Source organism: Dasypus novemcinctus, chromosome 24 (genome assembly GCF_030445035.2).
Source record: "Dasypus novemcinctus isolate mDasNov1 chromosome 24, mDasNov1.1.hap2, whole genome shotgun sequence".
NCBI lineage: Eukaryota > Metazoa > Chordata > Mammalia > Cingulata > Dasypodidae > Dasypus > Dasypus novemcinctus.
In genome coordinates, this window is record NC_080696.1 from 65,637,537 (window position 1) to 65,914,299 (window position 276,763).

The window sequence follows — 276,763 nt, forward strand, 5'->3', positions numbered from 1 at the left end:
CCGCCTGCAGCCCCCGCAGCCCCGCTGCCGCGCACCTGCCCGAGGGGCCCTCGGGCCCGGAGGTTCTCTGTACACGTTTGTTGGCAACAACCGGAAAAGCGGATTTCGTGTTGGGGGTGCACGCCTGCCGTGAGGCTGGATGTTGAAGCTCAGCGTCCAGGAGGAGCTCGGGCCCGGGGCCGCCTGCCGCAGGAGGGTGCCCCGCACCGCGTGCCTGGCGCAGACCCGCGCAGGGGCAGGGGCCAGGCTGCTTCGCTCTCGCTGGGTCTCCCTCCTCGGCCGCCCGCCGCCGGCAGCGCCCTCTTGACCATCCCACGCCGACCGCCCCAAGGCAGGGGGCAGGGACCCCACCCCGCCGCTTACCCTTGAGCGCCTGGGCCGAACCCCGCGGCCGGCCTGCAAGGGGTCCTCACGGGGGCACACGTTCGGGAAGGAATGGGGGAGAACCGTCCCGGCCCCCTGGGACCACGCTTGCGCGTGCGCGCGCCGCTGAAGTCGTGCGCATGCGCAGGCAGAGCCGGAGGGCGGGGCCGCAGGAGGGGCGGGGCAGGGGAGCCGGCGGCCCCGGAAGTGATCTCCGGGTTCCGAGGTCTAGTGCCCCGGAAGCGATGCTTCCTTTCGAGCCGGTGAGTGCGGGCGCGGAGGGTGCGGGCGCGGGACACCCCGCAGCTCGGGGACGCGAGGGGGCGGCGGGCGCCCGGGAGTCGCCGAGGCCACTGCGTCCTTCGTTCAGCGAGGAGCGAGCGGGCGGGTGCCCGCCGAGGGCCGTGGCCGCCCGGACAGACCCTGCCCGCGGAGCGCGTTCGCCCCCAGGCCCCGCAGAGGCGGTGGACGTGGTCCTCCGGGCGCAGCCGTCGCGTGACCGCTCGGCGGCCTCGAGTTGAGGGAATTTCACTTTGGGTTCCTTTCGAACTCCTTTTCTGCTTTCCCCACCCAAGATGTTTTTATGGTTGAAAGTCTTTTATTAATTACCCTAATAAAGCTGCCCCCCAGAGATAGGCATGTGAGATCAAATGCACGTTTTTTAGAAATTCCCTTTGACTCACCGGTCTGTATTTTAAGCATTTCTTTAGAATATTTTTGTTTTTAACATAATGAACACTCATTTTTGGTTTTTTAGGAGGTACCGGGGATTGAACTCAGGACCTCATACAAGTGAAGCAGGCACTCACCCACAGAGCTATACCCACTCCCCATTTTGGATGTTTCTTTACAATAACTGGTAAGATACAGTTGCAAAAAAAAACCAACATAAGTATGCCACGCATTTTGATAAACATTTATTAAACTAAAAATAAAGTTTTATTTTAAAAGTAGCTCCCAATAAAATGGAGTGTTTGCCATCTCGTTAGAGCATTTTTCCGTGGTTGATGAATGAGAATGAGAATGGGTGTCCCCATAATTCTTGTTCACAAAGCTGTGTAGACAGGAACCAGGAAGTTCATTCTTACACAGTCTGTTTGAGGGAAGAACGTCCAGGAAGCAGGAGATGGATTCTTTTAAGATTACTCGTCCTCTCCCTCCCTGGAGAGCCCTGCACTGCATGCCTCGGCAGAAGGTTCCTGGTGTAAAACGTAGGTGCCAGCGACGTTTCAGAGATGCCAGGGGAGGTTGTGATGTAACTTCTCAGGGCCTCAACCTCCACTGCTGTAAAATGGGCATGAAAGAATGGAATGATCAGGAAACGGGTGGCAGACGTGCGTCAGGATATTGAAGGAGGCCTTGTAAAGGGGTCACGTGCAGAGGGGTGACCAAGTTGGGGCAGTAACCTGGAGCTCCTGTCTGTGGAGTTGCTTTCAACGCTGGACACCAAAGGGTCAGGGGAGGCAGGAGTTACCAGAAGCAGGAGATGTCAGTTAAAGAGGGTTTCCTTAACCGCAAGTGTGGCCACCAGTCCAGGGAGGGGTCCTAGGAGAGAAGGCAAATAAATGCCCTGCCCTCCTGCGCCTCCCTCCACTCTGCAGGAGTTTCCCAGCCAGAAGCCAGAGGGCCAGGTACCTTAGATAGTCACGGAGGACAACTTTTTGCAAGGGAGTGGGTGGGGAAGGATGGATAGTGGATCTGGCAGATACAGCGTGCAGTATTAGCCCTCATAGAGTGTTGAGAGGAGTAAATGTAGGGATTGGGGTAGGAGGCTTGGAAGAGGCTCCTGGCAGGGGTGATGGCTTGCATAGAGCGGTAGACGTCGAGCTGAGCACTACGACTGCAGTGCTGTGATGTGGAGCCCTTGCCTTTTTTAAAGCCTTATTCCCCCTGTAATCATGAGATACCCTGTCAGACTCCGACCCTGGGCTTTCGCCGCTATCTTGCCTTCTGCACGGTCCCCAGTAAACGGGTGCTCGGAGGAGGCGTCTGAGTTGGCTTTCCTGGGCTTCCACTGCTCGGTGTAGACCAGCGCCATCCAACAGCACTTTCTGTGATGACAGAAGTGTCCCACCCTGCGGAGCCCCGCGCGGCGGCTGCCACCGTGCGTGGCCAAGAGCATTTCAAGTGAGGAACTGGACTTTCAGTTTCCTTTTTTTTTTTTTTTTTTTTTCAGGAGGTCCTGGGGATTGAACCTGGGACCTCATACATGGGAAGCAGGTGTTCAGCCACTAAGCTTCACCCACTCCTCTGAGTTTTAAATTTCATTTAACCTGAATGTAAAGTGGTCCCCTGTGGCTAGTGGTTACTATGTTGGAAAGTGCAGGTGTAGCTTTGTGGAAAGGGAAACAGACCACCAGAGGACAGGAGGAGCGGAGCCGAACCTGCTGTTTGCTTACAAGGGTGGGCCCTGCTTGGGCTCAAGGTCGGTGGGTCTCCTCAAATAGAAATCAGAAGAGCAAAAAGGAGGAAATTCACCCAATTAGGCAGCATTCTGCATTCACGGCCCAGGTTGGCTTCGCACTTGCTGGCCTCTGAGTTTTGGGGCAGCACTACTGGAAACCTTGGTTCAGATGCAGCTGGGGTGGGGGGCATAGCTTCCCAGCAGGCTTAGCAGTGGTGAGCTTGGGGTGGTGACCCAGAGTCATTTTCCTTTAGCCTCCGCCATCATGCTCCACACCTACCCCTCCCACCTCATGACCTTGAGTAAGTCACTTCACCTCTCTGCCTCAGTTTCCTCATCTGTAAATTAGGGATATAAAAGTACTTTCTTCACAGAGTTATTAGGAGGACTAAATGAGTTAATCCCTGAAAAATGCCTAGAGCAGGATCTGGCACCTAGTGAGATGCTCAGAAGTTAGCTGCTATTACTATTGGTTTGTTTCTCTTTTTTATTTGTTGTATTATAGGTGTCTGGCTGACATCATTTGATATGAGGGCCAGAATAGTATTCACAGCTGTATCCCCCTAAAATAGTGCCAGGCATTTTGCAGGCTTCGAGCAAATATTTTTTAACTGAAAAATATTTTCATCTGAAGAAGAATCGCCTTTTTATTGCCCTGGTAATATGATGGACATTTACAGAGCTTCTAGCATGGGACAGACCTTGCACCAATCCCGGGCAATTTGAGAAGTGACTTAAACGAGTTACCAGACTGGAAAGTGAGGGTTTGGAGAGTGAAGCTGTGAGCTGGAGTCCAGATTCCATTTGCAGCACTTCTTGAATAAACTGTGCAATTTGATCAGTTTTGGCATATCTGTGCACCTGGGAAACCACCACAGTCCAGGAAGCGAAGCATTTTCCTCCCTCCTAGAAGGTTCCTCGTGCCCCTTTGTGATCTGGCCTCCCGCAGCCACCACCTCCAGGCACACCTGGTCGTCTTCCTGTAATTAGGTCACATTTTCTAGAACTGTGTAAATGGAATCTCTGACCTGGCTGCTTTCACTCAGCATAATGATTTTGGCTCCATCCAGGGGTTGCACAGACCAGTGGGCCATTCCTTCTTCCTGTGTGGCTGTGTTGGTTCATTTAGCCGTCTGCCTGCTGCTGAACCTTTGAGTTTCTACAAACATTCTTGTACAAGCGTGGCCTGGTCATCCAAGAGGTGTTCTTTTGTTTGTTTACTTTTTTTTTTAAAGGAGGTACCAGGGATTGGACCTAGGACCTTATATGTAGGAAGCAGGTGCTCGACCACTCCAGCTACATCTGCTTCCCAGTTTACTTTTGAAAGAATGTGTCAAACTGTTTCCCCAAGTGGCTATATAGCTAACATTCTTACCTGCAGTGTTGGGAGTTCTTTTGTTTAACTCTTTGTTAACTCTTGGGATGCCCCCCCCATTTTAGCCATTCTAATAGATGTGCAGTGGTATCTCAGGTTTTCATGGGGTTTGCATTTCCTGAAGACTAATGATATTGGGGATCTTTTCACTTGCTTCTTTGCCACTCATATTTCTTCTTTTGTATTTTAAAGCCCACTTTTAATTGTGGTGGTTTTTTTATTGTTATGATTGAGATGTTAGAGTTTTTTATATAGTCTAGATACAAGTTCTTTGATCTAAATTTTTTTTTTAAGATTTATTTTAAATCTATTTCTCTCCCCTTCCCCACTGTTGTCTGCTCTCTGTCCATTCGCTGTGTGTTCTTCTTCTTTTTTTATTGAAGATTTATTTATTTATTTAATTCCCCTCCCCTCCCCCGGTCGTCTGTTCTCTGTGTCTTTTTGCTGCGTCTTGTTTCTTTGTCCGCTTCTGTTGTCGTCAGCGGCACGGGAATGCTGTGTGTTCTTCTGTGTCCGCTTGCATTATGGTGAGCAGCACCCAAAATCGGTCTCTTTTGTTGTGTCATCTTGCTGCATCAGTTCTAGGTGTGTGCGGCACCACTCCTGGGCAGGCTGTGCTTCTTTCGCACAGGGTGGCTCTCCTTATGGGGTGCACTCCTTACGTATGGGGCTACCCTACACAGGGGACACCCCTGCGTGGCATTGCACTCCTCGTGCACATCAGCACTGCGCACGGGCCAGCTTACCACATGGGTCAGGACTCCCGGGGTTTGACCCCTGGCCTCCCATGTGGTAGGCGGATGCTCTATTAGTTGAGCCAAATCCGCTACCCTGATCTAAAATATGGTAAAATGTTTTCTTCTAGTCTGTGGGTCACACTTTTTTTTTTTTTAAGATTTATTTACCCCCTTCTCCTTCCCCCACCCTGCTATATTTGCTTTGTGATCTTCTGTATCTATTTCTCTTTTTGTTTTCTCTTCTTGTTTTTCTCCTCTAGGATTCACTGGGATTCGATCCTGGGGACCTCTGACGTGGAGAGAGGTTCCCTGTCAATTGTGCCACCTCAGTTCCTGGCCTCTGCTGCATTTCACCTTGACTTTCCCCTTCATCTCTCTTCTCTTGCGTCGTCACCTTGATGCGTGACTCACTTGTGCGGGCACTGGCTCACTGCATAGACATGCTTCCTCCTCTTCTTTTTTACCAGGAGGCCCCAGAGAGCGAACCCGGGTCCTCCTATATGGTAGGCGGATGCTCCAGCACTTCAGCTACATCTGCTTTCCCACACTTTTTTTTTTTAAGATTTATTTATTTATTTCTCTCCCCCCCGCCCTGGTTGTTGGTTCTCTTTGCCTATTTGCCACGTCGTCGTCTTTGTCCACTTCTGTTGTTGTCAGCAGCACGGGAATCTGTGTTTCTTTTTGTGGCGTTATCTTGCTGTGTCAGCTCTCCATGTGTGCGGCACCATTCCTGGGCAGGCTGCACTTTCTTTTGCGCTGGGCAGCTCTCCTTATGGGGCGCACTCCTTGCGCGTGGGGCTCCCCTATGTGGGGGACACTCCCGCGTGGCACGGCACTCCTTGTGCACATCAGCACTGCACATAGGCCAGCTCCACACGAGTCAAGGAGGCCCGGGGTTTGAACCGCGGACCTCCCATGTGGTAGATGGACGCCTTAACCACTGGGCCAAGTCCGCTTCCTCCCCACACTTTTTTAATTTATTGTCTCCTTTATTTTTTTTTAAACTTTATGTGTACATTTAAGAATTGAAAATATAAACAATAATTTAAAGAAAAAGAAAACAGTTGAATAAAAATATCTGTTTCTCAATTAAATCTTCTGAATATTTATAATTTTTTTTAATCATACAATATGTTCCACAATATATTTGGTTCATTGGAACACAATCATATAGTATTTGTCCTTTTGTGTCTGGCTTGCTTCGCTCAACATAATGTCCTCCAGGTCCATCCATGTTCCATCACGACTTCATTTCTTCTTATAGCTGCATAATATTCCATCATGTGAATACACAACAGTTATGTTTATCCATTCTTCAGTTGATGCACACCTGGGTTGTTTCCAGTTGTTGGCAATCATGAAAATGCCTCTATGAACATCTGTGTGCAGATACTTTTCTTAATGGTGATTTGTGAAGAGGAAAAAAAAATTTTTTAAGGCAGTACCACTGAGCTACACTTGCTCCAAGAGCAAATATTTTTAATTTTAAAGAAGTTCAGGTTATCAGTTTTTTCTTTTCATAAATTTTATCATTTTAAGTCTTATATTTAGGTCTCTAATCAATTTTGAGTTAATTTTTTTATAAGGTATGGGGTAAGATTAAGGGTTCACTCTTTTCCCACACAGATATTCAGTTGATCCAGCATCATTTGTTGAAGAAATTACCCTTTTCCTGTGGGATTGCCTTGGCGCCTTTGTCAGATGCTCTCGACCACACACCTGTGGGCCTGCCCCGGTGCCCTGCCCTGTCCTCTGTGCCCTGCTTCAGCCAGCACCCAGCTGCCTTGGTTGCTGTAGCAAGTCTTGAAATCAGGTAGGGTAAGTCCTCCCACTTCATTCTTTTTAAAATTTGTCTTGGTTAGTCTACATTCTTTATACTTCCATTTAAATTTCAGAATCCAGTTTTTCAATTTCTATTTTCCACCCCTCCCCCCCAAAAAAAAGCCCATTGGTATTTTGATTGGGAAATTCATCTACAAATGAATCTGGAGAGAATTGCCATCGAAATCATACTGAGTCTACCATCCATGAATATGCCACATGTTTCCATTTATTTAGACCTTTAATGTCCCTCAGCAGTGCTTTGTAGTTTTCAGAGTGGAGATCTTATTTGGATGCTTATTGTTAAATTTGTTCCTAGGTACTTCTTGTTTGGGGCACTATTATAATTGACATTGTTTTCTTAACTTCGTTTTCAAGTTGTTTAGTATTTTGCTGCTAGGATACAAGAATACAATTGATTTTTCTATTTTGACCTTGTAACCTTCAACCTTTGTTACTGAATACATTTATTAACTCTAGTCGTGGATTTTTTGCAGAAACAATCATATCTTCTGCAGATAGGGGCAGTTTCACTTCTTCCTCTTTTCCCCCCTTTATTGCAGTGTCTAAATCTCCAGGACAATATTGCCTGGAACCTGAGCCCTGGTTTGAGCAGTTAAACAGGGAAATCCTAAATATCTAGAACAGATTAAACCAAAAGTCAGAGAACAGTGGTAGCACACAGCTACTTAACAGTAAATCCCTAGGCACGGGAGAGAAACTAAACATCATAGTAAACTCAACATCATAATCAAATGTCTGGACATCAGCAGAAAAGTACAAGCCCTACTAAGAAAAGGAAGACAAGACTCAGGCAAAAGGGAAAATCAAAGCTCCAGGCAAAACACAGGACTTGAAATAAATAATCAGTGGAAGTCATACAAATCTCCAAAATCAAATCATGGAGTTGAAGGACAACATGGCTAAAGAAATGAAAGACATTAAGAAGACCATAATGTAAAATATACTATAAACAAAAGTTTGGAAAAGTGTACAGTCTAAAAGATAAACCATAATGTAAGCCATAATGAAACCATGGTTGGTAGCTATGTTTCAATATCTTTACATCAGCTGTAGCAAATATAACATCCACATATAAAAAGTTCATTGCTGAGGAAGGGGTAAAAGGGTTTCATGTTGGGCATATGGAAGTCCCCTATGTTGTATATGTGATTTTACTGTGATCTAAAACTTTTTAGAAGGCAAAATTGAAAAATAAAAATAAAAAAAGGATGTAGACACTGAGGAAGGAATGGAAGAGATTGCCTTGCCACTGTACATGCAGGGAAACTCCTATTACAGTGATGAAAGGCAAAACGTCAAAAACAAAGTTTTATGATAATTTTTCATTTTTTATACTCCAATTTATTTTTTACTTTGTTTCAGTTTTTCTAAATTATTATGTATTCTATTTCTAATCTTTAAACCTGTCTACACTATTTCATTATCTTACTAACTGAATTCAGTAATATATTAGGCTTCATTTTTTAAGAAGTTTTGAATCACAGAGGGGTTCAACTATGGCAGGGGAGGAGCACTGGTGTGGGGTGTCATTGATGGGGGATGCAGGGTGGGAGGGAGCTCTCCAGGGCATGCATATAGGGTATATAGATACATTCAGATGTTCGTTAGGTATTGTCATAGTGGATATAGTTACACACTGAGGGAGTGCTGAGTTCCCATCCTGGGAAGCTCTGTCACATTCCCCTGTGGAACAGCAAAAATCCCCCAAGTGTAAGGGCAAAGACCAGTGAAGAAGGATGGTCCAGTGTTGGGCCCTCGATACTAATAACTATGCTTAGGAGCATGTGTGCTTGAAATTTCAGTTAGGCCTAGAGCTGCAGGGTGCCTAAGAGTTACCTCTTGAGTCTCCGTGTTGCTCAAATGTGGCCACTCTCTCAGCCAAACTCAACATGTGAATACATTACCTTCCCCCCAGTGTGGGACATGACTCCCGGGGATGAACCTCCCTGAGGCCGAAGGTTATTACCATCACCAGCTGGTGATCCAACGAGAGAAAGGCCTTGAATAAAAGGGGGAAATGATAAAAACAAATGAGTTTATATGGCTAAGAGACTTCAAAAAGAGTTGGGAGGCCATCACAGGGATCATTCTTACACACTCCTCATCAGGATCCCAGAGACAGCCAAAATAGATACAACCCCAGGTACTGGTGCTCCTGAGGGCTACAGAGACACACAGGTTCTACAGTCATGGCAGATGGCTCTGGAGTTCATTACCTTGCCAGTGGGCCCTGCTTTGGAATTTGTGCTCCTGAGTGTGATGGATTTGGACTCAGATGTGACCTTTCTACACATGCCTCTTCTGTCACTTTTACTGAACCTCTGATTGGCACAGGGTTTGTGTATGCTCAAAAGACTTGAATCTCTGGACTGTCCATGTGCCAGCTGGACCCTGAGCCTCAGCAGAGTTGTAACACCTACTCTCCGGTTCATTGGACTTACCCAGGTCAGCTGACAGGGAGGTGAGAATGGTCAACCACCACACCAGGGAACTGAGAGTGTCAACACCTGCAATCAGGAGAATCACATCCTTCAGTCATGTGGGATCTAAGCCCCCTCTCAATTTAGAGGATCTAAGCTTCCTCTCGATTTCGACCCCCCTCACAATTTCAGGAGTGGACATTGCCATCCCAGGGTCCACAGGATGGAATAATATAATACGGATTGGGTTGGACTTGCTGGTATTCTACTATAAAACTGTTGTGATTCTAGCAATGGAAGAAATTGTATCATTGATGTGGAGACAGTGGCCACGGGAGTTACTGAGGGCAGGGAGATGGAGGAAGAGGTGTGATATGGGTCATTTTCGGGACTTGGAGTAGTCCTGAATGATATTGCAAGGACAGATGCAGCACATTGTATATCCTGCCATAACCCACTGGATGGACTGGGAGAGAGTGTGAACTACAACATAAACTATGGTCTATGTGGCAGTGCTTCAGGGTGTACTCACCAAATGCAGTGAATATGTCTTACTGATGAAAGAGGATGTTGATGTGGGACGATCGGGGGGGGGAAGGGGAATGGAGTATATGGGAACCTCTTATGTTGTTGTTTTTTTTTTTTTAAAGATTTATTTATTTATTTAATTCCCCCCCTCCCCCGGTGGTCTGTTCTCTGTGTCTATTTGCTGCGTCTTGTTTCTTTGTCCGCTTCTGTTGTCGTCAGCGGCACGGGAAGTGTGGGCGGCACCATTCCTGGGCAGGCTGCACTTTCTTTCGCGCTCGGCGGCTCTCCTTACGGGCACGCTCCTTGTGCGTGGGGCTCCCCTACGCGGGGGACACCCCTGCGTGGCAGGGCACTCCTTGCGCACATCAGCACTGCGCATGGGCCAGCTCCACATGGGTCAAGGAGGCCCGGGGTTTGAACCGCGGACCTCCCATGTGATAGACGTACGCCCTAACTACTGGGCCATCCATTTCCCTCTTATGTTTTTTAATGTAACATTTTATGTGATCTATTTATCTTTAAAAAAAAAAAAAAAGCCAATAAAAAGAAGATGCTGAAACAAAAATTAAAAAAAAAAGACACCAGGGGGAGCTCAAGCAGCCATGCACCCGCCTCCCACATAGGAGGTCTTGGGTTTGGTTCCAGTGCCTCCTAAAGAAGACAAAAAAATGAGCAGACATTGAGCAAAAAAAAACAATGAGTGGACAACAAACAAAATCAATGAGCAAGACAATGAGCAAAAACCAAATGTGCAGGGCGTGGATGTGACTCAAGTACTTGAGTGCCCACATCCCGAATGGGAGGTCCTGGATTTGTTTCCCAGTGCCTCCTAAAGAAAAAATAAACACAACAAGCAGACAAGGAGGGGAAAAAAAGACTGGGTGAGCAAAGAAAAATTTGAAATCTTGGATAGAAAAATAGCAGAGCTCTTGGGAATGAAAGACACAATAGGTAAAATCAAAAACACATTAGAAGCATACAATGGCAGACATGAAATGTAGAAGAAAGTATAAGTGATACAGGAAACAGAACAGCTGAAATTGAAGAGAACACAAAGCAGAGACAGAAAAGAACAGGGAAGTTTGAGCGGGAGCTCAGGGAGTTGAACGATGCATGAAGTGCAGCAACACACGTTGTGGGAGTTCCAGGCGGAAGAGAGAAGGGAAAAGGAGCGGAGAGAGTATTTGAGGAAACGATGGCCAAAAAATTTCTCCGGTCTCATGAAAGACATAAATATACATGTCCAAGAAACACAGCATACTCCAATTCAAATAAATCCAAATCTGCCCTAAGTAAGACCTGATATTCAGAATGCCAAATGCCAAAGATAAAGAAAAAATTCTGAAAGCATCAAGGGAGAAGCAAAACATCACTTGTAAGGGACATCCAACAAGACTTAGTGCAGATTTCTCTTCAGAAACCATGGAGGCAAGAAGACAGTGGTATGATATATTAAGGTACTGAAAGAAAAACTGCCAGCCTACAAACCTTTTTTTTTTTTTAATTTTTAAAAGATACATAGATTACATAAAATGGTACATTAAAAAAATGTAGGGGATTCCCACATACTTCACTTCCTACACCTCCCACGTTCCCCTCCCCACATTAACAACTTCTTTCAGTAGTGTGGTACATTCATTGCAATTGATGAACACATTTTGGAGCATCACCAGACAGCATGGATTATAGTTTACATTGTGTTTTACACTCTCTCCCACTCCATTCTGTAAGTTATAGCAGGATATATAATGTCCTGTGTCTGTCTTTGCAATGTCATTCAAGATAATTCTGAGTCCTGAAAATGCCCTCCCTCTCCCTGCCTTCAGCAACTCCAGTGGCCACTGTCCCCACATCAATGATGTAATTTATTCCATTGCTGGAATCACAGTAAGTCTATATTAGAATACCAGTAAGTCCACTCTAGTCCATATTTTATTCCCCAATCCTGAGGATTCTGGGATGGTGATGCCCCCTCCACCTCTAATTGACAGGGGTCTTCAGTCCCATATAGCTGATGGATGAGACTCTCTTGCTTGCAGTTATAGACGCTTGGTTCCTTGGTGTGGTGGTTATCCATCCTCACCTTGTTAGCTATCCTGGGTGAGTCCAATGAACTGGAGGATAGGTGTTGGCACTCCACTGAGGCTCAGGGCCCAGCTAGCACATGGACAGCCCAGAGATTCGAGTCTCTTGGACATATACCTTCTAACTCCAGCACCAACTATAGGTTCAATAAAAGGAGCAGAAGAAGAAGACCAGCAAGATGGCAGTGGAGTAAGGAGCTCCTAGAGTTCCTGCTACAGGCAGTTAGTTATCACCTATAGCTATCTGGAGCTAGCTAAAGCAACTGTTTGGGGGCTCCAGGAGACCAGAACAGCATCCTGCAACATCCTTGAAGAAATGGAAGGAGGAGACTGCCCATCTTCAGAGAACATTTGTAAGTAGAGCGCTCCATGCCACGGAGGCTGGTGCCCATCCTTCCCTGGAGGACCCTGGAGGCCCCAGGAGCTGTTCCATGGCTGGAATGAAAACCTCCATTTCCCAAAAACGGGAGGAAGAGACAGTTGGGCACTAGCTTCAGCTACTGATGAGTAAATTCAGCAGGCTAAAGTATATTCCTAAGAACAGCTAAAGTTTGACCCTGTCCAAGTCAGAAAGAGGACGGTAGCTGCCATTTTGACTCCTTCCCCAGCATGAGGGGACGCTGGGCTGACCAAAAATCACAGTGATGGTAGGAACCGGTTTCTTTCACCCAGATCAGCCTGCAGCCCTAGCCTAGGCGTCAGCCCCACCTCTGACAGGGAGGAGGCCGGCAGGCCCTGCACCAGCCTATCCAGGTAACTGCAGGTATATTTGGCTGGCGCAGACTGAATAATCGGAAGTCTACTGGAGCAGCTGCGGTCATCTTGGACCCACACTGCATAGATTGCAGCCCACACCTGTACTTCCATCCCTGCCCCAGGCAGGGGAGAAAGGGGCGTGAAGCTTCATCACTCTCTCTGGGCAACTACAGTCTAAACCTGCACAACTTGGATTATTCCACACAGCTATGGCTCTCTCCCTACCCCTGGCAAAGGAGAAGATTGGGAGAAGCTTCACCGGTCCCTGGGGCAATGAGGGCTATAAACCCCCACAGTTTATAGCACCAACTACATCCTTGGCTCCTACTGCACAACCAGCAAGGGAGAAAGGTCAGGAAGCCCTAAACTAAAGAGAAAAACTGCACCCAGAATAACTAGTAAGTCAGATGCCAAGACACCAACAAAATATTACAGTCTGCACCAAGAAACAGGAAGCTGTGGCCTAGTTAAAGGAACAAGATAAGCCTCTAAATGACATAAAGGGGTTGAGACAACTGATCATAGATGTTCAAACAAATCTCCTTAATTCAGTGAGATGGCTAAAGAGATTAAGGATATTGAGAAGACATTGGATGCAGGACATTATATATCCTGCCATAACACAGTGAATGGACTAGGGGAGAGTGTAAACTGTAATCCATGCTGTGTAGCAATGCTCCAAAATGTATTCACCAAATGCATTGAATGTGCCACAATAATGAAAGAGGTTGTTGATGTGGGAGGAGTGTGTGTGTGCGGGGTGGGATATATGGGAAACTCTTATATTTTTTAATGTAACATTTTTTGTGATCTATGTATCTTTAAGAAAAAGACAATTTAAAATTTTGTTTTTTAAAAAAATAATTGAAAAGAATAAAGAGTAAATAAGTTTTAAAAAACCCACATTGGATGAGCATAAAGAATATTAAAGCATACATAGAAAAATAGCAGATCTTAGGAGAATGAAAGGCACAATAAATGAAATTTAAAAAACATTGGGGGAAGTGGACTTGGCCCAATGGATAGGGTGTCCGCCTACCCCATGGGAGGTCCAAGGTTCAAACCCCGGGCCTCCTTGACCCGTGTGGAGCTGGCCCATGCGCAGTGCTGATGCGTGCAAGGAGTGCCCTGCCACGCAGGGGAGTCCCCTGCATAGGGGAGCCCCATGTGCAAGGAGTGCGCCCCGTAAGGAGAGCCGCCCAGTGCGAAAGAAAGTGCAGCCTGCCCAAGAATGGCGCCGCACACACAGAGAGCTGACACAACAAGATGACACAACAAAAAGAAACACAGATTCCTGGTGCCGCACAGAGGAACGCACAACAAATGGACACAGAGCGCAGACAACTTGGGGAGGGGAGGAAGGGGAGAGAAATAAATAAATCCTTAAAAAACATTGGAGTCATAATAGCAGATGTGAGGAGGCAGAAGAAAGGATTGGTGAGCTTGAAGAAATGGCCTCTGAAAGTGAATATACAAAAAAACAGATGAAGAAAAGAATGGAAGAAATTGAACAAGGTCTCAGGGAACTAAATGACATCAAATGGCATGCAAACATACATGTCATGGATGTCCCAGAAGGAGAAGAGAAGGGAAAAGGGGCAGAAGGAATATTTCAAGAAATAATGGTAGAAAGTTTCCCAACCCTATTGAAGGACATATATATTCATGTCCAAGAAGCACAACATACTCTCATCTGAAAAAATCCAAATAGACCAACTCTGAGACACATACTAATCAGAATGTCAAATGCTAAAGACAGAGAGAATTCAGCAGGAGAAAAGCAATGCATAACATATAAGAGATACCCAATAAGATTTTTAAAAATTTAATTTTTTAAATTATCTTCTTTTTAGAGTTAATAGATCACACAAAACAATAAGATTAAGTGCTGATTTCTCACCAGAAACCATGGAGGCAAGAAGACAGTGGTATGATATATTTAAGATACTATGAGAAAAACTTCCAGCCTAGAATCTTATAAATCCAGCAAGATTGTCTTTCAAAAATGAGGGCAAGTTTAGAGTATTCACAGATAAACAGAAACTGAGAGAATTTCTAACCAAGAGACCAGATTTTCAGGAAATACTAAAGGGTGTGCTAGAGTCTAAAAAGAAAAGACAGGAGAGGGTGACCTGGAAGAGCATCTAGAAATGAAGATTTTATCAATAAAAGTAAAGAAAGTGTCAGAAGAGTGGTGAAAATAAAATATGACAGGTAAAAGTCAAATAGTCAGGAATAAACTTAACCAACAATGTAAAGCACTTGTGTTCAGAAAACTGCAGCTCAGTGTTAAAAGAAATTTTTAAAAAGGCCTAAATAACTGGAAGAATCTTCTATGCTCATGGATTAGAAGACTAAATATCATTAAGATGTCAATTCTATTCAAATTGATATACAGATTCAGTGCAATCTGGATAAAAATTCCACAAGCACTTTTTTAAAAATTGGAAACACGATTATCATATTTATTTGGAAGGGCAAGGGGTTCTGAATAGCCAGAAACATTTAAAAAGGAAAAGCAAACTCTCATCTCCAGGCTTGAAATCATATTACCTAGCTATAGTGGTAAAGACAGCATGGGACTGGCATAAAGACAGACACATAGACTAATGGAACCAAATTGATTGTTTAGAAACAGACCTTCACATGTATGGTCAAGTAATTTTTGACTAGTCTGTCAAACCCACATAATCCATTCAACAAATGGTGCTAAAAGAACTGGATATGCATAGCCAAAAGAAGGAAAGAGGACCCCTATCTAACACCTTATCCAAAAATTAACCTAAAATGGATTAAAAACCTAAAAATAAAAGCAAGAACCATAAAGTTTCTAGAAGAAATTGTAGGAAAATATCTTCAGGACCTGGTGGTAGGTGTTGGATTATTAAAGGAGATGAGGAAGACTGAGATGGACTACTGATGGTTAATGAATGTAGAAGTTTTAATTAGCTTTACTGTGAAAGTGTGGAAATGTACAGAATTAGCTGATGGTAACACAGTATAGTGAGTCACAGCCGGTTTATAAATGGGAATATGGCTGAAAATGGTAGTCTAGGGATGTAAATGCCAATTGACAGAGTGCTAGAGAATAACCTAGGAACTGAATAGCACAGTAAACCAAGAGGTGGATGAGAATCGTGGTTGATGGTACAGATGTAAGAGTGTCCTTTGTGAGCTAGAACAAGTGCACATCACTACTGCAGGGTGGTGGGAATATGGAGAAGCATGGGAAAGATACAACTGGAGTGACCTATGGACTGTGGTTAGCAGTAATATTGTAATATTCTTGCATCTTTGCCAAAGACGTACTGTGTTAATAATGTGGCAAAATGGAAAATGTGTGCCAAATGTACACTATGGATGTGGTAACAATCAGATGATATTGTATTATTTGTAACCAATGTTCCACCACAGTGTGGTGTGTTGATAGAGGGGTTTTGTTTGGGAATTGTGCACGTGCATGATTGTTTTCTAAGTTTGCAACTTCTGTCATAAAAAATATACTTCAAAAATAATAATAGGGTAGGTTGGGGGGAAAATACACCAAATGTAAGATAAGGACTATAGTTAATATTAAGATTTTGACAATATTCTTTCATAATTTGTAACAAACATCTCACAACAATGCAAGGTGTTGGTAGAGGGTTGATGTATGAGACCCTGTATGATGTTATGCATTTTTGCTTTGTAAGTCCACAACTTTTTGTATACGCTTATTGTTAATGTATGTTCATATATAAATGATATAAAGATAATAATAATATGGGGGTTGGGAGGAAACACTTTGGTTAGTAGTAATATTTGGACAGTGCTCTTTAGTCGTTAGTTAAAAAGGTGTAACAACAATGCAAGGTATTAGTGGTAGGGTGAGGTGCTAGAGCCATGTAGATGTTATATATGTTTGTTTTGTAAGTTCAAACTATTACTATACATTTACTGCTTATGTATTATGTATGAGTGATATACGTCAATACATTTTTTAAAAAAGGAACAGAAGAGACATGTTTAGACAAGTCACATCTGAGTCCAACTCTGTCACATTTGGGAGCACAAACTCCAAAGTAGGGCCCACTGGCAAGTACCAAACTCCAGAGCTATCTGCCGTAACTATAGGACCTGGGTGTCTTCATAGCCTTCAGGAGCCCCACTATTTGTGGTAGTATCTTCTTTGACTGTCTGTGAGATCCTCTGAGACGTTCATAAGCATTACTTCTCTCATGACCTCCTGACTCATTTTGAAGTCTCTTAGCCATATAAACTCATTTGTCTTTACCATTTCCCCCTTGTATTTAAGGTCTTTTTCTAGTTGCATCACCAACTGGTGCTTGGAAGTAATTCCTTAGTGCCAGGGAGAGTTATCCCTGGGAGTTATGTCCCACACTGAGGGGACGCTAAGAAATCTTTATTCGGCAAAACTGTCCTTTACATAGAACAGTGAGCTTAAAATATTCACAGATTTTTAAAAGAGAAAACAAAACAATATTTACAGGTAAACAGAAATTAAGACAGTTTGAAAACAAGAATCCAGCCCACAGGGAAAATAAAGGGATTCTGCAGCCAGAAAAGAAAAAAGAGAGGGAGGCTTGGAAGAGAGTGTAGAAGTGAAGATAGTCAGAAAGGGTAACCAAAAAGGTATAAAGAAGGACAAAAATAAATAGGACAGATGAAAGGCAAAGGATAATATGGCTAAAGTAATGCCTTTACAGTAATAACTTTGAGTGTTAATGAATTTAACTCCCCAATCAAAGTCACAGGCTGACAGAATGGATAAGAAAGCGAGTCATCCATATATATGCAGGAAACTCACCTTAGACCTGAGGATACAAACAGGCTCTAGGTGAAAGAGTGGAAAGACATATTTCATGCAAATAGTAACCAAAAGAGAGCAGGGGTAACTATACTGGTATAGGACAAAACAGACTTTAAATGTAAAAAAAGTGGTAAGATGCAGAAGATCATTATGTATTAATAAAAAGGACAGTCCACCAGGAAGGAGTAACAGTCATAAATGTTTATGCACCTAACCAGGGTGCCCCAAATACATGAGTCAAACTCTAGCAAAACAGAAAGGAGAAATAGATATCTCTACAATCGTAGTTGGAGACTTTAACGTGCTGCTCATGTCAATAGATAGAAAAACTAGATAGAAAGTCAACAGGGAACAAGGTGAATAATATGATAAGCTGGACCTGACGGACATACAGAGAACATTGTACCTCAAATCAGCGGGTTAACCATTCTTTTCAAGTGTTCGTGGATCTCTTTCCAGGGTAGACTACATGTTGGGCACAAAACAGCTCTCAATAAATTCAAGAAGATTGAAATTTTACAAAACACCTCTCTGATGATAATGGAATGAAACTGGAAATCAGTAATACATGGGAAAGGGGAAATTTTGCAAATGTGTGGAGGCTAAACAATACACTCCTAAACTATCAGTGGGTCAAAGAAGAAATTGCAAAAGGAATTAGTAGATATCGTGAGACAAATGAAAATGAGAACTCAACTTATCAAAACTGAGGGGTAGGGAAGTGGCTGTGGCTCCACTGTTGGGCTCCCGTCTACCATATGGGAAGCCCTGGATTCACGTCCCGGGGCCCTCTTGTGAAGGCGGGCTCCCCACACACTGCGGAGAGCCACCCGACCCGCAGGCACCAGGGAGAGCCGACTCAGCAAGGTGGCACAACAAAAAAGGGAAAGAAGCAAAAAACACAGAAGAGAGCACAGCAAATGGACACAGAGAGCAGACAGCAAGCAAACCGCAAGGGGGGAGGGAAATAAACACAGACACAGAAGAATGCACAGTGAATAGACACAGAGCAGATAGCACGCAAAAAGTCACAAGCGGGATTAAAAAAAACGGGTACAAAAAAAAAGGGATGCAGGGAAGACGATGCTGAGAGGGAAATGTATAGCCCTAAATGCCAGGAAAGAGCTAAAATCAAAGACCTAACTAAACACCAGGAGAAACTAGAAAAAGAACAGCAAACCAATCCCAAAGCAAGCAGAAAGAAAGAAATAACAAATATTAGGGCAGAAATAAATGAAACTGAGAACAAAAACAGTAGAGGAAATCAGCAAAACCCAAAGCTGGTTCTTTGAGAAGATAATAAAATCCATATACCCTTAGCTAAACTAACAAAAAAAGAGAGAAGACGCAAATAAATAAAATCAGTAATGAAAGGGGGACATTACAACTGACCCCACAGAAATAAAAACGATCAAGAGAAGATATTATGAGAATCTGTATGCCAGCAAACTATAGATGACCAACAAATGGACAAATTTCTAGAAACACAAACAACCTACACTGACTACAAGAAATACAAGAACTTAACAAACCAATCACATTTCAAGAGATTGAATCTGTCATAAAAAGTCTCCCAACAAAGAAAAGGCAGGACTGAATGGCTTCACAGGTCAATTCTACCAAGCATTTCAAGAAGAATTAATACCAATCCTTTTTAAACTGTTCCAAAAAATTGAAAAGTTGTGAAAATTATATATTTTATGAAGCCATTTACACCCAAATACCAAAGCAGATAAAGATACTACAAGAAAACTACAGATCAATCTCCCTAGTGAACATAGATGTAAAAATTCCCAACAGAATATTTGCAAATAGAATCCAACAGCATATTTAAAGAATTATACCTCACAATCAAGTGGGCTTTATTCCTGTTACGCAAGGGTGGTTCAACATAAGAAAATCAATTAATGTAATACACCATATCAACAAATTGAAGGAAAAACATCACTTGATCATCTCAATTGATGCAGAAATGGCATTTGACAAAACCCAGCATCCTTGATAAAAACACTTAAAAAGATAGGTCTGTAAAGAAAATTCCTCCACTTAAAAAGGCATATGTGATAATTCCACAGCCAACGTTCTACTCAATGGGGAGAAGTTGAAAGCTTTCCCACTAAGATCAGGACTGAGAAAAGGATGCTCACCTGACCACAGTTATTGAACATTGTGCTAGAAGTTCTAGTTAGGGGAATTAGGCAAGAAAAAGAAATTACTGATAAGTGTTAGATTTTCATTCTGTGTTTGTGGAATTGTATGTTTCTCTGTTTCATTCTGTCCATTTTCGCTTTCTGCATTTCAAAGCTCCTGTTTGGCTCACACACATTTGTAATTGTTAGGAATTATTCCTTTTATCGTTATGAAATGTTTTCTTCGTCTCTGTTAATATACTTTTTCTTGAAATCTGTTTCTCTGATATTAAAATAAGTACTCCAGTCTTTTTAGGATTGCCTAGTCTGTCTTTTTTCCATCCATTCGCTTTCAGCCTGTGTCTTTATAATTAAAGTATGTCACTTGTGGGGTCCGACATTTTTTTCTATTCTGTCAAACTCTACCTCCTAATTGGAATGTGTAGACCATTAACATTTAATGGGATTATTTATAAGGCTAGGTTTATTTTTTATATATTACAGACTTTCTTTTTGCTACAAAAAGATTACAATGCTGTTAACAAATCTATCAATTACAGTTATATTTTTTCCTGTGTGTCACCACATTTAACATCTTGTAGTAGAAGAACATTCCTGCATTTATATTATTAACCACAATCCATATGATTAGATTTAGATGCACCATTTTATTTTTTTTCTTGTTTTTCCCATTTTATGTTTTCTGCTACCCCAATTCTTTTGAATTGTTTGAATGTTTTTTAGCGCCCATTTAATTTATCTGTTGACTTTTTGGACATACCTCTTTGTATTTAGTAAATGCTTTAGGAATTACAGTGTTCACATCTAACCTTTCACAGTCTACTTGGAGCCCATAATGCGCCACGACCCAGAAATCGTAGATGCCTTGCAGTCATATAGACCCCTTGAGAACCCTGCCTGACGGTTTTATTTCAGTTTTCACGTGTTACCTCTACATACATTGAAAACCTCAGTGGGGCAATGTTATAATTTTCTGTTCTATAATCTTACATATTTTAAAACTTAATAGGCAAAAATGTTGTGTTTCATATTCACCCAGATAGTGTACTCCCTGTTTCTGTTGCTCTGGGTGTTCTGAAGATCTGGGTTTCTCTCCCTCTGGTGTGGTTTTCCTGCAGCCTGAAGAACTCACTGTAACATCTCTTTAGCGCAGGTGTATTCGTGACATTCCCAGGATTTCCTGCCATCTGGAAATGGATTTATTTTGTCTTCCCTCCGGAAGGATTTTGTTGCTGGATATGGATTCTGGTTATTTTCTTGGAGGCCCTCATCCATAGTACATGATGGTCAAAGGAAACGTAGTGTCCTGGGTTGGGTCCTGGAACAGGCAAAGGACATTAGTGGATGAGCTGGTCAACCCAGGTGGCATCTGGAGCTCAGGTCGTGGTAATGAACTGGATTAGTCAGCCAAGGGTGCTGAGGGGAAGCAGCTGTGGCTCGATCAATCGGGCTCCCGCCTACCATATGGGAGGTCCCAGGTTTGGTTCCTGGTGCCTCCTGGAGAAGACGAACAAGACAGCTGATGGAATGGGCTGGCACAGCGAGCTGATGCAACAAGAGACACAAAGAGGAAACACAATGAGAGAGACAACAAAGCAGGGAGCTGAGGTGGCTCACGTGATTCAGCACCTCTCTCCCACATGGGATGTCCCAGGTTCAGTTCCCAGTGCCTCCTAAAGAGAAGACAAGGAGACACAGAGCACAGAGTGAATGGACACAGAGCAGACAGCGCAAATGATGAGGGGGGAGTAAATAAATCTTTAAAAAAAAAATCAAAACAGAGTGTGCTAATGCAGAGTACCAGGAATCTGTTGGCTTTTATTTGGGGTAGAAGCTCACAGTCACAAGGCCGTGAAGAGCCCACGTCAAGGCCCCATAAGAGGTACTTCCTAACCCGCGTCTGTTGCCATGTGCTGAAGCAAGATGGCGGGTACGTCTGCGAGGCCCAGCCCTCCTCTTCCTCTTGCAGCTCCTGGGCCCAGCCTCTTCCCATCTCAGCGTAGGCTGGGGGGCTCGTTTCTTCCCGGGCCTTCTCAGCTGCTCAGGGCTCTGGTCTCTTCAGCCACAAACTCTCAGGCCAGTGGCTCGGCTCTCCTGGGGCTGTTGGAGCCTTCTCCTTTCTGTCGCATGGCGGGACCGAGATGACAAGTTCTCTCCTCCCTGTCTGTGGAGCCCCTCTCTTCCTGTGCCTTCTCCCGTGTGTCTTCTTGAGTGTCCGTTTGCATCAGCCCACCGAGGGGGCGGGCACTGCACCCCGAGTTACACCCTACTGACGGGTCTAATCGAAGCCCTGATCTTAACTTGATCAGAGCCATCTCAGCGAATCTCATACAATCAAAGGGGCTCACGCCCGGAGGAACAGACCAGCTTACAAACACAATCCTTCTTTTTGGAATTCATAAATAATATCCAACTGCCACACATAGCGACGTTGGTATCTTAGTTCTGCCAAATGCCCTTTGGTGGTGGAAGAGGTTTGCGTTTAGGGAAGTGGGTGAGACCTTGATGGCAGTGTCTTTGCACTTTCCTCTGTATCTAAAATCAGTCCACTCTAAGGTTTTTTTTAATTAGGTTTCCAGGAAGGATAATGAAGTTGTCCCACGGAAGGGCCCGAGGGGGCGAGGTGAAGGTGGGTGGTGGAGGGGAGCGCCTGGTCCCACATGGCGGGGGAACAGACAGGGAACCCCATGAAGACACGTGGAGACCAGGCCCTCGCTGTTGGGGCGAGGCGCAGGTGCAGAGGGGAGCTGGCGCGAACGCCGAGCCGGGCTGGGCTTGGTGCATAGGTAGGGACCCCCGTTCTCAGGAGCCGGAGGTGCCTAACTTCAAAGAGAGGACTTGAGGTGGGTGTGCCTGGGTGAGTGCACGTGCACCTGCCATCCTCCCGGCTCTGCCCTTGCATCCGGACCTTGGCTTCTAAATACTGTCCCCCCTGCAGGAGCCCAGGGCGGCCTGGAGCGCGTCACGCCAGCACAGGCGGGGCAGCCTGCTGGCCCTGGCTGAGCAGGGACACGTCGGGCGTCCAGCCGGGTGAGTGAAGAGGGGCAGCGCGTGACCTCAAAAGGAAACGAGTCCCTGCAAAGGCTCCAGCGAGCCTGACGAGGAGCAGTGTGCTTGCGCCACCACTGCAAGGCGCCTCCCTGCGAAGGGCCTGCCCGCCACCCAGGAACGGCCAGGCGGCTCGGGCACCAGGTCCAGGCCGTGGGCACTTTGGTGATGGACAGACCTACTGGGACGCCGTCACCAAAGCGGCACCGCCATGTCAAACTCCTGCCCGAGGCGCACAGGCTGCGTCTCGTCACGTCTCGTCACGAGCTGTCAGGCTACAACAGGACATGACGTGAGGCACGAGTGCCCAGGACAGGCCCCAGGCTCTGCGGCCGAGGGCGACCACAGCCACGCCAGGCCTCGGGCTGCGAGCGGGAGGAGGCGCAGTTGGCCGGACGCGGGAGGCCTGGGGCCTGGGGGCAGCAGGGGCCGCTCGCCCTCGTGGGTAGGAGGCGCTCACGAAGCGTCCGTCACGTGGAGGCACCTTCCCCGCAGTGGTTCGGGAAGAGAAAAGCTCTTGCCTGCTGCCAGCTTTTCCTTGACTTTGGGGTCGCATGGAAGTTAAAAGAATTGCTCAGTGCTAGCGCAGGGCACAGCTACCCCAGCGAAAGCGGCTCCTTTTCTGTAGAGGCAAGAGGGGTGGGCGGGGGCACCTCAGCGGACCCTAAAGGAGAGGGAGGCCGTGTCCTCGTGGGCGTGCTGCCCTCGGGCTGTCGCGTCAGCACCCCAAGCAACACGTGGACGCGTAGGTCCCTGCTGTGTTCGTGTCTCACTCTTGGAGACGGGGAGCTGCTGGCTTCCTTCCGTGGGGCACCGTGGGCACAGGGCATGGGGAATTCTGGGTGTGGGTGGACGTGCCCACTTGGCATGGGGAGGGGGCGGCACGGCCAGCGCTCGGCACCGCCAGAGGTTGCTGAGGTGGCTCGTGAGGCGTGGAAAGTGGCTGACACACGGGGCTCGCGTGGGTGACTCGTCCTGCTCCCAGCTAGCCCTATCCGCTGTGCAGGTGGGGAGACTGAGGCACGACAGCTGAGTGCATTTCCCTGAGCCACACTGTGGACGAGTCCAGGCCTTCACCTCTGCCCTCGTTATTTAATATTCTCACTTTATTCCAATTTGACAGTGTTTTAAAAAACGTACAAGATAAAGCACTCAATATTTGAATAAATTGGGTGTATTGATTTGTAAGAAATTCTGGCTTAAGATTCAGACTTCCATTTAGCAAATGTCCAGTGTTCTAGGGGAGTGTGTTGGTGTTTCGGGGGATTTAATGATTTAAATCCACACACAAAACCTGCCCCCACGTAGCAGGGGCGAGAAGACACCTGAAGGGTCAGGGCGGCCAACAGTGGGGAAACGCACGTCCGTTAGTTCATCTGTTTCAAAAGTGTGTATTGTGACAGTGACCAAGGTAGAGGACACAAGAGGGCAGCAGCGTTAGCCTCCCGAGAGGACGCACCCAGTTGAGCCAAAACAAGAGCCCGGATTCTACACTCAAGTGAACCCGCCAAGGAAGGCGGGCCTGAGCGCACGACTGAGCAGCAGCGCCCGCGGCCCCCTCCCGCCCCGACCTGAGAGCACGACTGAGCAGCAGCGCCCACGGCTCCCTCCCGCCCCGAGAGCCCCTCGGCCCGGCCTGCAGGATGACGGCAGGTGCTTCCGCCGTGGGTGGCTGTGAATGAGATCATTCCTGTACAGCTCAGCCGCCTGTCAGGGACTCGCGCTCCCCAGCGAGTGTGGACTGTGGACAGCGGTTTCCATTGAAGCTCACCAGGTCACTATTGTACTTGGCCCCAAAACTGTTCCTGCCCCTTTTATTTATTGTAAATCCATAATTTAATTAAATATTGTACAAATTGATAAACTGTGAATGGGGGAGAGAGAATGTGTCTAAAAACTAAGGTGGATTCTCTAGCAATTCATTAAATTTATTTCAATTAAGAGTGGATATGAGAATTGTGAAAGAGTGGGGGGAATCACCAAAGTTTAGAAGAGTATATGTATTGCTTCACAAGTGACTTTATGTGTTTTACTCTAAAGAAACAAGACCTGAAAATTATTGACTTATGCAATCATAAAAGGCTTTTAGCTTCAATAAGTGATTGGTCAATTAATGTACATTTACAGGTTTATACATTTTAAATTAAAATGTTCATGTAGGAAAGCTGACTTGGTCCAGTAGTTAGGGCGTCCGTCTACCACATGGGAGGTCCATGGTTTAAACCCCGGGCCTCCTTGACCCATGTGGAGCTGGCCCATGCACAGTGCTGATGCACGCAGAGTGCTGAGCCACGCAGGGGTGTCCCCCACATAGGGGAACCCCACTCAAAAGAAAGTTCAGCCTGCTCAGGAGTGGCGCAGCACACACAGAGAACCGATGTAGCAAGATGATGCAACAAAAAGACACAGATTCCCAGGCCGCTGATAAGAACAGAAGCAGACACAGAAGAATACACAGCGAATGGACACAGAGCAGACAACTGGGGAGTGGGGGAAGGGAGAGAAATCTTTTTAAATAAATGTTCATGTACGTGTATAACAACTTTCTATGGTTCTCCACCTTAACCAGCGTTCTCCGTTAACTGTCAGTCCTAATAGCAATGGGTGGAAGCATTTATACTATGTGTTCATAATTTCCCTCTTTTACGTAATTGCTGTGTCCTTAAAGCCATGTGTCAGGAATCTTAAAACTAGTCAGGAGTTATTTTAACAGACACCTTGCTTTGGCATGGATCAGATTTGCTCCCCATTTGCCTTTTCTCGTGACGTGACACCATCGAGTTCTTTCGCCACAGTGAGGCGTCGTGGTGTCTAAGCGCCATGCGGTAGCCTCTGCCATCCCACACTGCCGGGATCCCGTGACATGGCACCCCGGCACGCGTGTGCAAGTTGCATTGTAACTTAGGTGGTGAGTGGCCAGAGAATGGCCAGAGAATAAATGCACAAATGGAAAATTGGAAGGCAAAAAAAAGAGTCTGTGCTGAGCTGCTGCTGTGTGCTGGATGCTCTTGGGATTCAGTTTGATGTTCAGATTTAAAGTCAGAATTTTTTTTTTTTTTTTTGCCGACTTGACCAGTCAGGGGCCATGATACCCGCAAGGTTCTTCTCAGTGAGACGGCGTGCCATGTTGGAGGGCCTGGGGCTCCGGGCCCCAGCCACGCGTGCCACCCTTGAGCCCGGCCCGCTCCTCCTCGTCAGCTGCGCACTCTGCACCAAGCACCAGGAGCCCTCCAGAAAGAAACCGCTTTCGGAAAAGAAGCTGGTAAGACCTCTGAACTCCAGGTGGTGAGCCTTGGGCCTCCCTCTTGGAAGCACTGCGGGGTCGTGAGTCCCTCCGTCAGCTCGTCTTCATCGCTCCTGATTTTGTTACTGAAATGACATGTAGCTTCTTTAATGGTGATAGGAAACAAACACCTTGTGACTGGATGTGGTATTCTCAGAAACAGCCCAGCCCAGGCAGGGCCCCGGCTGCTGTGGAAGGCCTGTGTCTTCCTGTGCTTTGCGGGGTGCAGCTGCTTGGGCGCCCGTTTCATCGTCAGTCCATGTGTCTTGGCCAGGTGGAAGGTGTGTTCTTAAAGACACATGAATTGTTCTTCATTTAAGATGTCCACGGGGGCAGGGCGACCTTGAGTTTTATAGCCCTTTAAGCCTTAGAAATTTTTCTTGTTCTGCTGACTAAATTTAAGAAAATGTATATCCAACACCTGTTTCCATTTCCTCCTTAATGCAGGGATTCCAGGTAAGTACCATTAGGGCAAACAGCACTTCTTACAGGGAGAGAAAAACAGCTTGGTCTTTAGTGTATTTCCTGAAATAGCTAAAATTTCCACATGGTTTTTTTCTCTTCCCCAGAATGTAAAAATTGAATCTTAGTTTTGTTATCAGTATGGGTTTATTTTGATTGTTTGGCATGCATCAGAATTATATAGGGGAGCAGGTGTAGCTCAAATGGCTGAACACCTGTTGCCATGTACGAGGTCCCTGGATTTGATACTCGGTACCTCCTAAAAACAAAAAACAAGCGAGAAAACCGACTCTCGTTGGAGAGCGGATGTAGCTCAGGGACTGAGCACCCGCTCCCCACGTACGAGCCCCTGGGTTCAATCCCCAGCATCTTCTAAAAAAAAGACTATATTTTGAGGGTTTGAAGTGGTAATCCATGGTTTTTCCATGTGGTGCTGGCACAGGATCTTAAGAGCACCTTGTGTCGTCCTTAAGAGGGGATGTTTATGAAACGTGGAAATGCAGGTGGCCTGCGCCTGCCTTCCAGGAGGCGCGGTCTGTGCACGGGCGAGGGGAGCAGCAGGCGCCCTTTGCGTGGGGGTGGGCAGCACCCAGAGCTGCCTTCTGGGCTCCGGGCAGCTGGACTTCCTGCATTATTAGTTAATGTGTATTAAGTACTAACCTAGCTGGTTAGTTAGAATTCATTAGCTGCATTGTACCTACGCAGGGGAACTGTAGAAAAATTTACTCTCAGATAAGGGACTCTGTTTGTGTCACTGCATTGGAAAAATAAGCCCTATTTTAGCCAAGCTGTAGGAAATGTTCTTTCTTTTTAGTTGGAAACCTGATTATTGTCCCAAGGACTCCAAATTGCTCTTTCTTTATTGTGTCCTAAAAACTCGAACTTGTTTTCATCAGTGAAGACCTAGTATTTCAATAATGTATTTCCAGAACTGGAAAGCCACTTTATTTAAGGAGTATTTGGTAACCAATTTCTATCTTCTTTAGATAAAAAATGTTGGGTGTATAATTGAAGTGGGACCACCCCTTACACATGTGTTGTGGATTTACATTAATGATAAATGGCAGGCACTTGTGTTTTTTAGATTGGGTTTTAGGAGAGATTAGCAGTGCTATGCTTAATTTCTAATTTTAAAAGCCTGTTTTGCTGGAAAAGGGACATTTCAAGTGGGTGCCTGCTGAGCGGGAAGGGGTTAGAGCTCTGGTGAGATGCAACCTGCCTTGTGCTCCTTTTCAGAAAAGGTTTTTTGTGGACCACCGACGAGTGCTCGTGCGCGGGGGCCACGGCGGTGACGGCATGAGCTGCTTCCACAGCGAGCCCAGAAAGGAGTTCGGAGGCCCCGACGGTGGCGACGGAGGCAGCGGCGGCCACGTCATCCTGAAAGGCACGTGCCCTGCGGGACAGCGCCAGGTCCGCGTGTTGTGTAGATAACTCGCCCAGAGCCGACTTCGAAGGAAAACACGAGTTTAGCTTTTAAAAAATCGTGCTGCATGTAGTACCTTTGGCTCCAGTTTCATTCTGTGCTTCCATGTGCGTTTGTGATGTTTTTAAACCAGGCAGACGAAAATGAACAGCAGAGGATACTTTTAACACACAGGAGTGCAAAAGTCTTTCTCTCACTTCCAGTTGACAGGCAGGTGAAGTCACTGTCCTCGGTCCTTTCGCAGTATCAGGGTTCCAGCGGAGAGGACGGTGGCCCGAAAAACTGCTTTGGACGCAACGGCAGACCCCTCTATGTCCGGGTACGCCTAGGGCCGTGGCCAGGACCCTGTCCCCGTTGTCCTGGCCTTCCGCTTCCCAGGTTCCAGGGGCAGGTCACAGGGACCCCCTTCACTGGGAATGTGCCCGAGGCAGACAGCTGGGTGGGCAGGTCAGTCCTGGGAAGGCGGCCTGCGGCCGGGCTCGTGTGCCGCTCCTGCCGGGCGCGTGTCCTCCCCAGAGAACCAGGAAGTAAGTATTGGGTAAAAGAGGGCACTGTCGCTTGGCCCCAGGGCCCCTGTCCCACCGTCCCGCGGGCACCCCCTCCAAGCTGAGAGCTCGCGTTTGGGGAGCACTGGTAGGAATTGCCGTTTAGGCCGACCGGAAGGTGAGAGACCCCGCAAGGGCAGGGGCCTTTCCCGTCGCCCGCAGTGGCTCCCACGAGCAGAGCTCCACTGTCCCCTGGCCTCCTGCACCGCCGTGCCTAAGTTGAGCCAGTCCCCAGGGACACTGGGCTCCTCCCCAGGCTTCCTTTAGGATCAGCTGGAGGGACAGGGGAGGACCTTTCCTTACTGCCGCGGAGCTTGGCCCCCAATGCCGCGCATTTTGCAGGTTCCCTTGGGGACGCTGGTGAAGGAGGGAGCAGAAGTCGTGGCCGACCTCTCCTGCCCAGGCGAGGAATACGTCGCCGCCCTGGGGGGCGCCGGAGGCAAGGGCAACCGCTTCTTCCTGGCCAATGACAACCGAGCCCCCACGACCAGCACCCCCGGACAGCCCGGCCAGGAGCGCGTCCTCCTCCTGGAACTCAAGACGATGGCGCACGCGGGGATGGTAAGTGCCACCCGCGTCCGCCGCCCCGGCCGCACGTTTGCCCGAGGAAGCCCGTCCCAGGCGGTGGCACAAGCGCCTGTTCCTGGAAGACGGAGGGAAACGTGCAGCTCGTCATCTTCCCGGCGGTACACGTTGACTCTAGAACGCACGTGCGCGTCCTCCCTGCGTTCCTCTGGCGGTGACGCGCCCCCTTGCCTTGGTTATGCTGACTTGGCCTCCACGGAGCCACTTCCTTAGCGTCACGTGACCGTCTTCACTTTTCCTCCTGCAGGTTGGTTTCCCCAACGCCGGGAAGTCCTCGCTGCTCCGGGCCATTTCGAACGCCAGACCCGCCGTGGCGCCCTACCCGTTCACCACCCTCAAGCCCCACGTGGGGGTCGTGCACTACGAGGGCCACCGGCAGCTAGCAGGTGGGGCGCCCAGGGCTCGGGAGGGGCGCCCAGGGCTCGGGAGGGGCGCCCAGGGCTCGGGGAGGGGCGCCCAGGGCTCGGGAGGGGCGCCCAGGGCTCGGGAGGGGCGCCCAGGGCTCGGGAGGGGCGGGCTGACTGCCGGGGCGTGGCGGCGCCCCTCGGCTGCTCCCTGCCTGAGGGGGAGCGCTGTTCTTCCCGCCTCAAGTTTTAGTGAGTCCAGTTTCCATCAAAAGCAGCTTTTAGACTTGCTCCTGCCCCACCTCAGGAATCTGAGTTCGGGTCGGCGCCAGCGCCAGCTCCGAGGTTTTCCTTCTCGCTGCCTTGGCTCCCCCCGCCCCTTTGGGCGCGGCACCTTCAGTCACACGAATGACAGGTGACCTCAGACGCTGTCTCTGTACCTTTTCAAGAGAATGAAACTTTTCCCAGAAGATAATGTACCCGTTAAAAATAGTAAGCCTGCTGCCAGTGTTATTTGTATAGCACTTTATATTTGCAAAGCACTCTGTAATAATTCCTATCGGTAATCAAATTATTAATAGAGTACAGGAAGCCCTTTTTCCCTTTTTTGAATGATTTTTGAAGCCAGAAAGGCTGGAATTTGTTAAATATTCCTTATTAGATTGATCCATCATCAAGCCTGTCACCCAAATATTTGAAAGCATTTTGCAAATCGAGCTGAAATGCCCGGGTGTCAGTGATGAATCACAGGCACAGTAAGTCGAACTCCCGAAGTTTTTAAGGAGCGGCTTAAAACACAAGAAACTCTGGCCCCAGCCTCAGGCCCTAGGGAACCCCCAGGTGCAAGGGCAGCAGCCCTCCCCGCGCACCGAGACCTCGCCGCGAACCTGGCGCCCTGTCCCCGCAGTGGCGGACCTCCCCGGCATCGTCAGAGGCGCGCATCGCAACAGGGGCCTGGGGCTAGCCTTCCTGCGGCACATCGAGCGCTGCCGCCTGCTCCTCTTCGTGGTGGACCTGTCGGTGCCCGAGCCGTGGGCGCAGGTGGAGGATCTGAGGCACGAGCTGGACAAGTACTCAGAAGACCTGTCGGAGAGACCCCATGCCATCGTGGGCAACAAGGTGGACCTCCCCGAGGCGCGAGCCCACCTCCCCCAGCTGCGGGCACGCCTGGGGCAGCAGGTCATCGCCCTGTCGGCCCTGACCGGGCAGAACCTGGAGGAGCTGCTACTGCACCTGCAGGAGCTGTGCGACGACGACGAGAGGGCCGAGCTGAGCCGGGGCCGCCGCCCCCTCAGGTGGTAGCGGGTCACCGGCCCGTCCTCCAGGGAGCGGCAGGGGGTCCTGCCGCCCAGTGCAGAGGAGCTCCCGGGCTGCGGCACAAATAAAACCTACGTATCAGCTCTTGGTGGCTCTTCTTCCCTGGCAGCTGGGGCTCCCCCGATACCCCAAATGCTCCCCGACGCCTGGCCTGCTCCCCAGTGCTGCACACCCGTCCGCCTTGCTGGCCAAATTGCTGAGATTGAGCAGTCTCCTGGTTCCCCAGTATCCCCCTCAGTTTGATGGTGGGTTGAGGGGTAGACCCCTTCCCAAGAGGAGTCAGGGCCCACCCTGTTACCCGCACGCCCCCAGAGCGGCGAGGGCAGGGCGCGCGTCCACAGGGCCATCCTGGGCTGCCGGAAAGCAGAAGGGGGCGATGGTTGCCTGCTGTCCCGGATGCCGCGCTGCATGTTTGCTCCAAGGCTTCACGCACCCAGTGTCCAATGGGGCGCACCAGTACAGGAGCGCACTCCTAACCAGAGGGCAGCGTGGGACTGTGGCTTCACAGCAGCTTCACAGCATGTCGCCACCGCACGTGCAGGGTATGTCGAGAAAATGGCAAGAGCAATCTCCCTGGGCCAATGGGGCTGAGTTTCCTTTCACCTCACATTGTTGGGGATGTGGAGAGAACTTCTGCCCTGAACCAGCAGTGCCTGGGTTTTCTGATCAGTCGTGGTCAGTTCATCTCAAGAACCTCTGGGAAGTGGCGTCAGGGTCCCGAGTTGGGACTTAATGCCTGTCCACTGCCCTCACGGCTGCCGAGGGGCTCCTGCGTGCTCAGAGCCGCCTGCGGCTGCCTGGCTCTCCAGAGCCTGCTTCTCTCTTCACCTTCAAATATCCACGGCAGCTGTGTCAGACCCCCCACACCCCACCCCTGCATTCCAGGGATGCTGGGTGGCCGCAGGGTGCTGCGGGACATGGCTAAGCAGCTCTGCAGGGAGGCTGAGAACAAAGGGTGGGATCTGCCAGAAGGGCCCCTCTGGCGAGCGCGGCAGCCCCCTTTCTTCTCTGGCCACGCCATGGCCAGGCAACCCTCAACTAAAAAGCCAGCGCCTGAGCTTTGAGGAGCAATTTGGTTTTGATCTAACGTCAGAGCTGCAACTAGAACAAGAGAGCCCTTTTACCCGAAGCTTTATTTTAATGTCTTATAATTTCAAAGGTCCTTCTGGTTTAGAAACCAGAACTGGATGTTTGCATCTATTTGCTTTCTCTTTCAGGCCACCACAAAGGATTGTCTGGAGTAAGATGAGCTCTGAGTGAGCGCTAATTACGAGGCCTTTCATCTTGGCTGCCGCTCCCTGTGCCCTCGCGACGCGCCTGGCCCGGCCTCTGCGGCTGAGCCCCTGCGCGTCCCTGACGGTCACCTGGCCTGGGCGGCGTGCAGGGCTTGGGCTGTGCCTTGGCTTTGTCTGGCTTCCTCCAGCAGCTGCGAGCTGATACGTCTGCCCGGCCCCCTGTTCTGTCGCTGTCGCCCTGGCCAGGGAGCCGACGCTCGCCCGCTCTCGCTCATGGGCAGGCCTGCAGCTGGCTGAGCGCCACGAGGGCAGTTTGCCTTGTGCAGCCACAGCTCGAGCCAACGGTGGGATCTGACGCAGAACTGCCGGGAGGCCTGGCCCAGGGATCTAGCAGGCTGCTGGGAAGCCCACATAACTGAGGGGCGCGGGCAGGGTTTACGGGGTGCTGTGGGGCTTGAGGGGTGGGGGGTGGTCACAGCTCGCAGCTTTGGTGTTGTCTGCTCCCTTCTTTACCACAAGAGGCCTTAAGGCATTTTTCTACCTCACAGGGAGCGTTTGTTGTGTTTTAAAAATTGGGTTTTTCTTTTTAACATACTGCTCGTTCGGGAAGGTAAAGCTCGACACGATGGCCTCGCTCAGTTCCCCATTTCTTCTCTTTTAGGAACAGACATTTTTGCCTCAGTTTTTAGAATCGAGATGTAATTCACATGCCATAAACGTCACCATTTTAAAGTGTACAGTCAGTCCTGCTTTTAGTTTATTCTCAAGGTCGTGCATCACCACCGTTCTCTAACTCCAGAACGTTTCCAGCGCCGTGGGAGGGGCCCCCACACCCTGGCGGTGCCAGCCTCTGGCCCCACTGCCCTGCTCTCGCGACTCGCCACTGGGGACGCTCCGTACACGCGGGCTCGTACGGGGCCCTGCAGGGCGCGCCTGCGGAGGGTCAGCCAGGGTCCCGACACTGGCCCTGCGCCTGCAGGAGGCCCCTCCGGGGTATAGCCCCAGCACCCCAGCACCCCAGCTCCTGACTCAGAGAAAGCGCACAGTAAACACTCGTGGAACGAATGAACGAACGGCAGCTGCTGTTAGGTGCATTTAGTTTAGGTACTTTGTTTTTTTTTATTTTGGAAATATTTTTTTAGAAAGGCAAGTGGTAATAAAGGACGTACTGAGAAACAACTCGCCTGCCCTGCCTCTCCTCGAGTCCAATGCGCCACGCCTACCTCTTTTGGCCATTTTTGTTAAGAACTTGTCCCTTTATTTCTAGAATCTCTCCCGCGCTTGCTTCAGTTCTGGACTTTGGGTCACACCTGTCGGCATCCCGCTGTGGTGGGCGAGGCTGGGGCTTCCTGTGGGAGGACCTGCTCCCCGGTCCAGCGCCGTGGTCAGGGTTGGCCAGTTGTGCCCCGTCGTCTCCGTCCACCCTTGGCCTTTCCTGGGGCTAGTATCCGCCTGTGTCTGTCGCCTGGAAAACAGCAGAGGTGCCTCTGGGTCGATTTCTCTCTTCCATCGTCCGCCCCCCCTCTGGAAAGCACCTCCCAGGCGCTCCCATGCGCCAGTTGTCTGTTTTTCCTGAAGATTCCCCCAGAGTTCACGGGGAGTTGCCCGTCCGGTGTGCGGCTGCCTCGTCCCGCCTCTGCTGTCGTGGTCTGTCCGTCCCCAGCGGCTTCCTGCGAAAGGGGCTTGGGAGGCAGTACCGCCGGGCCGCGCGCCTGCAGAGGCGCCTTCGTTGGGGCTCAGCGTTCTCTGAGTTGGAGGCTCGCTCCAGCGTGTGGCTCAGCGGTGACCCCTTTTGGTTCTTGACCTGCCTGGGTAACCGCGCCCCCCGCAGCCTTTGGGGTCTCCCCAGGGCCCCTGCTGTGTGCTAGGCGTGCCAGGGCCCGTCCAGGAAGCCGAGGTGCTCTGTGCCTCGATGTCCCTCTTCCGTGTCTCCCCATTCCCTTTGGGCCTCCTGTTAGTTGGGTGTTGGGCCTTCTGCACTGGCTGGTAGCGTTGCAGGGTTTGGTTCTGTTGTTTTTCCTTCCTGTCTTTTTTGTTCTACATTCTGGGCTATTTGATTTTGCTTTTCATCTCCTTTGAAGTTTTCATTTTTGCCACTTTTTTTTAATTTCCAAGAACTCTTTCTTAGTCTCTGAATTTGCTTTTTTCTTCAGGAGTAACCTGGTTTTGTTTCAGAGATGCCGTACCGCCTCGCCGCACTCTTGCCCCCCGTCTTCCCCACAGTTCTCTTCCTCCTTTCCTGGCCTGTGTCCCTGAGTGGGTCTGTCCGTGTGGGTTTCTGTCTGTCCTAGGAGCAGGCCCACACGGCCACGGCGAGCCCTGGGGCCTGACAGGCCTCTCGGCTGCTGGGCCTCATCCACTGGCTGCCGCGGCCGCGAGCGACCGCCTGGGCCTGGCCCGCTGGAAGCTGCCGCCCGCCGGCAGGTCTGGATGGAGCCCTGGCCTCAGGACCCTGATCCTCCCTGAATCTCCCGTGTCCAGCCCTGAGCGCCACCCCTAACGCCCGGAGTCCCTCAGGCCTCCGAGGGCCCGGGGGACCTGGGGGCACAGCTTCTCTGAGGACAGACTTGCCCCACCCTGTCCTCAGCCCTGCCCCTCTAGCCTCCTCCCCAAATCCCACCCACTCTCCAGCCGCTGCCCAGAGCTCCGTTGGCATCTCTCGTCTGGGCTACTTTGTCTCTCTCCCCTGCCTTTTGTCTTTAGGAGGTACCGGGGATTGAACCCGAGACCTCGTCCGTGGCAGCAGGTGCCCACCCGCTGGGCTCCACAGCCCCTCTGCTTTACCCTTAGAGGGTCGCAGCTTCCTCATTTCCTGTCTCTCTAGTGGAACTCCGGGAGGAGGTGCAGCAGAAGCACGGGCACCCCGCCCTGTTCCCAGGCCGGCTGGCGGCCGCTGGTTTACGACAGGTCTAACTGCTGTCCTGCCGCTCCCCCGGAGGTCCTCCCGGGGGCCCTGCCCGGCACGGGAAGGGGCCGCGGCGCTGCGGGGGGTTGTGCACGCCGCGTTGTTGCAGCACAGCCTTTCGCGCCGTGACCGCCTGTCAGGTCACAGTGGGCATGAGAGGACAAGCGCAGCGGTCCTGGGGCTCCTCCCCCACCCTGCTCCTGCAGAGCCACCCGGCCTGGAGCAGCACAGCAGCCCCCTCCCCTCTCAGCACGGCAGCCAGGCGCCTGCCCCCCGGGCGCCCCCAGGGAGCCCAGCCCAGGGTCCTCGGTCACCAGGCCTGCCGCGTCCCCTGCAGGCCCCAGCCCCCTGTCCCCCTGCAGCCCCGCTCTGGCCACACAACCTCCCTGCAGTTTCTGGGACACACTAGTGTCGTGAGGGTTGCTGCACGGACGGAGCCTTTAACCCCAAACGCCCTTCCAGACACCCCACAAAATGCTGCCTAACCAGGAGGCCCCCGGCCGCCAGCTCTGCTCTCAGCCCTGTCCAGACCCAGTTGCTCCTTGAGGGCGGCCTTGGGCCTGTGCTCCAGGGTTGGTTCAGAGCTGGCACCCGGGGCAGGACGCACAGCCAGGCCGAGCCACCCCTGGCTCCAGGAGCCGCTGCTCTTGCTGGGTGCTGAGGCCTGCTGCCCACAGGTGCCGTCCAGGAGCAGCAGCAGGGCAGGCGTGCGGCCCCCACGCGGGTGGGAGGCAGGGCCTTCGCCGCCTGGGCGCGCTGCGTCCACTGCTGTGGCCTTCCTGGGAGGACAGACCGCCGTCACAGGAGATGGGGCGCGCGCAGGAGGCGCCCGGGGCTCCCGGGGTGGGCTGCTCTGTCTTCACTGGTCCACGCGCCTGGGTCAGGCGAAGCAGGTGGAACCTGGATAAGTCGGGGACTATGCCAGGACCACTGCCCGGGCTGGGGCTTCACAGGCTTTTGCCAGGTGTCACATGGGCCCTGGGGGCGGGCCCAGCAGGCAGAGGCCGCGGGCAGGGGCAGTCGCCTCCCTCCACGCCGAGGCCAGCACGGACCCCGCCACCCTTCCAGGTGGAGACCCCAGGGGACGCTGTCCCTGTCCCTGCCCTCCCCAAGGACCCTGCACCCACAGCTCCATCTCACCCGCACTTCCCAGGAGCCCGCCCGGCCGAGCCAGCGCCCTCACGGGACTTGAGGAAGGTCTGGGGTCCAAGCTCTCCTGAATACCCCGTGCAGCGGGCTGCACCATGCCCGCCGCGGGGACTCAGGCCAGGAGCTCAGCCCCAGGGCTCCCCCCGCCTGGAAATACCCGCATTCCTGTGCGAGGTCGGGCTGGGTCAGGGCACAATGCAGCGTGGGGGCTCTGGGCACACTGGCACCACCAGCCCCGGAACGCAAGCGGGGCCGGAGCATGGGCGGAGAGACGCCCTCTGCGGAGCCGAGCCTCCAGCCCGTGGAGGGTGTGGCGGCCGGCACACCCCTCCGTGAGCCAGCGAGCACGGGGGCGGCTTCTGGGAGGGGCTGGGGACAGCGCGGTAGGTGGGCCCGGGCTGAGCTGGCCCCGGGAGCCCCGGGAAGGGCCTCCGAGTACACACCTGCCCACCGCCCACCTGGCTTAGGGATTGTGCATCTCCCACGCTGGGGGCCAGCCTGGCAGAGAAGAGGTGCCCCTGCCCACCGCACCCCCGACCCCTAGGACTCAGCTGCAAAGCAGGGTTTGCTGGAGCCGGGGTTCAGTGTGCCATCTCGAGGTTCGGCCTGCAATCTCAGGGTTCAGCGAGCCATCTTGGGGTTCAGCCTGCCATCTCGGGGTTCGGCCTGCAATCTCGGGGTTCAGCGAGCCATCTCGGGGTTTGGCAAACAGTCTCAGGGTTTGGCATGCCGTCTTGGGGTTCAGTGAGCCGTCTCGGGGTTCGGGCTGCCGTCTCGGGGTTTGGGGAGGGGATCAGCCCGTGGGTGGGCAGGGTGCTCAGGCTTGTGGCCTCCTCGGCCTCCTGAGCTTCCCGCCCCCGGAGCCCAGCTTGTTAAAACAGCGTTTCCTGCCAACAGCAGTTACAAACAGCTAATTACTGTTTACCAGACAGCCAGCGCTGTGGGGCTGGAATGAGCCGCCCTCCCCAAGGCGGAGGGATTTCAGCAGTGGGAGGTGGTGTCAGAAAGCCAGCTCCACCTCCCCTGCGGACGGTGGGAAGAGGTGGTGCCCCCGCCGGTGGGGAGACAGGGACCGCAGGTGGGCTGGGCCATTCCCACCACAGCTACAAAGCCCACGTCAGGAACAAAGGCATGCTGGGGGACTCGAGAACGAGAGCTCTCATCGGGTTCAGGCAAGGCTGGATCCCGGCGCTCAGACGATGGCGGCTGGGAGCGCGCTCCTTCCGACTCTCGGCTTGGCTTTCCCGTGGGACCGCGTTCCAGGCAGCTCCCTCGCTGCAGCGGCCCTGGACCGCACCAGGCCAGCAGGCCGGCTAGAGAGGAACGCTTCTCACCCAGGGGTCACCCGAGGCCCAGGGCTGCCACTCGCTGGCCAGGCTGGGGCTGGGCCCCGTCCTGGACCAACCACAGCGAGTCTGCCTCCTGCACAGCTGCGGGGACCCGGGGGCGTCAGGGGGCCGGGGCTCCTGCTCTGGAGAGAGGGTGGCCCTCAAGAGTCACAGAGACCAGCCCCGCTTGGCCCCTTGAAGCTGTGTGACCTCGGGCAGGTGCCCTGACCCAACAGCTGGGAGACACAGCGCCTGCTCCCAAGGCCGCGGGGCTAAGCGAGCATGTCAGGAGAGCACCAGAGCCGGGCCCAGGGCACAGGGATTGTTCTGGAAACACCACAGCCAGGCCCGGGCCAAGCTTGCCCAGGCGGGCACTGGCCTCGGCTCGGGCCCTTCTTGGCCCTGCCCACTGCTCTGCCCGCTGGCCCCAGCCCCTGCCCTGTCCTCCTAGAGCCAGGCCTTCTGCCTCTCCCTGCCCCACCACTGCCCCGCCCGTCCTCAGAGGCACTTGGAGCCTCTGGGGCTTGACCCCGACCCTGAGCCGCCGCTAGGGTCCCCAGCTCTGCATGTCCCCACACCAGCACTGGCCACTGATGGGTCACAAGGCCTGGGGAAGGGTCTGGGCTCCGGCCGGCCCCAAGGGCCAGACCCAGGGACCAAGGCCCCCCTCTACAGAAGGGGAGCCACCGAGGGCGGGGCGGCCTGCCAGGGTCACCAGACCGGGCAGTGGCCCGGCTGCCTCCCCGCAGGCGCCAGGTCCCGGCTCATCCCAGCCCGAGAGGGGCAGGGCCGGCCGGGGCCTCCAGGAGCCCGAGGCTCTCCCTGGAGGAAGGCAGGAAGGCCCCAGCGGGGCGCAGCGCGTCCCGGCAGCAGGTGCACTCCACAGCACGGCGGCCGGGAGCTGCGCCGAGGGGGAGCGGAGCCGGTGCCCGCGTGCAGCCCGCGCCGAGGGGACGCCTGGCTCTTCCACAGGGACAGGGAGGGGAGGGCAGAGGGGGGACAGAGGGGGGAGGGCAGGGAGGGGAGGCTCCTCAGGGTGCCGTCGATTTGGCGGGGGCCCTCCTCGCCCCTCGGGCCTCGGTTTCCCCGTGAAATGAGGGAGGCCATGCTGCCCCCGGGCACACTTTCTGCCCTGGGCGTGACGACCTCAGGCGCCACAGCCCCCCTTGCCCGTCCTTCCTTTCCAAGCCCCTCGTTACCGATGCGACTCCTTGTGCCCAGGACGGTGGGGGACATGCAGCTGGTGCCCAGTAAGTGCTTCAGCGTGGGGGGGCCGTCCAGAGGCCCCACGTGCTCCCGGGCCCGGGGCACAGACTCCACGGGCCGGCGCACAGTAGGTGCTCGCGGAAGTGTCCCAACGAGGCGGAGGGTCACACATAGACCACACGTGGGTGACGTGGAGGGTCACACATAGACCACACGTGGGTCACCCGCCCATGCTGCTGCGCTCAGGCCGCAGATGAAGACTGCAGCCCCACCCCCCTCGCCCCGGGGTGACCGCTGGGCCCCGAGTGTGACGCCACCTCCAGGAAGCAATCGCTGGGAAGGGTCTCTGGGCCTGGCTCGTCCTGAGCCCCCTGTTTCTTGGGGTCCCCTGGAAGGCTGCCCCTCAGCCCCGTAAGTCCGGCTGCAGCTCCACTTCTTGGACCAGGCTGACCTGCAGCTCGTGATCCAGCCTCCTGCCCGGGCACTGCACAGGTCACCGGGGCCACCGCCATGGACAGGCATCAAGACTGCCCCCGCCTCGAGCCTTGGGCCACTCCCCTGCCCCCTCCCTGCCCCCAAAGCAAGGGCCCTGGGGCCAGCCCTGCCCTTGCCCGCCCCTGCCCAGGTCCCTCCCAGCCCGCGCTGCTGCCCTCTGGCCGCCTGTCTCCTGTAAATGGGCCGGGCCTTAGCCCGTGCCTGGGGCCTGCGCTCCCACCGCCCCTTCCCCCGCCCCTTCCCCGGCACGTCCCCTGGCAGCTCCCCAGGGACCCCTGCTGCCCCTCAGGCAGCCCTGCCCCATGCCCAGCACAGAGCCGGTGCTCCAGGAATGTCTGCTGTATGAATGCACAAAAGGCCGCCCAGGACCCTGCTCCTGCAGCCGTCCCCCCCAGGGCAGTTGTCGGGCACTCAGCGGCGGGGGGCCTGGGTCGTGGGAGCCTAGGGGCCTCGCACCCCCCCCTCCCCGCGCCCCCCTTCCCTGCACAGGAGCCCCAGGGAGCAGTGGTTTCCAGAGATTGAAGGCAAAATTGCTTGAAAGCCTGTGCTTTTATCCTCCAATTTGTCGCCATTTAGCAGCGCCGGCGGAGGGCAGCGGCAGCTCGGGCTGCGCCGGGCACGAGGCTTGCCGCGGGGAAGGGCTCTTGGCCCCTCCCCAGACGCCAGGCTTCGGGGAGGCCTGTTGGGGGTCCGGGCTGGGCCGCGCTGTGGGTCTGGGGTCCCTGAGGTGGCCGTGGGTGGGATTCCCTGCACTCTGAGCTCTGCAGAGGGTGGCCTCTTGCGTCGCTGCTTCCTCGTCCTGCTCCCACCCCCGCTCGGCTGCCCTCAGCCCTAGGGGGGCAAGGAAGGGGGCTCGGAGCCTGCGTGTCCCCAGGCCATGGGCAGTGCCTCTGCTCGGGGCTGTGTGGCTTGTGTCTGAGAAGACAGTCCTGCCTTGACCAGAGGCGGCCCTGGGCTCTGGGGGAGACGGGAGGGGCGCGAAGGGGGGCGAGCCTCGTCCCCTGCAGGTTTCCTGGGGAGCTTGGGAAATGAAAGTGCAGGTGCAGCTGGGGGGTGGAGCAGGGTTTGGTGTTTCTTGGCTTTGGTTTTTGACGTCGCTGTGACAGCGTATCCCCTCCACAGCGACCGATAGCCTGAGCCACCCCGAGTGACCTGGACGGCCGAGGACTGGCGCCCGCGGCCCCCCCTTGGTCACGCCGCGGGGCGAGGGGAGCAAAGAGGAGGCCGAGTGCCCGCAGAAGCAGGGCCAGCGCCACCGGGGAGCGGGCGGTCTCGGCGAGGGCGGGAGAGCCCCCGGGGCTGGAGAAGAGGCCGCCTGTCACCCGCGTCTGTGTCGCTCCCGGGCGGCTTGTCTGGCCCTTGACGCAGGGGGCAGGGCTGGGGCTGCGGGTCACCTGGGCAGGCGCTCCCCAGGCACCCGCCTTGCAGGTGGCCTCCCGTGGTCCCGCCCGTGGGCCTCGGCCCCTCGGGGCTCTGCCAGGGTGCCCGCCTGCTCTCTGCCCCTCACTCCCGCCAATCCCTCATGCTCAGCCCCGGCACCCACTACCCAAAGCCCCCAGCGCCACTCCGGCCCCCTCCCCTGCCCGCACCCCGTCCGCCCGGGGCGCGCCCCGCGGCCTCCTGGCTGGGGGCGGGAACTGGAGGAGCGTCCCCTCAACACGCCCCCGAGCTGAGGGCAGTGACCAGGGCCTCTCCAGCCAGCGGCCACGGCCACAGCCCGCCCTGGGCCGGGGGTGGTGGCCGCGGGGAGGCCTGGCGGGCCGTGTCATGGGAGGGGGCTGGTCCTCACTCTCCAGGCTGCGCAGGTGTGCGGGGCCGGGTCCCCTCACCTGGGGGTGCTGGGGGTGCTGCTGGGCACACGTCCCCAGTGGTACCAAGCCTGGGTGACAGGCCGCCTCTGCTCCCTGCAGCCCCCTACCCAGAAAAGGCGCGGAGACCTCGGGGGCCTTTGCCTGGGGGCCGCAGGCACACTACTGCTCCCCCCCACAAGTCATCAGGAATCAGCCCCGATAAAAAAAAATACACTTTATTGGAGACCACACGGTTTGGCAGCAGCAGCAGCAGGAGGGGCCACGCAGGGGTCGGGGCATGCACAGCTGACTTGGGGTGCAGGAGGGGGGCCCCTCCCCGGCAGCACCCGGGGCCCCTGGCCTGGCCTGGACGGTCTCCCCGTGAGCATCGGCCTGGGCCCCCCGTCCACGCCCACCCCAGGGAATGCCAGCTGAGCCGCTGGAGCTGGCAGGGGGCGCCCACCAGGCGGAGGGTGCCCAACACTCCACCCATACCCCCCAGCACCCCGCACCGGGGGCGGGGGCGGGCCGGGCCGGCAGCTGGCGCGGCGCAGAGGAAGCCGCAGACAAAGGGAGGAGGGCGTGGGAGCCACACCTGCCAATCCAGCCCCAGCTCCTCGGCAATTTTGTCTCTCTTGATTAGACATCCAAGGAACATCAAGTTCACAGACATGTTTTCTTCATCTTCCCGAAAATTCCCAGAGTGGAAAAGCAGGGCCTGGCGGCGAGGTTCCCAGGGGGTCACTTGACACTTTCAGGAAGGAGAGTTGGAGGCGGCGGGACGCAGGCGCCGCGGCAGGGGGCAGGCGACGGCGAAGGTGGTGGCCCGGGCTGGTCTGGGGAGAGGGCAAGGGCGCAGGGATGTGCCGGAGTGTGCAGGTGTGTGCAGGTGTGTGCAGGTGCGTGCAGGTGCAGGAGAAAAACCGCTGGGCCGCGAGGCCCAGACCCCATGCCGAGCACTTGCTTTGCGAAGAGGGCACTGCCCGGAGCTGTGCAAAGGACACGCCGCCAGCCGCTGACCCGCCCGTGCGCTTGGCCAGCACAGCGAGGACCCCTGGCTTGCCCCTCCTGGGATGGAGCCAGGACTTGGGAGCAGACTGGGCACCCCAACATTCCAGGGCAGCCAGGGAGGGTCCCCCCAGCCACCCACCACGCTGCCTGCACACCCGAGGCTGGGCAGAAGGCCGATGGGGCCGCCCAGAAACCGGGAGCTGGGGGCGTGCGGTGGGGAGGTCCCCCCCAGCGTTCCCGGCGCCCCCCGGCCCGCGCTCACTTCCAGCAGTGCTCGAGGGAGCCGTGGGGCTGGATTTTGAGCCTCTGGGGGCACAGCAGCTTGGCAAAGGCGCGCCGGAAGCTGTGGTGGCACAGCGGGTAGAGGACGGGGTTCACGGCGGAGTTGGCCCACAGGAGCCAGAACGACGTCTCGTACCAGTAGTCGGCGACGCAGTGGCCGTGGCAGGCGGCTCGGATGATCATCAGCAGCGTGTACGGCGCCCAGCAGAGGCCGAAAATGCTGACGATGACAGCCAGCGACTTGGCCACCCTCTTGTCCCGCGACAGCCGGAAGCGCTGGGTGACGCCGTGGGACACCATCTTGATGCGCTTCTCCAGCGACGCCGAGGACGCCGACGGCTTGGAGCCCCTCTTGAGCGAGCGCGGCCTCTCGGCGCCCCGCGAGGAGCTGCCCGAGCTGGAGGTCGGGGAGGCCCCGGCGCCGCCCCCGCTGCCGCCGCCCGGGGCCGCGTCCCCCGCCTCGGCGCCCGCCGCCTCCGCCGCCCCCGGCCCGTGCAGCGGCGCCGCCGCCCCGCGCCCGCGCCCGCGGCAGCCCCAGCAGCCCGGCGGCGGCGGCGGCGGTGGCGGCGTGGGGGCCCCGGCCTCGGCGGGGGGCTCGGGCCCGGCCACCCCGTCCAGCCGGCCGCGCGTGCGCCGCTGGATGTCCAGGTAGATGCTCAGGTTGAAGAAGACGACGCTGAGGAAGGGCGTGAAGAACTCGAGCGCGGAGGCGGTGAGCAGGAAGTGCCAGTTGTAGAAGAACTCGGCGTAGCAGTGGCCCTCGGGGATGGAGCTGCCGCCCGACACGTACTCCCAGCCCAGGATGGCCGGCCCGTACAGCAGGAAGGCCAGCACCCACACCAGCGCCATCTTCCGCACCGCCCGGCGCGTGTCACCCTGCTGGGCGCGGTAGGACACCTGCGGCGCCGGGGAGGGCCGGTCAGCGGGCGGGGGGGACGAGTCCAGGCAGCCTCCAGCCTCTGTGCACGCTCAGGGCCCGGCGCCTCTTCCAGGAAGGCCCCCGGCTGGCTCGTGCCCCCTCACGCTCCCCCAGCCCCACCCGAGCCCCACCTTTGCCCCCTCCAGCTGCGAGCTCCCCGAGGGGGGCTTCTGTCACTGCCCTCGGTGCCCAGCACCAGGCTTGGCCTCTGCCACTAGCAGGTGCCGCCCGGCAGCTGCTTCAGACCTGAACGGGCCTTGCCAGGGCTGGGCCAGGGTGGACACGCTGACCGTGCCCGGGGAGAGCCCAGCCCCGCCCCTGCCCGGGTGCCCTGTGTGGGGCTCCCTGGCATTGGGGGTGCAGGATGAAGCCACGGGTGGCCCTAAAGCACCCCCGGATCCGCCTCGGGGCCTCTGGAGGGAGGACGGCAGGCGGGGGCACGGCTAGCCCTCTCCAGGCACGGGGCAGGGCGCAAGGGGGCGCTGCCCACCACCAGGTGCACAAGCCGGCCAGGACGCTTGGGGGGACGGCCCCAGGGGTCATGAGGACCCCAGGCGAGAGCGCAGAGGGCAGAGCTGGGGTTGGCCCCAGGCCTGTCCACCCAACCCGGGCTCTGGCCTGTCTGCCCGGCTCTGGTAGGCGCCGGCCCGGCAGAAGGGTGGAGTGGGCAGGGCGGCGGCTGAGGCCCTGGGGATGGAGGAGCCACCAAGGAGCTGGGCCAGCCAGGGGCGACACCTGCCTCAGCTCCGCCAGCCCCGTGCCCGGCTTGGCAGGCGCTGACCAAAGGGCCCGAGGGGTTTGGGGGCCCCCTCAAGGGCTGGGAGCCGCTGCCTGTCCTGCGGCTGTGTGCAGGCGTGACAGGCGGATGGGGCAGGCGGTGCAGACACACGTCCCACCGAGGGCTTCTGGCCCTAGAGTGTCCCTCGACTCCAGAGACTTCGGACCTGCCCCAGGTGGGGGCCGAAGGGGCACCCTTCCTGCAGGGAGCCTGGCCACAGCTCCGGACCCCCTCGCCTGCCTGTCCCAGGATCACCCCAGCTGGCAGGGCGTGTGGCTCCTGAGCGGGCAGCGGGCTGACCAGCTAGAGCCCATCGGGGCCCGAGCCCCCGGGTCCCGCCAGTGGTCCCTTCCTCCTGGCCCCTCCCCGGGCAATGAGCGGCACTCACGGCACGGGTGACAGAGAGGAAGCGGTCGTAGCTTATGAGCACAATGTTGAAGACGGACGAGGCGCACAGTAGGTAGTCCACCACGAGCCACAGCTTGCAGAGGCTGCGGCCGAAGGTCCAGCGGCCGGTCAGCACGTAGGGCACGTAGAGCGGGATGCAGAAGGCCCCTGGGGGAGAGGAGGGCCGTGGGGCCGGGGCCGGGCAGTGCTGCCTGGGCAGCGGGCCAGGCAGGGCGCACGGAGGGCCCGTGTGCACGGGGCTGCTCCCCGCCGCGGGGGTCTCGTGGCCCCGTGTCCTCCCGTGTGCTCCTCCTAGGGTCCACCCTCTGCTCTGTGCCTGGCAGCCCTGCTCCCCCTGCACCCCACCCCCACCGCTGCTCCCTGGACTTGAGGCAGGAGGGAGGGTGCAGGCAGGAGAGCAGAGCCTGCAGAGAGGAGGCTCCCCGAGGGAGGGAAGGAGGGGTTTCCTCCCACTCCGCCCGACCCCCGCACCCCAGCCCCCACCCTGGCCTTTGGGACGTCCCTTCTAAGCAGTGCAGAAACCTGGAAAGCGGCCCCCTGGTTTCGAGGCGCGCGGCCGCCGCTGCCCTCGCCAAGCTCGCTCCGCGCCTGCGGTCGCACCTCGCAGACCAACAGGTATCCCCGCGCCCCCGTCCCCCAGGCGGCCGCAGGGCGCGGGCACGTGAGAGCGCCCAAGCCCCTCGCGCGGCCGAGCTCGGAGAAGCCCCCGCCACGTCGCCTCCCGCAAACCTCCCCGCACGCCCCGCGCCCGCCGCAGCCTTTGTCTGGCTCCAGCGCAGAAGCGGGCGCACCGCGCGCCCTTCCCGCGGGACCTGCCCTGCCCGGCGCGCGGCGGCGGGGAGCCCGGCCCCTCGGCGGCGGCGGCCGGCACGGGGGCTTTACCCACGAGGAAGTCGGAGATGGCGAGGTTGAGCAGGAAGAAGTTGTTCTGGGTGCGGAGGCTCGAGTCGGCCACGAAGGCGAGCATGACCAGCGCGTTGCCCAGCACCGTGGCCACGATCAGCAGCGCCATGAGCGCCGCCAGCACCGCGGTCCAGGCGGCCGAGAAGCCGCGCGCCGCGCCCGCCGCCGCCGCCGCGCCCGCCAGCGCCCCCGACGCGTTCAGCGGCCCGTCGGGCGGCGCGCGCTCCATGGCCCCCGCGGCTCACGCGGCGCCGGGACGCGGGCCGGGGCGCGGGCCGCAGGCCGGGCGGCCGCGAGGGGCCCCCGCCGCCGCGCCGGGCCCGGGCGGGCTCTCGGCCCCGCTCGCCTCCCCGGGGGGCGCCCGGCGCATGGTCCGCGGGCCCCGGGCCGGGAGCGGGGCGGGGGGCGGCCGCGAGAGCCCCCGGGAGCGGAGCCCGCGCCGGAGCCGGAGCCGCCGCCGGAGCGTCCGTGCGCCCCGAGCGCAGCGCGCAGCCGAGTGCGCCCCGCGCCGCGCCCGCGCCCCCCGCCCCGCGCCGCCCCCCGCCATTGGCTGCCGCCCGCCCCGCCCCCGGCCCGCCCCGCCCCGCGCGCCAGCACCACGGACAGCGCCGCGTGCCCCGTGGACCCGCGGCCGCCGGGGCTCGGGGCGTCCGGGGCTGGCGGGGAGCCGGGCGTGGCTCGGTCCCAGCGCCGGGCAGGGGGTCGCCGACGCCCCGCGGGGCCGCGCGCGCAGGAGCCGCTCCCGAGCGCCTCGGCCGCCCCCGGGCTCGAACCCGGTGACCCCGGCCCGGGTCCCTCTGGGTCAGGCGTGGGGGGGGGGGGGGCAGCAGCTCCTGCGCCCGCCAGCGGGGAGCGGGGCCCGCGGCGCGCCTCGTCGTCCCCTGCCCGGGGCAGGCGGGTCTCTCGGGGGAGGAGGTCCCGCGCAGGCTGGGGCAGGGGCTACGAGCGCCGAGGCCCCCGCCCGGGGCACGCCCCACCCCCGGCCCCGGGCCCCCGGCCCCAGGTTCCCCGCGCCAGGGCGCAGCGCGGGGTGACCCGCCAGGCGCAGCCAGCTGCGGAGTTACATAAGGGAGGAGCAGGCGGCGCGGCCGCGGGCTCGGGTGTCCCGAGTGGGGGCGGGGGCGCCCGGGGGCCCGAGCCCGGGCGCGGCGGGCCTCGGTGTGCAGAGCGGTGCGGGGCGCGCGGGGCCGCCGCGGGCCGAGGAGGTCACTGCGCCCGGGGCGCAGACACGGCGGCGCGCGGCAGCTTTAGCGACTCGGGCGCGGGGGGGAGAGGCAGCGGGAGGGGGCGCTCCCTCTCCCAGACGCGCGGGCTCGCCTGGACAGGGTCAAGGACAGATTTAGCTGGAGACAGTCCAGGCAGACAGACAGACACGCCCAGGCGCAGACACACAGACACCCACAGACCCGCTCCAGCAGCGGCGCCAGGACCCACGAGCAGCAGCCAGGGGGGGCGGGCGGGGAGGCAGGCAGCCCGAGGCTGGACCCCAGGTGCCGGCACCCCCAGGCACCCCCATACCTGCCGCAGCTTCCTGATCTCTGGGGAAGCCACCCCTCCCCTAGCCCTAACAGGTGCTTCAGAGAAACCCTGGGGAGGAGGGCTGGCTCCTTCTACCTGCTCTGGGGGCATCTGCAGGAGGTGCCCCCAGCCCCTGGCCACGGCTTCTCCCAGCCCTGCGGCAGGAGAGGTGTGATGCTCCAGCGGCCTCTCCTTCTGGAAGCCTCCTTAGGCCCCCGAGTCCATCCTCCACCTGCAGACCCTTCCCCACCTGCCCCAGTCTCCCGTCACCCGACCCAGGGTCCCCTGGTGCGCAGGCGCTGTGCCAGAGCAAGGGGCCAGAGGCGGCGGGACAAGTCAGGGCGGCCAAACGCGACCCCACCCCATCGCTCCCTGGGCCTCCAGCCTCAAATGGCAGCTCCCCTCCCCGCTCCGCCTCCCTGTCCTCCCCCACCCCGTCCCCTTCCCCGGGGTCTCAGGGGTGGGGTTGGAAGGGGGTGGAGGGGGGCTCTGGCTGAGTGCCCCTCCCCAGCCTCAGTGTCCTCTTGCTTACCACCAAGGCTGAGGGCGGCAGGCAAGGGGGGGGACGGGAGCTGGAGTGCTTCCCGGAGGAGGAGGAGGGCCTCAAGTACCCCCGCCCGACCCCCCGCCCCACGTGACATTCCAGGCCTCCAGGCCACCCAGAGCTGGCCACGCCCCGAGAGCCCACGCCCCTGGCGGGCCAGGGCCAGACGGCCCAACAGCAGGCGCTTCCCCAGTGGTCCCCAGGGCGGTAGCGGTGGGGTGGGGACCTCAGACCCTCCCCTCAGTTGTGCTGGAAATCACTGCCTGTCCCACGAGCCGGTGGCCCTCGGGAATTTCCACCCCACGCCGAGGGCGGATGCTGTGGCCTGCACCTCACTGCCCCTTGACAGCAGCCGGCGGAAGGCCGCGCACCCCCAGGCTAGACTCGGAGCTCATTGGCCCAGCCCTGGCTGGAGGGCGCACAGGGGTGGGGACCCAGGGGGCCGGGCGAGGGACCCTGAGGAGCCATTGAGCTTCGCTGGCCCTGGAGAGGCTGCTCTGGGACGGGAGGAGAGCGGCCTGGCCGGGCTGGTCCAGGCTTGGGGTCACCGAACCGCTGGCAGCTGGCGAGCACCCCCCGCTGGCCGGGCCGGTGCGAGCCCTTGACTGGCAGGGCTGGACGGCCTCCCTCAGCCTCGCCCTGCACGGAGAGGGGAAGCCGCCTGCCCGAGGCTCTAAATGGCCGCATCCTGTCTCAGCGGAAGGTGGAGACCCTGCGGCAGCCACCGTGCCTGCCGGCCTGCAAGCAGTTTTCCACCCCCCGGGTTTGGACCGATCTCAGCCACGGCAATGCGGGTGAACGAGGCGGACTCCCCCGCGGCCGGCCGCCAGGGCCCTTCCCCAGGTTCCGAGCGGGAGGGGGCGGCCAGGGACGCCTCCGAGAAAGGGACACGAGACCTGAGGAGGGGCGCCAGAGCCTCGCGGGCGTCTGGAGGGAAGAGGGCTGCCCAGTGGGAAGAGCAGGTGCCAAGGGCCGGGGCGGCCGGGCACATCATGGTGCAGCTGGCCCCCGGGGCATGGGGAGGGGCACAGGGAGGGGAGCGCGAGGGCGCGGCCCCGAGGGGCGGACTGTGCCGGGCTTTCTCCACGGCAAGGAGCTGCCTGGCCCCTGGGTGAGAGGGGAGCTGGGAGGACCCCCGCCTCGGCCTCCGTGGTGGCCCCAGCCACGGCCACCGACACCCCGCAAACCAGGGAAGGGCCTCTGCCCCCCTCAACCATCACCGATGTTAACCAAGTTCCCTCTTTCAGGCCAGTCCACTATTTTTTTTTTAAGATTTAATTTTTTATTCCTCTCCCCCCGCCCCAATTTTCTGCTGTGTCCATTCGCTGTGCGTTCTTCTGTGACCACTTCTATCCTAATCAGCGGCACCCGTAATCTGTGTCTCTTTTTGTTGCGGCATCCTGCGGCATCAGCTCTCTGTGTGTGTGGTACCACTCCTGGGCAGGCTGCACTTTCACATGGGGCGGCTCTCTTTGTGGGGTGCACTCCTTGCACAGGACTCCTCTATGTGGGGTACACCCCTGCGTGGCACAGCACTCCTTGTGCGCAGCAGCACTGCGTGTGGGCCAGCTCACCATACGGACTAGGAGGCCCTGGATTCAAACTCTGGATCTCCCATGTGGTAGGCAGACGCTCTGTCAGTTGAGCCAAATCCACTTCCCCACGTCTTTTTTAAAGACATATTTTTTTTATTTCTCCCCCCCCACATTGTTTGCACCCACTGTCTGCTCTCTGTGTCTGTTTGCTGTGTACTCTCTCTCTGTCTGCTCGTCTTCTTTAGGAGGCATCAGGAACCGAACCCAGGACCTCCCATGTGGGAGGGAGATGCCCAATCACTTGAGCCATCTCTGCTCCCTGCTTGTTGTGTCTCTCCTGTTTCCTCATTGTGCCTCGTTGCACCACCTTGTTGCGTCATCTTGTTCTTCAGGTAGCCAGACTGTCATGCTGGCCCGCTGTGTAGCTCACTGTCTTGCTCGCCTTCTCCAGGAGGCACCAGGACCCAAACCTGGACCTCCCGTGGTAGGCAGGCACCCAACTGCTGGAGCCACACCTGCTTTCTGCAGCTTGCTTTTAATGGCCCGATCCTTGACCCTCAGGGAGCTCCAACAAACTCCACCCTTGGACCAAAATAAAGGCACAAGCCCAGGGACCCTTCCCCTGCCGCAGGCTCCCCGCCACCCCGTCGAGCCCCTGGGCCCTCCTGCGTCTCTCTCTGGGATGGTGAGCAGGAATCGATTTTGTCTCGAGCACGTTGTCTCGCCGTTGCCTGGTGTCCTCCCAGCCGCCATCCTCCCGACTTAAGTTCAAAGTCAGACTGGTCAGCTTGGAACAGAGCCCCGGGGGGCGCGGGGGGCTGCCGCCACCGCTCATGGTTCCGTGGAAGCCCCCGCAGCCTCTGCCAAGACGAGCGTCCAGCGGGGGGACCTTCACCGCAGCCCGGGGACACCCGCGTCCCCAAGGCTGACTCGGTAGCTGTGGGGGCAAAGGCGAGAGAGGGCGGGAGGCGGAGCTGCCGGGGAAGGCTGCGGGAGCAGGTTTGCGGCGGCCGGGCCCTCGGGCAGGGGCTCCGTGTGGAGCGTGCTGGGTTGGGGCTGGCAGGCGGGCAGCCTGGACGCAGGACTGGCCGGGCCGCTGGGTTTGGAGCAGGGGTGCTCTGGGCTGGAGGTGCACGTTCATGTGTCATCGGTGTCACACTGAGGCTGCCGGCCGAGGCACTCGGGCCCTCTGGGCAGCGGGCTGTCCCTTTGGCACCTCTCGCCACGCCGGCCAAGCCTTGCCCCGGGAGCATGGCGCCCGCCCAGTGCGGCCGCCCACAGAGCTCTGCTCGAGCCGCGTGGGGGCATGGTCCCCAAATGGGAAATAATGGGGGGGCGAGGGCTGCCAGGGCAGCTGCTGGACAGCCGCGCGTGCTGCCGGGTGTGGCCGCGGTGGACTCCCTGCAGCGCTGTGCCGGCCCTCGGGGTCCGGTTGCCGTGTCCCCTCTTCAAGAAGCTGCCGTTGGCTTTGTCTCCGCCCGCAGGAGCTCATTTGAATATGGGAATGCAGATTTTCTTTTTTTGTTCCTTGTCTTTTTTCTCCCCAGTGACATTCTGAGCCAGCTCTGGGTGCACTGCGACGAGTTCCGGGGTGAGCAGGGTGGCTCCCAAGGACACCGATGTGGAATGAAAAGCCTGACTTGCCCTGCCTTTGAGGACGCGACCGTGCAGCCGGGAGGAGGCGAGGGAGGGGGCCGGGGTCTTGTCCTGAGGCTCCGATGCTGCCAACGGGAGACCCCCAAGTACCGCCCCCCGGAGAGCTGCTGGGATTTGGCTGTGACAGAAACCAACGCGAAAGGCCCTCAGGGAGGAGGAGCGGGTGCCCTGCAGGGGCTGCAGGGCCGGGGTTGGGGAGCCTCAGGCACAGCTGCATCCAGGAGCGCCAAGGGCGGCGTCTCTGCAGGGTCTCCCTGCTTGCTTTGTTCTCGGCAGGGGCGCTCTCCCCCGAGGCTCTGGAGGCTCTGCGCGCCCTGGGCCTCCTTCCCCGCTGGCGTTCTCCCCAAGGCCAGAGTGAGCTTCTGAGAAGGCCCCGTACCTAGGCGCTGGCCTGGCCCAAGGTCGCGGCGGCTGGCGTGGCGGTGGGCTGGGTTGGCCAGGTCCGCAGCCGGGGGGAGGGCCGCTCCTGCCCCCCCCCCCCCGAGCGTGGAGGGGCGTGGGGTGCGGGCGATGGAGCCGCAGGCGCCCGCTGAGGCTGCGGAGGGTCCGGCAGGGCCTCCGCTCTCCCCCAGGTGGCCCGTTACGCCCGAGCCACCGACACGCCGGCCCAGGAGGCTCTGGGGAGCAGCAGGGCTGGGTCCAGGCCCCTGAGGGAACCCCGGGGGAGGAGCCCGGGGGGGGGGCTGTGCTCGCGCGCACCCCTTCCCCACAGAGAGGGCCTCTCGGGGGTGGCTGCCGAGATCCTGGCCAAGAGTGAAAACCACGGGTGAGAGGGAGCAGGAGGGCGGGGGCCTCGCGGGGGGCCTGACCTCCACTGGAGGGGGAGAGGCCGAGGGCAGGGGGCAGCGAGTGCCAAGGCTCAGAGAGTGCGGGTGCGAGCACAGGAGGAGGTCAGCGCCTTTCCTTCCAAGGCCCGAGCCTGGCGGAGCTGGACGGTCATCAGGAAGGCTTCCTGACTGTTCGGGGGGCCACTTGCTGGGGAGGAGACAGAGCCTGGGTCCCCGGGACTCAGGGCAGGTCCTGAGCCACGGCCTGTCAGGAAAGTAAGGCCTGGGAAAGTGGACGTGGCTCAACAGGGAGGGTGCCCGGCTACCACACGGGAGGTCCGCAGTTCAAACCTCCGGCCTCCTTGACCCGTGTGGAGCTGGCCCACGCACAGTGCTGATGCGCGCAAGGAGTGCCCTGCCACGCAGGGGTGCCCCCGCATAGGGGAGCCCCACACACAAGGAGTGTGCCCCGTGAGAAGAGCTGCCCAGCGCAAAGGAAAGTGCAGCCTGCCCAGGAATGGTGCCACACACGGAGAGCTGACACAACGAGATGACGCTACAAAGAGAAACACAGATTCCTGGTGCCGCTGATAAGGAGAGAAGCAGACAAAAGAAGAACACAGAGCGAATGGATACAGAGAGCAGACAACTGGGGGCGGGGGGGATGTAGAGAAATAAACAATAAAATAAATTAAAAAAAAAAAAAAGAAATTAAAGGATGAGCCCCGCTGGGGTCCAGTGCCCGGAGGCCACCCAGGGACCTCCCCTCCCGCCAGCCCTCCCCGCCCACCCCCCAGGCTGCCTCAGGGAGGCCACCCCCGAGGGTCCCTGAGCTCCCGGCGTGGCCTCATGGGAGGCTGCCCCCAGCCCGGGCAGCGCGGGCACAGCGCCCGGCCACGGCCTCCGGCAGCCCCGGGACAGCCCAGGCGCGGGGCCGTCCTGCAGCTGCTGGGGCCTGGGGGCGCGGCCTCCTCGCCCAGGTCCCGCGCCGGGTCCAGGGCGCTCAGGCCCTACCGCGAGGACACTGACGTCCTGCAAAACACTGCACGGAACCGGCTCCCAGTTCCAATAAATCCCAGGACTGCGGCAGGCCCTCGAGGGCGCCCCTGCGCCGCGGAGCGGGAAGGCGCTGGGAAGCCCAGCAGGGAGGACACTGCCTTCCTGAGCCCTCCTGACCATGGGAGCCTTTTCTCCAGAAACACCATTTCATCGGAAGGGCCTCGGTGCCCCGCAACACTGGGTTTGGGAGACTTCTGTGAAGGTGTTGGGTGAGGAAGCAAGACAATGCGCTCCAAGGCCCGCAGCCTGGTTCCGGGCATGCAGTAGGTGCTTAGTAAAGGTCCCTACTGGGAGGCTCAGAAGTGGGCCCTGCATCAGCGTTCTCCAGGCTGATTTCCTCCCGAAGAGGCCAGCAGGGCTGGGGAGGGGATGCTGCTGGATCCGGCTGGGGGGGTTCTGGGAGGAGGCGGTTTTCAGACTTCATAAGAAAACTTTTTTTTATTTTTTAAAAATTTTTTGGCAGAATTGAGCGGGTGCAGAATGTTCAGGCCCCGAAGCCGTGAAAACACACGCACAGACACGCACACATGCACGCACAAACCCAAAAAAGCCCGCTGCCGCTGCTGCTAACTTCTTTCTTCCCGTGGTGAGTTCGAAACTAAAAATACCCTCTTCCCGCCGACAGGAAGTCGGGTGCTGTCACGTTGCAGAGGAGATTCGGAAGGTGCCCTCGGGCGGCCCAGCCGGGGCTGGGGACGGGGTCGGGCGGCGGGCTGGTGCCCCCGCAGGCCCGGCTGCCTCCAGACGAGCTTCCACTGCGTTCTGCAGCGGGGAGGGGGCCGGGCTGGCCCAGCAGGGGCCCCGCGCCCCGGCCAGCGTCACTCCAGCCCTCGCCCTCGCGACATCCTCTGGAGACCCCGACTGCGAGGCCAGGGCGGGGGTGGACGGGACCAAGGGGTTGACCCTGGGGCTGGCGTGGCCCGAGGGCAGTTCTGGCAGAAGGCGGTGTCCCCAGCCAGGGATGCTCACGCTTCCGAGCCTGCATCGGTCACCTTGGTGCTTGGCCAAATGCAGATTCTCATCCGGAGGGTGGGGCTGGGGTCCCGCCTCCTAAGAACTCCAGGGCCATCGGGCACAGCCCCCTGGGCTCCTGCAGGCTTGGACTGAGTCACACGACCTGCCCCAAACTCAGTCTGCTCGTCCGCCAGGTGGGGTGAGGGCACCTGGATCGACTGGTTGTTGCAAGATGAACCCGGGGGCAGGTGCATCCACCCGGCACTGATAACCGGGGCTGCTCTTACTATTATCCGTCACCAACAGTATTTGTCACCTGCTCCCAAACCGGCTCCCCTCCGCCCCTCCCATTCCTGCAGAAGTCGGCCCCTGGCACTGCCCTTGACCTACAGCAGACCATGAAAAACGCCCGGAGTGGCCCCCAAGCCGCCCCCAGCCACCACCCGAGGAGCCCAGCTGACCCCGGCATCGCTGGGGCGAAGGCAGGGTGGTCTCTGGGAGCCCAGTCACCCCACCTGCCAGGGCCGGGTCGCGACGGCCGAGCGCAGCCCCGGGGCGGCCCCTGGGCAGATGGACGCCCTCTGGCGGAGCCCTCAATCCCAAGGTCCCTGCAAGGGGGTTCAGGCCCTGGGTGGGCGCGACCCCTCTGGGGTCAGTCTCAGAGACTCGTCAGGGTAAGGGCCGGGGAGGGGGAGTTCTGGGGCGCTGGGAAGCGGCGGAGCCTGGCCATCTCCGTGGCAACCAGCCTCGTCCAGGCCCTGGCTTGGGGGCCTGCGGCCGCACCCTTTCCTCCCGCCGGCGGGAGCCGGTATCTTCAGCGGTAACCATGGCAACGCCTTTGTGTCTGCGGCCCGGCCCCCGCCTCCTTCCTGGTCTTTCTTCGGGAAGCGCTGCGAGCTCCTTTTCAGTCCCCGCACGTCCTGGCGCGGGTGACAGCGGCCCCCAGTTGGTCCTGCAGTGGGGGAGCGAGGACGGGCCCCACCCCTGCCCCAGGCCCCCGTTATCTCGCTGCACCCCGGAATTGACAGAGGGCTCGGAGCACCGCAGTGGGGGCTGCAGAGGCGCCCCGGCTGGCTCTGGGGAAGGGGCGCAGGGCGCTGCCTCTGGCACCTCCACGTCGCCCGGGGGCCGGCCAGCACCCGGTGGCCGGCACAGCGTTCTCGGTTCCACCTCCAGCTGTCTTGAGCGGAAAAGAAAGCTGAGGAGCTCGGGCGACGAAAGCCTTGGGGCCGCGGCTCCGGGGGCCGGGGACTGGCTTACTCCCCCCTGGGCCCGCTGCACCCCCAGCGCCCCTCCCTCCACGGGCGAGGCCACGCAGGCCCTGGCCTGCCTCTTGCTAACCAGGTCCTGGCAGGGCTGCGGGCGGCCGGGAGAGCCATGCACCGCCTCCCCGCCGCCCGAGCCCCCCAGCCCCCTGCAGCAGGCCCGGGCTGTCCCCAGGCCCCCACAGAGCCCACCTGCCAGGCGACGAGGGCCCAGGCTCCCGCACCCACCCCGACCAGGGCCAGGGCCCAGCGGGGAGCCGGGCTCTGAGGCCCCCGAGCCTGGAGGGCTGTTCACTGGCCCAGGGACCTGCAGCCGGGCGGGCTGGAGCTCGGGACCGGGCGTGCCCACCCACCACCGTGGGCAGAGGGAGCTCGAACCCGGGGCACAGGCTGGGGACAGCGCGGCTCCCCGCGGAGTCCTGAGCCGAGAAAGCGGCTCTGCCCGGACGACTCGCACCTCCAAGCCCGCCTCCGGAGTCCCCGCCGGCCCGCGTCCGGGTGCCCGCCCCGGGGGGCCCGCCCAGCCCCCCAGCCTCCCGGCCCCCGCCCCCCAGGTCCCCGGGGCGCCCCGTCCCATAGGCACCCCCTGGCCTCCCCGCCCCCCAAGCCCCGCTGTGGCTTCGCCCCCCAGTTTCCCCGGGGGGCGCCCCGCCCGCGAGCGCCCCCGCCCTGGCCCCGCCCTGGCCCCGCCCCCAGCCCCCCGGGGCCCCGCCCCGACCACCTGACTCACTGTTTGTAAACTCGCCGGCTCCAGCCGCGCCCTGCCCGCCCTCTCCCGCGGGCGCAGCCGGGTCAATATCTGCATAGCCCCGCCTCCCCCTGCTGTGATTGGCTCTCCTGGGCGTCACTCCTCCGCGTGGGCGGGACTCCCGAGGGGGCGGAGGGAGCTACCGCTCCAGCAAGATGGTTAGCATAGCCCCGCCTCCGAGGCGGGTCCCGGGCCGGGCGTTGATTGGGCCCGGGCAGGCGACGCGGCGGCGCCGGGCCCAGCGAGTGGCGGGCGGCCCCGTCAGTCCGCGAGGCGGCCGGCCGCACTTCCGCCTCGGTGTCAGCGGGTCGCGGGCCCGCGGGGCGGGGGCGGGGGCGAGGCGGGCGGCGCCGGAGGGGACCCGCGGCCAGGTGAGTCCCCCCGCCGCGCCCGCCGCCCGCCGCCTCGGCCCGGCCCGCGTCCCCGGGGACCGGCCCCCTTGGCCACCGGCGGGGCGCGGCGGAGAGGCGGCCGGGGGCGCCGGCCCCTGATCCGCAGCCCCGCGCGGTCCCCCGCGGCCTCGGGGCGCGGGGCGCGGGGCGCGGGGCAACTTTGGGGAGGAAAGTTCCCGGCGGGCGGGGGGCGCGGGGAGGCCCCGGGCTCGGGCTCCCGCGGGCGGCCGCCCAAGGCCCTCCCCCGCGGTCGCCCGGGCAACTGCGGCCCCCGGGGCGCCGGCGGCCCGAGGTGACCCCCGCGGCCCGGACCCTCGGGGCCGCGGCCCAGGCTGGCTCCCCGGGGCCTGGCCGGGAGGGCCGTGCGCCCCCCCCCGTTCCGAGTTTGGGTTCGCGGGATGGGGGAGATGGCTCGAGCCGCTGGACCCGGGACTAGCCGGTCCAAGGCGCCCGGCCCCAGGCCCTCCTCACCGTGGGCCGGCCCGGGGCCAGATGGCCGCTGTGGCCGCAGTGCTCCGCGTGATGGGGTTGAAAAGAAAGAAGTGGCCCGGGGAAGGGACTTCTCCCCAGGCCCTGCCAGCCCCTCCCGGAAGGGTACGGCGTCTTGTCCACGCCCCCTCCCGTTTGTTTTTGTTTTGAATCTGCTCACTGTTGGGGATGCTTCCCCTACTCAGATGTTTGGTAATCTAATTTTCAAAGGTTAATCCATTCTCCATAGTTAAATTTCAGTAAGGAGTGGAGTGTGATTTTGGACTTTGAAGTTCAAGTTTAGGGCAAGACTGTGGTACTGATCACAAACTCAGTGTTCCTGGGTTTGTGCGGGGGCAGGACGCTGCTTGGTGCTAAGGTGCCAGGGCCCTCGTGATGGGCGGGCGTCCTCCCTGGAGAGGGTGCCCCTGCCTGAGCCTCCCACCCTGGCCAGTCAGGCTGCGGGGAACGCTGGCCTGGGACCAGCAGCAGTTGGGTTGGTCGCGAACCTGGGGCTGCCTTTGCCGGAGAAACCGGGCTCTGCTGAGTGCCCGCCGTGTGCCTGGCACCGGGTCCCATCGCCGTCGCCGCCCATCGGGGCTGCTCCTTGCCGCGGCACCAAACGGGAGGCCCTGCGGCAGTTTGCCGTCTCCCCTGGCCTCATTTTCTTTCTGTGCAAAGTACCATCCCCGTCGCAGGGAGCGCTGAGACAAAGAGCCGGTGAAATTGTCTCTGATGGTCCCCGGCGCACAGTAGGTGCTCCCCCAGTGCTGTCCCCTCTCCCCTGTTGAGGACAGGCCCCTCGTCGGCCACACCTGCTCCTGGTCCGGCAGGGCACTGGCACTTAGACTGCAGCAGCAGGTCTGTGTTAGAAGCCCCTTCCCTGCTGCAGTGTCCTTCGGCCAACGCCAGCTCTCACCTGCGGCGATGATGGCAAATACCAGTTGTCCCGTCCTGGGACAAGCACACTGATTCGCTTTGTTTGTGTAATCCTCACAATTTACAAGACAGGACCTGGTGCTGGTCTTCGTTTATTCATGAGGAGGCGGAGGAACAGAGAGGTTGGGTAACAGCCCAGATCACACAGTTAGTTATGGGGCAGGGATTTAAACCCAGGCCATTTGGCTCTGGACTTGCCGCTGCAAACACCATTAATCCCACAATTTCCAGTTAGTTTCCCATTCACGCCTTTCTTCAGAGCATGTGAGTTAGCATTACTATGTGGCAACTCCGTTTCTTGCCACACGTATAAGTGGTAGATTTTCCTTTTTGGTGTGCTCGAGTGTTTATGAAACCCTTCTGTTCCTTCTGAAGCCTCGTATCTCCGCGTCTGTCCCCCTGGGAGCTTGCTGCCACATGCCACCAGCTGCCCATTGGAAGTGTTGAAAACGGGGGCCCTGGGGGAGCACGGGGGTTGGCCCAGGCCCATGTTTCTGGTATAAGGTTTTAGTCTTGAGTTCAGTTCTGAATGGGTTTATAGTAGTTGGTCTTAAAGCGTACGTTTAGGATATTTGTCTTTCCTCCTTCCAGAATGCATTCAAAGGGCTCAGGCGTTTGGTGGACAGTGAGGGTTTTTTTTTGTTTGTTTGTTTTTTAGTTGTATTTTTTAATGTTTTTCAAATTTTATTGATACATGTTAATAAAGCATACAACCCATCCAAAATGTGCAATCAATGAGTGTTGTTTTAATATTTAGAAAGTGCCCTTAACTTTGATCCTAGTCTCTTATCCGTGCCCTGTAGGAAATGCTGATACGAGGCAGACATTTTTGACAATTTCCTCGATTTTTAAATTTGTATTACATCCAGCTAATTACAAAAGCAACATTTCCTTTTTTGGCAAGGAAAGTTTTGAGAACTTTCAGGTACTGTCTACAAAGAGGGAACTGCAGCCTTTTGAAAATGATTTTCTAACATTTCTGCGAAAAGCGAGGACCTCGCCTTTTCCTAGGAGTTTGGCCAATGTAAGGCAAGGAAGGCGCAAGTCTTCTAGTGAGCACCGTGAGGACTGGTCCCCAAGAGAGCGTTTCACCTGCCTACACCTGAGAACCTTCTGGAAGCTCCTTTGGAGCACTCGGTTATGGATCTGCCACTCTGTGGCTGTTGGATTTGAGGAAAGTCACTGATCTGCTCTTGCCTCGGTTTTTTTGTCTGTAAAATGGGATTATCATGTGAAGTGCAATGTCAAGTGCCTGGTTCCGTGCTGCCTGCGTGTGGAGACCGATGCCTGTCCCCGAGCAGTGGCGCACATGCTCGCACACGTGCGCAGCCACACGCACACGCACTCACGCGCGCAGCCACACGCACATGCAGCATGGAAACCTGAGGCCAGGGAAGCCACAGCCGGGCAGATTGACGCTCACTTCTGAATGAGTTGCAGCAGCTCTCTAAGATGATGCCTCACTAGCGGGGCTGGACCTGTGGAAAGGCCCCTGAGCACCGCTGCGCTTCAGCCGGGCGTCTTCCGTGGACTCAGCTGGTCACGAGTCGAGAGTTTTTATACCGACTGTTACCGAAATTCCCATTGGGGTTGTGACATTTGATTTCATTTTTGGCATTAATCGTCAAGTGTAAGGTTTATTTCTGAAATTTAGTATACTTTAAACTTGGCTTATAACCTTATTCAGACTGTAAGGAAATTATTTGAACGTGACTGAATGTAAAAAAGTTACCTGAATCCTAAAAGATAGTATTTTGGGTTTTGGCTCAACACTTCGGGTGCAGGTTCTGTAGATAGGCATTAATTTTGTGTCTGCTGTACTTAGATTTTATTTTTCAACACGTTTTGGCCAGTAAGTTTCCGGTGCTGGTGTGAAGCCTTGTCTGACTGCGGCCGGGGTTCCCGCCCCAGCCTGGAGTGTGGTCTGGAGCCAGCTGGGACCCGCAGCTCGTCCGTGACCACGCGGCACGTGGTTCATTCAGGTGTTCCCGTGAGCGCGATCGCGCTGCTTTCCCTTCCCTTCCAACTCAGAAAAGAACTCAGGGGCGTGTGGCAGAATTAGGAAACCTCGGCTTCCTTTCAAGCAGCGCTTGTGGGAATGCAAACGTCTCCGAGAGGAGCTAAGGAATAGCAGTGAGCCTTTAGGATGGCGGGCGCTGGAGCGGCACAGCCGTTTGGAGACCTCTGCCGCACGCGCTGGGGGCTTTCTCCTTGTCCCCTCCCTGTGGGTGATTCCTTTGAGACGTAGGCTCGGCTGAGTAGGCTCGGCTGAGTCGTGGCTGTGGAGCCCCGGGACTGCGGGGCTGGCGAGCCCAGTGGGAAGGGCGCGTGTGTTTGCGGGTGCTGGTGGCGCTCCCCCTCCCCGAGGCCCCCGCGTGCCCGCCACGCCGTGGTCCTGAGTGGCTCGTCCCACGCACAGCCAGGCCCGGCGCTTCTGCCTCGGCCAGGGCAGCGCCGTCCAGGCTGGGGCGCCGCGTCCGCGGGGGCAGCGGCGCTGAGGACGCTGTCCCGAGCCTGGGGACTGGAAGGCACTGGGTGGCATCGGGGCCCTGAGCCCTGGAGTGAGCGCTGTGTGCTGCCGGCAGGCAGGGCGCGGCGGGCTCGGCCGGGCGGGCCTGCCAGGACTGCCTCGGCTCCGCGTCCCACGGGGGTGCTCTGGAGAGTGGAAAGGGGCCCTGCTCAGCGTTCCAGCGAGGACAGGTGGCATCGGGCGTCGCGTCGCCCCGTCGGGACCCGAGGAGGAGGAGCGCGCCCGGCGCGGCCCTGCAGGCGTTGGGCCTTGTGCCAGCTCCTTGGGGAGCGTGTTTTATTTTCAGATTAATTACCTGGACTCGAAGAAATGCCACCCGCGGGAGATGCTGCGGCGCACGGGAGGAAGCGGGGAGGGTGGGGCGGGAGCGGCGGCTCCGAGCTTGGCCTCCACGAGGCCCTGCCTGGGGCCTGGCAGCCCTGCCGCCACCACGGAGCCCGGGCAGCCTGGGGGACGCTTTCCAGGAGAAGGGCCCGGGCGCCTGGCGACGCTGATGGGCACAGCCCTCCTTCGAGAACTTAATGAGTAGTCAGTTTTCCTTCCAGAAAAAAAGAGAACACAGACATAATTTTGTGTTTCCTTTTCCTTTCACTCTTTTTTAGGGAGCGGTTTAGGAAGTCATGGCTTCCCTAACCTTGGGTTAAGTCCCCCCACCCTCGCTCCTGCCCCTGCCCACCCCTGCCGCAGGCGCCCAGGAAGGTCACTTCTCGGCACTCAGAAGGAAGAGTTGACGGGGCGGTGACAGCAGTTAGGGGCCTGAGCAGACTGGTCTGGGCAGGGGGCGGGAGGAGGGACCTGGGGTGCAGGAGGGAGAGGAGGGGCAAGATGGGGTGCCGGGCGCACGCAGCCTGGCCGCCGCCCCTGCAGCGGCTCGTGCGGCTTGTCTCCTGGGAGCAGGGTCCCTTCCCTTTTTCTGACTTCCCCTCCCTGCCACCGCCCGCCTCTGTGTGTCCCCCATGGCCCCCGAGGGCCGATGCCCGAGTCAGCCCGTCCTGCTCCTCGTGCGGGCTTGCTGACGGCTCCGCCTGCTGCCCACCGACCGGGGCGCTGAGCACGGTGCCCAGGAAGCTGGGGGAGCACGCCCGGCCCAGCCCTGTCGCCCACTCGCGGTGCCAGGACTGCTCTGGCAGCTGATTGCAGGGTCCAAGGACGACCTCACCGCGACAGGCGTTCAGGACGCACGAGCCACGGTCATCTCGTGTGGGTTTGGGAATCCTTTGTGCTGGATTGTCGGAACGTCCTCTAGGCGTGCGGTGCAGTTTTGGTGCTCACCGTTCAGGGGTAAGCAGCCTGGTGAAGCCGAGGCGAGGCCCTGGGAGGTTTGCCGCAGGCTCCTCTCCTGGCACTGGCCCTGGCTGTGGCAGCGGGACGTGCAGCTCTGGGCTCAGCCTGCCTCTCGGGGCTACCCTGCTGCCGTGGAGAAGAGTGACCGGCGGCACTCAGATGGGAAGGCAGGTGTGTCTACCTTCCTTAAGCCTAGACACTTGCTGTTTGGTGCACGCATTCCTGACACTCCCGCAGAATCCATGCGCTTTCCCGATGGCATCGACGTTTGCTTGGCTGGTGTGGATTTACTGTGATGCCGTCTTGGGTCAGGCGCTGGCCACTTCCGCGGTCCTGCCAGCCCAGAGTGAGAGCAGACATCTGCTCTGCAGGAAGAGGTTGCAGTTCTGCGTGTTATCAGGGAGCTGCAGATAGCTCCATTCTAAGAAAAACCAGACGAGGCCGAGCAGGCGCACAGACACGTGCTCCCTTTGCCCTCTGCCTGCCTGGCGCGAGCGCGCCACCCTTGTCCTCGACCAGGTGGGAGGTGGGTGGGAGGTGTGGCCGCCGGGCAGGTGCGTGGTCTCCCTCCCTGGGGGGCAACTTGCAGTTGGTGGGCCAGAGGAGACCCCGGGCCAAGTGCACACTCATCTTCTTACAGGTCCTTTTACTGTGATTTGAGTAGGGATTTTAAACTTGAGTCTAAAGTTCTACAAAATCTGTGAAAATAACCCTGAAGCTCGTGCAGTTACAGGACTCTTAAGCCTCGGTTTTTGCTCAGCAATGAGCAGAAGTCGTTGTCAGTGACTCCTCGTTGAGAACTCCGGGGTAGCTGTGGAAATCAGCAGGTCGAGCGGGGCATGGCCCCGGCAGCCCTTCCCACCCCCAGCCCGCAGCGTGGCCCTGCCCGTGGCGAGCCTGGGTGGGCGGCGGCCCCCTGCCCATGGCCCTCCTTCCGTGCCCTCCCCTGGCAGAGCCCGTGGGGGCCTGCCCGGGCAGCAGACAGGGCTGTCGTTTCCCGCCCGGTCTCAGCTCAGTGGTGCCCCGGATCCGTCGTACAGACGCCGCTGGCCCTGCGTGGCCAGGTCAGTGTTAAATGTAGCCAATGGGGGTAAAAGCTGTGTGCAGATCCTTGGTGGCGCCGCTCGTTTCACGCACTTGGTGGCCACGTGGGGCCCCGCCCGCCTGCGCCTCCTCCCAGGCTGCGGGGAGCACAGCACGCGCTTCTTTCCAGGGGGGCTCTCGTCTCCAGGGGGCTCGTGGCGCTGTGCGGACTCCCGCACCCTGCCCCTGCCCAGCCTGATGCGCTTCCTCTTCCTTCCTGCAGCGCTCACGCTGGCTGGCGGTGCCAAGCCTTGTGCAGCCAGTGCTCCCGGGCGTGGCTGGTGGTCACGCTCTTGGTGGCCCCTCCAGGCACTTGCCAGCGGGTGCCCTGCTAACACATGAGTGCCGTGGCCTCTCTCCAGGCTCCGACGGGCCAGCCTTGGGGGCTGAGGCCAGGTAAGCCCTTGCCTGGGAGTGGGGGGCCTCTGTGGCGTCCCCTGCCTGGGCCAGAAAGGAGACCCCGGGGGACGTGAGGGGCGCGGCAGCCCCTTTTGCTGCCCGTAGCCAGCTGTCTCCTGCACTGAAGCGAGCTGACCTGTTTCCGGGCCGGGCGAGAGCTGCGCTCCTGTGCGGGATGCCTGCTGCTCTCTCCGGACGCTCCTGACCTGTCCTGGGTGGAAAGCCCATGTTACCCGCGGCGGCTGGAGGAAGCGAGGGCTCGGACCTGCGGGTTCCTTGGGGCCCCCACCCCTGCCCCCCGGGGGTGGGACGGGCCTCGCTGAGCCGCTTCTGGGCTGAGGCCTCCTGTCTTTTCCCGGCTCCCAGTGCAGTTCCCTGTGGGAAAGAGCGGGAAGCTCAGGCCTGCGTCCCTCGAACCATCAGAAGGAGGCGCGTTCTCCCGCCCGGCGCTGGCCCCCGGGGTCCTTGAAGATGGCCCCTGTGGCCCGCCTTGCTGCGCCCTTCCACCCCTCGCCCTCAGCACGCCACACTCCTCCCTCCCCACCCACGGGTGTGCCCTCTGCCCGCCCAGCTCCTACCGCTCCCCTTTGCCAGGGCGACCCATGGCCCAGGCTGTGGACCTGGGGGCGCTTCTGGGCAGCCTTCCGGAGCCTTCCGGAGCCTTCCGGAGCACCTGTCCCCTCTGGGCACGTTTGGTTCAAGAGTGAGGCCCGTGACCACTTGTGCTCCCCGCTGAGCCCCCCCACCCGAGACCTGGCCCCGCGGAGGCGCTTGGTGAAGATGTGTGGTGGCATGAATGAAAGGAGCCGTAACTGGTTTGCACTGATGCGCTGGCGTGGGTAGTCTGCAGTATCTGGGTGATTTATGGGCCCTTGAAAGGGACTCTGTGAAATGAAGGAAAAAAAATGTGGGTGCGCATAGTAACGATTTCAAGGATTTCCTTTTTTTTTTTAAAAGATTTATTTTTTATTTATTTTCTCCCCTTGCCCTCCTCACTTGTCTGCTCTCTGTGTCCATTTGCCGTGTGTTCTTCTGTGTCCACTTGCATTCTTGTCAGCAGCATGGGGAATCTGTGACTCTTTTTGTTGCATCATCTTGTTGTGTCAGCTCTCCGTGTGTGCGGCACCATTCCTGGGCAGGCTGCACTTTCTTTTGCTCTGGGGGCTCTCCTTACGGGGCGCACTCCTTGTGCGTGGGGCTCCCCTACGAGGGGGACACCCCTGCGTGGCAGGGCACTCCTTGCGTGCATCAGCACTGCGCATGGGCCAGCTCCACACGGGTCAAGGAGGCCCAGGGTTTGAACCCTGACCTCCCATGTGGTAGGTGGATGCCCTAACCACTGGGCCAAGTCCGCTTCCCTCAAGGATTACCTTGAGAGGAATTGGAATTATCGGTTGAACTTGCAGACGTGGGAGTCTGAGCTGCCCTGGTTGAAAGGTTTTGGCGTCGACCTTGTGAAGCTGTCAGCTGGCGCCGCAGCCGGGCTCCCAGGGCCCGTCTCCCTGAGGTCCCCGGAGGGCCGGGCCGTGCGGGCACTGCGGGTGGACGAGGGCCCAGCCAGGCTGGCGCCCAGAGCTTTGACTACAGTTTTAGCCTAACTCTTGATGCCAAACTTTAAAGACCTGTGTTTTTCTTTCACCTCAGGTGGGGAGGCCTACAAAAGGAGAATAAAGTGGCTTTTCACATGCTTTTGAGGGCAGAGCAGCGGGCACAGTGGTGTGAGACCTGGGCCTGTGCAGCTGCCCCGTTGGCTGGCCTGGCCCCCCTGCTCTGGGAGCTGTCTCCACCCCTGGACCAGGGGGTGTGCTGAAGGCCCGCGCATCCGGCCTCAGCGTGTGGCCCCAAAAGGTCAGACCTCTTTAAAAAATGCAGTTGATGCCTGGAAAATGAGCAGTGGTCCTTGCTGTCCCCAACATCCTGTCCTGCTATAGACACCCGTGTGGCCGCGGAGCTGCTGTGTGGCCCTCACGTGGATCCTGCCCTGAGCATCGCCTCAGGCGATGTCATTCCTTCTTTTTTAAGTAGCTTCGTGGGGTATAATCGACATACCGTGAAGCGCACATGTTTAAAGTGTGCAATTGGATGATTTGGACGTATGCTCGCACCTGCGAAGCCGTCAGCTCAGACAAGAGGGTGGGACTTCCTTACGGCTCTCTGGTGCTCTCTTCTGCTTTCTCTCTCTTTTTTTAACTTGGTTTTGTACGTTTAATAATTCAAAATATAAACAAAAAATAGAAAACGCAGTTGAATAAAAACATACATTTCTCAATTAAACTTACTGGATACATTTTTTTTTTAAATCATACAATAAGTTACGTGTTATGTTTGGTTCATAGTAATGCACTCATACAGTATTTGTCATTTTGTACCAGGCTTGCTTTGTCTTTCTCTTTTTAAAAATCTGTTTTATTATAGTAACGTAGGTACAAGTCAGAATTCCAATTTAGCCACTTTCTAATGTACAGTTCAGTGGCATTAATTGCATTCACGGTATTGTGCTACCATCACCAACATCCTTTATCCAAACTTTTTCATCAGTTCACATGGAATCTATTTAAAAAATTTTTACATTTAATAACAAAGTATAAACAATTTAAAAATTAAAAAAACAGTTGAATAAAAACATACGTTTCTCAATTAAATGTACTGGATACATGTACTTTTGTTTTTTTGAGTCATGCAGTATATGTTGCCCAGTATGTTTAGTTCACAGCAGCGCAACCGCACGGCATTTGTGCTTTTGCGTCTGAATCGCTTCACTCAACGTACTGTCCTCCGGGCTCATCCGTGCTGTCATGCGCTTCATGACTTTTGTGATCTCTTCTTTTCCTTTGCGTTTTATTTGTTGAAGAAACTGGCTGTGCCCTGCCTGGTCTCGCTGGCCGTATCGCCACGATGCCGTTTAGCACGACGAGCGTGTGGCGTGTGGCACCGCGACACCCCACCCATGCAGCCGCGCCTGGGCCAGCGGGGAGCTTTCGTTCCGCTGCTTTCCCCACTGCACCTTCCTTGCGGGGAGGCTGCTGCGTTCCCAGCCTGGCCCGCTGCGCGTGCCCCCTGGCGCCGGGCAGCGTGTCCTTGGAAGGAGGTAATCAAGTCTACAGGTGGGCCCCATTTGGGCTGGATTTTCTTGGTGAGGCTGCACGAGAGGGGGTAGGTGCGTTTCCCCCGGGGGCTCACAGCCCCGCTCTGTCAGGGCCTGGACCCCGATCTCGCCAGCCTGGCCCAGCAGCGCTGCCCACCTGCTCCCGCTCCTCCGTCGTCGGTGGGCTGGAACGCTCCCCTCTGCGCTGTGGTGGTTCAGGGGATGTGCCGTGCTGCAGGAGAGGCAGGGACGCCTTCCCTCATGACCAGTCTTCACGCTGGGGTGCTGCTTTACTGTGCTGGGCTCCAGTGGGGACCAGTTGATTTCCTTAGGGTCTTTATGACCTCGTGTGCTTAGGTCAGTCTGGTGTGTTTCGGGCTGTGCGGTTTTTCTCGGTACCGGCGCTCAGGGTGTCCCATGGCTGCAGGCGGGCCTCTGTAGGTTCATCTTGGGTCTTTTGGCTTGTCCCCCGAGTCTTGAACAGCTTCGTCTACCTGGCAGGCAAGAGGGCCCCCGGCAGCCCTGGTGCCTTCACTGACTTTTTTTTTTAAGTCCTGGGGTTGGGGGTTGAGCCCTGGACCTTGTGTGTGGGAAGCCAGCGCTCAACCACATGTGGGCTCCCCTGAGCTGGTTTTTCAGTGTGTTTTGCTTGTTGTTGTTGTTTTTGTTTGTTTTGTTTTTTTAGGAGGCACCGGGGACTGAACCTGGGACCCCAGATGTGGGAAGCAGGTGCTCAGCCGCTTGGGCCACATCTGCTCCTTGCTCTCCTGGACTTCTCTAGGCATAGGGGCAGTTTGCGCAGTGTCATGGCTGTTAAGGGCAGTCAGCTTTAGAGAGGAGGGGATGCTCGTCATAACAGCTTCTCTAACTTGCAAAAGAAACAATCCTGGACTCGCAAGCCCGGCTCTCGGTGGGTGTCCTCAGAAGCTGCGCGGCCGCCTGCGTCCAGGGGGTGGTTGGGGCAGGTGGGAAAGCATAGGAGCCGCGCAGAGCCCATGGGGAGAGCAGGACAGGCTGGCCGGCCGTCGAGCTGCTCCTGGGTTGAGCTCACGCGTGTGCCCTGCGTGCTCGCTTCACTTTCTTTGGAAAGAGCCCGGGACGTGAAGGGCCCCTGGGGGTCACAGGCACGGCTGGGGCCACGGCACCCCGGCTGGCGGCCGTGCTTGGTGCTCGGGACCCCTTCTACCCCCAGCCCCTCGGCTGTCCGCTGCGGCGGCGAGCCCTGCGCCTCCAGTTCATGTTGCTAATGCCCTTAAATTCAGGACGCTGCTTGCTTCAGAAAAAGTTAAACCTTTCGGGAGAAGATTGACCTTTCGATCGAGCCTCCTGCCGTTTATAAAGCGCTGCTCTTCACGACGGGGAGATTTAACGTGCGTGACTCTGCTCCAACGCGGAGCCGCACGGCTTGAGGGGCGCTGGGCTCCCCGCAGCCCCTCCTGGCGGCAGCACGTGCGCAGCGTGCTCACCCTCTGGAGGTGCCGCCCGGCCTCGGGTGGCGTGGGCCGCTTGAGCGGAGCAGCCTCCTGCCTTCCGGCCACCCTGCTTAGCTCCCCACAGAGGTTGGCAGTGACTCTCAGCAGAACTGCCGGAGATGGGTTAGGTACGGACGTGCGATGGCGCCACCGGACGGGCACTGCGCTTCAGAGCGGCCGCGGGACCCGCCCCAGCAGCCATCTGTTCTCTTCTTCCCTTACCTAACTGCGAATAATGAGTTTTTCAAAAGTAACTCTTCATGTAATGGTGGTTTATTGATCTGTTACTTATTGATTGATCTTTATATTACGAACGTTTCTTCTCGTACTTTTATTTTTCTTATCCCCGCCCCCCCCAGTTGTCTGCTCTCTGTGTGCATTTGCTGTGTGTTCTTCTGTGTCTGTTTATTCTCAGCAGGTGGCTCCAGGAACCGATCCTGGGACCTTCCAGAGTGGGAGAGAGGCGATCATTCTCTTGCATCACTCAGCTTCCTAGTTCGTTGTGTCTTGTATTGTCACTCTGTGTCTTTTTTTGTTCCGTCATCTTGCTGTGTCAGTTCTCCGTGTGGGCAGCACCACTCCTGGGCGGGGGGCACTCCTTGCGCGGGGGGTACCCCTTGCACACGGCAGCACTCCACATGGGCCAGCTCGCCACACGGGCCAGGAGGCCCTGGGACCTCCTGTATGGTAGGTGGAAGCTCTATCCATTGAGCCACATCCACTTTCCTCCTCTCAGACTTTTTACCTTTATTTGAGGTGAATTTCTTTCTTTGCTTGGATATAATTGAGATTGATTTCAGGAATTGTGAATGGAGGAATTTAAAAAAATGTTTCTGAAAGCTAAGAATGTGACCATATTTTTTTCTCCTTAGCTCTCCACTGCCCCTTGGATTTTTACCAAGGAAAGGTTCACAGCATAAAATTTCCTGCCCTGTGGCTGTCGACCAGATGCAATGATTCCGTAGAAGGCCATAGAGCCGGCTGCAGCAGGCGCTGGGCTGCTGAAGGATGAACAGTGAGGAGGAATTCTTTGATGCCGTTACAGGTGAGTCAAGGGGGGAAACCAAACACAGACCATCGTATGAGAGTGAGAATTCCCTGGGTCCAGGTTTCTGGGCATGTGGCCTATGAGGATGGCTAAGTAAAGTAGCACGAGAGAGAACCAGGATGCTTGGCCTCAGAATTTGCCTTCTTAGTGGCCTCGTAAAACCCTCGCCACGTTTAGGGAAAAACCTTGACCTTGACTCACAGAAGATAATGTGAGAGGACAGCCAGGTTTTAAGTCTTTAAAAGCGTTTTCTTAGGATATATATATATATATATACATGTATATATATATTTGGATCCTAAGTGAGATCGTCAGTGTTCTTAACATTATTTATATTTCCTAATCAAAAAATGATCTTATATTGTAACTATGTCTTGTTTTACACTGTTTAAAAAGTATACCATAAAATAGTAAATCTATTTGCACTCAAGAAACAGTTCTTAGAGTCTCAAAGATCAAGTTGTTGTTTTTCTTTTCTCCTTTTCACACGACCCCTGTAAGCAGTGGTGGTCGCCTGGAGTTGAAAGGAAATAGAAGGCACCTGCTGGAAGCGCGTGCGGCGGGGCCTGTGTGGCGGGTAGGGGGGCCACGCTGCGCGTTGGCTCAGAGCAGCCCCTGGCCCTGTTACCTGGCCCCTGTGCCCCGAGGGGACGAGGTCAGGGCTGCAGGAGGCCCCAGCGTCCTCAGGCTCACGACCCAGTTTCCTGGTAGTTCTCTGCCTCTGTGCTCCTCACGTTCTCACAGCCGCCGTTTGGAATATGGCTGTTTGTTCCGTGACGGCCGCTGTGGTGGAAGGACTTCAGGGCTCGTGGCCTGTTCCTTCCTCCTCAGGTGGAAGAGCACAAAAAGAGCAGCTTCGCAAAATGCACTCCAGGCCCAGGCCCTGAGCGGTACCTCTGTAGCCCCGTCGGGGGCCGTTTCTGTAGCTTCTACAGAGGTCACGGGCCCCAGGGCCGGGGAGGCCTCTTTCCTGACAGTGGGCCCAGCCCTGGGCGGCTGGTCTCGGGCTCCAGAGCCCGTGGGCGGCGCGCCGCCTGCTGGACCGACCGACTGACCGGGTGCCGCGACTCCCGCCTCGTCCTGTCGGAGGCACGGGCAGGGGCCCTGCGCGCCCCTGCCACCCACAGCTGGGCTCGAAGTCCGCGTCCCTCCCTCCCAGGGAAACCGCCCCCACTGGCCTTCCTCCCCGTGCTCTGAGGCAGGGCTTGTCTGCTCAGCTCCCACTCGCTCCGTCGCTGTTCCCCGTCGAGTGCCCAGGAAGGGGTGTCGTTGCTGTGAGGAGGGGATGCGCCGCCCCGAGGCCCCGGCCTTTCTCCTGGGAGCTCGGTGCCCACGCGGGGTCCCGCTCCAGCGGGCGTCCCTCAGCTCTTGAGCAAGTCGTCGTGGTGGCTCCTCAGGGCTGACTGAGCTCTGTGTGATGCGGCGCTTTAGACGGGCTGCGCTGGCCCGGGAGAGTCGCATGTCCCAGCTGGCGCCATCACAGATGATAACCGCGGCAAGCCTCGCCAGCGTGGCCGTCGGGATTATTCCACACAAAAAGCAGAAGAAACGAGTGTTTCTTTGCATGTCCCCTTTAGACTGATGTGAAAGAGACAGATGTCTGTGTGAAAATAATTTCTCACCTCAACACTTTGGTTCCAAAGCAAGCGAAGAATAGAAATATGAAAATTATTATGTGTTTTTTATTTTTATTCTTAAAATTTTATTTTTTTGTTCTTTAAAAAAATTTTCTTATTTACTAGTTTTTTTTTTGTTTTGGTTGTTTTTAGAAGGTACTGGGGATTGAACCCAGGCACGCAGGCGCTCAACCACTGCACTAGACCCCCTCCCTACTGCTGGCTTTTTTTTTTTTAAACAATTCAGTTTTATCAATACACATTAATAAACCATACAATTCATCCAAAGTGTACAATCAGTGATATTTGGTATAAAACTATGGGTGTGTTTTTCGAAGTGTTGGGGGCTGGGGATTGAACCCGGGACCTTGCGCGTGGGAAGCCGGCGCAGCCACTGGGCCATGTCGACTTCCCGAGTGGGTCTTGTTGTTTGTTTTTGTTTTTAGAAGGCTGAGGGATTGAATTTGGGTCCTCCCAGGGGGGAAGCAGGTACGACAAAATACCCACCTAAGATGCAGCACTCAAACCAATAGGCTTAATCTCACTTTATAACTCTAATTTAACAAGTGTTTAAGTCGGGCAGTTAGTCGGTGACTTCAGGAGGAAATGCCTTCCTTTAAGAATCAGGACCACTGGAACAGAAACTTTTATAGAACACGGACAGTACGCCCCAGGGCAGGTCTGTGAAACTGCGCGCACACGCACACGCACACACACACTGGCGCGTTAAAGGTGGTGACTTCCCAGGCATCTGCTTGACGGGCCGGCAGCTGGACTCTGAGCGTCCAGGGACATCCCTGCAGGCTGGGAGCTCAAGGCGCAGGCGCTGCCCGGGCCCCAGCGGGCGCCCACGGAGTCCATCTGAAGGAGGGTTTTCTCTACGTAAATGTTTTCAAGATAATTTTAGATTGAGGAGTAATAACGTTCCTTTTGGGATAAGATAGCAAAAATTGGAGGTGACGGCCTTTTTCAGAAAATATTGCTCATCTAAGAGATTCATTTCCCAGAATTGTGTAATAAATCTCAACCCTCCATTTAAAAAATTCTGTCATTATAGAAGAATATGAAAGAAGATATTTTGCTTATTCTCAGGGCAGCTTAGCTGCACACTTGTTTACGTCTTGGGGCTGACAAGAATTGCCCTCCTCCTCTGTGAAAGGTGGGTTACGTGAGCTCAACCTCAGAAGCCCTCAGGACACAGCTGTGAGGCTTTTACTTCCTCTTTTCCAATTTGGATGCCTTTTATTTCTTTTTCTTGCGTAATTTCTCTAGTCAGAACTTCTCTCATGCAGTGTTGCACAACAGGGGTGACAGTGGGCATCCTGTCTTGTTTTGAGTTGATTCTTGTGAAAGAAGTGATATCCTCTTTCATTCTTCTGGTTACAGATATCCAGTTCTCACAGCACCATTTGTTGGAAAGGCTGTTTTGTCCCATTAACATGGTCTTGGTAGGTTTGTCAAAAACCAGTTAACCACCTAAGCAACTGGAAAGACATTCTGTGGCCATGGATTGGTAGAATAAATACTGTGAAGATGTCAGTCTTACCCAAACTGATTTATAGATCCAATGCAATACCAATCAAAATCCCAACAGCCTGCTTTACAGAATTAGAAAAGGTAATTACCAAATTCATTTGGAAAGGAAAGTGTACCTGAATAGCCAAAAACATTCTAAAAAAGAAGAGTGATGTGAATGGAATTTCATTGCCTGACCTTGAAGCATGTAACAAAGCTACAGTGATCAAAACAGTGTGGTACTGGCATAAAGATAGACAGACATGTTATTTAGTGTACTAGAATAGAGAATCCAGAAATAAACCCTTACTTATATGGTCAGGGTTTTTTTTTTTTAAGTGCTTCTTTTTCTTTGGTGACTTTTTTAAACAAAGATACATAGATCAGGAAGCAGATTTGGCTCAACAGATAGAGCATCTGCCTGCCACATGGGAGGTCAGGGTTCAAACCCAGGGCCTCCTGACCCTTGTGGAGCTGGCCCAGCGCAGTGCTTTTGCGCGCAAGGAGTGCTGTGCCACGCAGGGGTGTCCCCTGCATAGGGGAGCCCACGTGCAAGGAGTGCGCCCCGTAAGGAGAGCCACCCAGCGCAAAAAAAGTGCGGCCTGCTCAGGGTGGCACTGCACACACACACAGCTAACGCAGCAAGATGATGCAACAAAAAGAGACAAGATTCCCAGGGCTCCTGACAAGAATGCAAGCGGACACAGAAACCCACAGGTTCTATGGTCATGGCAGATGGAGTTCAGCGCCATCTCAGTTGGCCCTGCTTTGGAGTTTGTGTTTCTGTGTGATGGAGCTGGACTCAGATGTGATCTTTGTTCACAAGCCTCTCCTGTTAGTTTTACCGGATCTGTAGTTGGCGCTGGGGTTTAATGTATACCCAGGTGACATGAATCTCCTGACTGACCATGTGATAGCCAGGCCCTGAGCCGCAACAGACTTGCAGCTCCTACACTCTGGTTTATTGGACTTACCCCACTCAGCTAACATGGAGTTGAAGAAGGTCAACCACCACACCAGGGAGCCAAGAGTGCCTACAACTGAAAGCAGGAGGATTGCATCCAGCATCCATGTGGGATCTAAGCCCCCTCTTGATATAGATGTGGAGTGGACACAACCATTTCAGGGTCCCCAGGATGGAGGAATAGAATATGGATTAGAGTGGACTTACTGATATTCTCTTCATGAACTATTGTGATTAGTCATTGAAGAAAATGTGGCATCGGTGTGGAGGAAGTGGCCATGGTGGCTGCTGGAGGTAGGGAGTGGGAGGAGGAGATGTGATGTGGGGGCATTTTCGGGGGTTGGAGTTGTCCTGGGTGGTGCTACAGGCACAGTTACTGGACTTTGTATGTCCTCCGATGGCCCACTGGGTGGACTGTGGGAGAGTGTGGGCTATGGTGTGGAACATTGACCATGAGGTGCAGCGGTGCTCAGAGATGTATTCACCAAATGCAATGAATGTCTCATGATGATGGAGGAGGTTGTTATGGGGAGGAGTGGGGGGAGGGGGTTGGGGGTATATGGGGACCTCATTTTTTTAATGTAACATTAAAAAAATAAAGACAAAAAAAAAGCGGACACAGACGAACACACAGCAAATGGACACGGAGAGCAGACAACTGGGGGGGGAGGGGAGAGAAATAAATAAAAAAAGAAAAAGATACATAGATCACTCCAAACAGTCAGTTGGTTTTTAACAAATCTACCAAGTCCATGTTAGTGGGACAAAACAGTATCTTCAGCAAATGGTGCTGGGAGAACTGACTATCTAACCAAAAAAGAATGAAGGTGGATCCCTATCTCACTCCCTATACAAGAATCAACTCAGAATGGATCAAAGACCTACATATAAAAGCCAGGATCATAAAACTACTGGAAGAAAATGTAGGGAAGCATCTGCAAGACCTTGTAGTGGGTGGTGGTTTCTTGGACCTTACACCCAAAGCACGTGCAACAAAAGACAAAAATAGATCAATGGGACCTCCTCAAAATTTAATACTTTTTGCACACAGGACATTGTCAAAAGGGTGAAAAGGCAGCCGACTCATTGGGAGAAAATATATGGCAATAACATGTCCGATAAGAGTTTAATAAGAGATGTTACAACTCAACAATAAAAAGACAAATGACCCAATTAGAAAATGGGCAGAAGACTCCAATAGACATTTGTCCAAAGAAGGAATACAAATGGCAAAAAGACACATGAAGAAATGCTCAACATCACTACCGATTAGGGAGATGCAAGTCAAAACTATAATGAGATATGATTTCACACCTATCAGAGTGGCCACTATTGAAAAGACAGAGAACTACAAGTTGGAGAGAGAGGAACATTTATTCACTGTTGCTGGCAATGCGGATTGGTGCAGCTACCACTGTGCAGGACTGTTTGGTAGTTCCTAAGGAAGCTGAATAGATACCTGCCATGTGACCCAGCAATATCATTACTGGGAATATACCCAGGAGAACTAGAGCAGTGACATGAACAGACGTCTGCAACTAATGTTCATAGTGGTGTTACTCAGGATTGCTAAAAGTTGGAAACAACCCAGTGTGCATCAACTGATGAATGGATAAGCAAAACTGTTATGTATTCACACAATGGAATATTATGCAGCTATAAGAAGAAATGAAGTTGTAAAGCATATGACAACATGGATGAACCTAGAGGACGTTATGTCGAGCAAAGCAAGCCGGGCACTAAAGGACAAATACTGTACCATTGCGTTGCTACGAACCAAATATATTGTGTAACATATTGTATGGTTCAAAAAAATTATATATGTCTAGTACATTTAATTGAGAAATGTATATTTTTATTCCACTCTATTTTCTTTTTAAATTGTTTATATTTTCAATGATTAAATGCAAAAAATAAAGTTAAAAAAAATGAATTCATCTGTGAAGCCATCTAGTCCTGGACTTTTCTTTCTTTCTTTTTTTTTTATTATCCGCCCCTTGCGGCTTTTTTGTGTGCTGTCTGCTCTTTGTGTCCACTCACTGTACGTTATCTGTGTCTGTATTTTTTATTTATTTCCCCTGCCCCCTTGTGGCTTGCTCGCTGTCTGCTTTCTGTGTCCATTTGCTGTGAGCGTTTCTGTGTTTTCGCTTGTCTGCCTTCTTTTTGTTGCATCATCTTGCTGAGTTGGCGCTCCGCAGTGTGCGGGCGAGCCCGCCTTCCCAAGGAGGCGCTGGGACGGTGAACCCAGGGCCTCCCAAATGGTAGACGGGAGCTCATTGATCGAGCCACAGCTGCTTCCCCTGGACTTTTCTCTTGTTGGGAGATTTTTGATGACTGATTCAGTCTCTTTGCTTGTGATTGGTGTGTTGAGTTCCTGTATTTCTTGTATAGTCAGTGTAGGTTGTTTGTACATTTCTTGGAATTTGTCCATTTCATCTAGGTTGTCTAATTTTTCACTCTTTTTTTAAATTTCTTTGCTAGTCTAGTTGATTTTATTGATTCTCAAAGAATCGGTTTTTGTTGATTTTCTTTATTTTTTTTTCTCGGTTTCATTTATTTCTGCTCTAATCTTTGTTATTTCTTTCTTTCTGCTTGCTTCGGGATTGATCTGCTGTTATTTTTTCTAGTTTCTCCAGTTCAGTTAGTTCTTTGATTTTAGCTCTTTGGTCTATTTTTTTTATTTAAGGAGGCACCATTGACTCTGTCTGGGGTACAGGTGATGCAAGCCCATGACCACTGAGCTGCACCTGTTCCCTCGTTCTTAATATGGGCATTTAGGGCTGTAAATTCCCACGTCAGAATCGCCTTTGCTCTTTCCTATAAGTTTTGATGTCTTGTCTTCTCGTTTTCATTTGTCTCAAGATAGCTACTAATTTCTTTTGGAATTTCTTCTTTCATCCACTAATGGAGTGTGTTGTTTAGCCTCCATATATTTTAAAATTTTCCCCTTTCCCACATATTATTCATTTTCAGCTTCATTCCATTATGATTGGAGAAGGAACCTTGTATAATTTCAGTCTTCTCAAATTTATTGAGAACTTTGTTGCGATCTATCCTGGAGAAAGATCCACGAGCACTTAAGAACGTATACCCTTCTGCTCTGGGGTACAGTGCTCTGTGTGTGTGTGTCAGGCCCAGCTGGTTTATCACGTTGTTCTCGTTCTGTTTCAAACCTTGCTGATCTGCTGTCTAGTTGTTCTATGTTTGGATGTGAGTGGTATGTTGAAGTCTCCAACTGTTATTTTATTTTATTTTTTTTAAAGATTTATTTATTTATTTATTTAATTTACCCCCCGCTCCCCCGGTTGTCTGTTCTCTGTGTCTTTTTGCTGCGTCTTGTTTCTTTGTCCACTTCTGTTGTCGTCAGCGGCACGGGAAGTGTGGGCGGTGCCATTCCTGGGCAGGCTGCACTTTCTTTCGCGCTGGGCGGCTCTCCTTACGGGCACACTCCTTGTGTGTGGGGCTCCCCTACGCAGGGGACACCCCTGCGTGGCGCGGCACTCCTTGCATGCATCAGCACTGTGCATGGGCCAGCTCCACACGGGTCAGGAGGCCCGGGGTTTGAACCGCGGACCTCCCATGTGGTAGACGGATGCCCTAACCACTGGGCCAAGTCCGCTTCCCCTCCAGCTGTTATTTTATTTTATTTTATTTTATTTTATTTTTTCTTCTTTTCTATTTATTTATTTTTTTATTGACTTTGTAATAATATTACATTAAAAATATATATGTGAGGTCCCATTCAACCCCACCCCCCCACCCCCCCTCCCCCCCCAACAACACTCGTTCCCATCATCATGACACATCCATTGGATTTGGTAAGTACATCTTTGGGCACCTCTGCACCTCATAGACAATGGTCCACATCATGGCCCATACTCTCCTCCATTCCATCCAGTGGGCCCTGGGAGGATCTACAATGTCCGGTGATCACCCCCGAGGCGCCATCCAGGGCAGCTCCACGTCCCAAATACGCCCCCACCTCTCATCTCTTCCTGCCCTTCCCCATACCCATTGTCCACCATGTCCACTTTTCCCAATCCAATGCCACCTCTTCTATGTGGACATTGGATTGGTTGTGTCCTTTGCACCTCTATGTCACGAGGAGGCTCAGATTCCACATGGATGCTGGCTGCCATCCTCCCATTTTCAGTTGTAATCACTCTAGGCTCCATGGTGTGGTGATTGTCCTTCTTCAACTCCATCTTAGCTGAGTGTGGTAAGTCCAATAAATCAGATTGTAGGTGCTGGAGTCTGTTGAGGCTCAGGACCTGGCTATCACATTATCAGTCCAGAGATTCAAATCCCCTAACTATATCTTAAACCCCAACGTTAACTGCACCTCCAGCAGATTAGTATGAAAGTCTTATGAAGGGAGATCCCATCTGAGTCCAGATTCATCACACATAAACACCATTTCCAGAGAGGGGCCATCTGCCCTGGTAGTAAACCCCATCGGCCATGACCATAACTCTCATGGGTCTCTTTAGCCTTCATAGGAACCAATATCTGGGGGTTGTATCTGCTTTATCTGTCTCTCTGACTCTGCTCAGTTGTGCATGAGGGCAATCCTTCTGCCAGCCTCCAGACTCTTTTTTAGAAACTCGTAGCCATATAAACTCATTTCTCCTTTCCATTTCCCCCTTACTTTAGGTCAAACAGCATTTTAAAGTCATGTTATTTTATGTAGACAGGGATATTCTGCTGATCCGCATTGAACCTTCTGTATAAGGTCCTTTTCCAGTTGCATCATCAGTTGGTATTTGATAGTGGTCCCTCATTGCCAGGGAGGCTCATCCCCGGGTGTCATGTCCCACGCTGGAGGGAAGGCATTGCATTTACATGCTGAGTTTGGCTTCGAGACTGGCCACATTTGAGTAACATGAAGGCTGACAGGAGGAAATTCCCAGGCACAATGTTGCTCTAGGCCTTGTTCTTATTTTAGGTTTATCAGCTCACAAGCATAGTCATTAGCATCAGGGGCTCACTGTTCCAGCTGTTATTTTAGAGATGTCTTTTTCTCCTTTCAGTTTTGCCAGAGCTCGCCTCACGTGTTTTGGGGCACCTGCGTTAGGTGCGTAGCTATCTATGGCTGTTCCTCCTTGAGGGAGTGTCCCTTTTGTTAATGTGTAACAGTCTTCTTCATCTCTTCCCTTTTTTGTCTGACACCAGTATACTGCTCCTGCTCTCTTTTGGTTGCTATTTGTGTGAGGCATCTTCTTCCAACATTTCACTTTCAGTCTTTTCGCCTTCCTTGGGTCTAAGGCGAGTCTCCTGTGGGTAGCGTATGGATGGTTCATGTTTTCTTATCCATTCTGTTAGCCTGTGCCCTTTGATGGGGAGTTTAATCCATCAGCATTCAACCGTGTTACTGTGAAGGCAGTACTGTCCTTCAGTTGTTTTATCCTTTGGCTTTCATAGATCACATCTTATTTTTGTTCCATCTTTTTACCTTTTGGTTGCCCTTTCTGGTAGTCTTCACTTCTACACCCTTCTCCAAGCCTCTCTCTCTTTTTTCCTTTCTGGCTGAAGAACTCCCTTTTGTGTTTCCTGCAGAGCTGGATTCCAGGTTATGAACTTTCTTAGTTTCTGTTTATCTCTCTCTTTTTTCTTTCTGGCTGTAGCATTCCCTTTTGTGTTTCCTGCAGAGCTGGATTCTTGTTTATGAACTTTCTCAGTTTCTGTTTATCTGTGACTATTTTAAGTTCCTTCATATCTGAAGGACAGTTTTGCTGGATAAAGAATTCTTGGCTGGGCAAAAGACCTGAATAGACATTTTTTAAAAGAAGAAATACAAATGGCAAAAAAACACATGAAAAAATGTTCAGCATCACTGGCTATTAGGAAAATGCAAATCAAAGCTACAATGAGCTATCATTTCACACCTATTAGAATGGCCACTATTAAAAGGACAGAGAACTACAAGTGTTGGAGAGGATGTGGAGAGAGAGGAACATTTATTCACCGTTGGTGGGAATGCTGAGTGATGCAACCACTGTGGAGGACTGTTTGGCAGTTCCTAAAGAAGTTGAATATAGACTTGGCATGTGACACACCCGTACCACTACTGGGTATATACCCAGAAGAACTGAGAGCAGTGACACAAACTGACATCTATACACCAATGTTCATAGCAGTATTATTCAAAATTGCCAAAAAAGGGACACAAGCCTGGTGCCCATCAACTGATGAATGGATAAGCAAGCTATGGTGTATACACATGAGGGACTCCTACAGCTGTAAGAAGTGAGTGAAGCATGTGACGACATGGATGAACCTGGAGGACATTATGTTAAGTGAAGCAAGCCAGGCGCCAAAGGACAAATATTGTATGATTTCGCTATTATGAACTGAATATAATGAACAATTGGAGTTAACAGCTAGAAGATAAGTCACCAGAGAAAATATTGTGGTTAGAGAATGACAAGCTGAGGGCTAATCTGTGCAGAATTGATAAGAAGTTCTTTGTAAATGAATGAAAATGGTGAAAGCACATCATAGGATTTGTGATTAGTAGTGCTAATATATGGGTATGATAATGTTTTTTTCATTTTCATTTTAATTTTTTTGAGTAATGAAAATGCTCTTTTTTTTTTTTTAATAAAGATTTATTTATTTATTTAATTCCTCCTCCCCCCACCGTTGTCTGTTCCCTATGTCTATTTGCTGCATCTTGTTTCTTTGTCCGCTTCTGTTGTCGTCAGCTGCACGGGAAGTGTGGGCGGCGCCATTCCTGGGCAGGCTGCACTTTCTTTCGCGCTGGGCGGCTCTCCTTACAGGCACACTCCTTGTGTGTGGGGCTCCCCTACGCAGGGGACACCCCTGCGTGGCGCGGCACTCCTTGCATGCATCAGCACTGCGCATGGCCAGCTCCACACGGGTCAAGGAGGCCCGGGGTTTGAACCGTGGACCTCCCGTGTGGTAGACGGACGCCCTAACCACTGGGCCAAGTCCATTTCCCTAAAATGCTCTAATATTAATTGAAATAATAATGCATTTGTGATTATACCAAATGCTATTGATTATTCACTTTAGATAAATTATATGGTTTATGAACAAAAAAAGTAATAGGGTGGGTTGGGGGAGAATATACCAAATTTCAAGTGTGGACTGTAGTTGTAGTGATGCTTTGACCATACTCTTTCATAATCTGTTACAAATGTCTCACGGCGATGCAGGTGGTGGGTGATGCGTGGGAGCCTGTGTGGTGATGTGCATGTCTGTTTTGTAAGTTCACAACTTTTACTGTGCACTTATTGTTTATGTATGTTCGTGTATGAATGTGTGAATAATACACTTCAATAAGTTTTTATTTTTGTGTTTAAAATGAAAAAGAATAGGGGATTGCCCTAGGAACCCCACCCCCCATACACATTTTCCCCTATTAGTCACATCTTACATCAGTGAGGTTCATTTGTTACAACTGATGAACCAAATTGAGGTATTGCTGTTGATCACGGCCTGTAGTTTATGGTTTATACAGTGAGCTGTACGATTTTGTAGGCTTTGACAGATGTGTAATGTCATGTATCTGTCCTTGCAGTATTGCACAGGACAATTCCAACGCCCTGACAACGCCCTGGGCTCCGCCTCTTCATCCCACCCCTCCCCTCCGCACCTCCGGTGACACCGTCTGCATCAGTGTGACAGGGTCTTCCGTTAGCAACGGCAGCACCAGCAGCTCAGTCCACGTGGGCCCTGGCCACCCCACTCCGTTCATGCCTCCGTCTCGAGGGCTTTGGGGTGACGTCTGCTATGCCCGATCTGTGAACCCACAACTTCTCTAATAAAAAAGCTACAGGAAAGAAAACCAATTGAGAGCTCAGGCGTGTGGCTGTTGGCCGTGTAGCCGTGACCACATGGCTGCAGGTCGATGCTCCTGTCTCGCAAGTCCAGTGGAATTCACCCTTTGTTCGTCTTGCAGGCTTTGATTCTGATAATTCTTCGGGGGAATTTTCCGAGGCAAATCAGAGGGTGTCTGGAATGATTGACCTGGATGCCAGCAGAAGGAACAGGATCGAAAAGATTGGAGAGAGGCCCCCGCAGGAGAATGGAATCCAGAAGCACAGGTACGTGCCCACGTGCGTTGCCCAGCTGCTCCAGGGTCAACCCTGACAGAGGCCGCCGGGCGCCCTATGAGTCCAGCACCCTCGGTGGGACAGCTGCCCGGCCTGCCCTGACCCCTGGTCCAGGGCGCCCTTGCTGTGCCTGCTTCACCTTCAGGCACGTCTGGTTTGGGCAGTTTTCGGAGCCCCGGCTTAGGATGAAGGCTGCCATCCTCCCTGCCGCCTCGGGCGCAGCCTGCCTGCTCCCCTCGGCCTCAGCCTCGGCCAGGTCCTCGGCTCCACCCGAGCTTTGCACGTCCGCCTGGTCCGGCCGCTCCTCTCGCCTGGGAGCTCCCCGCCCCCCTCGGCTCCTGCTCTTCCTTCTGGGCTCCCCCGCCTCAGGGAGCACCCCTCGCCCCTGGTCTTGCCCCGGCGCCCTCAGTCCTCGCCGCACCTCTTGGCTTGTGCCCGCACGTGGGGGCGCCCGCTGAGTGGGCGGGGCGCCGGGTGAAGGCCGAGTGAGTGGAGATGAGGGCGAGTGTCTAGAAGCCTGACCCGTGTCTTCTCCCAACTGCCACGGCCTCCTCTCCCTCTTGCCCCTGAAATAAACGGCGTGACCTGGCCCAGGGGTCCTAATGTGACCTTCCTGAGGAGGCCTTGGGCTCTGGACTCAGCAGGAGCACACGCTGTCATCATTCCTGGGGTCAGAATGTTCTAGTGAGAGTCTCCGTGTGCAGATGAAACAGGCACTTAGATGACAAACAGGCAGGCGACTCGCGGCACGCAGGGCAGCAGCCCCGGGGGCAGCGGAGGGAGCGCGCTTTCTTGGTGGCCTCTGCCTGGCCTCTCCTTGCCTCTCTCCCCGGATCTGAATGGACACCTCCGCTGAGGCGCCCCGCCCTCTGAGGGGCGCACGGGTGTCTCAGCTTCTAGTTCCCAGGACGGAGACCCCGGCCCGCCTTGGTCAGCGCCCGCCCCCCCATGCAGCCACCCGCGAGGTGGTTCCAGCGACACCAGCAGGGGCTCGGCCCTCCTGCTGGTTGGAGGCCTCTGGACAGAGCGCACGCGTGGGAGTCCCCAGATGTCCCCAGGGGGGCAGTGGCCAGGTTCTGGAAAGCCGCACCGGATTCGGTGTGCGCCCTGGGCCATCGTGGCCATGGGCTCCAGGCGGGAGCCGCTGGCGTGTGCGGGGAGGAGGGCGCGGCCCAGCATGGCCCACAGCCCAGTGTGGCCCACAGCCCAGCGTGGCCCACAGCCCTGCGTGGCCCACAGCCCAGCGTGGCCCACAGCCCTGCGTGGCCCACAGCCCTGCGTGGCCCACAGCCCTGCGTGGCCACAGCCCAGCGTGGCCCACAGCCCTGCGTGGTCCACAGCCCAGCGTGGCCCACAGCCCTGCGTGGCCCACAGCCCAGCGTGGCCCACAGCCCTGCGTGGCCCACAGCCCAGCGTGGCCCACAGCCCTGCGTGGCCCACAGCCCAGCGTGGCCCGCGGCCTCCGCGGGGCCGGGCTCCCAGGCCACCAGCGTCGGCCCTGTCAGCCTCGGCCTTTCCTGGGAAGCTGCCCAAAAGCCACGGCGGAAACCTTTCTGAGAGTCCTCAAACAGACTTTCTTCCCTCATCAGCCTGATTATGAATAAAGAAATGCCAATATTCAGATATAAAAACTTGGGAGAATAGCGGTCCCCGAGCAGACCCAGCAGGCGTGCTGGCCCCGTGTGCGCGTAGTAAAGGCGTGTCCTGATGTTGCTCCTTCACAGGACGGCGCTCCCCGCCCCCATGTTCACCAGAAGTGACTTCAGCGTGTGGAGCATATTGAAAAAGTGCATCGGCTTGGTAAGTGCAGGCGCCGCCCCTGGAGGCGTGACGCTTGGTGAGTGCAGGCGCCGCCCCTGGGGGCGTGACGCTTGGTGAGTGCAGGCGCCGCCCCTGGAGGCGTGACGCTTAAACATGTTTTTTTCCTACATTTCTCAGTTTAAATGTGCTGAATACCTATGAGTTTTCTTTGACTCATACACTATGTGACACAGTGTATTTGCTTCCCAGTACTGCAGTCATGCAGTGTGTGTCCTTCGTGCCCGGCTCGCTTCGCACAACGCAGCGCGCTCCGGGTTCATCGTGTTGTCGTTCGCTTCATGACTTCATTTCTTCTTACAGCCGCGTAATAACCCATCATGTGAATACACCACAGTTTGTTTATCCTTTCATCTGTGTTCATTTATTTAAGAGATAACATAGATTACACAAAATGTTACATTAAAAATATAAGAGGTTCCCGTGTACCCCACTCCCCACACCCCCCACCTCCCCCACATCAGCAGCTTCTGTCATTAGTGTGGTGTGCCCACGCATCTGCTGGTGGACACCCGGGTTGTTTCTAACTTCTGGCAGTCGTGATCGACGCCGCTGTGAGCGGCGGTGTGCAGGTGTCTGCTCGTGCCACTGCTCTCGGTTCCTCTGGGTTTCTACCCAGGAGTGGGATTGCGGGTCGCGTGGCAAGTCTGTGTATTCACCTCCCTTGGGAACTGCCACGCAGTCTTCCACGGGGGCTGGACCACCAACAGTGAATAAGTGTTCCCCTCTCTTCATGTCCTCTCCAACATTTCTAGTTCTCTGTCTTTTTAATAGTGACCATTCTGATAGATGTGAAATGATATCTCATTATAGTTTCAATTTGCATTTCCCTAATCATTAGTGTATTAGTCAGCCAAAGGGGTGCTGATGCAAAATACCAGAAATTGGTTGGTTTCTATAACAGATATTTATTTGGGGTAGGAGCTTACAGATACCAGGCCATAAAGCATAAGTTCCTTCCCTCACCAAAGTCTATTTGAAGCAAGATGACTGCCGACGGCTGCGAGGGCTCAGGCTTCCCGGGGCTGGCATCTCTCCTCTGTGAGCTTGCTTCCCAGAGCTCCAGCTTGAGGCTTCAGCATCAAACTCCAACATCAAAACCCCTCATCTCTGTCCCTTGCCATGCCTTTTATCTGTGCGTCCCACCCACCACGGGGTGGGATTCAACAACCTAACGACGTGGCCCAGTCAAAGCCCTAATCATGACTCAGTCCCGCCCAGGTACAGACCAGAGTACTAACATAATCCAGTATCTATTTTTGGAATTCATAACTATACTAAACTGCTACAATTAGTGATGTTGAGCATTTCTCACGTGTCTTTCTGCCATTTGTATTTCCTCTTTGGACAAATGTCTATTCGAGGCTTTTGCCCATTTTTTATTTGGGTCGTTTGTCTTTTTACTGTTGAGTTGTAACATCTCTTTATGTATCTTGGATATTAAACTCTTATCAGACGTGATTGCCAAATATTTTTTCCCATTGAGTCGGCTGCCTTTTCACCCTTTTGACAAAGTCCTGTGAGGTACAAAAATTTAATTTTGAGGAGGTCCCACTTAACTGTTTTTTCTTTTGTTGCACGTGCTTTGGGTGTAAGGTCTAAGAAAGCACCCCCTACCACAAGGTCTTGGAGATGTTTCCCTACATTTTCTTCTAGAAGTTTTATGGTCCTGGCTTTTATATTTAGGTCTTCGATCCATTTCGAGTTGATTCTTGTATAGCGAGTGAGATAGGGGTCCACTTTCATTTTTTTGGTTTTAAATATTTTTAATTTCCATGAATCGATTGCACTGCTTCAAGAAAATGCACCATGGCGTATTTCCAAACAGCACAAAATAAGGAAAATATAATCAGAAAGGAACAAAAACGTAAGGAGCATGGGTTTTAAAAAAAAAAGCTAAATTCTTTTAAAGATGTAGTAGAAAAAGAATCCTGTAGGCTAAAACCCTCTCAGCCTGTAGGATGCTGCGTGCTCATCTTGTGTTTTCCCTGCCTCACCCATGGAATCAGCCACGGCTTCACGGAGCCCTTTAACTGCAGAACGGTCAGAGAAACCGTGGCCTGGGTGCCGCGTGTGCACGTCGCCCCTGCGGTGCCGCTCCAAGGCCTTCTCGGCACACGGAGCTGGAAAGCGCCCAGAGGCCTGGCAGTCCACACGTGTGTGCATTCCTCCACTTCTGAATCTGTGTTTGCATTTAAAAATAACACGCTCCAGATTTCTTTTACTAGTATTTTCTCCTTCGTTATTTATTGATTTACCGACCTTCCCCCTTCCCCCACCCTGCTGTTTTTGCTGTCTGTGGCCGTTCTCTGTGTGATCTTCTGTATCCATTGTCCTTTCTGTCTTCTCATCTTTTCTTCTCTAGGATTCATCAAGATTTGATCCCGGGGACCCCTGACATGGAGAGGTTCCCTGTCAGCTGTCCACCTCAGGTCCTGGTTTCTGCTGCGCGGCAGCTTGACTCTCCCCTTTGTCTCTCTTTTGTTGCGTCATCATCTTGCTGTGTGACTCACATGTGAGGGCTCTGGCTCACCGTGTGGCGCTTGTCTCGCCACACAGGCCCTGGCTCACGGGCACTCGACTTGCCGCACAGGCGCTTGGCTCACCACGCGGGCACTGGTCGCCGCACAGGCACGCTTCCTCTTCTTTTTCACCAGGAGGCCCCGGATCCTCCCGTATGGTAGGCGGGCGCCCCATCACTTGAGGCACATCCGCTTCCCATTTTGCCAATGTGAATAATTCAAGTCTTAACATAAGTATCTGTCTGGGGATGTACAATGAATGCATTTTCCTTAACCTGACAAGCTACTTGATCTTGAGTATTCAGAATTCTGTTACCTAAAGCGTCTTTTCAACAGAGTGAAGCCTCTTGAATTCCCTTTTGAGTAACTGGTTGGAGGATGGATGCAGGCTGAAGTGCCTGGAAGCACGTGGGCCGGCGCGCCGGCGCGGGGAGGGGCTGCCCGGCCGGGCTCCCGCCGCTCTGCGGTGTCGGTCCTGATGCCCTCGAGACGCTCGTCTCTGGGTTTGGTGGCACAGCTCTCTTTCTACTCCTTCTCAGCTCTCACTTTGAAAAAAGCAGTCTTGCCAATGTGAAAAATTTCACACGTGTAAAAGTAGGCGGGATGCTGTCCTGAAGCCCCGTGTCGAGAGTCACCCCCTCGGCCCAGCGTGCTCCCCCCGCAGCGCCGCCGCCGCCTCCCCCCGGGGTTTTGAGCCACTTTCAGGCTTCTTTTCACCTGTGCTATTTCTCATGTCTCCCTGAGGGTGAAAAGTCTTTATAACTTACTACTATACCATTGTCCTGCCTCTTAGAAATGGCATAGTTCTTTAATATTGAATATTATTATTATTTTGCATTTTCATAGACCTTATTTTGATCTTTCCAGTGGAGACCTATCACGTGGCTTTTATTGTTCTTTTTTGAGGTTAAAGGCTACTGATGCTAATTCATTAGAAGTTGTAAATTGGTGGCGTGCTATACGATCACCCTTTATTTATTACCTGGGCTCTTTCTGTAACAAGAAAGCTCCTCATCTACTAGAAGCGGTTTATAAAGGAAAGTCAACATCGTGCCCCTGACGCTTTTTATCTGCTTTCAAAATAACCCGTTTTTCACCAGCATCACCTGCTTTTAAACTCGCGGGCCGGAACCCGCTGGCTGTGCCCCAGCCCTGGCGCGCCTGCCCTGGGCCTCCGCTTGCCTCGTGGCCCGGCCCCTTTCTGAGGGAGGGGAGAGGAGTTCAGCGGTAGGTGGGCTGGGGTGCTGCCGGGCGCGCCTGGTTTCTAGGTCCTTTCAGGGCATAGGGCTGGGATCTGTGTTCATTTTTTGTTTGTTTGTTTTAAAACTTTTTATTTTGAAATGATTTCAAACCTACAGGACAGTTAAAAAGAAAAAACAAAAAGCAAACCCCAGATACAGACTTGAGGCACCCAACCCAGGCACCCAGGCACCTACCTTTTAGCATTCTCCCACCTCTGCCGTGTCGTGCTACTATCCATCCGCCTTTTTTTCTATTTTTAACCTATTCTCCGAGCCTTTGAGAGCCCGTTGTGTGTACATCATGCTCCTTGAACACTCGGTATTTCCACATTCATTTCCTGAGAACAAGGATATTCACTTCAGGAACCGCTTAGAGCACAGCTGGAAGTTCAGGGTTGCGCTTGGAAGCTGTACTCCAGTTTCTCGTCTGTCCCAAGAGGAATTGGGTTTTGATTTGTTTCGTTCTCAGCCTTCGCATGTGGACGACAGGATCCCCCTGCCCCCTCTCTCGCAGCCTGGGCCTCTTTCTCCCACACCGACAAGCCCCGTCTTCCACGTGCTGTTGACGGGGCGTCGCTGAGCACGTAATTAAGTCCCTGCGCTTGAGCCCCCGTGCAGACCCGGGACGAGCCAGCTGCCGGCGGGGCAGGCTGTGCGGGGGGGTCTGCTGTCCTCTTGTCTCAAATCACTGTCCTTCCGCGTCACGTGAGCCCTCCCCGCGTCGTGTGCCGCCAAGGGAGTCGTGTGGGCTCCTCTGTTTCACCTCATTTTTGGTGTTTAGAGATTGCTTTTTAAACTTAGTTTTGTTTTAGAATAATGGGTCCAAAGTAAAAGCGATCAAATGCGGTGTATTCCAAAAAGTTGAGCTCTTGACCCTGTCTTCTGCCACCACGCTGGCTCCCTGCCGCTCCTCGGAAACTTGGTGAACATTCTGCAGTCTATCTTTCTGTAGCCCTCAGCTAATTATGTATATCTCGCCTTCCCCTTTCTTGAATAAATGCTCTGCACCTTTTTTCACGTCACTGGGTATCCGTAGCAATTGTGAGCTGCTTTTTGCCCTTTCCTTAGCTGCACTCTATTCCCCCGTGGGGCCTCGCCCGCCCCCCGTGGGACCCCCGGGTGCCTGCTGCTGCCCGATGAAGCCCAGCGTGCACCCTGCTGCGTGTTTCCAGAGGACCCGAGGGAGTAGAGGATGGCTGTGGGGGGCTGGCGAGCCGTGGCCGAGCCCCTCTAGGCTGCACCTTTTTGAGTCTCCCCAGCAGGGCGTGAGAGCACCTGCTCCCCTAGCGCTGCTGCCGGGGGTGTCGTTGGCCTTGGGCGAGAGACGGGCTGCCCTCAACGGGCAAGGCTGAGCCGGGCTCCGCGCCACGTCCTTTCCCACCCATCGCTGGCGCCCCCAGCCCTTTGGCCTCTGTCCTCGGGCTTTCCAGACGCCCTGGTGCCTGTGCACGGTGTGAGCGCTGGCTTGCGGCGGCAGCAGGCGTCTCCACATCACCTGATTTCTCTCCGGCTCCCAGCTCTGGCCTGAGTCTCCTTCTCTAACGTCCCTGTAATGTGGAGCTCGGGGTCTCCGGGCCCCGTCCCCTTCCCTTCCTGCCGCCCACGGGAGCAGGCCTGCGCTCCCGACGTGCAGCTGGCACCTCCCAGGTCCACTCCTGCTTCTCAGCCCTTCGGAGTTGCCCCCCTGGTGACCCAGAGCAGCAAGCGGCGCCGTGGCGCCTGCCCCGCGTCCCCACTGAGCGCCTCCTATGTGCCGCCCGCTTGGCCGTGTCCGCAGCGCTGCGAGCGGGCACCACTGCCCCGCGCCGCGTGGAGAGGCCCCTGGAGCCACGCTTGACCGTGCCCGCCAAGCCCGTGGCTCAGGTGGTTCCCGCCACCTGCCAGGTGGTATGGGTGTGCAAAGTGGAGTCCTGGGGGCTCGGCTCGCACGCTGGGGCGCTGGGGGGAGTGGGGGCTCGCCTGGCGGGGTGAGGCGCACAGGCCTCCCTGGCAGGGGCGGTTGGGGGCCCTGTCCCCTGTGAGGCCGTTCTCAGAGCAGGGCAGACGCGGGCCCCCGGTCCACACGCGTGTGTGCACGCATGTGTGGCCCCCCAGCGATGTCGGGTCACGTGCTCCCTGCTCGTTCCAGGAGCTGTCCAAGATCACGATGCCCATCGCCTTCAACGAGCCGCTGAGCTTCCTGCAGCGCATCACTGAGTACATGGAGCACGTGTCGCTCATCCACAAGGCTTCCTGCCAGGCCCAGCCCCTCGAGAGGATGCAGGTGGGCGCCTGCGGGCTGGCGTGGATGCTGGAGCGCAGCGCTGCGTGGAGGCGCCCGCGTGGGGTCGGGGGCCTCACCGGGTGGGCTTGCTAGGGGAGGGCCATGCATTCAGTCTCAGCTCTCGGCGCGGTCCCGCGCGGGAGCCCAGGCGTTTGGCTGTGTGAGCCTGAGGCAGGGCTGGCGGTCTCCCCTGGCTGGTGGGCTTTGCAGAGCTACATGGCGCAGCGTGGCTGCCCTGGGGGTCTGCCTGGGTCCTTCCGGCATCTCAGCGGGCGCATGCGTGTGAGATGGAGAGAGAAGGAGACGCACCAGCGCTGCTTCGGCCCCGGCCTGGGGGGTCGAGCTGGGGAGGCTGCACAAGAACACGGAGTCCTGCCCTGGGTGGCCTGGGGGAAGGGGTGGCCTGGTCGACGGCACGTCCCTGCAAGTTCTGTCACCTCAAAGCATGTTACAGCGGAAAAGCTAGCAGGGACCAAAGAGTAAGCCGTGGCTGCAGTGCCAGGGCCGCCAGCGCCTCCCCAGCCGGCTGGCGGTCAGCGCGCTTCCCGGCTGGAACTCGCACTTACCCCGTCCTGCGGTGATTTACAGTCTGTGGCTGCTTTCGCGGTTTCGGCGGTGGCTTCGCAGTGGGAGAGGACTGGCAAACCGTTCAACCCGCTCCTGGGAGAGACTTACGAGCTGACCAGGTGAGGGGAAGGGCCGCGTAAGCGCTCTGTGAATGTAAGTCTTTGGGTGACGTTGGTGTGTTTGATTCTTTCACCAGCATTGGTTTCTCCACTCATTTGAATTAAGGAACTTACTAAAGTATTAATAATTAGAACAGAAATGTTCCGCATATATGCGTTGTTGTCTTGATAACAGAACCTTAGTAACGTAAAAGCGTTGAAAATAGAATATCTTAGCGCATAAGATTCAAGAATGGAAAGTAATGCATGTGAGCGTAAGTGCAGGTGTGTGGGGCTGCTGGTTTTTAGACTAAAATGGAAGTGAATACTGATTAATAAATGGGGCCAGTTTTCCAAAGCACCTTAGTCAGTGTTACCCCCCACCCCCAAAAAAGAAGATAAATCTAAAGAGAAGAGTAACTGCAAAGGCGCGCCGCAAAGCGGCTTTCCTCGAGCAGAATCCCCTGTGCCTGCGCGGCAGCAGCTGTGGGGACGCAGGCGTGCTGGCCCCGGTCAGCGGTCAGCCTTCCCTGGGGACGCCGGGACCTGCCTCCTGCGGCCTCTTCCCTGCGCAGCACCCCCGGGGCCTGGCACCCACATCCCACACTGGACCCCGTGTCAGGCGGGCGCTCCCGGGGCTGGGCTGGGCAGGGCCTCTCCAGTTCTCTGGGCCACTTCTCCAGGCATGTGCACACTCACACGCAGCGCGCACACACGTACGTGCACGGCGCTCACACGCATACCCGCATGGTGCGCGCACACACGTACACATGCACGGTGCACACACACGCACACGCACGATGTGTGTGCACACGTGTACACATGCACGGTGCTCACACGCATACACGCATGGTGCGTGCACACACGTACACATGCACGCTGCGCACACACGCATACGCACGATGTGTGCGCACGTGTATATGTGCATGGTGCTCACACGCATACCCGCATGGTGCGTGCACACACACACGCATGGTGCGCACACGCACACGCAAGATGTGTGCGCACACGCGTACACATGCATGGTGCTCACGCGCATACACGCATGGTGCGCGCACACGTGTACACACGCACGACGCACACGCACGATGTGTGCACATGTGTACACATGCATGGTGCTCACATACATACACGCAGGGTGCGTGCACATGTGTACACACACGGTGCACACGCATGCATACATGCACAGTGTGATGGGGGAAACTGAGCTCTTCCTGGACGGTGGAGCAGAGGGGGGCCTGCTGTGCACACGGGCGCTCTCCCCGGCCCTGTCGCTCAGTGGCTCTGCAGTGACGGGGAGCGTGATTTCCTGGGCCAGGCGACCTGAGTGAAAGTGCCGCCCTCACCAAGCAGTGAAACCTAAAGCAGCACAGCCACAGGAACAGGGGGCGGGGAGCTGGTGGCTGAGCGTCTCCTTCCCATGCGTGAGGTCCCAGGTTCGATCCCTGGTGCCTCCTAAAAGAAACAAAATGAAACAAAACTGATAAAGTAACCTAATCCAGCAGCGTTGAAAGTTCTCCTCTGTCAGACCAGCGGGTCAGCAAGCCCAGGCCCGACGTCCTGGGAGCTGAGGGTGGGGCGAGAGCGTCCTGGGCAGGCGGCGGGCGGCGTCCAGAGCAGGGCTCCTGCTGGCCCAGGCCGTGTCTCTCCTGGGGTGTGTCCCCCCCCAGGTTCGCCTGAACACGGGGGCCCGTGCAGCACTGATGGGGCAGCCCCCGCTCCCTCCTGGGCCGGCGCTGCGGCGCTCCTGGGAAAGCCAGAGGGCGCTGTGGGCTCGTGGCCCCGCGCGTGGCTTAGAGTGCCGCCTCCTCGCCCGGGCGGCAGGAGGCCCGGGGGAACATGGGACAGGACGGCGGGCGCGTGGAGGAGATGGGCTGCGCGTGGCGGCCCCCACAGCCCGGGGACAGAGGCCGGGGAGGCGGGAGGGCACCCCTTCCTGTCGTCGAGCGCTGCTCCCGCCAAGAGGAGGAGGAGGCGGCGTTCAGCCGAAGCAGCCAGTCGAGGTTCTGGGGTATTTTATTCAAATAAAAATAAAACTTTTAAATGGCAAGGACATGCTGTTTATAGAAAATGTATAAAACTGAGAAGAGTAGAAAAAACAAATCAGACGTGATCCGATAAAAAACACTGTTAACTTTTTGGTAGTTTTTTTTTCCCTGAGGCATATGTTTGTGTGTGTGTTTTTTCATATAATGTGATAAAATGCACTTACACCCTTTCTCATTTAACATTATGCCATAATAATTTTCCCATGATAACATCAACTTTTTATAAATTATGGTATTGCATTGATTCTGAGACATTTTTCCATGTTTTGTGTAGTCTAATTTGCAGCATTTTTCTATCTTTCATGAAATAATGATGTTTAATATAGTTGATGGCATCTTGGATTCAAAGAAATACTGTTTCTTTGAATTTTCAGATAACTGTTCTCTTTATTTCAAACGTGTTTTCTTTGATGGTGACCAAGTGAAGCTGGGAGCCGGGCGACAGCCTGCTGCAGCCGGCACTCCGGGGCGTGGGGCGTGGCGCTCGGCGTTTCCCTCGCGGACGGCCTGTGAGCCCTCGCTGGGCCTGAGGGCGGTTCTGGAGGAAATTGTCCTCTTCGGTGGTGCCGACAGCCTGGCGCCCCTGCTCGCAGACCACGCCCGTCGTTCGGGAAAGCCGCGTCTGTGTCCCATTTCCACGTTCCTGTCGGCTCTCTGCCCCGATGGCCCAGCTGTGGCCCTTTCCAGGCGCTGCCAGCGTGGGGGCCTGTCCTGGGTTTTGGGTTGACTTAGATGTCGGCTGGGGCTGAGTGGTTGAGCAGCTGTTCTCAAAGTCTCATCTCCTTTGAGAAAGCTGGGCGAGCGGCCGGCACGGCCTGGCACGGGCGGCCGGGGTGCTGCTGCGTAGCTGGCAGACATTGAGCCGCAGCCTGGCTGAGGCCCCTGACGCCTGTGTCTTCGTTTAGGAGTGGGGGGCCGGGGCCGGGGCGCTCTGACAGGAAGCCTCTGGCTTGGCATGCACACCCCAGCTCTTCCTCTCCAGCCCCAGGTCCCCAGCGGCTGGCGGCTGCCCACTGCCCGCCCCCCCCCCCCAGCATTTGAAAGGGCCAGCATTCGAGGTTCTGAACTTGGCTGCCATTAAGAGGTGAGTAGCGTTTTGGGCTATTAGGAGGCAGCCTTTGAACAAGCGAGGGCAGCACGACGTTGTGAATGTGATCGGCACCACAGATACGGTTAAAAGGGGAATGTTAGGTGGTAGAGTCCACAGCAGGCCAGTGAGGCCGGCGGCCCTGGGCGCGGCTCATGGGCGTGATAGAAGGTCAGCGCAGCAGGGCCACACGAGGCAGAGCGGGAAGGAGAGGGAGAAGTGTGCGTGCGAGGGCGGTGTGGCAACGTGGCCTTTCTGCAAGATTTTTCTGTAAAGCTACAACTCTTCTAATTTAAACTACTGAAGAAAAAAAAGCCATGGAAACAAAGAAATAAAAAGAAGCACTCTTAAAACATCTTGGAAAAGATAAAGTACAGTATGAAAAAGTTCGAGAAAACAGAAAATAAGCAATATGAATGAAAGAAACTGAACAAGCCAAAGTGCCTAAGGAAATGTGGCCCGCCACGTTGCTAACCTTTGCCAGGAACTTAATTCTGGGCTGACCTGAAGTTTTTCACAGACTGATGGGAAAAATGGGAATTCTCTCTCAACTCCAGCATACTTAGCTGATGGTGTCTTAATTTCTAGCTTACACAATGTATTGTGCATATAAGACCCTGGACAGTCTGTTTCAGAGGCAACACAAATAAACCGAGTCACTTCCCATTATCTTTTTATCCCTACAGATTCATCTTCTATGGCTAAAATTATATCTTTCTTTTCTTAGGCAAGTATTCATTTTGTAAATTACATACCTTGGTAGGTAACCTTTTAAAATCTAATTTTTCAACTTCCCTTCCTCTGTAATTATTGGAAATTCTGATTCTAGTTGTTAGTAATTATGTGGTTTGGCTTTTATAATTTTTAATGACTACGACTGTAGGTGTATTCACAGTTCTGGAACAATTAATAACTGACATTTTTATTGAAAGAGAGAGTATATTAAAAATCCTGTTTCCTGGCCAGGAATATCTTGGTATAACAAATTCTATCATAAAGTTTCAGGAGCAGTATCTGCTGCTGAGGAGGGGCTGTCAGAGTGGGTGTGGCTCAGCAGTTGGGTGCCTACCTCCCACGTGGGAGGTCCCAGCAGTTGGGTGCCTACCTCCCACATGGGAGGTCCCAGGTTCAGATCTCAGTGTCTCCTAAAGAAGCAAGGAGGGAAACGGACGTGGCTCAAGTGATCGGGCTCTCACCTACCACGTGGGAGGTCCCAGGTTTGGTTCCCAGTGCCTCCTGGAGAAGACAAGCAAGACAGTGAGCTGGCGCAACAGGCAGGCGTGGTGAGCTGACGCAACAAGATGCTGCAGCAAGGGGACACAACGTAGCAGGGACTGAGGTGGCTCAAGCAATCGAACACCTCCCTCTACATGGGAGGTCCCAGGTTCGGCTCCAGCATCTCCTAAAGAGAAGACGAGCAGACACAGAGCGCACAGTGAACGGACACAGCAGACACGAGCACAAACAAGGGGGGAATAAATGAATAAAATCATTAAAAAAAAAAACAGCGAGCAGTGAGCCAAAGCACCGTGCAAACGGATGAAGGAACCGTCTCGGGGGAGGGGGGATATGACCTTCAGGAAGGCTCCAAAGTATCGATTTAGTTTGTGAATATTTTATACTCACCTTCATAGTTGAAGGACAGTTTTGCTGGATAAAGAATTCTTGGTCGACAGTTCTTCTTTTTCAATATGCTAATTGTATCATACCACTGTATTCTCACCTCCATGGCTTCTGAAGAGAAATCTGCTCTAAATCTTACTGGACGTCCCTTGTACATGATGGTTCATTTCTCCCTTCTCTGAGAAGTCTCTTTATCTTTGACATTTGACATTCTGAGTAGTATGTGTCTTGGAGTAGACCTATTTGGATTTATTCTGATTGGAGTATGGTACGCTTCTTGGACATGTAAGTTCATTTCTTTCATGAGAGTTGGGAAATTTTCAGGTATGATTTCCTCAAATACTCTTTCTGTCTCTTTTTCCTTCTCCTTCCAGAACTCCCATGACATGTATTTTGTTGCATTTTATGTTATAATTCAACCCTCTGAGTCCGTGCTCAATTTTTTCCATTCTTTTTTCTCTTCAATTTCAGCTGTTCTATCTTCACTATCACTTATTCTTTCTTCTATCATTTTAAGTCTGTGGTATGCCTCAAATGTGTTTTTGATCTCACCTATTGTGTCTTTCGTTCCCATGAGCACTGTTACTTTTCTGTTCAGGATTTCAAATTCTTTGCCCTTGCTCAGTGTCTTCTTGTTGTCATTTATCTCTTTGGACGTATTGTCTTTCAACTCATTAATTTTATTTTGGAGATTTGTGTGCATCTCCATGATTAGTTCTCTCAAATTCTGCATCTCTTCTGGGGCTTTGGTGTATTCCTCTTCTTGGGTCATGTCTTCTATTTTCTTAGTATGGCTCATGATTTTTTGCTGATGTGTAGGCATCTGATTAGGGTGTAGTTTACGCAGATGCTCAATTTCTTTCTCTTTTGTAGGGATTTAGTGGCAGGAGCCTGTGTGTTACCACTGCTCTTTGATTCTTGGCTCAACCTGGATTGTTAGGATTGTCCTGCTGGTTGCTCAGAACTGGGCACTGGACCCAGTAATTGGTCGTAGAGTCAGTTCTTAGGGTCTTGGGGAGGGAGGCTACTGAGGTGGAAAAAGCCTACTTATTTTTAATTTTCTTGCGTGCACTTCCTTGATCCGCCAGCAGGTGGCGCTCTTTGGCAGCCCTCAGTTCAGCGCCTGGTCCAAGTGTATTTGTTGCAACCCAGACGGGATCCGTGTGGTCGAGCTTCCTGCCTGGAGCCTCGGAGCCTTGTGCTTCACTTTCCCAGTTCTCCAGCCTTCTCTGCAGCCCCCTACCTTTTCCCGGGGTGGGAATGTTTCCACTCCCCTCTGCGTCCTCCTCAGTCAGTCCCTGCAGTAGAGGAGGAGATTGGGGCTCGTGCATCTTGAGCCCCTTGCAGGCTCCAGAGCAAACCGGGGTGCGGCCCCACCGGCTGGACGGGCTCCTGGACACGGCAGACCAGCTGTGCGGGTCAGGAGCCGAGGCGGCCTCAGGCTGTGTCCCCTCCCCTTTCCTGGGTGCTGGATCCCGGGGCCCCTTTGTCTGCAGCCACAGGCCCAGAGGCCCGAGAGTTCTAACGGGTCTGTAGCCAGGGGAGGGAGCCCACAGCAGCCGCTGGTTTCAGCCCACAGTTCTGTCCTCGCGGTTCCCCTCCTCGTCCCTCTCCCCTGGACATTGTCCAGCCTTTGCCCAGTGTCCTGAAGCCTAGAAGGTCTTCCGGCCTGTTCCAGCCTGTTCTCAGCTCTTTTTCTGGAGGAGAAGAGAGTCCCTGCCGTGCTGGTCCGCCACCTTCCCAGAAGTCTGATCTCTTCTGATTTTCTCTGGACCTTGGGGTTCCTTGGGGGATGCAGATGAAGTTTAGGCTCAGAGATCTCCAAGTCCCGGCTCTGACAGCCGTGTCTCTCCCTGGGCCGGGGCGCTTCTGGCCCGAAGTCCTGCGTGTGCCCGAGGGGCTGGGGGTGTGAGGCGGGGCCAGCAGGAAGCCTTTCCCACGCTGGCTGCTTCGGGGCATTTTCACCGCCACCCGTGCCCTGGCCCTGGACGGACAGCCCATGAGTGGGTCTGACGTCCACTGTCAGTGTTAGGCCACGTGTGACGCTCCTGGCATCAAAGCAGGGGCCGGGTGTTGGCGCCGGTGCCACAGTGCAGTGTGGGTTGTGGTGCTCGTGCCACCTCTCCCGGCCCTTCTCCCCGGAGCGAGGCTGCGCCCTGCGGTGTCCGCAGAGCGGGGCCCAGGGGCGCCATCGACACTCCTCTCTGAGCTGACCTTTCTGTAACCGGATTTTATCTAGGTTCTTTGTGCTGCAGAAATGAATTTCAAGAGGGCGCTGGGTGAGTTAGGCCAGTAATTTATTCAGGTAGGGAGGGACGAGAAATGGGAGAAAATAACAGATCAGGGGTCCCAGGTGGAGAGGAAGGGGTGAAAAGTGATAAAGAGGGCTGGTTTACAGGCTACCATTCCCCATTATAGAGTATAGACGCCCAGGTTTACTTGCGTGGCCACATGGCAGAGGAAACATGGTGAGAGCGGTGCACAGAGGGCGGAACGGGTCCAGAGGCGAGAGAGTGGAAGAGTGGAAGGCGAGTGTGAGCTAGGCCCTGTGCCTGCCTTTTTACTGCTAATTACCCCACCCCTTTGCTAGCAGCAGGGGAGGGTTCCAGCTGTTTGCTATTTTGATTGACTACCCCACCCATCAATCCCCCAGGAGGGCCTGTGATAAAGTCCTTGGATAAAGTCCTTGGGGAATATCGGGGCTTCTCCTGGCTTCCAGGGGAAGTCTTTGTTCTGGATGGTAGACTCTTGGGGTGGGGTCCCCCAGCAGCCATCCTGGGGTTCCTGATGTCCTCGTGGGCTCTCAGGTTCCCGTCTGCTGATGCCCTGGTTTACTAGCCGGCTTCACCCCCTGGATGTTGTTGCCATTAACAGGCTCTCCCTCTTTCCCTCCTCCCCTCCCTGTCGCTTTCTTATTTTTCTACCTAGGGAAGATTTAGGATTCAGATTCATATCTGAGCAGGTCAGCCACCACCCGCCCATCAGTGCGTTTTACTCCGAAGGCCTCAACCAGGACTTCGTGTTTCACGGCTCTATCTACCCGAAGCTCAAGTTCTGGGGCAAGAGCGTGGAAGCGGAGCCGCGGGGGACCATCACGCTGGAGCTTCTCAAGTGAGTGCGGCCCGCCCGGCCCAGTCCGCTCCATAACTGAAATCAGCGCTCTATTCAAACGGAGACCCGCTTGTTAGAAAGCAGTAAGACTTCCTTCTGATGGAAAAATCACGCCCTTTTCCTCCTTAGCCTTCCCAATTGCAGAAATCTCTGCAGGAAAGAACTTCACTCAGATACCCGGTCAGGATTGGAAAGTTTCCTGGAGAAAGTCTTTCCATGTCTGGCCACTGGGCCTTGAAATTGTTTTCTTCCCCGTCGTTCTGATGTGCTTTAACCACTTGTATTAGTTCTCTCTTGGTGCGTAACAAAGAACCACCAAACCCAGCCCCTAAAACCACAGAGGTCCATCATCTCCCAGTGCTCCCAGGGGTCTCCTGGGGGCTGCAGCCTCCGAGGCCGGGTTCGGGCCGGAGCCCCTGCCCGCGTGCTTCCACGGCCCTCGCTCAGACGCGGCTGCTGGCTCCACAGACCTAGCGGTGCGGGAGGGTGTGGGGTGGAAGCCCGCATGTCTGTGCCTGCTTCGTCTCAGGGGCGCCCTCCGCGCTGCCGGCCACTGCTGGCCACGTGGGCCGCTGTGGCAGGGTGTGGCGGGGACGCCGGGCCTGGCTTCCAGGGGGCAGGCACGTCAGGGCCATCTCAGGGCTGCTGCCCGCTGGATCTGTCCTGGTGCACCTGCTCATCAGAGAGAGCTGGGAGCTCCTTTGAGACCCCCGAGCCTAGAATCCAACCATCGCGCCAGGGGCCTCCTCTCGGCAGCCGGCGCCCTCAGGTGGGAGTGTGGGCGGCCCCAGCCCACCGCGGCGAGGATGTGACAGGCTCCCCGTTGCCCCAGCCTGGCCGGCCCCCCGAAGGCAGCCCAGGACCTGGGGGGATCTGCCACCCTCCGCCCTGGGCATGCGTTGGGGCCGCTGCGCCTCTCCTCTCACCTCCGGAGGGGGATGCCCAGAACCGGAAGCTGCAAACCGTGTTGATGAGCACGTTGGGTGCCACGTGGGGCCTGAAGAAACACTCCAGATGCCCTTCTCGGGCTCCTCTCGCCCTGCCCTGGCGCTCACCCATGGCGACGGCTCCTCGCGCCTCCCTGGGGACGTGGGCGGCTGCGTCTCCGGCTGATGGCGGTTCTCCTCTCGGGTGGGGCCGCTGGGGGGATGAGGAGCAGAGGGCTTCCAAAAGCCCCGGTTTGTTCCCTCTGCGAGCTGCGCCCCGGACCGCGAGGCACGCGCCGAGGACACCGCCCCCTGTGGAGCGGGGCTGCTTCTGGCAGCTTCCCAGGAAAGCTGTGTTTTGGTCTCAGTCTTCCTTTTTTGCTTATTGACTTGTCTGGACGTTGAAGTAGAAAGCTTTGTTGATGCTACAAAGGGAAGAAGAAATAAATTTCAAACGGGTGCTGAGGAAATAGCTGCCGTTCGAGGCGCCTCAGCGCTGTAGTCGGCCCTCCCGCAGGCGGGCGGCAGCCGTGCTCAGCGCCGCCTGGCCGCGGCCCTGCTGGCCGCTGACCGGCCCGGCCCCTTCCGCAGGCACAACGAGGCCTACACCTGGACCAACCCTACCTGCTGCGTCCACAACGTCATCATCGGGAAGCTGTGGATAGAGCAGTACGGGACCGTGGAGATCGTAAACCACAGGTAAAGGTGCCGAGCGGCCTCGGCAGAGGCCAGGCCAGGTGGGCGCGGCCCGCGGTCCCCCCGGGCTCCCCGTGCCCAGGACCGGCTCGGCCTCACCGTCCCCTGTGCGTCCCCGTGGCTGCGCGCTGCCGGCAGGCAGGACCCCTGCTCCCGATGCTCTTGGTGTGGTTGCTTTTTTTGGTCACAGTAGTTCATTTAGTTTTTGTATTTTATTACATATATTTTTTATTAGAGAAGTGGTGAGCTTACAAAACAATCATGCCCAAGTTCATTTTATTTTGGAATGTTGAATGACACTAAAGCTTCGTGTGACTGATGGGTGAAAATGTAGCAACCACCAGTTTCTAATACTTTATTCCTGGCATTTAGTGGCTGGTTGGCTTTTTAAAAATCGGTTATGTTGAGTTATAATTTGCACATCATGGGATTTATCCCCTTTAAGTGCATGTGCCAGGGTTTTCAGTAGTTTACTGTGTTGTCGAGTGTGGGGATGTCTCTGTCACCCCACAGAGAGCCCGCTGCCCGTGCCCCTCCCCCCCACTCCCCCTCCCCCTCCCTCCCCCTCCCCTCCCTTAACCACCACCTGTCCTCCCCCTCCCCCCACCACCTGCCCTCCCCCTTCCTGCCGCCCTCCCTCCCCTCCCCCCTCCCCGCCCCTGCCCTCCCCACTCCCCACTCCCCTCCCCGTTGCCCTCTCTCCCCACCCCCCTCCCCATCACCCTCTCTCCCCCCTCCCCCCCCCCGTCGCCCTCCCCCCCACCCTTCCCCCTTCCCGCCTCCCGGCTGCGCTGCAGCCCCCGGCTGGGCAGCTTTCTTGTCCCTGGAGGTCTCGCCCTTTCTGGGAGTTCATTTGCTACAAGAGAAATTTGTGTGTTTCTCCCCCAGAACCGGAGACAAGTGTGTGCTTAACTTCAAGTCGTGTGGATTGTTCGGGAAGGAGCTCCACAAGGTGGAGGGGCACATCCAGGACAGAAAGTAGGTGCTCACGCCGGCCCCCGGAGGCAGGCCTTCAGGGGAATCGGGTGTTTTAGGCGTGACTGCTGGGGTGGCGGAGGGAAAGGCCCAGCGGCTTCCTTTGGTCGGACGCCCTGCAGGCCCAGGCGGGAGGCCTGGGGACGGGCGGGAGCAGCCTGCCTGCTGGTGAGCATCGGTCCTCCCGGGCTGCCAGGGACCCTCACGGCGTTGCTGTCCGGGTTAGGAAACGGTCCGTCGTGTGTCAGCAGACCTCTGGGTCCCCCCTTTGGGCTAGTGGCCTTACCTCCTGGGTCTCACGCTTCTCGTTCTGTCAGGAAGGAAGTTGGGACACACATATCCATTGTCCTCCCGCCCTTCCCATCTGCTCTCCTTGGTGGGAGCTCGCCCCGAGGTGCAGTGGGTTCCTTGGGGCTGTCTGCACTCCCGGGAGACGAGCGGCTCTGCCCTCGTGCTGGTGCGTGGCGTGAACGCAGCAGGGCTCGCCGCACAGCACGTCCGGCTGGCGCACAGCCTCGCGGGGCCACCTGGGCCTGCGCTCGGCGTGGCGGGCACCGGCCTCCTGGCCATCTGTCCCTCCACCCTGCCGGCTGGTCCCAAAGGGTCCATCTCTCGGGGAGAGGGCCGGCCCCGCCGCCCCTCCCGAGACCAGCCTGCTGCCGGGGCCCACGCTGGCGGCTCCAGCCGGGACCCTGGGATGCAGGCACGCCCGGGTCGGAGGCCGTCAGGGCCCCGCTGCTCACAGGGTCCATGCTCGAACCAACGGACGGGCAGGCGGGCCCCAAGAGCTTGAGGCTGGACGTGGTAGAGTCGGTTTTTTCTTTTCTTTCTTTTCAGCATAGTCTTTTTTGCCCCTTCTTGGTAAAGGCCTGACAGCCAGTGTTCTTTGTTTAGGTTTTTGTGCCTTTTTTTTCTTCCCTGCTTTGGGATAAAATACCAGGAGTATGAATGGCCCGTCCCAAGTGGCGCACGCGAGGGCCTCAGAGGATGGAGCTGCAGCTTCGCCTGAGTGTCCAGGGCTGTCCCGGGACTTACATGAACGCAGACCCAGAGGGCCCCCTCGCCTGGCGCAGGCCGGGGGCTGCTGCGCAGGCGGGTGGCCAAGGAGGGGCCCGGCCACTGCGGCCTTGGTCTAAGGTCTCCCTTTGACTCCAGCAAGAAGAAGCTCTTCCTGATCTACGGCAAGTGGACTGAGTGTCTGTGGGGCATAGACGTGGCCGCGCTTGGCTCCCTCCAGAAGCAGGAGAAGAGGGGGGACTGCGCGAGGAGGGGCAAGCTGGTAAGACGCCTGTGCGCGTGCGTGGCGGAGCCCAGGTGGGCGGGGGGGGAGGTGCTGTCATCCGCAGGTGCTGCGAGCCTTCCCCGGCCGGGAGAGGCAGCCCAGCGTGGCAGGGTGGCCCAGCGTGGCCCGCCTCCCGCCTCCCAGCTCTTGGGGTTCTCGTGGTGGCGGCGGCCTTTGTTGGCTCTCAGATGGAGGGAGGCTGAAGCCGTCCCCCCCAGCCGAGGGGGGCTCAGGCCTCCCCGCGTCCCCCCAGCCCTGCGGTGTCAGAGGAAGTGGGTGGGAGACCTGGAAGGCACTGCTCCCTGAACAGGAGTTAGGCGACGCCTGTTTAAAAACGGAAAACAAAGAACAAGTGGGGGTCATTTCTCTGTTTTTAGTTCTGAGGACCAAATAGTATATCCAATAGTCAGAAAATACTGGAAAGAATGTTTTTTCACCTGGAACTTTGGACTTAGAAAGTTCACCTTGAATTTAAAAAAACTAGAAGAAATTCAAAAGAGGTGTCATAATTCTGTTGTTGTTAATAAATTAGAAGGCACTGAGCCTGAGTCAGTCAGTATTTATTTAACAAAAATAATCTGCCTTTCCAGGAGTTTTAATGTTTTTATGTTGTGTTTATGTGTGCAATCAGACAGCTTTTCTAATGCTAATTTTTAAAATAAAACTCCACTGCAAGACTCTGCCGACTTAGAATATTAAGTTCCTTTCCTGCTGCCTTTTCCTGCTGCCACCTCCTTGCTCCCGTGGGTGCCTGAGCTCGCAGCGCTGTCTCTGAGCGCGTGCGCTCCTGAGCTGCCTTGTCCTCGGCTGCTGGCCCTAAATGAGTGTTAACAAAACTCGGGTGACGCCCCTGGGACGAGCTCCTCATATTCCAAGTGCTTCCCTTTCACAGCTGGATCCAATGGCCCTGCCTCCTGCTCGGCTTCCCAGGGACGTGTGTTTTTGTTAAGATGGCCCTACGGTCCGGGTGCGGCCTGGAGTCGCGCTGTGGGGGCCAGCGCAGAGGAGCCCTGTCCTGCTTGGGGGCAGAGCTGTACCGTTTAGGAAGGCGCCCGACCTTCAGGAGAGCCACTGTTAACTTGGACAACAGGCGCCGTTTGGGAAGGCGGCACCGCCTGACGCGTTATGCCCCGGGAGAGCGCATCCTCTGTGCGCCGGCGGCTCTCCAGGAGGAAGGCAGGTGCTGTCCTGGCTCCGGGGTATCCGTGTGAACGCACCCAGGACGCTCGCCCCCAGAAACGGGAGGCCCAGCTCCTCTCCCTGATTCCCTACACGGGCAGACAGACAACCCCACAGGCTGGGTAGGGAGTGTTGTTTTCTCCTTAATTAAAAACTTTAATAAAAACAAGGAAGAAGAAGGACGACCTTGACCCGCTCGGGTCGCAGGGACCTGGCCACCCTGTGCTCGGGCCGCCTCAGGGCAGCCAGGCCGGCTCTTCATGCCGCGCACTCTGTGTTTCAGGAAGGCCCTGCGAGCGCTGGCAGCGACGAGGCCGACGACGTGCCCAACGCCCAGGAGACGGTGCAGGTCCTTCCGGGCAGCAAGCTCCTCTGGAGGGTCAACGCCCGGCCCCCCAACTCCGCCCAGGTCTGTGCTTGGAGGTGCCCGTGAGCCTTTCCCCTGGGGCTGCCTGACCCCTGACCCCAGTCGGCTGCAAGCCCAGGCTCCCCCGTGTCCAGGCCTGTGGCCTCAGTCTGCTCTCCCCTCCCAGAGGGGTCTCCGGCCCCAGGCTCAGACCCGGCGGTCCTCCCTCCTCACCCCCTGCCCAGTCCTGACCTTGCCTTCCGCCGGCCCCTGTGCCCGCGGCTTCCCAAGCCCACAGCACCCCAAGTCGGCAGCACCCTGCAGGGTGTCCTGCTGGACACTGCCCTCGCCCTGCATGGCTCCTGCTCCCAGCAGCGGTCCCCACGGACGGGCGCCCTCCTGTGCCCCTGCTCTCAGCAGCCCGTGTGTTCTCCGCAGCACTGCTGAGGGTTCTGCTCGTTGGTGTGTTTGCCATGCTGTGCTGGAAGCGCCCTGCTGGGGGGTCGGCGAGGCGGTGGGGGCGGGGGCTCCTGTGCACCCGTCGGCCCCCGGCCGTGCCTGAAGCCGAGGCCGCGCTCAGTCCGTCGGGTTGCGTGGCTGATGGTCGCCAGCCGGTTCCTCGTGTGGACGTCCAGGGTTAACCTGGCGGGGACCACGTGGCCGCCCTGCCGCGCAGGTCGTTGCGGTGCCGCCTGCAGGGTGCTGGCGGGGAGAGCTCGGAGGCCACAGGCACGGCTGTGCCCTGGAAGTCAGGCTAATGTGCATCTTACTAAGAACAGTTTCCAAATCTGTTGGGAGAGATTTTTCTGGCTTCTCATTTAGTTGCTTAAATACATTTTGATATTTATTTTTGAAAATCATTTTTATAATTTTCATTTTAAAAGCCCAGTAAACACAGCAGAGTCTGAGAAATAAAGCAAAGCAAAGCAAAATGACACGAAACGATCCCGGTAATCACGATACCAGAAAACAGCCACTGGTGTCATTTTAGTAGAGTATAAAGTAACGTAATTTAATACCATTTTAATGCTCTTTAGAAAAAATGAAAGCTTAGATTTTTTCCAGGGCATTCCTTTTAAAAATAGCAGTTGCTTGTCCATTCTTCCACCCAGCGCACATTTGCTGTGCTCCTCCTGAGGGCTGGGTGCTGGGTGGTGGGACATGGGGCGCAGACCTGGGAGCCAGGGGGCAATGACCCTGCTCCCCAGCTCCCCCAGCAGGCCGGGGCGGGGGCCGGAGGCGGGGGCCGCCACCCAGGCGGAGTCAGAGGTGAGGCGGGCCGCGGGAAGTCTTTCACTTTTACCTTCTTTCTTTTTTACCTTTTTATTATAAAATTATTTCAGACTTACAGGTCATTTGGAAAAATAATGCAAAACCCACACAGGGGACTCCAGCACACCCCCACCCAGATGCCAGGCCCACCACCTTTTAACAGTGCGCCATATCTGCCGGGTTGTTTTTCTTTCCATCCATTTCTCGATTCACCCACCTCTCTACTCCATCCATCCATCTTCTATCTTACATCTGTCCATCCGTCCATCCATCTTAGCACTTGAATGTAGGCTGCACGCATCCCGCCCTGAACCCTGTCACTTCGTGTGCATTTCCTAAGAACAAGGATGTTCCCTCCTGTACCGTGAGTGCAGCTGTCAAGTTCAAGGCAGTCAGCAGGGTCTACGCCTCATACACGCCAGTTTCTTCCCGTGCGCAGTCATGTCCTTTGGGCCTTTCTCCTCCCTCAGAGCCAGTCAGGGTCATGCGTTGAATTGCCCCTTGGGTCTCTCCTCTTTTACGTGTTTCACTGGAAACCCACACACAATATGAAGTCTCCATCCCAACCACTCCCAGGCCATTCGCTGCCGTTAGCCACATGCACGTCCATTACCAGAACTTTCCCTGCACCCCAGAGATTCTGTACCCCACACGTTAACCCCCCATTCCCCCCGCCTGCCCCTGGTAACCCGGGCTCGACTTTCTGTCTGAATTTGCATATTCTAGTGATTTCATAAGTGGACTCGTCCAACGCCGCCCCCTCGAGTCTGAGCTCATTCTCTCCACGCCACGTCTTCGAGGTTCGTCCACGTAGTCGCTGTGGCGGCTTCCTGCTCTCCGTGGCTGGACCACGTGTTGTTTCTGTTTGCCGCCGCCGGCCCCTCGGCTGCTCCGCCCGGGCTCTTGGGCGCCGTGAGGGGCTCTGCTGTCCGCGTCCCTGTCTCAGCTCTTTGGGGTGATGAGCCCAGGGCTGGGGGTACGGGGCCACGGGGAGCTCTGTGCTTCCTTCCCGGGGGGCCGCCGGCGGCTCCCACGTCAGCTCCCACGGCGGCTGCTCCGCTGGACGCTGCACCAGCAAGTGCCGAGGGTCTTTCTCTACGTCCCGCCGGCACGTTCCCCACTTTTTAAATAGTAGCCGTTTTGGAGGGTGTGAGGAGGTGGCTCATGGCGGCCTTGATTTGCATTTCTCTAATGGTTGATGAAGTTGAGCTTTTTTATCTTTTTATGTGCTTATTGGCCATTTGTATATCCTCTTTGGAGAAATGTCCATTTAAGACCTTTGCCCATTTTTAAATTGGGTTGTTTGTCCTTTTGTCATTGAGTTGTGAGAGTTTTTTATATATTATGGGTATTAAACCCATATTAGATAGGTGGTTTCCAGATATTTTTCTCCCATTCTGTCGGTTGTCTTTTCACTTTCTTTATAATGTCCTTTGATAGATAAAATGTTCATCTTTTGAGCAGCTGGTGTACGGTGGTTGAGTGCTTTGTGTGTGCACAGCCCGGGTTCAGTCCCCCTACCTTCTTTTAGAAAAAGGTTTTAAATGGCTGAAGTTCAGTTTATCTATTTTTTCTTTTATTACATGTGCCTTTGGTAAAAAGTTCAGGAATCCTTCACGTAATCCAAAGTCCTGATGCTACTTCCTAGGTTTTCCCGCCAAGCGGGGGCTTTTGGCACGTTCGTTCGGGTGGCTGAGCGCGTCGTGTGGGTGAGGGGCCACGCTCGCGCCTTGGCTTGTGCCCTCCTCCTGTCCAGCATCTCCTCGTGCAGGACACTGGGGTCCCGGCGCTCGTTCTGGCTGCCGCCCTCTGCGCAGGAGTGCCAGGGCTTTCTGTGCCCAGGTGCTCGCGGCTGCTGGCGGGGTGTCGGCCGCAGGTGGAGGGCAGGGCCGGCCCAGGGGGAGGCAAGGCCAGGACTGGCTGAGGCCAGTAGCTGGCCCGGCGGCCGCAGGGGTGGCGGGAGCTGTGACCGCGGGCTTGGGGCACGCACGTCCGCTGGCTGATAGGGGCAGGCCGTGGGGGCGGCGACGCGGGCGCAGGGCCAGCGGTCTCATTTTTGTCGTGTTCGTCTCAGGCGCCTTTCGGATGCCCAGGAGACGTTGAGTGGACAGACGGACAAGTCGGAGGTCGGGGGGGCGCTTCTGGTTAGGCCAGTCACATCTGGGCCCCTCCGAGCCTCGAGTGGGGCTCAAGGCTTCACCTGGACGAGGGCGCCAAGCACTGGGCCCTCGGGACCTTCTCTGGGGGTGGGCACCGAGAGGGGGCGTCCACGCTGGAGACGAGGGGCCCTCTCGGGAGGGGAGCGGGGGTGGCTGCTGCCCGGAGCCTGGGTGACCCTGACAGGCGGGCGCATTTCCGGGGAGCCCGGGGTGGATGCGTCGAGAGCGGGCCCCGCGGCGCCCAGAGGAGACCCCTGTCACAGCACAGCCCCCTCGCCTGTTTACCCAGATGTACAATTTCACCAGCTTTGCCGTGAGCCTCAACGAGCTGCAGAAGGGCATGGAGAAGGCCTTGCCCCCCACGGACTGCCGCCTGCGCCCCGACATCAGAGGCATGGAGCTCGGCAACATGGGTGAGCGCCCCACGGGGGGCCCTGCCCACCGGCCTGCCCAGCCCTGGGGGGCTCCCGGGACAAGGGCCGCCGGCACCCGTGATTGAACAGGGGCGGGCACTGAGCTTCCCAGCCGCTGCTGCGCCATAGAGGGTTTTTGGAAATTCCTAGCCTGCAGTAGGCCCATCCTTTCGTAAATACAATAAAAATCAGTGACTAGAAACAGGAAACGAGAATCTATATAAAATGCAAGTCCCTGACTTTTTAATTCTCGGGTTAGTGGAGGCATAGCAATAGACATTTCAAAAACTGCACGTGCTCATCAAAGCCCAGCAGGCATCGCCGGCGAGAACCCCGGGCGCCTGGGGCCTGCTGGCGCGCTGCGCTAGAGCTGAAGTCCCCGGAGTCCACAGCCGCCTTGGTGTCCTGGCCCTGACGTGGCAGTTGGTGGCTTAACACGACACTGCCTCTCTGGGTGGGGGGAGGCGGCGGATGCGAAGGTGCCGGGGGGCCGAGCCCCTCCTGGGGTCCCCGCGCGGCCGCTGGCCTGGGCCTGCCTTGGCATGCCCCGCCCCCCTGCCCCTCCTCTTCTAACCATCCCGTCATTTTGGGCCAGGACGGCCGCATTGTGACAGGACCTGTGCCGGGACCCCCTTTCCACAGCGCTTAGGGCATAACGGCTTTCTTTTTTATGTCCTTTTTTACTTTTTACTTTATTTTTTGTAACATCGTTCTGAGGGACGTGACTCTAGCAGCCCAGCAACTGGAGACACACTGAACCAACTCGACGAATGTCAATATTGAAAGTTTCTGGTGTGACAGATGAGCCTGACCCTTGCTCGGTCACTGCAGGGATTTGTGGGGTGTTCTGACCTGCCGGGGCTCCCCAAAGCTCTGGGAAGCCAGCCTGGCTCAGGATATGAAGCTTTTAACTTCGACCCAAAATAAAGCAAGTGCTACCTTGGGTTCACGTCCACGCTCAGTCCCGCTGGAGCCGGGTCCACAGCCCGCCCTGTGAGTTAGTTAAATAAGGAGCAAAGTGGGTCCTGGGTTTTCTGTACTTGGGGTTGTTGTGGATTAGCTGCCCTGACCACCACGTGGCGGCACGGGTGGCACTGCCCTGCGGGTTTCTGAGCCCTGACTGTCCAGTGGGCAGGCCCTGGAGCCCCTGCCGTGAGCGGCGTGGCGCTGGAGCACACCTGCTGTGGCCCTTCGATCACACGCGTGTGACGTCCTTGCCGCACACTGGGGGCCTGGACGTGCCGCGGCTGCAGGAATGGAAAGTTCTGCCCAGCAGGTTGGCCTCAGTGCTTGTGAGCGTGTGTGGCTTCCTGGGCGCACCGCGCCGCCCGGGCTTTCCGGCTAGGCTGCCCTGTGACCCGAGCACCTCCTCGCTGGCCCTTACGCAGCCGCTCATCTGCTTGGCCCTAGATCTGGCGAGTCGAGAGAAGGAGCGATTGGAGGAGAAGCAGAGGGAAGCCCGGCGGGAACGTGCCAGAGAGGAGGCGGAGTGGCAGACGAGGTGGGCACGCCGCGGGCGGGGGGCGGGCGCTCAGCCCCAGGGGAGGCCACCCAGCGGGCCGTGGCGGGCAGCGCCGTGGGCAGCGCCTCCAGGCTCGGCCTCCGCTGCCGGGCTCAGAGCGCTGCCAGGACAGTAACTGGTGAGGATGAAACGTCCTGCCCAGCAGAGGCACGTCCTGGGCACGGCGGCCCTGAGGGCTGGCTGCCCCTTTGGTGACGGAGCCCGTGCGACCTGGTGACCTGGCTCTGGACCGCGTGACACTGACGGCGGAGACCCAGGGGTGCCGCGTCGTGCCACGGGTAACGGGACGGCACGGCTGGAGCTGGCGCCTTGCCCCTCCCACAGCTTCCTTACTACATGGGACCGTTGCTACGCCGGCGGGAGAGTGGGTGCTGCAGCCCCAGGAGGTGCTGTCTCCCCGTAGCGACAAGGGTGTGGTGTGGGAAGGGCGCGGGTTGGGACGCCAGGCTCAGGTGGCCAGTCCAGCGCAGGGGCAGGCGGCGCCCGCTGAGCGCCCTCGCCCCACTCGCCTCCTCAGGCGTCTTCCGCCGCCGCACTCTGGTTGTCTGTGGTGGTCATGACGTGAGCGCGACCCCTGGTGAGGGCACGCTCTGCAAGGCTGTGAAGGGTGTTCTGCTGGGTCTGAGCATGGTGTGAAAGTCTCCGTGTTTGGAGCTGTTTCCACTGGCACCTTCTCTTCCAAGCTAGACGCTTCATAGTGTTGGTTCTCACGACCCAGTAACCATCACCGTCGAGGTCAGTTTTTTGGCACTAATGCTTGATGGTTCTTTGGCTTCTAATTTAATATTATGCTGTAAAGGTTTGATATTTGGAATTTACCTTTGTTTCAGAGAAAATCAGCTTGAAACAGTTAAGCTTCCTTCATTATGTTTTTAAAGTATTAAATTCAGAATTACTTAGTGCAGCTCACGCCACCCAGCCCTCAGAAGGTAAATCCTTCACTTCGCTGCCTCCTCCCTGGCGTGGCCTGGACTGAGGCGTCGTGGCTGCTCTTACATGGCTGCACGGAAGTGCTTCGTCCCTGACACGGAGCTCTGGGGTTCACCTGCGAGCCCGGCCGCGGGCGTGGCTGCTGTGGGGCTCCTGCAGAAAGCGCCGAGCGCGTCTTCTCTGCGCCCCGCGGCTCGCCCTGCGCCCGGCCTGCTGCTTCCACTAAAGGTCCGAGTGCCGTGGACGGCCTCGAGGCTTCTGGGGAAACGGCCGAGTCTTGTTAGCATTGGCCTTGGGCTGCCTTCAGTTCTTGAGGTTTTGCTGACGAAAGACGCTGCGCTGGTGGGCGCCGGCGGGTCAGGGCAGCCCCGCGGCGGGGTGGTGACGGCAGAAGGCGAGCCCGGCTGCCTGCTCGCACGCGTCGGCCGGGGCGCTGGGCGCGGGCGGCTCACGGCACCTGCTCACCAGCCCCCTCTGTGCCCGCAGGTGGTTCCGCCAAGGCCGCAACCCTCACACGGGGGCCCCCGACTGGCTCTACACGGGGGGCTACTTCGAGCGCAATTTCTCCGGCTGCCCCAACATCTACTGAGGTTGCAGCGTCCGTCGGGGCCGGGGCCCGGGGGCTGGAGACACGTGGCCACGCCGGGCCCTCGGCCACGGGGAGGCCGGCTGCTCGGACAGCCACGCTCCCGAAGAGAGCAGCAGCCCTGCCCGAGGATTTAATTCTAATGAACTTGTGGTTGCCAAAAATTTTACTACTGTTGCAGTCTCTTCATAAAACTTCACTTGAGATCATCATGTTTTCATTCAGGTTTAAAAAGGAAAGTCTTGACGATTCCCTTTTATGTGACAGATTGGCTGGGGCCTGTTGGCTCACAGCACCCGTCTTCACCCTGAATCTGTACCTGCAGGAGGGATCAGGAGGGGTCGGCGCCTCCCCCAGGCGGTGGCGAGGGGTCCCGAGTAGTGTAAGCGTGAGCCGGTAACGGCGCAAGTCGGATCTTGGGAAGAATCTGGAAAGAACTTCCAAAAGCCGGGAGTTGCTTTTAGAATGACGGTAACACAAAGCGAAGATTGTCCAAGCTTCAGATGGAACGAAGGGGACGGTGTCGGGTTCTGTATTTTTTTACCAATCTTTAATAATGTGTAAAGAGTACTTTTTAAATATTTAAGTTAAAGCTACTTGAATAGTCGTTTGCTGATGAGCAAGATGTGCGTTCATCCACGGTCGTCCGCTGTGCAAAATCAAGCCCGGGGCCCAAGGTGTGGGCCCTGCATGCAAAGCCCCCCTCCCCCCCGTGGGTCCCCCGCAGGCCCCCCGCGCCCCCGGGCCCCGCCCCGCGCTCCCGCCCTGCGCAGAGCCCCAGCCTCGGGAGCCGCTCCCCCAACCCCCCGTGTGTCCCACAGCACCTCGTGTTCCGTGTCTCCCAGCATGCATGTTTAACACGTACGCGGGTTGCAGCGGCGCGCGCCATAGCCAAAACACGCAGCACCACCTCGCGGTGGCCGTCCCCGGCACTTCACGGAAGGTGGGAGTGTGTCCATCGCCACAGGCGTCTGTCCCCGGCACTTCACGGAAGGTGGGAGTGTGTCCATCGCCACAGGCGTCTGCCCCAAGCGGAGGCTTTGCTGAGGCGGGATGACAGCGCGTGCCTCCCGCCACACGCTCTGGACTCGCCGGCTGCGCGGGGCCTGAGTCAGGCGCTCGAGGGCGCCGCCCTGGCGTGTCTAGGCTTACAGTTACCTTGGTAATTAAACCACTTTTTAAAGCGAATCCTTGCGCTGTGAGTTTTTGGGTGTGTAGCTTGGGGGCCCAGAGGCGCAGGCTTGGAGATGGGGCCTGGGGCGGCGCTCGCCTGCCCCCTGCGCCACCCCCCGGCTGCCCCCCTCGGGTGCGCGGAGGCTTTCGGATCCCGGCGTTACTCGAGGGGATTTTGAAATCCCTAAGAGTGGGGAAGCCCGTGGGGGGGCCGGAGCCTGCGGCGTCAGCAGTTCGGTCCCCAGGAGAGAGGCGAGTCGTGAGCGTCCAAGGGCGAGACACACACGTTTACAGGCACTGCACTGGGCAGGGCGGTGACTCTCGGTCCTTCCATGTCTTGCTGCCTAAAAAGTTTGCCAAGGTCTGTATTTCCAGGTCCTCTCCTGAAGGCAGCACTTAGGAATTCTGGGGTGGTGGCCTGTGAGGAACCCAAAGTCACAGGAGACGGTGGGGAGGACGGCTGGGGCCGAAGCAGAGCGAGACTTCCGCCCACCGCCTGTGGGTTGTTATTTTTAAATTTATTGACCTATATCACTCACATATAAACAATAAGTGTACAGTAATAGTTGTGAACATACAAAACAAACATATATAGCATCATCCATGACTCTAGCACCTCATCCTACCAATAGCTTGCATTGTTGTTAAACCTTTTAACTAATTAAAGAGCATTGTCAAAATATTACTACTAACCGAAGTATTTTCCCCAACCCCCCATATTACTATTGTTATCTTCATATAATTTATATATGAACATACATAAACAACTGTGTAGTAAAAGTTGTGGACTTACAAAGCAAACATGCATAACCTCATACCGGGGTCCCATCCATCAGCCCTCCACCAACACCTTGCATTGTCGTGAGAAGTTTGTTACAAATTATCAAAGAATATTGTCAAAATCTTAGTACTAATCATAGTCCTTATATTTCATGTAATTTTTTTCCCCCAACCCACCCATTATTATTTTTTAAATGTATTTTTTATAACAGAAGTTGTAAACTTAGAAAACAATCATGCACATGTGCAGAATTCCCAAACAACACCCCTCTATCAACACACCACACTGTGGTGGAACATTTGTTACAAATAATATAATATTATCTGACTGTTACCAAGTCCATAGTATACATTTGGCTCACATTTTCCATACTGCCTCATTATCAACACAGTACATCTTTGGCAAAGATGCAAGAATATTATTACTGCTAACCACAGTCACTCCAGCTATACTTTTCCCATGCTTCTCCACGTTCCCACCCCCCTGCAGCAGTGATGTGCATTTGCTCTAGCTCACGAAGGACACCCTTGCATCTGTACCATCAGCCACAATTCTCATTCCCCTCTTGGTTTACTGTGCTATCCTGTTCCTAGATTATTCTCTAGCATTCTGTTACTTGGTATTTACATCCCTAGACTACCATTTTCAGCCCCATTTATAAACCAGGTTGACTCACTCTGTGTTACCATTTACTCTATACGTTTCACCTGTGGATTTTCTAATCGCTGCTTCTGCAAACACTAGCATAAAGGAAGCTCTCACCGCAGCTTCGCTACCTTGATAGCGATTGAAAAGGACGAGCCTGGGCCAGGGCTGCTGCTGCGCCACGGAGAGGAGCGCCTGGCCAGCACGGCCTCCGAGGTAAGGCCCGCGGGCTCTGTTTAACCTGGACTAAAACGCAGAGCAGTTTTCCCCCAGCAGAGTTTGCATTGGTTCGTTCCTCGCTGAGTTTAGGTCTCAGTTGCTGGGCGCCGACTCAGGCCTGGGCACGGGGAGGCTGGGAGGGGACGGTGGCAGGCAGAGCCCTCGGCGTCTGGGGCCCTGGGCGATGGGGGCGTGCTGCGAGCCCCCCTGGGGTGGTGGGGAAGGGCGCCTGCCTCCCTCGGTCCGTCCCGGGGGGGGGGGCAGCCTCCGGCGCGGGTGCAGCCCCTGCAGCGGGAAGGGAGCAGCCGGCCGAGCCCTCTGGGCCCTGGGGGCTCTGCCCCTCCAGCCTTCCTGGAGACCAGAGCCCCCGGGGACGCGTGTCTCTGCAAGGGCTGCGGCTGCCACCACAGACCTCGGCCAAGATGGTGGCTGGAGGGACCCCGCTTCCACCCAGCCACGGGCGCTTCCACGGCCGTCCCAGCAGCGGGCCCTCGGCAGGGCCGTGGCGGGGGCTGTGGGGCCCGGCCTGCTTCCCTGGCCCCCGAGGCTCACGACAGGTGGTGCCTGGAGAAAGGTCAGTGATACGACCGCCGGCCAGGCTGGTGTGGGGGACGGGCCTCCAACCGCGCCGGGTCCCCGGGGCCTCGTGCAGGGGACTCGGCCGCTGCGTGTCTGGGTGGGCCTGGATGTGCCCACGGGGAGGCGCGACCGCAGCGGCGGAGGGCGAGCGCTTCGCCTGGGCTCGGTCCTCGACGCGAGGCCAGGACTTGAGAGCAGGGCAGCGGCTGCGGCGGCAGGTGACCTCTCCAGGGCCCGTGTTCCTGGGCCGGCTTTCGCCGACGAGGCGGTCGGCAGATTCCCCAGGAGGAGCCGTGACGCGAGGAACCCAGTCAGGATCCTGAAGCTCGGACGCGCCAGGGCCCCTCTTCTGGCTCCCCGGAGCTCGGAGGTGTGGGACGTGGCACCCCGGAGCTGGGTCCTGCCCGCGACGGCCGGGGCCGGGAGGAGCTGGACCGCCAGGCTCTCCTGCCGCGGCGTGGTCTTGCGGAGAACTCCCTAGGCCGGCTCGGGGGTGGAAGAGGGGCGCCCCGTGCGCGCGTGGGAACAGCGGCTCCAGCCCCGCGCGCCGCAGGTACCCCCCCACCCCCGCGCCTGGCCTCCCCGGCGCCTCCCGCGGGTGCAGTGACGGGAAGATGGCCTTGCGCGTCCCCTGAGGGCCCCCCAGCCCCCAGCCCAGCCGCCTCTTCCAGAAACAGTCGGCCAGATGCTGGGTGAGGGGGACTCGCTCCTGGGGGTGGCACGGCACAGACAGGCCCCTCAGGCCACGTCCCGCCCCTCGCGCCACGCCGCCCCTTTGGTGTCGCTCCGGGCTGTGTGCTTGTCTGGCCCTTGGCCGACACTGGTTCGTCTCCACAGGCGTGAAATGGGCTTAATCTTACTGAATCTACCTGAACACCCGTCCAGTAGCAACAGTCGCAGTCACGCCCTGAATTTTTTTTTTTGAAGACTGTACAACTCCTTTTAGCTTGGGATAAAAGTTCTTTGGAAAGAGTTGTATTTGATGTTAGTTTTGGATTAAAACAGATTTTCACGGTCTCAGCTGCGCTCGCCTTTTGGGAAAGGGCTGCGGGTCTGCAGGTGCGACGGTGCCCCTGGGCGGCAGGTGGTGGGCGGTCTGTTCTCTAGACTCGGCCCAGCAAAGGGTTGTTTCTGTCAAGTGCTGGGCTTGGCAGGGGCTCAGGGGCGCGTGCAGCCCCAGGTGGGTGGGCACACCTGATGGACAGGGGCCCCAGAGCAGCAGGAGCTGGAACGAAGGGTCGAAGCCCGCGGGGCAAGCAGCAGACGCCCAGGACGTACCCTGGCGGCTCACACATCCTGCTGCCCGAGCTCTGCCTTGAGAGGCGTTTTCACGTTTGGGATTGTTGGTCTCTAAGCGGACCTGGTTGAGACGTGCGTTGCGCCCGGTCAGCTGGCCCAGAACCCCCTGTATGGAGAAGAGGGGCCGCCTCGAGCAGCCACACCGCTGTGCCCAGGAGCCCTGGGTCAGGAAGACGCAGTGAGGACCAGCGGGCACGGGGGGCCGGCGGGCAGCGGCACGCTGGGGGCTCGGGTGCTGCATGCGCATGACCTGGGCAAACAGGCATGGAGCTGCCTGTGCTTTCCCCAGGCCTCGCCGTGTGTGCCCCGGGCAGGGGTCTGCAGGGCCTCCCGGGCTCCCCAGGGGCCACGGCATCAGGTGCCACCGCTGGCCTGCGGGCCCCGGGCTGGCATCATGGGCACTCACTCCCCCACGGGGTGATCCGGGCGGTTCACGGAGGAGGGGTGGGGGGCCCTGCCGAGGCCTCAGATGCCCAGCCGAGAAGCCCTTTCCCGGGCGAAGGTCTCCTGTTGGGGGTGCAGCCAGCCAGGGGCCGCCGCACTAGGGACACACGGACACCGCCGTGCCTGGAAGGACCCTGGCACCCCTGGAGTGGGCACCCTGCCCGGCCCGCCCGGCCCCACCCAGCCTGCTCTTTTCCCTGCAGCTCTGCGGCTCCCCCTAGCATGGGCATCGCAGGCCCTCCGTCACCTGCTGGTTTTTACTGCCCACGGGATCTCCCCGTGTGCTCATCCCACCTCCTGCTAGTGAAATAATGCCACCGCAGACCCCCGGGAGTGGACTGGCAGGGCCATGCAGTGGGCGCATCGCAACCAGAGCGTGGCTGGCCTGTCTTCCCAGGTGCTGTCCTTGGCGTCCCTGCACCCCGCGCTCCCGGCCCGGGCTGTCGGCTCTGGCCTTGGCTTTTGCTTTCTTGTGGGTGGGTTACCTTGTGCTTCCTCTGCGGCCCCCAAAGCTGAGCCTCCTTTCCTGCGCTCTTTGCCATCTGTCTGTCCGCAGCGTCTGTCCGTTTTTAAATGGCAGCTCCAGGCCCCCGGAGTCACCGCACACCTGTCCCTTTTCCGGGGCGGGCTCTCAGCTGGAGCTGCTGGGGGTGCTTTTTTGTTTTTTTCCCAACGGAAACGATTTCCCCCAGAGCTCTGGTAACTAGTTAGCCCACACCGTTCGCTGAATGCACATCGTGGCGGTGGCGCCTGTTCTAGAAGCTAAAGGCATTTGGAGGCATTATCCGTTAATTTTGATCAGTATAAGTCAAGGAGCAATTATAAAAGTAAGAGCTGCCGTTTCTTTTGTTTATGTGAAGCCTATTTATTAACAATGATTTGGAGCCCTGTTGACACATGGTGGCCGTGACGACCCCCTCCCTGTGGGTGCTGTCGGGGATGGGGTGACGTCCTCCACCCGTCGCGTCTTCGCTCCTGAACGTGCAAAGGCCCCGAGGCTGCCTGGGCCCAGTCCAGGGGTCCTGTGCCCCCTGCCCGAGCTGGGGTGTAAGGCAGCGACACCCAGCTCCTCGGACCTCGGGCCACATCTTGGTGGCCAACGTGGCGGCGTAAGGTGGGGCCTCCTCTCGGCCAGCCTTGGCCTTCACCCCGCCAGGCACACGGCAGGGGGTTCCCACGCCAGAGAGCTCGGTGACGCGGACGGACGCGTGGCGAGGAGGCGGGAGACGCCGAGTGCGCTCGGCCCTGGGCCCAGGTCCCTGCTCTTCCTCTTCCTCCGGGAACTGGTTCTGGGTGTCACCTCCAGACCCCGCCACTGGAAGGAGATGCCTGAGGTCACGGGCAGGGCCCGAAGGTGCCGCCCTGGATCGTTTCTTCCCTTACCGCCGTGTCGATCAGCTCATGTGCTCCGTGGCTGCGTTCCCCGATGTTTGTTCACTCCTCAATCCAGAGGATTTGGGGAGGGCGAGGCCCCCTTCCGACAGGGGGCTAGGGCCCAGGGGGCAGTGGAAGGAGCTGTCTTGCCCTGTGTTTTGGGGTGGGCGTCATCCATCCTCGTCCTTTCGTCAGCTGTCCTGGGCGAGTCCACTGAACTGGAGGGGAGGTGTCAGCCGCACCTCTGCCGAGACCCAGGGCCAGCCAGCTGTCAACAACTACGGAGAGCGGGAAGCGGACTTGGCCCAGTGGCTAGGGCGTCCGTCTACCACACGGGAGGTCCGCGGTTCAAACCCCGGGCCTTCTTGACCCGTGTGGAGCTGGCCCATGCGCAGTGCTGATGTGTGCAAGGAGTGCCGTGCCATGCAGGGGTGTCCCCCGCATAGGAGAGCCTCACACGCAAGGAGTGCACCCCATAAGGAGAGCCACCCAGCGCGAAAGAAAGTGCAGCCTGCCCAGGAGTGGCGTTGCACACACGGAGAGCTGACACAACACGATGACGCAACAAAAAGAAACACAGATTCCCAGTGCCGCTGACAACAACAGAAGCGGACAAAGAAGACACAGCAAATAGGCACAGAGAACAGACAGCCGGGGTGGGGGGGGTGGGGGGGGGTGGGGGGGGAAGGGGAGAGAAATAAATAAATAAACCTTTAAAAAAACAACAAAACCAGCTGGAGAGAGCGCTACCTGCAGGTTCACCTTAAAGGAGCAGAAGCATCCGTGGGTGGGAAGGATGAGCCTAGCGCTGCTACACTGGGAAGGAGGCTGTCATGCATTCCAAGGGGAGGCTGCCGACCAGTTTCTGGGGATGGTGTGCCCGGCCTAGCGGGTCCGTGGCTCCAGAGCCCTCGGAGCACCCCTGTCGGGGCTGTTCCCAGTGGCCGGCAGTGAGATCCCCGAGACCTGCAGAAGCGTAGCCTCAGGGAGGACCTTGCGGCCCATTTTGAAATCTCTTAGCCGTAAAGCTTTACTTGCTGCTTCCCCGTTTTGGTCAAGGTCTTTTTCCAGATGCATCGCTGGGTGGTGCTCGGTGGTGATCCCTCGGTGCCAGGGAGGCTCATCCCCTGCTGGGTGCCAGGCCCTGGGTCCACCCAGAAGCGCCGCTTCTCCTCTCCCGCAAGTTCCCCGAGGAGGCTCTGTGTGCGTGGGCGAGCTCTTGGCGCTGGGGCACGGCTGCACGCGCTCTGTGGCTTGCCCTCTGTGGTCTGGACGCCGGGCGGGTGGTGAGGGCTGCAGGGCTGGCACCAGCCTCCTTGAAGGGCGCCTGCAATGCCGTGTTTGGAGCGCCAGGAGGCGGTCAGCGGGTGGAGAGTGTAGGGGCCTCTGCCGTGCCTGCCCACCTACAGCTTGTTTCCCAACTGCAGCTCTTTCTAGGGAATTCCACTGGCTGAAGACTTCTCCGCTGCTTGAGCAGACAGTGCTGAGGCCACTGCCCAGAGGGAAGCACTGGCCTGGGCTCCTGACGACCTCGGTTTCCCCTGTGGCAGCCGGTGGCAGTTTTTAAATTTGAGTTTGAACAAAAGGCACTTGCCGCTGGGTCTCATTTCTGGGAAGTCAAATCAGATGCCCTCATTTTTAAAAATTTTTATTTCCCTTCCCCCCCTCCCCTCTCCCCCCCCCCCCCCCCCGTTGTCTGCTTTCTGTGTCCATGTGCTGTGTGTTCCTCTGTGTCCACTCGCTTCTCACTGGCACTGGGAAACTGCATCTCTTTTTTTTCTTGTTGCGTCATCTTGCTGCGTTAGCTCTCTGTGTGTGCGGCGCTACTCCTGGGCAAGCTGCGCTTTTTTCACGTGGGGCAGCTCTCCTTACGGGGCACACTCCTTGCACGTGGGGGCATCCCTGCGTGGCAGGGCACTCCTTGTGTGATGCAGCACTGTGCATGGGCCAGCTCACCCCTGGGTCAGGAGGCCCTGGGTATCGAACCCTGGACCCCCGCATGGCAGGTGGACGCTCTATCCGTTGAGTCATATCACTTCCCCCTCATTTTTTTCCTTTTTCCACAGGGTTATCTGCCAGGCGGAGCAGGGGCCCACGATGTCCGCCAGCCATTCTCCATCTGTTTGGCATCCAGACCCCTTTCCATTCTTTAAAATCCTTAAGGACCCCAAAGAGGTTTTGTTCATATGGGTTTTGTCTTGATGTCTACCTTATTAGCTAATAAAATGAAAATATAACCTTAAAGCAACAATAATAAACCCACACCATTTTAACATCAATGACATTTTTAACGAAAAATAGCTATATTTTCTGAAAAAAAAATCGGTGACTCCACCAATTACATTGTTTTAATTTGAAGCATTATGACAGTGGGGAAAATGGAGACAGTTGTCGGCCCACAAAGAGCTGTGCCAGCGATGGCCTGGGTTTTCGTGGCTGCCGATCTCCCGTCGGTGCCGTCCCTTTGGGGCGCTCGCCGCGTCCCAGCCCGGCGCCCTGCGGCGGGGGCTGCGCTGCAACCCGCGGCCCCCGCCCCGCTTCCCGGCGCCGCCGCCAGGGGGCCGCCGCCGCTCCCCGATGACACAGCAACAATGGGGGCCGCTCTGCCCGCCCGCGCGGCCGCGCTTCCGCAGGCGCCGGGGGCGGGGCGCGCCGATGGACGGCCGCGCGCGCCAATCGCTGCCGGGCCGGGGCCGCCCGCGCGGCCGGGGAGGCCCAATCGGCGGGCACGGCGGCGGCGGGCGGGGGCGAGCGGGCGCTTCCGGCGGGGCCGGGCCGCCGCCGAGGAGGAAGAGCGAGTCCGCGCCGCGCCGCTCGGCAGTCTCCGCGCTGGCCAGGTGTGGGGCGGGGGCCGGGGCGGGCGCGGGCGGCCGGGCTCTGCGCACCCTGCGGGTCCCGCGGGAGGCGGTCCGTGGGGTCCCGGGGCCGAGCCCGGCCTGCGCGGGGCGGGGGCGCGAGCGGGGTCCCGGCCGCCGCGTCCCCCCCCCCCCCCCCCGAGCCTGCCCCTCCAGGGGACCCCCAGGTGGTGGTGTTATGAGCGGCGCCCGCCGAGGGCAGCAGGCCGGGGTTGGGGTCCGGCTCGTCTAGCCGAGCGGGGGAAGGGCGGGGCCCTCGAGCCCCTGGAGCCCCCGCCTCCTGGGCCAGCCGCCGGGGGGCATCTGGGCCCCCCACCCCGAGGAGGCAGCCCATGCGGAGCCCGCCCGGGCTGCCCGACGTGCTCGGCTTTTCTTTTCGAAGGCGACTAAGCCTGCGGTGCTGCCGTTCAGCAGACCCTTGTTGAGACAGAAACTAGGTCTCTTGTTCCTGCGTCTTACCTCGGCTCTCCTGTGTTTTGTGGCCACCCCTGCTCGAGTTTTTCAGATTCCTGGGAGCCCAGGACTGGAAAGCAAACGGGATTTCCTGAGTTCAGGGTTCAGGGCCGTGTGGGGTGATATGGTCTCCGTGCAGTTTATTTGACTCTTGGAGACTCGGGAGCAGAAGTTCAAGTGTTAGCCCTGACTCGGTTGGACGGGGGCTCCCCGGCCCTGGCTCTGAGGGGTTTTGCTCAGCACAGGCGGGAGAGGGAGCGAGGCCTCCCGCGGCCCCAGCAGAGCCACAGGGCCCTGGGAGGGGCTTTCCTCCCCGGCTGCGCCCCCCATCACATTTCAGGAAATGGAGCGTTTTTGCGCCGAGACCCCGCGTCCACACCCCCGAGTCTAAGTGCCGGTCATGGGTCTTGTTTGCAGAATGACGACGTCGGGCGCCCTGTTCCCAAGCCTCGTGCCAGGCTCTCGTGGTTCCTCCACCAAGTATTTGGTGGAGTTTCGGGCAGGAAAAATGTCGCTAAAAGGAACTACCGTCACCCCGGATAAACGGAAAGGGCTTGTGTACATTCAGCAGACTGACGACTCTCTCATTCACTTCTGCTGGAAAGACAGGACATCGGGGAACGTGGAAGACGTAAGTGCCTTAGCCTGAGCTTCGTCCCAGGAACTCCCAGGTAATCAGACCTCAGCACGGTCGTTTCCTTCTCCGACCACTGCAGTGGCTGTTGGACGGTTTGGAACGATTCTTGTGGCTTGGGGGTGGTTGCTGAGGCCTGTCACCAGCCATTTTGCTTGGCTCGCGGTTCTTCCTGGTCCTGGTGGTTAAGTAGGTGTGTCCCTTCGCTGTATAAGCTCTTGAGGATCTGGTCCTCGGAGCGCTTGGGCCTGTGTTATGAGTCCCAGGAAAGCCTTCTGCAGCGACCAGTTTATTAGTTGTCTCTGTTTTTGAGGAGAAATTGCTCTGTATTCCGTTTGAGAGCAGATTATCTTGACTGCAGTTAGAGCGCAGTTGACCTGGTTGTGTGCAGTTGAACGGCTTGGAGGCTGAAGCCTTTAAACAGGATTCCTTGAAGGAAAGCGCTGGAAGAGTGGGGACGCCCGCCCTGTCGGTCCTAGCCCTGAGCTGCGCCCTCACGGGACAAGGCCCGCGCCGTCAGGCCTCCCTGGCGCAGGCCCCGCCTCCTCCCAGCCACCCTCTCACTGCCCCTGTGGGGACCTGCTGTGAGGGCTGGGGCTCCCTCCTCTGCCACCCCCAGCCCCTCCCGCACACGTCCCCACGCAGCTGACCCTGCTGTCCCCCGCCCGCGTTCCCCAGGACCTGATCATCTTCCCCGACGACTGCGAGTTTAAGCGGGTGCCGCAGTGCCCCAGCGGGAGGGTCTACGTGCTCAAGTTCAAGGCCGGCTCCAAGCGGCTCTTCTTCTGGATGCAGGTACAGGGAGAGTCCTGGCGGGCTCTGCCTCGGCTCACGTCCTCAGCCAGGCCGGGCCTTGTCCCCGGATGGTAGGCCCTGCCTGACGGGTCCTGTGGACCAGACAGGCACAAGCGCTGTGGGGGCCGGCGTGCGCGTCCCCTCCCAGAGTCTGGGGGCGGGGTCCCGCCGCTCCCCACTTGCAGAGTGGGGTTCCCAGGCGGGCAGACGTGAATGTGCGGGCCCTGCCCCCCGTTCCAACCCAACTTGAAGCAGAGCAGCACAGAGGCCCCGCGCCCTCCCTGGGTGCCTAGAGAGATGGGGTCCTTCCGTGTCCTGCCCGCTTCCCTTGGGTGCTGTTTGGGGCCCTCGCACGGCAGGGCGAAAGGGCTTCTCTCCCTACAGCTGAGGAGAAGCCGGTGGCGTGAGCGAGGGTGTGTCGCTCTGTTGGTTGGGCCCTCGGGTTATTGTGCTTCCCTGGGGGCCGCGGAGAACGCCCTTGTGTGGGAGTTCCCTCCTGCGTGTGCGCGTGAGAGCCACGTGGTACACCCCAGGCTTCTGCGCTTCTTAGTGCCACGTTTCTTCCCTGGGGGTTGAACTTAGAGCAGGGTGGCCTGTCCTGTGAGGCCAGGCGATACGGTTTCCGCTGGGCACCGTTTCGTTTCCATCTTGCCTCGAGTACTTGACTCAGTCCTGGTGGCGTGGAAGCAGTGTGGATGACACGTGAATGAGCAGGGGCGGCCCTGTTCCGATAAAACTTTATTTGTAAGATTAGGTGGGGGCCAGGACTTGCCAGACCCTGGTATAAAACCTGTTTCTCCACAGTTGGCCGCTGGAGGTCATGGGACTCGAGGCCTCGTCTGCTTCGTGTGTTTTTACCCGTCTTGGGCTTACCCTTGTTTGTCTTTCTTCCCCTCTGCCCTGAGGGCTGGGGCCCCGGACACTCAGAGAGGTGTGGTGGCTTGGCCTCACGGGCCTGGGCTGCGCCTGCCTGGCGGTTTCTCCTGTGCCCAGTTCTGCTCTGGCCCTGGGCATTGGTGCGCTGCAGGCACGTTCCCGTGGCCTCATGCTTGTTGACAGACCCAGGTTTCCAGTCTGCTGTGGGGCCACTGGCCTTGGGGTGGGCGCCCCAGTGCTCAGGCTCATGGCAGAACACCCGGCGGCACCTCCCTCACGCCTGGGCCACCAGCAGGGCGCCGAGTATGGTGCTGGCTCTGCTCTCCGCTCAGCGCTGCGTGGCAGCGGGCAGGCCCCTCTCTGCGCCTCAGGCCCTTAGCTGCAGGCCAGCTGGGGACTGTGGGCGCGCTCGGAGCAGGTGGCACCGGGCAGCCGCTGGGGCGTGGGCTGCTCAGCCGCCCTCTCGGCGTCGTCTCCCTGTAGGAGCCCAAGACCGACCAGGACGAGGAGCACTGCCGCAAGGTGAACGAGTGTCTCAACAACCCCCCGATGCCCGGCGCGCTGGGGGCGAGTGGGAGCGGCGGGCACGAGCTGTCTGCGCTTGGCGGTAACGGTCTGGGACTTGGCTGTGCCCACCAAGTCTTGTCCCCCGCCTGGGCACTGGGGGTTGGGACGACGGCTCCACCTGGGCAGCCCCTCCCTCTGGCCCCTGGGCCCGCTCCAGGCCAGCTCCTGGGTCGGGGGCTGCCGCGGGCCGAGTGTGGGGTGCCCAGGTTCAGGGGGCTCCGTGGGCCTGGGTTTGAGCCCCTCTCTCTTCCAGGCGAGGGGGGCCTGCAGAGCCTGCTGGGGAACATGAGCCACAGCCAGCTGATGCAGCTCATCGGACCGGCCGGCCTGGGGGGCCTAGGTACGCCACCTCCCTCCTGCCCCGCGTTCGCGCCTGACGGCCTCCAGCGTGGAGCCCCGAGCTTCCAACAGCTATGGATGGGCCTCGGGACCCTGGGCTTGGGGGCGCAGGGCCGGCGGGGGTAGGCCCTGGATGTGGGCTCGGGGCTCCTGCTGAGGCCCTGCTGGCCAGGGGTGCCTGCCTGGGGCCACCCGTGCCGGCACTGGGCAGTGGTTGGCGGGACATGGGGCGACCGTCGCTGTCAGGACTGCCCAGTGGGTGGGGCGGAAAAACTAGGGTCTACAGAACACGCTTAGGATGCACGGTGGCCCGAGCTGCCTGCCCTCTTAGGAACTGTATCTTGTCACCTCCTGTTTGTCCTTGGGCCTTGGTGGGGAAGTTCTTGTCCCCGTTGGGTGGGCAGGCGCCTTCCTGCTTCCTGAGCATGTGTCCTCGCTCCTCGTAGGTGGGCTTGGGGCCTTGACCGGGCCGGGCCTGGCCAGCTTACTGGGGAGCGGGGGGCCACCGGCCAGCAGCTCTTCGTCCAGGTGAGCCCTCGGCGTCCTGCCCTGCAGGCACTCTTCTGCGTAGCACAGCCCTGTGCTCTGAGACCCAACCCTGGGCTGGGGGTCTCTGCCTCTTGGGGCTCTTCCAGGGCCCCTGGCCTTGTCCTCCGGTGCAGGCTTAGCGCATCATAGTCCCTTGGTGAGCAGCGCCGACTCTGGGCAGGCACTTTGTTCACAGTGTGCCCTTGTCCCCCGCGCCTCCTCCCCAGCTCCCGGAGCCAGTCGGCCGCCGTCACTCCGTCCTCCGCCACCTCTTCTGCCCGCGCCACCCCGGCCCCTTCTGCCCCGGCAGCCACCTCTGCCGCCAGCCCGAGCCCGGCCCCCAGCTCAGGTAGCGGCACCAGCCCAGCGGCCAGCCCGACCCAGCCCATCCAGCTGAGCGACCTCCAGAACATTCTAGCCACTATGAACGTGCCGGCGGGGGCAGGCGGCGGCCAGCAAGGTAAAGGAGGTGCCGGGGGCTCGAGGCGGGGCTGCGGGGCCTGTTTCCTGCGGACGGGAGCAGCCCTCGGTCCTGCGCGCCCTGCGCGTGCATGCGGCTGCCTCGGCGCTGACGGCGTGTGCTTGCGCCCCAGTGGACCTGGCCAGCGTGCTGACACCCGAGATCATGGCTCCCATCCTCGCCAACGCTGACGTGCAGGAGCGCCTGCTGCCCTACCTGCCGTCCGGGGAGTCGCTGCCCCAGACCGCGGAGGAGATCCAGAACACGCTCACCTCGCCGCAGTTCCAGCAGGTGGGTGCGCGGGGCCGGGCCGGGCCGGGCCGCCCCTCTGGGCCCCTCACTCCCGGCTGCTCCTCTCCCGCAGGCCCTGGGCATGTTCAGCGCGGCCTTGGCCTCGGGCCAGCTGGGCCCCCTCATGTGCCAGTTCGGGCTGCCCGCGGAGGCGGTGGAGGCCGCCAGCAGGGGCGGTGAGTACCCGCCGCCCTCACCCGCACGGGGCGCCCTCGGGGCGTGGTCGGGGGAAGCTCCGCCCGCACCGGGCAGGTGAGTGTGCGCTGGAGTCGGAGCCTCGTGCCCCCGCGTGCGTTTCAGACGTGGAAGCGTTCGCCAAAGCCATGCAGAACAGCGCCAAGTCGGAGCAGAGCAAGGATGACCCGAAGGACAAGAAGGACGAGGAGGAGGACATGAGCCTGGACTAGACCACTCGCGTCTCAAGGAGCTTGGACTTCTCAGCAGCGCCATCCGCGGCTTCCCTCGCGCCTCTCTTTCAACTTACTACTCAATAAACGTCTTTTCTTCTACCTGCCAACTCTGGCTCATCTGTGCGTCCTATGGGCTTGCGGTCGTCCCATTTAGCTGGGGCCTTGGGGTCTGGACAGAACTGGTGGGGTGACCCTGCAGGCCACCCAGGGCCTGGCTGAGTCCACGGCCACGCCGTCTCCCCCCTGCTTGGAGTCGTCTCAGCTTAAACATAAAGTGAGGCAGCACTCAGTTAACACAAGTTCGTTTTTTATTTTTATTTTTCAAACATGATTTTATAAAATGTGATTTACAGATCTCACACTATTTTAAATATCAGTTGAAGATAAGGTTCTTAATTAAACAGGTCGGGAGGGGAAAAGTATAAAATCCCCATTTCACAGTAGCGCACCCGGCGGTAACTTAAACCGTTTCCAGAGGTGAACTGTCGCCTGTAGGAAGCAGGTGAGCGCGCACGTGACGGGGCGGTGCACGTGACAGGGCTGTGCGCGGCAACCCCGCCCTTGCCCCGTGGTCACTGTCCGGGGGCGGGGCTGAGCTGCTGGGGCGGAGGAGGTGGGGGTGCTAGGTGACGGGGCAGCCGCCTGCCCCCACTGCTCCCTGGACGCCTGCGGCGCGGGTCACGGCGATCGGGGACCCGTCCACCACTAGGTTCCGCACGCAGCCGTGGTAGCGGGGGTGCCGCGGGGGCCCAGCTGGAGTGCCGGTGGGCTCTGTGGGAAGCAGGAGTCGAGAAGGGCTGGGGTGAGGCCAGCGTCCCCCGGCCCTGCGGGCTCTCCGCCGCCCTCAGTCAGGGGATGGTCCTGTCCTCACTGCCCTCCCCCACTGGCCATTCTAGCGGGCAGCTCCGTGGGTCCTGAGTCCCTGGGCCAGGGGCACACTCACCAGGCAGGCCGCCGAGGTGCAGGGGTCCCAGGGCAGTGGCCGCGGCTGGGGGCGTGGGCCCCAGCGTGGAGTTGCTCTGGGCGTCCACCTCCAGCTGGAGGGCGCTTCTGCCTTTGACCACTGGGGGGCGGGCACAGGGTCGTGGGCCACGGCCCGCACACAGCCTGCCCAGAGGGTCCTGTGTGCCCGCTCTGCCCTGGGGGGCCCCCGACCCGCACCCAGCCCGCCCAGAGGGCCCCCCCGCGCTCCTGCTCTGCCCCGGGTCTCTGGCCAGTGGTGGGGGCCGCACGTGGGGAAGGGCCGGCTCACCCGCCAAGCGGTGCCACTGCCCATCACACAGCGCTGCGGGGCGCGTCACCCACGTGGAGAACGCGCCGGCGCCGTCGTCCGCCCGCAGCAGGACCTGTGGGGTTGGGCGGCCGCGTCACGCTGCGGTCAGGCCTCGTGGCCGCCCCGAGCCAGGTGCCCCAGGCTCACCTGCTTCTCCTCCAGCTGCAGCTGCAGGTAGGGGGTGCCCTGGGCCTGACCCAGGTGGAGGACCAGGCCGGCGGCCGTCTGGGGCCGCACCTCCAGCTCCAGGCGCACGTCTGGCCACGTGGGCCCCGGGGGCGCTGCGGAGGCGGCTGTGAGGGGGCGCCGCCCAGGACCCCGCCCGCCCGGGGGCCCCCACAGACCTAGGGTGAGGACGCCGCCTGCGAAGAACAGGCCGGCCTCCAGGGGGCCTGAGGGGCAGGGGGTGATGCCCACTGCCTGAGTGGGCGCCCCCAGGGGCTGCCCGTCCAGCCGCAGCCTCTTCACACAGCCGTGGAACCCGGGGCCGCCGGCGACCTGCGGGGACAGACGGGCAGGTGGGTCAGTGAGGGGCGCCTGGGGCTCGGGCAGCCGGGGGTGGGCGGCTGGGGCGGGCCAGGACTCACCAGGAGCTTGGGGCCGCCAGCCGGGAGGCCTCCCACGAAGAGGGTGCGGGGCCGGGGGCCCTGGCGGGGATGGGGCTGGGACCCCTGCTGGCTCCAGGCTCGGGTCCCTGCCGTCTCCAGCCGGATCCGCCTCGCCTCCCATCGCACTGACACCTGAGGGGGTTGCGTCAGGCAGGGCGGGGCGGGCAGGGCCTAGGGGGGCTGGGTGCGTGGGGGGTCCCCCGGCTCTCACCGTGTGCCACCGGCCAGCCCGGGCCCACTGGCGGCTCTGGACACGGAGCCGGGGTCCTGGGCCTTCCGTCTGGGCGACAAAGCGCCCGCGGCTCAGGAGGAGCGCCAGGGCGGGGCTGCCGGGCGCCTCAGGGACGGCGAGCAGCAGGAGGCCCGAGGGCCCACGGGGCCGGGCGAGCAGCGAGAGGCGGGTCCTGGAAGCCACGGGGGCGGGGGGGGGGGAGTCAGGAGGGTCAGCCCGGCCCCCCACCCCGGGCTCTCCCCCCACCCTGGCCAGCCCTTACCAGTCCCTGCGGGGAGCCGGGAGGTGGGCAAACTCCAGGTAGCTGGGCAGGGCACCCCCAAAGTGGTAGGCATCTTGGGGGGTCCTGAGGTGCAGGCGCAGCGGGCAGGCAGGGCCCTGGGCGGGCTGGCGGCTGCGCCGGGAGGCCTGTGGGGACGGCCGGGGCTGTCGGGGCGCTGGGGCTGGGGTGGCAGGCCCGCGCCCCAGGGGCAGGAGGGGCGTCCCACCTTCCGGGCCGCGAGCCGCGGTCGGCCGGGGTCCCGGCCCTGGGGGCGTGGGGCAGCGGCGCAGCCTGAGCTCACGTTGACGCCCCCCTCGCTGTGCTGCAGGTCAGCCACATGCTGCGGCCCCTTGTCCCTGCGGAGGAAGAGGAGGTCGGCGGGCGGCCGGTGGACCCCACGCCCGGCCATGCCTGGCCACAGCCCCCCACTCACCGCTGCACGAAGACGTTGCTGATGCAGCCGCTGAAGTTACGGAAGGGGCCAGCCCCAGGCTTGCCCCCCAGGAACAGGCGCGGGGGCCCCCTCCAGGGCAGTGGCCCCTGCTGCGGCCGCGTCTGCTGCAGGTGGTCGTCCACGTAGAGCCAGAGCCTGCGGGGAGCCCCGAGGGACCGAGGCCAGAAGCGCGTCCCCTCCGGCCCCGAGCTGCCGCCCGCCCACCCCGGGTGGCCCCGGTGGCCCCAGGAGGCTGGGCCTCACCCCGTGGCGTTGCCGTAGAAGGCCACGTAGTGGGGGCTGCCGTCGGCGAAGCCCCCTCGAGATTTCAGTTCCGTGCTCAGAAGCCGCAGTGTCACGTGGCCCTGCTGCAAGGACACCTGGCACGACCCGCCCTGGGGACAGCGGCTGGTCAGCGGCGAGGCCACCGGCCCCTACTGCTGCCACCGCAGGGAGGGCGGCGGGGGGGCGGGGCGTGGGCCACGACGCACCGGGGAGTCCAGGTCGTAGAGCAGGCCGCTGTCCTGCGCGCTGCGGAAGCCGAAGCCGAAGTAGACGTGGCTGGAGAGGGGCCCCACGTCGGGGAGCGCCACGGGCAGGAAGCCGTGGCCGTGGAAAGTCACAGCGCGGCCCACCTGGGGGAGGGGGGACCGCTGAGCATCGTGCCCTCCCGGGAAGGCCGGGGGGCGCGGGCCGGGGGCTCACCAGCAGGTCCGCCGTGCAGCCCGAGCTGACGCCTGTCGTGTTGAGCCGCTTGAGGTCCACGTACTTGCCCAGGGCCTTGATGCCCCTGACGCAGCCGCGCACGGACCCTCCGGAGGGGAAGAGGCGCCGCAGGCTGTGCGGGCATGGGGTCAGTGCCCGCCGCCCCCTCCCCCGCCCCCTCCTGGCACCCCGGGCCGAGCTCCCCGGCCCCCGGCTCCCACCTCGGGGGCAGCTGACTGGGCGGTGCGCCCCCCAGGTAGTAGGCGTCGGCGAGCTCCAGCACGTTCCGCTGCTCCACGCTGAACACGGTGGCCCGCTCCACGCGCACCAGCACGCGCTGCCGGCTCCCGCCCAGCAGGAACACCTGGACCTGGGGGCGCCGGGTGGGCGAGGGGCTCAGGTGGGCAGGGGGCCGGCCCCCCCCCCCGGCCCGGCCTTACCGCTTTGCTGGCCGCGGTCAGGGGCCGCAGGGGCTGCAGCGGGGTCGCCTCCTGCAGGCCGTCGCCAAAGTCGTAGAGGAGCACGAGGCTGCCCTCACGGACGGCCAGGCACAGGAACTGGCCCTGCGGGCGGGCTGGGGTCAGTGCGGGGCGGGGCGGGGGTCCCGGGGGCGCGGGGTGGGGCGGGGCCGTGCCTGGTGCTGCAGGAGGAAGAGGAGGCCGCTGAAGGACGCCAGCCGCAGCTCCTGCTCGAAGCGCCTGGTCTGGCCCGGCTGGCTGTCGAAGCTGATGCGGGCAAAGCCAGAGCCGTCCAGGTAGGAGCCGTCCGTGAGCCACGGGTCGCCGGTCGCCTTGGAGCTGCGGGTCCAAGGTCGCGGGTCAGCGGGAGGTGGGTGGGCCAGGGCGCGGGCGGGCCTGGGCCCCACGTACCGGGCACAGGGCTTATCCACGGCCGTGTCGAGCGCGAAGGCCCGCTCGAAGTTGTACATACTGATCACCTCCTCGTTCAGCGTGTCCATCTCGATGCAGCCCACGTAACCCGGGAAGCGGAGGGGCGCGGGGGGCTACGGGCACAGCGCATGATCAGGGGGCTCGGGTGGAGGTGTCTCCCCAAGACACGCCAAACAGAAGCAAATTCTGACAGCAGCAGGGCAGACCGTGGCTAGACCCCAGGCAGGACTTCCCGGGACAGGCCCAGAAACGCCCCTGGGATTGCGCCAAGGTCGGCCCCGACGCTGCGCAGAGCTAAGCCCTGGCAGTGCCGGGGGCCCTCCAGTGCCGGGGGCCGGGCCAGGCTCACCCTGAAGCTGTCGGGGTACCCGCCCACGTAGAAGACGAAGTCGCCCGGCTGCAGACTGAGCAGCCCCTCGTCCCCGGGGGCCCGCGTGCTGTTCTTGGTCTCGTGCACCATCTGCTTCTCCACTGTGACCGACAGGTGCCCGAACTGCAGCGTCCTGAGGGCAGGGCCGGGCAGTGAGGTGCGGACACGCCAGGGCCATGCGCCCCCGGGGCCGCGTCCACGTGGTGGTGAGGCCCGGGACAGGGCCGGGGGCGGGTCCCTGCTGTGGCCCCCGCGAGGGCGGCCGGGCCACGGCCGCGCAGGCCTCCCAGGCCCCACCTGTCGAGGCTGATGGCGGCGAATTGCTCGCCGATGTCCTCGTCGATGGTGGCGGCCGCGTGGCCCGCCGGGCCCAGGCGGTACACCCAGTGCAGCTTCCGGTCCCGCAGAGCCACGCCCATGTAGTCGCCGGTGGCCTGCGGGCGGGAGAGCGGGTTGGCGGCGCCCCAGCAGCGCCCCTGCGCCTCCCGTGGCGCCCCACCCGCCCCGCCTGTACCTGGCGGCTGCCCATGTACAGCACGAAGCGGTCCCCGGTTCGCCGGCCGGGCGCGGGCTCCGGGCTCTGCAGGTAGAACTTGAGGGCGGTGTAGGCGGCCAGGTCGGCCAGGTCGCGCGGGGCGCGCAGCTGCACCCCCGAGTGTCCGCCGAACCTCATGGACACGCGGACCTGGGCGGGAGGCGGCTCGTGAGCGCCCGCCGGCCCGCCCGCCGGCGCCCCAGGCCCTGGAACCGCACCCACCTTGCTGGCGGCCCCCCGCGCCTGGGCGATGAGCTCCCGCACGCGGCCGATGCTGGCGGACAAGGCCAGGCTGGCGTTGGGGGCCCCGCGGCTCCCCAGGTCACTCAGCTTGGCCAGCAGCTGCGGCAGCGTCTTCTCCAGGGTGGACACTGCGGGAGGGCGGGGCGGGGCGCTGCGGGGAGGGCGGCGGAGGCGGGGCAGCACGCGCCCGCCCACCTGCTGGGGCGCTGTGAGGGCCGTGCTGCCCACCTGCCTGCACCTGCCTGCGCTGCCCACACTGCCCACCTGCCTACACCTGCCCGCGCTGCCCACCTACCCATGCTGCCCACCTGCCCGCGCTGCCCACCTGCCTACACCTGCCCGTGCTGCCCACCTGCCTGCACCTGCCTGCGCTGCCCACACTGCCCACCTGCCCGCGCTGCCCACCTGCCTGCACCTGCCTGCACCTGCCCGCGCTGCCCACCTGCCCGTGCTGCCCACCTGCCTGCACCTGCCCACCTGCCCGCACTGCCCACCTGAGCTGCCTGCGTCGCGCACCGCCTGGTCCAGGTCCTGGCCCCGCAGGCGCCCGTACTGGCCCTGCCAGCGCTCCAGGTTCGCCTGCATGTCCCGAAGCCGGGCCTGCGTGCGCGCAACCGTGTCCTGGGCTTCGCTGGCCACGGCCTTGGCCTGGGCGATCCTCCTGCCCGTCTCGGCTGCGGTGGACAGAGGCCGGCTGGGGGCAGGCAGGGGCGGGCGGGGCCGTGCCAGCCTCGGGGATGCCGGTGCCTCCTGGCCCTGGCGAGAACCTCGCCCCCAGCAGCTCAGGGCCCGTGTCCCTGCCATTCTGGGCCATACACCCCCATCACCCCACGGCCGCCCTCCCCTGGCAGAGCAGCCGGGGGGCCCTGAGCACTCGGCCAGGCCACCGTGCCCTCTGTCAGGCGCCGGCCGCTGCGCCCACCCCCGGAAAACAAACTTCCTCCACGTCCCCTCTGCAGACCCCTGCCCTGGCCCCCGCCCCGCCTCCTCCTCCCTGCGTGTTGGTGCTGCCCCCCAGTGCCAGTCGCGCCGTGCCCGCTACCTGTGTCTGCAGCCAGCATGGCCTGCGCGACCTGCAGTCGGGCCACCAGCTGATCCTTCTCGGCACGGGCGTCACGGAGCTGGGTCCCGGCACCCTGCAGGGTGGCCCATGCTGCGGGGGAGGCCGGATGAGCCCCTGGCAGGCCCCCACCCTGCCGCCCTGCTCCCAACCCAGGGTCCGGCCAGGAAGGAGGCCGCCGCCTCCAAGCCACGCGCTTCCACTCCGCATCCCGCCACCCTGGCCCCAGGCACCGCCCGTGGGCTGAGGTCCCCCCCGGCCCTGGACACCCAGACAGGCCCGGGCACCCCGTCCGCGCCGGCGCTCACCGCGGCCCAGCCGCCGCTGCTCCCCGTGGACGGCCTCCTCCAGGGCGCTGCTGTTGGCCACCAGCTCCCGGGCGCGCGCCGCCAGGCCCTGCTGCACCGCCGTCTGGGGACAGGAGGTCGGCTCAGCCCCGCCCGGGGCGGGAGGGCGCAGGGGCCCTGGGGGCGGGCTGCGGCGGGGGCGCCTCACCTCCCACGCGAGGCCGGCCTGCTGCAGGGCGGTGCCGGCGACCCCCTCAGCGGCGCGCACAGCCTGGAGGATGCCTGCGTAGGCGCCCGCGGCCTCCACGGCCCTCTGGATGAAGCGGTCCTGGTTGACACCGCGGATGATGCTGCGGCCGAACGGGGCGGGGGGGGGGTATTCAGAGGAGAGAGAGGCGGGCCTGTGCCCCCAGCCCGCGCCCCTGCAGCCCCACCCCCAGCCCACGCACCCCCAGCCCGGCGCCCCTGCGGCCCAGCCCCCACCCCCAGCCAATGCACCCCCAGCCCGGCACCCCTGCGGCCCAGCCCCTGCCCCCAACCGGCGCCCCCAGCCCGCATGGCCCCAGTCCCCGCCCCCAGCCCGCACACCCCCAGCCCGGCACCCCCGCAGCCCACGCGCCCCTGCAACCCAGGCCGCACCCCAGCCCGCGCGCCCCCAGCCTGGCGCCCCCAAAGCCCCAGTCCCCGCCCCCAGCCCGTGCACCCCCAGCGCGCGCTCCCCCAGCACGCACCCCTGCGGCCCCAGCCCCCACCCCCAGCTGGCACACCCAGTCTGTGCGCCCCCAGTCTGGCACCCCCGTGGCCCAGCCCGTGCACCCGCGGCCCAACCCGTGCCCCCAGCCCGCACCCCCGCAGCCCAGCCTGTGTCCCCAGCCCACACCCCACGGCCTGGACCCCCCGCGGCCCGGCTGCCCTTCCCCGCAGCTGCCGGCCCCAACTCGGCCATCATCCCCACTGGCGCCCAGGCCCCCGGCGACCGCGCACCTGGTCAGGTTGAGCGCCAGCTGGTCCAGCTGCCATGCGTGGGCCTCGGCCGCCTCCACCAGCCCCAGGTGGTGGCCCGCGGGGGAGAAGGCCTGCGTCCTCTCCAGCAGCGGGCCCCGTGCCCCGTCCAGGCTGGCGGCCAAGCGCTCATGCTCCTGGGGACGGGCGGGCTCAGGGGGGCCCTCCCAGCACCCACTGCCACCTGCCGCCCGCCCGCCCCGGCCCGGCCGCGCACACCCCGCCAGCGGCACACACCTCCTTGGCCTGGTCCACGCGGCGCAGCAGCTCGGACACGCGTGCCAGAGCGTCGCTGGCAGCCTGCAGGGTGGCCCTCACGGTGGCCTTGTCCTGGGACAGCTCCCCCTTCCGTCTCTGGAGGGGCGAGGGGTGAGGTGAGGGGTGACGGGCAAAGGGGCTGAGGGTGGGGGGAGCGAGCGTGAAGAGAGAAGGAAGTGAAGAGTAGGGGGAGGGAGAGTGGAGGGAGAGAACGGGGGAAGGAGGAGAGGGGGCAGAGGCAGTGGGGGGGTGGGGTCGGCAGGGGCCGGTGGGCTCAGTCGGTGGGGGTCCCCGGCCACCCTGCCCCTCACCAGCGCCTCTTCCAGGCGCTCCTGGGTGCGGCGGTTGAGCGCCTCGGCCTCCCGCGTGGCGCTCGCAGCGCGGTCCAGGGCCTCGCGCAGGTCCCCGAGGCCGGCTTCGTGCAGGGCCAGCTGGGCACGGGCGCGCGCGGCCAGCGCCTGGCTCTCCTCCCAGCGGCCGGCCAGCTGCTCCTGCACCTGGGCCAGCACTGCCCAGCCCGGGCATGAGGACGGGCCCTTGAGCGGCTGGGGCCCGTGTGGTCCCCGACCCGCCGGTGCCGGCCTGCTCCCCACGCGGTCCCCAGCCCCCCCGGGCCCACCCACCCCGCACCCCCTCCCCACAGCCTGCCCCGCCCCCTGCACTCACGTCTCTGGGCCTCATCCAGCTCGGCTGCGGCCACGGCCCGCGGGGGCCCCAGGTCCCGGGCCCGCATGGCTCCAAGCAGCCGCTCCACCTCCGCCAGTGCCCCGCGCAGCTGCTCACCCGACGGGGACGAGGCGTTGGCCGGCGACAGGTCACCCGTCTGGGACGAGAGCTCTGCGGGCAGGCGGGGCTGTTGGGGTCGGTGCTTCCTGCCCGGGGACCGGCCACCGGCTCCCCAAGCGGGGCCTCCCCCATGGCCAGGGAGCAGCAGCCTGAGTGCCACCTCCCGGGTGGCACCATCCAGGCCCGGCCAGCGCAGGGCCAGCCGGGCGGCAACCCCTGGAAGCCCACCCCCACCACAAGGGCGTACCGCCGAGGGCGCGGTCCACGGCCCGGACGGCCTCCAGCAGTGCCTGGGCTCGGCCCAGCGTGGCCGCGGTGTCCCCGGCCAGCGTGCCGGCCTGCTCCCGGGCCCCCGTGGCCTGTGGGCGACAGCGCTGCCCGTCAGCACCCAGCGCCCGTGGACAGCGGCCGGGACGGAGGGGTCTTGGGGGTGGGTCGTGGGGACCTGGGGTAGTGGAGAGGGGTTCCGGGGATCTCCTGGGGGCCACAGGGAGGGTCCTGGAGAGGGTGGGGGGTCCCGCCCCGAAGCTGCAGGGGAGGGCCCCGGGAGGCGGGCTCCTGCCTGGGCTTCCAGCCGCTGCGCGTCCTGCTCGAGGCCCGCGCTCTGCCGCTCCAGGGTCTCCAGCTGCTGCTCCGTCTCGTGGCGGGGGCTCGGGGGGCTCCGGAGCTGGCTCTGAGGGAATTGGGGGGTTAGGAGCTCCGGCAGGTGGGCGCGGGGGTGCGGGCGCGGGCAGGGTGGTACCTGGAGGCTGGCGATGGAGGTGTTGAGCCCGTGCAGGCGGGCCCAGGCCGCGGAGCTGGCGTTGAGGCCGTGCAGCTGCGCGCGGATGGCAGGGAGGAGGGCGCCGGCTCGTTCCAGGTCGTCCAGGAGCAGGACCACGCAGTGGTCACACACTGCGGGACACGGGACACGGGACACGTGGCAGCGTGGGGTCACGGGGTCAGCCAGGGGCTGGGATGCACGTAAAGTTAGATGGGGTCGGGGGTCAGGGAAAAGGCAGTGAGCAGTCAGGAGGGCGGCAGGACGCCGGGTCGGGTGGGGCCCTGGGACCCTGGGTGGGCGCCGGGTGGTCAGCTCAGGAGGTGTGGGTGGGGGGCGCTGGGGCCAGGGTCGGAGGTCAGCATGGGGTGGGGGGCGTGCGCACCTTCGCAGTGGACACCGTGGCCGCCGTGGCTGCCGGGCCCGCCCGGCACGGGCACGTGGTGCTGTTGGCTGCAGGCGTCGCAGCGCTCCCCGCCGAGCCCCGGGGGGCAGGCGCAGTGGCCCGTGTGCCGGTCGCAGTGGCCGCCCCGGCACTGGCAGCCTGTGGGGAGGAAGGGTGAGTGTGGCCTCCTGGCCTGGGACCCCCACCCGGGCCCACCCGCACTCACGCCTGCAGCCTTGCTCGGGGGTCCCCCAGTGGCCGGGGGCGCACTCGCGGCACTGGAGCCCCCCAGTCCCCGGACGGCAGCGACACTGCCCACTCTGGGGGTGGCACTCGGGGCCTTCGGCGGCAGGTCCACAGGCACATGGGCGGCAGCCCCCACAGGCCTCGAAGCCGAAGTGTCCTTCCTGCGGGCACGAGCCGGGTCAAGCCCCACCCCTCCCTGGCCCCGCCCCCGCCCCAGCCGGGCCCCGCCCCCTCTGCCCCCAGCTGGGCTCCAGCCCCGCCCCTACCTCCAGCTGGGCCCCGCCCCCTGGGCCCTGCCCCACCCCCACCTCCAGCCCCGCCTCGCCCCCAGCCCCACTCCTCCCGGCCCCAGTCCACCGCCAACTGGGCCCTGCCCCAGCCCAGCACCCTGGGCCCCGGCCCCGCCCCTGGAGGGCCCCCACCTGGCAGTGGTCACAGCGCCTGCCCGCCACACCCTCCTTGCACAGGCAGCGCCCGCTGCGGGGGTCGCAGGCCTCGGTGCCGCACGGGGAGCAGTCGCACCCTGCAGAAGGGGGGCTGTGACGACGGCCCTGCCCCCCGCGCGCCCTCGAGCGCCTGGCCCCGCCTTGCCCCCTGCCCCTGCCGCCCAACTCCGCCAGAGCGCCCGGGGCCCCGCGGGCTCCCGCCTCCCTGGGCCGAGGCCCCTGGGCTGGGCCCGCGCCACCCGCCCGGGGACCCCTGCCAGCCCTCAGCCCCGTCCCCCGCGGCGCCTACGCGTGCAGTTGCCGGGCAGCAGGGCGTCGCCGTAGAAGCCGGGGGCGCAGGCCTCGCAGCGGGGCCCCGCCGTGTGGCGCAGGCAGCTGCGGCAGGCGCCCGTCAGAGGGTCGCAGTCGCTGAAGAGCAGGTTGGGGTCGCCGTTGCCGCTGCAGTCGCAAGGCCGGCACGAGCTGCCCAGCACCATTGGGTTCCCAAAGAAGCCGGGCGCGCACCTGGGGGCGGCACGGTCAGCGGGGGCTCCGGCCCGCCCCGCCCGCCCCACCCCGGCCCCCACCCGGGCCCTACCCCGGCCCCTACTCCAGCCCCACCCCGGCCGGCTCACCGCTCGCAGGCGGCCCCTGCATAGCCCGGCTGGCAGAGGCACTGGGCACGGCCGTCCCGCAGGACACAGCGCTCGGCGAAGCTGTGGGGACGGGAGGCGACGCTCAGCCCTGCACCGGCCCTCCCTGGGTGGGCGTCCCCAGCCCCGGGCCCACCCCGGCTGCCCTGGCGTCTGGAGGGCGACTCCACCCCCAAACAGGCTGGCGCTGGCTGGTCCTCGGCGGGGAGGTGCGTAGACCTGGGGGCTGTGGCGCTTACTTGTTGGAAGGTGCAGCAAGGGGGCAGGGGCAGCTGATGCAGGGGGCCGCAGGGTCCCCGGAGCCTCCGCGCATGAAGCCGTCCCGGCAGCGCTCGCAGTGCGCGCCATCCGTGTTGTGCTGGCAGCCCTGCGCACAGGGGCAGGTCAGCTCAGAGCGCTGGGCAGCTCCCACTGGACGTGGCCGGGGTCCGGGGCCAGCGCCCTTCTCTCTGGGCCTCCATTAACCCTTCTGTAGCTACAAGGGGCTGCCCTGGAGACCCCTGGGTGGCCCCTGGCATGTGTGTGCCCTCACACAGGTGCCCCCCGCCCACCAGGAGCCCCCGCTCACCACACAGACGCCCGAGCCTGGGAGGCAGCGGTCCGAGTGGCCGTGGCACTGGCAGGGCACGCAGCGGCCCAGGAAGAGGCCTTTGGTGTCTCGGTAGTAGCCGGGGGCACAGTCCTGGGGGCAGAGGGCACTGGTGAGCAGCCAGGCGGGGCGGGGGGGTGGACGAGGGGCACTCGCCGCCGGGCCCAGGCAAGGGGAGGGCTCCTGGGGGCAGGGTGCCAACGGGCAGTGGCCTGGGCATGCACGGGGCTGGTCCTGGCTTGGTGGAGCTGGCCGAGTGCCTGCTGCGTCCCCGGGCACTGCCCAGCCCCTGTGAGGGCGGGGGGCTGTCTCGTCCACTCAGCGGCTCGTCCTCGGAGGATTGAAATACAAAGCGCCTCACATGGCAGGGCCCGGGTTCACGGGGTGGACGAGTGGCTGCGTGGCCGGCGAGGTGCACTGACCCCGGATGCGCAGTTGAGGCGCAGGTGGACGGGCGTTTGGGTGAAGTGACAGATGGACAGACGGTCGGAGCGGAGTGGGTGGGGAATGAAGGAGCAGATGGGCGCGTGGAGGGACAGACGAGGGCAGGGGCAGCCGGGGGGAGACGGCGGGGAGAAGATGCGGGGACAGACCGCTGAGGGGGTGGGGGCTGCGGGCGGGAGGTGAGGCGCCTGCGGAGGGGACGGGGCGCCCCTCCTCGGCCGTGCGCCCTCGCCGGCTCACCTGGCACGAGTCGCCGCGGTAGTTGGCCGGGCACATGCACAGCTCCACGCTGCTGGCCAGCGGCCCCTCGGCCCCCTCGCCTGCCACCTCCAGCGCCACGCGGTGGAGGGAGACGGAGGAGGAGAGCTGGGAGAAGAGCGCGCGGATCTGCAGCTGCTCCAGGCCCGCCAGCACCATCATGAGCTCCTCGCGGGACACGGCGTTGTGCGTCTCCGTGTGCCGGAAGCTCCCCTGCAGGGCCGATCAGGGCATCAGCAGGGCCCCGGCCGCGGGGCAGGATGGCCCGAAACAGCCTGCCCTCGAGGACATGGCGGCACGCAAACCACGGCGGGGGAGAGGGCTTCGCCTACGGAGCTGGAAAAACCCGTCACGCATGTGGGCGTCGCGTGCTGGCGGAAGTGAGCGCGGACACATTGAGAACTCAAACACGACAGAAAGAGAAAGTATTCTAAGTTTTTAAAAGAAAATACAGGCATCGAGGGAACAAATATTTGCTTAAGGACAACATAACACTAACTGCAATAAAAAAATTGATTGATTTGATTCCATTAAATATAAGAACTTTTGTTCATGAAAAGACATGGTAGAGAAAGAGAGACACAACCTACAAACTGGGAGGCATATCTGCTATTAAAAGTCTGATGAAAGAGAAATATATCAAGGAACAATTAAGCACTTCTCTAAAAAGAGATAAGAAAAAGACTCGAGCCAAATTGCACAGACAGACACTGTGCAGCAGAGGGACCCGAAGCCAAGAGGCGTGAGGCGAGAGAGCAGGCAACATCAAGGAAGACAAAAGGCGGTTCTTTGAAAGATCCACAAAATTGACACATCGTTAGCTAGTTGAAGAAGGAAAACACGGGTGAAGATACAAAAAGCAAATCGGAAATGAGAGCGAGGACACCACCACCAACCGCACAGGAGTAAAACTGGATCTAGGAGAATCCTACGACATAGATGTGTTAGATAACCTAGACGGAATGGACAAATTCTAGAAACACATAAAGTACATAAGCCGACTCAAAAAGAAATAGAAAACCTGAACAGACCTCTACTAAGAGACTAAATCAGGAATTAAAAAAAACCCGTTGAAGAAAAGTCCAGGACCAGATGACTTCATTTGTAGATTCTTCCAAACAAAGACTTACACCAATCCTTTTCAAACTCCCCAGAAAACAGAAGAGGAGGGAACATAACCTCACTCGTTCTGTGAGGCCAGCATTACCCTAATCTCAAAGTCAGACAAAGACACGCCAAGAAAAGAAAATTGCAGACCAATATCCTTTTATGAGCGTAGATGCCAACATCTTCAACAAAGTATGAGGAACCAAATCCAACAGCACATTACAAAGATGACACCCCACAACCAAGCAAGATTTATCCCAAGAAAGCAAGGGGCTTCAGCAAGAACATCAGTCCATGTAATTCCCCACAGGTGGTGAAGGGAAAACTCACAGCGTCGTTTCAATCGATGTGGACAAACACTTGGCAAAACCTAACATCCTTTCATGATAAAAATACTCAGAAAACTAAGATACAGGGCATTTATGAAAAACCCGGCCAACGTCGCACTCACTGGCAAAAGACAATGCTTTGACCCTAAGGTCCAGAACGAGACAAGCACGGCCACTGTCACCGCTGCTCTTCACCATTTTACTGGAAGTAAAATCGAGACAGTGCAATCAGGCAAGAGAAAGAAATGAAAAGCATCCAAACTGGGAAGGAAGACGCTCACTCTTTACTAACTCATGGTTCTGTGTATAAATCCAAAGAATCCATCTAACTACGAGAGCTGATGAACAAGCCAGCCAAGCTGCAGGTACAAGATCAACATGCAAAAGTCAGAAATAAAAAGATGAAAGAAAGAAAAAAAAATCAAAACCAAAAACATGCAAAAATCAGTTGTGTTTCCATATACCAACTACAAGCCAGCCAAGAAAGAAATGAAGACAATAATTCCATTTACAATAGCATCAAAAAAACAAATAATAAATAACATTAAAAAAAGAAAAAAACATGAAAAAAACCCAATACTTACTAATGGAAACAAGTTTAACAAAGGATGTGAAAGACTTCTACACTGAACACCATGAAACTGCTAAAGGAAATGAAAGCAGCCTTAAAGAAATGGAATGGAAAGACATGACATTTAGTGGGATTATTAGGGGGAAAAATCTTCAGATCACTACAATTCCTCCCCAAATGCCAATGGGCTTTTTTGCAACGAGGGAGAAGTCAATCCTCAGATTCGTCTGGAATTGCAAGGGACGCTGAGCAGGGCGAGGGCGAGGCTGGTGAGGGCGAGGCTGGGTGAAAGAGCTAGAGTGAGGCTGGGGGACCCACGCTTCCTGGTTTGCAAACTTGCTACCAACGGCAGTAATGGCAGTGTGGCGTGGGCAGGAGCAGTGGACTAGAACCGAGTCCAGGAATGGACCTGCCTCTCTGGCTGCCCGATTGTTGAGAGAGTCGCCGAGACCATCAGGGGGAAAGAGCAGTTCCTTCGGCAGACGCAGAGGTACGTTTTGGATGGATTGTATGGTGTGTGGATTAAAAAAAAAAGGATCTCCACCTGCATAAAGCCAGACCCTGCCTCACACCTTGTACAAAAATTACCTCTAAGTGGATCAATGGCATAAATATAGGAGCTGAAACGATGGAACTCTTAGAAAAAACATAGGGGTAAATTGTTATAACCTGGGACTTAGCGATTGATTTTTAGATGCGATACAAAAAGCAGGAGCATTACAAAAACAAAAGATAAGTTGAACTTCATCAAAATTTACAACTTGTGCATCAAAGGACTTTATCAGGAAAGTGAATATGATCAACAGAAAGGGAGAAAACAGTTGCAAATCATATCTAATAAGAGTCTAATAGTCTTAACACGCAAAAAACACTTACTATTCAAAAACAAAAAAGACAACCCAACTAAAAAATGGGCAAACGACCTGAATAGGTATTTTTCCAAAGAAGGTATACAAATGGCTAAAAAGCACATAAGAAAAAAACTCAGTGTCAAGGAAATGCCAATGAAAACCATCATGAGACACCCCTTTGCGCTAAGATGGCTACTATTAAAAAAAAAAAAAAAAGGGAAGGACGTGCTGAGGAAGATGTGCAGAAGGTGGAACCTCGTGCTTTGCGGGCAGGAATGTAAAATTCCCCGGAGCAGTTTGGTGGCTCCTCGGCAAGCTCAGAATCCATGTGACCGCACCCCCTCTGCTGGGCTCCCGGGAGCACTGGAAGCAGGACTCAAACGAGTCTCCATAAAGCAGCACAATTCACCAGAGCCCGAAGGTGGGAGCACCCGCGTGTCCGGCAGAGATAAACCAAGTGAGCCATACGCGTAAAGGAACGTCGTCCAGCCGTGACAGGAGCCAGGTGCAAAAGGCCAATTTCCAGGGAACATTCCGGTTAGGTTAGCCTGGAGACAGACCGGCCGGGGAGGGGGCTGCCCTAACGGGTCTGCGGCCCCTTTTGGGGCGAGGACAATACTCTGGAACTAGACAAGAGGTTATGGCACAACGTGGTGAACGTACCACCTGCCCCTGGACCGTCCCCTCTAAAACAGGCTGGTTCAAGGTTCGAGGCATTTCACCTCGATCACAAAAGAAGCGTGGGAACCAACGGCCGCCTGATGGCACCTCAGGCCCTGGGTGAGCAGACGAGAGGCCCGTGTGGTGGCACGTGGGGTGACGGGAGTCCCCTTCCCCAGGACCCAGTGCCCTGGGCGGTCCTGCTGCTGGACTTGGGGCTGCCTGGCGGCTCCACTCACCTCCACCAGCTGCAGCTGCCCGCGGTGGACGTGGCCGGGCACCGGGTACGTGGGCTCCAGGAATGTGAGGCTCATCTGGTTGCCCTGTGGACGCACGGCTGGGTGAGGGCACTGGGCTGGATGCTGGCCCTGCTCGCGCCTGCGGCACCTGCCTGCCCGCTACTCCTTCCCGCCTGGACGCCACGCCCACCTACCAGCCCGCCTGCCCCCCCGGCCCATACGCCGCCCCCACCCCCCACCTGCAGCACCACGTCCGGCCGGCTCTCTGTGGGCAGGAAGACGTCGCCACGCTGGGTCTCCGAGTGCAGCTCGTAGCGGAGGGTGCCCCCGTAGGACGACACCTGGGGGCGAGAGGGTGATTGTGGCACCCGCAAGACCCGAGGTGCAGTGTCCCCTGGCAGAGGCTGCTGCGGCGGGAGCGGCTGGCCTGGCCGCCCCTCCCCTACTCCAGGGAGGTTGTCCCGTCACCCTCGCTGGACATGGCCACTGTGCTGGCCCACCCCGGCCACCTGGAGTCCTGGCCACCCCCCAACCCGGCCTCCCCGGGCCTGATGCCCTGCTCACCCGGTCGCCCAGGTAGGAGGGCGGGGCCTGCCAGGAGAGCTCGGGGGTGGCCTCGGGCAGGTGCCGCAGGTCCGCGTGGAGCAGCTGCGCCTCCGCCCGCAGCTCGTGGGGCACCACCTGCCGGTCAGCGCTCAGCAGCGTCCAGCCCTCCATGTCCACAAACTGCGGGCACAAGGGGGTGGGGCTCAGTGAGCGCGCGCACAGGTGAGTGTGCGCACAGGTGAGCGTTGCGCGTGTGCAGGTACGGAGAAGCTTCCCCGCCCACTCACCTCCTGGCGACGATGGGGCGCGCCCTGGCAGCGCTCCGTGGCCCCGAAGCAGAAGCAGCGCGTGCAGCCTTTGGGGTTGGCGGCGTCGAGGGCGAAGGTGCCCACGCGGCACTGGGCGCACCGGGGGCCCTGCACGTTCTCCTGGGGTGGGGGGGCAGGTAGGCCGGCTGCACCCCGCTCGGCCACCCTGGGCCGGCTCCCACCCCCAGCACCGCGCCCGCGGCGCCCGCTCACCTTGCAGTAGCACTGGCCCGTGAGGGGGTCACACACCCCGGGCGCGGTGCCCGCCGGGTGGCAGTCACAGGGGCGGCAGGCGGGGAAGCCGTGGAAGCCGGGGGCGCAGGTGTCGCAGCGGCGCCCGGCCACATTGGGCCTGCACCTGCGGGGGGGGGGGGAGGCACAGGCCCGCTGAGCTCCCTCGCCCTGCGGGGGTGGAGGACCCCTGGGGATGGGACGGGCACTGCTGGAGCCCGGGGCTCACTTGCACTGGCCGCTGTCCACGTCGCAGGCCATCTCCTGCACGCCCGGGCCCGAGCAGTTGCACTCCTCGCAGCCGACGAGCGGGTGGCAGCCGAAGGTCAGGGGCTGGCACGCGCTGCAGTCCGGAGGCACCGTGCGCGGCGGACAGACGCACTGGCCGGTGAGCTCGTCGCAGAGGCGGGCGCCGCAATCGCAGGCTGGGGGCGGGCGGGGCCGGCTGACTGCCCTCCGCCCGTGTGCCCCCTACCTGCCGCAGCCTTGGGCCCACCTGACCCAGCCCGGGACCCGGGGCAGCCCCCTCGAGGCGGGAGAAGCTGCCCTGGGACGGCTCAGACCGTCCGCTCTGGGCAGGGCTCGGGCCACGTCCCCAGAACTTTCTTGACAGCTCCACGAGGGCGTCCTGCCCAGGGCCCACCTATCTGACCTCGACCTGCGATTCCCAGTGGGTCCCCTCCACCGGGAAGTCCGCCGGGACTCGGCACCCCCATCCCACCCAGGGGCGCCCCGAGAACCAGGTACTCACGCCTGCAGTGGGGGAAGCCCCAGTAGCCCGTGGCGCAGCGGGAGCAGTCGCGGCCAATGATGTGGGCGCGGCAGGGGCACTGGCCCCCAAAGGGCTCGCACGTGGGCCCTGTGGCCCCCACTTGGTGGCAGCCACAGGGCAGGGCCCCGTTGTTGTAGAAGAGGGAGAGGGAGGCGGCGGCGGCGCGGCAGAATGGGGACGCGCCGGCGGGGCTGTGGGGGAGGGGCGGGAGTGAGGCCGGCCCCCACCCCCACCCCCGCCCCCGTCCCCGCCCCTGCTCGCTGCCCACCTGACGTGGTAGCCGTGGGCTGCACAGCGGCTGATGAAGTTGTAGGACCTGTCCAGGGGCTCCTCCCGCAGGTAGCTGGGGCTGTAGGCGTCCTCGGGGACCACCAGCACGTGGTCCTAGGGCAGCGGCAGGGTCACCTCCCGGGCCCAGCCGCCGGCGGGCAGGGGGCGCGGCGCAGCAAACCCCCGACAGCCAGGGCAGGGGGCGCGGTGCAGCAAATGCCGCCGGCAGTGTCGCCGCTGAGGCCGGTGGACACGGCTCCCCACCTGCCCGCCCGGCACAGGGGCGGCTCGCGCGCACACAGCGCCGGGCCCCGCTGCTAAGACGCCGCTGCCTCCCCCTGCCCGCCCCGGGCCGGCTGCCGGGAAGGCCGCGTGCCCAGCAGCAGGTGGGGTGGGGCGGGCCTGGGGGTCCTGGGAGGCGGACCCAGCCCTGGGGGACGGCCGTGGCCCTGGGGGCCGCCTGCGCCGTGCCTGGCCTCCGACTCACCAGCCAGAGCCAGCGGCCCTCCGGCACGCGCACCGTCACGGTCAGCTCCTCGTCGGTCACGTCCAGGGCCGTGCGGCCCTCGCACACCACCAGGGCGCGGCAGCCGTAGCCGTGCGGGCAGAAGCTGGCGTTGGCGTGGCCTGGGGCGGCGGGAGGCAGGGTCAGCGCCCCCAGCCCGGCTCCACCGCCTGGGCTGGGCCCAGCGGGGATGAGCTCAAGCCCCCCGTGCCACAGACCCAGCTCCCCGATGGCGAGAGCCAGCCGTTGGCCTCCGGCTGCCCACGCCGGGGGGCGCGCCCTGGACGCGGTCCCCAGCACGGCCACATGGGAGAAACGGAAGGACTCGACGGGCTGCCCCCTCCCTGAGTGTGCTGGGCAGGCGGGGCACGACGGGGGTCCTGGAGCTCAGAGCGGGTGGGGGAGAGAGCCGGGGCCTAAGTGGCTGCCTGGGTCTTGTCGACGGGACACTGTTGGCGACAGTGACGCGGCGACCCAGCCACCGGGCCGGGCGGACAGGCTCCTCGCCGGGCGCCTCCCTGAACCCCCAGCCTCTCACCGTGCCAGACGCGCCCCCCGTCGACGAGGACCTCCACGGGGAAGGCGGGGTGGGCCGGCTGGTAGATGTGCAGGAGGATGGCGTAGCGGCCCAGCGTGGGCACGACGGCGGTGAGGGCCACGGTGCCCTGTGGAGGGCCCAGGTGAGCGCGGGGCGGGGGCTCCGGCTGCGGGTCCCCCCCCAGGCCGGGATGCCCACACCCGGGCCCTCACCTGGGGGTGGCGCAGCAGCGTGGGCTCCGCGTCAGGGTCCAGGGCGGAGGGGGGGCGCGGCTGGGGCCCGGGGGGCGGCGCGCCCGGCACGAGCCCCTGCGAGCGGGTCAGCGGGAGTCCGGGCGGCAGCGGCAGCACCTGGCAGTCCCTGAGCACGACGGGCTGCGGCGGCTTTGGGAAGCGCGAGGGCAGGCAGACGGCGCTGGGGGCGGGTGCGGGCGGGTGAGGCCGGCGTGGGGGGCCGCCCGTCCCGCCGCCGCCGCGCCCCCGCCCGCTACCTGTGGGCGCCGAAGTTGCCATGGGTGCTGACGCAGCGGACGCGCGGCTCGAGGAGGTCGGGGCTGAAGTCCTCCAGGGGCACGAGGGCCACGCCGCGCTGCGGGCAGAGGACCGAGTGGGGGCGCCGCCCGGCCGGCCCCCGCCCTCCCCCCGCCCGTCACGGGCAGGACCACGCGGCCCCCAGTCACCTGGTGCGGCCTCCGGGGCCCGGCCTGAGCGTCTCTGCGTGCACGAGGCACTTTGGTGGAAAGCGTCAGCCTGGCCGTGACCGCAATGCCATGGGCTAAAACCCGGCGAGGCGGCCAGGGGCTCGAGCGGGACGGGTGCCCGGGGCTCGCCGCAAGCCTCTTGCGCGCCCCGAGGTCCTGCGGGGCTTTGGGCCTTACCAGGAAGAAGTTCGCCTGCTCGGCCGCGAGCCGGACGCTGGCCTCCGTGTCCACGTGGAAGGTGGCCAGGCGGTGCTGTGCATCCACGGCGGTGGCCCGGCACAGGGTGCTGGGGGCAGGGGCGGTCAGCGGCGCGGGTGCCAGCGCCCAGCCCGCCCGCCGGGGCCGGGCGTCCCCCCACGCACCTGTACGGGCAGGCGTGGAGGCTGAGCGCGGCCTGCTGCGGCGCCCGCTGGCGCGTGTGCACGGCCACGCCCACCTCCTGGCGGCCGTCCTCGTTGGCGTACTCCAGCACCAGGGCGTAGCGGCCGGGCCGCGGCACCGCCACCTGCAGCTGGACGTCCACCTGGGGGGAGGGGCGTCAGTGTCCCCCCGCGCGGCTGGGGCGGAGACTCTTGAGGCTGGACGCGGAGCACAGCCCCCTGAGCGCCAGCCGTCGCTCCCACATCCCGTGCCCACGCCCCCCACGGGGCCCGGGACACCCACATCACTGCCCCGGCAGGCGGCCAGCAGCGGGTGCGAGGGGCTGAGCTGCTCCGTGGGGCAGGGCCTGGGCAGGCTGTTGTCGTGGCGACACAGGGCGTCAGGCCCGGCGGCTGAGGGGATGCCGTCCAGGGGCAGGTGGGTGTAGAGCAGGCAGCTGCGGGCACACAGGGCGCGGTCAGCGGGGCGCTGGCCGAGCTGTGCCCGCCCAGGACCCCGCCCCGGGCGGCCCTCACTTCTCGCCGGCGCTCCGGGCGGGGGGCCGGTGCACGCAGGGCTCGGCCACGCGCAGCTGCAGCAGGGCCGCCTCGTAGTAGGCGCTGGGCAGCAGGGCCACGTAGTCCTGCGGGCGGGGGAGCGGGCGCTGAGGGCGCGGACGCGCGCGGACGCCCGCGCCCGCCCCGGCCCAGCCCCCGCCTCACCAGCAGCACCCCTTCCGCCTCCACGCGCAGGGCCCAGGCGCCGGGGTTCAGCACGAAGGGCTCGCCGAGGCCCCGCTGCGGCACGGTGACGAAGGCGGGCTCCGCGCTGGGCGCGAAGGCCACGCGCTGGCTCTGCTCCGTGCCTGCGGGCGCCGGGCGGGGAGACGGCCATGCTCAGCCAGGGGCGCCCCCGGGCCACGCTCCCCCGCGGGGCCGGCGGGGCCGGGCAGGGGGAGGACGGGGCAGGGGCGGAGCTCACAGTTGGCGCAGGCGGGGGCGCTGCCGTCCTCCCGCACGGACACGTGCCCGCTCACGGTCGCGGGGCCGCGGTTGACGTAGCGGAAGACGAGCCGGAAGAGGTCGGGGGAGCTGACGTTCAGCCGCACCTGGATGCTGGGCTGTCGGGGGAGACGGCGGTCAGCCCTGCCCGTGCCTCGCCCCGCAGCGGCCGGGCGCCCGGGGGTGGGGCTGGCCGTGCACCTGGGTGGGCGTCATCTGCGCGTAGCCCCTCCAGCTGAAGTTCTCGAACTCGAGGGGGTTGAAGCCGAAGCGGGCGGGGTGGCCCTCGGCCGCGGTCGCCTCCTCCAGCTCCAGGCGCAGGTGGTGCAGGTCCGGGAGGAAGTGGTCCTGCGCGGGCCTGGGGGCGGGCGGGGGTCACCAGCCTGGCGGCAGCGCGGGCAGGGGCGGGGGAGGCTGGGGGACACTCACTCCCGGCAGGTGGGGCCGCGGGTGTTGGGGCGGCAGCGGCAGGCGCCCGTCCTCGGCTCGCAGCCCTGGCCCAGGGCCCCGCCCACGTCGCACCGGCAGCCTGCGGGGTGCGGGGGGTCAGATGGGGGCCCCCCGCGGCCTCCAGGCAGGCGTCTGCATCCCCGCCGCCGCCCCCCGGCGCCCTGGAGCTCGAGGGCCGGGCTGCTGTGGGGCGCCCCCGAGCGCAAAGGCCGCGCCCGGCCCCCTCCCCACCCCACGCGCCCGCGCTGCCTGGGGCTCGGCCGCCGGGGCACTCACTGCGGCAGCCGAAGTAGTCGGCCTGGTCCAGCCCGAAGAAGCCGTCCCTGCAGGCCGCGCAGGCCTGGCCACACACGTGCGCCTTGCAGAAGCACTGCCCCGTGTCCTGCGGCGAGCGGTCGGTGGGCCCGGGCCGGGAGGGTGCCCACGCCCGGCCCCCCGACGCCACGGCCCCCACTCACCTGCCGGCACTCAGCTACGCCCCCCAGGGTGCCCCGGGCGTCGCAGCTGCAGCCTGGGGAGGGGCAGAGCGGGCCTCAGGGATGGCACAGGGTGGGGGGCTGCAAGAGCCGCCGCCCCCCACGGAGCCCCGACACCCGCTCTGGTTAGACTCACGGGTGCAGCCCTCAGGGGTGCTTGGGCTCAGTCCCCAAAACCCAGGTTTGCAGCGGTTGCAGCTCAGGCCCTCCACGTGAGCCCGGCACTTACAGGGCGTGTGTGCCTGGGAGAGGATGAGACTGAGGGTCAGGGTGGGTCCCTGCTCCTGGCCCTCCCCACACCACGGGCAGACCCGGGCTCACCTCGGGGAGGGTGGGATCAGCAGGGGCCAGGCCCGCAGGGTGGCAGGAGCCCACTGTGGAGAGACGCCAGGCGCGGTCGTGCTGGCGGCCGACCCAGCCGGGACCCCACAGCCGTGGGAGCTGGTGCCCACACACTTTCGCGTGGCAACACGCGGGAGATGCGTGGCTCCCACGGTGGCGGGACCACACGCGTGTAAACGCATAATGAAAGCACACCACACACATGAACATAGGAGCACACACGCTGTGGTGCACACGAACATGCAGCCCACGACACGCAGAACACAGCACACGTGCGCGCACACATGAACACACGCACTGGCGAGCATACACGTGAACGGGCCCGGCCCGTGACCGCGCACACGCCACCCGCACGCCGTAGCCCGCCAGCGCGGCACTGGCCTGACCTTGGCAGTCGGGGAAGTTGTAGGCCCCGGGTACACACACGTCACAGCGCAGACCCGTCACCCGGGGCCGGCAGGTGCACTGTCCGCTTTGGGGGGCGCAGGTGGGGTGCAGGGAGCCATCGGTAGAGCAGTGGCAGGCTACGGGAGGGTGGGCGGAGGGCAGGTGGGGGCCCGTGGGGAAAGGTGGGTGGGGGGCATAGGGGAGGGGCGGGGCGCATGTGGGAGGGCGTGGGTAGGTGGGGGGCACATGTGGGGGGAGGGTGAGGGGGCAGAGGGCACACGGGGCCACGTGGGCGGGTGGTGGGCATGCGGGGGCACGTGGGGGGAGGGTGGACAGGGGCACGTGGGGGCACGTGGGGGGTGGGCGGGGACACAGGGCGCACAGAGGGCACATGGGGGCACGTGGGGGGCAGGCAGGGGGCACGGGGGTCACTTGCGGGAAGGGCGGTGGGCATGGGCGGGCGTATAGGGGGGCGGGCACGTGGGGGGAGCGCACGGGGGCATGCGGGGCACGCGCTGGGCCGCCCCCGCCCACTCACGGCGGCAGTCGGGGAAGCCATGGAAACCGGGGCTGCAGTCCTGGCAGGTGGGGCCCGCGTAGCCTGGGCGGCAGTGGCACTGCCCGCCCGCCCCGCAGAGCCGGTCCAGGGCTCCCCGAGGGTCGCAGGCGCAGGCTGCAAGGCACGGCGGGTCAGGCCGCGGGCGCCGTGTGGGGCCCCCGCGCCCCCCGGCCCTCCGCGCACCGTGGCAGTCGGGGTAGCTGTGGTGGCCAGGGCGGCAGCGGTCGCAGTGGGGGCCGTCGAACTCGGGGCGGCATGGGCAGCGGCCGTCCTCGCCGCAGCCTTCAGGCAGGGTGCCCGCGGGGCTGCAGCCGCACGCTGCGGGGCGGAGCGGGCGTCAGGGGCCCCCTGCGTGGGCGGGCAGGCTGCGCTCCCCCCCGGCCCCCCGCAGGAGCCCCTGACTCACGGCGGCAGAGAGGGAAGCCGACGTGGCCGGGGGCGCAGCGGTCGCAGGCAGCCCCCGCGAAGCCCGCCCGGCACGCGCACTGGCCCGAGTCCTGGTCGCAGTCGCCACCCGCCACTCCGGGGCCGGAGCACTGGCACGCTGCAGGGAGGGGCGTCCGGCGCGCTGGGTCAGGGACCCCGGGCGGCCGGGCGCAGGGGGCCGCGGTGGGGGCGGGGGTGGACTCACGCTGGCAGCCCGGGCCGTAGAAGCCGGGGGAGCAGAGCTGGCAGTGGGCGCCCTGGAAGTTGGGTTTGCACACGCAGCGTCCCACCCGTGGGTCCTTCCTGCAGGCGTTGCCCTGCGTCCCGGCCGCGCTGCAGTCGCAGTCTGGGGGCGGAAGCAGCCTCAGACCCCCGGCCGACCCCAGCCCCTCCCCCAGCCTTGCCACCTGCCACGATCACACCACGCAGCGCAGAACAGAAGAGCGAGAACCCACGAAGGGAAAGGCGGCGTTTCGGGAATGGCGGTGAGCAAGGAAATCAGGACAACAGTCGACGCGCTCAACGGGCCGCGGGTAACGGAGATGCCAAGTTAACTGTGAGCGTTAACGCAACAAGAGAAAACGTAAAAACAAATCACAGCGAGCCAAAAATAAAATCTCCCTCATAAACAATTCTGGGGACTGGGAGGAAGAAAAAGCTAAATGTCTTCAGCACGAAAGGAGGACATGAATGCTACTGATTTGTGTTGTTGATGGGAAACAATGGCTTGATACTTGTCAAAAATGTACGGATACCCACTGGCCAACCAGAATGTGGAAACAAAACTTCCAAACCATCATAAAAAGGGAAACACCGATGGCACAGAAAGAAGCAACCCACCCAAAGCAAACCTGAAAAATGGTGCCCACTCAGAAAAGGAAAAAAAAATTAGCAGAAAGGAGAGAACGTACAGGAAGGGGCAGGGGCCGGCAAGCTGCCCGCGATGACGGTCAAGCCCCAGGTAGCGCCTCCTTTGGGAAGATGAAAGCAAAGTTCTCCACTTGACGCTCAGAGGAAAACCCAGTCCTCTCTCCTGGGAAGAACCAAGGCCTCGGGCTGGAAAGAGCGCTGCGAGAAGACAGGCCAGGCCGACGCGGGGGCAGACGGCGCCGTGGAGATGGGGAACAAGCTGGCAGACGTCCGGGCTGCACGCACTCATCGAGGCAGCGAGGGGGCCATGTGTGGAGAAAACGGATGCTTCTCCAAGAGGTGCAGCCAAGAGCAACCTCTGGAATTTGTCAACATCTTAGTCACAGAGAGAAAGAAGGAACACGCGGTTCTCAGAAAGTAACCATTCAAAGAGACAAAAATTCGGGAAGGACAGAGTGAATTTGAATTTGATTAACATAATTAGCGAGACTGCTTTCACAGCTAGATAATAGAAACCTGGACCCAAGAGAGAACCCACATTCTTATCAAAGGATCGTGAAATAATCTAAAATTTATTATAATCAAGGTGGGATTCTCCAAGTCCCAAAACAAAAAGTAGAAATCATTGGGCTACAAAATCTGACCAAAGTGAAGTTAAGACTAGAAATAATCCACCATAAAAGGACAGAAAAGAAATATAGTCACTTGGAATCATCAAACACTCTTCTAAACAATATGGGTCAAAAAGAAAATAAAAACTGAAATGACAGACTATTTAGAAAGGAATGATAATGAAAGCATGGCATAACAGATACTATGGAATACACCTAGCCAAAGCTTTACTCTGAGGAAAATTTATAGCTTTAAACCAGGGTCTCTCAGCCTCAGCACTGTGCACATGTTGGACTGGGTGTGGCTGCCTTATAGGATGCTTAGTGGTATCCCTGCCTCTCTGGGGGTGCCAGGAGCACCTCCCCAGTTGTGAGCCAAAAATGCCTCCAGCCATTGCCAAAGTTTCCTGAGGGGGCAAAATTGCCCCCAGTTAAGAACCATTACTTTAAAATTTTTGTTCATAATGAAGCAAGGTTGAGAATAATAAACTAATAATTCTGAAGCTATGAAAACCGTAATAAATCAAAAGAAAGTAGATAGAGTAATTAAAGATTTTAGTTCAAAATTTACTATATTAGAAAGAAAAATCACCCATCCACAAGCTAAACAAAGGAAATCTCCAGTAGCAGATCTTATCACTGAAACCTAAAACTATACTTTGAAAACAAAAGTAATTTCAATAAACCTCTGGTTGTTTGGGTAAAAAGAAAAATAAGAAAAATAGACAATAATAGGAATGAAAGAAGATTAATTTAAAAATTGTGACACTTCTGTGCGTAATTATATGCTAACACATTTATAAATCTAAACGAAGTAAACCATATGTTAAATATCAACAACCCAGGCTGAGCTCAGATGAGGTAGAAACTTTAATAAACGCAACAGCCTTCCAAGAACCTGACGTTCAAGACCTGCCCTGACAGAAGCCGCGGGCCCCGGGGTTTGATAGGTGAGTTTTGTTAAACTTTTAAGGGAGACGATTCCTGGGGCGTTTAAGCTGCTCTGGGGTGCAGCACAGTGTGGCCCACCACCCGGGGGGGGTTACAAAACCAGACCCAGAGGGCCCGACCCGAGCCCCACCCAGGCCCCTCGAGGAGACGCGAGCGCGCATGGTCCAAGACGGGCCCCTCCGGGAGGCGCTGGCGCGGCCTGGCGTACATGATCGGGGCCGACGAGGCCCACGAAGGAAAGGAAGGCCGGACGGCGTCCCACGGGCCAGAGCCGCGAGCCGGACACCCGGGGGTCATACTGGACCCACGACTCAGCTGGAGGGCCGAGCATGTAAATAAAGTTTTATTGAGACACGCACACCCACCGGTGTACAATGCAGCACGGAGCAGCTGTGACGGGTCCTGGCCCTGGTATACTGAGCCCCGGTGGATGCCACGGATGAGGGTAAATTCCGACGGACCGAAAAGATTGAAACGTAAACAAGGAAACAATCCAAGCACCCACGGAGGCGGGGGGCTCGGGTGTGGGCAGCAACAGAACCTGGCAGAGATGGCCCTGAGCTGAAGACGCTGCACGTGGACAAGAGCCTCGCCTGGGAGCCCCACTGGGGGGTGCGTCGACGTGGCCCACGCACGGTCAGCTGCAGCGCCCCTCGCTCTCCGCCCCCACAGAAGGAAGAGCCTGCCGAACAAACCGCAGTGGCTGCCACCCGGAAGACACCCCCCCGGCCCCAGCCCAGAAATGCTGACCCGGGGGGTGGACGCTTTCGGCCTCGCCGACGACCGTGCAGGCTGCTCGAATGCGAGCGGGTGCTGGGTCCCTGCGCAGCATGGGTCCTGCGCAGCTGTTATTTCAGCAATGACTGACCCCAGAGCCAGGAACGCGGGCATCTGGGATCAGAAGCTCCTTCTAGGAAGCTGACCTACGGGAACGAGGAGGGACTGCAGAGTGCCACGGGACGGGCTTGACTGCTAAAAACCAGAGACGCGGCTCCAGGGTGGGGAGCTAAAAGCAAACGCCACGTCCGTAGAACGCAGGCCGTGAGCGACACCTTGGAGGAGTTGGGGGGTGGAAGATGCAGTGGACGCCGTGTGCGCGATGATGGGCTGTGAAAACCAAGCGTCCATGTGTGTGTGGCAAGGGCCCCGGCGTGGGCGGCGTGTCAGCAGGTGCGCGACTCGGGGCTACCGTGTCTCTGGCACGCTCACATGAGCTTTTGGTTTTCTGGAATGAGTGTGTGTTGTTTGCATAAAAGAAGAGCCAAACCCAAGGCGGCCAACGACAGCCCCCGCGAGGCCCCCCAGGGGCTCGAACATGGCCCCTCCGGCCCGAGCACCCCCCGGGCAGGCAGCTCCAGGGGCCGCAGGGCAGGGCGGCCCAGGGGACCCCAGGGGATACTTACTGACAATCTGTCCTGCCGGCAGCACCTGCTCCCCAGTGTCGTTGGGAAAGGACGAAGATGTGGCTGGGGGAGACACCGTGGGGCACTGGTCAGCGCGCCGACCTCGGCCCAGCACCCCGACCGCACACGGCCCTTTCCACTTGACCAGTGGCAGGCCGGACCAAAGGGGCGCCCCGGGCCCTGCCCGCCCCCCGGGGCCCCGTGGCAGCCACGCTCCAGGGCTCAGGGTGGGCTGCGGCCGCCAGCCTGCCAGCAGGCACTCACAGTGGCAGCGCGGGAAGCCCACGAAGCCCGGGGCGCAGGTGTCGCAGCGCTGCCCCGCGAAGTTGGGCCGGCAGCGGCAGCGGCCGGTCAGGTCCTCGCACGTCCCGTCGGTGAAGTTGGACTCGCAGCTGCAGCCTGCACCGGGGCCCGGACGCCTGAGACCCCGAGGGAGCCCGGAGGCGGCCCCGGGGGGCGGAGCCTGGACACCCATGTGGGCGGGGGATGGCGGCGGACACCCCACCCAGGTGGACGCCACAGTCCAGCCCCCACCCGGGAGGACCCCACGGTCCAGACCCCCACCCGGGCAGGCCCCGCTCACGGCGGCAGACGTGGGGGTCGTCGAGGGCGTGGCCGGGGGCGCGGTAGAAGCCGGGCAGGCAGCGCTCACAGTTGACTCCCGTGGTGTGGTGCTGGGGGGCGGGGGCTGCTGAGTCCAGGACCACCCACCCCTGCCTCGGGGTGCCCCGACCGTGCCGTTACCCCCAAACCCGACCCGCTCAGGGGGCCCACCCGTCTCGAGCCCCCCCTCGGCCGCCTGAGCCCCCGCAGCCCGCGGCTGCCCACCTGGCAGTCGATGCAGACGCCCCCGCCGCGGTACTCGAGGTCGCGGTTCAGGCTGCCGTTGCGCCGCGCCACCTCGGGGTCGTAGTAGCAGTCGTGTGCGTGGCCGTGGCAGTTACAGGCTACGGGGAAGGGGCCTCGGCTACCAGCCCCCCATGCGACCCAGGCCACCGCGTCGGCCCCCGGGACACGGGCTCTTCCCCGACCGCCTCCTGCAGCCCACGCGTGACCCAGACACGGCTGGCCCAGGACCGCGGCCCCCGTCCCCCACCGCCCGGGCCCCCGCGGGCACTCACGCTGGCACTCGTGGGCGCTGTCCGGGGTGGCCGGCCTCCACGGCTGCTGGCTGAAGCCGGGGCAGCAGCGGTCACAGGAGCCCCCGCACGTGTTGTGCTGGCAAGCACACTGCAGCCTGGGGGCGCGGCCGGCGGCTGAGACCTCCACGGAGCCCACCCAGCCGCCGCTGGGGGCCCGCCCAGGAGGCCACCAGCCTGAGACTTCAGGGCAGTGGGCCCTCGGTCCCAGGCCAAACGGTCAGCGCCCCACCGAGCACAAGCTCTCCCACCCTCCCCGGCCTCAGTTTCCCCAGCTGTCGGGCAGAGAGAGCCGGCTGGGCCCAGCATCCCCATGCCCCAAGCTCTGTCCCAGTTTGGAAAGGGGCCCCAAGGGCCCCAGCCCTCCCTGGACAGTGGGTGACAGCAAACAGCCCCGTGGCGTCCTTGGAGGGATGGGTGCTGGGTCTGGGGGGCACGGGCCTGGGGTGGGGTCCTGTGTGCTCGGCTCAGTGGCCTGTCTGCACGTCGGTCGAGCTCTGCTGACCCGCCATGACTGGGCCCAAGGCCAGGCCCCAGGGTCCCCCGAGCCAGCCCCCAGGAGATGGCCCATTTCCCACCACCCCGAGGCCCTGAGCTTGCTCAGCCAGACACCCCCACATGCCCGGGACACCTCCCCAGGGGCAAGCGGCGCAGAGCTACTTCCTCCCGACAGCTGGACGCGGGGGGCGGGGTGCCCAGGTGGGGGCGCTGGCCTGCGGCCCTGAAGGGCAGCTCTCTTGGCTCTGTGGGCAGGGGGACAGCGGGGCAGAGAGCAGGACTGAGGTTCAGGATTAACCGAAACCCCCGGGGCCAGGCCCCACCCTGGCACACACTCCCACCCACCTGGCCCCGGTGGGCCAGGAAGTGCTCTCGGAGTCCCGGTTCTGGTCACTTCTCTGCCCCAGGCCCACAGTTTCGGGCTGCCCCTTTCCTGAGCAGAGCCCCAGAAGTGGGTCCACACGGAAGAGGGGGCCCCAGAGCCTCAAAGCAGCCAGCTCGGCCCCAGCCAGAAGGGTCCCCGACTCAAGACGCAGCAGTGCTTTCCCGGGAGAGCCCCGTCCTCGGGGGAAGAGGAAACGGGAGCTGCTCTGCCACCTGCACAGGTGATCCGCAGGCAAGCCCACCTGCCCGCACCGGGGCCCTGCGGCTGCGGCCCAGTGTCAGCTGTCTCTGTGGTCAGTGCACCCCTCCACCAAGAAATCAGCGTCGAAAGCAGGCCAGGCTGGACACAGGGGTGTTCGGCCAAAGCTCTTACAAAACGAATCTGGGGGGATTTTTCCCCAACCCCGAACACCCGGGGCTCGTGGAGGCAAAGCCCTGCTAAGGAGGAGCTGGCAAGGAGGAGCGGGGCGAGCGGACTGGACCCCACGGCCAGCGCCGAATGGGGCAATCTAGTAGAAATGAAGTCAGACCGAAGCAAAGGCACAAACACAAAACTACAAACAGCACCGAAAACATAGGCGGGTGGGAAGAACTCTTGGAACTTTCCTAAGTGAAAAATGAAATGAAAGACTCAAGGGGTGGGTTTAACAGGAGATTACACTCAGGGGCCGAGATCCAGCCACCTGGAAGAGGCGCTGGGGGCGCCAGCGGGAAGGAGCCCCAGCACTGAGCGGGAAGGAGCCGAGGGCCAGGCCCGAGGGCCGAGCTGACAGGCAGCAGTTCTGAGCCACAGGAACCCCGGGGCCTTCCTACACACGTCCAGAGGCAATTCCAGAAGACAATACCAAAGACAGAAATGTCATAAAAGCACCCAGAAGAGGCAGAACCTAAGGATGTGCAACGACTAGCGTGAAAACGGACAACCCCTTCCAAGCGCTGAGGGAACTCTGCAGTCGGCTAACGACCCTCCAAGAGGAGGGCAGAGCCGTCCTGCTCGGACAATTAACGACACCCGTGTGCAAAGAGCAGCTGAAGGATGTGCTTCAGGGGAAAGGAAACAGCCGCGAGGGCTGCAGCAACAAGAAATATGGGGAACCAAGGGCAGGGCAAACGGCAGGTGGGTCTCTGGGCGCTGGAGGTGGCCCTAAACCACAGCCCAGCAGTAGCGTGCAGGCGGGGGGGAGGCCCTGTGTCCTCCAGGGTGCGAGCAGCTCGTTACATTTGGGTGGTTAAGTCACATGCACCCACAGGGACCACACCTCCCTGCTTAAAACAGGAGGCCCAATGACTACAACAAACAGAACTAGAAAAGAAATTTAACAAGAAACAAAACACGTAACTCTCAAATCAAGAAAAGGGAAGAGTGAAACTAGGGGTTCAGTGCAGAGCTCAGCAGGTCTTAAGTGCTTAGAAGGACGGTGGTGGAGGTAGGTGAGATGGTGATGACAGAGACAGTGACACCCGTGATGGCCACGGAGGTGGAGGTGCTGGGGTGGACGTGCCGTTGATGGTGGTGGAGAAGACGGTGATGATGGTAGGAGTGTTGGTGATGGAGATGCTGTTGATGGTGGTGGAGAAGACGGTGATGATGGTAGGGGTGTTGGTGATGGAGATGCTGTTGATGGTGGTGGAGATGACGGTGATGATGATGGCGTTTGTGGTGAAGGTGATGGTGGTAGAGGTGGTGATAATGGAGATGGTGGGGGTGCAAGTGCAGGTGGTGGACATTTTGGTGATGGAGATGAAGATGACGGTGATGATGATGGCGTTTGTGGTGAAGATCACATGGGGAGGCAGTGATGCTGGTCCTGGGTGATGGTGGAGGTGCTGGTCATGGTGGCAGTGGTGCTGGGGTGGAGATGTTGATGGTGGTGCGGATGATGATGATGATATGGTGTTTGTGGTGGAGATGATGGTGGTGGAGGTGCTGGGGTGGAGGTGATGTTGATGGTGGTGGTGATGATGATGATGATAGGGTGTTTGTGGTGGAGGTGGTGATAATGGAGATGGCGGAGGTGCAGGTGGTGGACGTTTTGTGGTGGAGATGATGGTGATGATGGTGGTGGTGGTGGAGGTCACATGGGGAGGCGGTGATGCTGGTCATGGTGGCAGTGGTGCTGGGGTGGAAGAGATGTTGATGGTGGTGATGATGATGATGATAGGGTGTTTGTGGTGGAGGTGCTGGTGGTGGAGGTGCAGGTGGTGGACATTTTGGTGGTGGAGATGAAGATGACAGTGATGATGATGATGATGGTGTTTGTGGTGGAGGTGATGGTGATGATGATGGTGTTTGTAGTGGAGATCACATGGGGAGGTGGTGATGCTGGGTGATGGTGGAGGTGCTGGTCATGGTGGCAGTGGTGCTGGGGTGGAGGAGATGGTGGTGGTGATGATGAGCATGATAAGGGTGTTTGTGGTGGAGGTGATGGTGGTGCAGATGATGGTGATGATGATGGTGTTTGTGGTGGTGATGATGGTGATGATGATAGGGTGTTTGTGGTGGAGGTGATGGTGTTGGAGATGGTGATATTGGAGATGGCGGAGGTGCAGATGGTGGACGTGTTGGTGGTAGAGATGAAGATGACAGTGATGACGATGACAGTGTTTGTGGTGGAGGTGATGGTGGAGAGGGGTGGAGATGATTTGATGGCAGTGAGGGCCACGGTGCCGGTGGTGGCAGTAGAGGGGCAACAAGGAGCCACCTGGATGAACTCAGGCCCGAGAGAGGAGGAGGTGGTGGGAGATGGAAGCAGCGGAGGGCAGGGGACTGATGGGAGGAGGGAGGGAGGCAGGGGGGCTCGTGGGGCTGGAGAAGAACCCCACCCCCCCAGCCCACCCCCGCAGATAGGGTGAGCTCAGCCTGGCTGTGGCTCCTGGTCCTGGGGGAGGCGGCTCGCCCAGCAGGCGGGGCAGCCCTGTCCCTCTCCCTCCCCCGAGGCCCCCTCTCCTCGGGGCGATTTGGCTCCGCGGCGGCCCCTCCCCCACCTGGCGCATCCCATGGGGCCTCGGTTTCCCAGGGCCCCTCAGCTGTGCGGGGCTCAGAGCCTGAGGCTGCGCTGCCCCCGGCCCTGTGCTGAAGGGGGGGCAGCTGGGGGTCCGTGCCCTGCAGACCCTCGGCCACATCTGAAGAGTCTGGGGTTCATGTGGCTCAGCTGTGACCCTGAGAACGGGGGGAGGAAGTGGGGGTGAGCGGTCCAGATCTGTGCGGAGGGCTCGGCGTTTGGTGGGGGGCCCTGGGAGCCCCTTGGGCCGCCCTGTTGCAGGGTCTGCCAAGCCCCTGACCAGCGCCTTCCTGGTGGGACCCAGGTCTCCCCAGGCCAGGCGGGTGGGGGGCCGCAAGGAGCGGGTGGCCTCACCTGTACGGGTCGGCGGGGTCTCGGGCGTCACAGACATCGGCGTGGCCGTGGCAGACGCAGCGGCCCCCGATGCTGATGTCCTTGATGCTGTAGTAATACTGCGGCGCGCGTGGGTGTGAGCGTGGGCGTGGGCGTGAGCGCGTGGGCTGGGCAGCCGGCCCCGAGCCCCCAGCCCCGCCTCCGCGCCCCTAGGCTGCGCTCCCCGCAGGCCCGCCTGTGCGCCCAGCCCCAGCCCCGCCCACGCGCTCCCAGCCCCCATCCCAGCCCCCGTCCCCGCCCGCGCCCACCCAGCCCGCGCCACGCCGGCCCCTGGCCCACCCTGCGCGTGACGGTGGGGTCGCGCAGCGCCTTGCCCATGAGGTGGCCGAGCAGCGTGTTGGTGCGCAGGAAGCGCAGGCGGATGTTGGTGGCCGTGATGAAGTCGCGCAGCAGCGGCGAGTAGGAGAAGTTCGTGGACCCCGGGCGCCCGTTCACCAGGGACACCACGACCTGCGGGCGGGGCGGGGGGGTGAGGCCGCCGGCCCTGCGCCCACGCCCGGGGCCCCCCCGCGCCCCCGGCGCACCTCGCCGTTCTCCAGGGGCACGATGCGCGAGTACTCGGTGGAGCAGAGGACGTCGTCGTCCAGCGTGACGCGCTGCAGCGTCTGCGGCCCAAACCGCTCCAGGCAGTCCCTCTTGGAGGCTGGGGGGGGGGGGCAGAGGGGGGTCAGGGGAAGGGGGGTCAGGGGACGGGGGAGAGGGCAAGAGGGAAGGGGAGGTGGAGGGGAGGGGTAAGGTGAGGATGCAGGGAAGGGGTAAAGTGGGAGTGCAGGGGAGGGGGCAGGGGAGGGCAGGGCCCCAGGGGTCCCGTAACCCCAGGCAGGTCCTGAGCCTGGGCCCAGCACAGCCTGGGGGAGGTGGGAACTGTCCCCGCCAAGCCCGCTGCCCCCGGCCACCCCAGCAGCCAGGCCCCGCCCCCTCTGGGTACCCAGCTCGACCTGCGGGCCCTAGCGGAGGTAACGGCTAACCCCACCCTGGCCACAACTGCCCAGCGCTGTCCACGGGGGCTCAGCTGTCCCCTAAGGGGACGGCTCCCAGCTGCCCTTAGAGACGGCCCCTCGGGCATGGGTGCCCCGTTCCCGCAAGGCTCAGGGTGGGTGCCACCCAAGCTCCCGGGAGTGGGCGCCTGGCCTCGGGCTCTCCCCCGGCGGGTGGGAGCTACTGGGCATGACGCCCACAGAGGAGGCCACAGATGGCCTGGGCTTCCTGCCCCTGTGCCTTGGGACAGTCACGCCTGCATCGGGGAGTAGCTGCCTCCGCTGCCTGGGTGCCAGCTTCTGTGGGGCGCCCTGCAGTACGTCGTCAGTGCAGGAGCGGGCACGAGGCAGTGCTGGACGTCCTGAGACCTGGAGGGAGCTCGGGGACGCCCCCTGGGCCCCAGGCCCCCCGGAGACTCACAGGCAAAGTACTGCCAGGGCCGGTAGGTGCGGCCGAAGTCCTTGGAGCGCTCCAGCACCCAGAGGTCCGGCCGCGGGGAGTTGGCGAACTTGATGAGCACGTAGGCCACGTGGAACACCTGGGGACACGACACGCACCTGAGCCCCGTCCTGAGTCCCTGCGGCTGCCCCAGTGCCAGCCCGTCGTGCCAGCGGCTGTTGGCACGGGGGCTCCTGGGCGCTGCCCCGTCCCCTCGATGAGCTCCTGGGGGTTTGCCAAGAGGAGGGGGCAGGGATCCCCAGGTGGCCTCCTCCCTCAAGTGAGCAGACAGGTCAGGTGAGTGGCCAGGTGGCAGCTGCCCAGGGCAGGGCCTGCCCGGGAGGTGCTGCGCTCAGCGGGTGGGAACTGGCCCTCGTTCCTCCCCTGTCCCAGAGAAGCCCGCGGGGCGCTGCGGATGGGCCTGCGGGGGCCAGGTGGGGTGCAGCCTTGAGCCCCGGGCAGCAGGGCTGGGCACGGGGCTTGGCAGCGCCCTCCGGGCCTGGCCTCTGGGCATGGCTGTGGGTCCCCCAGGACAGGGCCCTGCCCCCTCCTCGCCTGGCCCGGCCTGTCCTCAGCGCTGACCTGGCCCCGCCCCCGGGGCCGCACCTGCCCGCAGGCTGGGAGTCGGGGAGCTGGGGCTGGGTGCGCAGGCCGCGGCGTCGAGCTGGTACGGCGCAGGCGGGCCGGGGAGCAGTCGGAGGGGAGCGGCCGCCGCGCCCGCAGGGGCACCTGTGCCCCGCCCCCGCCCAGGCTTCGTTCCTCGATCTCGCCTGGCCCTGTGCCCAGGGGACCACAGCCCCCTTCTCGTCTTCTCCCAGCCAGGGGTGGCACCCGGCTCGCCACGCGGGCTCCTGCGCCTCTGGCCCCCTGCGCGGCGCACTGACCCCCGGCCCTGCGGCCTGGCTCGTCGTGCCTCGGGCCCCAGCCCGTCCTACGTGGCCCTCACAGGATGCTTCTGACGCCTCCTCTGGGAAGCCTTCCTTGACTGTGCTGTGGCCCCTCCTCCAGGACGCCGGGTCTGTGGCTCGCCTGCACCCCCACCCTGGAGCCTGTGTGCCTGCTCCATAGGGAGCCAACCCCCTGGGCTCCCCAGGACCATGCGTTGGGGTGCTCACCCAATGCACGTCACCCCAATAATAAACCACATGGGGCAGCTCCTGGGGCTCCCGCAGACCACGTGGTGCGGGGGTGGGTGCGGATGTTTCTTTAGAAGACAGCGGACCCCAGCGACCCTGGACAGAGGGAGGGACGATTGACAGGCGTGAGCAAGAAGGGGGCCGGCCGGTCGGCGCGGGGGACGGTGCAGGGGACAGCATGGGGCAGCGTGGGAGACAGCGCGGGGACAGTGGGGGGGACAGCAGGGGACAACGTGGGCACAGCGGGGGACAGCATGGGGGACAGTGGGGGACAGCATGGGGACAGTGGGGGAACAGCAGGGGACAGCACGGGGATAGCATGGGGGACAGAGTGGGGACAGCGTGGGGACAGCATGGGGACAGCATGGGGGACAGAGTGGGGACAGAGTGGGGACAGCATGGGGACAGCGGGGGACAGCGTGGGGGACAGTGGGGACAGAGTGGGGACAGCATGGGGACAGCGGGGGACAGCATGGGGATAGCACGGAGGACAGAGTGGGGACAGCATGGGGGACAGCGGGGGATAGCGTGGGGACAGCAGGGGACAGCATGGGGATGGTGTGGGGGATGGTGCGGGGGACAGTGTGGGGACAGCGTGGGGGACAGTGTGGGGACAGCGGGGGACAGCGGGGGGATAGCATGGGGACAGCGCGGGGGACAGAGTGGGGACAGCACAGGGGATAGCGGGGGACAGCCTGGAAGGCAGTGCTAGAGAGGAGCCCGGCCCAGGCCGCTCGGGGCACGGGGGCCAGTCAAGGCGGGCGGGCGACACTGTGTGTGCAACACGCACCCCACCACACACGCCACAGAGGGCAAGAGGCAGAGCCCACGGAGCCACCACAGAGGCGGTGTCCTGGGGTCAGACGGAGGCCCCCGCAGGCCTCGCAGGGCGGGGGGAGCCTGGGGCAGTGCCTGAGCCCCGAGGCCGCTGGGCCCACGACGAGGCGCCCGGGCAGCCTGCAGCCGTGCGGGGGCTGGAGCGGGGCAGGAAGGGGCGGCCCCTGCCCCCCACCCTCCCCAGGCCAGCAGCCCCCCACCACGGAGGGGCACACACCCCTGGCATCGCTCACGCTTGGGGGGTGGAGGGGCCATGGGGGGGTGGGGTCTCTGGTGCTGCTCCCAGGCTCGGCCTCCCCCGGAGTGCTGATGGCCTCGGGGCGCATTTCCAGGGCCAGCCCCCAACCTCCCCGTGCCCCAAAGCGGGGGCCAGGGAAGCGGCCTTGGTCCAATAGACAGGGCGTCCGTCTACCCCATGGGAGGTCCACGGTTCAAACCCCGGGCCTCCTTGACCCGTGTGGAGCTGGCCCATGCGCAGTGCTGATGGGCGCAAGGAGTGTCGTGCCACGCAGGGGTGTCCCCGCATAGGGGAGCCCCACGTGCAAGGAGTGCGCCCCGTGAGGAGAGCCGCCTAGCGCTAAAGAAAGTGCAGCCTGCCCAGGAATGGCGCTCGCTGCACACACGGAGAGCTGACACAGCAAGATGACGCAACAAAAAGAAACACAGATTCCCGGTGCCGCTGATAAGGATAGAAGCCGTCACAGAAGAACACAGCGAATGGACACAGAGAGCAGACAACTGGGGGGGGGAGGGGGAGGGGAGAGAAATAAAAAATAAATCTTTAAAAAAACAAAGCGGGGTCCAGACTGTGGCGCGGCCCCTCCCCACCCCATGGTGTGGTCGGGCACCCCAACACGCAGGGGGTGACTGGAAGGGTGGGCAGCAGTGGGGGAGGGCTGGGTGCTGGGGGCATGTGGGTGGGGGCTGCCCCCTCCCCTGGGGTCCCCGGCGCCTGCATGGAGGGCCTTGTCCCCTGGACTGGGGGGGGGCCCAGGACCCACGCCCGAGACTGCACATGGGGACTGCCCGATCCCGGGCTCTGCATGGGCCTCGGCCACCTGCACCGGTCACCCCCGGGGCCACGAGGGCCAGCCCTTCCCGCTCACAGGTCCCAGGGCCATTCGCCGCGCCGGGGGCCCGAGGTGGGCTCTGGAAGATTCTCTCCACAGCAGGTGCTGCCCCGGTCAGCCCAGGAGCCCCCCGGGGGCTGCCCGAGGCCCACCACGGCCCCCTGCCCGCCAGAACCCGAGACCTGCCCAGGCCCTTCCGGAAGGCCTGGCGTCTGCAGGCAGCGGCTGAGCGCGAGCCAGCGCCTTCCCGGGGGGGTCTATTCACCAGCTGCCAGGCTCTGACGTCACCTCCCATCTCCCCGGGGTGCAGTGGGGCACCCGTGGGGGAGGGGTGCGTGCCCCGCCTGGGACAGCCCCATGCCGGGCACCTTGGCTTCACATGCCCCAGGGGTCTGGCTCTAAGCCACGGTCCAGGGCGCCCCGAGACCCCCATCGGGCCAGCGTGTGCAGGAGGGGGTGTGAGTGCGGGATACGGGGGCACCCAGCGCGGGAGGTGGACGGAGGCTGCCCTTGGGGGCCCCGGAGCCTCCAGAGGGGATGAAGGGCCCCGGCCGAGCCCCCGGCGCCCCCGCCTTTCCCTGAGCCGCTGTCCCCGGGCTGCGCTCGGCCCCTCCCGTCCCCGGGCGCCGGTCACATTTTTCCCAGCTGAGGGCAATTGCACAAATGTTGACTCGAAGACACTGACCCAGCAGGATGAGGGGAGAACGGAAACTTCCGGCCCCGTGCCAGGCCCGTGGGATGCACTTGAACCCCCGAACACCCATCTGTCCACCCAAGTGGCCGTCTGTCAGACGAGGGCCCGGACAGCTGCTCTCGAGGCGCGTGGGGGGCCCCGGGCCCAGCCGTGGGAGCGCCCGCCCGCCACCCGCCGGGCACCGGCCCCCAGGGCCAGGCTGGCCGCCCTCGGCGCGACCCGGAGCGGGCGTGGCCCCTGGCCCTGGCCGCCGGCCCTCCCCTCCCCGCCGCGGGCCCGGCTGCCAGCACGCAGCTGACCTTTCCCGCTGCTGAGAGCGCCGCGCAGAAGGAAGAGACTTCTTTTTAAGCAAAAGCCAAACAAAAGCCACCCGGGTTATTTTTAAAAATCTGGCTATTCTGGGCCAGGCTCATCTCCAAGACAGCAGCCCACCCCGCCCCCAGCCCCCAGGCCCCCGCCCCCGGCCGGGTTGGGGACCTGCCAGAGGGGCTCTGCGCCCACTGACCGTGTCTGGCTGGGGTCGGCAAGGGCCTGAGACAGGGCATGGCCGGGGCAGGGCACCAGAGTAGGGGTCAGGGCAGGGGGCTGAGGCCGGGGGCTGGGCTGGGGCCAGATATCCAGGCTCCCCCGGCCGTGGCCCTGGGGTCGCCACTCCCCGCCCGGGCATGGGTCAGGAGAGGGCGCAGGGCAGGAGCAGGGCAGGCAGGCGGAGCCAGGGGTCTTTCGTGAGGCCTGGGAAGGCTGGGTCAGCAGACCCTGGGCAGCTCACTGCGGAGAGTGCCCCCCGAAGCACACATTGAGGGGTTCGGCCGACAGAGGCGGGGGCGGGTGGGGGTCTGGACCACAGGAAAGCACTAGAGAAGCCGCGTCTGCAGCCCCACCAAGGTGCGCCGTCACCACGCGGCCAGCCTCCATCCGACTCCCCAGCTCTGACCTGGCGGTCTCAGGGTGGGGAAACTGAGGCCAGGTGCCCCCTGGCCCATGTTCCCCGGAGGAGGGACCCTCGAGGGCCTGGCCACGCAGCCCCCCCCGGGGCGTGACTGGCCGGGGCACCTGTGACTCAGCCCGCCTGCAGGAAGGGCCTGTGCCAGCGCAGGGCCCGCGGGCTCCTGGGCGTCGGCCGGCCGCAGGCAGGAAGCCCCTCCTGGGCCCTGGCGTCCAGCGCTCCTGGGCCCTCCCCTCGGTCCACGCGCGGAGGCGCCCCCGGCTTCCTGCCCCGCCCCGCGTGCTGCAGCGCCGGCCTCGGGCCTGGGCAGCGTCCCGCGCTCGGCCCCCGCCTCTGCCCGCACCCCTGCGGGCGCAAACCCCGATAAGAGCCGCATGGGGCGCGGCAGGGCGGCGGGAGGTGCGTGGGCTCCGCCCCCACCGGGAAAGCGAGGCCTGGCCACCCACGGGAGCAGGAGGGTGAAGTGGAAAGCGCCGGGTGCTGGCACAGGCAAGCCCCCTGCTGCGGAAGGCAAATAAAAACACGGAACAGGGGGCACAGAGCCCGACTCGGCTTGGCACGGTGCCTTATCCACAGGGGCCAGAGTGACGGGAACTTTCAGAGTGGGCAGGTGTGGAAGGGCTCCTGATGGCTGTATAGGAGCTCACCAGCTGGGGAAAAAAGGGCATGGGGGGGTCCCAACCAGGCAAATGTCTGGGTACCCCACCCCACTGGATCTGGGCCTGGGGTGGCTTCAGTAGCCCCAGCCCCGCCAGAAGCCTTGAAGGTCTAGCTGTGCCCAGGCCTGCTGCCTGGGCCCAGGACAGGCCAGATGGCCAGCCCAGGGATCACAGGAAGTGGAGTTTATCCCAAAGGGAGCTGCAGCCCGAAACCCAAACAGTTTAGTCTTTGCCGAGAGGGTCCCTGTCGGAAGCCAGCGCGGTGCGGTTTGTTTAAAAACAGACGGAAAACCTTGGGGGCCGCAGCGGGGGCAGGGAGACGAGTGCGGGGCCGCCGAGGGCCACTGCTGGGCGGCGTGGGCCAGCAGCCGGGTGGCAGGCCCCGCCGCCCCTCCCGGCGCCCGTCCTCCCCGAGCAGCAGGACGAGTCCAGCGCGGGTCTCGTGCATTTCTAGTGGAGGGAAGCAGGTGGGGGGGCTGTGCTAGGAGGGGGCCCCACGGGCTCGGCCTCCACCCTGGGGGTGCCCCAGGACGCCCAGGCTGACCCCCGGAGCTTGAGGTGCCCGTGGGACCCGGCCTTGCAGCTGTCCCAGCCGCTGGGCCCTGTGACCGATGCTGCCCACAGCCGCGCTGCCCGTCACTTGCTTGGACACTGCCAGGGCACGGGCCATGTGGCCAGGAGCCCAGCTGGGCCTGAGAGCCAGGCCGTGGCCTCGTGACCGGACAGGAAATGGGCACAGGCGACCAGGAGGCTGCCAGGAGCCCCGGAAGGGGGACAGGCTGGCATGCAGGTGGCCCCAGGACGGCCCGCAGCTGCCCTTGCGCAGGCGCACTCGCGGAGGGTCCCAAGGGGCACGGAGGCCGGACCGATGCCGGGGTCGACCCGGCTCCCCACAACCCGGCTGGTGCCACCCTTCTCGTGAGCCTCCCCCTGCCTCAGTTTCCCCACGTGCCTGGGGAAGACCGTCCTCTACCACCCCCCATCGGCAGGGGCCAGTGGCCACCCCACGGCCCCTTCCCCACCACTCTGGCCTCTGCCCTAGCTCAGGCCTGCCCCCTCCCACCGCAACCCCCCACCCCCGTGGCCCAGGGAGGAGCTGCCCCCGGCCCCCGCGGGGAGCTCACTCCGCCCCTCCTCTGGCTTCTCTGGCCCCGACACAGCGTTTGGGCCTCCGCCCGGGGTGCCCCCACCCCCACTTGCCCTCCCCTGCCTGTTCTCCACCAGGGGCCTCCTGGGCTGGACGGAGCCCCGGTGACTGTGCCCCCCGCCCTCACGGGCCAGGAGAGGACCAAGCAGACGCCACCCACCACCCGGGAGGGAGCAGCACCCCTTCTTGGAAGCCGGACCTGGGGTTGTGCTGCAGGCAAAGGGGAGGGGGCTGCTGGGAGGATGCCTGCAGGGGGAGCGGGCACGGGCCAAGGCGGACCCCGACTCCTGCTGCCGGCTCACGAGCTGGGGACGGGGCCCACCTGCCTGGAGGCTGAGCCCGGCCTCCCGCCCCCCACCCCGGCCTCCGGGACAGGGCGCCTCCTGCCCTGGGAAAGGGGAGCCTGAGCGTGCGACCGGGAGCCGGGAGGACACAGATAAGCAAGGACCCGCCCCCAGGAGGGGCTCCAGAAAGGGCCAGAGTCACCAGGCCGCTAAGCCCCCTCCTCGGGCGGCGCCCAGCAAGGCCCCAGCTGGGAGCATTTCCACGGCGCCCTCCCTGCGCCCAGAAGGTCTGTGGGTGCAAGTCCCCCCACCACGCACCCCCCCCCTTCCTGTCACGTCACCCCTGACTCTGTGGCCACCCCAACAGAGCGAGAAAGCTGGGGGCACCCCCAGGCCTAGATCCCTCCCCCCAGAGCATGCGGCCCCCCCAGGCCTCCAACGCCAACAGGCGCTCCCGGTGCCAGCGGCCCACCCTGCCCGCGCTGCCGGGGTCCCCTCTCCAGATCCCAGAACAAAGCCTGCTGGCTGCCAGCCGCGGGGGAGGGCCCAGTCCCCAGCCCCCAGCCCGCCCAGCTCTGCTCTCCCCGAGGGAGGCCCCGTCCCTACCCAGGGCAGGCGCCTGCCGGGCAGCCCGGAGCAGACGGCCCGGGGGAGGGGCGCCTGGGGTGGGCTGTGGGCCCCACCTCGGAGCCTGCTCGGAAGGGACAGCCGCCGTCTGCCTGGGGGTGCCAGCTGCTCCACCCACACTGGGGGTGGGGGCTAAGGGCAGACCCAGGGTCCCAGCCAGGGCCAGCTGGGTGGGTCTCAGGCCCTCCCCTGGCCGCTCTGGCCTGGGCGACCTCCGCCCTCCACAGCCCTCGTTCCCGCCCTCTGCCTCCCCTGCGTGCAGGGCACTGGGGGCTCCAGGACTGCCCAGTGGCTCGGGCGTGGGGGAGAAGCGACACGCTTCATTCCCAAAAGGGAAGTGGGTGAAAGGGGGACTTTCTCTGGCATTCCACCTCTCACCTGCCAATTGAAATTTAGTCCATGCCCCCCCACCAGGCCGCACCCACGCAGCTCTGAAGCACGTCTGGGGGCAGTCCCTGTGCTCGCCTCACCCCCACTCCAACCACGGCCGGGCCCCTCGGCCCAAGCCACGTCAGCTGCCTTGCTGCATTCAGCTGTAGTCAGTCAAGGGCAAACAGAGGTGGGATGGATGGGGGCCATGGAAGGACGGATGGACGGATGGCTGGACAGATAGACAGGTGGATGGATGGATGGTGGGATACATGGATAGATGGATGGATAGACAGGTGGATGGATGGATGGTGGGATGGACAAGTAAATGGGTAGATGGACGCTGTGGCAGTTTGAGATTATTTATGAATTCCGAAGAGAGATTACGTTTGTAAACTGGTCTGTTCCTCTGGGCATGATAGGCTTTGATTGTATTAGATTCAGCTGAGATGACTTTGATTAAATTATGTTAAGGGTATGGCTTTACAGAGCCCTCCAGCCTACAGCTGAGATCAGAAGAAGCTGGGTCCATGGAGCCTTAAGAGGAAAGAGGAAGGCGGAAGCTGCGCACACATCGGGAGCCATCTGCTTCAGCACACGACAGACAGTGGGTGAGGAAGTGCCTCTTCTGTTACCCTGAGCTGGACTCTTTAGGGCTTTGTAACTGTGGGCTTCTACCCCCAAATAAATACCCTTTATAAAAGCCAACAGATTTCTGGTACTTTGCATCAGCACCCCTTTGGCTGACTAATACAGAATTTGGTACCGGAGATGGGGTGGGTGCTTTTGTAATTATAAAAAGGGTGGAACAGGGCTGTAAATGGGTCAGGGGCATTCTTTTGGGGAATTGTGAGATGCTTGATAGAAAAGGCCTAGACTGCTTTGAAGAGACTGTTGGTCGGAATATGGACTCTAAAGAGACTTTTTTGATAAGGTCTTAGAAGGAAATGATGAAACTTTTGTTGGAAACTGGACAAAAGGAGATCCATGTTTTAAAGTTGCAGAGAACTTAGCAAAATTGCCTCCTTCTGTTATATAGAAGGCAGAATTTGAAAAATCACGAAAGTAAATGTGGAAAATGCAGCCTAGCTTCTCCTTGTAGCTTATAGCAAGATGTTAGAGGAAAGAGATAAGCTGATTACTGAACTGTTGGGAACAAAGAAACACGAAACTGATTCTAGAAGTTCCAAACCTCTGGAAATCAAGCCCCCAGATGATAGTGCCCCAGATGAGGAATTAACTAAAATTGGAACATGTAATCAGGATTGAAAATGCAGCTATCCAGGAAACACTTGTGGAAAGTTTTACTGTCTGATGGCTTGGACCCCTGCTTCCTGCACGGTAAACCAACAAGTATTAGCGAGTGCTGTATAAATAAATCCACTGTCAACCTGGACTAAAAGGACATGGGGGGAGCGATGGAAGGAAAAACAACTTTAAGCGGAAAATCTTGGAAGCTGAGATCTGGAATTAGGACAGCTCCTTGGGCCAAGAGAGGGACCCCACCCACGTGTACAGAGAGGGTGACTTTGCCCCCGCATTTGAAGAGGGTGGGTGTTCCAGCTCACTGTTCAGGGAGAGTTTTGCCAAGCGATGCTACAGAGAGGGTGGAGCACCTTCCCCAAGGTGGGGAGAGTGAGGTTGACACCTCATAGGTCTGAGAGGGGTGGGCCTGCCCCCCATAGATTAGGGAAGGCCAGGTTGCCAACTCACTGCTCTGAGAGGGGTGGGCCTGTGCCCCAGAGATCAGGGAGAACCTCACTGTACTAAGGGGGTTGAGACTGTACCCCACAGATTGGGGAAAGTGTGGCCACCACCCCAATATTTTTGGAAGGTGAGGTCTGGAGCTTGATCACCACCCTGATGACTGATGAGGATGGGACCAAGAAAATGGCTGTTGGGCAAGTGTGGAAAGGGTGGACACCCCTGAGGCACCCGAGAGAAGATGAAGCTTGAGAATGACTCTTGGATGCCTGCAGGTTTACGTTCCTGCAGGGGACCTGTGACTCATGTTTCCCTCCCAAATTTACAGTAATGCAAATGTTTATCCTTTGTCTGTCCCTTTGTATATTGGAGGCAGATAAATTGTTTTGTAAGTTGCACAGGTCTACAGCCAGAGGGGAATTTTCCCCAAGACAAACTGTATTTCTATAAACCGATTGTGAAGTTATTTTTTTTAAAAACTTTTGCAATTTCCTTTGGTGATCTTTTTTCTCCCAAAGATTTATTTTTATGTTTTTTTACTTATTTTTCCTCACCCCCTTGTTGTCTGCATTTGCTGTGTGGGTTCACTGTGTGCTCATCTTCCTTTTTTATGGGGCACATAGGAACTGAACCCAGGACCTCCCATGTGGGAGGGAGGTGCATTATTGCCACAGACCCCTCTGCTCCCTACGTTGTTGTCTCTCATTATGTTCTCCTCCCTGTGTCTCTTGTTGTGTCATCTTTTTGCGTCAGCTCGCTGTCTTGCTTGTCTTCCCCAGGAAGCACTGGGAACGAAAAGCAGGACCTCCCACGTGGTAAGCAGGAGCTCAATTGCTTGAGCCACATCCGCTTCCCTGTGATGTGACTTTGTACTTAGCATTACTAACTGAAAGGATTTACTATTTCTTGAATACTGTGATATCTTTTTGGAATTCAGAGGGTGGAGTGTGGTAGTTTGCGATTATGTATGAATTTCAAAAAGAGAGATTATGTTTGGAAACTGGTCAGTTCCTCTGGGCGTGATCCCCTTTGACTGTATTAGATTCAGCTGAGATGCCTTTGATTAAATTATGCTAAGATTAGGACTTTGATTTGACCCTGCCATCAGGGCAACTCTGTTTGAGACCCCACACCCTTTGTGGGCCTTATAAATGGACCCTCAATCAAGGAGACACACAGAACTAGATACGGAGTAGAGAGCGCTCCAGCGACACGGAAGAGGGGAGAGCTTGTCAGCTTTGATCCTGCGGCCCCAGGAAGAGAGAGGAGCCATTCACCTGAGCGTCCACGGCTGACCTTGTGAAGAGAACAGGGCAGCTGAGCCCGGGAAGAAACGCACCCTCCAGCCTACAGCTGAGATAGGAAGAAGCTGGGCCCACTGAACCTTAAGAGGAAGAGGAAGGCTGGACCTTCATAGACATCGCCCACCATCTTGTTTCAATACATGACAAAGACATTTGGTGAGGAAGTACCTCTTACGGTACCTTGAGTTGGACTCTTTAGGGCCTTGTAACTGGAAGCTTGTATCTCAAATAAAAACCCTACTTAAAAGCCAACAGATTTCTAGTACTTTGCATCAGCACCGCTTTGGTTGACTAATACACGGACAGACAGACGGATGGATGGATGGATGGATGGATGGATGGATGGATGGATGGATGGATGGATAGGCAAGTAGATGGGTCGATGGGGGGATGGATGAATGGACAGGTTGATGGAAGGATGGATGGATGGATGGACAAGTAGATTGGTGGATGGGTGGATGGACAGATGGATGGAGGCGGGGATGGAAGGAGGGACAATGGGTCTCCTCCCAGGCTGTCAAAGCTGGCAAGGGCTTCCTTCCCTATCATGTCCTTTTACGGCCCGGGAAACGGAGGTTCAGAGAAACCCTCTCCCTGGCCCTGGAATGTTCTACAAAGCAACTTGGCCACAGTCTGCTCCAGGCGCAGAAGTCTCAGCCCATCTCACAGATGTAGAGAACAAGGTCCAGGGGGCCAGCCCGGGGCCCGGAGGTGACACGGCCCACTCGGCGTGGGCCAGCGCAGCAGTCCCAAGGCTCCCTCTTTGGCCGCCAGCTGCGCTGTTGCCCACCTGTCCTGCAGCCACCCCAGTGTTGCTGTGGAGACCGGACCACTGTGTGTGAGCAAGGGTCCTTCCCTCCCCCAGCCCGGCCAGCCTCACCCGTGGGGAGGGCAGTGGTGGCAGGAAGAACCCCCAGCCCAGCACATGCTCGCTCTGGCCATGCCCACTGCCCTTCCCGTGTGCGCCCTGCCGCGGTGCCCCCCTAGGGGGCTGCAGGGATGGTGAGGGCCTTCAAAGGCCTGACCAGAGGGACAGGAAGTGGCCAGGCTGGCCCAGACCTGGACCGGGCCACACAGGAGGGCCAGCGCCGCGCAGCTGCAGCCAGCAGGCCAGGGGTGCCCTTGCCACCCCCACCCTTCCAGCAGCTCCCCACCCTCGTTCACGGCCCCCTGTGGGGACTGGAACCCGCAGGCCTCCGTGCCAGGAGGGTGGGCTGCTTTGTGCCCAACACGGCACCCTCTACCCACCCCGTAGTGGCCACCCTCCAGCCGCCAGCTCGTGGGAGACGCGCCCCCACGGCCCTCCCTTCGTCCTGTGTTTCCAGGTGGGACATTGAGGCACAGGAGGAAAGACTGTCCTGATCACAGAACCGGGCGCCGCATCCCTTGGGGAGTGATGCCAGCCGTGGGTCTGCCCCGGCCCAGCAGTGCCAGCAGGAGCCAGCCTGGCCCCAGGTGGGTCCTCAGAGCTGGTAGCCAGGTGTGCCTCGGGGTGCCCTCAAGGCCGGGAATGCCCGGCCCCTCGCGCCTCGAAGGCCCAGGCCAGGAGGCCCCGGTGGCCGAGGCACAGGTATCCCAGGAATGCCCCCTTTGGCCTCCTGCATTCCCCAGCCCCTCCCACACCGGCCAGCAGCAGCCGCCTGGAGAGGAATTCCTCCAGTAAACAGCAGGGCCCCGGGCTGGCCTCGCAGACTCTGCCCCACCCCAGCCTGTGCCCTGGGCACCCTCACCCCGGCTTGCCCAGGGGTCTCCGTGAGCCCCCCAGCCCTCGCTCCCTGTGCTGCACGGGGATACTGAGGCAACAAGGCACCTGGCCGAGCACACCGTGCCCGTGCCGCCAGCAGACGACAGCGCCCTGCGCCCACCTGCGCCCTCAAGCTCCGGGCCCTCCCCCAGGGTGTCCTTCCCAACGGGGGTGGCGGGCGCGGGTGATGCCGGGTGCGAAGGGCGACCCTACCTGGCCCAGGTCCAGGGTGACGTTGACCTCGTTGTACTCCAGGCCGCGGGAGAGTGGAGGGCTCTGCCACCAGCGCTCGGTGCCGTCGATGGCGTTGCTGGCGGGGTGCGCCTTGTTGCTGCTGGCGGCCGAGCAGATGTCACAGTACTGGCCCTGTGGGGGAGGGGCGTCAGGTCGGCCCGGGCGAGCCTCGAGCTGCTGCTTCCCAGCCCGGCGGGGGGCCAAGTCACGGCAGGGCCATGCCTCAGTGTCTCTGCCCGCAGAGTGGGGACAGCGCTGGCACCTGCCGGGGGCTTACAGGGATCACGCTCAGCGCCTGGCAGCTGCCTCTGTCACGGCCCAGCCACCTGCCGAGGGCCTGCCCCGGCCAGGGGTCCCTGGTGGGGGAGGAGCAGTTGCAGCTGGGAGCGGGGGTGGGGTGGCAGCAGGCCCCGGCCCCGCCCCGAGCCCAGTGCTGTCCCCACACAAAGGCTCGCCCCAAGACAGGTTGACGGAGGGCCTGAGGGAGGCCGAACCCCGGAGGAGGGGGTGGGGGTGTGCGAGCCCCCAGGTCCCGCATCCACAGAGGAGCGCCCGCGCCCTCCCGACATGCCTGCCCCGCCCTCTCCTGGGCTCCCGGGACGGCCAGGCCACAGGCCGCAGACCCGAGTGGCCAGTGCCCCGGGACCGCAGGCCCCACGCTGTGGCTCTGCCTCAGGCCTCTGCACCTGCAGCTTCCTCGACCTCCAGCCCTTCAGGCTCAGCTGACGCGTCACCTCCTCCGTGGGGGCTCTAGAGCGCTAGCCCACCCAAGATGCCGCCTCCCCCACCCCATTTTATTTACTCTACAGCACGAAGCACGGCCTGGACTTGCCTGTCAGTGATTCGCTGCCTCCCCGCCCCCCCGAGAGCTCTGGCGGTGGTCCCCGAGCCCGGCAGCCCAGAGCGGCCACACGGGTAAGAAAGGGCAGGAGGGGGAGGGCACCAGAGAGGGAAACCGCCTGTGGGGGCCACGGGGCCACGCAGAGATGGGGACACCACGCTGGGTTCCCAGGCCCGGGGGGCTCCCCGCTGGTGAGCAGCCTCCGATGAGTCGGGGTACAGGAGGAGTGCCAGGCGGGGTGGTCTGGGCTGCTCCCCGGAGGCGGTGGGCGTGGGAGGAGCCTGTGCTGGCTGAGGCACTCCCACGCAGGGGCACACGGGTCAAGGGTCAAAAGTCGGCCTCCAAGGGGGCCGGAGTGCACAGTGTCGGCTCAGCCCAGGAGCGGGCGGGGGCCCGCGGCCCGAGCGGGAAGGACTGCGGGGCAGCGCACGGCGTCAGGGAGGCAGTGCGCCCTCCGCCCTGCGGCCCCGGAGGGTCCTGCTGGGAACAGAGCGAGGAAACGTGGAGGGGCCGATAAGGGCTCTGCTCCCGGTGACTCACCTCGCAGCACCCGGGCCCGAGCCTCCGACTTCCCCTCCGGGCCTCGGGCCAGCCCGGAATTCCTGCACTGCCACCTGGGGCGCGCAGGGCCCTGCTCCCAAGATGCCCTCTGCCTGCTCCCGCCAGCACTGCCCAGGCTTCAGGCAGCCCTTTTCTGAGCCTCGGGGGCTGCCTCTTCCCTGGACGCCCACACCCGGTGCAGACCTGGGCTCTCGGGGAGGAAGGTGCAGCTCAAGGCAAAGCAAAGGTGGCCCAGCCTCCTCGGCCAGCCGCCCGCTTCCATGCCTGCCCCGGCCTCTGCTCTGTCCAGGTTGAGCTCCATCTCGGACCCCGGCCACCACCCTCACCGCCTGCCCCAGGGAAGAGAAGGCGGCCCAACGGCTCAGAGACCCGTCCACTGTCACGCGGCCGTTTAGCAATGGCCTCCCTGCGCCTGGCCACTCCTTGCAGGACACCTGCAGCCTGTGACCCCGGAGGCCTGTTCCTGGGCACCTTCGCCTCTCCTTGGCAGATGGTGAGCTCTGGGACGGCGGGAGGACAGGACTCAGGCCACCCCTTGCCCAGCGGTCACTCAGTGCTGGAAGGCCATTCCCCAGGCTCCTCGGGCCGACTGCGTCACCCAATCTTACAGGAGGGGAAACCGAGGCCCAGGGAGGAAGTCACCCAGCCAGGGAGGTAGAGGGCAGCAGCCCCCACCAGGGCCACCTGCTCCCCAGGGGACGGAGCCACATGGATGCCCCTTTGCCAGGGCACAGGTCCCTGCCAGGCAGCACAGAGGGACAGCAGGGCCGGGGGGCTGGGGCTCAGGGGCGCCCTGGGCAGTACAAGGGGCGGGAGGGAGCTCAGCCAGTGGAGGAGGCCACCAGCCAGGGCCCTCTGCCTCCAGTGGGGCGCAGCGCCAGGGCCAAGAGCAGGAGGGACCCGGCTTGTCGGTCACCCCTGGGCCCTGCTCTGCACCCCAGGGTCAAGGTTGGGTCGGGGGCAGCCCAGGCTCCTGCCCTCAGCCCGGCCACAGCCCCTGCCCTGTCCAGGCCGGCCCCTGCTGCCCCCCAGGCCTGTCCCACGACCTCCCCGTGGACTCCCAGCTGTGGGGGAGGGAGAACCAAGGCCCAGGCCCACGGCAGCCCTGCCTCCTCCTACGCCAGCCTCGCCCCCCAGCGGCCAAGTGCCAGAGGACCCACCTGGGCAGGACCCCCCCCCAGCCCTGAGGCTCCAGGAACCTGAGGACAAAGGAAACCCCAGCCAGGTGGCCCCACCGCACCCACAGCATCCCCCTCACCCACCTCGGGGGAAGCAGACCCTCCTGGTGCACCTGCGCCAGCCCCCCAGCTCCCAGGGCTCCTCCTGCCCCGCCCCCCGCCACACCAGCCGGGCTCTGCTTCGAGGGAACCCAGGTCTGCTCACTCCCCGCTGCTCCCCCAGCCCCTGGAAAAGCTCAAGGCTGCAGTTCCTTCTCAGATGCCCCAGCCAGCTCATCCACTCTCTCCAGCTACTCTCTCCCCCTCCCAACCTCTCCTTTCCTGGAAGGTGGGGACAAGTCCCTGGAGGAGCTGGACGTGGCCTCTGGAGAAGGGGGGCAGCTCTTGAGCAGACTCTGCTCTCCAAGCAGGGCCGAGCCCAGGAGGGCTGGCTCCCCAGGGGGTCCCCGAGTCCAAGCCCAGAGGTGTCCCCCGCCCGCTTCCCTGTCCCACACTCCAAGCCCACCTCCACGCCTCAGTGGCAGGGGGCTGCCCCCCCCACAGGTCCCTGTCCCCCCCCAGCAGGTCTTCAGGGGTGGAGGGGACACACCCCGGGAGACAGAGCCCCCTCCCCATCCCCCGCGTGCTGCGCGCAGCCTTTGCTTGGGCCCCGCCTATTCCACCCCAGGTAGATCCCGCCCAGTGCCCCCACCTGGGGGTCCCGAGGCCCTAGACCACCAGTGGGGCTAAGCTTCAACCCCTGGTTGCCACCCTGACCCTCAGGGCCCACCCTGGAAGGTGTGGGGGCACGCGGTGTACCCGCCCATCCTTGTCCCAGTCCTAAAGCCAACAGGTTCCAGCCTGTTCGCGGAGAGGCGGAGTCTGCCCGCACCCCACACAGGCAGCCGCCGGGAGGCCAAGTCCCGCCTCCTGAGATCCCGGGACTTAGGGCCGCTGGGGACTGGGCGCCAGGCCGCCCTCCGGGCCCATCGCCGCCGGCGAATCGGCGCTGGGACCCTGCGCACCGTCTCCCCGAAGAGTGCGCGGCTCCCAGGCCGGGCTGCGGGGCGGGTTGGGGTCCCGCTCCGTCGCGAAATGGGGAGGTGGGGGCCCGGCTGGGAGTTGGAGGCTTCTGTCCGCCCCTCGACCCTCCCTGGCCCAGAGCGCTCCGGGGGTGGCCGTGGAGGGCGCGAGCCTGATCCCGATCGGGCTTGGCGCCCTGGAAGGGGACCCCTCACCCCACCCCGCCGTAGGCGCGGTCCCCCGCCCCCGCTCACCTGGATGGTCTGGTTGGGATCGCCGCCCGCCACGGGGCCGCCCACCAGCTTGCAGTAGAGGTCCTCGGTGGCGCGTGGGGTCCCGCGCGGCGTGGCCTCCTCGCCGCAGGTCGCGGTCGCCGCGATGCGGGAGCCTTCCGCCAGGTTGAAGTAGGGCGGGTGCAGGCTCAAGTCGGTCTCCGGCGCCGCGCGCGCCGCGCCCAGCAGCGCCAGCCCCGCCAGCAGCAGCGTTGCGGGTCCCGTCTGCCGTGCGCCCCCCGCGCAGCGCCGCGCGCCCGGCCTCGCCATCTTCCTGGCTCCAGGGACTGCGGCGCGGCGGGAGCGCGGCGGGTCCTGAGAGCAGCGACCCGTCCCGGCTCGGCTCCGCCCGCGGACGTCAGGCCCCGCCCCGGCCCGCCCGGGCGCCCCAGCACCGCACCCCCGGGAGGGGGCCGGGGGCGTGGGGGAGGGGCCGGTCGCCTTAACCCCTCGGTCCCCGAGTCGCCTCGCCGCCCGGAAGGGGCACCTGCTGGCCCGGGGCCAGGCCAGGAAGGCGGCGCCCGCGCCAAGTGGCGGCTGTGGGTCTGGGCCGCCCCGCAGTCCACTGCGCACGGCGCTCCGGCCGCCCTTCCCGGGCCCGCGGCTCCGCTCTTTGTTTCCCTAACTTCGGGCACCTCCCTGCGCGGAGCGCCCCCGGCGGCCTGGGCGCAGGGCCAGGCTGGGAGCCGGAGCTCCCGCTGGTCTGGTCCTGCCCAGGCATCTGCCCCGTCCGCCGCCCACGCCCACACCCCGCTCCCCGGCACCCTGAGCTCCCGGGAAGGGCGCAGAGTTCGAAGCACCCAGCTCGCCCACCGAGATGCCAGGCTCCCCCGGGGCTAGGGTGGGACCTCCAGGAGCCCACCTCATCCTGCTTGCCCGGGGCCCTCGATCTGCCGGATCCTGCCACTGTGCCCCCCCCAAGGGCGGGTGGGGGCAGGAGCCCCTCTGCCCAGGTCCCGGGGACCCTGCTGGGGGCCGTGCGGGTCACCCAGCCCCGCTCCCCCCTGCCCGGTGGGCTAAGGACCCTCCGAGGGGGAAGTGGGTCAGGGGGGCTCGGGACAGCGCGCCCACCCACAGGGGCCTGTTCCCCGTGGCCCGGGGGGGCTAACACACCTCGGCGCCCTCGATGGTCTCAGGGTGCCCGATGGCCGTTCCTGGAAGGTTGTGCCACCACCCTCACCTTCCCGGCAGCCCCTGGGCCTTGGCAAATCCCAAGGGACCCACCAGCCCCTTCTCTTCCCAGTTGGGAACCGGCCCAGGGAGGACGAAGCCACCCCCACCCCCTCAGGTCTTCAGTTTAATTCCCCTTGGGGGAGGGGCAGGGGGCGGGCACTTTGGCCAGAGGAGCTCCTGGTGGGGGAGGGGCCGGCTGGAGCAGCAGGGATTGGGGTTTCAAGCCCCCGGGCTGCTTCGTGACCCCTGGGGGCCCAGAGGGGCGGTAGGGGTTGGGGGCTCCCACCAGGGGCCTCCCCCTGCCCTGGCCCGCCCTCGAGAGTGGCCAGCCTGGCGGCCTGGGGGCCCTGAGAAGCTCCTGCTCCCAGATCCCTGGGGGTCCGTGGGTGCCGCTGAGCTGCCCGGGGCCCAGACCCCCTCCCTACCCAGGCCAAGCAGGAGGGAGGGGGAGGCCAGGGAAGGCGCTGGGTCAGCGCAGGTCCTGCTGCTGGGAGTGTGACCGGGGGCAGCTGCTTCCTGGCAGAGAGCCGTGCCTGGGTGCGGGCCGAGGGGGAGAGGTGCAGGGAAGAGGGTGGCGGAGGCCAGTGAGGTGCCACCTGGGGGCGGGCGGGGCAGGGTGTCACTCTGAGCTGGTCTGGGGGGCGCAGGCTCGAGGTCCTGGGGGCACCTGTGTCCACCCAGTCCCTCTGGCAGCCACGTCACATCCCCAGCACATTGTCACCAGGTAGGCCAGCGTGGCCCCCGCTCCCTCCAGATCCTGGCCCAGCCCCCTTCCCCAGCCCATCTGGGGAACAGCTGGAGTGGCCATGTGGACCAGGGACAGCTGGAGTGGCCGTGCAGACCAAGCCACCGCTCATCTGACACAGCCCTGTGTCCTCAGCTGTGCTCAGGCCTGGCACCCACTGGCCTGCACTCACGCCGCGTTACCCTGCCAGTCCCAACCGGTCACACTCGATGGTCCAGGACCTCCTGTGTCCAGCCCCTGGGCTCCTGCTGGGCTGTTGTGGGGCCCAGGTGCGGCCACACCCTTGGAGGAGTAGTGGGGTTGGCGCCTGGTCATCACAGGGCGGTGGACAGGGGCCTGGAGCCTCTGGGCTGCCCGTTGGTGCCTCGGCTCCTTGGAGGGCCACAGGGTGAGGCCGTGTGGCCTCTGCTCACCAGCTGGGCACGTGGCCTTGTTGGGAAGAGGGCTGGGGGCAGCCAGCGTCCTGGCCTGGAATTCCAGAGACCTCCGTGCCTCCCTGGGCAGCTCCAGGCCTTCCAGGGTGCTAGGCCCGCCCGAATGCCCATGGTGCGTGGACAGAAAGGCACAGGGGGCAGCAGGGCTGGTGGGTGCTGTCGGCCCCAGGAGGGATCTCCCTGGTCCAGCCCACCCAGGGGGGGAGGAAGTCCAGCTGGGCGCAGGCCTCCTGCGGGCATGGTCAACAGGACCGGGAGAGCTTCGGCCTCGGGGGGCATTGCTGGACCTCACCCCACCTCCACTGGCACTTGGGAGCCAGCCTGGGGCCTGGGGTCTGGGGTCTGGGGAATGCCCCACGGGACGCCCAGAGCCAGGTGCCCCTTCCCTCTGTCCGACCTCCTCGGTTCTGGGGACCCCGCCTCCCTCGGAAGGATGAGGCAGAGGAGCGTGGGGGGATTTGTGGCCCGAGGAGGGTCCCGCACTGGCCACTGGAATCGCCCTCCCTGCTCTGGCCCCTCCCTCCCGGCCGGGCTTCTGGGGAAAGCACTGAGGCGGGCAGGCTGGGGCTGGATGCCCACAGGCCGGCGGTCGCCCCCACACGCCGCCCCGCAGCGCCCTGCCCTCCAGGAGCCTTGGCCGCTGCTGGGGGTGGGGCCTGGGGGGGCCACAGGGCTGCTCAGAGCTTTCAGGGGCGGCTCCCCGCGGGGCCTTGAGCGCGGCCCAGGGCTGTCCCGTTTCTCCCAGAGGAACCGCTCATGGAGGTAGGTGCTGGCGGGGGGTGGCCGCAGCCCCCACGTGAGATGCCAGCCCAGGCCCCTGGGCCCTGACCCTCCCCAGAGGCCTCTGCCCTGACCCAGGGCCTGGGCCTGCCCAGCGGCTGGGAGCAGGGCTCAGCTTGGCCCCACCCACTGCCCTGGGGTCTTGTGCTGGACCCCAGAAGGGTAGCCAGGAGGGGAAGGGGTCAGAGCCATCGCCGCCCCCCGGCCATCCCTGCGGCTGGTCTGTGGTTGTGACGGGCCATGCTGAGTGGGCTGGGGCTGGGTGGCATGTGTGTCCCCTGGCCCACCAGTCCCAACGGGGCTTCTGCCTGCTTGTCTCAGGGTAGAGCCCGCCCTCCTGTGCAAGCGCTCACCCAGAACCCTGGGTCCCTGACCCCCTCATCCTCCATCTTCTCTTCAGGCCAGTCCCCACGTGGAAAGCCAGGCTGAGGACTGGCCAGCAGAGCTCATCACCCCCTTCCCGGAGCCTTTGTATTAGTTTCTGGATTTGGGAGTTGTCCCTGTCTGGCTGCGGTGCCCACCGTCCAGCAGCTCAGGGTCATGGAGGAACGAGCCCCCGGGGGTCCACCTCCCTGGGCCACAGGCCGCAGGGCCTGCGAGTTTGGAAGGCGCTGGAGGAAGCCTCCCGGGTCCCCGACGGCTCTCTACGCTGTGCCCAGACAGCCCCGTTCCTGCCCACCTCCCACCCTGTCCTGCCCAGGGGACCAGAGAAGGGGCGGTGTCCAGGAGGGTGGGTGCAGGGGTGGCCACCCCAACCCGCCTTCGGTCACAAGAGGCCTTGTCTCCAGACCTGGCCCTTGGCCCTGGGGACAGTCCCCACCAGCCTGTCGCAGTGTCTGGCCTGGGCCCCTTGGTGAGTGGCCGTCTCCAGGGCCGGCACAGGAGAAGGTGCTGGAAGGAGGTGCCCCTGGACACCGTCCTGAGGGGGAGTCCCTTCGGGGCCTCACTTGCTGGATCTGGGGACCTGGGCCTCCAGACCCCAGTCCGGGGGTGCAGCAAGTGCGCAGCCACCCTCGACCACCCCAGTGCGGCCCTCGGCACCCACGGCCGACCCCCGGCGCCCGTTTCCCGGGGTCGTCCTTTACCTGCTTGACCTCTGTCCTCCGTCCCCAGCCCTCCCCACCCCATCCTGACCCATTCTTGCCCCAAGCCCCCCACTCGGCAGCCCTGGGACCCCAGAGGCCCCGACCTGTGGAGAGAGGGGTTGCGGGCCCCCAGGGCCCGCCTGCCGCCCCCTCCTGCCTCCCGAGGCTCCAGCCCGGCCTCCAGCGTCCGTCCTTGGGCCCCGGCCAAGCTCTGGTTCCCACGGGGGGCGGCGGGGCGGGGGGCCGCGGCTTCTCCAGGAGGTGCCCACGGCGGCCTTATAAGGCCATGAGGCCTCGCAGCCCGGAGGAACCCGATCCCGCGGGAAGCCGGCGGGGGGGGCCGGTGCCAGGCAGGGACCCTGCCCGGAGCACCTCGGCCGCGAGTCCAGAGGCCCGGCAGGCAGGCACGCCCTCGCCAGCTCGGGACAGCCTACCAGAGCCCTGCGGGATGGGGGACCCCTGCAGCTCCTCGGGGGGCTCTTCGCAGCAGGATGGCAGCCTCCCCTGATCCTTCCGGTTCCCCAGCCCGGGTGGAGCAGCTATTTGGAGTCGGCCTGTCCCTCCTGCACCGCAGGCAGATGGCCTCAGGCTGCACAGGGCCCCGGCAGGTGCTCGGTTCTAGCCGCAGGGAGCCTGGCTGGGACGGGCCCTGCCACAGAGCACGCCTGGGTCCTGGTTCCCCGGCCAGGGCTCGGGCGTCCCACCCGGCCCCTGGCCCCGCCGCACCTTCCCAAGCCCGTCTGTCTGTCCCTCTCCTGCCAGGTCTCTGCTGCCACGCGGCCCCGCCCCCGCCTCTCCGGGGCCTTTGCTTCCTGCCCGCCAGGCAGCTCTGGCCGTGGATCCCTCCGGGTAGCTCCTGCAGGCCAGGCTGGGCGGGGGCCACTGGGGGGGGAGGGCACGGTTCCTAGGGGCCCTGGGACCCGCTGGCAGAGGGAGCCCCGCTGGGCCGAGGGCCGCCCCCCTTTCCCGGCACCGCCTGCACGTGGGCTCAGCCAGGCCTGGGAGCCTCCCTGGGCAGCTGCAGTGCCCGCTGAGGACAGAACGAGGGGTCCCGAGGGCCTGCCGCGAGCTTGGCGCACGAGGCGGGGTCTCCTGCTGTCCCCACTCAGCGGGTGGGGCACCGAGGGACTGCAGCGGAAGTGCGACAGGGGCCTCGGCGCCGCTGCCCGGCGTCCCCTGCAGCTGGACCAGAGGGACCTGTGGCATCCCCTGCCCCGGGAACCTGCCCGGCGCCTGGGGAGGCCCTGTGACCCCCCCACCCCGCACCGGGGTGCAGCTGCCGGGTCACTGCGTCAGGATGTGGGAGGAGGGGCTAGCTGGGTCCCTGGGCCCCCCGGAAGCTGCTGCACTGGGAGGCATGAGGTCTTCCCCTCCCAGGCCTGGCCCTGAGACCCCCCGGCCCCCCAGGCCCCCACCAGGAGCCCGACAGGCGGCCGAGTTTCCTCTGGAAACCCCCTTCCCCGCCCCCGCCACCCCCCCCAGCCCCACCTCCAGCCTTGCCTCGTAGCCTCGGGGCTCCCGCCTCACCCTGCCCACCCAGCTCTGGGCCGGTTCCCCAGATCCCAGCTCAAGGGCCCCCCATTCCTCCCGTTTGTCGCACTTCCGTCCTTCGTTCTTCATTTATCCAACAACTTCCTGGACGTTACGGCTTATTTGTGTTATTTCTTCTATGTGTGCCGGGTCCCGCCCCACGACGGGGCCGCAGCAGGCAGCAGGCCGGCCGAGACGCCTGCCCTCATGCAGGCAGGACAGGGCTGGCCCAGGAGGCCCCCGACCCCTCAGCGCCGGCCGGTCCCCAACGTCGTGACCGCAAGGAGCCGTCGCCTCGCGGGGCGCCGCGAGAGGCCCGGCTCCTGGGGGGCAGCGTGGCTCGTCCTGGGGGTCAGCAGCCGGTGTTCTGGCCATGCCGGCCCCACGAGGCAGGGACAGGCCTGTCACGGTCACCGCTGCGCCCCGAGCCCAGCGCTGAGCAGGTGCTGGACGACAGCAGCCAGACGACCGCGGGACTGTCCCCTCGTGGCCTCCACAACCCGCGGGGGGTGGGCAGCACCCTGAGATGGGGCAGGCCACGCGGGTGTCCGGGCTTGGGGCCCCTCCGCCTCTGATGTCCAGCGCCCCGGCCTCACTCCCGGGCAGGAGGCACGGCGGTGATGACAGGAGGCCCTGCCTGGCCCTAGGGCCCTGCGGGCAGGGGCTGGGGCGCCCTCGGCCTCCCCCAGGGGACAAGAGGCCTGGCAGCGGGGGCGCCGAGTGGCGGTGGCAGAGGCGCGGCGGGGTGGGAGTGGGTGCCTCTGCCCGTCACCGAGCCTGGGAGCTCCTCTGGCGTGTTCCGCAGGCGGCTGTCGCCGAGCTCCACGGGAGCCACCGCCCTCCCCTAAGCAGTGGGCTTGGCCTCGAGGGGCTGTGGGTCCCGGTGGCGGGGGCACGGCTGGCCTCGGGTGCCCCCTGTCTCGCAGTGCTGGCCCCCGCGCGGTTCGAGGGGCAGGCTGGGGCCATCTGGGCACAGTGGCCAGGCTGGCAGGACTTCAAACAGCCAAGGGAGACCTGTCTATTATCGCCCCAACTTCCTAAAATGGGGGCTTGCAGACCCCAAAACGGTGGGGGGACTCTTGGGCGGCCCCCACCTGTGCTTGCCCAGCGCTCTGCTCAGACCCGACTCGGGGGGTGGCCAGGTGAGGAGTTTCCCGACCAGCACGCCCTCTGCCCAGGTGGGGGGTAGGTGCGGGAGGGGTGGCTCAGCTCCAGGCGTCTGATTGCCCCGTGTTTCAACATTAGCAAAATATTTATCCTGCGGCCCTTTCGGGGGAATGTAAACACACGGAGGCTTGGAAAGCCTCTGCTGGGTCGCAGCAGGGTTCCACTGAGAGCCCAGGCTCCTTCTTGCTGGCAGCCTGGTCAGGGGCTCCTGAATGGGAGCGAGGGAGACTGCCCAGGAGGTGGGCTGGACCTCCCACTGCCACCGCCACCTGCCACCACCTCGCTCCACGTCAGGGGCCCGGGCAAATGGGCAAATTGGGGGCGACAGTGTTTCCTGCCTCAGGCCCCTGGAACCCTCGAGTCAGGCGCTGCGCCAGCCCGCTCCGTGCTGTCCAGTCTGCCACCCACGTCGCCTGAGCAGATGCTCTGATGTGCCCGTTTTATGGACGGGGAGACTGAGGAGCAGGGGCCCGTGTTCCAGGGCCTGGGCCTGCGACGGCCCCACTGGGCGGGAGGTCTCCCCACGCCGCGCAGGGTCCTTGCCAGGCCGGTAAATCCCTGCCCTGAACGGCCAGGGCTCCTTCCCAGGCCACGAGGCCCCTTGGCGCTGGCCGCGTCTCTGTGCTGGCCGCATCTCTGCGCTCCCAGCAGACGCCCGCCCTGACTGCTCGGGAACCTGCCCGGGGTGGAGCGGCGCCGGGGCCTGGCGCCCAGTGAGGCCCCCGGCTGTGCCCGGGCCCCGCCTCTCGGCCGGGAACGCACCGAGCCCCCGCCCCTGCCGGCCAGGTGGAGGCCTGTGGCCAGGGGCCGGGGCGGGGCCAGGGCGGGGGAGGGGTGCTACCCGGCCTGCAGCCCCTGGAATCCCCGGCCTGGCCCCCACCCCCAACCTGGCCCTGGCCCCCCCTCCTTCGCCCGCCCCTGCCCCCCGGCCGCTCTCGGACCCCCTCCTCCTGGGCGCAGGGCCTCCGGGGGCCCACGAGTCCAGGGTCGGCCCATCTCGGCCCGGCCTCTCCATGACAACGACCCCCGCTCAGAGAGGCCCTCTCTGACCCCCACCCCCCAGCCGCCTCTCAGACCCTCCCCCAGGCTTCTCCCAGACCTGCTGGTGACAGTGCGGGCAGGGCCAGCTCTGAGGAGGGGCCGACCCGGCCTTGGGGTGCTGAGCCCGCAGGCCTCCGCTGTCAGAGGCAGCACCCTGCTGCGCCGGCCCCACGAGTTCCCTGGGGGAAGCCCGCCCCCCGCTGACACCAGTGCCCAGCCCCTCCAAGCCGGCTGCTCCCCTGAGGTCTGAGTGCCCTGGGGGAGGGGTGCAGCGCCTGTGTCCCAAGAAGGGGTCAGCACAGGCTCCTGGGCTGCCCCTCCCTGTCCAGACCCAATGCCCAGGCAGGGTCCCGACACCCCGGGCAGGGCCACCTGCAGCTCAGGGCAGGGGCAGGGCCAGGGGGCAGGGGCAGGGCCAGGGGGCAGGGGCAGGGCCAGGGGGCAGGGGCTGGGCCAGGAGGGGCAGGGGCAGGGCCAGGGGGCAGGGGCAGGGCCAGGGGGCAGGGGCTGGGCCAGGAGGGGCAGGGGCTGGGCCAGGAGGGGCAGGGGCTGGGCCAGGAGGGGCAGGGGCAGGGCCAGGGGGCAGGGGCTGGGCCAGGAGGGGCAGGGGCTGGGCCAGGAGGGGCAGGGGCAGGGCCAGGGGGGGAAGGGGCAGGGCCAGGGGGCAGGGGCTGGGCCAGGAGGGGCAGGGGCTGGGCCAGGAGGGGCAGGGGCTGGGCCAGGAGGGGCAGGGGCAGGGCCAGGGGGCAGGGGCTGGGCCAGGAGGGGCAGGGGCTGGGCCAGGAGGGGCAGGGGCTGGGCCAGGAGGGGCAGGGGCAGGGCCAGGGGGCAGGGGCTGGGCCAGGAGGGGCAGGGGCTGGGCTAGGAGGGGCAGGGGCTGGGCTGGGGGGGCAGACGCAGGGCCAGGAGGGGCAGACGCAGGGCCAGGGGGGCAGGGGCAGGGCAAGGGGGCAGGGGCAGGGCCAGGGGGACAGGGGCTGGGCCGGAGGGGCAGACGCAGGGCCAGGGGGGCAGACGCAGGGCCAGGGGGGCAGACGCAGGGCCAGGGGGGCAGGGGCAGGGCAAGGGGGCAGGGGCAGGGCCAGGGGGACAGGGGCTGGGCCGGAGGGGCAGACGCAGGGCCAGGGGGGCAGACGCAGGGCCAGGGGGGCAGGGGCACGGCCAGGGGGGCAGACGCAGGGCCAGGAGGGCAGGGGCAGGGCCAGGGGCAGGGCCAGGAGGGCAGGGGCTGGGCCAGGAGGGCAGGGGCAGGGCCAGGGGGACAGGGGCTGGGCTAGGGGCAGGGGCTGGGCCAGGGGGGGAAGGGGCTGGGCTGGGCTCCGCCCCTTCCTGGCCGTGGGTTCTCGGGGGTGGGGTCCTCAGGGCCTCCCTGGGCCTCGTCCCTGCCGCCGCCAGGAGGGACGTGCTCTGCAGAGTGCCCGCGGCGCTGCGGGGGGCATGGAGCCCGCGTGTCTGGAGGGCTGCGGGTGCCCCCCAGGTTGCCTGGACGCCCGTGGGGTCTGCACAAGCCCGACTAGCTGGCCCTCGGGGCGTGAGGTGGACTGCACGCGGCCCAGGGCATGGCCCCCAAGGGACCCCCTCCTCGCCCCCTCCAGCCAACCAGCCCCTCGCCCACGAGCTGCTGGTGGGCAGGCGGCTTCCCGGATGCCCTAGCCCCCTCTTGCCCACCAGCAGCCGCCTGCAGGCAGGAGATGGCCCTGGCTCGGCCCGGCCCCGGGGCCCAGTCTTTGGTCCTGCCGGGCCGCGCCGGGACTCAGAGGAGGTGAGGGGCTGCCAGGCCCGCGGGGAGGGGAGAAGCCGAGCAGAGCAAGAGGAGGTGGGCCTGGCGAGGGGACAAGCCTGGGCCGAGCGGGGCAAGCCCAGCAGGGCCGACTCCCGGGGTCTGGACTCCGACTTCCAGCCCTTTCCACGTTGCTCTCAAGGCCGCACAAGCCCTCGCCCCTGGGCCTGGGTCTGCACTGCCAGGGGCCCTGTCACCCCTCCTGGGGGCCGCCTGCCCCTGTCCTTCCAGGCCCGCCTGGGCACCCCCAGCAGGAGAGGCCGCCTCCCACCACGCTCCTGCGCCCACCTATGCCTGAGAGCCCACCGTGACCGGCCCTCTGGCCGAGCGCCCCCCAGAGTCCTGCGTCCAGCCGGGCCCACCCCTGCGCCCAGTGCCTGCTGACCGGCAGCCTTACTTCCCGCGCAGGCGCAGCCGGACCAGTGAGGGCCGGTCCAGGGCTGCCTCCTGGACAGACAGGCAGATAGACGGACGGCCATCCCTGACTGTCAGAAAGCAGGAGGCGGTCTCTGCCTTGTGTCTACCCTGCTTGGGGCCACGACGTGGGCCTCTGGCGGCTTCTCCCTGGCCGGGCCGGTGAGGCTCCTCTCTGTGGATCCCTCCGTCCGCCGGCCCAGGGCAGGCTGCGGGCAGGGGCGGCTGGGCGAGCAGGCTCACCTGGGCGGCCATGCTGGTTCCGGAAAGGCCTGAGCCGGCTCCAAGGCCAGCTGGGCCAGGTGGGGCATGGTTGCAGGGCTGCCTCTGGGTGGGGACAGGAGGTGGGGTGCTCGAGGCCCCTTACCTGGCGGCCCTGCCCTGGGCATGGCCCTGGCAAGCTCATGGACAGACGGACCAGGTCCCTGGTGGACACAGCGGCCGCAGTGCCCGGCTAGCTCTTGAGCCTCAGTGTCTGCACCCGAGACCTGGGCCAGGCGGATGGTGCTTGCTGGGAGCTGGGGTGGGGGCGGTGCCGGGTCCCCTGGACGCTGACCCCAGGTGGTGTGGCCACGTGGGAGGCCCGCCTGCCTGGGTGTTCACAGACGGGGGAACCCGGCAGCTGGACGTAGCTCTGGGCCACGGGGAGGTGGAACCTCGAAGAGGAGCCTAATAAAATGGAATGAGAAGCAGCTGGGATGGGAGGGCCTGGGACCCTGGCACCCGCTCTTGCCCAGCAGGTCCTGTGGCCCTTGAAGCTCGTGTGGGCCACTGCTGGGGGGCCAAGGCTGCCTCCCCCTCAGAGACCAGAGAATGGCCCAGCACCACCTGGGGGAGGGGTGCCAAGCCCTCCAGCGGCCGACCTTGGGGCAGCCCCAGGCCCACCCCTCCGCCCCAGCAGCACCCACTTTACAAATGAAGCCCCGAGGCCAGGCCTTGGCTGTCAGGCGCCCCTTCGAGGGCAGCTTCGTGGGCCAGGCCAGCGGGGAGGCCAGTCCTGGGCGCTGACCTGCCACTCCCCCCACGGCCCCGCCCCTGCCTGGAAGGCCCTGGGAGGAGGATTTCCTCCCTTGGCTGCTTCCCTTCCACACACAATACATTCCAGGCTGGGCCAGCCCAGAAACAGCTGCTCTGGGTGGAGGCAGAGGCTCCCTGGCAGGCTGCACCCACACACCCGAGGGCCTCGGTTTACCTGTCTGGGAAGTGGGCCAGCACTTCCAGCCTGCCTGCCCCCAAGAGGGTGATGGAGAAAGGGGCGAGCAGAGGGACACTACTGCCCCCAGGCACTGACCAAACACTGCTGGCCACATCCTGCCTGCACGGCCTGATGGAGACCTGCATGACATTGGGTGGTTCCAGGGGGGTTTCCAGAGCCTCCAGCCTTGGAGTCGAACCCAGGCATGCGACTTGGTCCTTAGCATCTTCATCGTTACCACCATGATCCTATGATGGCAGTGGCGGTGCTGGTGGTGGAGGCGATGGAGGTGATGGTGGTGGTTGTGGTGGTGAAGGAGATGGTGGAGGTGGTGGTGCTGGTAATGGAGACTGTGGTGGCGATGGTAATGGAGGTGGTGGTGGAGGTGGTGGTTGTGGTGATGGTGGTGATAATGGAGGTGGTGTTGGTGGTGGAAGAGATGGTGGAGGTGGTGATTCTGGTAATGGAGGTGGTAGTGCAAGTGATAGCATTAGTGATAGAGATCATAATGGAGGTGGTGGTGGTGCTGGTGATAGAGGTTATTGTGGAGGATGTGGTGGCAGTGATGGAGGTGATGTTGGAGGTGGCAGTGGTGGTAATGTGATAGTGGAGTAGGCAATGATGGAGATGATGGTGGAGGTGGAGGTGTTGGTAGTGGTGGTAGTGGTGGTGATACGGTGGTAGTGGTGACTGAGGTGATGATCGAGCTGGTGGTTGTGGTGGTGATGAAGGTGGTGGTGGTGATGATGCGGATGGTGGGGATAGAATGGGGTAGGGTTGATGATGGTGGTGGGGTGGGGGTGAAATTGGTAATGGATGTGATGTTGAAGATATGGGTGATGGTGGTGGTGTGGTGTGGTGGGGAGTTGTGGTGGAGGTGATGCTGGAGGTAGTGGTGTTTTGGCAGTGGTGATGCAGGTGTTGGTGATGGTTGAGGGTGGCAGTGATGGTAGCGATGTAGTGGTGGAGGGGGTGATGGTGATGTGGTCATGATGGTGGGTGATTGTGATGGAGATGACGGTGGAGGTGGAGCTGTTGGTAGTGGTGGTGGTGTTGATTGAGGTGATGGTGCAGCTGGTGGTCGTGGTGATGCAGTGGTGGTGGATGTTATGGTGGTGATGTGGTTATGGTGGTGTTGATGGTGATGCAGGTAATGGTGTTGTGGTGATGGAGGTAATGGAGGTGGTGGTGGAGGTGATGTGGTGGTCATGGTGATTGAGCTAGTGGTGGTGATGTGGTGATGGTGGTGGTTATGGCGGTGATGGAAGTGATGGAGCTGGTGGTTGTGGTGATGTAGTGGTGGTGGTGGTGATGGAGGTGGAGGTGGATGTTGTGGTGGTGACGTGGTGCTGGTGGTACTGGTTGGTGATGTGGTGGTAATGGTGAGGGTGGGGTTGTGGTGATGGTGGGGGTGAGGCTGGTGAGGATGGTGGTGTTGGTGGCAGTGGTCGTGATGGTGACAGAGGTGGTGAAGGTGGTGATGGTGGTGGTTGTGGTTGTGATGGGGGAATAGTGGAGGTGGTGGTCGTGGTGATGCAGTGATGGTGGTGGTGGCAGTGATGGAGATGAAGGTGGGTGTTATGGTGGTGATGTGGTTATGGTGGTGTTGGTGGTAATACAGGTAATGGTTGTGGTGGTGATGGAGGTAATGGTGGAAGTGGTGGAGGTGGTGAAGGTGGTGATGGTGGATGTAATGGTGGAGGTGGTGGTGGTGAATGTGGTGATGGTGGTGAAGGTGGTGGGGGTGGAGGTGGTGTTGGAGGTGATGGTGGTGAAGGTGGCAATGGTGGATGTAATGGTGGAGGTGGTGAGGTGATGGTGGTGAAGGTGGTGGGGGTGGAGGTAATGGAGGTGATGGAGGTGGTGGTGGAGGTGATGGTGGAGGTGATGATGGCGGTGCTAATGGTGGTGGTGATGTGGTGATGTGATGAGGTGGTGAAGGTGGTGATGGTGGAGGTGATGGTGGTGGAGGTGGTGGTGGAGGTGATGATGGTGGTGCTAATGGTGGTGGTGACGTGGTGATGTGATGAGTGGTGGAGGTGGTGATGGTGGAGGTGGTGGTGGTGAAGGCAGTGGTGGTGGAGGTAATGGTGGAAGTGGTGGTGGTGGTGGTGGAGGTAATGGTGAATGTGGTGGTGGAGGTGATGGTGGTAAAGGTGGTCGGAGTGGAGGTAATGGTGGAGGTGGTGGTGGAGGTGGTGGTGGAGGTGATGATGGTGGTGCTAATGGTGGTGATGTGGTGATGTGATGAGGTGGTGAAGGTGGTGATGATGGAGGTGGTGGTGGTGGAGGCGGAGGTGGTAAGTGATGGTGCTGACAGTTGCCCGCACGCTGGGCGCTTCCTAAGCAGGACCCTGCTCTGGGCACTTGACACCTGCTCAGCTTGGGCCCAGACACACCCACTGCGAGGTGGCTCTGTGCGCTCGTCCCCTTCACAAGCAGGAGGAGGAGTTCAGTGCTGTGACCACGGTGACACAGTGAAGAGCAAGGAGCACACGAACTGGCCCTCAGCCCACCATGACCTTGTCCGTCCAGTCTGTCCAGGTCCTTGAGGACAGAGCCCCAGAGCCCAGGCCAGTGCAGGAGCGGCCTGAGCTGTTCTGGAAGGACCCTGGGGCTGGCAGGGCCCGCCCATCCTGAGCAGGCAGCTGCTCCTGGGAGTTCTGCCTGGGAGGGGCAGCCCTGACAGAGGCTCCGGGTGCCAGGCCTCCCGCCCCACGGACCCCCTTCCTGCTGGGCCCTGGTCCTCTCCCTACAGGGGAATCTCTCAGGAGGCTCAGGCAACCTTTACCAGCGTGAGGAGTGGGGGTGTCCCCCACTCCCCCACCCCCTGCCAGCTGGGAAGCAGGAGGTGACAGGAACAGGCAGGGACCTTGGTGCCTCCCAGGCTTTGCCCAGGACAGGTGCGGCCCTTGGGTGCCCCGCAGTGGCCGCGGGGGACAGCGCAGGCACCACGGAGCCAAACCCCGGGGACTCCGCCTGCCGCCTGAATGGCGTTTGTCCCCAGGGCCAGGAGCGCTGCTGCTGTAAGGACAGACCTTGCTCCTGCTGGGGCCATGCCCCTCGTCTTCAGGGTCTGCGTTCCCTGCAGCAGGCAGGCTTCCTTCCTTCTTTCCTTCCTTCCTCCCTTCCTTCCTTCCTCCCTTCCTCCCTTCCTCCCTTCCTTTCTTTCTTTCTTTCTCTTCCTTCCTTCCTTCCTTCCTTCCTTCCTTCCTTCCTTCCTTCCTTCCTTCCTTCCTTCCTTCCTTCCTTCCTTCCTTCCTTCCTTCCTTCCTTCCTTCCTTCCTTCTTTCCTTTCTTTTTTCTTTCTTTCTTTCTTTCCACTTTTTAAATTAAAGTCAATAGATCACAAAGAATGTTTCATTAAAAAACAAAAAAATCCCTCAAAAAACGTAAGCGGTTCCCCTATAACCCACGCCCCACCCCATCATTTTTGTAAATTGTATTTTTGAAGATATATACATCACAAAAAATGTTACATTAAAAAATATGAGGTCCCCATATACTCCTCCCACTCCTCCCACACCAACAACTGCCCCCATCATTGTGGCACACTCTTCGCACTCAGTGAGCGCATTTTGGAGCACTGCTGTACCACATAGATAATAGTTTACCCTGCAGTTCACACTCTGCCCCAATACATTCAGTGGGTTATGGCAGGATATATACTGTCCAGCATCTGATCCTGCAATATCATGTAGGACAACTCAAAGTCCCAAAAATGCCCCCACACTACATCCCTTCTTCCCTCTCCCTGCCCTTAGCAACTACTGTGTCCACTTTCTCTACCTTAATGCTATAATTTCTTCTATTACTAGTCACAATAGTTTTATAGTAGAATATCAGTAAGTCCACTCTAATCCATATTTTATTCCTCCATTCTGTGGACCCTGGGATGGTGATGTCCCTCCACCTCTAGATCAAGAGGGGGCTTCGATTCCACATGGAAGATGGATGCGATTCCTCTGCTTGCAGTTATAGGCACTCTTGAACCCCTCTTATGGTGGTTGACCATCTTCACCTCCCTGTTACCTGACATGGTTAAGTCCAACAAACCTGAGAGTAGGAGTTGCAACTCTGCTGAGGCGCAGGGCCCAGCTGGCACATGGGCAGGACAGATAGTCAAGTCCCCTGAGTATGCACCATCCCTAACGCCTACCACAGGTTCAGTAAAAGTGACAGAAGAGGTGTGTGTAGAAAGGTCACATCTGAATCCAGCTCCATCACACTCAGAAGCACAAATTCCAAAGTATGGCCAACTGACATGACAAAGAGCTCCAAATCCATCTGCCATGACCATAGAATCTGTGGGTCTCTGTAGCCTTCAGGAAAACCTGCACCTAGGGTTGTATGTACTTTGGCTTTTATCTGGGATCCTGCTGAGGTGTTCATAAGCATGATCCCTCTGATGACCTCCTGACTCTTTTGAAAACTCTTAGCCATATAAACTCATTTGTCTTTGCCATTTCCCCCTTTTCATTCAAGGTCAAAAGGCAGTTTTGAACACATTATCCTACATGTAGGCTGAGATATTCTGCTGGTTTGAGCTGACCCTTTTATTCAAGGTCTCTTTCTAGGTGCATCACCAGCTAGTGATTGGTAGTAATCCCTTGGTGCCAGGGAGGCTCATCCCCGGGAGTCATGTCCCGTGCTAAAGGGAAGGAAATGCATTTACATGCTGAGTTCGGCTTAGAGAGCAGCCACATTTGAGCAACATGGAGGCTCTCAGGAGGTAACTCTTAGGCACCCTGCAGCTCTAGGCCTAGTTCATATTTTAGGCACACAGGCTCATAAGCATAGCCATCAGTATCAAGGGCTCATTATTGGACCATCCTTCCTTGCTGATCTTTGCCATTGCACTTGGGGGATTATTGTTGTTCCCTTGGGGAATGTGACAGAGTTCCCCTGGGTGGGAACTCAGCACTCCCTCAGTTGATGTTTGTAACTGTAACTGCTATCAGAATGCAGTTTGTAACTGTAACTGCATATCAGAATATGTGCCCTATATACATGCCCTGGAGAACTCCCTCCCAACCGTGTGCCCCCCATCAATAACACCCCACACCAGTGTTCCTCCCCTGCCATAGTTGAGCCTCTCTGTGGTCCAGAACTTGTTCAGCAATGAAGCCTAATATATTGTCAAATTCAATTAATAGGAAATTGAAATACAGTGATGGGTTTAAAGTTTAGAAATAGAATACATACTAATTTAGAAGTACTAAACTCAAGTAAAAATAAATCAATGTATTTAAAAAATGAAAAAATTATAAAGCTTTGTTTTTAACAGTTTGACTTTAATCAATGTAATAGATGTTGCCCTGTATGTACAGTGGCAAGGCACTTCCTTTTTTTTATTTAAAGTTTTATTTTATTTAATTCTCTCTCCTTCGCCCCCCCCATTGTCTTGCTCTCTGTGTCCATTCGCTGTGTGTTCTTCTGTGTCCACTTGTATTCTTGTCATGCAGCACCAGGGAATTGTGTCGCTTTTTTTGTTGTGTCATCTTGCTGCATCAGCTCTCTGTGTGTGCAGCGCCACTCCTGGGTGAGCTGCGCTTTTTTCATGTGGGGTGACTCTCCTGCAGGGCGTACTCCTTACATGTGTGGCACCCCTATGCAGGGGACACCCCTGCATGGCACAGTACTCCTTGCGTGTGGCAGCACTTTACATGGGCCAGCTCAGCACACGGGTCAGGAGGTGCTGGATATCGAACCCTGGACCCTCCATATGGGAGGTAGATGCTCTATCAGGTGAACCACAACTGTTTCCCACAAAGCACTTTCTTTCATTTCTCCCTCAGTGTCTACATCCTTTCTTTTTTTTTCCTTCTAATTTTTAGTTTTGTCTTCAAAAAAGTTTTAGATCACATTAATTCACGTATTCAATATAGGGGACTCCCATATATCCAACATCAAACCCTTTTCCCCTTTCCCCAGCAGTGATCTTTTTAAATGTTCATGTTACATTTGTTGCAGCTGTTGTACAGATTTTGATACATGGGTGTCAAACATGTTTCCATTTGGGTTTACATTATGGTTTATATTTTAGACTGTATACATTTTAAAACTTTTAGTTTCCTTAAGTTTTACATTATGGTTTACATTTCAACTTATAGACTTTTATACACATTTGGTGCATGTTAACGTGTCCTATATCCATCATTATATCATCTTGTGGAACACTTCCTTTGCCCCCCAGTTACCCTGCTTCCATCTATTCTATGCCTTGCTCCCCCTCCCCTCAGGGCCCACAGTGACAATCAATTTTGACTACTAGAGGGACGAGATTTACAGATACTTGCAACAGTGCTGAAGGCTTGACATACTAGACTGCCCTAACTGATTGGGAGCCCCTGAATCTCTCAAGAGACACAATTCCCACTGTTTGAGAACATCAGGTCTCCCCAGCATGTGTATGGTCTTCACCCAATGATATAACACACTATGACAAAATGAGCACTCACACACTCCCTAGAAGCCTGCCCCTGTACCAGATGCCCCCCACCTTAAGCACCTTAAACACTTAATCCTTCCTTATTATATTTTCTAAAGAGTTTTCTCAACACTGCAGTTTCAGCCACATACCTGACAGTCTCCCACCTTCAACTGTTCCCCCCAGCCGTCCCCCCAGTTCCTTGGGCCATCTGACCCATCCTCCCATCCCTAGCCCCCCTCAAGCCCACAAAGCCCCACCCAAAGGTGTCCCCATGCCCCCATCTTATCCCTTCCCTGTACAAATACTTACCTCCAGCTTATCATAGACTTCACCCATGTAGGCCTCAGCTCGCAACCTTCCTCTCCCTGCCCCCAATTCCTTTAAGCCTATCTTCCAGTCTCTAGCTCTCTGAGACAGCTTGGTTTCCTTGTTTCATATCAGAGAAGTCATGTAGTGTTTGTCCTTCAATGCTTGGCTTGCTTCACTCAATATAAGGTCCTCAAGATTCATCCATGTTATTACATGGGTTTGTACTGTATTCCTTCTCATAGCTGTAGTATTCCATTGTATGTATATACCACATTTTATTTATCCATTCATCTACTGATGGGCATTTGGGTTGCTTCCAACTTTTGGCAATAGTGAATAATGCTGCTATAAACATTGCTGTGCGTGTGTCAGTTTGTGTCCTTGTTTTCAGTTCTTCTGGAATTGTTGGGTCATAGGGCAAATCTATAGCTAACTTTTTTTTTTTAAGATTTATTTTTATTTATTTAATCCCCTCCCCTCCCCCGGTTGTCTGTTTTCTGTATCTTTTTGCTGCGTCTTGTTTCTTTGTCCTCTTCTGTTGTCGTCAGCGGCACAGGAAGTGTGGGCGGCGCCATTCCTCGGCAGGCTGCTCCCTCCTTTGCGCTGGGTGGCTCTCCTTATGGGTGCACTCCTTGCGCGTGGGGCTCCCCTACATGGGGGACACCCCTGTGTAGCACGGCACTCCTTGCGTGCATCAGGACTGCACATGGGCCAGCTCCACACGGGTCAAGGAGGCCCGGGGCTTGAACCGCAGACCTCCCATGTGGTAGACAGATGCCCTAACCACTGGGCCAAAGTCCGTTTCCCTTATAGCTAACTTTTTGAGAAACCTACATTCTGTCCTCCAGAATGGGTGGCTCCTTCTGCATTCCCATCAGCAGTGAATGAGTGTTCCCATTCCTCCACATTCTCTCCAGCACTTGTAGTCTTCTGTTTTTCTTGATAGCTGCCAGTGTTAGGGGAGTAAGACAGTATCTCATTTTAGTTTTGATTTGCATTTCCCGAATAGTTAGTGATTTTGAGCATTTTTTCATGTGCTTTTTATACCTTGCTTTGTATTTCTTCTTTGGAGAAGCATCCGTTCAAATCTTTTCCCCATTTTTAAAATGGGTTGTCTTTTTATTTTTGTGATATAGGAGTTCTTTATATATGCAGGATATAAGTCTCCTATCAGATATATGGTTACCAAATATTTTCTCCCATTGAGTAGGCTCTCTATTCACTTTCTTGACAAACTCCTCTGAGGTGCAAAAGGCTTTAATTTTGAGGACGTCCCTTCTATCTCTTTGTTCTTTTGCTGCTCCTGCTTTGGGTGTGAAGTTCATGAAGCCATTTCCTATTACAAGGCCCTGTAGCTGCTTCCCTACATTGTTTTCCAAGGTCTTTATGGTCTTGGCTCTTCCATTTAGGTCTTTGATCCATCTTGAGTTGATTTTTGTGCAAGATGTGAGACGATAATCCTCTTTCCTTCTTTTGCATATAGATATTCAATTCCCTAGGCACCATTTGTTGAAGACGCCATCCCAGTTGAGTGGGCTTGGTGGCCTTGTCGAATATGAGATGACTGTATATATGGGGCTCTATATCAGAGCTCTCAATTCCATTGGTCAGTGTGTCTATCCTTGTGCCAATACCATGCCATTTTCACTACTGTGGCTTCATAGTATTTTTTTTTTTATTTAAACTTTTTTTTTTAAGATTTATTTTATTTATATCATTCCCCTCCCCCCCACCCTAGTTGTCTGTTCTCTGTGTCCATTTGTTCCGTGTTCTTCGTTGTTGCTGTTGCCAGCAGCACAGGAATCTGTGTCTCTTTTTGTTGCGTCATCTTGCTGTGTCAGCTCTCCATATGTGCAGCGCCATTCCTGGGCAGGCTGAACTTTCTTTCGCACTGGGTGGCTCTCCTTACAGGGCGCACTTCTTGCGCGTGGGGATCCCCTACACAGGGGGCACCCCTGCGTGGCAAGGCACTCCTTGCGTACATCAGCACTGTGCGTGGGCCAGCTCCACATGGGTCAAAGAGGCCTGGGGTTTGAACTGTGGATCTCCCATGTGGTAGACGGATGCCCTATCCATTGGGCCAAGTCCACTTCCCTTGTAGTATGTTTTGAAGTCAGGTAGTGTGATTCCTCCGATTTCATTTTTCTTTTCAATAAGTCTTTGGCAATTCGATGCCTCTTTCCTTTCCAAGTAAATTTCATAGTTAGTTTTTCTAGATCATTAAAAAATGCTGTGTTGATTTTTATTGGGATTGCATTGAATGTGTAGATCAGTTTTGGTAGGATAGACATCTTAATAATATTTAGTCTTCCTATCCATGAACAGGGAATATTCTTCCATTTATTTAGGTCTTCTTTGATTTCCTTGAACAGTGTTGTGTAGTTTTCTCTGTATAAGGGTTTTATATCTTTGTTAAATTTATTCCCAGGTATTTGATTTTTTTATTAACTATTGTAAATGGTATTTGTTTCTTGATTTCTTCCTCAGATTGCACATCATCAGTGTACAGAAATGCTGCTGATTTTTGTGCATTGATCTTATAACCTGTGCCTTTACTGAACTCATTTATAAGTTCTAGAAGCTTTGTTGTAGACTTCCCAGGGTTTTCTCTGTATCGGATCATGCCATCTGCAAAGAGTGAAATTTTGACTTCTTCCTTTCCTACTTGGATCCCTTTTATATCTGGTTCTTGCCTCAGTGCTCGAGCAAGTGCTTGTAACACAATGTTAAATAGAAGGGGTGACAGTGGGCATCCTTGTATTGTTCCTGATCTTAGAGGGAAAGACTTTAGGATTTCAACATTGTGACTTGTGTTTGCTGTGGATTTTTCATATGTACCCTTTATCATGTTCAGAAAGTTTCCTTCTATTCCTATCTTTTTCAGTGTTTTTATGAAGAAAGGATGCTGTATTTTGTCAAATGCTTTTTCTGCATCTATAGATATGATCATGTGTTTTCTCCCTTCAATCTCTTTGTGGTGTGTTACTTTGTTTGATTTTCTTATGTTGAACCATCCTTGCATACCAGGAGTGAAACCCAGTTGATCATGGTGTATACTTCATTTAATGTGTTGGTGAATATGATTAGCCAGTATTTTGTTGAAGATTTTTGCATCTAGGTTTATTAGAGAGATTGGTCTGTAATTTTCCTTTCTTGTGCTGTGTTTGTTTGGCTTTGGTATGAGGGTAATGTTGGCATCATAAAATGAGTTAGGCAATGTTCCTTCTGTTTTGATTTTTTGGAAGAGTTTCAGCAGGATTGGTGTTAGTTTTTTCTGGAATCTTTGTTAGATTTCACCTGTGAAACCCTCTGGCCTAGGGCTCTTCTTAGTTGGGAGGTTTTTTGTTTTTTGTTTTAAATTTATTTTTTATTTATTTCTATACCCTTTCCCCCAATTGTTTGGAGGTTTTTAATGACTGATTCTATCTCTTTACATGTGATTGGTTTGTTGAGATCCTTGATACCTTCTTTTGTCAACACTTATGTGTTTCTAGGAATTGTTCCATTACCGCTAAATTGTCTTTCTTGTTGGAATATAATTTTTCAAAGTATCCTTTTCTGAAAGTCTTTATTTCAGTGGGATCAGTGGTGATATCCCCTTTCTCATTTCTTATTTTGTGTATTTGCATCTTCTCTCTTTTCTTCTTTGTTAGTCTAGCTAAGGGTCTGTCAATTTTATTGATCTGCTCAAAGAACCAGCTCTTTGTTTTGTTTATTTTTTTTAATTCTTTCTTATTTTCTGTTTCATTTAGATCTGCTCTGGTCTTTGTTATTGCTTTCTTTCTTCTTTCTTTGGTGTTAGTTTGTTATTTTTTTCCTAACTTCTCCAACTGTGCAGTTAGTTCTTCAATTTTAGCTCTTTCTTGTTTTTTGATGTTTGAATTTATGGCTATGAATTTTCCTCTCAGTACAGCTTTTGCTGCATCCCATAAGTTTTGCTATGTTGTGCTATCATTTTCATTAGTTTCAAAGTAGTTATTTATTTTCTGTTGAGATTTCCTCCTTGACCCGTTGTTTTTCTAAGAGTGTGTTGTTTAACTTTCATATCTTGGTGCCAAATCTAGATCTCTGACACTTGGAGATTTCCAGCTCAATTGCACTGTGGTCACAGAAATTATTTTGTATGATTTCAGTCTTTCTGAATTCATTGAGACTTTCTTTGTGGCCTAGCACGTTGTCTATCTTGGAGAATGATCCATATGTACTTGAGAAGAATGTATATCCTGCTGTATTTGTGTGTAATGTTTTATATTTGTCTATTAGGTCCAGATCCTCTAATATAGTGTTCAAAGTCTTTGTTTCTTTATTGATTCTCTGTTGAAATGTTCTGTCGAATGGTGATAGTGGTGTGTTAAAACTCCCCACTATAACTGTAGAGGCAACTATTCCTTGCCTTAGTTTCTCAGTGTTTACCTCACATATCTTGAGGTGCCCTTGTTAGGGGCATAAATGTTTATGATTGGGGAAACAGACTTGGCCCAGTGGTTAGGGCATCCGTCTACCACATGGGAGATCCGCGGTTCAAACCCCGGGCCTCCTTGACCCATGTGGAGCTGGCCCATGCGCAGTGCTGATGCACGCAAGGAGTGCCCTGCCACACAGGGGTGTCCCCTGCGTAAGGGAGCCCCACACTCAAGGAGTGTGCCTCGGAAGGAGAACCACCCAGCGCAAAAGAAAGTGCAGCCTGCCCAGGAATGGCGCTGCCCACACTTCCCGTGCCGCTGACTACAACAGAAGCGGACAAAGAAACAAGACACAGCAAAAAGCCACAGAGAACAGACAATCAGGGGAGGGGGGGAATTAAATAAATAAATAAATCTTTTTAAAAAACTGTTTATGATTGTTCTTTCTTCTTGTAATATTATCCCTTTCTCCGATACGTAGTGTCCATCTTTGTCTCTCACAAGAGTTTTGCATTTACAGTCTATTTTGTCTGATATTTAATATAGCTACTCCTGCCCTGTTCTGGTTATCGTTTGCCTGTAAGATTGTTTTCCAGCCATTCATTTGCAACCTCCTTGAATCTCTGGGTCTAAGATGTGCTTCTTGTAGACAGCTTATAGATGGGTCATATTTTCTTATCCAATCTTCCAATCTGTGTCTCCTAAGAGGTGAGTTTAATCCATTGACATTCACTGTTATTACTTCCAAGAAATTACTTTTATTAGCCATATTTTCTTTGGATTTGTTTTTGTGATATGTTGCTTGATTTTTTCCCCTCTTTTTATCATTTTAATTGTTCTTACACTCTCCTCCAACTTCCAACTCTATGTCTCCTGTTTTTTTTCTTTCCTCCTGCAGAACTCCCTTTAGTATTTCTTGAAGGGCAGGTTTCTTGTTGACATACTCTCTTAGTTTCTGTTTATCTGTGAATATTTTGAACTCTCCATCATTTTTGAATGCTAGCTTTGTTAGAGTATTGGTTGGAAATTATTTTCTTTCAGTACCTTGACTATGTCATACCACTGCTTTCTTGCCTCCATGGTTTCAGATGAGAAATCAGCACTTAATCTTATGAAGCCTCCCTTGTCTATGATGGTTCTGCTTTCTCTTGCTCCTTTTAGTATTTTCTCTTTGTCTTGCACATTGGATAATTTGACAAGTATATGTTTTGGGGTAGGCCTGTTGGGATTTTTGAGGTATGTTGCATTTCCTGGACATGTACATGCACCTCCCTCAATAGGTATGAGAAGTTTTCAGGCATTATTTCCTCCAACAGCCCTTCTGTCCCCTTTCCCTTCTCTTCTCCTTCTGGGATGATTATAATGTTTCTATTTGCATGTTTTGCATTGTCATTCAGATCCCTAAGTTGCTGCTGTATTTTTTCTATCTTTTTATCGATCAATCCCACTATCTGATTTCAAATGTACTATCTTCCACATCACTAATTCTTTCCTCTGCCTCTTCAATCTGCTGTTATTTGCTGAGAGTGTGTTTTTCATTTCTTGGATTGTGCTGTTCATTCCTATTATATCCTGCGGCGGCTTGCTCGGTCGGTAGAGGTGGGGTCTGGCTGCGGACGAGGGGTCGGTCCAGCTCTGGACGAGGGGTCGGTCCCGCTTGGGACGAGGGGTCGGTCCCACTTGGGATGAGGGGTCGGTCCGGCAGCAGATGAGGGATCGGTCTCACAAGGGGTTGCGCAGTTTGGCTGACGGGGTCGCCCGGCGAAGCCGGCGACGAAGGGGTCGCCCGGAGAAGCAGGCGACGAAGGGGTCACCTGGAGAAGCAGGCGACGAACTGGGGACAAGGGAGGCCAGGCCCTTGTCGGGGGCTCTCAGGACTGGAGGGCGCACGGTAGAAGAACTACCGCGGAGACAAGGTAAACACGCAAGTCCACTTTACTGAGGGAGAGGCAACAGTTTTATAGGGGCTGGGGAAGGCTGATTGGTCGAAGCCACGCCCCGTTCTGATTGGTTGCCGGCAAAAGGTCAGTGGGCGGTACTGGACGGGGGAGGGGTGGTGGTTAGGGATTGGCTGTCGCTGTTGCTGGGGGAAGGGGCAGGGTTTAGGGATTGGTGGCTGCTGTTGCTGGGGTGGAGGGCAGACTTGAGTTTCCCGCCCACGCCTGGCTGTTGCTGCTGTCGGGGGGAGGGAAAAGGGCGGGCTGGATTTTTCCGCCCACACCTGGCTGTTGCTGCTGTTGGGGGAGGGGAAAAGGGCGGGCTGGATTTTTCCGCCCACACCTGGCTGTTGCTGCTGTCGGGGGAGGGGAAAAGGGCAGACTGGAATTTTCTGCCCTGCACCTGCGCAGGAAGAAGGAAGAAGGGTGCCACCCCACAAGGCATCGGGTGGCGCCATCTGGGAGGAGGGGCGGCCGCGGAAGCATGGCTGCCGAGAAGGGGAGACCCGAGGGCACTCTGCGCCCATGCCAAGCTTCCTTCAGGGGTGGCGGTGGGCCCGACCAACCACCCTATTATGGGGGCAGCGGAATTAGGCCTACCGCGGCCGCACCCCTGCCAGGCCAGCAAACCACACTTCAGCCCGAGGGGTGACTGCAATATCCATTATCCTTTTGTGTACAATTAGAATTTCTTCTGTATGCTCTCCAAGAGTTTTCTTAATATGCTTCATCTCTTCCTTCACTTAATGCAGTTGGTCCATGATACATGTTTTGAGAGCTTTAATTTGTTGTTTGATGTTCCACTCCTCTTTCTGGTTTTTAGTTTGTTCATTGGATTAGGCCGTGTTTTCCTGATTATTCATATGGCCTGCAGTTTTTTGTTGCTGTCTCATCATCATTTTATCTTGTTGGGTTTATTAATTGATTAGCTCCTTTGTCTCAGGGTTTAATTAGTTGTTGTTTTTGTGTGCATGTTAAGTCTTCTCTTTGTCACTTTGTTCTTCTTATTCTATTTCTTGTTGTTGGTGACATTCCCTGGAAGGAAAATATTAGGACCAGAGAAAGCAAAAGGGGTAAGAAAAGAAAAAATATAATAGTAGTATTGATAGTGAATATTAGCTGAAGAACCATGTGAGATCTAGGAGAATGGATATAGACCTCATGGACGCTGTGTATAGTTATAACAGTAAAAAGTGGAGTACCTATAATGATTTAGTAATCTGAATATGGGGAGGAATATAGTAAGAGTTAAAAGGCCAGTGTGGTCAGGAGAGAGGGAAAGAGAAAAGAAAGGACAGTACTTTAAATAGTGAATAAAAGATAGAAAACAGATTAGAGGTATTAGAGATAAAAAGTCAGAAAGATTGGGGGCTAAACAAAGAGACATGGAATGTAAGAGAAACAATAAAAGATGGAGGATAGAAAGATGTAAAGGAAAGGGAATAGCATTGGTATCATGCGACGGTTTGCTCGGTCGGTAGAGGTGGGGTCTGGCTGCGGACGAGGGGTCGGTCCAGCTCTGGACGAGGGGTCGGTCCCGCTTGGGACGAAGGGTCAGTCCCACTTGGGACGAGGGGTCGGTCCGGCAGCAGACGAGGGATCGGTCTCACAAGGGGTTGCGCGGTTCGGCTGACGGGGTCGCCCGGCAAAGCCGGCGACGAAGGGGTCGCCTGGAGAAGCAGGCGACGAAGGGGTCGCCCGGAGAAGCAGGCGACGAACTGGGGACAAGGGAGGCCAGGCCCTTGTCGGGGGCTCTCAGGACTGGAGGGCGCACGGCAGAAGAACTACCGTGGAGACAAGGTAAACACGCAAGTCCACTTTATTGAGGGAGAGGCAACAGTTTTATAGGGGCTGGGGAAGGCTGATTGGTCGAAGCCACGCCCCGTTCTGATTGGTTGCCGGCGAAAGGTCAGTGGGCGGTACCGGACGGGGGAGGGGTGGTGGTTAGGGATTGGCTGTCACTGTTGCTGGGGGAAGGGGCAGGGTTTAGGGATTGGTGGCTGCTGTTGCTGGGGTGGAGGGCAGACTGGATTTTTCCTCCCACGCCTGGCTGTTGCTGCTGTTGGGGGAGGGGAAAAGGGCTGACTGGAATTTTCTGCCCTGCGCCTGCGCAGGGAGAAGGAAGAAGAAGGGTGCCGCCCCACAAGGCATCGGGTGGCGCCATCTGGGAGGAGGGGCGGCCGCGGAAGCATGGCTGCCGAGAAGGGGAGACCCGAGGGCACTCTGCACCCATGCCGAGCTTCCTTCAGGGGTGGCGGTGGGCCCGACCAACCACCCTATTATGGGGGCAGCAGAATTAGGCCTACCGCGGCCGCTCCCCTGCCAGGCCAGCAAACCACACTTCAGCCCGAGGGGTGATCGCAGTATCAAAAATCAGTACACACAGGAAAGAGGAAATTGAGATTGAGGAAGCACAGTAAATAAGAAATGTTGCCTGCAGCATGTAATATAAGAGAAGAGAAAAGAAGAAAAGGGAAAATAAAGAAAAATAAAGAAAAAAGGAAAGCAAGGAAGAAAAAGAAAGAAAAAAAAGAAAAAAATGAAAAGAAAAAAAGGACCACAGTGGGATAAAGAGGACGGAAAAAGAACAGAAAAGACCAGACAAGGCCTCAGGCAAGGAATCTGCTTTGAAATGAATAAACTGCTTAGGAATCTGACCTCCCCCCTTTCTCCCTTCCTCATTTCCCTCTCTCCCAGGGCAGCAGGAAGGCTGAGTGAGGGCTCTTGTAGGAGAATCAAATGGGTCCCTGGTCAACCAACTCACCTCAGAAAATAGTGTCTCTTAATTTCTTGAGAGCACCCACCTGTTTCTAGGAACCCTAAATATGCTACTGGAAGCCTGCAGAGCACGTCCTGCTGTCCCTCTGCCTTAGGTGTGCTACCAGGGGGCTAGTTAATTTTCTACCTCCACCTTCTCCCAGACCAAGTTTCCTATCCTAGGGCATTTAGGTAAATTGAGTTCTCTCAGCAGATCCGTGTCTCCTCTCTTCCTAGGCTCTCTCCAAGTCAGCTGGTTTGCTCCTCCAAACTCAATAAAAAGGGGGGACCAGAAAATTGAACCTGCACCCCTTGGCCCCTCTGCGCCTCCCCCCTAAACCCTCCCACTCCCGGAGTTAGTCCAGGGCCGGAGGGCGAGGGCGGTGCTGGAATTCCGGGAGTGCTGGGTTTGGGAAACAGAGGCCGGAGAGAATGTGGACTCGGGGTACGTGGGTCTGTGAAATGTGGGTTGCGGGGTTCAGGGAACACGGACTTGGGGTTCACACGTTTGGGGAACGCGGGGCTGGGAACTCTGCTGTGCGACAGGCAGTTCTCAGGGAGCGCTGAGCCCTCAGCCCGGGGGGAAGGGACGTCCCATCCCACGGCCTCCGAGTTCAGTGCTGGAAACCCGCTGCTCTACCTTGAGCAAGCACCAGCTCTGCCGCAGTCTCTCCAGATCCAGAAGCTTCCTGCCCCGTGGATTCCGGAACAGCCCGGTCGGCAGGACTCCGCTCCATCTGGAGAGCACACGCCATTTTCCAGTAGGTTCCTCAGAACGTGTGGATGGAACCTGTGTGCTCGCAGGAGAGGCGGCGATGGCGCACTTGCTCGGATGCCAGCTTGCCCACCTCCTCCTGCTTTCTTTTGATTAGTTTTAGCATGCCTATCTTTCCATCCTTTTAATTTTAACCTGTATTAAAGTGCACTCTTGTATGCAGTCTAGAGTTGATTGTGCTTTTTAAATCTATTTTGACCATCTCTGCTTTTAAGAAGGGTTTTCTGATCATCTACATTTAACATGATTATTGATATGGTTAGCTTTCATGCTATTATCCTTCCACTTACTTTCTATTTGTTCCACCTGTTACTTGTTTCTGTTTTTCCCACTTGTGGCAGTTTGACATTATTGACAAATTCAAAAAAGAAATATTGGATTATGTTTGGAAACTGATTTTTCCGCGGGCATATGAGATCATATTGGATTCATAGGTTTACTTGATTAAGGAATTATGGAAACCTCTTGTGCCAGTAGGGCATTGAGTCCCCACCCCTTGGTGGGTGGGGACTCACAGATATAAGGCACGGCAAAGGACAGAGGTAAGGGTTTTTGATGTTGGAGTCTGATGCTGAAGCCTTAAGCTGGAGGCCCAGGAAGAGAGGAACCCTAATCCTCAAAAGAAGCAAGCCCTGGGAAGAGAGGAACCAGGGAAGCCTGAACCTTCACGGACATTGGCAGCCATCTTGCTCCAACATGTGAAAATAGACTTTGGTGAGGGAAGTAACTTATGTTTTATGGCCTGGTTTAAGTGTAAATTCCTACCCGAAATAAATACCCTTTATACAAACCAACCAGTTTCTGGTATTTTGCATCAGGACCCCTTTGGCTAACTAAAACACCCCTCTTTTTCTGTCTTCTTTTGGACTTTTTAAAATGAATCCTTTTTTATGTCTTTTGTGGCCTATTAGCTATACCTTTTTGTTATTTCAGTGGTTGATTACGGGCACTATTGACATTTTGGGTCCAATAATTCTTAGTTGTGGATGAATGTTGTATGCATTGCAGTACGTTTAGCAAGGGATATTATAGCACTTGCTGTAGAGTATCGAAACCATACTATGTATCACATGCTTCCATCTCTCCCCTTTCAGCCTGTATGCTATTGTTGTCATATATTTTACTTATACATGTCATATATGACACATTGTTATTATGTTTTTGTTTAAGCAAATGTCTTTCAAAGAGATTTAATTAATAAAAAATACTACGTATATCCCAAGTAGTTACCATGTCCAGGGATCTGAACATACTTTCACCTGGTAAAATTTTTCTGCTGCCTGAAAGACTTCCTTTAACATTTCTTACAGTGTGGATCTCTTGTTGATGAATTCTTTCAGTTTTTGCATATCTGAAAATGTTCTTATTTCACTTTGTTTTTCATTAATATTTTTGCTACAAAGAGAGTTACAGAGTTGGGTTTTTCTTTCAGTACTTTGCAGATGGTGGACCATTGCCTTCTCACTTGCCCTGTTCCCCATGGGAAATCAGTTGTCGGTCTTACCTTTAGTCCTCTGTGCATATATAGTTTCTCACCTACTTTTATGATTTTCTCTTTATCACTGGCTTTGAATAATTTTGTTATTATGTTCCTTGGTGTAGTTTCATCATGTTTCTTGTCTTGGAGATTGTTGTCTCTTTTGGAATTGTGGGCTTGTACTTTTATGAAATTCAGCAAAAATTTCAGCCAATATTTCTTCAAATATTTTTTCTGTGTCCTTCTTCCTCTTCTTCAGGGTTTCAGTCCCATGCTATTAAGCTGCTTCCTGGCGTCCACAGCTCACTGGTGCACTTTTCCTTTTACAAAATCTTTTCCCCTGTGTGTGTTATTTTGGTTAATTTCTATTGCCATGCATACAAGTTCACCATCCTTCTGCTATAACTAATCTGCTGTGAATCCTATCCAGTGTATTTTTCATCTCAGATATTGTAGGTTTCATTTCTATTAGTCTGATTTGGGACTTTAAAAATAACTTTCATTTCTCTCTTAACTTTTTTGAATACATTACCAAAACTGTTAGAATGTTCTTTTTTAAAATTTTTTGTTTTTTAATTTTTTAATTCTTTAAAAGATACTTAGATTATACACATGTCATGTTAAAATGTTCTTGTCTGGTAATTCTAACATGTGTATCAGTTCTGTGTTGTTTTCTATTGAATGTTTTTTTTTTAGGACACAGAGGGGATTGAACCCAGGAACTCACACATGTGAAGCAGGTGCTCAACCACTGAGCTCCACCCACTCCCCTACTGATTGATTTTTACTTTCATAATAGGTCATATTTTCCTGCTCTTTGTATTCTTGTTAACCTCTGAATGTCTTGTTGGGTGCTATCTATTGTTGTTTTCCTATAAATATTAATAATTTCTTAGGGGGGGATTAATTAACTTGGAAACGCTCTGATTATCTCAGTTCTTGCTTTTACCATTTGTTACATGGGACCTAATGAATTTTGTCCAAGGCTACTTATCCCCCACTCTGTGGCAAGCCTTCCTGAGTACTGGAGGCCTCGTCAGTTACGAGGTTTCCAGTCTGGTGGATGAGACCAGGCACTATTCCCAGTCCTGGGTGGGCACTGGGCTCTGCTCCCAAAGTCGCTTAGAATGGTTCTTCCCCAGCCCCTGGGAATGCACTGATGAGTAACCTGCTGCATAGGCGCAAGGCCCTTTGTGGCTATGGGGGGTGCTCTCTCTGGTTCTCTGTCTTAGCTACTCTCGCTGCCTTGGTGACCCTGGCATCTCAGCCCTGAGGCTCTCCTGACCCCCAGTCCAGCTGGGCCAGTGCACTCGTCAGGGTTCTCCAGGGAAACAGAATCAACAGGTGGTAGCTGTAAATAGTGTGAGATTTTAGAAAATACTCTCACGTGACCATGGGACTGCACACTTCCTTGATGAGTTCCCAGGAGAGGCTGTCTGTCTGATACAGCGATGGGAAGTCTCTCTCTTGATGCTGAAATGACTTCCCCTCTTAAGGCCTTCACCTGAGTGGATGAGTCGTCATTCATTGAGGATGGCTCTCTCCCTGGTTGATTGTAGATGCAGTCAGCCATCTGTGCAGTCAACTCACTGATGATTAAAGTCCTTCAAATGCCTTTGTATTATAGTTAGCCCAGTGCTTGCTTCACCAAACAACTGGACACCATTACCTGGCTGTGTGGACACATTAGCCTGACCATCACAGTCCACCCCTTGTCAACCCAGCACCCGTACACCTCACCTTACACCATACTGAAACTCTAAATAAAAACAATAGCACATGTATATATATATATATATATAGTTATATACCATATCTATATTGTTAAGCAGATATATATATATATATACTTAACCGTCCTGCATACAACTGGAAATGCACGAATTCCCTCTAGACTAGGGTGCTAGTCCTTGGGTAATATTCACTCTTAAACTCGACATCCTTAAATACTAAACATGAAACTAATACAACTTATGTCATATATTAAGGGAAAAGGTTAGAGAAGAAAAAAGATATTCGTCTTATGTCCATATACAGACACACTCGTAACAGAACAAGGAAGAAATGCTCGTGACCATTGCAGTCCTCAGTTCTGTAGCTGGTCATGTGGTTGGGGTTCCTACTTATCACTACCTTCTTCCACTCCCCATTCCAGTTCCCTTTACCCTCAGCCAGCACCTCAGCTGGCCGTGGTTCTTTGCCTGGCGGGGTGACCCAAACTTTCATTCCTGAAGATTCTGGGCCATTGCTATCCTGCTTGGATTGGCTTGTTACAACTTTGCATTGACTTTACTCACAGGGCACACACGGTACTAGCAGGTGATGCCCTAGGAGATATCTTGCACTCCAGGCAAGCCCTTCTGTACCTCTATTGTGTAGGTGTAGCACTAGTTCTCCCTGGTAGGATCAATCACCCCAGACGGTACAGTAATTCCTTCTTTGCCTGTTCATTCAGAGGCTTGAGGAGTCCGAGGTGGCCAGGTGGCAGCCTGAACTTCCAGTTCAATGGAATCGTTGTTGTGTTTCCTGGTAGAAGCACTCCTCCTTTGGGAACTAAGACCTGGAGACCAGCAGAGCTTAAAGTTGCAGGGACAGGAAACAAATTTGCCTAGTGGGTCACTAGGGTAATAGTGAGTGGTGTCACTCCCGTTTCCACCTCTTGATTCCTGGACCCATGAATCCTGGCTATGGGAGAAACAGCACCACAGAGTGGCCTCTGATTTAGAGCACACACAGCCTCCTGGAGAACACCGCTCCAGCCCCGCAAGGTATTGCCACCTAGTTGGTGCCGTAATTGAGTCTTCAAAAGGCCATTCCACTGTCCTATCAGTCCAGCTGCTTCAGGATGATGAGACCAGTGAACTCCAAGGGCACGTGCCCATTTCACACATCCTTTGCTGTGAAATGGGTTCCCTGGACAGAAGCAATGCTGTGTGGAATGCCATGGCGGTAGACAAGACATTCGGTAGGTCCACGGATGGTAGTGTTGGAGGAAGCCTTGCGTGCAAGGAAGGCAAACCCATATTCAGAGAATGTGTCTCTTCCAGTTAGAACAAGTCACTGTCCCTTCCATGATGTCCAATACAATCAACCTGCCACCAGGTAGCAGGCTGGTCACCTCAGGGAAAGGTGCCGTGTCAGGGGCTGAGTGTGTCTCTGCTGCTGGCAGATGGGGCCCTCAGCAGTGGCTGTAGCCCTTGGCCTTGGTGAGGGCAAGTCCATGTTGCTGAGCCCGTGCATAACCTCCATCCCCACCACCAAGGCCACTGGGCAATGACAGGAGTGGATGGGGAAAGAGGCTGAACGCTAGCCACGGAGCAGGCCATCTTACCCACTTGATTATTAAAATCTTTCTCTGCTGAAGTCACCATCTGGTGAGCATTCACATGGGACACAAACATCTTCATTTTTTGCCCACTCAGATAGGTCTATCCACATACCTCCTTCCAACACTTCTTTGTCACCAATTTTCCAATCACGTTCCTTTCAAGTTCCTGACCATCTGGCCAAACCGTTGGCGAATCCGAACACAAATGCACCTTGGCCTTTTCTCCTTACAAGGGAAAACCAGCAGGTGCACTGCTTGAAGTTCTGCCCACTGGGAGGAGTTTTCCTCACCACCATCCTTCAGGGACAGCCCAGAAAGGGGCTGCAGTGCACAGCTGTCCACTTTTGGGTGGTCCCCGCATATCATGCAGAGCCATCTGTAAACCAGGTCCAAGTTTTCTCTTCCTCAGTCAACTGATTGTAAGGGACTCCCCAAGAGGCCACAGCTGTGGGCTGGGGAAGAGAAGGTAACGTGGCAGGACTGGTGGCCATGGGCATTTCAGCTACTTCCTCAGGTAACCTAGTGTGCCTCAGGGATCCGCTTGAGCCCTGTCTCATGTACACCTCTGTCATATGATGACGGAGTGCTGCTGTGCCTGCCCAGCTTTGTGATTTGGTGGGTCAGACAACACCCAGCTCACGTCAGGCACTTCAGGTCTCATGGGAACTTGGTGGCCCACGGTTAAACACTCGTTCTCTACTGAGGCCCAGTAGCCAAACAGTTTCTCAAAAGGAGAGGCGTTCTCTGCAGGGGATGGCAGGGTTTGTCCAAAACCCTAAGGGACTGCCTTGTGATTCCCCTGTAGGGGACGCCAACGGCTCCGGATGGCATCTCTACTTGTCACTGACACTTCTAGCACCATTGGGTCTGCTGGATCATATGACCCAAGTGGCAGTGCAGCTCGCACAGCAGCCTGGACCTGTCGCACAGCCCCCTCTTGTTCCGGTTCCCAATCGGAACTGGTAGCTTTCCTAATTACCCAGGTAAATGGGCTGGAGGAGCACACCCAAAGGAGGAATGTGTTGTCCTTGAATCTGAAGAAACCAAGGAAGCACTGAGTCTCTTTTTTGGTCATAGGAGGGGCCAAATGCAACAGGTCATCCTTTACTTGAGAAGGGATATCTCGACATGCCTCACAGCACTGGACTCCTAGAAATTTCACCAGGTAGAAAGCCCCTATATATTTTTGTTGGATTTATCTCTCATTCTTTCTCACACAAATGCCTTACCAGTAAGTCAAGGGTCATTACTCCTTCTCGTTCCCTAGGTCCTACCAGCATGATCTCATCAATATGATGAATCAGAGTGATGTTTTGTGGAGGGGGAGATGATCAAGGTCCCTGTGGACAATATTATGACATAGGGCTGGAGAGTCGCTGTACCCCTGAGGCAGGACAGTGAAGGTGTACTGCTGGCCTTGCCAGCTGAAAGCAAACTCTTTCTGGTGGTCCTTACCAGTGGCGATTGAGGAAAAAAACATTTGCCAGATCAATAGCTACAAACCAGGGATGTGTTGATTTGCTCAAGCAACAATACCATGTCTGGGACAGCAGCTGTGATTGGAGTCACCACCTGGTTAAGTTTACAATGATCTATCATCACCTCCAAGATCCATCTGTTTTCTGTACAGGCTAAATAGAAGAGTTGAATGGAATCACCACCATGTAGCCCTCAAATCCTTGATGGTGCTACTGATCTCTGCAGTCCCTCCAGCAATCCGGTATTGCTTCTGATTTCCTATTTTGCTAGGTAGGGGCAGTTCTAGTGGCTTCCACATGACCTTTCCAACCATAATAGCCCTCACTCCACACGTCAGGGATCCAGGGTTGGGATTCCTCCAGTTGCCGTATATGTCTACTTCAATTATGCGTTCTGGAACTGGGGAAATAACCTCAGAAAGGTTCCAGGCATTCATCTGGACCCACCATGACCGGCCCTCTGGCTGAGCGCCCCCCAGAGCCCTGCGTCCAGCCAGGCCCACCCCTGCACCCAGCGCCTGCTGACCGGCAGCCTATACGTTCCTGCGCAGGCACAGCCTGGCCAGCGAGGGCCGGTCCATGGCTGCCTCCTGGACAGACAGGCAGATAGAAAGCAGGAGGCGGTCTCTGCCTCCTGTCCACCCCGCGTGGGGCCACGACATGGGCCTCTGGCGACTTCTCCCTGCCGGGCCGGTGAGGCTCCTCTCTGCGGATCCCTCCGTTCGCCGGCGCAGGGCAGGCTGCGGGCAGGGGCGGCTGGGCGAGCCGGCTCACCTGGGTGGCCACACTGGTTCCAGAAAGGCCTGAGCCGGCTCCTCCCCCTCAGCGACCAGAGTATGGTCCAGCACCACCTGGGGGAGGGGGCGCCAAGCCCTCCAGTGGCCGTTCCTGGGGCAGCCCCAGGCCCATCCCTCCGCCCCAGCAGCACCCACTTTACAAACGAAGCCCCGAGGCCAGGTCTTGGCTGTCAGGCGCCCCTTCGAGGGCAGCTTCGTGGGCCATGTCGCAGGGAGGCCAGTCCTGGGCGCTGACCTGCCGCTCCCCCCCACAGCCCCGCCCCTGCCTGGAAGGCGCTGGGAAGAGGATTTCCTCCCTTGGCTGCTTTCCTTCCACACACAATACATTCCAGGCTGGCCCGGCCCAGAAACAGCTCCTATGGGCAGAGGCAGAGGCTCCCTGGCAGGCTGCACCCACACACCCGAGGGCCTCGGTTTACCTGTCTGGGAGGTGGGCCAGCACTTCCAGCCTGCCTGCCCCCAGGAGGGTGATGGAGAAAGGGGTGAGCAGAGGGACACTACTGGCCCCAGGCACTGACCCAACACTGCTGGCCACCACCTGCCCGCATGGCCTGATGGAGACCTGCATGACATTGTGTGGTTCCAGGGGGGTTTCCAGAGCCTCCAGCCTTGGAGTCGAACCCAGGCATGGTCCTCAGCATCTTCATCGTTACCACCATGATCCTATGATGGCAGTGGCGGTGCTGGTGGTGGAGGTGATGGAGGTGATGGTGGTGGTTGTGGTGGTGAAGGAGATGGTGGAGGTGGTGGTGCTGGTAATGGAGACTGTGGTGGTGATGGTAATGGAGGTGGTGGTGGAGGTGGTGGTTGTGGTGATGGAGGTGATGATGGAGGTGGTGTTGGTGGTGGAAGAGATGGTGGAGGTGGTGATGCTGGTAATGGAGGTGGTAGTGGAAGTGATCGCATTAGTGATAGAGATCATAATGGAGGTGGTTGTGGTGCTGGTGATAGAGGTTATTGTGGAGGATGTGGTGGCAGTGATGGAGGTGATGTTGGAGGTGGCAGTGGTGGTAATGTCATAGTGGAGTCAGGAATGATGGAGATGATGGTGGAGGTGGAGGTGTTGGTAGTGGTGGTAATTGTGGTGATACGGTGATGGTGGTGACTGAGGTGATGATGGAGCTGGTGGATGTGGTGGTGATGGAGTGGTGGTGGTGATGATGCGGATGGTGGGGATGGAATGGGGGTAGGGTTGATGATGGTGGTGGGGTGGGGGTGAAATTGGTAATGGATTTGATGTTGGAGATATGGGTGATGGTGGTGGTGTGGTGGTGGTAGGGAGTTGTGGAGGTGATGCTGGAGGTAGTGATGTTTTGGCAGTGGTGATGCAGGTGTTGGTGATGGTTGATGACGGCAGTGATGGTAGCGATGTAGTGGTGGAGGGGGTGATGGTGATGTGGTCATGATGGTGGGTGGTTGTGATGGAGATGATGTTGGAGGTGGAGGTTTGGAAATAGTGGTGGTGGTGATATGATGGTGGTGGTGTTGACTGAGGTGATGGTGCAGCTGGTGGTCATGGTGATGCAGTGATGGTGGTGGTGGTGGTGGTCATCGTGGTGCTGATGGTGGTGATGTGGTTATGATGGTGTTGATGGTGATGCAGGTAATGGTGGTTGTGGTGATGGAGGTAATGGAGGTGGTGGTGTTGGTGATGTGGTGGTCATGGTGATTGAGCTAGTGGTGGTGGCGATGTGGTGATAGTGGTGGTTATGGCGGTGATGGAAGTGATGGAGCTGGTGGTTGTGGTGATGTGGTGATGGTGGTGGTGATGGAGGTGAAGGTGGATGTTGTGGTGGTGACATGGTGCTGGTGGTACTGGTTGGTGATGTGGTGGTAATGGTGAGGGTGGGGTTGTGATTGTGGGGGTGAGGCTGGTGAGGATGATGGTGTTGGTGGCAGTGGTCATGATGGTGACAGAGGTGGTGAAGGTGGTGATGGTGGTGGTTGTGGTTGTGATGAAAGAATAGTGGAGGTGGTGGTCGTGGTGATGCAGTGCTGGTGGTGGTGGCAGTGATGGAGATGAAGGTGGGTGTTATGGTGGTGATGTGGTGTTGGTGGTAATACAGGTAATGGTTGTGGTGGTGATGGAGGTAATGGTGGAAGTGGTGGAGGTGGTTAAGGTGGTGATGGTGGATGTAACGGTGGAGGTGGTGGTGGAGGTGATGGTGGTGAAGGTGGTGGGGGTGGAGGTAATGGAGGTGGTGGAGGTGGAGGTAATGGTGGAGGTGATGGTGGTTGGTGGTGCTAATGGTGGTGGTGATGTGGTGAGGTGATGAGGTGGTGAAGGCGGTGATGGTGGAGGGGAGGGTGGTGGAGGCGGTGGTGGTAAGTGATGGTGCTGACAGTTGCCCGCACACTGGGCGCTTCCTAAGCAGGACCCTGCTCTGGGCACTTACATGTGCTCAGCCTTGGCCCAGACAACGCCCCCTGGGAGGTGACTCTGTGCGCTCGTCCCCTTCACAGGCAGGAGGAGGAGTTCAGTGCTGTGACCACGGTGACACAGCGAAGAGCAAGGAGCACATGAACCAGCCCTCAGCCCGCTGTGACCTTGTCTGTCCAGATGGTCCAGGGCCTTGAGGACAGAGCCCCACAGCCCAGGCCAGTGCGGGAGCGCCTGAGCTGTTCTGGAAGGACACTGGGGCTGGCGGGGCCCACCCACCCCGAGCAGGCAGCTCCTGCCAGGGGTTCTGACTGGGAGGTGCAGCTCTGACAGGCTCTGGGTGCCAGGCCTCCCGCCCCATGGAGCCCCTTCCTGCTGGGCCCTGGTCCTCTCCCTACAGGGGAACCCCTCAGGAGGCTCAGGCAACCTTTTCCTGGATGAGGAGTGGGGGTGTCCCCCACTCCCCCACCCCCTGCCGGCTGGGAAGCAGGAGATGGCAGGACCAGGCAGGGACCTTGGTGCCTCCCCAGGCTTTGCCCAGGACAGGTGCGGCCCTTGGGCGCCCCGCAGTGGCCGCGGGAGACAGCGCAGGCGCCAAGGAGCCAAACACTGGGGACTCTGCCTGCCGCCTGAATGGCCTCTGTCCCCACGGCCAGGAGCTCTGCTGCTGGAAGTACAGACCTTGCTCCTGCCGGGGCCATGCCCCTCATCTTCAGGGTCTGGATTCCCTGCAGCAAGCATTCCTCCCTCCCTCCCTCCCTCCCTCCCTCCCTCCCTCCCTTCCTTCCTTCCTTCCTTCCTTCCTTCTTTCCTTCCTTCCTTCCTTTCTTCCTTCTTTTCTTTCTTTCTTTCCACTTTTAAAATTAAAGTCAATAGATCACAAAGAATGTTACATTAAAAAACAAAAAAACCCTCAAAAAACGTAATCGGTTCCCATATAACCCATGCCCCACCCCATCATTTTTGTAAATTGTATTTTTGAAGATATATACATCACAAAAAAATGTTACATTAAAAAATATAAGAGGTCTCCATATACCCCTCCCACTCCTCCCACACCAACAACCGCCCCCATCATTGTGGCACACTCATCGCACTCTGTGAACACATCTTGGAGCACTGCTGCACCACATAGAGAATAGTTTACCCTGCAGTTCACACTCTGCCCCAGTCCATTCAGTGGGTTATGGCAGGATATATAATGTCCAGCATCTGACCCTGCAATATCATGTAGGACAACTCAAAGTCCCAAAAATGCCCCCACATCCCATCTCTTCTTCCCTCTCCCTGCCTTTAGCAACTACTGTGGCCACTTTCTCTACTTTAATGCTATAATTTCTTCTATTACTAGTCACAATAGTTTTATAGTAGAATATCAGTAAGGCCACTCTTATCCATATTTTATTCCTCCATTCTGTGGACCCTGGGATGGTGATGTCCCCTCCACCTCTAGATCAAGAGGGGGCTTAGATTCCACATGGAAGATGGATGCAATTCCTCTGCTTGCAGTTATAGGCACTCTTGATCCCCTCTTGTGGTGGTTGACCATCTTCACCTCCCTGTTACCTGACCTGGGTAAGTCCAACGAACCTGAGAGTAGGAGTTGCAACTCTGCTGAGGCGCAGGGCCCATCTGGCACATGGAGAGTCCAGAGATTCAAGTCCCCTGAGTATGCACCATCCCTAACGCCTACCACAGGTTCAGTAAAAGTGACAGAAGAGGCGTGTGTAGAAAGGTCACATCTGAGTCCAGCTCCATCACACTCAGAAGCACAAATTCCAAAGTATCGCCAACTGATATGGCACAGAGCTCCAAATCCATCTGTCATGACCATAGAATCTGTGGATCTCTATAGCCTTCAGGAAAACCTGCACCTAGGGTTGTATGTACTTTGGCTTTTTCTGGGATCCTGCTGAGGCGTTCATAAGCATGACCCCTCTGATGACCTCCCGACTCTTTTTTGAAAACTCTTAGCCATATAAACTCATTTGTCTTTGCCATTTCTCCCTTTTTATTCAAGGTCAAAAAGCAGTTTTTAACACATTATCCTACATGTAGGCTGAGATATTCTGCTGGTTTGAGCTGACCCTTTTATTCAAGGTCTCTTTCTAGGTGCATCACCAGCTAGTGATTGGTAGTAATCCCTTGGTGCCAGGGAGGCTCATCCCTGGGAGTCATGTCCCACGCTGAGGGGAAGGAAATGCATTTACATGCTGAGTTTGGCTTAGAGAGCAGCCACATTTGAGCAACATGGAGACTCTCAGGAGGTAACTCTTAGGCACCCTGCAGCTCTAGGCCTAGTTCATATTTTAGGCACACAGGCTCATAAGCATAGTCATCAGTATCAAGGGCTCCATATTGGACCATCCTTTCTTGCTGATCTTTGCCATTGCACTTGGGGGATTATTGTTGTTCCTTTGGGGAATGTGACAGAGCTCCCCTGGGTAGGAACTCAGCACTCCCTCAGTTGACGTTTGTAACTGTAACTACTATCAGAATGCCCAACATATATCAGAACATTTTTATGTGCCCTATATACATGCCCTGGAGAACTCCCTCCCAACCATGTGCCCCCCATCAATAACACCCCACAGCACAGCTCCTCCCCTGCCATTGCTGAGCCTCTCTGTGGTCCAAAACTTGTTCAGCGATGAAGCCTAATATATTGTCAAATTCAATTAATAGGAAATTGAAATATAGTGATGGGTTTAAAGTTTAGAAATAGAATACATACTAATTTAGAAATACTAAACTCAAGTAAAAATAAATTGATGTATTTTAAAAATGAAATATATTATAAAGCTTTGTTTTTAACATTTTGACTGTCGTCACTGTAACAGGTGTTATCCTATATGTACAGTGGTAAGGCACTTCCTTTTTTTTTTTTAAGATTTATTTTATTTAATTCTCTCTCCTTCCCCCCCCCCCCACTGTCTTGCTCTCTGTGTCCATTCGCTGTGTGTTCTTCTGTGTCCACTTGTATTCTTGTCATGCAGCACCAGGGAATTGTGTCACTTTTTTTCTTGTGTCATTTTCCTGCATCAGCTCTCTGTGTGCGCAGCAGCACTCCTGGGTGAGCTGCGCTTTTTTCATGTGGGGTGACTCTCCTGCAGGGCATACTCCTTGAGCGTGTGGCACCCCTACACAGGGGACACCCCTGCGTAGCACAGCACTCCTTGCGCGTGGTAACACTTTGCATGGGCCAGCTCAGCACACGGGTCAGGAGGCCCTGGGTATGGAACCCTGGGCCCTCCATATGGTAGACAGATGCTCTATCAGTTGAACCACAACTGTTTCCCACAAAGCACTTTCTTTCATTTCTTCCTCAGTGTCTACATCCTTTCTTTTTTTTCTTCTAATTTTTAGTTTTGTCTTCGAAAAAGTTTTAGATCACATTAATTCACATATTCAATATAGGGAACTCCCATATATCCAACATCAAACCCTTTTCCCCTTTCCCCAGCAGTGATCTTTTTAAAATGTTCATGTTACATTTGCTGCAGCTGATGTACAGATTTTGATATATAGGTGTCAAACATATTTCCATTTGGGTTTACATTATGGTTTATATTTTAGACTGTATACATTTTAAAACTTTTAGTTTCCTTAAATTTTACATTACGGTTTACATTTCAGCTTATAGACTTTTATACACTTTTGGTACATGTTAACGTGTCCTATATCCATCATTATATCATCTTGTGGAACACTTCCTTTGCCCCCCAGTTACCCTGCTTCCATCTATTCTATACCTTGCTCCCCCTCCCCTCAGGGCCCACAGTGACAATCAATCTTCACTACTAGAGGGACCAGATTTACAGATACTTGCAACAGTGCTGAGGGCTTGACATACTAGACTGCCCTAACCGATTGGGAGCCCCTGAATCTCTCAAGAGACACAATTCCCACTGTTTGAGAGCATCAGGTCTCCCCAGGATGTGGGTACACCTTCACCTCATTGTATGGGTCTCCACCCAAATATATAACACATTATGACAAAATGAGCACTTACACATTCCCTAGAAGCCTGCCCCTGTACCAGATGCCCCCCCTTAAGCACCTCAAACACGTAATCCTTCCTTATTATATTTTCTAAAGAGTAACATTATAGTTTCAACCATATACCTGACAGTCTCCCATATTCAACTGTTTCCCGCAGCCCTCCCCCCATTCCTTGGGCCATCTGATCCATCCTCCCATCCCTAGCCCCCCTCAAGCCCACAAAGCCCCACCCAAAGGTATCCCTATGCCCCCATCTTATCCCTTCCCTGTACAAATACTTACCTACAACTTATCATAGACTTCACCCATGTAGGCAACAGCTCGCAACCTTCCTCTCCCTCCCCCCAATTCCTTTAAGTCTATCTTCCAGTCTCTAGCTCTCTGAGACAGCTTGGTTTGCTTGTTTCATATCAGAGAAGTCATGTAGTATTTGTCCTTCAATGCTTGGCTTGCTACACTTAACATAACGTCCTTAAGATTGATCCATGTTATTACATGGGTTTGTACTGTATTCCTTCTTATAGCTGTAGTATTCCATTGTATGTATATACCACATTTTATTTATCCATTCATCTACTGATGGGCATTTGGGTTGATTCCAACTTTTGGCAATTGTGAATAATGCTGTTATAAACATTGCTGTGCATGTATCAGTTTGTGTCCTTGTTTTCAGTTCTTCTGGAATTGTTGGATCATAGGGCGAATCTATAGCTAACTTTTTGAGAAACCTCCAATCTGTCCTCCAGAATGGCTGGATCCTTCTGCATTCCCATCAGCAGTGGATGAGTGTTCCCATTCCTCCACATCCTCTCCAGCACTTGTAGTCTTCTGTTATTTTTGATAGCTGCCAATCTTAGGGGAGTAAGATTATGGTATCTCATTCTAGTTTTGATTTGCATTTCCTGAATAGTGATTTTGAGCATTTTTTCATGTGCTTTTTAGCCATTTGTATTTCTTCTTTGGAGAAGCGTCCATTCAAATCTTTTTCCCATTTTTAAAATGGGTTGTCTTTCTATTTTCGTGACATAGGAGTTCTTCATATATGCAGGATGTAAGTCTCCAGCAGATATATGGTTACCAAATATTTTCTCCCATTGAGTAGGCTCTCTATTCACTTTCTGGACAAACTCCTCTGAGGTGCAAAAGGCTTTAATTTTGAGGAAGTCCCTTTTATCTCTTTGTTCTTTTGCTACTCCTGATTTGGGTGTGAAGTTCATGAAGCCATTTCCTATTACAAGGCCCTGTGGATGCTTCCCTACATTGCTTTCCAAGGTCTTTATGGTCTTGGCTCTTTCATTTGGGTCTTTGATCCATCTTGAGTTGATTTTTGTACAAGATGTGAGATGGTAGTCCTCTTTCCTTCTTTTGCATACGGATATTCAATTCCCTAGGCACCATTTGTTGAAGACGCCATCCCAGTTGGGTGGGCTTGGTGGCCTTGTCGAATATGAGATGACTGTATATATGAGGCTCTATATCAGAACTCTCAATTCCGTTGGTCAGTGTGTCTATCCTTGTGCCAATACCATGCCATTTTCACTACTGTGGCTTCATAGTATGTTTTTTTATTTAAACTTTTTTTTTTAAGATTTATTTTATTTATATCTTTCCCCTCCCCCCCCACCCTAGTTGTCTGTTCTCTGTGTCCATTTGTTCCGTGTTCTTCTTCGTTGCTGTTGTCAGCGGCACAGGAATCTGTGTCTCTTTTTGTTGCGTCATCTTGCTGTGTCAGCTCTCCTATGTGCAGCGCCATTCCTGGGCAGGCTGAACTTTCTTTCGCACTGGGTGGCTCTCCTTACAGGGCGCACTCCTTGCGCGTGGGGATCCCCTACACAGGGGGCACCCCTGTGTGGCAAGGCACTCCATGCGTGCATCAGCACTGTGCGTGGGCCAGCTCCACATGGGTCAAAGAGGCCCGGGGTTTGAACTGTGGATCTCCCATGTGGTAGACGGATGGCCTATCCATTGGGCCAAGTCCACTTCCCTTATAGTATGTTTTGAAGTCAGGTAGTGTGATTCCTCCAATTTCATTTTTCTTTTTCAATATGTCTTTGGCAATTCGACGCCTCTTTCTTTTCCAAGTAAATTTCTTAGTTAGTTTTTCTAGTTCATTAAAAAATGCTGTGTTGATTTTTATTGGGATTGCATTGAATGTGTAGATCTGTTTTGGTAGGATAGACATCTTATTAATATTTAGTCTTCCTATCCATGAACAGGGAATATTCTTCCATTTATTTAGGTCTTCTTTGATTTCCTTGAACAGTGTTGTGTAGTTTTCTCTGTATAAGTGTTTTATATCTTTGTAAATTTATTCTCAGGTATTTGATTTTTTTATTGACTATTATAAATGGTATTTGTTTCTTGATTTCCTCCTCAGATTGCACATCATCAGTGTACAGAAATGCTGCTGATTTTTGTGCATTGATCTTATAACCTGTGACTTTACTGAACCCATTTATAAGTTCTAGAAGCTTTGTTGTAGACTTCCCAGGGTTTTCTCTGTATCGGATCATGCCATCTGCAAAGAGTGAAATTTTGACTTCTTCCTTTCCTACTTGGATCCCTTTTATATCTGGTTCTTGCCTCAGTGCTCGAGCAAGTGCTTGTAACACAATGTTAAATAGAAGGGGTGACAGTGGGCATCCTTGTATTGTTCCTGATCTTAGAGGGAAAGATTTTAGGATTTCAACATTGTGACTTGTGTTTGCTGTGGATTTTTCATATGTACCCTTTATCATGTTCAGAAAGTTTCCTTTTATTCCTATCTTTTTCAGTATTTTTATGAAGAAAGGATGCTGTATTTTGTCAAATGCTTTTTCTGCATCTATAGATATGATCATGTGTTTTTTCCCTTCAATCTGTTTGTGTGGTGTATTACATTGTTTGATTTTCTTATGTTGAACCATCCTTGCATACCAGGAGTGAAACCCAGTTGATCATGGTGTATACTTCATTTAATGTGTTGGTGAATATGATTAGCCAGTATTTTGTTGAAGAATTTTGCATCTAGGTTTATTAGAGAGATTGGTCTGTAATTTTCCTTTTTTGTGCTGTCTTTGTTTGGCTTTGTTATTAGGGTAATGTTGGCATCATAAAATGAGTTAGGCAATGTTCCTTCTGTTTTGATTTTTTAGAAGAGTTTCAGCAGGATTGGTGTTAGAGTTTTCTGGCATCTTTGGTAGATTTCACCTGTGAAGCCATCTGGCTTGGGCTCTTCTTAGTTGGGAGGTTTTTTGTTTTTTGTTTTAGATTTATTTTTTATTTATTTCTTTCCCCTTCCCCCCATTGTTGGGAGGTTTTTAATGACTGATTCTATCTCTTTACATGTGATTGGTTTGTTGAGATCATTGATACCTTCTTTTGTCAGCACTTATGTGTTTCTAGGAATTTGTCCATTAGTGCTAAATTGTCTTTCTTGTTGGAATATAATTTTTCAAAGTATCCTTTTGTGAAAGTCTTTATTTCAGTGGGATCAGTGGTGATATCCCCTTTCTCATTTCTTATTTTGTGTATTTGCATCTTCTCTCTTTTCTTCTTTGTTAGTCTAGCTAAGGGTCTGTCAATTTTATTAATCTGCTCAAAGAACCAGCTCTTTGTTTTGTTTATTTTTTTTAGTGCTTTCTTATTTTCTGTTTCATTTAGATCTGCTCTGGTCTTTGTTATTGCTTTCTTTCTTCTTTCTTTGGTGTTAGTTTGTTGTTTTTTTACTAACTCCTCCAATTGTGCAGTTAGTTCTTCAATTTTAGCTCTTCCTTCTTTTCCGATGTTTGAATTTATGGCTATGAATTTTCCTCTCAGTACAGCTTTTGCTGCATCCCATAAGTTTTGCTATGTTGTGTTATCATTTTCATTAGTTTCAAAGTAGTTATTGATTTCTGTTGAGATTTCCTCCTTGACCCGTTGTTTTCCTAAGAGTGTGTTGTTTAACTTCCATATCTTGGTGCCAAGTCGAGGTCCTGACCCTTGGAGATTTCCGGCTTAATTGCACTGTGGTCACAGAAAATATTTTGTATGATTTCAGTCTTTCTGCATTCATGGAGACTTTCTTTGTGGCCTAGCATGTTGTCTATCTTGGAGAATGATCCATGTGCACTTGAGAAGAATGTATATCCTGCGGTATTTGGGTGTAATGTTCTATATTTGTCTCTTAGGTCCAGATCCTCTAATATATTGTTCAAAGTGTTTGTTTCTTTATTGATTCTCTGTTGAAATGTTCTGTCGAATGGCGATAGTGGTGTGTTAAAGCTCCCCGCTATAACTGTAGAGGCAACTATTCCTTCCCTTAGTTTCTCATTGTTTACCTCACATATCTTGAGGTGCCCTTGTTAGGGGCATAAATGTTTATGATTGGGGAAACAGACTTGGCCCACTGGTTAGGGAATCTCTCTACCACATGGGATGTCCGCGGTTCAAACCCCGGGCCTCCTTGACCCATGTGCAGCTGGCCCATGCGCAGTGATGATGCACACAAGGAGTGCCATGCCACACAGGGGTGTCCCCTCTGTAGGGGAGCCCCACACGCAAGGAGTGTGCCTCGGAAGGAGAGCCACCCAGCGCGAAAGAAAGTGCAGCCTGCCCAGGAATGGTGCTGCCCACACTTCCCGTGCCGCTGACTACAACAGAAGCGGACAAAGAAACAAGACGCAGCAAAAAGCCACAGAGAACAGACAACCGGGGGAGGGGGGGAATTAAATAAATAAATAAATCTTTTTTAAAAAATGTTTATGATAGTTCTTTCTTTTTGAAATATTATCCCTTTCTCTGATATGTAGTGTCCATCTTTGTCTCTCACAATAGTTTTTCATTTACAGTCTATTTTGTCTGATATTAATATAGCTACTCCTGCCCTGTTTTGGTTATTGTTTGCTTGTAAGATTGTTTTCCAGCCATTCACTTTCAACCTCCTTGAATCCCTGGGTCTAAGATGTCTTCCGTGTAGACAACATATAGATGGGTCATATTTCCTTTTCCAATCTTCCAATCTGTGTCTCCTAACAGGTGAGTTTAATCCATTGACATTCAGTGTTATTAATTTCAAGAAATTACTTCTATTAGCCATATTTTCTTTGGATTTGTTTTTGTGATATGTTGCTTGATTTTTTCCCCTCTTCTTATCATTTTAATTGTTCTTACACTCTCCTCCAACTTCCAACTCTATCTTTCCTGTTTTTTTTCTTTCCTCCTGCGGATATCCCTTTAGTATTTCTTGAAGGGCAGGTTTCTTGTTGACATACTCTCTTAGTTTCTGTTTATCTGTGAATATTTTGAATTCTCCATCATTTTTGAATGCTATCTTTGTTAGATAGAGTAAATGGTTGGAAATTCTTTTCTTTCAGTACCTTGACTATGTCATACCACTGCCTTCTTGTCTCCATGGTTTCAGATGAGAAATCAGCACTTAATCTTATGAAGCCTCCCTTGTCTATGATGGTTCTGCTTTCTCTTGCTCCTTTTAGTACTTTCTCTTTGTCTTGCACATTGGATAATTTGACAAGTATATGTCTTGGGGCAGGCCTGTTGGGATTTTTGAGGTACATTGTGTTTCCTGGACATGTACATGCACCTCCCTCAAGAGGTTTGAGAAGTTTTCAGGCATTATTTCCTCCAACAGCCCTTCTGTCCCCTTTCCCTTCTCTTCTCCTTCTGGGATGATTATAATGTTTCTATTTGCATGTTTTGCATTGTCATTCAGATCCCTAAGTTTCTGATGGATTTTTTCTATCTTCTTATAGATCAATCCCACTATCTGATTTCAAATGTACTATCTTCCACATCACTAATTCTTTCCTCTGCCTCTTCAATCTGCTGTTATTTGCTGAGAGTGTGTTTTTGATTTCTTGGATTCTGCGGTTCATCCCTATCATATCCGTTATCCTTTTGTGTACAATTAGAATTTCTTCTGTATGCTCTCCAAGAGTTTTCTTAATATGCTTCATCTCTTCCTTCACTTCATTCAGTTGGTCCATGGTACATGTTTTGAGAGCTTTAATTTGTTGTTTGATGTTCCACTCCTCTTCCTGGTTTTTAGTTTGTTCATTGGATTAGGCCGTGTTTTCCTGATTATTCATATGGCCTGCAGTTTTTTGTTGCTGTCTCATCATCATTTTATCTTGTTGGGTTTATTAATTGATTAGCTCCTTTGTCTCAGGGTTTAATTAGTTGTTGTTTTTGTGTGCATGTTAAGTCTTCTCTTTGTCACTTTGTTCTTCTTATTCTATTTCTTGTTGTTGGTGACATTCCCTGGAAGGAAAATATTAGGACCGGAGAAAGCAAAAGGGGTAAGAAAAGAAAAAATATAATAGTAGTATTGATAGTGAACATTAGCAGAAGAACCATGTGAGATCTAGGAGAATGGATATAGACCTCATGGAAGCTGTGTATAGTTATAACAGTAAAAAGTGGAGTACCTATAATGAGTTAGTAATCTGAATATGGGGAGGAATATAGTACGAATTAAAAGGCCAGCGTGGTCAGGAGAGAGGGAAAGAGAAAAGAAAGGACAGTACTATAAAGAGTGAATAAAAGATAGAAAACAGGTGAGAGGTATTAGAGATAAAAAGTCAGAAATATTGGGGGCTAAACAAAGAGAGATGGAATGTAAGAGAAACAATAAAAGATGGAGGATAGAAAGATGTAAAGAAAAGGGAATAGCATTGGTATCAAAAATCAGTACACACAGGAAAGAGGAAATTGAGGTCGAGGAGGCACAGTAAATAAGAAATGTTGCCTGCAGCATGTCATATAAGAGAAGACAAAAAGAAGAAAAAGGAAAATAAAGAAAAAGAAAGAAAAAAGAAAAGCACAGAAGAAAAAGAAAGGAAAAAAAGAAAAAAATGAAAAGAAAAAAAAGGACCACAGTGGGGTAAAGAGGACGGAAAAACAACAGAAAAGACGAGACAAGGCTTCAGGCAAGGAATCCGCTTTGAAATGAATAAACTGCTTAGGAATCTGACCTCCCCCCTTTCTCCCTTCCTCATTTCCCTCTCTCCCAGGGCAGCAGGAAGGCTGAGTGAGGGCTCCTGGAGGAGAATCAAATGGGTCCCTGGTCAACCAACTGACCTCAGAAAATAATGTCTCTTAACTTCTTGAGAGCACCCACCTGTTTCTAGGAACCCTAAATATGCTACTGGAAGCCTGCAGAGCACGCCCTGCTGTCCCTCTCCCTTAGGTGTGCTAAAGGGGGCTAGTTCATTTTCTACCTCCACCTTCTCCCAGACCAAGTTTCCTATCCTAGAGCGTTTAGGTAAATTGGGTTCTCTAGCAGATTGGTGTCTCCTCTCTTCCTCGGCTCTCCCCAAGTCAGCTGGTTTGCTCCTCCAAACTCAATAAAAAGGGGGGACCAGAAAATTGAACCTGCACCCCTTGGCCCCTCTGCGCCTCCCCCCTAAACCCTCACATTCCTGGAGTTAGTCCAGGGCCAGAGGGCGAGGGCGGTGCCGGAATTCCGGGAGTGCTGGGTTTGGGAAACAGAGGCCGGAGAGAATGTGGACTCGGCGTACGTGGGTCTATGAAATGTGGGTTGTGGGCGTTCAGGGAACACGGACTTGGGGTTCACATGTTTGGGGAACGCGGGGCTGGGAACTCTGCTGCGGACCGGCAGTTCTCAGGGAGCGCTGAGCCCTCAGCCCGGGGGGAAGGGACGAACCTTCCACAGCCTCGGAGTTCAGTGTTGGAAACCCGCGGCTCTACCTTGAGCAAGCACCAGCTCTGCTGCTGTGTCTCCAGATCGACGTCCAGACGCTTACTGCCCCGCGGATTCCCCAAACAGCCCGGTCGGCAGGACTCCGCTCCATCTGGAGAGCACACGCCATTTTCCAGCAGGTTCCTCAGCACGTGGGAAAGGAACCTGTGTGCTCGCAGGAGGCGGCGATGGCGCACTTGCTCGGACGCCAGCTTGCCCACCTCCTCCCGCTTTCTTTTGATTAGTTTTAGCATGCCTATCTTTTCATCCTTTTAATTTTAACCTATATTCAAAGTGCACTCTTGTATGCAGTCCAGAGTTGATTGTGCTTTTTAAATCTATTTTGACCATCTCTGCTTTTAAGAAGGGTGTTCTGATCATTTATATTTAACATGATTATTGATATGGTTAGGTTTCATGCTATTATCCTTCCACTTATTTTCTATTTGTTCCGCCTGTTACTTGTTTCTTTATTCCCACTTGTGACAGTTTGATATTATTGACAAATTCCAAATAGATATATTGGATTATGTTTGCAAACTGATCTTTTCCTCAGGCATATGAGATCATATTGGATTCATAGGTTTACATGATTAAGGAATTATGGAAACCTCTTGTGTCAGTAGGGCGTTGAGTCCCCACCCTTTGGTGGGTGGGGACTCACAGATATAAGGCATGGATAAGGACAGAGGTAAGGGTTTTTGATGTTGGAGTTTGATGCTGAAGCCTTAAGCTGGAGCCCCAGGAAGAGAGGAACCCTAATCTTCAAAAGAAGCAAGCCCCGGGAAGAGAGGAACCCAGGAAGCCTGAACCTTCACGGACGTTGGCAGCCATCTTGCTCCAACATGTGAAAATAGACTTTGGTGAGGGAAGTAACTTATGTTTTATGGCCTGGTTTATTTGTAAATTCCTACCCGAAATAAATACCCTTTATACAAACCAACCAGTTTCTGGTATTTTGCATCAGGACCCCTTTGGCTAACTAAAACACCCCTCTTTTTCTGTCTTCTTTTGGACTTTTTAATATGAATCCTTTTTTAAATCTTTTGTGGCCTATTAGCTATACCTTTTTGTTATTTCAGTGGTTGATTACGGGCACTATTGACATTTTGGGTCCAATAATTCTTAGTTGTGGATGAATGTTCTATGCATTGCAGTACGTTTAGCAAGGGATATTATAGCACTTGCTGTAGAGTATCGAAACCATACTATGTATCGCATGCCTCCATCTCTCCCCTTTCAGCCTGTATGCTATTGTTGTCATATATTTTACTTATACATGCTATATATGACACATTGTTATTATGTTTTTGTTTAAGCAAATGTCTTTCAAAGAGATTTAATTAATAAAAAATACTATGTATAACCCAAGTAGTTACCATGTCCAGGGATCTGAACATACTTTCATCTGGTAAAATTTTTCGGCTGCCTGAAAAACTTTCTTTAACATTTCTTACAGTGTGGATCTCTTGTTGATGAATTCTTTCAGTTTTTGCATATCTGAAAATGTTCTTATTTCACCTTTGTTTTTCATTTATATTTTTGCTACAAAGAGAATTACAGATTTGGGTTTTTCGTTCAGTACTTTGCAGATGTTGGACCATTGCCTTCCACTTGCCCTTTTCCCCATGTGAAATAAGTTGTCGGTCTTACCTTTAGTCCTCTGTGCATATATAGTTTCTCACCTACTTTTATGATTTTCTCTTTATCACTGGTTTCGAACAATTTTGTTATTATGTTCCTTGGTGTAGTTTCATCATGTTTCTTGTCTTGGGGATTGTTGTCTCTTTTGGAATTGTGGGCTTGTACTTTTATGAAATTGAGCAAAAATTTCAGCCAATATTTCTTCAAATATTTTTTCTGTGTCCTTCTTCCTCTTCTTCAGGGTTTCAGTCACATGCTATTAAGCTGCTTCCTGGCGTCCACAGCTCGCTGGTGCACTTTTCCTTTTACAAAATCTTTTCCCCTGTGTGTGTTATTTTGGTTAATTTCTATTGCCATGCATACAGGTTCACCATTCTTCTGCTATGACTAATCTGCTGTGAATCCTATCCAGTGTATTTTTCATCTCAGATATTGTAGCTTTCATTTCTATTAGTCTGATTTGGGACTTTAAAAATAACTTTCATTTCTCTCTTAACTTTTTTGAATATATTACCAAAATTGATAGAATGTTATTTTAAAAAATTTTTTGTTTTTTAATTTTTTAATTCTTTAAAAGATACTTAGATTATACAAATGTCATGTTAAAATGTTCTTGTCTGGTAATTCTAACATATGTATCAGTTCTGTGTTGTTTTCTATTGAATGGTTTTTTTTTTAGGACATAGAGGGGATTGAACCCAGGAACTCATACATGTAAAGCAGATGCTCAACCACTGAGCTCCACCCACTCCCCTACTGATTGATTTTTACTTTCATAATAGGTCATATTTTCCTGCTCTTTGTATTCTTGTTAACCTCTGAATGTCCTGTTGGGTGCTATCTATTGTTGTTTTCCTATAAATATTAATAATTTCTTAGAGGGGGATTAATTAACTTGGAAACGCTGTGATTATCTCAGTTCTTGCTTTTACCATTTGTTACATGGGACCTAATGAATTTTGTCCAAAGCTATTTATCCCCCACTCCGTGGCAAGCCTTCCTGAGTACTGGAGGCCTCATCAGTTACGAGGTTTCCAGTCTGGTGGATGAGACCAGGCACTATTCCCAGTCCTGGGTGGGCACTGGGCTCTGCTCCCAAAGTCGCTTAGAATGGTTCTTCCCCAGCCCCTGGGAATGCACTGATGAGTAACCTGCTGCATAGGAGCAAGACCCTTTGTGGCTATCGGGGGGTGCTCTCTCTGGTTCTCTGTCTTAGTTACTCTCGCTGCCTTGGTGACCCTGGCATCTCAGCCCCGAGGCTCTCCTGACCCGCAGTCCAGCTGGGCCAGTGCACTCGTCAGGGTTCTCTAGGGAAACAGAACCAACAGGTGGTAGCTGTAAATAGTGTGAGATTTTAGAAAATACTCTCACGTGACCATGTGACTGCACACTTCCTTGATGAGTTCCCAGGAGAGGCTGTCTGTCTGATACAGCGATGGGAAGTCTCTCTCTCGATGCTGAAATTACTTCCCCTTTTAAGGCCTGCAACTGAGTGGATGAGTCGTCATTCATTGAGGATGCCTCTCTCCCTGGTTGATTGTAGATGCAGTCAGCCATCTGTGCAGTCAACTCACTGATGATTAGAGTCCATGAAATGCCTTTGTATTATAGTTAGCCCAGTGCTTGCTTGACCAAACAACTGGACACCATTACCTGGCTGTGTGGACACATTAGCCTGACCATCACAGTCCACCCCTTGTCAACCCGGCAACCGTACACCTCACCTTACACAATACTGAAACTCTAAATAAAAACAATAGCACATGTATATATATATATATATATATATATATAGTTATATACCATATATATTGTATATATTGTTAAGTAGAAATATATATATATTTCTGCTTAACAATACTCAACTGTCCTGCATACAACTGGAAATGCACGAATTCCCTCTAGACTAGGGTGCTAGTCCTTGGGTAATATTCACCCTTAAACTCGACATCCTTGAATACTAAACATGAAACTAATACAACTTATGTCATATATTAAGGGAAAAGGTTAGAGAAGAAAAAAGATATTCGTCTTATGTCCATATACAGACACACTCGTAACAGAACAAGGAAGAAATGCTCGTGACCATTGCAGTCCTCAGTTCTGTAGCTGGTCATGTGGTTGGGGTTCCTACTTATCACTACCTTCTTCCACTCCCCATTCCAGTTCCCTTTACCCTCAGCCAGCACCTCAGCTGGCCGTGGTTCTTTGCCTGGCGGGGTGACCCAAACTTTCATTCCTGAAGATTCTGGGCCATTGCTATCCTGCTTGGATTGGCTTGTTACAACTTTGCATTGACTTTACTCACAGGGCACACACGGTACTAGCAGGTGACGCCCTAGGAGATATGTTGCACTCCAGGCGAGCCCTTCTGTACCTCTATTGTGTAGGTGTAGCACTAGTTCTCCCTGGTAGGATCAATCACCCCAGACGGTACAGTAATTCCTTCTTTGCCTGTTCATTCAGAGGCTTGAGGAGCCCGAGGTGGCCAGGTGGCAGCCTGAACTTCCAGTTCAATGGAATCGTTGTTGTGTTTCCTGGTAGAAGCACTCCTCCTTTGGGAGCTAAGATCTGAAGACCAGCAGAGCTTAAAGTTGCAGGGACAGGAAACAAATTTGCCTAGTGGGTCACTAGGGTAATAGTGAGTGGTGTCACTCCCGTTTCCCCCTCTTGATTCCTGGACCCATGAATCCTGGCTATGGGAGAAACAGCACCACAGAGTGGCCTCTGATTTAGAGCACACACAGCCTCCTGGAGAACACCGCCCCAGCCCCGCAAGGTATTGCCACCTAGTTGGTGCCGTAATTGAGTCTTCAAAAGGCCATTCCACTGTCCTATCAGTCCAGCTGCTTCAGGATGATGAGACCAGTGAATTCCAAGGGCACGTGCCCATTTCACACATCCTTTGCTGTGAAATGGGTTCCCTGGACAGAAGCAATGCTGTGTGGAATGCCATGGCGGTAGACAAGACATTCGGTAGGTCCACGGATGGTAGTGTTGGAGGAAGCCTTGCGTGCAAGGAAGGCAAACCCATATTCAGAGAATGTGTCTATTCCAGTTAGAACAAGTCACTGTCCCTTCCATGATGTCCAATACAATCAACCTGCCACCAGGTAGCAGGCTGGTCACCTCGGAGAAAGGTGCCGTGTCAGGGGCTGAGTGTGGGTCTCTGATGCTGGCAGATGGGGCCCTCAGCAGTGGCTGTAGCCGTTGGCCTTGGTGAGGGCAAGTCCATGTTGCTGAGCCCTTGCATAACCTCCATCCCCACCACCAAGGCCACTGGGCAATGATAGGAGTGGATGGGGAAAGAGGCTGAGCGCTAACCATGGAGCAGGCCATCTTACACACTTGATTATTAAAATCTTTCTCTGCTGAAGTCACCATCTGGTGAGCATTCACGTGGGACACGAACATCTTCATTTTTGCCCACTCAGATAGGTCTATCCACATACCTCCTTCCAACACTTCTTTGTCACCAATTTTCCAATCACGCTCCTTTCAAGTTCCTGACCATCTGGCCAAACCGTTGGCGAATCCGAACACAAATGCACCTTGGCCTTTTCTCCTTACAAGGGAAAACCAGCAGGTTCACTGCTTGAAGTTCTGCCCACTGGGAGGAGTTTTCCTCCCCACCATCCTTCAGGGACAGCCCAGAAAGGGGCTGCAGTGCACAGCTGTCCACTTTTGGGTGGTCCCCGCATATCGTGCAGAGCCATCTGTAAACCAGGTCCAAGTTTTCTCTTCCTCAGTCAACTGATTGTAAGGGACTCCCCAAGAGGCCACAGCTGTGGGCTGGGGAAGAGAAGGTAACGTGGCAGGACTGGTGGCCATGGGCATTTCAGCTACTTCCTCAGGTAACCTAGTGTGCCTCAGGGACCCGCTTGAGTCCTGTCTCATGTACACCTCTCTCATATGATGACGGAGTGCTGCTGTGCCTGCCCAGCTTTGTGGTTTGGTGGGTCAGACAACACCCAGCTCACGTCAGGCACTTCAGGTCTCATGGGAACTTGGTGGCCCACGGTTAAACACTCGTTCTCTACTGAGGCCCAGTAGCCAAACAGTTTCTCAAAAGGAGAGGCGTTCTCTGCAGGGGATGGCAGGGTTTGTCCAAAACCCTAAGGGACTGCCTTGTGATTCCCCTGTAGGGGACGCCAACGGCTCCGGATGGCATCTCTATTTGTCAGTGACACTGCTAGCACCATTGGGTCTGCTGGACCATATGACCCAAGTGGCCGTGCAGCTCGCACAGCAGCCTGGACCTGTCGCACAGCCCCCTCTTGTTCCGGTTCCCAATCGGAACTGGTAGCTTTCCTAATCACCCGGGTAAATGGGCTGCAGCAGCACACCCAAAGGAGGAATGTGTTGTCTCTGAATCTGAAGAAACCAAGGAAGCACTGAGTCTCTTTTTTGGTCATAGGAGGGGCCAAATGCAACAGCTCATCCTTTACTTGAGAAGGGACATCTCGACATGCCTCACAGCACTGGACTCCTAGAAATTTCACCAGGTAGAAAGCCCCTATATATTTTTGTTGGATTTATCTCTCATTCTTTCTCACACAAATGCCTTACCAATAAGTCAAGGGTCATTACTCCTTCTCGTTCCCTAGGTCCTACCAGCATGATCTCATCAATATGATGAACCAGAGTGATGTCTTGGGGAGGTGGAGATGATCAAGGTCCCTGTGGACAATATTATGACATAGGGCTGGAGAGTCGCTATACCCCTGAGGCAGGACAGTGAAGGTGTACTGCTGGCCTTGCCAGTTGAAAGCAAACTCTTTCTGGTGGTCCTTACCAATGGCGATTGAGGAAAAAACATCTGCCAGATCAATAGCTACAAACCAGGGATGTGTTGATTTGCTCAAGCAACAGTGCCATGTCTGAGACAGCAGCTGTGATTGGAGTCACCACCTGGTTAAGTTTACAATGATCTATCATCACCTCCAAGATCCATCTGTTTTCCGTACAGGCTAAATAGAAGAGTTGAATGGAATCACCACCACGTAGCCCTCAAATCCTTGATGGTGCCACTGATCTCTGCAGTCCCTCCAACAATCCGGTATTGCTCCTGATTTCCTATTTTGCTAGGTGGGGTCAGTTCTAGTGCCTTCCACTTGACCTTTCCAACTGTAATAGCCCTCACTCCACACGTCAGGGATCCAGGGTTGGGGTTCCTCCAGCTGCCGTGTATGTCTACTTCAATTATGTGTTCTGGAACTGGGGAAATAACCAAGAAAGGGTCCAGGCACCCATCTGGACCCACTGTGGGGCAGACCTGAGCTGAAACTCCATTAATCACCTGACCTCCACAAGCCCCTGCTCTGACTGGTGGAGCACGGTGACGCTTTGGGTCTCCTGGAATTAATGCCACTTCTGAGCCATTGTCTAGTAATCCCGAAATGTCTGATCATTTCCTTTCCCCCAGTGCCCTTACCCTGGTAAAAGGCTGGAGTTCACTTTGGGGAAAGCTGGGAATCCCCAGCAGCAGATCTTATCAATGAAACCAAAAGTAATTTCAATAAGCCTCTGGCTGTTCTGTTTTAAAAAAAGAAAAGAAGAAAAATACACAATAATAGGAATAAAAGAGATTAATTTAAAAATCGTGACACTTCTGTGCGTAATTATATGCTAACACGTTTACAAATCTAAACGAAGTAAACCATATGTTAATATCAACAACCCAGGCTGAGCTCAGATGAGGTAGAAACTTTAATAAACGCAACAGCCTTCCAAGAACCTGACGTTCAAGACCTGCCCTGACAGAAGCCGCGGGCCCCGGGGTTTGATAGGTGAGTTTTGTTAAACTTTTAAGGGAGACAATTCCTGGGGCGTTTAAGCTGCTCTGGGGCGCAGCACAGTGTGGCCCACCACCCGGGGGGGGTTACAAAACCAGACCCAGAGGGCCCGACCCGAGCCCCACCCGGGGCCCCTCGAGGAGACGCGAGCGCGCATGGTCCAAGACGGGCCCCTCTGGGAGGCGCTGGCGCGGCCTGGCGTACATGATCGGGGGAGGTCCCGGGGGTGGTGGGCCGGGGCTGCCGCCGGCGTCACGCGGCGCTGTCGCTGCCTGCGGTGATTCCTCGCGCTGGGGTCCCGTCCAGTAGGGGCCTCTTCCCGGGGCGCTGTCGCCACGGGGCGCCTCCCTGAAGCAGTCGTGGGCGACAGGGTGTGGCGTGGGGCCCTGCCCGCCGGGCCACCTGCGCTGGCAGAGGGGAGGGCTCGCCACGACACGGGGATGGCGCTGGGGGAGCTGGCGCCGGGGCGCGCTCCGGGGGGCCGTGGCCGTGAGGCCTGGCCAGGGCGGCCCTTCTGCTGGCCGGGCGCACCGGGCACGCGGGCCAGGCCGGAGCGGGCTGCGTTGGGAGCTCCAGACGCCGGTGGGACAGGGCGGCGGGATTCTATGAATCTGGAAGACGCGGTTCCCGCAGGGCGGCGCTGACAAGCAACGCCAGGTCCGTAGACCGCAAAGCGACACGCTGGCAGGAGTGGGCGGGTGAAAGCGCAGTGGACACCGTGTGCGCGACAGTGGGCCTGGGAGAAACGCGTGCGTGGCGAGGGCCAGGCGTGGGCGGTGTGTCTGCAGGTGCGCGACGTGGGGACTCCGTGTCTCCGGCACACTCATGTAGGCTTTTGGTATCCTGGAATGAGTGTGTGTTGTTTGCATAGAAGAGCCAAACCCAAGACGGCCAACGACAGCCCCCTCGAGCCCCCCCGTGGGCTCGAACGTGGCCCCTCTGGCCCGAGCACCCCCGGGCAGGCAGCTTCAGGGGCTGCAAGGCAGGACAGCCCAGGAGACCCCAGGGGACACTTACCGACAATCAGTATTGCCGGCAGCACCGGCTCCCCAGTGTCATTGCGAAAAGACCAAGGCGTGGCTGGGGGAGACACCGCGCGGCACTGGTCAGTGCGGCGACCTCGGCCCGGCGCCCCGACCACGCACGCCCAAAGGGGCGCCCCAGGCCCTACCCGCCCCCCAGGGACCCCGTGGCAGCCACGCTCCAGGGCTCGGGGTGGGCTGTGGCCCCCAGGCACCGGCAGGCACTCACAGCGGCAGCGCGGGAAGACCACGAAGCCCGGGGCGCAGGTGTCGCAGCGCTGCCCCGCGAAGTTGGGCCGGCAGCGGCAGCGGCCGGTCAGGTCCTCGCACGTCCCGTCGGTGAAGTTGGACTCGCAGCTGCAGCCTGCACCGGGGTCCGGACGCCTGAGACCCCGAGGGAGCCCGGAGACGGCCCCGGGGGGCAGAGCCTGGATACCCATGTGGGCGGGGGATGGCGGCGGACACCCCACCCAGGTGGACGCCACAGTCCAGCCCCCACCCGGGCAGGCCCCGCTCACGGCGGCAGACGTGGGGGTCGTCGAGGGCGTGGCCGGGGGCGCGGTAGAAGCCGGGCAGGCAGCGCTCACAGTTGACTCCCGTGGTGTGGTGCTGGGGGGCGGGGCTGCTGAGTCCAGGACCACCCACCCCTGCCTCGGGGTGCCCCGACCGTGCCGTTACCCCCAAACCCGACCCGCTCAGGGGGCCCACCCGTCTCGAGCCCCCCCTCGGCCGCCTGAGCCCCCGCAGCCCGCGGCCGCCCACCTGGCAGTCGATGCAGACGCCCCCGCCGCGGTACTCGAGGTCGCGGTTCAGGCTGCCGTTGCGCCGCGCCACCTCGGGGTCGTAGTAGCAGTCGTGTGCGTGGCCGTGGCAGTTACAGGCTATGGGGAAGGGGCCTCAGCTACCAGCCCCCCATGCGACCCAGGCCACCGCGTCGGCCCCCGGGACGCGGGCTCTTCCCCGACCGCCTCCCGCAGCCCACGCGTGACCCAGACACGGCTGGCCCAGGACCGCGGCCCCCGTCACCCACCGCCCGGGCCCCCGCGGGCACTCACGCTGGCACTCGTGGGCGCTGTCTGGGGTGGCCGGCCTCCACGGCTGCTGGCTGAAGCCGGGGCAGCAGCGGTCACAGGAGCCCCCGCACGTGTTGTGCTGGCAAGCACACTGCAGACTGGGGGCGCGGCCGGCGGCTGAGACCTCCACGGAGCCCACCCAGCCGCCGTGGGGGCCCGCCCAGGAGGCCAGGGCCCGAGACATCAGGGTGGTGGGCCCTCATTCCCAGGCCGGATGGTCAGTGCCCCACCGAGCACAAGCTCTCCCACCCTCCCCGGCCTCAGTTTCCCCAGCTGTCGGGCAGAGAGAGCCGGCTGGGCCCAGCATCCCCGTGCCCCAGCTCTGTCCCAGTTTGGAAATGGGCCCCGAGGGCCCCAGCCCTCCCTGGACAGCAGGTGCAAGCAAACAGGGTGCGGCGGGAGCGGCATCCAGGCCTGGGGGGGAGGGGTGCTGGAGTGGGGGGAGGGGGCTAGTTAAGAGGCAGTTCCAGAAGGAGAAAAGAGGGAGCAGAGGCAGGGGCAGGGCTGAGTGAGGACACGAAGTGGGGGCTGCTGTTAGGGGCGGGGGGAGGGGGGAGGCAGGGGGCTCGTGGGGCTGGGGAAGAGGCTCCCCTCCAGACCCCCCCGCAGGTAGGGTGAGCTCAGCCTGGCTGCAGCTCCTGGTCCTGGGGGAGGCGGCTCGCCCATCAGGCGGGGCAGCCCCGTCCCTCCCCCCCTCCCCCTCCCCCGAGGCCCCCTCTCCTCGGGGCGATTTGGCTCCTGGGCGGCCCCTCCCCCGCCTGGCGCATCCCACGGGGCCTCGGTTTCCCAGGGCCCCTCGCCGTGCGCGGCTCAGAGCACGAGGCTGCGCTGCCCTCGGCCCTGCGCTGAGAAGGGGGGTGGCTGGGGGGCCGTGCCCTGCAGAGATCCACGGCCACATCTGAAGAGTCTGGGGTTCACGTGGCTCTGCTGTGACCCCGAGAACGGGGGGAGGAAGTGGGGGTGAGCGGGCCAGCTCCGTGCGGAGGGGCTTGGCGTTTGGTGGGGGGGCGCTGGGAGCCCCTTGGGCCGCCCTGTCGCAGGGTCGCAGCTCCTTCCCTGCAGCCCTGTGCCCACGGCACCACCCTCACAGTGCCCAGCCCTGCTGGGGCCCTGCAGGCTTCTGGGTGGCATGTTTTCCGCTTGTCTCCCCCAGAACAGGTGCTCCGGGGCTGTGCCGGGGTCCCCCGTGTCCCCAGTGCTGGGAACAGAGCCAGGCATTTGGCAAAAGGCTGGTACAGAGCTGGGGAAGGAGGGAGGGAGAGAGGTGGGGAGGGAAGGAGGGAGGGAGGGAAGGAGGGAGGGAGGAAGTGGGAGGGAGAGGAGGAGGTGGGAGGGAGGGACGGGAAGGTGGGGAGAGCTGGAGGGGAGGGCAGGGGGCAGGAGGAGAGCGGAGGGGGAGGTCGTAGAGGAGGACGTGGGGGGGCCTGCTCTGGAGCTGCCCAGGCCCGAGCGGCCCGCAGCCCCCTGCCCTGGGGACGTCGGCTGCGTGGAGGGCCCGTGGGCTAGGGGGTCCAGCATGAGGGCAAACGGCCCTGTCCAAGCCGTGTGTCCGGGCAGGGGGCTGCACACCACTGCCCTCCTCTCCAAGCTCTGCCTGACCCATCCTCAAAGCGCAGGAGAGGAAACCGAGGCATGAGGGGCAGTCAGCACGGGTCCCGTGGAGGCCAGGGCCACGGTGGGCTCTGGGACCCAGGTCTCCCCAGGCCAGGCGGGTGGGGGCGGCAAGGAGCGGCGGCCTCACCTGTGCGGGTCGGCGGGGTCTCGGGCGACACAGACATTGGCGTGGCCGTGGCAGACGCAGCGGCCCCCGATGCTGATGTCCTTGACGCTGTAGTAATACTGCGGCGCGCGTGGGTGTGGGTGTGGGCGTGGGTGTGGGCGTGGGCCGGGCAGAGCCGCCCCGAGCCCCCAGCCCCACCTGCGCGCCCTTCCGCCCACCCGCCCTGGCCCTAGGGTCGCGCGCCCCCAGCCCAGCCCTGCGCGCCCCCAGCCCGCGCTCCCCCCGGCCCCGCCCGCACGCCCACCCGGGCCCTAGGGCCGCGCGCCCCCAGCCCCCAGCCCAGGCCCCGCGCCCCTGGCCCACCCTGCGCGTGACGGTGGGGTCGCGCAGCGCCTTGCCCATGAGGTGGCCGAGCAGCGTGTTGGTGCGCAGGAAGCGCAGGCGGATGTTGGTGGCCGTGATGAAGTCGCGCAGCAGCGGCGAGTAGGAGAAGTTCGTGGACCCCGGGCGCCCGTTCACCAGGGACACCACGACCTGCGGGCGGGGCGGGGGGGGTGAGGCCGCCGGCCCTGCGCCCACACCCGGGGGCCCCCCCGCGCCCCCCGGCGCACCCCGGCGCACCTCGCCGTTCTCCAGGGGCAGGATGCGCGAGTACTCGGTGGAGCAGAGGACATCGTCGTCCCGCGTGACGAGCTGCAGCGTCTGCAGCCCAAACCGCTCCAGGCAGTCCCTCTTGGAGGCTGGGGGGGGGGCAGAGGGGGGCAAGGGAGGGGAAAGGTTGGAGTACAGAGGAGGGGCAGAAGAGGGAAGAAGGGGGAAGGGGAGGAGGAAGGGGAGGAGGGAGGGGAGGGCGGGGCCCGGGGGTCCCGAGACCCCAGGCAGGTCCTGAGCCTGGGCCCAGCACAGCCTGGGGGAGGTGGGAACTGTCCCCGCCAAGCCCGCTGCCCCCGGCCACCCCAGCAGCCAGGCCCCGCCCCGTCTGGGTACCCGGCTCGACCTGCGGGCACAAGTGGAGGTGACGGCTAACCCCACCCTGGCCACAACTGCCCAGTGCTGTCCATGGCGGCTCAGCTGTCCCCTAAGGGGACGGCTCCCAGCTGCTCTTAGAGACGGCCCCTCGGGCATGGGTGCCCCGTTCCCGCAAGGCTCAGGGTGGGTGCCACCCGAGCCCCCGGGAGTGGGCGCCTGGCCTTGGGCTCTCCCCCGGCGGGTGGGAGCTACTGGGCATGACGCCCGCAGAGGAGGCCACAGATGGCCTGGGCTTCCTGCCCCTGTGCCTTGGGACAGCCACGCCCACGTCGGGGAGTAGCTGCCTCCGCTGCCTGGGTGCCAGCTTCTGTGGGGCGCCCTGCGGTGGGTCGTGAGTGCAGGAGCGGGCGCGAGGCAGCGATGGAAGTCCTGAGACCTCGAGGGAGCTCAGGGACGCCCCCCAGGGCCCTAGGCCTCCCGGAGACTCACAGGCAAAGTACTGCCAGGGCTGGTAGGTGCGGCCGAAGTCCTTGGAGCGCTCCAGCACCCAGAGGTCCGGCCGCGGAGAGTTGGCGAACTTGATGAGCACGTAGGCCACGTGGAACACCTGGGGACGCGACACGCACCTGAGCCCCGTCCCAAGTCCCTGCGGCTGCCCCAGTGCCAGCCCGTCGTGCCAGCGGCTGTTGGCACGGGGGCTCCTGGGCGCTGCCCCGTCCCCTCGATGACCACCTGGGAGTTTCCCAAGGGGTGGGGGTCCCAGGTGCCTCCTCCCTCAGGTGAGCGGCCAGGTGGCACGTGCCCCTCTGCTTGCTGATGCGCCCAGGGGCAGGGCCTGCCCGCTCAGCCACGGGCACAGGTATCCCAGGAATGTCCCCTTCCGCCTCCTGCACACCCGCAGCCCCTCCCACACCGGCCAGCAGCAGCCTCCCGGAGAGGAATTCCTCCAGTAAACAGCAGGGCCCCGGGCTGGCCTCGCAGACTCTGCCCCACCCCAGCCTGTGCCCTGGGCACCCTGCACCCCGGATTGCCCAGGGGTCTCCGTGAGCCCCCCAGCCCTCGCTCCCTGCGCTGCACGGGGATACTGAGGCAACAAGGCACCTGGCCGAGCACACCGTGCCCATGCCGCCAGCAGACGACAGCGCGCTGCGCCCACCTGCGCCCTCAAGCTCCGGGCCCTCCCCCAGGGTGTCCTTCCCAACGGGGGTGGCGGGCGCGGGTGATGCTGGGTGCGAAGGGCAACCCTACCTGGCCCAGGTCCAGGGTGACGTTGACCTCGTTATACTCCGGGCCGCGGGAGAGTGGCGGGCTCTGCCACCAGCGCTCGGTGCCGTCGATGGCGTTGCTGGCGGGGTGCGCCTTGTTGCTGCTGGCGGCCGAGCAGATGTCGCAGTACTGGCCCTGCGGGGGAGGGGCGTCAGGCGGGCCCCGGGCGAGCCTCGGGCCTCTTCGCCCCGCCGGCACCCCCCATCTGCTGACCCTCGTCCTGCACACATCCAGGCGCGCAGCAAGCACCTATTGAGCACCGACTGCACGCATACTCGACCCCAAAGATCAGCTCTGAGAGTCGGGGACAGGCACAACGGGAGGGCGGGGGCAAATCAGAGGAGGCCCCTCGAAGGAGGTGGCGTCTGGACCGACACGGGCACGTCCAGGAGATGCCCAGGTAGAGGGAGGCCGGCAGGGCAGGAGGAGCGGGCGCGGGCAGCTCACCACCTGTGCCCGCTGGTCACGGGGCTGGGCTGGAGCGGGGTGCGCGGGGATGGAAGCGTCGCCGCAGGCGCGGGTCACACAGAGGCGGGGACACGGGGCCAGGCACAGCGCCATTGGCCCGCCCCGGCCTCTGCTCTGTCCAGGCTGAGCCCCATCTCGGACCCCAGCTGCCACCCTCACCGCCTGCCCCAAGGAAGACTAGGTGGCCCGATGGCTCAGAGCCTGTCCACTGTCACACGGCCATTTAGCAATGGTCTCCCTGCACCTGGCCACTCCCTGCAGGACACCTGCAGCCTGCGAGCCCAGGGGGCCGTTCCCGCGTGCTGTCGCCTCTTCTTGGCAGACGGTGAACTCTGGGACGGTGGGTGGACAGGACTCAGGCCACCCCTTGCCCAGCGGTCACTCAGTGCCGGCCCCTGCTGCCCCCCAGGCCTGTCCCACGACCTCCCCGTGGACTCCCAGCTGTGGGGGAGGGGGAATCAAGGCCCAGGCCCACGGAGCCCTGCCTCCTCCTACGCCAGCCTCGTCCCCCCAGCGCCCCAGGTGCCAGAGGACCCACCTGGGCAGGACCCCCCCCCCGAAGCTCCAGGGACCTGAGGACAAAGGAAACCCCAGCCAGGTGGCCCCACCGCACCCGCAGCATCCCCTCACCCACCTCGGGGGAAGCAGACCCTCCTGGTGCACCTGCGCCAGCCCCCCAGCTCCCAGGGCTCCTCCTGCCCCGCCCCCGCCCCACAAGCCGGGCTCTGCTCGGGAGTGGAGGTCTGCTCACTCCCCGCTGCTCCCGCAGCCCCTGGAAAAGCTCAAGGCTGCAGTTCCTTCTCAGAGGCCCCAGCCAGCTCATCCACTCTCTCCAGCTACTCTCTCCCCCTCCCAACCTCTCCTTTCCTGGAAGGTGGGGACAAGTCCCTGGAGGAGCAGGACATGGCCTCTGGAGAAGGGGGGCAGCTCTTGAGCAGACTCTGCTCTCCAAGCAGAGCCGAGCCCAGGAGGGCTGGCTCCCCAGGGGGTCCCCGAGTCCAAGCCCAGAGGTGTCCCCCGCCCGCTTTCCTATCCCACACTCCAAGCCCACCTCCACGCCTCAGTGGAAGGGGGCTGCCCCCCACAGGTCCCTGTCCCCCCAGCAGGTCTTCAGGGGTGGAGGGGACACTCCCCGGGAGACAGAGCCCTTGCTCGGGCCCCACCTATTCCACCCCAGGTAGATCCCGCCCAGTGCCCCCACCTGGGGGTCCCGAGGCCCTAGACCACCAGTGGAGCTAAGCTTCAACCCCTGGTTGCCACCCTGACCCTCAGGGTCCCCCCTGGAAGGTGTTGGGGTCCCAAGGTGTTCCGCACATTCCACGGCAGGACCAGGAAAATTAGCGGAGAGGCGGAGCCTGCCCGCACCCCACACAGGCAGCCGCGGGGAGGCCAAGTCTCGTCCCCGAGATCCCGGGACTTAGGGCTCTGGGGACTGGTCGCCAGGCCGCAGTCAGGACCCATCGCCGCCCGCGAATCGTCGCCAGGACCCCGCGCACCACTTCCCCGAAGAGTGTGCGCCTCCCAGGCCGGGCTGCGTGGCGGGTTGGGGTCCCGCTCCGTCCCGAAATGCGGAGGTGGGGGCCCGGCTGGGAGTCGGAGGCTTCTGTCCGCCCCTCGACGCTCCCTGGCCCAGGGCGCTCCGGGGGTGGCCGTGGAGGGCGCGAGCCTGATCCCCGTCCGGCCCCGCGCAGCGCCCTGGAAGGGGACCCCTCACCCCACCCTGCCGGGGGCGCGATCCCCCGCCCCCGCCCACCTGGATGGTCTGGTTGGGGTCGCCGCCCGCCTCGGGGCCGCCCACCAGCTTGCAGTAGAGGTCCTCGGTGGCGCGAGGGGTCCCGCGCGGCGTGGCCTCCTCGCCGCAGGTCGCGGTGGCCGCGATGCGGGACCCTTCCGCCAGGTTGAAGAAGGGCGGGTGCAGGCTCAAGTCGGTCTCCCGCGCCGCGCGCGCCGCGCCCAGCAGCGCCAGCCCCGCCAGCAGCAGCGTTGCGGGTCCCAGCAGCGCCAGCCCCGCCAGCAGCAGCGTTGCGGGTCCCGTCTGCCGTGCGCCCCCCGCGCAGCGCCGCGCGCCCGGCCTCGCCATCTTCCTGGCTCCAGGGACTGCGGCGCGGAGGGAGCTCGCGGGTTTTAGGCTCGGCGGCCCGGCCCGGTTCGGCTCCGCCCGAGACGTCAGGCCCCGCCCGCACACCAGAGCCCCGCACCCCGAGAGGGGCCCGGGGGCACGGGGGAGGGTCAGGCCGTGTCAACCCTCCTTCCTTGGGTGCCTCCTCGCCCGGAAGGACACCTGTGGGCCGCGGCCAGGCAGGGAAGGCGGCGCTTCTGGACGCCCCGCATGCCCCGCACCGCTCTGCTCTTTGTTCCCCTAACTTCGGTCACCTCCCTGCGCCCAGCGCCCCGAGGACCTGGGCATTGGCGCCAGTCCCGCCCAGTCATCTGCCCCGTCGGCTGCCCACGCCCCCACCCTGCACCCCGGCACCCTGAGCTCCCGGGAAGGGCGCATTCTCCCGAGCACCCACCTCGCCCCCCGAGATGCCAGGCTCCCCCGGGTGGGGTGGGACCTCTGGGCACCCATGGCCTCATCCCGCTTGCCCGGGGCCCTCGATCTGCCCGGATCCTGCCGCTGTGCCCCCCATGAAGGGCCGGGGTGGGGCCGGGAGGGAGCCCCTGCTGGGGGCCGTGCGGGTCACACAGCCCCGCTCCCCCCCGCCCGGTGGGCTATGGACCCTCCGAGGGGGGAGTGGGTCAGGGGGGCTCGGGACAGCGCGCCCACCCACAGGGGCCTGTTCCCCGTGGCCCGGGGGGGCTAACACGCCTCAGCGCCCTCGACGGTCTTGGGGTGCCCGACGGCCGTTCCTGGGAGGTTGTGCCACCACCCTCACCTTCCCAGCAGCCCCTGGGCCTTGGCAAATCCCAAGGGATGGACCAGCCCCTTCTCTTTCCAGTTGGGAACCAGCCCAGGGAGGACGATGCCACCCCCACCCCCTCAGGTCTTCAGTTTAATTCCCCCTGGGGGAGGGGCAGGGGCGGGCACTTTGACCAGAGGAGCTCCTGGTGGGGGAGGGGCCGGAGCAGCAGGGATTGGGGTTTCAAGTCCCGGGGCTGCTTCGTGACCCCCGGGGAGAGGGGCGGTAGGGGTAGGGGGCTCCCACCAGGGGCCTCCCCCCGCCCTGGCCCGCCCTCGAGAGTGGCCAGCCTGGTGGCCTGGGGGCCCTGAGAAGCTCCTGCTCCCAGATCCCTGGGGGTCCGTGGGTGCCGCTGAGCTGCCCGGGGCCCAGAACCCGCCCCCTACCCAGGCCAAGCAGGAGGGAGGGGGAGGCCAGGGAAGGCGCTGGGTCAGCGCGGGCCCTGCTGCTGGGAGTGTGATCGGGGGCAGCTGCTTCCTGGCAGACAGCCGTGCCCAGCGCGGGCCGAGGGGGAGAGGTGCAGGGAAGAGGGTGGCGGAGGCCAGTCAGGTGCCACCTGGGGGCGGCTGGGGCAGGGCGTCACTCTGAGCTGGGCTGGGGGGTGCAGGCTCGAGGTCCTGGGGGTACCTCTGTCCACCCAGCCCCTCTGGCAGCCACGTCACATCCCCAGCACATTGTCACCAGGTAGGCCAGCGTGGCCCCCGCTCCCTCCAGATCCTGGCCCAGCCCCCTTCCCCAGCCCATCTGGGGAACAGCTGGAGTGGCCGTGTGGACCAGGGACAGCTGGAGTGGACGTGCAGACCAAGCCACCGCTCATCTGACACAGCCCTGTGTCCTCAGCTGTGCTCAGGCCTGGCGTCCACTGGCCTGCACTCACGCCGCGTTACCCTGCCAGTCCCAACCGGTCACACTCGATGGTCCAGGACCTCCTGTGTCCAGCCCCTGGGCTCCTGCTGGGCTCACGTGGGGCCCAGATGGGGCCACACCCTTGGAGAAGCAGTGGGGCCAGCGCCTGGTCATCACAGGGCGGTGGACGGGGGCCTGGAGTCTCTGGGCTGCCCGTTGGCGCCTCGGCTCCTTGGAGGGCCACAGGGTGAGGCCGTGTGGCCTCTGCTCACCAGCTGGGCACGTGGCCTTGTTGGGAAGAGGGCTGGGGGCAGCCGGCGTCCTGGCCTGGAATTCCAGAGACTTCCGTGCCTCCCTGGGCAGCTCCAGGCCTTCCAGGGTGCCAGGCCCGCCCGAATGCCCATGGTGCGTGGACAGAAAGGCACAGGGGGCAGCAGGGCTGGTGGGTGCTGTCAGCCCCAGGAGGGATCTCCCTGGTCCAGCCCACCCAGGGGGGGAGGAAGTCCAGCTGGGCGCAGGCCTCCTGCGGGCATGGTCAACAGGACCGGGAGAGCTTCGGCCTCGGGGGCATTGCTGGACCTCACCCCACCTCCACTGGCACTTGGGAGCCAGCCTGGGGCCTGGGGTCTGGAGAATGCCCCACGGGACGCCCAGAGCCGGGTGCCCCTTCCCTCTGTCCGACCTCCTTGGTTCCGGGGACCCCGCCTCCCTCGGAAGGATGAGGCAGAGGAGCGTGGGGGGATTTGTGGCCCGAGGAGGGTCCCGCACTGGCCACTGGAATCGCCCTCCCTGCTCTGGCCCCTCCCCCCGGGCCGGGCTTCTGGGAAAGCACTGACGCGGGCAGGCTGGGGCTGGATGCCCACAGGCCGGTGGTCGCCCCACGTGCCGCCCCGCAGCGCCCTGCCCTCCAGGAGCCTTGGCCGCTGCTGGGGGTGGGGCCTGGGGGGCCGCGGGGCTGCTCGGAGCTTTCGGGGGCGGCTCTCCGCCAGGCCTTGAGCGCGGCCCAGGGCTGTCCTGTTTCTCCCGGAGGAACCGCTCATGGAGGTGGGGGCTGGCGGGGGGTGGCCGCAGCCCCCACGTGGGCAGGGCGCGGTCAGGCCTGTGCGGGGCCAGGAGACGCCAGCCCGGGCTCTGGGCCCTGACCCTCCCTAGAGGCCTCTGCCCTGACCCGGGGCCTGGGCCTGCCTGGCGGCTCAGAGCAGGGCTCAGCTCGGCCCCACCCGCTGCCCTGGGGTCTCGTGCTGGAGCCCGGGAGGGCGGCCAGGAGGGGAAGGTGTCAGAGCCATCGCCGCCCCTGGCCACCCCTGCGGCTGTTCTGTGGTCGTAACAGGGGCCGTGCTGAGTGGGCTGGGGCTGGGTGGCCCCAGGCTTTGGTCCTGCTGGGCCGCGCCGGGGCTCAGAGGAGGTGGGGGCTGCCAGGCCCGCGGGGAGGGGAGGAGCCGAGAGAGGAGCTGGGCCCTCGAGGGTGAAGCCCGGCAGGGCCGACTCCCGGGGTCTGGACTCTGGCTTCCGGCCCTTTCCACGTCGCTCTCAAGGCCGCACAAGCCCTCGCCCCTGGGCCTGGGTCTGCACTGCCAGGGGCCCCGTCACCCCTCCTGGGGGCCGCCTACCCCTGTCCTTCCAGGCCCCGCCTGGGCACCCCCAGCAGGAGAGGCCGCCGCCCACCACGCTCCTGCGCCCACCTGCGCCTGAGAGCCCACCGTGACCGGCCCTCTGGCCAAGCGCCCCCCAGAGTCCTGCGTCCAGCCGGGCTCACCCCTGCGCCCAGTGCCTGCTGACCGCAGCCTATGCGTTCCCGCGCAGGTGCAGCTGGGCCAGCGAGGGCCGGTCCAGGGCTGCCTCCTGGACAGACAGGCAGATAGACGGATAGCCATCCCTGTCTGTCGGAAAGCAGGAGGCAGTCTCTGCCTCGTGTCCACCCCGCGTGGGGCCATGACATGGGCCTCTGGCAACTTCTCCCTGGCTGGGCCGGTGAGGTTCCTCTCTGCGGATCCCTCCGTCCACCGGCCCAGGGCAGGCTGCGGGCAGGGGCGGCTGGGCGAGCGGGCCCACCTGGGCGGCCATGCTGGTTCCAGAAAGGCCTGAGCCGGCTCCAAGGCCAGCTGGGCCAGGTGGGGCGCGGCCGCGGGGCTGCCTCTGGGTGTGGCTGCCTGGCCATCTGCGTCCCCTGCAGCTCTCCCTGGGAACCCGCAGTCCTGTCCCTTGCACCGGAGGCTCTGGGCGTCGGCACGCTGTGTGGCCTCGGAGTCCCTGCTCTGCGCTGGCCTCTGGTCCAGGAGTCCCTCCTTTCTTGTCCCTTGGTTCAGATCCTGCAGCCGGAGCCAGGGGGGGTGGGGACAGGAGATGGGGTACTCGAGGCCCCTACCTGGCGGCCCTGCCCTGGGCATGGCCCCGGCAAGCTCATGGACAGACGGACCAGGTCCCTGGTGGACACAGCGGCCGCAGTGCCGGCTAGCTCTCAAGGCTCAGTGTCTGTACCCGAGACCTGGGCCAGGCGGATGGTGCTTGCTGGGAGCTGGGGTGGGGGCGGTGCCGGGTCCCCTCGATGCTGATCCCAGGTGGTGTGGCCATGTGGGAGGCCCGCCTGCCCAGGTGTTCACAGACGGGGAAACCCGGCAGCTGGATGTAGCTCTGGGCCACGGGCAGGTGGAACCTCGAAGAGGAGCCTAATAAAATGGAATGAGAAGCAGCTGGGACGGGAGGGCCCGGGACCCTGGCACCCGCTCTTGCCCAGCAGGTCCTGTGGCCCTTGAAGCTCGTGTGGGCCACTGCTGGGGGGCCAAGGCTGCCTCCCCCTCAGAGACCAGAGAATGGCCCAGCACCACCTGGGGGAGGGGTGCCAAGCCCTCCAGCGGCCGACCTTGGGGCAGCCCCAGGCCCACCCCTCCGCCCCAGCAGCACCCACTTTACAAACGAAGCCCTGAGGCCAGGCCTTGGCTGTCAGGCGCCCCTTCGAGGGCAGCTTCGTGGGCCAGGCCAGCGGGGAGGCCAGTCCTGGGCGCTGACCTGCTGCTCCCCCCACGGCCCCGCCCCTGCCTGGAAGGCCCTGGGAGGAGGATTTCCTCCCTTGGCTGCTTCCCTTCCACACACAATACATTCCAGGCTGGGCCAGCCCAGAAACAGCTGCTCTGGGTGGAGGCAGAGGCTCCCTGGCAGGCTGCATCCACACACCCGAGGGCCTCGGTTTACCTGTCTGGGAAGTGGGCCAGCACTTCCAGCCTGCCTGCCCCCAAGAGGGTGATGGAGAAAGGGGCGAGCAGAGGGACACTACTGCCCCCAGGCACTGACCAAACACTGCTGGCCACATCCTGCCTGCATGGCCTGATGGAGACCTGCATGACATTGGGTGGTTCCAGGGGGGTTTCCAGAGCCTCCAGCCTTGGAGTCGAACCCAGGCATGCGACTTGGTCCTCAGCATCTTCATCGTTACCACCATGATCCTATGATGGCAGTGGCGGTGCTGGTGGTGGAGGCGATGGAGGTGATGGTGGTGGTTGTGGTGGTGAAGGAGATGGTGGAGGTGGTGGTGCTGGTAATGGAGACTGTGGTGGCGATGGTAATGGAGGTGGTGGTGGAGGTGGTGGTTGTGGTGATGGTGGTGATAATGGAGGTGGTGTTGGTGGTGGAAGAGATGGTGGAGGTGGTGATTCTGGTAATGGAGGTGGTAGTGCAAGTGATAGCATTAGTGATAGAGATCATAATGGAGGTGGTGATGGTGCTGGTGATAGAGGTTATTGTGGAGGATGTGGTGGCAGTGATGGAGGTGATGTTGGAGGTGGCAGTGGTGGTAATGTGATAGTGGAGTAGGCAATGATGGAGATGATGGTGGAGGTGGAGGTGTTGGTAGTGGTGGTAGTGGTGGTGATACGGTGGTAGTGGTGACTGAGGTGATGATCGAGCTGGTGGTTGTGGTGGTGATGAAGGTGGTGGTGGTGATGATGCGGATGGTGGGGATAGAATGGGGTAGGGGTGATGATGGTGGTGGGGTGGGGGTGAAATTGGTAATGGATGTGATGTTGAAGATATGGGTGATGGTGGTGGTGTGGTGTGGTGGGGAGTTGTGGTGGAGGTGATGCTGGAGGTAGTGGTGTTTTGGCAGTGGTGATGCAGGTGTTGGTGATGGTTGAGGGTGGCAGTGATGGTAGCGATGTAGTGGTGGAGGGGGTGATGGTGATGTGGTCATGATGGTGGGTGATTGTGATGGAGATGACGGTGGAGGTGGAGCTGTTGGTAGTGGTGGTGGTGTTGATTGAGGTGATGGTGCAGCTGGTGGTCGTGGTGATGCAGTGGTGGTGGATGTTATGGTGGTGATGTGGTTATGGTGGTGTTGATGGCGATGCAGGTAATGGTGTTGTGGTGATGGAGGTAATGGAGGTGGTGGTGGAGGTGATGTGGTGGTCATGGTGATTGAGCTAGTGGTGGTGATGTGGTGATGGTGGTGGTTATGGCGGTGATGGAAGTGATGGAGCTGGTGGTTGTGGTGATGCAGTGGTGGTGGTGGTGATGGAGGTGGAGGTGGATGTTGTGGTGGTGATGTGGTGCTGGTGGTACTGGTTGGTGATGTGGTGGTAATGGTGAGGGTGGGGTTGTGGTGATGGTGGGGGTGAGGCTGGTGAGGATGGTGGTGTTGGTGGCAGTGGTCGTGATGGTGACAGAGGTGGTGAAGGTGGTGATGGTGGTGGTTGTGGTTGTGATGGGGGAATAGTGGAGGTGGTGGTCGTGGTGATGCAGTGATGGTGGTGGTGGCAGTGATGGAGATGAAGGTGGGTGTTATGGTGGTGATGTGGTTATGGTGGTGTTGGTGGTAATACAGGTAATGGTTGTGGTGGTGATGGAGGTAATGGTGGAAGTGGTGGAGGTGGTGAAGGTGGTGATGGTGGATGTAATGGTGGAGGTGGTGGTGGTGAATGTGGTGATGGTGGTGAAGGTGGTGGGGGTGGAGGTGGTGTTGGAGGTGATGGTGGTGAAGGTGGCAATGGTGGATGTAATGGTGGAGGTGGTGAGGTGATGGTGGTGAAGGTGGTGGGGGTGGAGGTAATGGAGGTGATGGAGGTGGTGGTGGAGGTGATGGTGGAGGTGATGATGGCGGTGCTAATGGTGGTGGTGATGTGGTGATGTGATGAGGTGGTGAAGGTGGTGATGGTGGAGGTGATGGTGGTGGAGGTGGTGGTGGAGGTGATGATGGTGGTGCTAATGGTGGTGGTGATGTGGTGATGTGATGAGTGGTGGAGGTGGTGATGGTGGAGGTGGTGGTGGTGAAGGCAGTGGTGGTGGAGGTAATGGTGGAAGTGGTGGTGGTGGTGGTGGTGGAGGTAATGGTGAAGGTGGTGGTGGAGGTGATGGTGGTAAAGGTGGTCGGAGTGGAGGTAATGGTGGAGGTGGTGGTGGAGGTGGTGGTGGAGGTGATGATGGTGGTGCTAATGGTGGTGATGTGGTGATGTGATGAGGTGGTGAAGGTGGTGATGATGGAGGTGGTGGTGGTGGAGGCGGAGGTGGTAAGTGATGGTGCTGACAGTTGCCCACACGCTGGGCGCTTCCTAAGCAGGACCCTGCTCTGGGCACTTGACACCTGCTCAGCTTGGCCCCAGACACGCCCACTGTGAGGTGGCTCTGTGCGCTCGTCCCCTTCACAAGCAGGAGGAGGAGTTCAGTGCTGTGACCACGGTGACACAGTGAAGAGCAAGGAGCACACGAACTGGCCCTCAGCCCACCATGACCTTGTCCGTCCAGTCTGTCCAGGTCCTTGAGGACAGAGCCCCAGAGCCCAGGCCAGTGCAGGAGCGGCCTGAGCTGTTCTGGAAGGACCCTGGGGCTGGCAGGGCCCGCCCATCCTGAGCAGGCAGCTGCTCCTGGGAGTTCTGCCTGGGAGGGGCAGCCCTGACAGAGGCTCTGGGTGCCAGGCCTCCCGTCCCACGGACCCCCTTCCTGCTGGGCCCTGGTCCTCTCCCTACAGGGGAATCTCTCAGGAGGCTCAGGCAACCTTTACCTGCGGGAGGAGTGGGGGTGTCCCCCACTCCCCCACCCCCTGCCAGCTGGGAAGCAGGAGGTGACAGGAACAGGCAGGGACCTTGGTGCCTCCCAGGCTTTGCCCAGGACAGGTGCGGCCCTTGGGTGCCCCGCAGTGGCCGCGGGGGACAGCGCAGGCACCACGGAGCCAAACCCCGGAGACTCCGCCTGCCGCCTGAATGGCGTTTGTCCCCAGGGCCAGGAGCGCTGCTGCTGTAAGGACAGACCTTGCTCCTGCTGGGGCCATGCCCCTCGTCTTCAGGGTCTGCGTTCCCTGCAGCAGGCAGGCTTCCTTCCTTCTTTCCTTCCTTCCTCCCTTCCTTCCTTCCTCCCTTCCTCCCTTCCTCCCTTCCTTTCTTTCTTTCTTTCTTTTCCTTCCTTCCTTCCTTCCTTCCTTCCTTCCTTCCTTCCTTCCTTCCTTCCTTCCTTCCTTCCTTCCTTCCTTCCTTCCTTCCTTCTTTCCTTTCTTCTTTCTTTCTTTCTTTCTTTCTTTCCACTTTTTAAATTAAAGTCAATAGATCACAAAGAATGTTTCATTAAAAAACAAAAAAATCCCTCAAAAAACGTAAGCGGTTCCCCTATAACCCACGCCCCACCCCATCATTTTTGTAAATTGTATTTTTGAAGATATATACATCACAAAAAAATGTTACATTAAAAAATATGAGGTCCCCATATACTCCTCCCACTCCTCCCACACCAACAACTGCCCCCATCATTGTGGCACACTCTTCGCACTCAGTGAGCGCATTTTGGAGCACTGCTGTACCACATAGATAATAGTTTACCCTGCAGTTCACACTCTGCCCCAATACATTCAGTGGGTTATGGCAGGATATATACTGTCCAGCATCTGATCCTGCAATATCATGTAGGACAACTCAAAGTCCCAAAAATGCCCCCACACTACATCCCTTCTTCCCTCTCCCTGCCCTTAGCAACTACTGTGTCCACTTTCTCTACCTTAATGCTATAATTTCTTCTATTACTAGTCACAATAGTTTTATAGTAGAATATCAGTAAGTCCACTCTAATCCATATTTTATTCCTCCATTCTGTGGACCCTGGGATGGTGATGTCCCCTCCACCTCTAGATCAAGAGGGGGCTTAGATTCCACATGGAAGATGGATGCAATTCCTCTGCTTGCAGTTATAGGCACTCTTGAACCCCTCTTATGGTGGTTGACCATCTTCACCTCCCTGTTACCTGACATGGTTAAGTCCAACAAACCTGAGAGTAGGAGTTGCAACTCTGCTGAGGCGCAGGGCCCAGCTGGCACATGGGCAGGACAGATAGTCAAGTCCCCTGAGTATGCACCATCCCTAACGCCTACCACAGGTTCAGTAAAAGTGACAGAAGAGGTGTGTGTAGAAAGGTCACATCTGAATCCAGCTCCATCACACTCAGAAGCACAAATTCCAAAGTATGGCCAACTGACATGACAAAGAGCTCCAAATCCATCTGCCATGACCATAGAATCTGTGGGTCTCTGTAGCCTTCAGGAAAACCTGCACCTAGGGTTGTATGTACTTTGGCTTTTATCTGGGATCCTGCTGAGGTGTTCATAAGCATGATCCCTCTGATGACCTCCTGACTCTTTTGAAAACTCTTAGCCATATAAACTCATTTGTCTTTGCCATTTCCCCCTTTTCATTCAAGGTCAAAAGGCAGTTTTGAACACATTATCCTACATGTAGGCTGAGATATTCTGCTGGTTTGAGCTGACCCTTTTATTCAAGGTCTCTTTCTAGGTGCATCACCAGCTAGTGATTGGTAGTAATCCCTTGGTGCCAGGGAGGCTCATCCCCGGGAGTCATGTCCCGTGCTAAAGGGAAGGAAATGCATTTACATGCTGAGTTCGGCTTAGAGAGCAGCCACATTTGAGCAACATGGAGGCTCTCAGGAGGTAACTCTTAGGCACCCTGCAGCTCTAGGCCTAGTTCATATTTTAGGCACACAGGCTCATAAGCATAGCCATCAGTATCAAGGGCTCATTATTGGACCATCCTTCCTTGCTGATCTTTGCCATTGCACTTGGGGGATTATTGTTGTTCCCTTGGGGAATGTGACAGAGTTCCCCTGGGTGGGAACTCAGCACTCCCTCAGTTGATGTTTGTAACTGTAACTGCTATCAGAATGCAGTTTGTAACTGTAACTGCATATCAGAATATGTGCCCTATATACATGCCCTGGAGAACTCCCTCCCAACCGTGTGCCCCCCATCAATAACACCCCACACCAGTGTTCCTCCCCTGCCATAGTTGAGCCTCTCTGTGGTCCAGAACTTGTTCAGCAATGAAGCCTAAAATATTGTCAAATTCAATTAATAGGAAATTGAAATACAGTGATGGGTTTAAAGTTTAGAAATAGAATACATACTAATTTAGAAGTACTAAACTCAAGTAAAAATAAATCAATGTATTTAAAAAATGAAAAAATTATAAAGCTTTGTTTTTAACAGTTTGACTTTAATCAATGTAATAGATGTTGCCCTGTATGTACAGTGGCAAGGCACTTCCTTTTTTTTATTTAAAGTTTTATTTTATTTAATTCTCTCTCCTTCGCCCCCCCCCATTGTCTTGCTCTCTGTGTCCATTCGCTGTGTGTTCTTCTGTGTCCACTTGTATTCTTGTCATGCAGCACCAGGGAATTGTGTCGCTTTTTTTGTTGTGTCATCTTGCTGCATCAGCTCTCTGTGTGTGCAGCGCCACTCCTGGGTGAGCTGCGCTTTTTTCATGTGGGGTGACTCTCCTGCAGGGTGTACTCCTTACATGTGTGGCACCCCTATGCAGGGGACACCCCTGCATGGCACAGTACTCCTTGCGTGTGGCAGCACTTTACATGGGCCAGCTCAGCACACGGGTCAGGAGGTGCTGGATATCGAACCCTGGACCCTCCATATGGGAGGCAGATGCTCTATCAGGTGAACCACAACTGTTTCCCACAAAGCACTTTCTTTCATTTCTCCCTCAGTGTCTACATCCTTTCTTTTTTTTTCCTTCTAATTTTTAGTTTTGTCTTCAAAAAAGTTTTAGATCACATTAATTCACGTATTCAATATAGGGGACTCCCATATATCCAACATCAAACCCTTTTCCCCTTTCCCCAGCAGTGATCTTTTTAAATGTTCATGTTACATTTGTTGCAGCTGTTGTACAGATTTTGATACATGGGTGTCAAACATGTTTCCATTTGGGTTTACATTATGGTTTATATTTTAGACTGTATACATTTTAAAACTTTTATTTTCCTTAAGTTTTACATTATGGTTTACATTTCAACTTATAGACTTTTATACACATTTGGTGCATGTTAACGTGTCCTATATCCATCATTATATCATCTTGTGGAACACTTCCTTTGCCCCCCAGTTACCCTGCTTCCATCTGTTCTATGCCTTGCTCCCCCTCCCCTCAGGGCCCACAGTGACAATCAATTTTGACTACTAGAGGGACGAGATTTACAGATACTTGCAACAGTGCTGAGGGCTTGACATACTAGACTGCCCTAACTGATTGGGAGCCCCTGAATCTCTCAAGAGACACAATTCCCACTGTTTGAGAACATCAGGTCTCCCCAGCATGTGTATGGTCTTCACCCAATGATATAACACACTATGACAAAATGAGCACTCACACACTCCCTAGAAGCCTGCCCCTGTACCAGATGCCCCCCACCTTAAGCACCTTAAACACTTAATCCTTCCTTATTATATTTTCTAAAGAGTTTTCTCAACACTGCAGTTTCAGCCACATACCTGACAGTCTCCCACCTTCAACTGTTCCCCCCAGCCGTCCCCCCAGTTCCTTGGGCCATCTGACCCATCCTCCCATCCCTAGCCCCCCTCAAGCCCACAAAGCCCCACCCAAAGGTGTCCCCATGCCCCCATCTTATCCCTTCCCTGTACAAATACTTACCTCCAGCTTATCATAGACTTCACCCATGTAGGCCTCAGCTCGCAACCTTCCTCTCCCTGCCCCCAATTCCTTTAAGCCTATCTTCCAGTCTCTAGCTCTCTGAGACAGCTTGGTTTCCTTGTTTCATATCAGAGAAGTCATGTAGTGTTTGTCCTTCAATGCTTGGCTTGCTTCAAGATTCATCCATGTTATTACATGGGTTTGTACTGTATTCCTTCTCATAGCTGTAGTATTCCATTGTATGTATATACCACATTTTATTTATCCATTCATCTACTGATGGGCATTTGGGTTGCTTCCAACTTTTGGCAATAGTGAATAATGCTGCTATAAACATTGCTGTGCGTGTGTCAGTTTGTGTCCTTGTTTTCAGTTCTTCTGGAATTGTTGGGTCATAGGGCAAATCTATAGCTAACTTTTTTTTTTTTTTAAGATTTATTTTTATTTATTTAATCCCCTCCCCTCCCCCGGTTGTCTGTTTTCTGTATCTTTTTGCTGCGTCTTGTTTCTTTGTCCTCTTCTGTTGTCGTCAGCGGCACAGGAAGTGTGGGCGGCGCCATTCCTCGGCAGGCTGCTCCCTCCTTTGCGCTGGGTGGCTCTCCTTATGGGTGCACTCCTTGCGCGTGGGGCTCCCCTACATGGGGGACACCCCTGTGTAGCACGGCACTCCTTGCGTGCATCAGGACTGCGCATGGGCCAGCTCCACACGGGTCAAGGAGGCCCGGGGCTTGAACCGCAGACCTCCCATGTGGTAGACAGATGCCCTAACCACTGGGCCAAAGTCCGTTTCCCTTATAGCTAACTTTTTGAGAAACCTACATTCTGTCCTCCAGAATGGGTGGCTCCTTCTGCATTCCCATCAGCAGTGAATGAGTGTTCCCATTCCTCCACATCCTCTCCAGCACTTGTAGTCTTCTGTTTTTCTTGATAGCTGCCAGTGTTAGGGGAGTAAGACAGTATCTCATTTTAGTTTTGATTTGCATTTCTCGAATAGTTAGTGATTTTGAGCATTTTTTCATGTGCTTTTTATACCTTGCTTTGTATTTCTTCTTTGGAGAAGCATCCGTTCAAATCTTTTCCCCATTTTTAAAATGGGTTGTCTTTTTATTTTCGTGATATAGGAGTTCTTTATATATGCAGGATATAAGTCTCCTATCAGATATATGGTTACCAAATATTTTCTCCCATTGAGTAGGCTCTCTATTCACTTTCTTGACAAACTCCTCTGAGGTGCAAAGGCTTTAATTTTGAGGAAGTCCCTTTTATCTCTTTGTTCTTTTGCTGCTCCTGCTTTGGGTGTGAAGTTCATGAAGCCATTTCCTATTACAAGGCCCTGTAGCTGCTTCCCTACATTGTTTTCCAAGGTCTTTATGGTCTTGGCTCTTCCATTTAGGTCTTTGATCCATCTTGAGTTGATTTTTGTGCAAGATGTGAGACGATAATCCTCTTTCCTTCTTTTGCATATAGATATTCAATTCCCTAGGCACCATTTGTTGAAGACGCCATCCCAGTTGAGTGGGCTTGGTGGCCTTGTCGAATATGAGATGACTGTATATATGGGGCTCTATATCAGAGCTCTCGATTCCGTTGGTCAGTGTGTCTATCCTTGTGCCAATACCATGCCATTTTCACTACTGTGGCTTCATAGTATGTTTTTTTTTATTTAAACTTTTTTTTTAAGATTTATTTTATTTATATCATTCCCCTCCCCCCCCCACCCTAGTTGTCTGTTCTCTGTGTCCATTTGTTCCGTGTTCTTCGTTGTTGCTGTTGCCAGCAGCACAGGAATCTGTGTCTCTTTTTGTTGCGTCAACTTGCTGTGTCAGCTCTCCATATGTGCAGCGCCATTCCTGGGCAGGCTGAACTTTCTTTCGCACTGGGTGGCTCTCCTTACAGGGCGCACTTCTTGCGCATGGGGATCCCCTACACAGGGGGCACCCCTGCGTGGCAAGGCACTCCTTGCGTGCATCAGCACTGTGCGTGGGCCAGCTCCACATGGGTCAAAGAGGCCCGGGGTTTGAACTGTGGATCTCCCATGTGGTAGACGGATGCCCTATCCATTGGGCCAAGTCCACTTCCCTTGTAGTATGTTTTGAAGTCAGGTAGTGTGATTCCTCCGATTTCATTTTTCTTTTCAATAAGTCTTTGGCAATTCGATGCCTCTTTCCTTTCCAAGTAAATTTCATAGTTAGTTTTTCTAGATCATTAAAAAATGCTGTGTTGATTTTTATTGGGATTGCATTGAATGTGTAGATCAGTTTTGGTAGGATAGACATCTTAATAATATTTAGTCTTCCTATCCATGAACAGGGAATATTCTTCCATTTATTTAGGTCTTCTTTGATTTCCTTGAACAGTGTTGTGTAGTTTTCTCTGTATAAGGGTTTTATATCTTTGTTAAATTTATTCCCAGGTATTTGATTTTTTTATTAACTATTGTAAATGGTATTTGTTTCTTGATTTCTTCCTCAGATTGCACATCATCAGTGTACAGAAATGCTGCTGATTTTTGTGCATTGATCTTATAACCTGTGACTTTACTGAACTCATTTATAAGTTCTAGAAGCTTTGTTGTAGACTTCCCAGGGTTTTCTCTGTATCGGATCATGCCATCTGCAAAGAGTGAAATTTTGACTTCTTCCTTTCCTACTTGGATCCCTTTTATATCTGGTTCTTGCCTCAGTGCTCGAGCAAGTGCTTGTAACACAATGTTAAATAGAAGGGGTGACAGTGGGCATCCTTGTATTGTTCCTGATCTTAGAGGGAAAGACTTTAGGATTTCAACATTGTGACTTGTGTGTGGTGTGGATTTTTCATATGTACCCTTTATCATGTTCAGAAAGTTTCCTTCTATTCCTATCTTTTTCAGTGTTTTTATGAAGAAAGGATGCTGTATTTTGTCAAATGCTTTTTCTGCATCTATAGATATGATCATGTGTTTTCTCCCTTCAATCTCTTTGTGGTGTGTTACTTTGTTTGATTTTCTTATGTTGAACCATCCTTGCATACCAGGAGTGAAACCCAGTTGATCATGGTGTATACTTCATTTAATGTGTTGGTGAATATGATTAGCCAGTATTTTGTTGAAGATTTTTGCATCTAGGTTTATTAGAGAGATTGGTCTGTAATTTTCCTTCCTTGTGCTGTGTTTGTTTGGCTTTGGTATGAGGGTAATGTTGGCATCATAAAATGAGTTAGGCAATGTTCCTTCTGTTTTGATTTTTTGGAAGAGTTTCAGCAGGATTGGTGTTAGTTTTTTCTGGAATCTTTGTTAGATTTCACCTGTGAAACCCTCTGGCCTAGGGCTCTTCTTAGTTGGGAGGTTTTTTGTTTTTTGTTTTAAATTTATTTTTTATTTATTTCTATACCCTTTCCCCCAATTGTTTGGAGGTTTTAAATGACTGATTCTATCTCTTTACATGTGATTGGTTTGTTGAGATCCTTGATACCTTCTTTTGTCAACACTTATGTGTTTCTAGGAATTGTTCCATTACCGCTAAATTGTCTTTCTTGTTGGAATATAATTTTTTAAAGTATCCTTTTCTGAAAGTCTTTATTTCAGTGGGATCAGTGGTGATATCCCCTTTCTCATTTCTTATTTTGTGTATTTGGATCTTCTCTCTTTTCTTCTTTGTTAGTCTAGCTAAGGTTCTGTCAATTTTATTGATCTGATCAAAGAACCAGCTCTTTGTTTGTTTATTTTTTTTAATTCTTTTATATTTTCTGTTTCATTTAGATCTGCTCTGGTCTTTGCTATTGCTTTCTTTCTTCTTTCTTTGGTGTTAGTTTGTTATTTTTTTCCTAACTTCTCCAACTGTGCAGTTAGTTCTTCAATTTTAGCTCTTTCTTGTTTTTCGATGTTTGAATTTATGCTATGAATTTCCCTCTCAGTACAGCTTTTGCTGCATCCCATAAGTTTTGCTATGTTGTGCTATCATTTTCATTAGTTTCAAAGTAGTTATTTATTTTCTGTTGAGATTTCCTCCTTGACCCGTTGTTTTTCTAAGAGTGTGTTGTTTAACTTTCATATCTTGGTGCCAAATCTAGGTATCTGACACTTGGAGATTTCCAGCTCAATTGCACTGTGGTCACAGAAATTATTTTGTATGATTTCAGTCTTTCTGAATTCATTGAGACTTTCTTTGTGGCCTAGCATGTTGTCTATCTTGGAGAATGATCCATGTGTACTTGAGAAGAATGTATATCCTGCTGTATTTGGGTGTAATGTTTTATATTTGTCTATTAGGTCCAGATCCTCTAATATAGTGTTCAAAGTCTTTGTTTCTTTATTGATTCTCTGTTGAAATGTTCTGTCGAATGGTGATAGTGGTGTGTTAAAACTCCCCACTATAACTGTAGAGGCAACTATTCCTTGCCTTAGTTTCTCAGTGTTTACCTCACATATCTTGAGGTGCCCTTGTTAGGGGCATAAATGTTTATGATTGGGGAAACAGACTTGGCCCAGTGGTTAGGGCATCCGTCTACCACATGGGAGATCCGCGGTTCAAACCCCGGGCCTCCTTGACCCATGTGGAGCTGGCCCATGCGCAGTGCTGATGCACGCAAGGAGTGCCCTGCCACACAGGGGTGTCCCCTGCGTAAGGGAGCCCCACACTCAAGGAGTGTGCCTCGGAAGGAGAACCACCCAGCGCGAAAGAAAGTGCAGCCTGCCCAGGAATGGCGCTGCCCACACTTCCCGTGCCGCTGACTACAACAGAAGCGGACAAAGAAACAAGACGCAGCAAAAAGCCACAGAGAACAGACAATTAGGGGAGGGGGGAATTAAATAAATAAATAAATCTTTTTAAAAAACTGTTTACGATTGTTCTTTCTTCTTGTAATATTATCCCTTTCTCCAATACGTAGTGTCCATCTTTGTCTCTCACAAGAGTTTTGCATTTACAGTCTATTTTGTCTGATATTTAATATAGCTACTCCTGCCCTGTTCTGGTTATCGTTTGCCTGTAAGATTGTTTTCCAGCCATTCACTTGCAACCTCCTTGAATCTCTGGGTCTAAGATGTGCTTCTTGTAGACAGCTTATAGATGGGTCATATTTTCTTATCCAATCTTCCAATCTGTGTCTCCTAACAGGTGAGTTTAATCCATTGACATTCAGTGTTATTACTTCCAAGAAATTACTTTTATTAGCCATATTTTCTTTGGATTTGTTTTTGTGATATGTTGCTTGATTTTTTCCCCTCTTTTTATCATTTTAATTGTTCTTACACTCTCCTCCAACTTCCAACTCTATGTCTCCTGTTTTTTTTCTTTCCTCCTGCAGAACTCCCTTTAGTATTTCTTGAAGGGCAGGTTTCTTGTTGACATACTCTCTTAGTTTCTGTTTATCTGTGAATATTTTGAACTCTCCATCATTTTTGAATGCTAGCTTTGTTAGAGTATTGGTTGGAAATTATTTTCTTTCAGTACCTTGACTATGTCATACTACTGCTTTCTTGCCTGCATGGTTTCAGATGAGAAATCAGCACTTAATCTTATGAAGCCTCCCTTGTGTATGATGGTTCTGCTTTCTCTTGCTCCTTTTAGTATTTTCTCTTTGTCTTGCACATTGGATAATTTGACAAGTATATGTTTTGGGGTAGGCCTGTTGGGATTTTTGAGGTATGTTGCATTTCCTGGACATGTACATGCACCTCCCTCAATAGGTATGAGAAGTTTTCAGGCATTATTTCCTCCAACAGCCCTTCTGTCCCCTTTCCCTTCTCTTCTCCTTCTGGGATGATTATAATGTTTCTATTTGCATGTTTTGCATTGTCATTCAGATCCCTAAGTTGCTGCTGTATTTTTTCTATCTTTTTATCGATCAATCCCACTATCTGATTTCAAATGTACTATCTTCCACATCACTAATTCTTTCCTCTGCCTCTTCAATCTGCTGTTATTTGCTGAGAGTGTGTTTTTCATTTCTTGGATTGTGCTGTTCATCCCTATTATATCCTGCGGCGGCTTGCTCGGTCGGTAGAGGTGGGGTCTGGCTGCGGACGAGGGGTCGGTCCAGCTCTGGACGAGGGGTCGGTCCCGCTTGGGACGAGGGGTCGGTCCCACTTGGGACGAGGGGTCGGTCCAGCAGCAGACGAGGGATCGGTCTCACAAGGGGTTGTGCGGTTCGGCTGACGGGGTCGCCCGGTGAAGCCGGTGACGAAGGGGTCGCCCGGAGAAGCAGGCGACGAAGGGGTTGCCCGGAGAAGCAGGTGACGAAGGGGTCGCCCGGAGAAGCAGGCGACGAACTGGGGACAAGGGAGGCCAGGCCCTTGTCGGGGGCTCTCAGGACTGGAGGGCGCACGGCAGAAGAACTACCGCGGAGACAAGGTAAACACGCAAGTCCACTTTACTGAGGGAGAGGCAACAGTTTTATAGGGGCTGGGGAAGGCTGATTGGTCGAAGCCACGCCCTGTTCTGATTGGTTGCCGGCGAAAGGTCAGTGGGCGGTACTGGACGGGGGAGGGGTGGTGGTTAGGGATTGGCTGTCGCTGTTGCTGGGGGAAGGGGCAGGGTTTAGGGATTGGTGGCTGCTGTTGCTGGGGTGGAGGGCAGACTTGATTTTCCCGCCCACGCCTGGCTGTTGCTGCTGTCGGGGGGAGGGAAAAGGGCGGGCTGGATTTTTCCGCCCACACCTGGCTGTTGCTGCTGTTGGGGGAGGGGAAAAGGGCGGGCTGGATTTTTCCGCCCACACCTGGCTGTTGCTGCTGTCGGAGGAGGGGAAAAGGGCAGACTGGAATTTTCTGCCCTGCGCCTGCGCAGGGAGAAGGAAGAAGGGTGCCGCCCCACAAGGCATCGGGTGGCGCCATCTGGGAGGAGGGGCGGCCGCGGAAGCATGGCTGCCGAGAAGGTGAGACCCGAGGGCACTCTGCGCCCATGCCGAGCTTCCTTCAGGGGTGGCGGTGGGCCCGACCAACCACCCTATTATGGGGGCAGCGGAATTAGGCCTACCGCAGCCACTCCCCTGCCAGGCCAGCAAACCACACTTCAGCCCGAGGGGTGACCGCAATATCCATTATCCTTTTGTGTACAATTAGAATTTCTTCTGTATGCTCTCCAAGAGTTTTCTTAATATGCTTCATCTCTTCCTTCACTTCATGCAGTTGGTCCATGATACATGTTTTGAGAGCTTTAATTTGTTGTTTGATGTTCCACTCCTCTTTCTGGTTTTTAGTTTGTTCATTGGATTAGGCTGTGTTTTCCTGATTATTCATATGGCCTGCAGTTTGTTGTTGCTGTCTCATCATCATTTTATCTTGTTGGGTTTATTAATTGATTAGCTCCTTTGTCTCAGGGTTTAATTAGTTGTTGTTTTTGTGTTCATGTTAAGTCTTCTCTTTGTCACTTTGTTCTTCTTATTCTATTTCTTGTTGTTGGTGACATTCCCTGGAAGGAAAATATTAGGACCAGAGAAAGCAAAAGGGGTAAGAAAAGAAAATACATAATAGTAGTATTGATAGTGAATATTAGCCGAAGAACCATGTGAGATCTAGGAGAATGGATATAGACCTCATGGAAGCTGTGTATAGTTATAACAGTAAAAAGTGGAGTACCTATAATGATTTAGTAATCTGAATATGGGGAGGAATATAGTAAGAGTTAAAAGGCCAGTGTGGTCAGGAGAGAGGGAAAGAGAAAAGAAAGGACACTACTTTAAATAGTGAATAAAAGATAGAAAACAGATTAGAGGTATTAGAGATAAAAAGTCAGAAAGATTGGGGGCTAAACAAAGAGACATGGAATGTAAGAGAAACAATAAAAGATGGAGGATAGAAAGATGTAAAGGAAAGGGAATAGCATTGGTATCATGCGACGGTTTGCTCGGTCGGTAGAGGTGGGGTCTGGCTGCGGACGAGGGGTCGGTCCAGCTCTGGACGAGGGGTCGGTCCCGCTTGGGATGAAGGGTCGGTCCCACTTGGGACGAGGGGTCGGTCCGGCAGCAGACGAGGGATCGGTCTCACAAGGGGTTGCGCGGTTCGGCTGACGGGGTCGCCCGGCGAAGCCGGCGATGAAGGGGTCGCCCGGAGAAGCAGGCAACGAAGGGGTCGCCCGGAGAAGCAGGCGACGAACTGGGGACAAGGGAGGCCAGGCCCTTGTCGGGGGCTCTCAGGACTGGAGGGCGCACGGCAGAAGAACTACCGCGGAGACAAGGTAAACACGCAAGTCCACTTTATTGAGGGAGAGGCAACAGTTTTATAGGGGCTGGGGAAGGCTGATTGGTCGAAGCCATGCCCCGTTCTGATTGGTTGCCGGCGAAAGGTCAGTGGGCGGTACCGGACGGGGGAGGGGTGGTGGTTAGGGATTGGCTGTCGCTGTTGCTGGGGGAAGGGACAGGGTTTAGGGATTGGTGGCTGCTGTTGCTGGGGTGGAGGGCAGACTGGATTTTTCCGCCCACGCCTGGCTGTTGCTGCTGTCGGGGGAGGGGAAAAGGGCGGGCTGGATTTTTCCGCCCACACCTGGCTGTTGCTGCTGTCGGGGGAGGGGAAAAGGGCAGACTGGAATTTTCTGCCCTGCGCCTGCGCAGGGAGAAGGAAGAAGAAGGGTGCCGCCCCACAAGGCATCGGGTGGCGCCATCTGGGAGGAGGGGCGGCCGCGGAAGCATGGCTGCCGAGAAGGGGAGACCCGAGGGCACTCTGCGCCCATACCGAGGTTCCTTCAGGGGTGGCGGTGGGCCCGACCAACCACCCTATTATGGGGGCAGCAGAATTAGGCCTACCGCGGCCGCTCCCCTGCCAGGCCAGCAAACCACACTTCAGCCCGAGGGGTGACCGCAGTATCAAAAATCAGTACACACAGGAAAGAGGAAATTGAGATTGAGGAAGCACAGTAAATAAGAAATGTTGCCTGCAGCATGTAATATAAGAGAAGAGAAAAGAAGAAAAGGGAAAATAAAGAAAAATAAAGAAAAAAGAAAAGCAAGGAAGAAAAAGAAAGAAAAAAAAAGAAAAAAATGAAAAGAAAAAAAGGACCACAGTGGGATAAAGAGGACGGAAAAAGAACAGAAAAGACCAGACAAGGCCTCAGGCAAGGAATCTGCTTTGAAATGAATAAACTGCTTAGGAATCTGACCTCCCCCCTTTCTCCCTTCCTCATTTCCCTCTCTCCCAGGGCAGCAGGAAGGCTGAGTGAGGGCTCATGTAGGAGAATCAAATGGGTCCCTGGTCAACCAACTCACCTCAGAAAATAGTGTCTCTTAATTTCTTGAGAGCACCCACCTGTTTCTAGGAACCCTAAATATGCTACTGGAAGCCTGCAGAGCACGTCCTGCTGTCCCTCTGCCTTAGGTGTGCTACCAGGGGGCTAGTTAATTTTCTACCTCCACCTTCTCCCAGACCAAGTTTCCTATCCTAGGGCATTTAGGTAAATTGAGTTCTCTCAGCAGATCCGTGTCTCCTCTCTTCCTAGGCTCTCTCCAAGTCAGCTGGTTTGCTCCTCCAAACTCAATAAAAAGGGGGGACCAGAAAATTGAACCTGCACCCCTTGGCCCCTCTGCACCTCCCCCCTAAACCCTCCCACTCCCGGAGTTAGTCCAGGGCCGGAGGGCGAGGGCGGTGCTGGAATTCCGGGAGTGCTGGGTTTGGGAAACAGAGGCCGGAGAGAATGTGGACTCAGGGTACGTGGGTCTGTGAAATGTGGGTTGCGGGGTTCAGGGAACACAGCCTTGGGGTTCACACGTTTGGGGAACGCGGGGCTGGGAACTCTGCTGTGCGACAGGCAGTTCTCAGGGAGCGCTGAGCCCTTAGCCCGGGGGGAAGGGACGTCCCATCCCACGGCCTCCGAGTTCAGTGCTGGAAACCCACCGCTCTACCTTGAGCAAGCACCAGCTCTGCCGCAGTCTCTCCAGATCCAGAAGCTTCCTGCCCCGTGGATTCCGGAACAGCCTGGTCGGCAGGACTCCGCTCCATCTGGAGAGCACACGCCATTTTCCAGTAGGTTCCTCAGAACGTGTGGATGGAACCTGTGTGCTCGCAGGAGAGGCGGCGATGGCGCACTTGCTCGGACGCCAGCTTGCCCACCTCCTCCCGCTTTCTTTTGATTAGTTTTAGCATGCCTATCTTTCCATCCTTTTAATTTTAACCTGTATTAAAGTGCACTCTTGTATGCAGTCTAGAGTTGATTGTGCTTTTTAAATCTATTTTGACCATCTCTGCTTTTAAGAAGGGTATTCTGATCATCTACATTTAACATGATTATTGATATGGTTAGGTTTCATGCTATTATCCTTCCACTTACTTTCTATTTGTTCCACCTGTTACTTGTTTCTGTTTTTCCCACTTGTGGCAGTTTGACATTATTGACAAATTCAAAAAAGAAATATTGGATTATGTTTGCAAACTGATTTTTCCGCGGGCATATGAGATCATATTGGATTCATAGGTTTACTTGATTAAGGAATTATGGAAACCTCTTGTGCCAGTAGGGCGTTGAGTCCCCACCCCTTGGTGGGTGGGGACTCACAGATATAAGGCATGGCAAAGGACAGAGGTAAGGGTTTTTGATGTTGGAGTCTGATGCTGAAGCCTTAAGCTGGAGGCCCAGGAAGAGAGGAACCCTAATCCTCAAAAGAAGCAAGCCCCGGGAAGAGAGGAACCCAGGAAGCCTGAACCTTCACGGACATTGGCAGCCATCTTGCTCCAACATGTGAAAATAGACTTTGGTGAGGGAAGTAACTTATGTTTTATGGCCTGGTTTAAGTGTAAATTCCTACCCGAAATAAATACCCTTTATACAAACCAACCAGTTTCTGGTATTTTGCATCATCACCCCTTTGGCTAACTAAAACACCCCTCTTTTTCTGTCTTCTTTTGGACTTTTTAAAATGAATCCTTTTTTATGTCTTTTGTGGCCTATTAGCTATACCTTTTTGTTATTTCAGTGGTTGATTACGGGCACTATTGACATTTTGGGTCCAATAATTCTTAGTTGTGGATGAATGTCCTATGCATTGCAGTACGTTTAGCAAGGGATATTATAGCACTTGCTGTAGAGTATCGAAACCATACTATGTATCGCATGCTTCCATCTCTCCCCTTTCAGCCTGTATGCTATTGTTGTCATATATTTTACTTATACATGTCATATATGACACATTATTATTATGTTTTTGTTTAAGCAAAAGTCTTTCAAAGAGATTTAATTAATAAAAAATACTACGTATATCCCAAGTAGTTACCATGTCCAGGGATCTGAACATACTTTCACCTGGTAAAATTTTTCTGCTGCCTGAAAGACTTCCTTTAACATTTCTTACAGTGTGGATCTCTTGTTGATGAATTCTTTCAGTTTTTGCATATCTGAAAATGTTCTTATTTCACTTTGTTTTTCATTAATATTTTTGCTACAAAGAGAGTTACAGAGTTGGGTTTTTCTTTCAGTACTTTGCAGATGGTGGACCATTGCCTTCTCACTTGCCCTGTTCCCCATGGGAAATCAGTTGTCGGTCTTACCTTTAGTCCTCTGTGCATATATAGTTTCTCACCTACTTTTATGATTTTCTCTTTATCACTGGCTTTGAATAATTTTGTTATTATGTTCCTTGGTGTAGTTTCATCATGTTTCTTGTCTTGGAGATTGTTGTCTCTTTTGGAATTGTGGGCTTGTACTTTTATGAAATTCAGCAAAAATTTCAGCCACTATTTCTTCAAATATTTTTTCTGTGTCCTTCTTCCTCTTCTTCAGGGTTTCAGTCCCATGCTATTAGGCTGCTTCCTGGCGTCCACAGCTCACTGGTGCACTTTTCCTTTTACAAAATCTTTTCCCCTGTGTGTGTTATTTTGGTTAATTTCTATTGCCATGCATACAAGTTCACCATCCTTCTGCTATAACTAATCTGCTGTGAATCCTATGCAGTGTATTTTTCATCTCAGATATTGTAGGTTTCATTTCTATTAGTCTGATTTGGGACTTTAAAAATAACTTTCATTTCTCTCTTAACTTTTTTGAATACATTACCAAAACTGTTAGAATGTTCTTTTTTAAAATTTTTTGTTTTTTAATTTTTTAATTCTTTAAAAGATACTTAGATTATACACATGTCATGTTAAAATGTTCTTGTCTGGTAATTCTAACATGTGTATCAGTTCTGTGTTGTTTTCTATTGAATGTTTTTTTTTTAGGACTCAGAGGGGATTGAACCCAGGAACTCACACATGTGAAGCAGGTGCTCAACCACTGAGCTCCACCCACTCCCCTACTGATTGATTTTTACTTTCATAATAGGTCATATTTTCCTGCTCTTTGTATTCTTGTTAACCTCTGAATGTCTTGTTGGGTGCTATCTATTGTTGTTTTCCTATAAATATTAATAATTTCTTAGGGGGGGATTAATTAACTTGGAAACACTCTGATTATCTCAGTTCTTGCTTTTACCATTTGTTACATGGGACCTAATGAATTTTGTCCAAGGCTACTTATCCCCCACTCTGTGGCAAGCCTTCCTGAGTACTGGAGGCCTCGTCAGTTACAAGGTTTCCAGTCTGGTGGATGAGACCAGGCACTATTCCCAGTCCTGGGTGGGCACTGGGCTCTGCTCCCAAAGTCACTTAGAATGGTTCTTCCCCAGCCCCTGGGAATGCACTGATGAGTAACCTGCTGCATAGGTGCAAGACCCTTTGTGGCTATGGGGGGTGCTCTCTCTGGTTCTCTGTCTTAGTTACTCTCGCTGCCTTGGTGACCCTGGCATCTCAGCCCCGAGGCTCTCCTGACCCGCAGTCCAGCTGGGCCAGTGCACTCGTCAGGGTTCTCCAGGGAAACAGAACCAACAGGTGGTAGCTGTAAATAGTGTGAGATTTTAGAAAATACTCTCACGTGACCATGGGACTGCACACTTCCTTGATGAGTTCCCAGGAGAGGCTGTCTGTCTGATACAGCGATGGGAAGTCTCTCTCTTGATGCTGAAATGACTTCCCCTCTTAAGGCCTTCACCTGAGTGGATGAGTCGTCATTCTTGAGGATGGCTCTCTCCCTGGTTGATTGTAGATGCAGTCAGCCATCTGTGCAGTCAACTCACTGATGATTAAAGTCCTTCAAATGCCTTTGTATTATAGTTAGCCCAGTGCTTGCTTCACCAAACAACTGGACACCATTACCTGTCTGTGTGGACACATTAGCCTGACCATCACAGTCCACCCCTTGTCAACCCAGCACCCGTACACCTCACCTTACACCATACTGAAACTCTAAATAAAAACAATAGCACATGTATATATATATATAGTTATATACCATATCTATATTGTTAAGCAGATATATATATATATATACTTAACCGTCCTGCATACAACTGGAAATGCACGAATTCCCTCTAGACTAGGGTGCTAGTCCTTGGGTAATATTCACCCTTAAACTCGACATCCTTGAATACTAAACATGAAACTAATACAACTTATGTCATATATTAAGGGAAAAGGTTAGAGAAGAAAAAAGATATTCGTCTTATGTCCGTATACAGACACACTCGTAACAGAACAAGGAAGAAATGCTCGTGACCATTGCAGTCCTCAGTTCTGTAGCTGGTCATGTGGTTGGGGTTCCTACTTATCACTACCTTCTTCCACTCCCCATTCCAGTTCCCTTTACCCTCAGCCAGCACCTCAGCTGGCCGTGGTTCTTTGCCTGGCGGGGTGACCCAAACTTTCATTCCTGAAGATTCTGGGCCATTGCTATCCTGCTTGGATTGGCTTGTTACAACTTTGCATTGACTTTACTCACAGGGCACACACGGTACTAGCAGGTGACGCCGTAGGAGATATCTTGCACTCCAGGCGAGCCCTTCTGTACCTCTATTGTGTAGGTGTAGCACTAGTTCTCCCTGGTAGGATCAATCACCCCAGACGGTACAGTAATTCCTTCTTTGCCTGTTCATTCAGAGGCTTGAGGAGCCCGAGGTGGCCAGGTGGCAGCCTGAACTTCCAGTTCAATGGAATCGTTGTTGTGTTTCCTGGTAGAAGCACTCCTCCTTTGGGAGCTAAGATCTGAAGACCAGCAGAGCTTAAAGTTGCAGGGACAGGAAACAAATTTGCCTAGTGGGTCACTAGGGTAATAGTGAGTGGTGTTACTCCCGTTTCCACCTCTTGATTCCTGGACCCATGAATCCTGGCTATGGGAGAAACAGCACCACAGAGTGGCCTCTGATTTAGAGCACACACAGCCTCCTGGAGAACACCGCCCCAGCCCCGCAAGGTATTGCCACCTAGTTGGTGCCGTAATTGAGTCTTCAAAAGGCCATTCCACTGTCCTATCAGTCCAGCTGCTTCAGGATGATGAGACCAGTGAACTCCAAGGGCACGTGCCCATTTCACACATCCTTTGCTGTGAAATGGGTTCCCTGGACAGAAGCAATGCTGTGTGGAATGCCATGGCGGTAGACAAGACATTCGGTAGGTCCACGGATGGTAGTGTTGGAGGAAGCCTTGCGTGCAAGGAAGGCAAACCCATATTCAGAGAATGTGTCTCTTCCAGTTAGAACAAGTCACTGTCCCTTCCATGATGTCCAATACAATCAACCTGCCACCAGGTAGCAGGCTGGTCACCTCGGGGAAAGGTGCCGTGTCAGGGGCTGAGTGTGTCTCTGCTGCTGGCAGATGGGGCCCTCAGCAGTGGCTGTAGCCCTTGGCCTTGGTGAGGGCAAGTCCATGTTGCTGAGCCCGTGCATAACCTCCATCCCCACCACCAAGGCCACTGGGCAATGACAGGAGTGGATGGGGAAAGAGGCTGAACGCTAGCCACGGAGCAGGCCATCTTACCCACTTGATTATTAAAATCTTTCTCTGCTGAAGTCACCATCTGGTGAGCATTCACATGGGACACAAACATCTTCATTTTTTGCCCACTCAGATAGGTCTATCCACATACCTCCTTCCAACACTTCTTTGTCACCAATTTTCCAATCACGTTCCTTTCAAGTTCCTGACCATCTGGCCAAACCGTTGGCGAATCCGAACACAAATGCACCTTGGCCTTTTCTCCTTACAAGGGAAAACCAGCAGGTGCACTGCTTGAAGTTCTGCCCACTGGGAGGAGTTTTCCTTACCACCATCCTTCAGGGACAGCCCAGAAAGGGGCTGCAGTGCAGAGCTGTCCACTTTTGGGTGGTCCCCGCATATCATGCAGAGCCATCTGTAAACCAGGTCCAAGTTTTCTCTTCCTCAGTCAACTGATTGTAAGGGACTCCCCAAGAGGCCATAGCTATGGGCTGGGGAAGAGAAGGTAACGTGGCAGGACTGGTGGCCATGGGCATTTCAGCTACTTCCTCAGGTAACCTAGTGTGCCTCAGGGATCCGCTTGAGCCCTGTCTCATGTACACCTCTCTCATATGATGACGGAGTGCTGCTGTGCCTGCCCAGCTTTGTGGTTTGGTGGTCAGACAACACCCAGCTCACGTCAGGCACTTCAGGTCTCATGGGAACTTGGTGGCCCACGGTTAAACACTCGTTCTCTACTGAGGCCCAGTAGCCAAACAGTTTCTCAAAAGGAGAGGCGTTCTCTGCAGGGGATGGCAGGGTTTGTCCAAAACCCTAAGGGACTGCCTTGTGATTCCCCTGTAGGGGACGCCAACGGCTCCGGATGGCATCTCTACTTGTCACTGACACTTCTAGCACCATTGGGTCTGCTGGATCATATGACCCAAGTGGCAGTGCAGCTCGCACAGCAGCCTGGACCTGTCGCACAGCCCCCTCTTGTTCCGGTTCCCAATCGGAACTGGTAGCTTTCCTAATTACCCAGGTAAATGGGCTGGAGGAGCACACCCAAAGGAGGAATGTGTTGTCCCTGAATCTGAAGAAACCAAGGAAGCACTGAGTCTCTTTTTTGGTCATAGGAGGGGCCAAATGCAACAGCTCATCCTTTACTTGAGAAGGGATATCTCGACATGCCTCACAGCACTGGACTCCTAGAAATTTCACCAGGTAGAAAGCCCCTATATATTTTTGTTGGATTTATCTCTCATTCTTTCTCACACAAATGCCTTACCAATAAGTCAAGGGTCATTACTCCTTCTCGTTCCCTAGGTCCTACCAGCATGATCTCATCAATATGATGAATCAGAGTGATGTCTTGTGGAGGGGGAGATGATCAAGGTCCCTGTGGACAATATTATGACATAGGGCTGGAGAGTCGCTGTACCCCTGAGGCAGGACAGTGAAGGTGTACTGCTGGCCTTGCCAGCTGAAAGCAAACTCTTTCTGGTGGTCCTTACCAGTGGCGATTGAGGAAAAAAACATTTGCCAGATCAATAGCTACAAACCAGGGATGTGTTGATTTGCTCAAGCAACAATACCATGTCTGGGACAGCAGCTGTGATTGGAGTCACCACCTGGTTAAGTTTACAATGATCTATCATCACCTCCAAGATCCATCTGTTTTCTGTACAGGCTAAATAGAAGAGTTGAATGGAATCACCACCATGTAGCCCTCAAATCCTTGATGGTGCTACTGATCTCTGCAGTCCCTCCAGCAATCCGGTATTGCTTCTGATTTCCTATTTTGCTAGGTAGGGGCAGTTCTAGTGGCTTCCACATGACCTTTCCAACCATAATAGCCCTCACTCCACACGTCAGGGATCCAGGGTTGGGATTCCTCCAGTTGCCATATATGTCTACTTCAATTATGCATTCTGGACCTGGGGAAATAACCTCAGAAAGGTTCCAGGCATTCATCTGGACCCACCATGACCGGCCCTCTGGCCGAGCGCCCCCCAGAGCCCTGCGTCCAGCCAGGCCCACCCCTGCACCCAGCGCCTGCTGACCGGCAGCCTATACGTTCCTGCGCAGGCACAGCCTGGCCAGCGAGGGCCGGTCCAGGGCTGCCTCCTGGACAGACAGGCAGATAGAAAGCAGGAGGCGGTCTCTGCCTCCTGTCCACCCCGCGTGGGGCCACGACATGGGCCTCTGGCGACTTCTCCCTGCCGGGCCGGTGAGGCTCCTCTCTGCGGATCCCTCCATCCGCCGGCGCAGGGCAGGCTGCGGGCAGGGGCGGCTGGGCGAGCCGGCTCACCTTGGTGGCCACACTGGTTCCAGAAAGGCCTGAGCCGGCTCCTCCCCCTCAGCGACCAGAGTATGGTCCAGCACCACCTGGGGGAGGGGGCGCCAAGCCCTCCAGTGGCCGTTCCTGGGGCAGCCCCAGGCCCACCCCTCCGCCCCAGCAGCACCCACTTTACAAACGAAGCCCCGAGGCCAGGTCTTGGCTGTCAGGCGCCCCTTCGAGGGCAGCTTCGTGGGCCATGTCGCAGGGAGGCCAGTCCTGGGCGCTGACCTGCCGCTCCCCCCCACAGCCCCGCCCCTGCCTGGAAGGTGCTGGGAAGAGGATTTCCTCCCTTGGCTGCTTTCCTTCCACACACAATACATTCCAGGCTGGCCCGGCCCAGAAACAGCTCCTCTGGGCAGAGGCAGAGGCTCCCTGGCAGGCTGCACCCACACACCCGAGGGCCTCGGTTTACCTGTCTGGGAGGTGGGCCAGCACTTCCAGCCTGCCTGCCCCCAGGAGGGTGATGGAGAAAGGGGTGAGCAGAGGGACACTACTGGCCCCAGGCACTGACCCAACACTGCTGGCCACCACCTGCCCGCATGGCCTGATGGAGACCTGCATGACATTGTGTGGTTCCAGGGGGTTTCCAGAGCCTCCAGCCTTGGAGTCGAACCCAGGCAAGCGACTTGGTCCTCAGCATTCTTCATCGTTACCACTGTGATCCTATGATGGCAGTGGCGGTGCTGGTGGTGGAGGTGATGGAGGTGATGGTGGTGGTTGTGGTGGTGAAGGAGATGGTGGAGGTGGTGGTGCTGGTACTGGAGACTGTGGTGGTGATGGTAATGGAGGTGGTGGTGGAGGTGGTGGTTGTGGTGATGGAGGTGATGATGGAGGTGGTGTTGGTGGTGGAAGAGATGGTGGAGGTGGTGATGCTGGTAATGGAGGTGGTAGTGGAAGTGATAGCATTAGTGATAGAGATCATAATGGAGGTGGTTGTGGTGCTGGTGATAGAGGTTATTGTGGAGGATGTGGTGGCAGTGATGGAGGTGATGTTGGAGGTGGCAGTGGTGGTAATGTCATAGTGGAGTCAGGAATGATGGAGATGATGGTGGAGGTGGAGGTGTTGGTAGTGGTGGTAATTGTGGTGATACGGTGATGGTGGTGACTGAGGTGATGATGGAGCTGGTGGTTGTGGTGGTGATGGAGGTGGTGGTGGTGATGATGCGGATGGTGGGGATGGAATGGGGGTAGGGTTGATGATGGTGGTGGGGTGGGGGTGAAATTGGTAATGGATTTGATGTTGGAGATATGGGTGATGGTGGTGGTGTGGTGGTGGTAGGGAGTTGTGGAGGTGATGCTGGAGGTAGTGATGTTTTGGCAGTGGTGATGCAGGTGTTGGTGATGGTTGATGACGGCAGTGATGGTAGCGATGTAGTGGTGGAGGGGGTGATGGTGATGTGGTCATGATGGTGGGTGGTTGTGATGGAGATGATGTTGGAGGTGGAGGTTTGGAAATAGTGGTGGTGGTGATATGATGGTGGTGGTGTTGACTGAGGTGATGGTGCAGCTGGTGGTCATGGTGATGCAGTGATGGTGGTGGTGGTGGTCATTGTGGTGCTGATGGTGGTGATGTGGTTATGATGGTGTTGATGGTGATGCAGGTAATGGTGGTTGTGGTGATGGAGGTAATGGAGGTGGTGGTGTTGGTGATGTGGTGGTCATGGTGATTGAGCTAGTGGTGGTGGCGATGTGGTGATAGTGGTGGTTATGGCGGTGATGGAAGTGATGGAGCTGGTGGTTGTGGTGATGTGGTGATGGTGGTGGTGATGGAGGTGAAGGTGGATGTTGTGGTGGTGACATGGTGCTGGTGGTACTGGTTGGTGATGTGGTGGTAATGGTGAGGGTGGGGTTGTGATTGTGGGGGTGAGGCTGGTGAGGATGATGGTGTTGGTGGCAGTGGTCATGATGGTGACAGAGGTGGTGAAGGTGGTGATGGTGGTGGTTGTGGTTGTGATGAAAGAATAGTGGAGGTGGTGGTCGTGGTGATGCAGTGCTGGTGGTGGTGGCAGTGATGGAGATGAAGGTGGGTGTTATGGTGGTGATGTGGTGTTGGTGGTAATACAGGTAATGGTTGTGGTGGTGATGGAGGTAATGGTGGAAGTGGTGGAGGTGGTTAAGGTGGTGATGGTGGATGTAACGGTGGAGGTGGTGGTGGAGGTGATGGTGGTGAAGGTGGTGGGGGTGGAGGTAATGGAGGTGGTGGAGGTGGAGGTAATGGTGGAGGTGATGGTGGTTGGTGGTGCTAATGGTGGTGGTGATGTGGTGAGGTGATGAGGTGGTGAAGGCGGTGATGGTGGAGGGGAGGGTGGTGGAGGCGGTGGTGGTAAGTGATGGTGCTGACAGTTGCCCGCACACTGGGCGCTTCCTAAGCAGGACCCTGCTCTGGGCACTTACATGTGCTCAGCCTTGGCCCAGACAACGCCCCCTGGGAGGTGACTCTGTGCGCTCGTCCCCTTCACAGGCAGGAGGAGGAGTTCAGTGCTGTGACCACGGTGACACAGCGAAGAGCAAGGAGCACATGAACCAGCCCTCAGCCCGCTGTGACCTTGTCCATCCAGACGGTCCAGGGCCTTGAGGACAGAGCCCCACAGCCCAGGCCAGTGCGGGAGCGCCTGAGCTGTTCTGGAAGGACACTGGGGCTGGCGGGGCCCACCCACCCCGAGCAGGCAGCTCCTGCCAGGGGTTCTGACTGGGAGGTGCAGCTCTGACAGGCTCTGGGTGCCAGGCCTCCCGCCCCATGGAGCCCCTTCCTGCTGGGCCCTGGTCCTCTCCCTACAGGGGAACCCCTCAGGAGGCTCAGGCAACCTTTTCCTGCATGAGGAGTGGGGGTGTCCCCCACTCCCCCACCCCCTGCCGGCTGGGAAGCAGGAGATGGCAGGACCAGGCAGGGACCTTGGTGCCTCCCCAGGCTTTGCCCAGGACAGGTGCGGCCCTTGGGCGCCCCGCAGTGGCCGCGGGAGACAGCGCAGGCGCCAAGGAGCCAAACACTGGGGACTCTGCCTGCCGCCTGAATGGCGTCTGTCCCCAGGGCCAGGAACTCTGCTGCTGGAAGTACAGACCTTGCTCCTGCCGGGGCCATGCCCCTCATCTTCAGGGTCTGGATTCCCTGCAGCAAGCATTCCTCCCTCCCTCCCTCCCTCCCTCCCTCCCTCCCTCCCTCCCTTCCTTCCTTCCTTCCTTCCTTCCTTCCTTCCTTCCTTCCTTCCTTCCTTCCTTCCTTCCTTCTTTCCTTCCTTCCTTCCTTTCTTCCTTCTTTTCTTTCTTTCTTTCCACTTTTAAAATTAAAGTCAATAGATCACAAAGAATGTTACATTAAAAAACAAAAAAACCCTCAAAAAACGTAAGCGGTTCCCATATAACCCACGCCCCACCCCATCATTTCTGTAAATTGTATTTTTGAAGATATATACATCACAAAAAAATGTTACATTAAAAAATATAAGAGGTCTCCATATACCCCTCCCACTCCTCCCACACCAACAACCGCCCCCATCATTGTGGCACACTGATCGCACTCAGTGAACACATCTTGGAGCACTGCTGCACCACATAGAGAATAGTTTACCCTGCAGTTCACACTCTGCCCCAGTCCATTCAGTGGGTTATGGCAGGATATATAATGTCCAGCATCTGACCCTGCAATATCATGTAGGACAACTCAAAGTCCCAAAAATGCCCCCACATCCCATCTCTTCTTCCCTCTCCCTGCCTTTAGCAACTACTGTGGCCACTTTCTCTACTTTAATGCTATAATTTCTTCTATTACTAGTCACAATAGTTTTATAGTAGAATATCAGTAAGGCCACTCTTATCCATATTTTATTCCTCCATTCTGTGGACCCTGGGATGGTGATGTCCCCTCCACCTCTAGATCAAGAGGGGGCTTAGATTCCACATGGAAGATGGATGCAATTCCTCTGCTTGCAGTTATAGGCACTCTTGATCCCCTCTTGTGGTGGTTGACCATCTTCACCTCCCTGTTACCTGACCTGGGTAAGTCCAACGAACCTGAGAGTAGGAGTTGCAACTCTGCTGAGGCGCAGGGCCCATCTGGCACATGGAGAGTCCAGAGATTCAAGTCCCCTGAGTATGCACCATCCCTAACGCCTACCACAGGTTCAGTAAAAGTGACAGAAGAGGCGTGTGTAGAAAGGTCACATCTGAGTCCAGCTCCATCACACTCAGAAGCACAAATTCCAAAGTATCGCCAACTGATATGGCACAGAGCTCCAAATCCATCTGTCATGACCATAGAATCTGTGGATCTCTATAGCCTTTAGGAAAACCTGCACCTAGGGTTGTATGTACTTTGGCTTTTTCTGGGATCCTGCTGAGGCGTTCATAAGCATGACCCCTCTGATGACTTCCCGACTCTTTTTTGAAAACTCTTAGCCATATAAACTCATTCGTCTTTGCCATTTCTCCCTTTTTATTCAAGGTCAAAAAGCAGTTTTTAACACATTATCCTACATGTAGGCTGAGATATTCTGCTGGTTTGAGCTGACCCTTTTATTCAAGGTCTCTTTCTAGGTGCATCACCAGCTAGTGATTGGTAGTAATCCCTTGGTGCCAGGGAGGCTCATCCCTGGGAGTCATGTCCCACGCTGAGGGGAAGGAAATGCATTTACATGCTGAGTTTGGCTTAGAGAGCAGCCACATTTGAGCAACATGGAGACTCTCAGGAGGTAACTCTTAGGCACCCTGCAGCTCTAGGCCTAGTTCATATTTTAGGCACACAGGCTCATAAGCATAGTCATCAGTATCAAGGGCTCCATATTGGACCATCCTTTCTTGCTGATCTTTGCCATTGCACTTGGTGGATTATTGTTGTTCCTTTGGGGAATGTGACAGAGCTCCCCTGGGTAGGAACTCAGCACTCCCTCAGTTGACGTTTGTAATTGTAACTACTATCAGAATGCCCAACATATATCAGAACATTTTTTTGTGCCCTATATACATGCCCTGGAGAACTCCCTCCCAACCATGTGCCCCCCATCAATAACACCCCACAGCACAGCTCCTCCCCTGCCATTGCTGAGCCTCTCTGTGGTCCAAAACTTGTTCAGCGATGAAGCCTAATATATTGTCAAATTCAGTTAATAGGAAATTGAAATATAGTGATGGGTTTAAAGTTTAGAAATAGAATACATACTAATTTAGAAATACTAAACTCAAGTAAAAATAAATTGATGTATTTTAAAAATGAAATATATTATAAAGCTTTGTTTTTAACATTTTGACTGTCGTCACTGTAACAGGTGTTATCCTATATGTACAGTGGTAAGGCACTTCCTTTTTTTTTTTAAGATTTATTTTATTTAATTCTCTCTCCTTCCCCCCCCCCCCCCACTGTCTTGCTCTCTGTGTCCATTCGCTGTGTGTTCTTCTGTGTCCACTTGTATTCCTGTCATGCAGCACCAGGGAATTGTGTCACTTTTTTTCTTGTGTCATTTTCCTGCATCAGCTCTCTGTGTGCGCAGCACCACTCCTGGGTGAGCTGCACTTTTTTCATGTGCGGTGACTCTCCTGCAGGGCATACTCCTTGAGCGTGTGGCACCCCTACACAGGGGACACCCCTGCGTAGCACAGCACTCCTTGCGCGTGGTAACACTTTGCATGGGCCAGCTCAGCACACGGGTCAGGAGGCCCTGGGTATCGAACCCTGGGCCCTCCATATGGTAGACAGATGCTCTATCAGTTGAACCACAACTGTTTCCCACAAAGCACTTTCTTTCATTTCTTCCTCAGTGTCTACATCCTTTCTTTTTTTTCTTCTAATTTTTAGTTTTGTCTTCGAAAAAGTTTTAGATCACATTAATTCACATATTCAATATAGGGAACTCCCATATATCCAACATCAAACCCTTTTCCCCTTTCCCCAGCAGTGATCTTTTTAAAATGTTCATGTTACATTTGCTGCAGCTGATGTACAGATTTTGATATATAGGTGTCAAACATATTTCCATTTGGGTTTACATTATGGTTTATATTTTAGACTGTATACATTTTAAAACTTTTAGTTTCCTTAAGTTTTACATTACGGTTTACATTTCAGCTTATAAACTTTTATACACTTTTGGTACATGTTAACGTGTCCTATATCCATCATTATATCATCTTGTGGAACACTTCCTTTGCCCCCCAGTTACCCTGCTTCCATCTATTCTATACCTTGCTCCCCCTCCCCTCAGGGCCCACAGTGACAATCAATCTTCACTACTAGAGGGACCAGATTTACAGATACTTGCAACAGTGCTGAGGGCTTGACATACTAGACTGCCCTAACTGATTGGGAGCCCCTGAATCTCTCAAGAGACACAATTCCCACTGTTTGAGAACATCAGGTCTCCCTAGGATGTGGGTACACCTTCACCTCATTGTATGGGTCTCCACCCAAATATATAACACATTATGACAAAATGAGCACTTACACATTCCCTAGAAGCCTGCCCCTGTACCAGATGCCCCCCTTAAGCACCTCAAACACGTAATCCTTCCTTATTATATTTTCTAAAGAGTAACATTATAGTTTCAACCATATACCTGACAGTCTCCCATATTCAACTGTTTCCCGCAGCCCTCCCCCCCATTCCTTGGGCCATCTGACCCATCCTCCCATCCCTAGCCCCCCTCAAGCCCACAAAGCCCCACCCAAAGGTATCCCTATGCCCCCATCTTATCCCTTCCCTGTACAAATACTTACCTACAACTTATCATAGACTTCACCCATGTAGGCAACAGCTCGCAACCTTCCTCTCCCTCCCCCCAATTCCTTTAAGTCTATCTTCCAGTCTCTAGCTCTCTGAGACAGCTTGGTTTGCTTGTTTCATATCAGAGAAGTCATGTAGTATTTGTCCTTCAATGCTTGGCTTGCTTCACTTAACATAACGTCCTTAAGATTGATCCATGTTATTACATGGGTTTGTACTGTATTCCTTCTTATAGCTGTAGTATTCCATTGTATGTATATACCACATTTTATTTATCCATTCATCTACTGATGGGCATTTGGGTTGATTCCAACTTTTGGCAATTGTGAATAATGCTGTTATAAACATTGCTGTGCATGTATCAGTTTGTGTCCTTGTTTTCAGTTCTTCTGGAATTGTTGGATCATAGGGCGAATCTATAGCTAACTTTTTGAGAAACCTCCAATCTGTCCTCCAGAATGGCTGGATCCTTCTGCATTCCCATCAGCAGTGGATGAGTGTTCCCATTCCTCCACATCCTCTCCAGCACTTGTAGTCTTCTGTTATTTTTGATAGCTGCCAATCTTAGGGGAGTAAGATTATGGTATCTCATTCTAGTTTTGATTTGCATTTCCTGAATAGTGATTTTGAGCATTTTTTCATGTGCTTTTTAGCCATTTGTATTTCTTCTTTGGAGAAGCGTCCATTCAAATCTTTTTCCCATTTTTAAAATGGGTTGTCTTTCTATTTTCGTGACATAGGAGTTCTTCATATATGCAGGATGTAAGTCTCCAGCAGATATATGGTTACCAAATATTTTCTCCCATTGAGTAGGCTCTCTATTCACTTTCTGGACAAACTCCTCTGAGGTGCAAAAGGCTTTAATTTTGAGGAAGTCCCTTTTATCTCTTTGTTCTTTTGCTACTCCTGATTTGGGTGTGAAGTTCATGAAGCCATTTCCTATTACAAGGCCCTGTGGATGCTTCCCTACATTGCTTTCCAAGGTCTTTATGGTCTTGGCTCTTTCATTTGGGTCTTTGATCCATCTTGAGTTGATTTTTGTACAAGATGTGAGATGGTAGTCCTCTTTCCTTCTTTTGCATATGGATATTCAATTCCCTAGGCACCATTTGTTGAAGACGCCATCCCAGTTGGGTGGGCTTGGTGGCCTTGTCGAATATGAGATGACTGTATATATGAGGCTCTATATCAGAACTCTCAATTCCGTTGGTCAGTGTGTCTATCCTTGTGCCAATACCATGCCATTTTCACTACTGTGGCTTCATAGTATGTTTTTTTATTTAAACTTTTTTTTTTAAGATTTATTTTATTTATATCTTTCCCCTCCCCCCCCACCCTAGTTGTCTGTTCTCTGTGTCCATTTGTTCCGTGTTCTTCTTCGTTGCTGTTGTCAGCGGCACAGGAATCTGTGTCTCTTTTTGTTGCGTCATCTTGCTGTGTCAGCTCTCCATATGTGCAGCGCCATTCCTGGGCAGGCTGAACTTTCTTTTGTACTGGGTGGCT

The 276,763-nt window shown here is 57.5% G+C and overlaps 5 protein-coding genes and 1 long non-coding RNA gene across 12 annotated transcripts; 2 read left to right on the forward strand and 4 right to left on the reverse strand.

Annotated features, from left to right (window-relative positions):
* Window positions 1-579: 579 nt before the first annotated feature.
* MTG2 (mitochondrial ribosome associated GTPase 2) lies at window positions 580-32,893 on the forward strand. 5 transcript variants are annotated; one of them, XR_009183289.2, is made up of 9 exons: window positions 587-626; window positions 6,506-6,692; window positions 25,597-25,782; window positions 27,502-27,649; window positions 27,892-28,007; window positions 28,576-28,794; window positions 29,066-29,204; window positions 30,070-31,021; window positions 31,697-32,461. XR_009183289.2 is itself a non-coding variant. In XM_004456685.4 (8 exons), the coding sequence occupies exons 3-8, from the start codon at window positions 25,606-25,608 to the stop codon at window positions 30,462-30,464; spliced, it is 1,194 nt and encodes a 397-aa protein (XP_004456742.2). In that variant the 5' UTR covers window positions 580-626; window positions 6,506-6,692; window positions 25,597-25,605; the 3' UTR covers window positions 30,465-32,893. The 5 variants fall into 5 exon arrangements, 3 of the variants coding, with proteins under 3 accessions (XP_004456742.2, XP_004456741.2, XP_058143266.1); XR_002796536.3 differs by lacking the exon at window positions 587-626 and adding an exon at window positions 1,091-1,222; XM_004456685.4 differs by having other exon boundaries at window positions 580-626; window positions 30,070-32,893.
* A 7,914-nt stretch (window positions 32,894-40,807) lies between these two features.
* Window positions 40,808-45,117, reverse strand: HRH3 (histamine receptor H3). Its single transcript, XM_058287419.1, has 3 exons — window positions 44,868-45,117; window positions 43,966-44,132; window positions 40,808-42,777 (listed from the first exon to the last, which is right to left on the reverse strand). The coding sequence occupies exons 1-3, from the start codon at window positions 45,115-45,117 to the stop codon at window positions 41,857-41,859; spliced, it is 1,338 nt and encodes a 445-aa protein (XP_058143402.1). The 3' UTR covers window positions 40,808-41,856.
* Window positions 45,118-55,222: 10,105 nt separating this feature from the next.
* Window positions 55,223-123,300, forward strand: ADRM1 (ADRM1 26S proteasome ubiquitin receptor). Its single transcript, XM_058287284.1, has 22 exons — window positions 55,223-55,305; window positions 67,459-67,631; window positions 79,654-79,798; window positions 81,532-81,607; window positions 87,517-87,651; window positions 88,240-88,337; window positions 96,003-96,185; window positions 97,703-97,810; window positions 98,696-98,785; window positions 99,938-100,061; window positions 101,527-101,652; window positions 105,310-105,433; window positions 106,844-106,934; window positions 118,711-118,924; window positions 119,606-119,722; window positions 121,082-121,205; window positions 121,419-121,505; window positions 121,951-122,032; window positions 122,260-122,492; window positions 122,626-122,783; window positions 122,857-122,959; window positions 123,084-123,300. The coding sequence occupies exons 2-22, from the start codon at window positions 67,595-67,597 to the stop codon at window positions 123,188-123,190; spliced, it is 2,562 nt and encodes an 853-aa protein (XP_058143267.1). The 5' UTR covers window positions 55,223-55,305; window positions 67,459-67,594; the 3' UTR covers window positions 123,191-123,300.
* Window positions 123,301-123,479: 179 nt separating this feature from the next.
* On the reverse strand, window positions 123,480-175,116 carry LAMA5 (laminin subunit alpha 5). Of its 3 annotated transcripts, XM_058287287.2 has the most exons (80): window positions 174,784-175,116; window positions 170,927-171,079; window positions 158,175-158,292; window positions 157,301-157,419; window positions 157,056-157,226; window positions 156,738-156,835; window positions 152,482-152,597; window positions 152,189-152,307; window positions 151,944-152,034; window positions 151,625-151,759; window positions 151,361-151,423; window positions 147,731-147,871; window positions 147,506-147,643; window positions 147,283-147,417; window positions 147,079-147,213; window positions 146,540-146,677; window positions 146,133-146,185; window positions 145,948-146,053; window positions 145,794-145,846; window positions 145,612-145,717; window positions 145,315-145,414; window positions 145,087-145,243; window positions 144,866-145,004; window positions 144,607-144,749; window positions 144,421-144,527; window positions 144,188-144,341; window positions 143,887-144,047; window positions 143,702-143,810; window positions 143,315-143,412; window positions 143,037-143,238; window positions 142,825-142,951; window positions 142,269-142,408; window positions 141,780-141,895; window positions 141,491-141,702; window positions 140,969-141,164; window positions 140,722-140,866; window positions 140,488-140,628; window positions 140,219-140,380; window positions 139,894-139,995; window positions 139,655-139,738; window positions 135,880-136,110; window positions 135,175-135,288; window positions 134,846-134,973; window positions 134,589-134,669; window positions 134,264-134,478; window positions 133,951-134,051; window positions 133,509-133,689; window positions 133,283-133,441; window positions 132,880-133,031; window positions 132,700-132,810; window positions 132,385-132,496; window positions 132,018-132,188; window positions 131,663-131,859; window positions 131,331-131,447; window positions 131,076-131,230; window positions 130,300-130,441; window positions 130,113-130,215; window positions 129,787-129,897; window positions 129,239-129,418; window positions 128,724-128,872; window positions 128,481-128,651; window positions 128,264-128,400; window positions 127,946-128,099; window positions 127,576-127,709; window positions 127,341-127,503; window positions 127,147-127,269; window positions 126,928-127,076; window positions 126,707-126,839; window positions 126,493-126,636; window positions 126,266-126,396; window positions 126,002-126,157; window positions 125,795-125,924; window positions 125,569-125,714; window positions 125,286-125,478; window positions 125,054-125,206; window positions 124,811-124,964; window positions 124,614-124,747; window positions 124,446-124,539; window positions 124,137-124,256; window positions 123,480-123,964 (listed from the first exon to the last, which is right to left on the reverse strand). In XM_058287287.2, the coding sequence occupies exons 1-80, from the start codon at window positions 175,069-175,071 to the stop codon at window positions 123,816-123,818; spliced, it is 11,049 nt and encodes a 3,682-aa protein (XP_058143270.1). In that variant the 5' UTR covers window positions 175,072-175,116; the 3' UTR covers window positions 123,480-123,815. The 3 variants fall into 3 exon arrangements, with proteins under 3 accessions (XP_058143270.1, XP_058143269.1, XP_058143271.1); XM_058287286.2 differs by having other exon boundaries at window positions 124,614-124,964; XM_058287288.2 differs by lacking the exons at window positions 151,361-151,423; window positions 151,625-151,759; window positions 151,944-152,034; ... (6 more) ...; window positions 170,927-171,079; window positions 174,784-175,116 and adding an exon at window positions 150,708-151,147 and having other exon boundaries at window positions 124,614-124,964.
* On the reverse strand, window positions 148,052-150,409 carry LOC131275804 (uncharacterized). The gene is made up of 3 exons (XR_009183290.1): window positions 150,323-150,409; window positions 148,437-148,496; window positions 148,052-148,079 (listed from the first exon to the last, which is right to left on the reverse strand). It is a non-coding gene; the product is annotated as an uncharacterized lncRNA (long non-coding RNA).
* A 56,003-nt stretch (window positions 175,117-231,119) lies between the features above and the next one.
* LOC101416761 (laminin subunit alpha-5-like) lies at window positions 231,120-239,960 on the reverse strand. The gene is made up of 12 exons (XM_058287289.2): window positions 239,613-239,960; window positions 237,374-237,526; window positions 236,615-236,732; window positions 235,778-235,896; window positions 235,520-235,690; window positions 235,178-235,275; window positions 233,419-233,534; window positions 233,126-233,244; window positions 232,882-232,972; window positions 232,593-232,727; window positions 232,359-232,421; window positions 231,120-232,184 (listed from the first exon to the last, which is right to left on the reverse strand). Exons 1-12 carry the CDS (start codon window positions 239,937-239,939, stop codon window positions 232,165-232,167), a joined length of 1,530 nt encoding a protein of 509 aa, XP_058143272.1. The 5' UTR covers window positions 239,940-239,960; the 3' UTR covers window positions 231,120-232,164.
* Window positions 239,961-276,763: the final 36,803 nt, after the last annotated feature.

What these genes read in the sequence shown, in the direction of transcription:
- LAMA5 (XM_058287286.2), bottom strand. Translation starts at nt 175,071, where the DNA reads ATGGCGAGGCCGGGCGCGCGGCGCTGCGCGGGGGGCGCACGGCAGACG. An exon ending in GGCGCTGTGACCACTGCCAG is followed by an intron (nt 133,690 to 133,950) that starts GTGGGGGCCCTC and finishes TCGTGCCCGCAG; the next exon opens with GAAGGACACTTCGGCTTCGA. An exon ending in TTCTACGGCAACGCCACGGG is followed by an intron (nt 126,158 to 126,265) that starts GTGAGGCCCAGC and finishes GGCTCCCCGCAG; the next exon opens with GCTCTGGCTCTACGTGGACG.
- LOC101416761 (XM_058287289.2), bottom strand. Translation starts at nt 239,939, where the DNA reads ATGGCGAGGCCGGGCGCGCGGCGCTGCGCGGGGGGCGCACGGCAGACG. An exon ending in GGTCTTCCCGCGCTGCCGCT is followed by an intron (nt 232,422 to 232,592) that starts GTGAGTGCCTGC and finishes TGTCTCCCCCAG; the next exon opens with CCACGCCTTGGTCTTTTCGC. An exon ending in GCCGGCAATACTGATTGTCG is followed by an intron (nt 232,185 to 232,358) that starts GTAAGTGTCCCC and finishes CACTCATTCCAG; the next exon opens with GATACCAAAAGCCTACATGA.
- ADRM1 (XM_058287284.1), top strand. Translation starts at nt 67,595, where the DNA reads ATGAACAGTGAGGAGGAATTCTTTGATGCCGTTACAG. An exon ending in GGCTCTTCTTCTGGATGCAG is followed by an intron (nt 119,723 to 121,081) that starts GTACAGGGAGAG and finishes GTCTCCCTGTAG; the next exon opens with GAGCCCAAGACCGACCAGGA. An exon ending in GGCAGGCGGCGGCCAGCAAG is followed by an intron (nt 122,493 to 122,625) that starts GTAAAGGAGGTG and finishes CTTGCGCCCCAG; the next exon opens with TGGACCTGGCCAGCGTGCTG.
- HRH3 (XM_058287419.1), bottom strand. Translation starts at nt 45,117, where the DNA reads ATGGAGCGCGCGCCGCCCGACGGGCCGCTGAACGCGTCGGGGGCGCTG. An exon ending in CATCTCCGACTTCCTCGTGG is followed by an intron (nt 44,133 to 44,867) that starts GTAAAGCCCCCG and finishes CCTCTCCCCCAG; the next exon opens with GGGCCTTCTGCATCCCGCTC. An exon ending in TCCTCTCTGTCACCCGTGCC is followed by an intron (nt 42,778 to 43,965) that starts GTGAGTGCCGCT and finishes CCGGCGCCGCAG; the next exon opens with GTGTCCTACCGCGCCCAGCA.
- MTG2 (XM_004456685.4), top strand. Translation starts at nt 25,606, where the DNA reads ATGATACCCGCAAGGTTCTTCTCAGTGAGACGGCGTGCCATGTTGGAG. An exon ending in CGCTTTCGGAAAAGAAGCTG is followed by an intron (nt 25,783 to 27,501) that starts GTAAGACCTCTG and finishes GCTCCTTTTCAG; the next exon opens with AAAAGGTTTTTTGTGGACCA. An exon ending in CGATGGCGCACGCGGGGATG is followed by an intron (nt 28,795 to 29,065) that starts GTAAGTGCCACC and finishes TTCCTCCTGCAG; the next exon opens with GTTGGTTTCCCCAACGCCGG.